Raw genomic sequence first — 288358 nt, forward strand, 5'->3', positions numbered from 1 at the left:
CCAGCATCTCCCCCTCTGCTACCCTGTTCTTTCCCAAGTGATTGCAGAGACCAACCTCCATACCATTTCAGAAAAAAGAAAGAGGTGAGGAAAAACAATCATTTCAATGTTAACAAAACCAGGTATCCATCCCTGGGAGGGATGAACCTCTTAAGTAGGAGTATGTTAACTGCCACTATTCTAAGAAGGAATCAAGCAGTAAATAACATGACAATATGGAGAGATGGCTCTTGGTGAGCCTGTAGGAGTGGCACACCAGTATTATCTTACATCAGAAGTGGGGAGTTGGAAACAATCACAGACTGCTAGATTTAGTCAAAAGGAATGTTCTTTTAGTTAGGATAAATCTCTTAGCCAGACCTCTCTAGTCTTAATAATTTTACCACCACAACCCTTTGAATCTCTGGTTGCAGCCTGGCCCCTGCCCTTGATGTGTTTCTCTCCATGTATATTTGCTGTTCTATCCTACTACATCCTCCCATTCTTAACAGCAGTGGAATTAATCTCACCTACAGTATGGCAGCTAATCTGAACTAGTCCTCCACCTCCACACTATAGTCACTGGGGAGAGAGGCAATCATTTATCTCATCCTGAACACTTTAACCAGGAACGATCATTCTTTGAGATGCCATGATGTCTACACTGGCTGTAGGGGGAGTTGATTTGACTAGCTCAGACCAGACGTTGTTTTTAAATACCTGAATTTAGGTTAGCTGAATTTAACTCAATCTTACAGCAATTGTCAAACTCCTTGGTGCTCTAGAGCATAATGGGTCCCAGTGCAACTTGGGCAGAGTGAGACATAAGAATAATAAGCAATATTCCAGCATCAAAGACATTAATGGCTGCAACTTAGTGAACTGCTAATTTCCTAGCGAAGCAATATAAATGCCATATATTGGGATGGGAATTTTGTCTAGACTGGGCTTTCCTTAGACTTGAGTAAAAGGCATAATGCTGACACGTTAGGAAGTGCATTTAATGCCTTGCATTGGGGTGCAGTATATCTCTTAATACACTCTAAACCAACTGAGTTAAATCTAGGCCTTACCTAACATGATCTGCCTGGCATTTTTGCAGAAGGTGCGTAGTTAAATACCTCTGTCTTTGAAATTAACTATAAACAACTCTTAGTTGAACGTGCTTTTGAAAACTCCATGTATAGGACTGTTTCGGAAAGTGGCCAAGAAGGCCAATGGCATCCTGGCCTGTATCAGAAATAGTGTGGCCAGCAGGACTAGGGAGGTCATCGTGCCCCTGTACTCAGCGCTGGTGAGGCCGCACCTCAAATACTGTGTTGAGTTTTGGGCCCCTCCCTACAAGAAGGACATTGAGGTGCTGGAGCGTGTCCAGAGAAGGGCAATGAAGCTGGTGAGGGGTCTGGAGCACAAGTCTGATGAGGAGCGGCTGAGGGAACGGGTTGTTCAGTCTGGAGAAGAGGAGGCTGAGGGGAGACCTCATCGCTCTCTACAACTACCTGAAAGGAGGTTGCAGAGAGGTGGGTTTTGGCCTCTTCTCCTAAGTGACTAGTGACAGGACAAGAGGAAATGGCCACAAGTTGCACCAGGGGAGGTTTAGACTGGATATTAGGAAAAATTTCTTTACTGAGAGAGTGGTGAGACACTGGAACAAGCTGCCCAGGGAAGTGGTGGAGTCACCATCCCTGGAGGTGTTCAAGGAACGTGTGGATGAGGCATTGAGGGACATGGTTTAGTGGGCATGGTGGTGTTAGTTGATGGTTGGACTTGATGATCTTACAGGTCTTTTCCAACCTTAATGGTTCTGTGATTCTGTGATTCTGTGAATGGTGTGAACTGTAGATTATGTCATAGACATTGTATCTTTTCATTATGATACAACAGTCTTCCAAACTTTCTTTCAGTTTAGGCATTTCTAAACAATATTTACTTACAAAGCAGAAGAGCTTCCACTTTTTTAAAGTGCTAACATTTAAGTATCCCTACATACTTTTTAAAAGGCATTCTTATTATCACCTCCAAATTTCTACCAGTTGGCAAAGTACCTCACTCATAATGTTTCACATCTAGTTTTGCATTCAGTATTGAAACTCATAGAGGAATTCTGAGTCCTACCTCCAGAAAAGTCAAATGATACAGAGACATTCTTCTTTGCATTTTGCATTTAGAATTTTTAGATTTTCTTTTTCCCCACACAATTTTTCTCTGCAACTGGAGATTCAACTCTTGTTTAAAATACAAAGCAACTTTCCCTCCTCCTAAAATAGTGCACTTCTCATGCAATTCCACTAAAACTCTAAGGATTATGGACTCTAAAATTCATCCTAATGCCTTGGGAGTTCATGACATTATGTACAGCACTTTCTTGCATTTTGTATCATACCCAGAATACTCTCTGGGTCATCCACACAAAAGCTGAGAATCAGCAGCACATCTATGCACAGCAGCTCTCTCCTAGACACATACTTCGCTTTCTTCAGATGCTTTCTCTCTGTTGGCTTCTTACCTATACACTTTGCAGGACCTGTGAGAAGCATTCTGGAGAGGAATGTTTACACACTTGAACACTGGAAAGCATGTGGGACTTGACTTAGAGATGTAATGAGAAAGTAAATCTTAGACTCAGCTTGGCACTTCCTCAGTAGATGAACTAATTTGGATGGAGTTGGCTGGGCAGTGTTTTCTCCCTTAGGATCCCTCAGAACATTATAAAGGTGGGTAACGAGCCTCATCCCCACTGAAGACCAGAGCATTCATATGCTCATAGCAACACATCTGGGAGCATCACTGTGAAAAAAGCTGTAAAAAACTGCATAGATTAGAAACAATTCCACATTTCCTCATCCAGCACAGGTCAGCACTAGGAAAATGCACCTTTGCTGCTGGTTGGATATTTAGAATTTGCTTTCACACATCATTATGAACCATGTTTCAAAGGAACATAAATTATATGGATTTATAACCCACATTTCCAAAACTTATTTTGGCATTCAGAACCTTCAGAAAGAGATTGTGTTTAAACAGAGAAAATGAGATTGAGAAGTATGTCCCTTGACATTGAAAATTTTACCTCCTCCTTATTAGCAAATGCAAATAACCTGAACCAGGCAGCCGTGTTTTAAGTGTAGAGTTTCAGAATTATTTTAACAAATCAGAAATGCCATAGAAACTTTTAAAATAAATATACATGTCCACACTTCTTTTCTCTTTTCCATATGATCTGTTCTCTCAAGCAATGACTCACTTTTAGAAAAACTCTCCTTGGCAGTTATTTATTCCAAACCATGTTCTTCCACAATAAGCTCAGAAACTCTGATATTGATTTAACAGTATGTTCCAGTCTCATTAGGGAAGGAAAAAATAATACCTTAGAGGTATACTGGTAATGAACAAATGCCAAAATGGATGAAACAGTATTCCTCCTCTCTGGGTATTAATCAGTTTTAGCATCTAATTACTGTTGTGTATAAAGCAGAAGTTATCCATTATATATACCTGCCTGTTTTATTGCTCTTATTTATCATTCCTGGGTGTATCTTACATATACATTACTGTTGTTTCCTGGATGGGAGACCAGTCTTACTCAGTGGGCAGTCTTTAAAATACTCTGTTTACAACTAAAACTCTTTTCTAATATATTGTTCTGATTTTGCTCTTCTTTATTTAAGTAAGTAGCAACATATATTTTTAGAAAACTATCAAAAAGACAACATCTCACAAAATCATGATTCCACTACATACTCTTCTCCCCTGGGGAAGAGGATGGAAGGACAAACATGACAGGGTGTTACTCTGTCATTTAATGTTCTGCTAAAAGGCAGTTTGTTAACATGATAGGTGTTGTACAAGAATCTACACAGAATAGATTAGCATGGCTTTACTTATTGCTTCAAGAGTAGTCATTAGAGAGTATTGCTAGGGAATAATTATCTAGAAAACAAGTAGCTCAATGTGAGACCTTCTGCTAATGGAAAGTTAATTTTGGGCCTACAAATTCACAGAAGCACAAAAAATGTATGTTAATGACAACCTGGCAACTATCTCTCTGCTCTTTAGAATTTATATATTTTATTACCATCTTTATGTAGGCATTCTGAAATATAGTTCAGGTGAAGATGGCACAGAGGTTTTGCATAATTGGGCTAGGAGCTCAAAGCTCAAAAGCTTTTTTAAATGACCGTCCTAATGGCATGAAGGAGTTGTGATTGGCAGTGCTGATATGATATGTAAAGGGTTCAAACATCAGAAGGAAGAGATTTCCAGAACTACACTAGCCCCTGTTCTTGACAGTCATCATGGCTACCGTATGAAACCTTTATTTATCCTGGAATATGCTTACCTATCCCTCTGCCACTTACTTTGATTCAATTTATTTTGGTCAATGCAAAACTCTGAAAAGCAGCACAGACGAAAAGATTTGAGACACAGCACTTGGGCTGGAAAGAGCTTAATTCAGTGGGATCAATCTCACTTATCCTGGCCATCTTAAAAAAACAGATGTCTAGTCTAAGTTTGCCATCTGTGGTCACTGAGAAAGTTAAGCAGACTCAGGGATTTAGGCAGCCTCATGCTGTGTCTAGAGCAGAGGGGACAAGTGTCTGAAGCACTTACCTGTCCCCCAGTCTTCAGAGGAAACTTGATTCTTGGAATGTTAAAGCTGAAGTGAGCCAGAGAGCTGAAGGCAGACGCGAGCTCTGCTGCAGCTGAGGCAGCCAGTGTGTCCCTTTTGACGCCCTTTCACTCCACTGCCTCCCTGCTAGCCATAAAGCAGGGAAGATATTTGTTTCTCTGAAATCCTGTGTCTTCTCTTTTCGTACAAAATAAAACATGTTCAGCCTCACTCTGCCTTTAGAAACTAAAACCCCAGGAGCAAACAGCCAGTTTAACATCTGCCTTCACCGATCCTTTTGTTAAGGCTGCCAGCAAAGTTGCCAGTTTGCATCACTTACTGTATTGGCCTCTCTAATGTGAACACCAGCCAACAGGGAAGCTGACTGAGATGTCTCATGCTGTTTTTCAGAGGCCATTTTGTTGCTATAGTGACACAGTGATACTAACCTGGACCACAGATAACTGGAGGTCAACCTTTCTAAGCCACAGGAACAAGTAAGCATCTGCAGAGGTGAACGATCTGTCGTCTGAATTGTTAGATTCCCCAGCTTCACTGTTTTGATTGCTTTCATGCATGATTAATAGCCAAGCCACAAAAGATCAATTGTGTATATGAGGTTAAAGAGTTTACAGATTTTTGTTGTAAGGCTGCTCATGCACTGCAAATGAATAACATCGTTAAGGAGTAACTCCTAGCTGCACGGATAAATTTAGTGCTTGGGGAAGTTAAAAACATGCCATGGACTGTTAATGTACTGACTTCACCCGAATCCACCAGTGACAACTTGCACTGCAGTCTTCTCCCTCTCTAAGGATGTGAGTGCCAGCTGTGTCACTGTAGCAGTTTTGTCTTTGCTGCAAAGAAGAGTAAGATCAGCCCTTTAATCCCAGTTATTCTTTAGATATAAGCAGACATGTCAACAACAGATGCTAATAAGAACAATAATGGGAATTACTCACTATCTACATCACATACAGGGTGCAAAAGGAAGGAAAGTGGACATCTTTTGAAGAGGAGAAGCCTGGCTGAGAGCAGGAAATAGCATGCAAGGTGATGGAGTTATGAACAGTAGCAGGAGCTGATCAACTCCTGCCTGTCGAGTCTCCTGCACACTCAGCATCTTCAATTCATCCACAGACTCCCCTGTCACTGACACCCTCAATCCCAGTAAAGTGCTATGAATAATGTATTACCTTAAAGGAAGGACACCAACTGTTTCTTAGTTTTACAAACTTTTTTATGGTTCTTGTTTTGTTGCTAATTTAAGCATGTTGCTATTTCCAATATTACACGTGTATAATTTTGCAAAAGATCACCAGAACCCAAAAATAAAGCCAGAAGCTCTGAGACTGCATTAGGATAGGGAATTAGCTCTCCTCAGTGAGCTCTGAGCACTCAGCAGAGGTGAGGTAGTGGCCTAAGACTGGAAGAGGAAAGCCCAGAAAAGGCCGTAAGTTCCAAGGTTTTAAAAGCTTTGGTTTTCTGTTTGCGGAGGCGTGTTTCCAGGCTCCAAAATGCCTTTTGAAACAGACTCAGATCTGAAACTGGATGTGGGAATGAGCAGTGAAGCCAAAACCACAACCGCAGTTAATGACTACTGGCTCTTTGGAATTAAAAAAGAAATATTCCGTGGGATCCTGCAAGAAAACCACACTTTGAGAGTCCTGGCTTAGCACCAATTCTCCCAGGAAGTGGCTTGTGTCTTTGAATGGCAGATATTACCAGAGTGATGTAGAACAAAATTTGTCACCACTCTGTCACCTCCATCACTATTTCCTTCTTACTCTGAGTTTCTGACCTCTATGCACTGCATCACAGAAGCGACTGTGTGATGGGGAGCTTCAAGCAGATGTAAAAATCTGACACAAGATCTGTAAAAAGTGCTCTGAGGGAATGACTGTTGCCTCTGTTCACTTAGGCCGCATGACTTTTGTACAAGAAGTTGGCCACTGGGTCTGCCTCTGTGGTCAGTCATGGTCTGATTTTTTGGGTTCTGAGCCTGGAGCAGAGGGAAGCTGTACAGAACAGATTTGCGGCAAAGAGACCAATGACCACAGCTAGGGTCCTCACACCATCCTTCCTTTGCCCTGTACAGGCAATATGCAGTAGAGCTTCTCCCTCTATCTTCAGAGAAGGTAGATTTGTTTCGTACAGAAACTCAAGACAGCAGATGTTGCTACTTGCAGCTATGTCAAGAAACACAGGTGTGTAAATTCTTAATCAGAGGAACAAAAGATCGTCTGTTTTATAGGAGGAAAATATTAAAAGAAAATTCCAACCATAGTATGTGATTTCAGCATTCATTTCAGCACTTCCAACCTCTCCACCTCATCATCCCAAGGTACAAAAACTTTGAAAACCTTTTTATTTATGAAGACAATGCCAGGCAAAAGAGAAAGTTTTCCCTGTCACTCAGAGGAAGTGTTGAAGAAATGTTGAGCCTGACTACCATCTAATTGACTTCACAGCATCACCCTTGATAATAAATTTAATTTCACTTCACAAAGGTGTCCAACAAAATAAACTTGCAACCTAATATTAAAGGCAGCAGATGCAACTACTAAGTTAAAGAGTGCTGAAAATTTGTTTTACACTTTTCTCACACTGAGATATTATTGACTTCCCTCATCATAACACAGAAACAAATTAACACAATAGTTAGCATCAGTACTAAAGTTCTGGACATGTTACCTTTACACAAGCTTATAAAAAGCAGAGACTGTATATTCTTATGCAGTAAATCTACTCTAATTTGGGGAGCTAGACGATTTATTTGCAAACACTGTCATTGTCTCCATGGTGATGCCGACACCAATTTCCAGTTTTTGCACTGATCTCTGCGATTATAAATTTCCTTATAGAATAAACAGTCACTTGAGAAGATGAGGATGGTGATAGATAATTTTTTAGATTGCTTCTCCAGTTTACTAGTAGAATTAGCATCCATCATTTCTCATGAAAATGTTTCCATAGATCTACCAAGATCAGCCACAGAATTAACCTAGACATTTCCTATTGGCAACTGTGAGAGACAGGTTATTGAGCTACAAGCTTTTGGCCTACGGGTGGTGAGAAAAGGGTTTGGCCAGAGAGATTGGTACTCTGGACATCAGCACCTACTGAACAATGAGGATGCGCCAGTGAAGTCAGAACGAAACCTCAAGATAGCTATTTGAAACATTTTCACTCTAGGGAACTAGGTAATGACATCAAAACCACAGCTTTATTAGCTAGGAAGTGGTGTTCCTCTTCCAATGGTGAAACATGAACTTTGCTCCATTTATGATTCTTGCATGTCTCACTGGTGTTCCCAGGAAAAAAAATGCATGCTACATCCTGTGTATGTGCAAACTAATGGCTATAGGCTAAAACATATCCTATGCAGAAAATTCACAGATCTGTAGTTTGGATGGAAATTCTGCAACCTCAAGCTCAAATAGTTTTTGTTAAGTCATTTTTCAGATAGGCAGTAGAGCTGCAGATGCTGTTTATCAAGGTAGATGAAAGATTAACTCCTCCAATCCCAAGGATGCTCTAAAAACCAATGGAAGAAATCTTTAACATCAGTGTTCCTCTATAAAGCGAGGGAATTTCCAATTAAGTTTCTGGACTGATTCCCTTGCATCTGCCCTGCATAATAAGTTCAAATGTTCTCTACATGCTGAAGACTGTATAGGTTTAAAATAGTCTTTTCTCATCCAGAAAGCCTTCATGCAAAGGAAGCCTGGAACATGTTCAGCACAGGCTAGCAGTGCCACGCTGACTTGTTCCCACTCTAACATGGGCTACTGGTCAAAGGGGAGAAATACAGCACTGTCATTCCCTCCACAGAAATATCTAACTGGATAATTTGGACATGTGGTGAAAGTTATTTACTTATTTTCAAAAGGTGCCTCAAGTTATGACTATTAAATCCATAAGTAAACTCTAATTTCTGGTCTGGATTATAGGAATGCAGAGCTTCTCACACCTCTTAGTGCTGTTGAGAGTCTTATCTTTGATTTCAGAGAGCTTTGATCAGGCCCATGTAAAGCTAAGCCACTTTGGAATCACTGCACAAGTGTTAACTAACAATCTGCAAGGACAGAACATCAGCCCACTTCAGTATGGCCCTAAAAGAAGTATATCTGCAGAGGAAAACTGACTGACATTACTTTTTAAAGGAAAACCTGAGAAATAAACAATGCCTGAAAATGTGCCTATTAGGGGACAGATCCACATCTTATTCCAATTGGATTCCCCGAAGACAATAAAGCTATATTAATTTTCAACAGCAAAGAATTGGCCTTTTCTTAAAAAAATTGACATGGACTCATCTAAATCTTGGACTGCCATTTGCATTAAACCTGGGAAAGTATTGCATTCCCCTTTTCAGTGTTTTTTTGGTCTACATTAGATAAAGAAGGGGACCTTTCAGCCAATCGAGCAATAGAGAAAATTTCCAGATGAGCATCATTAATAACAGATAGGATTTTCAATAACTGAACTTGAGTAGGAGCACAAGTCCTATTAAAAAAATGTGGAAAACCAGTATCCAGAGCGCTTCCAGTGTCTGCTGGAACTCCTCAAAATAAGTTTTCACAAGATCAAATTTTTTAAAAAAGTTCAGGACTTCTACCAAAAATCAGTTTGGCTGATAATTTAGTGGGAAACAAGCCCCACTGAAGAGAACTTTCCTGTTTGTCAACACATTGATCTCCTACATTTTGTTTGCATTGTCCTGGAAGGACTGGACATACAGCACTGTAGGACAAATACTGAACATTATTTTATATAAGCAAGACAATGCTCATATAAAGCTTTAGCATAAACATCAGGTAAAGAGATTTACCAAAGTGGTTTTTACTGTAAAATATCGATATTTTTGTTGCCAAAAAAGTCAAAAAATGACTTCTTCCCACTTGTATAACAATAAGGTTTGATAGGTAGAATGTATGAAATATACAGTAGCTATCTAAGCTTACAGTATGTGGAATGTAATTATCCAGAAAGTGAAATATGTATAAAAATAGGTAAAATTCCTACAATATTTGTATTGAATTATAATTCCTCCTGACAGGAAGGTTACAACAGGTCTACAGTATATGTATGAAATGTTTGTTCATAAAGTTAAAAAACATCATTACCTTACTGAAGAACAGATTAAATGTAGGAATGCATAACCAGAACTGACTCTCAATTCTGCTTAGCTGGTGCAAATCTACCGAGAACCATCATCCTTTCTGCACAAAACAAAACCAACCTCTAATTTGAGAGTTGGGGTTTTTCTTGTTTTGTTTGGTTTTGTTTGTCATTGAGGGGCCAGACTGAAGTTTATGAAAGAATTTCCTCTGGAAGTGGAAGTACGTTGTTTAATATTTTTTTTTCCCTATCTCCACTTTGTTTACTGACAGCAGTCACCCACCTTTTAAAATGATTATTGCCTGACATTACATGGAGCTTTTACTGCTTGTTCAGAACACGGCAGTGAAATAGAAAGAACCTCCAACTCCCCTGTCATGACCCAGTTCTGGGCTTGTGCTTTTTTGACGAGTCTTTGATCTGCAGCAGGCCTCATAGGCTAGTCTCCCGGAGGAACATAGTGCCAATGTTGTAAGAAACCTTTCTCACTCTGGCAGATGTGATGGAGGGTTTTGGTGGCTTCTGACCACTTCTGACCTCAAGGAAGTAACAGATCCCAGGAATTTCCTTTGGAAAGTTTTCTGGAAGCTCTTCACGGGAACGAGGGATAAAAATAAAATTTTCTTCCTTTTTCAAAAGCCTAGAAAAAAATCAAAACAGAGAAATATAAGAAACTCTAAAACATGGTCCAGAAAGATGTCTTTGGAAGAGATTTATCCTATGTGGTCCCAAATAAAAAATGAGTTAAAAGTATTATGCAACATCTAAAAAAATCCTAAGCCAGGATCCTTAGCTGATACATACGAACTTAACAGCATCAACTTCACGGAGCTTTGTTGATTGAGATCAGCTGAGGAGATGGCCCAAATAATCACATTCTCTGAAAATCAGTGTCAGCATTCAGCAAGTCATGTACCACAAAGGGAACCAAATTCATAATGATCATTATCCATTACGCACCATTTGGTTCACTTAAAACACTCCAGTCTGGCCAGTTGTGCAAAAATGACTATTTCAGAGTGACAACTACCACCAGATCTCCTGTGGGAAAGTAGGTATGAAGGTGGTAGTGCTTGGGAGTTCTCACAGGTAGAAGCAGGGTGGTCAGTTTGTGCCCTTCTCATACTCAGTAGGATTGTATTTCATAAATTAGGTTCAAATACAGCAAATCAAATCTGACATTATTCATCAAAAGTACCCATGAGTTTAATCTGGGCCACCTGGCTGGGGTCAAAAAGGGATACAAGTTCACGGAAGCCATGAAGCCATCATTCAGCCATGCCCACACAAGTGGTACAACATCACAGACCTGACTATACTGCCTTTTGCCATTTGTCATCTTCCTCCATAGTGGAGAAATCTCTGCCTGGCTACATCTGAAAGTTTAGGGCGTCTTTATCAAGTATCTTCCCTGAAACTAGTTGGACCTGTAAAACAAAAAAAATAACTACACATTTTCTTTCTGTTTCCAGCAAATTAAGTTAGGGGTACTCAGACCCTTGCAGTGTTGAAAAGAGCAGTTTTGAGGTAGTGGTAAATTCTGAGCACAGTTGGCTATACAAAAGCATCTTTTCCCCTCCCAAGATATTTATTCTTTCTCTCCATCAGTCTTATTTGAAGCTCAAAAACATCAGTGAGAAGAACCTATTGTAATAGGTTGTTTATTTAATGTCTCTAGAGCTGATTTCTGGGAAGTAAATGAATGAATGAATCCTGTTGCCTTGAGAATTTTCCAGGATTCTCAGCACATGTAATGGCACTTCCTTTACTGAATATTTTTCGTGGGTTTTGGCTGAGACAATCTGTGTGACCTCAATGAAATATAAAGGCATTTTCTTCCCAGCTTTTAAATAATCAGTTGGTTATAAATCCAACAATGTTTTTTGCCTTTGAACTTCCGTGGTGGTCTTTGTTTAGCATGCAGTTTGAATGTCATAATCTAGTTTCCAGATTGTCAATTTTATGATCAAAATACTGTAATCTTTTCTAAATCGCATGAGAGTTTGCAGAGGCCTCTACTGAGAAGTTTCTCTCTTTTCACCTCTGCAATGCTTGAAGTAAATATTTTGCGTTTTCAAACGACAGGCTTAATACACTGAAATAACCCTTTGCTGCTTCCCAAACTAGATTTCTGCAAGCAATAGTTGAACTCTTAGAACTTTCTGAACTAAATCTGTAAGTTTTCACTGCACTCATTCTTCCCCAAAATGGCTATTCACTAAGGAGCATCTGACCTTAATAAAAATCAATGGTTTCCTTCTCAGAGCCTAACATTATCTAATTGCAATGACAGTTATACAAGTCTGAAACTGTTAAAAAATATATATACTCTTTGATTCAGTTCAGGCTGCCACTGAGTTTAGTTGCTGTTTCACACTAGTTTCCTCATAGAACAAAAGTGCAAGATATTAATTAAAGGCCTTCTTTTCACCTCTTTTGTGAATTGTAACTTGGTTGCAATGAAATCCTCTGAGAGTATCAAAGGTGCCAGGAGTGATGGGTGACCAACCAATTAGTCCTTTGGAAATTCCTCCACCACTGTGGCTTGTGATAGACTCCACATCCCTATATTAGGTGCATTGTTTCAATCAGCCCCTCACCCTCAGAAATTGTCTAGCTGACCTTTATTGGGATAACATTTCAGCTCCCAAGACAGCATGGAAGGAAACAGTCTTTACCAAATGCCAGTGGAAGCTACTTATGATCATATTCTATCCCACTTACTTTAGTTTATACTTTAAAGAAAAAAAATTATTTACTGGCTCTTGTAATAATACTATTAGAAAGACTTTAATCAGGACAAAAATGGCATCTTGTTAGCATTCTCTTAAAGAACAGGTTCTTCAGATTCCTTAAATATATTGGTCCTGACACTTGGTTTCCCAGGCTGACAATGAGATCATGGTTCAGAAATTGCCTCTGATTTCTTATAGCTTTGTGTATATACTAAAGAAATAAGTTATCTGCTAATCCTCAGTGCTTATCAGTGAGGACATTTTTCTGCAGGAATCTTCCCTCCTATATTTAGGCCATTCATGATGTTAAAAAGAAAACACTTGCGGTTGATGGCCATGGCCCAGATCTACAGCCCTAAGTATTTTGTCTTCCTTTTCAGGGGTACAAAGAACCCCAAAAGATACTTCTGCCAAGCAGCAAGATGAATAGTGCAGATCCTAAGTGCGGGCAAGGCCAAGCCACACAATCAGTTTTCACATTTCCCCTCTGGCTCAGGGGAAAAGCCAGTGTAAAACTTGCTGCTCTGGAGGGTTTCCTGGGTGGTGGCACCCAGTTCTGGTTGTTTGTCTCACCTTGTGGACCATTCTCAGAACATTTTGTTGTGACCAAGTTCTGAAAGTTTGAGAGCACAATCTATCCTGAGAGCACAATTTATCCTTCATCTTCAGGAAATTATATGGCAGTTTAATCTCTACATAAAATGTCCCCAGATTGTCCCATAGTCATAGAGTTTAAGTTGAAGTTACCAGCCTCCGCAGTTCAAGAATATGCATATAAACAACTAGTCTGAAAATATTCCAAAGCATTTATCTCACCTGTATTTCCTGCATCATTTCTGTGTATTTCCCTTAACAGCACTATTGCAAGGGATATTTTATAGTAGGTTATTCACAGGCTCAAAATTCTGGGTTCCACTCAAGAGGATGGATATACAATTTACCATTCAGTGCTTAAACTGTGAGGGGCAGGCTACCTAAGCATTCCAATAAATTGCCTGGAACTAGGTCTGCCCTCAGCTTGTCTTCTTTGTTGATGTTTCAGGGGAGGAAGAATTTCTTAAACACTGATTTGTAGTTGATTAACTTTGACAGCTTCCCTTCCTATCCTGAGATCTTCCAGAACTGTTTAAATTTTTGTTGTAGCCCTTCCCTGGTGGAAATGCTGTTGCTTTTAGACAAAAAGAGATGGTATCTGATAATTATCCCATTTATTTTTTCATTTTCAGTTCCTTCATTTAAAAAAAAAAGAAAGGTTTCAGTATGGAAACAGAAAATGTGGTTATTTCCTAGTGGAAACAAGAAGCATTTCAAGGTCAGGAGGTCTGTGTGTGAATGAAAATTGGGATCACACTTAGTGGGAACCTTGAAGAAGCTTTTAAAAGCTGTAGCTCTTTTTTGCACAGATGAAATGATAGGGTAATTATATTTCAAACTGTTTTGGCAAGAAACAGTCACATCTTCATCAGTGAGTTCCTATATTCAGAAAATGAACTAACAAAGTTTTGTTACTACGGAATTATTTGTTGCAAGGCGCTCTATGCTGAGTACATGCTTTCCACAATGATCCTTACTCTCTCCATGCCCATTGGAAAGCTATTTCACCTCTTTATCTCTCCACCTCTGAGTTGTCAGACCTTTGTACTTATCACTGGATGCTGTGAAGATTAATTAATACTTGTACAAAAAAAGTATCTCTGCTTGCCCTCAGGCTCAGCAGGAAGGATAGTTGCAAATATTTTATGATTTATTTTTTTTGTGAAAAGTGGGCTAACCTGCTCCATTCCTTTCCAAACAAGACACAGTCATGAACTGAAGGATCTGTCCAAAGGGAGGAATAAGATGGTGAGAGGAGCAGCCATTTAGCAGCCTGGTGTAGCAACTCCTTTGGAAATACAAAAGTGCAACTCCTTGGGAAACAGAAAAGACAATCTTCCTTGAGAACTGTATTTCCACAGCTAAAGGAATAAATTATTACCACATGTGCTAACTCAACTCTAGCTGCTTTGAGAAACAGCAATGCTGAGGAAGCACTTGCCTAGCTTCAGCTTGCTGTAATACTTTGAGTTCCACCATGGGCTTCAGAGGACACATTGCCCGTACAGTGTCTGGAAACCTTTGAAATCTCCTGCCCACTGCTGTGACTAGTGCTTGCTGGACATGGACATGGCTAGTACAGGTTGCCACATCCCAGCAAACTTGGCAAATCTCAGCAAATGCCAGCAGGTTTGTTTGGCTGCAGGAGCCTGGCACACGGCATAGTTTGTAGTGGTCAGGGGCCTGTCTTTTCTCTTGCCCTTTACACCAGGCTTGTCTTAAAAGTCACCTTCAGACCACGCAGTCAGGCCAAATCCTTCCAGAGTCAACAGACAGTAAGGAGCAAGCAAGAGATCCCAGTGGTGATGCAGCCCGACCTCAGCCAGGCTCCTCCTCTTGCTTGCCAAGCTGGCCACTCACTGTCTCCTGACCACAGGAGGAGTTCAGGAGTATCAGCCTCCCCAGAACAAAGCACAGCATCTCCACCTGCCTGCACGCTTTGCTCCCCTCTGTCTTCCTCAGGCCCTCCACAAAATGTACAGTGGATATACTTTACATCACAGTTCCTGAGATAAGTGCCATAAATTGAGATGCATATATGTATATAAAATATGTATTATATAACAACCTTCAGACACATGTTCATATCTAATGAGATATGAAACTAATTACAGTATTTGCTGCTTCAATAAACTATGTAACAGGAATGTAATATTCAAGTAAGGTATTAACAACAATATTTATTCAGCTTCGGTTTTGCATACGTATACATTTTAACCTCTATGTAATGCATTTCCACATATCCTAAATAAAAGTCATTTTATGATAGGATTTGGCAATTTGCTGAATGAGAGTTAAAAAAAGCACCCACTGAGAACTGAACTTCACTGTAAACTTCCTCTAGGAAAATTGTTTTGTATAGACCAAAATTTGAACAATATTTCTAAAAGAAATGCAATGCACTACAATATATGAGAATATTCACTGCCTTTCTAAATACAGTAAGCACCAAGCAAAGCAAAGTGGCCAGGTCAAGTTTCCATAAATGTTACCTTTCACAGGGATAGCTATCAACAAAAGAAAAGGTTCATTCTTCCCTAACTCTTAAAGAACTGTAAAAACTGTAGTTAACCTTGTTCACATCCACCTATTAATTGGTACAGTTAGGAAAATTTAATTAAAGGTTATCAGAAGACTGTCTCCTAGACAGTCCTAGCTAGATTGCTAAGCCCTTCCTCTGTGGCAACAAGTGTTGGTCATTTTACCAGCTGGGTATCCGGTTTGATAACATATGCCAGCTCATTTGTTTCCATATGAATTCAGATGATAAATCATTATGGCACTCATTAGAAATATTGGTAGGTTGCTCATAAAATACGCTGTATAAAGATATGAATTTGCTATTATAATGCCAAAAATCAGTGCACTTGGTCCTAAATTTTAGTGGCTTTGAACTTCTCCCTCAGTTTCTGTACATGGTAGGAAGACCAGGAGACTGAAAAAAACCTGACTATGTCTGGATCTAATTAATTTCACATTGTACTTCATTATTTTTTAAACTATGGAAGTTTGTGTATTTGTGTTTTTCCTTCATACAGATCAATTGTAATAAGATTACGAAAGGACCATCCATGAATTTTTAATGCAATATATTGTATACCACATGCAGCTCAGCATGGTGAGTGTCTATCACTGACCTTTAATACTTTTATTTCTCACCTACCTAAGCAGAAGGAATACTGAGTCTCTGCTCTCTGTTTGCGAGGTTAGAAAACTAGGCTCAGTGAATAGGATTGTGCCAGCACTAGTAAAAGGCCCCGGGCTTTGCATTGATCTAACAGTGCTGGCCCAAGGACTTGTCTGGATTTGTCCAGGCGTGAGGTTTTTGTAGTTTTAGCAGTTGTCTAGCAGTCAGATGACTACTGCTTAAATATGTTTTAAGTTTAATTCAGCTGTGTGGAATTGTGGTGTAACATATACTGTTAACTGACAGTGATCTAACACGGAGTTATCCTGTGTAGAGTGAACTACCTGTGAACCTTGAATAAAAATGTAGTGCCATGAAGAACAAGCACGGACAGGCAGCAGAGGCCCAAGGATCGTAATCACAAATCACAGTGACTATAAGGGTGCAGCCTCGTGGACGCAGATGACACTGGGAACAGAAAAACAAGGATAAACCAGTGCATTTTGACTAGACTTCAATGCTTTAATTAGACTAACAATGATTTTTTGTGTCCATGTATAAGCTGTGTTCCCTTTCTGTCCGTAACTAAATTGCCTGTCCACCAATATGTCTCATGAAAGCATACATGGAAAATTCACCAATATAAAAAGAAATTTTTTTTAAAGGATGCTCAGAAATAGTATTTAAAATAATCTGAAAAGGCTCTTGGAGAGCAAATCCATTTGTTTGTCCATTTGAGGCAGAAAAATATAGATAGATATAGATATAGACATAGACATAGATATAGATATAAATATAGATATAGATATAGATACAGATATAGATATAGATATAGATATAGATATAACCTGTAGGAAAAATTACATATAAATAAATAAATAAATAAATAAGACTAGGGAAAATGTGACCCCCCTCTGGAAGGAAATGGGAGACCTGGTTACCTGGGATATGGAGAAGGCTGAGGTACTCAACAACTTTTTTGCCTCAGTCTTCACCGGCAAGTGCTCAAGCCACACTGCCCAAGTCGCAGAAGGCAAAGGCAGGGATTGGGAGAATGAAGAACCACCCACTGTAGGAGAAGATCAGGTTCGAGACCATCTAAGGAACCTGAAGGTGCACAAGTCCGTGGGACCTGATGAGATGCATCTGCAGGTCCTGAGGGAACTGGCAGATGAAGTTGCTAAGCCACTATGCATCATATTTGAGAAGTCGTGGCAGTCCAGTGAAGTTCCTGCTGACTGGAAAAGGGGAAACATAACCCCCATTTTTAAAAAGGGAGAAAAGACCCAGGGAACTACAGGCCAGTCAGTCTCACCTTTGTGCCTGGCAAGATCATGGAGCAGATCCTCCTGGAAACTATGCTAAGGCACATGGAAAACAAGGAGGTGATTGGTGACAGCCACCATGGCTTCACTAAGGGCAAATTGTGCCTGACAAATTTGGTGGCCTTCTACAATGGGGTTGCAGCATTGGTGGATATGGGAAATGTAACTGACATCATCTACCCGGACTTGTGCAAAACATTTGACACTGTCCCACACAACATCCTCATCTCTAAATTGGAGAGACATGGATTTGACAGGTAGACCACTCAGTGGATAAGGAATTGGCTGATGATTGCACTCAAAGAGTTGTGGTCAGCAGCTCAATGTCTAAGTGGTGACCAGTGACGAGCAGCGTTCCTCAGGGATCGGTATCGGGACCGGTGCTGTTTAACATCTTTGTCGCCAACATGGACAGTGGGACTGACTGCACCTTTGCAAGTTTGCCAACAACACTAAGCTGTGTGGTGCGGTCGACACGCTGGAGGGAAGAGATGCCATCCAGAGGCATCTTGACAGGCTCAAGAAGTGGGCCTCTGCAAATCTCATGAAGTTCAACAAGGCCAAGTGCAAGGTCCTGCACCTGGGTTGGGGCAATCGCAAGTACAAATACAGGCTGGGAGGAGAATGGATTGAGAACATGCCTGAGGAGAAGGACTTGGCGGTGTTGGTTGACGAGAAGCTCAACATAAGCTGGCAATGCGCGCTTGCAGCCCAGAAAGCCAACCATATCCTGGGCTGCATCAAAAGAAGTGTGACCAGCAGGTCGAGGGAGGTGATTCTACCCCTCTACTCCACTCTTATGAGACCCCACCCGGAGTACTGTGTCCAGCTCTGGGGCCCCCAACATAAGAAGGACATGGACCTGGTGGAGCAAGTCCAGAGGAGGGCCACAAAGGGCTGGAGCACCTCTCCTATGAAGACAGGCTGAGACAGTTGGGGTTGTTCAGCCTGGAGAAGAGAAGGTTCCGGGGACACCTTCTAGCAGCCTTCCAGTACCTGAAGGGGGCCTACAAGAAAGCTGGAGAGGGACTTTTTGCAAGGGCATGTAGTGCTAGGACATGGGGTAATGGTTTTAAGCTGAAAGAGAATAGATTTTTATTAGATATAAGGAAGAAATTCTTCACCATGAGGATGGTGAGGCACTGGAACAGGTTGCCCAGAGAAGTTGTGGATGCCCCAACCCTGGAAGTGTTTGAGGCCAGGTTGGATGGGGCTTTGAGCAACCTGGTCTAGTGGAAGGTGTTCCTGCCCATGGCAGGGGGATTGGAACTGAACTAGATGACCTTTAAGGTCCCTTCCAACCCAAACCATTCTATGATACAGATATAACCTGTAGGGATAAAAAATTGATGGAAAAAATATATAAGAAGTTTATAGAAATGCATAGTTTTAATTTAAAATCCCAATAGAGAGAGAGGTGTATACATCCTTCTTAGTTATCTAAAAGCAAAAGTTCTTCCATACAACACTCTGTGAGATAAATGTTAAAACCCTATTCAAATTCTGCAGGTTTTAATCAATTTTAAAGGTGATCTAGGCAAGTGAACCAGCAGTGACCTCATCCAGCTCAATAAGGAAGTACGCTTGGTTGCTCTCTCTCCTAAATCAGATAAGGATGCGGGATACAGGCTGTTCATCTTTGCCTAAGCTCAGGTCCCAGATCTATTGCCCTGCATGTGATAATGGAAAGTATCTGTACCCAACTCTTGATGCCAGAAACACCTTCTTCATAAAGTAAATACCTGCTGGAAAAGACCAGAGGTGGAAAGAAGAGGAAAAAGATAATTTCTTTTTAAATACAGTTATTTGACAAACAGCAACAATTATGTTTACCTGCTTTTCATAACTGCTTAGAGATCCCAAGGCATTACATTGTAATACTATTAGGAAACCAGGATGAATGTATGTATATTATATTTATCTGATAAACATCATTATTAAAGGCTGAAACAAAGAATTAAAAAATATTTAATCTCTCTTCTGTGCTGAAGAAGAGTTTCATAAATCACATTGTGCTTCCTTCCTGAATATGGAAAATAGGGTAATTTTATTCAATTCAGGATAAGGTAGATGAATTAAATAAACCTTGAGCTGGATTTTCCAGCTTACTAAAGGAACAGAGAATGTGTTATTCTTCTCCTATTCCTTCCCGGTTACATGTTTAAACATGGACCAGCCTGGGATTCTCTACTCCCTCTCCAGTTTCCACATTCCACTGGATGTTTTACCAGTGCTGTTCCAGTGCTTTCATTTTACAATGCTCAGTGATTCAAAGCAAATGAAATGAAGCTCTGTCATTCTTCAGTCAAAAGACCTGCTGAGTCAAGAGAACAAGATATTTTTAACAGAAGTGAGCTCTTATCCCCAACAGATTGAAAGGCCACCTTTGTAAAAGGGGCTGCTTCATACTGCAGAGCTCTGCCCAAGCAGGTGTAACTGGAGGAAAGCTGCCCCAGGTTCACTGCTGCTGCTAGGCAACACCACATCTTATAGTTGTAATTTTAGACTCTGATTCTTACATAGGCAGATTATGGGCTCGCAGGGAAGTGTCTGAAACCAATAATAGGCATTCTGAAGTGTGATTATAATTTGAATGCTGGTGATGCTTTCTAATGTATAATCTGTATTGTAAAATGAAAGCTGATAAGTATTAGACATGTTTCCAGTATCTGCATGCTTTGTAAGCACAAAACTTGTATCAGAATTTTCATCAGGGGGCATGGTAGACACAAACACATAATCATAAATGCCAGTAGTTTTAATTAATTGAAAATTTTGTTATTTTCATACTGACTGCAGAATTATCTACTTTGGAAAACATTGCTTCTTAGAGAATAAAAATATTAACTGAGTACACAGCAGCACAGAATGATCAAATAGGAGCATTTGATGGAATATAAGGTCAAAACTATGAAGACATTTCAGTTTGTGATGAATCACGAACTGATTTGTGATTTGTACACAGCAAATTATATACTGATGCAAATTGTATTTAAGAAAAGTTATATACAGATGCATCAGATCACTACTTGTTTATTTGGATAGTACCAGTACATTATGTTCAAACCTCCTAGATTACCTTCAGAAGCTCTGAATAATTCTGCCCTACAGAGTATTTTGTAACGGCAGTCTCTCCTGGCCACTGTGTCAACAGTGTCATTTGTTGACTTCTTCCCTGTCTGTTCTCATGCTTTCAACCATGCTAGAAGGTATGGTTTGAAATAGCCTTTCTAAATGGCCCCATGCACATTCATTTTATTTTCTCATATAATTTCTGAAGCATGTAAAATAAATTAGTTCCTAGCCTCTTCATCATTACTTACAGCCATTTATCTTCAATGATAACTGCCTCTCATTCAAACATACAGGGAGGTGATCATGCCTCTGTACTCAGCGCTGGTGAGGCCGCACCTCGAATACTGTGTTCAGTTTTGGGCCCCTCACTACAAGAAAGACATTGAGGTGCTGGAGCGTGTCCAGAGAAGGGCAACGAAGCTGGTGAGGGGTCTGGAACACAAGTCTTATGAGGAGCAGCTGAGGGAGCTGGGGTTGTTTAGTCTGGAGAAGAGGAGGCTGAGGGGAGACCTCATCACTCTCTGCAATTACCTGAAAGGAGGTTGCAGAGAGGTGGGTGTTGGTCTCTTCTCCCAAGTGACTAGTGACAGGACTAGAGGAAATGGCCTCAAGTTGCGCCAGGGGAGGTTCAGGCTAGATATTAGGAAAAAGTTCTTTACTGAGAGAGTAGTGAAACATTGGAATAGGCTGCCCAGGGAGGTGGTAGAGTCACCCTCCCTGGAGGTATTCAAGGAGCATGTGGATGTGGCATTGTGGGATGTAGCTTGATGGACATGGTGCTGTGTGGTGTTGGGTGGGTTGGTTTTTGGTGTGTTGTGCCTTGTTGTTGTTGTGTGGTGGTTGGCTTGCGTGTGTTTTTTGTTTTTTGTTTGGTTTTTTTTTTTTTCAGGTTGGACTTTATGATCTTACAGGTCTTTTCCAACCGTAGTGATTCTGTGATTCTGTGATTCTGTGATTCTGTGATTTTTCTTAAAATAATATGAAACCGTCTAGCTCCCAATTTCCGCTCTCAGGGACACAAACTTGAGCAACACCATAGCCCTGAGTGGAATCACACCCCTGAACCGCATTTGTGAAGCACTAAGATCTCTCTTCTGGACAAGTATGGACTGCACTTTCAGAATATCTTGAAGACCTTCTCAAGTTGGAGAACATCCCTTTATAAGAACTGTTCCTGTACAAGAAAAGTTCAGGTCCCTGTCACAGGGCCTCGGTCGCATTTTGCCAGAACCACTTACCTCCATTTGTGTAAAATTAACACCAAAGGCCCTGCTACTGTATAAGTTTTCAAAACTGGAACACAATTGGTGAACAATCTTGTGTTCACTTCTCAAACAATGTCTTAGAGGGTTTTTCCTATCCCACGGTGGAAGATCAGGAACCAAAGCCACTAGAACATTGTACCGGGAAGGTCCCAAAGACAATTGCTTTTCAAGTGACATCAAGTTCCAAACAGCAATTTCCTCTGTATTTACCAAATTTCTTTTTATTTAAATGAACAGATTTTCTATACCTGATAGTAGCTTGGGTCTGTGTCTCTCTTGCATGTTACCACACAACTGTATGAACCTGCTTCTGTGCACTTCATGATCAAAGCATATTCAGTTTTTCTGCCTCTTGTTCAGTTAGCTACATTTGCTCCATTCTGTAAATCTGATCTTGAGTGAATGGGTTCTGCAGATAAATGTAATTTTATTCACTAGTTTTAATTACTTTTAAACTTTAACTACTGACTCATTTATATCTTAGCATATCAAACACGTCAATTCTTGGATGAAGAAATTCCATTTAAAACTTTAATTTACATAGATAGATATAGGGAAAAATAAATATTCAGAGTCACAGTTCTGTATAAGAAAAAAAAAAGAAAGAAAAGCAGTATTGTTTGAGCAATTGCATACAGATTTACCACAGAGAAACAGTCCCAAAACCTGAGCAAAACCGTACTTCAGAAAATTACTTCAGATACAGAATGTCCGAAAAACAGTAAGATTGAGATTCCCTGCCAAAAAGTGAGTACACCAGTAGTAATCCAAGCAGCAGAAATTCTAGTAGTCAAGCTGTCAAATCTTAACAATAAAGAACACCTTTTTTATTTAGGAGTTGTTCCTCCTAACCTTAATCAACCCTTCTCTCTATTTGCGTTATTTCTTCAAAGACCTATGGATAACGCTTTTCCATTTTCAATCTTTTTTCTTACATTAAGAAAATGCCTCTATCAAGCGTCTCTTTACAGGGCTACATAAGAAATTTTGTCTTCAAGAAAGCATAAAAACTCTTTGAAAGCTTAGCCTTGCTGGCAAAACTAAAGACTTTCTTTTGAGCCAATGGGAATGTGCTTCTCTCCATGAACTGTGTCTAGTGGGTGGAACCCAAATCCTTAGCCTAAATCTGTAATAGTGTATAGAATTATGGTGCTATGGGAGACATCTCTCACTTCTTCTGTTACACATCATTTTAGGCAGGAATGCTTAGCCCTCCTGTTCTGCTTCCTGGCCTCCACTGCCTGACTTCTTTGGACATTCTGATGGCAAATGGAAGACTGACAGCCCCATGCAACACCTCTTTCCAGTTGTCCTGGTGCCCTGCCGACTTTCTGTTGAAGTTCATGTGTTGAGGACAGAGCATGTTACAAGATCAAACTCAAAACAAACTAAAATAAAAACAGTATAAAAAGCCTAAGAGGACTTACTGGTATGTGGTCGGACTGACATTGATGCGGCGTGGGTGGCTTCCTGACTCGAACTTGCTTGCAAGGGTGACATTGTTCCCAAAGAGACAATAACGTGGCATTCTTACACCAACAACGCCGGCCAGCACTGATCCTGAGTGAATGCCTATCCTCATCTGGAAAAATATGAGATCCATGTCAGCCTGTCTCTCTTGTGCTGCCCACGGTAATATCATTAGCACTTATTTACAAACCAGTCACAACAACCCTTTCAAAGAAATAAAAACCAAAGAAGAAATAATGAAGTGGAAGGAAACAGGCTCTCCCACTCCTCTAGCTTAAATCAGATGCAGTTAAAAAAAGAACAACAAAAACATGGTTATCTTTTTAATAAAACTATTTTCTTCTGTGTACATTTGCTGGAGACTACAGCAGTCAAAACAGGAATCACGGACAGAGTAGGATGGGATGGCCAAGAGTTACTGCAATATCAGCCATCTGATTACAGAAATAGATACATTACAGAGGGTTATCTTTGTCACTACTTCTAACAGAAGCTTTAAAGTAAGACTCAAATTTTCTCAAACAGGCAGAAAAAGTAGTAAACTGGAGTGAATGAATATGGTACTTTTATCTTCTTCTTTTTTTTTCTTCCAAAGTCCTCAATGTCTAAGGTCTTTCTCACTTTGTCATACTGAGAGATATTGCAACAGTGAAGATGCTGAAGATTAAGGCACCAATGATTTTAAAAACAATTGTATCCCCGCTCCCCAAATAAGGAGGAATAAATCCCCAGCAAATTAAAAAAACCCATGTGACTATTCCAGCAATCATCCTCTGTAACTGTCCAAGATGTGGTGATTACATTGATTTGTATCACTTAGAGTCACCATCCAAGTTTCTTTCAGAGTGAATAATCAAACAGAGAAGATTTATTCTGCATACATTTTAGCAACCAATTGTGTTTGCTGAGAAAATAATTTTTACAAATAGGAAAGTCTTTTTCTTGTTAACTTTATAACATTAAGTTATGGTTTAACCCCAGCCTGCAACTAAGCACCAGACAGCCGCTCAGTCACTCCCCCGCAGTGGGATGGGGGAGAGAAGGGTAAAAGTGAGAAAACTCATGGGTTGAGACAAAGACAGTTCAATAAGTAAAGCAAAGGCCATGCATGCAAGCAAAGCAAAACAAGGATTTCATTCACTACTCCCCATGGGCAGGCAGGTGTTCAGCCATCTCCAGGAAAGCAGGGCTCCATCACGTGTAACAGTTACTTGGGAAGACAAACGCTGTAACTCCAAATGTACCCCCTTCTTTTTTCTTTCCCCAGCCTTATATGCTGAGCATGATGTCATATGGAATATGCCTTTGGTCAGTTGGGGTCAGCTGTCCCAGCCGTGTCCCCTCCCAAACCCTTGTGCACCCCCAGCCCACTCGCTGGTGGGGTGGTGTGAGAAGCAGAAAAGGCCTTGACTCTGTGCAAGCCCTGCTCAGCAAAAACTAAAACATCCCTGTGTTATCAACACTGTTTCCAGCACAAATCCAACACACAGCCCCATACTAGCTACTGTGAAGAAAATTAACTCTGCCCCAGCCAAAACCAGCACACATTAAAAAGATTAAAGGAAGATATTTATTTCTTGTGAGGATACTCTTACTCATAGCAACTGGACTACTGCAAAATATGAGATAACGTGAAGAATATAAATAGCAGCTGCTAAAACTGAGGGTCTGATGGGGTCTGAATAAGTGACTAAACTAATACTATACTCCATATGGTCCTTTGACCTACTCAATTCAGTTATTGCACTGTGGTTTTGTCTGTCAATCTCTGTTTTTTTAATAACACAATACATATTTACTCAAATACGAATAAAAAATCATTGTTAGGATTTTTTTATGTTAAGACAAATGCCAGCACTTTATATAACCTTGGTGTCCATGAAGTTCTACAAACATGTGGGACCCCGCATTATTTCACTGACTGTAGTTCTTCCCATGTGTCCAAGACTTTTACCATGCAGCTAGGCATCCTTTTCATTTTGTTTCTGTCTTATATGTGACAGACAATGGGTATAGCATTATATCTGCTATACACTAAGCCCATGCGTAACGTAAGAACACGTCATTCTGCATTCAATGTGATAGTAGTAACAACGTTCCCACAGGCAACATAAAACCTTCAATCCTCACAATAATGCTGTTAATTACAGACTAGGATTTAAAAAAAATAATCTGTGAATAAATAGCACTTGAATTTAATTGAGCTTTCAAACCTTTAGTACAGTTTGGAAGGCAGCTAATAAAATCCTTCAAATACTCTATCCTATTGGGCTAGGATGCACCCACAGACTTGCTTTGGCTGTGAACATCTGTGCACACCCATCACACCTACATTATTTTGGGGCATGAAGATTGCCTGCTTTTGCCACAACATACATTTAAACTCCATTGTTCATTTCCAGTGAAAAAAGTGCTCCTGCACTCAAGGGAGCAAACAGCCCTTCTGCATATTAGTGAGGTCAGTACCTACCCTCAGCAAAAGATTACCAGCTGAAAGTCTTGTTCACACAACAGCAAGTATGCTGACAGCTTTCAATAAATAATAAGGAACTTACTACTTACAATGTCTTGTTTTTGTGAGATGGGAGAAGGATTCGTTATTTTGTACACAATTTTAAGAACAGAGCTAATGCTACCTATTTGTTCCACTACTACTCTGCACATTTGTTTAAGAATAATAAACCACTTGCTGTGACCTCTTCTAGGGTACATTCAATCACATGTAAAGACCAGATTGAAACTATAAGAAAAAGCACTAGCTTTGTTTTGCTGTTGGAAAGTGGAGATGAGAGTATACATTGGAGTGGAAGGAAAATCCAGTAGCAAAAAATGTACTAAGAAAATAAAATCTACTTTTGCAACATATGAAGTGAAAGCTAAAGTTGTTGTTGGTTGTTTTTATGCTTTCACTCTTGAAGTGCTTCCTTTTATGCGTCCACATAGTTTTTTATCATTCAGTGCTTCAGTGACAGAGGACTTCCAAAGGATTTGCAAATCCATCAGGATTTCCAAATTCTCAGTAGCAAAATATAGGCTGTCTTGAAGAACCCAAAACTCAATCACACAGTAAATGCTTTCAAGATCTTTCCTCATCATTGTCTTAAAAAGACACTGGGGAAATGGCCTTTGTGGTTATGACTTTTCTGCATGTGCCAAGGAAACCAGTTGCAGATGTTACACTGTCAGACGTTGAAAAAAAATACAAGCTGATATACAACCCTTAATATCAAATACTTCCCTTTGCAAGGTTAGGTGTATGAAGCTAAGGCCATGCTAACTTCCATGGAAAAACTGAGGCTGGGAGTAAAAATAAATGGATATTTAAAATTTCGTTCAGGAGGACATAGGTTAGATCTTCTGTGAACTGCTTGACTTTCAGAAGGAATAAGACAGAAGAAGAAAGGAAACGGCTTTTCTATTTAATATAGTGTGTATCTAAAGATATCTTAAAAACCCTTTTTGTGTTCTGTAGTATCCTCGATTCTTTTAAAAAACATGCTCCTATAATAAAAAAGGTAGACATTCTCACAAACACAGGTTAAACTACATAGAGCTACCAATGAGAGTGTTAAAAACTGAAGTTTTCATTGGGTGCAAGAAAGTTAATGTAGGTTTTCTCATTAAACCATACAGAAAAATGCCTGATACAACACAAAATAACACCAAGAATGGCTTGCAATAAGGCTCCACTTACGCTTCGTTATATGGTTCTTTACAAGAAAAAGCCTGCAACACTGATGCTAATGCCATGAAGTATTCCTTACTGTGATGCCTTGTATCAAGAATAACCATTATATTGGTCATATATTACCTTTTAGTGAAATATACTTTTCATAAAAATGTCTTTTCAAGATTTTATTTCATCTGCAGATAAGTTATTCTGGCTTTTTCCTCACTGAGTTGAAAAGTGTGTCAACAGTTTCTTTTTTTTGTAAAGGAAGAAAATGTGTGATCAAATTATTAGCAAGACACTTATTGGGGCATATCAAACTCTCACATTAACTTCGCAGCAAAAGAAAATCTGCCTAGAGAACTTGACTTAGAACAATAACAACAGTTATACATGTATAGTTATAGTTCCCAAGCTATATTGTACAGTGCTTTCCCAGAACAGTTACCGTTAAAGATTATTAATAACATATGAAATGCAAGTTAGGTGGCAACACTAGCATGCATTATTTGTCTGTCATATTTATCCATTTATGTCCTTTAAATATATGTGTAATACATATTATACATATATTAACTATCTTATACTGAAATTGAGCATTTTTAATACAATGCACGCTCTTCATCTGTGCTGACTGCTCCTTTATCTGTCCTTGGTTATCTGGCTAACAATAAAAGGGCAGTATGTAACTGAGACTGAAAGTTCAGAGGCATTATGCATACAAATGGAAAGACAGCTCTTTGGAAACGATCGCAAAGAGAAGACAGCCGTGAAAGAAAACCAACAGCAAATACCAGACCCCCATAGTTAAGGAACAGTGAAGAGATGGACAAAGGCAAAAGGCATTTCTAGAGCAGAGTACTGGAAGGCACAATGGGGAATGAAACATGAACAGGTGTGAAAAAGAGCAAGATTCCTATGAGAGGCCTTTTAGATAAAGAGGAACAACTTGAACGGGCTGCAATGGAAAGGTTTGGAGTGGAAAATGACAGGGAGAAGAAAGATTAATTAATTTGATCTTTGCAGCAGCTGTGGTAATAGTAAGGTGGAGAAAAGCTGATGTGAATGTCAGAGGTGTAAAAGAAAAGCAGCCTGCATTGATTGATAGAGGACAAGAGGAAAGACATAGCTATGTGGAAAGGAAAAGAAGCTTCCAAAAATGTTAAAGAAAATGTAGCAGTATTTGGATATTGCCTACAGGTTAAGGCACAGGGAGCAGAAAAGGCTAATACCTGAGTGACAGGAAGGATAGTGGTTTTGTATAATAGTGATAGATAAAGAAGGTTCATAAAGAAAGATGAGGAGCACAGGAGCTATGGTCATCGTCTGACAGGGAAACATGCCAGAAGTGGTTATCAACGAGAACTGATAGTCCAGACTGGACTGAGAGAGAAAAGTCAAGAACAAACAGGAACAGGGATGATCAACATAAAACTATTTTGTTTTCCTGAACTGAGCATTCTGTTAATGTGTTTTTCTGACGTATTGAATCTTAGAATAATTGTGTGTTACCCCTTTACACCTCCTCATTGCCAAAGCATGATTTTTCTTTTTTATAGGTAAAAGTGCTGGGGTTTGTTTTGTTTTGTTCTGTTTTGTTTTTACCTGCTGTGCAGTTTCCATCACTTCCAACAGCCCCAATGCCTTCTGAGGCACCATACTGAAAACTGTACTCTTCCATCAAAATAAAGCCTATTTCAAGTGAGATGAAAGTAAATGCAACATTGAAAACTCACAACCCATATACACTCACTTTATGGTGAAGAGGCATGAATATTTTATAAAGAGTAAAGGAATGCAGTGGCATGCCTGAAGTAAATTTCATCATTGCTAATTTATTCCTTAATAGCTTTTTCTGTTAATCAGTACGTTCACAATAAGCAAATCCAGTAATTTGCTTTATGTTCAAAGCTCTTGAGCTTTTTCTCTTTTGAAGCCCTGCTGAAAAATGCATTCCCCTTTCCCTCTCCTCATTTCCCCACATAATTTTCAAGGAAAAAACCTCTGACATTAAAATGCAAGTGGAAAGACGCCATTTTACAGCCTGAGAAGTAGTACTTGTCTCCTCAAGAACATTTTATAAAAGCTCCTCAAATCTAAGATCTTGACCAATATACATCTGCATGTCCATAACCAAGAGAACACATTAAAACCCATATTTCCCTTCAGTCAAAACTGAGACATTGCATTACAAGACTTAAAAATACTCCCTTTATTAATTAGACCACAAAACAATGGTTCAAACTGTAATGATCCCTGAAAGGAAGATGAACTGCTTTTTTAATTATTCTTCAATCTTCTTATGTACATGGTGCTGTGCAAAAGTATCTGCAATCTTGGTTAAGGGCTTACAAATCTATTTTAAAAAGCATAACCCATGCTTAATTCAGAAAAAGAGAAGAGACATCAGAGACATCTTTTCTGATAGGTGACAGCATGAAGAAATGCATAAGGACATGACAGTGAAGAATGATTTCTGAGTTTAAAAGAAAAGGCTCTTTGTGGACAGTATTGAAAGGCAGAATAGGAAAAAGAAGTGTCTGTGGGTATCTTTCTTTTTGTCTGCCAGTAAAGAGTAGCTGATGTTATAACATGAAAGCAGACTTTCCAATTCAAACCAAAGGTACATGTAACCTGTCTTCGGATAAGCACAGGGCAAAAATACATGCTCATTTCCAAAATTCTCTCTTCGCACCCAGTAATTTTTAGTTCAGGGATTTCCTGAGCCAAAAGAAATCCTTTTTGTAGAGGAAAGGTGATTTTTGCTTACAGCGCCTCCTCAAATATGAACTGCAATAATATTTCATGGCAGTGGTAGCTGTACACATTCTTCCCACCACATGCACAGAGAGAAGGACCTTAATAAACAGTTCTCACACTCTGAAAAACATACTCCCATGCTAGAAAGAGAAGTCTTAGATTGCCTTACAGGTTAACTGCATCCAGGAGGATTCAATATTCATTTTCACAGAACTGCCTGCCTTACACAGACCCGGAGCCGAAGAAGTGAGGGCAGGCTGGGAAGTAGGTGACACAGTTTGGAAAGCAACCATGGGCAGAAGTAATCCCCCCCTCAGCCAGGCTGGAGCATTTCAAGCCTTAATAATGTGACTGACTGGCAGCTGCTCAAGATTTTGTGCTAAGCTAGTAGCAGAGCTCAGGGCTGATACAAGGCAGTAGCTCTATGGAAATATTTCCATGCACATGGATGTCCCAAGCCAGCAAAGTATTTAAATACAATAGGAAGTGTTCTGCTGGATCAGGACTGTTGACATCAGTTTCAATAATATACGTGGATATCTGTACACTACCATTTCTCAGACAAATAAAGCACTCCTCACTTTCTGCCCTAACATACCGTGTGTTACTCTGTGTTTCCGTAATAACCTTCTCCCTTTTGTCCTTGTAGTCCCCTTCAGAAAAGAGAAAGTCACCTCTCGCAGAGCATCTTAGCTATTAGTCTGTGATGCACTGTCCGATCCTTTCAAAAAGAATGTGCCAAATTCTGTGAGACGTTATCTGCTATAATATTTTGTAGCAGCTTCTACAACAGTGCTATGCCTTACACAGGTACATTTATTTGTAAAATGTATTAACACAAAATAAACTCTACAGAGCTCAGAGCTCTAAAATCAGGGCCACACACTGGTGAGTCAATGTGCCTTTCTGCTCCTTCAAAGAACTGCAAGTTGACAGGACTGACAGCTATGCCCTGACATATGCTTTAGTGTGGGGGTTATCTGTATTCTTAGATAGATTTATAAATATCACAGTGTCTTTCTGGAAAGGGACATATGACAGTACAGCTCACCACAGAATTGTTGCCAAGGAACAGACCTGCTCAGAGGAAAATTTAGATCACTTTGAATTTCACAAGGTGTTCTATAGAACTAAATTACAGGCTATATTACCCCCATATTTGAACAACATTTGGAGAAATGAACATTTAGCTTTTGTCTAATGAGAATTTCCTAGATTTCTTACTTACACACTTAGAATTATTCAACCTATCTGAAGCAAAAGACACAGAAAATTATACAAGGACAATGAAAAATACAGTAATAAACTAACAAAGAATGAATTCCTTGGGATCAATAAATCCATTTTAAATAGTTATTGGGAAATGCAATCACGTGGTTTGTGTAAAACACATACAATTAAATTATAACCAATGTGATGCACATTACATAAGTACATCCCTTGACTATGGTCTTGGCATACAGTCATCTCTACTGAATGTGGAACAAGGTGCTATAAAGCATTTCTACATAAAGAAGCCCCAGACTCGAAGGATGAAATTCCTTTTCTCTTTCCCCTTAAGTTATTCCACTATGATCTAAGTTAGCACTGCTTTGAATAGTGGTTGGATTAGATGACCTCCAGAGGTTCCTTGAAACTTCCTTTGTTCCATGATTCTATATTTCACACATGATGAAAAATTATACCCCTATGTATCTTCATCAGCAGTATGAAGTGGAATTAGATGAAGTAAAAATCAAAACCAAAGACTCAGACTAGTTTGGGGGGCTCATTAGTTCTAGCACCAAAGGAAAGTTTATACTGGGGCAAGGTTTTTTGGGGCAAATTCTGTCCTGAGGCATCACGTGAATTCACTATGGCATTGCTCAGGATCTAGGTTAGAAAAGGATGTGGGTTATCTGTAAGAAAACGTCTGACCTGAAATGATTTACTGAGGAAGGGGGGTGTATAAATCATGTAAATGAGAACTTCCAGAGTTGCTGAACAGAAGAGTAAGTCCTATATCTTTCCCCTAAGATTCCAAAGAATAGACACTAATGTTAATGCACTTCTTCATGAGCTACTTCTCCCCCACCAATAAAATGTTGTACTTCATTGCTGATACAGCATTAAATCAAAAACATTTTTTAATTGTTTTCTTTGAATAGTAATTTCCACAGCAGGAATTTAATTACTATGTGAATCTGTGTGTTGAGCCACTTAAAAAAGAGCTAATCATTCAAGCAAGCCCACATAGCAGTGGAAGATTTTTCCCAGCCTCCTCCCCACTGACACCCAAAAAAGAAGAAAATTTCATCAGAAAATTCTGTTTGATCCTTAGTGTAGGAGGACATCTTTGTCTCACAGTGCCATCATATGATATATACTGAATGGATTGGGTGATATTTTAACAAGAATAAATGACACATGCTCAAAATATTTAAGGGAACAAAAAAACCTGTATGCTAAAAAAAAGTTGGGCATAAGGGTTTTAACCTTAAGAAACAGTCTTTGATACTTTTGCTAATTCAGTCATTTAAGGTAGATGTCACCTAATTTCAGCCACCTAGAAGTTTGGCAACTCATTTAAGTTCAATTTCTAGACTCCTTCTAAACTCACAGCTGCAGTTCTTCACATTCCAAAATTGGCACCTAGAAACAGCTGGATTAATCACTCCTGAAGGTGTCTAACTCTCTTGGTGGAACAGAGAGGGACATTACAGTTTAGCCTGAACACTTCATGCACAGACAGCTAAAGATAGGTGAGATGTATCCAACCCTCAAACTGGCAAAGCTGACACATTTTCATTGAGAAACAGGTGTTGATGGATAGGACCCTATCAGAAGATCATTCTATTTGTAGAACAGCAGAAATTTCTTCACATGTTTTAACATATTGGTCTTTGAATCTAGCCTGCAATCTTTGAAATTGTAAAATGAAATGACCTTTCAATGGAAAAGTCATGCTTCGTCTTTTGATCATAGTACGTGCTTTTATGCGTATATGAAATTCATGTTGATCTGCTTCCAGAAGAGCTTGGAACTAATCAAAAAGGATCTGCTGCATAACAGCTTTAAAATCTACAGAAATCATTGAGGTATAAGAATCTTATAGGTTTACTATGAGAAGCAACCTTACCTAGCCTACATGAAGTAATGATGTATCTGTATCACGATTCTTCCCAAAGGCTTCTACACTGTTAAAGAGACCTGAATTGTTGCCTATGTCATTTAAACCTTTACCACTGCAAGGTGTTTTAATACTTTTTGCACAAAGAGGAGATACATTTTAAGCATCTAGTTTCTACTGGATCCTCCAGCTTCTTGCAATGAGCACCAAGGCAAACATAATCAAGATAAAAAATTGATTAATCCCCTTCCTCCATATGGACACAGTAGACACAAAAAAATCAGTGGGCCAGGTTTTGCAAATATGCCTGTTCGTAAGTTGGAAAAAGTGGAGAGACTAGTTCCTTCAGCACCTCTCAATCTAGCAAACAATATATCCAATTAAATATAGGCAAATACTGGAAAGAAGTCAACATGTGCCCCTTTTTGAAACACAGTAAATCAGGGAATTACCACATGGAAAGATTAAAGGCTAAGAACATCCCAAGCTGTGCTTAAGGAATGCTTAATGTTGCAAGTTATAATAGCTAAAAAATAATTTGCTTCCTTGTGAAGAAACTTAGGGCACTGCCATTGTCATAGAGATTTGAATACTTAAATGTCCAACATGACCTCTCGTTCTCATGCTTAACTAAAGGATAAATTAGCTTGTAAAGTACAGAAAGTTTCCATATGACAGCTGGGGCGTACAGATACTTTATACCATATACGTTCCAATGTTAGTATTACACCATCCTTACACATCTCACTCATCTCTAAAACAATAATGATGCTGTGTTCCTTTGCTTGTTCATCAGTTTGTTTTTAAGAACTTCAATTTCTATAGACTTAACACAAGGCAACATAAGACCTAGACGACAACAATCATTTTTGTAGAATTTACCCTCCTCTTATGCCTGGAGCAAGTCTCCACAGCTGGCAGGTAATGATTAGCCTAACAGACAATGGCAATTGCATGCAAAGAGAAAAGAGGCTCTGTGATTGTATGGATCCAACAAACAAGAGTCTAAGACTTCACCTTGGCTATAATTGGGAAGGGGTTTATTAACACTCTTTATTGGCCTTTGTACTTCACCATCAGAGAGCTTCAGATTTGTGCAGGGAAAGTAAATTTCCTCCTTAGTGAAATCAAAACACAAATTCGCATGCAATGATTTTTTGAAGTCTTTCAGACAGGCAAATCCACTGAGTTGAGAAAAACTACTTCATACAACAAAGGGAATGAGCAGGAAGAGAAAGGGTGCTGTTTTGCACTGAACTGAGGATTTTAGCAAAGCATTCACAGACTCTCATGATTCATGTATAGCCAGCACTTCAGCAAGTCAATCAAACTTTCTCGACACCACAAAACAAGTATAATAAAAGCTAGTGGCAGAACTCAGAGAGTATTCTGTACAGCTCTGTTACCTTCACTGAACATCTAGGTTAAGAAAGAAATTTGTAAATAACATGGTTAATGAAATCAATGAAAAATCACTCTGTAACTCATGTAAAATGTAACATTTACTATTCCTAGATTTAAGCTGCAAATCTACAAGCAATGTCTGATGATTATTGCATGTCAGATGTGCCACGAATGGAAATGTGATACTATTTTACTGTTTGTTTCAACTGCTTCAGATAAAATTGTTAACTGCACTGCAATTTTAAGAAGAATATTTAGGATAAATTTGAATCTTCTAATGTTTTCATGACTAGAAAGATTTCAACCTTATTTTCAAAGCAATTAGCAAATGAAGACCTGATGATGTCAAGAATATGACAAAATTCAAATGGAGACAAATTGCTCTCAGATGAAGGTGAATCACTAATGGGAAGGAAAGACTTCAATGTTCAGTCTAAAGACTTTCCTTCACTTCATTCAGTGATCTCTCCCTCTGAGTCTCACACTCAGAGGGAGATGCACTGATAAAGAACAAAGCATGGGAATGCATATATCTGGTTTTAGCTTGTGCATTCTGTAAAAAATCTCAATCATAATACAGATATTATAATAATTCCTTTTATATATATTACGCATTTTGCAAATACAAAAATTCAAACATGTTAATATGCTTAGTCAAGGTGACCTCTGCCCATCTTCACAATCTTTATCAATTAATTTATTATTCTATAATCCACAAACATATACACACACAAATAAAAGCATATTTGTGCCTTTATTTGTGTGAGTGAGAAAGACCAAAAAAGAAAGACAAAGAGACTTCAAGCCTCAATTATTCTTGCATGTTCTTTTGAAAATCAATAGACAAATTAAATACTAATTTAGTTTTGGATGCAGCAGCAGATGATAGCATGGCATATCTATAACTTCATTGTTTGTCACTGCTGCCCAGCCAACCTTTAATGCCGCTAATTGGGTGGATTTGGCAGCTAAAGGACACAGATGCCTAGCCCTGGATTTTGCTTATCCAGCACTATCATTACTTGCTTCTTTCCTGCTGTTGCTTTTGTCTGATTGTGCTTTATTTGGAACTTTTCCAGTCAACTTCTTCACCCAAAGCCATCTCTCTTGGCTCAACCTTTGTTGCTGACAACTCCTTTACCTTTTAGTCCCATTCTTTACTCCTTTCCTCCCAAATGCATACAAGATTTGTTTTCATGGAAAGAGTCCCTTTATTCTCTGGTGGACTATATTTTTCATACCCTACATATATGTCATATACGTAACTGGTGTAATTGAAAAACAGGAGTAAAATATACAAGTTCTTCTCCCACAAAGAAAAAGAGCAACCAACTCAACAATCCTCCTCTCTTAAATTTCTAGCCGAAAATAAAACATATTTGTCTTTAAAAAAGAATTCAACCTTTATCAGATGATATATAATCAAGTCAATATGAAAAAAGCAGAAAGAAGCAGCAACCATTTGAATCACCTGAAATAAAGTGTTATCCCCACAGTAGGAAAAGACAGGGAAGAAGGATGAGTGAAAAGTGATCTTTACATTAATGGGTTTGTTAAAATGAAGACTAAAGTTACTGACATTAATACAGACTTTTTTGTAAAACAGTATTTATTTAGTAGGTAATCTGCGGAGAGCATGCAGCCAAGACAAGCAAACAAATTAGCTACCAACCTTTACTAATAAAATAATAGTTCTTTTAAAATCAGTGAACAATAGAAATGACACTGGAAAGCTAAATATAGCTATTATTATCTACAGGACAAAAAAAAAAGAAAAATATTCTTTATATTATTGCTTCAAAGTCTATCTTTTAGCCTTAATAAATTAAGGGAAAACAGTTGGAGAGAAAGAAATCATTAGACATTTCAGAGACACTGGCTGTGGTTTTGTGAAGATTAAATCATGTCAATTTAATCATTTTTATTTGTATTTAACTTGAGTTGAAATTAAGTGGATAAATGAAATAAAGTACATGAAATACGCCTGAACTTCATCTCATTTCTACTTGTGCCTAGTAAATAAAATTATGCTGAATTTTATTTACCGCATTTGTTAATGATCTGCAATAAACAACACACATTTGAAATTAACTGATCACACAAACTGAATGCACCTAGAAATATATTTTGAACTAAAAATACACAATTCAAGAGAGAAAATTGGAAAATTCTGCGTAAGGTCTCTTGAGTGAAGACCAAAATGAACTTGAGTTAACATGCAATCTGGTCACATAAAAAAAGTAATTTGGGGCTATGAACATCATATGACACTCTAAATAGTTACTTCCTACAGAATTCTAGTTCAACCACACCAGGAATATTAGGTTAAAACCTAGGTACTGTCAACAGGAGTGATTTCTGTTCAGATCCTTGAAAGGATTTAAGGGGGAAAACTATAAAACCCATAAATATTCACAGCTTGGCTAAGTATTACTTAATAGGGGAAACACGATAACCATCTACAAATATCTACAAGGTGCTAATGTCAAAGAGGGAGATATGGCAGATGGGGGCACAACTAGAAATAATAAAACGGAAATGAAGACATAGATGAATATCCAGCTTCCCAGGGCCTAAACAGACGATGTTAATGGCAACAACAGACTCCTGAGGCAAGTGTGCTAAGCTACATCATACAGGTCTTTTCTTTAAGGCACTAGGAAAACACTTGAAAATACATTGTAAGGATGTTGACAGGAAGATGGACAGGATGCTTTAATACATGTATACCTTTTTTAACTCTAACATCATACTGCATTTAAGGACAACTAATTAGAAAGCGGTGATACATTTGAGGGTTTCAAATGACTGCCAAAAAGTTTGTCTTCCTGTCATTCTTAATAGCAGATGGGGTAAGAGAAATATTTTTTTAAATCCCAAAACCACTTAAAGAAACAGAATTTTGAACTTCAGTTTTAAATTAACTGTAACTCAGTTCACATTCTCTTTAGAATTTCACTTAAACTTCGTCAAAAAACTTGGGCTGAACTAGGGTTTAGCATTTTGAAAAGACATCTAAAAGAACTTTGAGAATCTGCTTTATTTCCTTGAACAAACCTATGTAAAATGAAGTTAGTACTCTGCACCTAGTACACACAACACTCAAATGTAATTGAAAACAGTCACTGAGATACAGAGTTATGTCCAATATTGGAACATCTATTTCTATGGTAATAGCAGTTGTGAGAATAGGAAGAGGAACATTCCTCTTAAGGAAAAAAAATGTATCATTTTTAGCAGAGTCCAGGTTGGAAAATATTAATTAAGAAATAATAATTTAAGTATTTTGGAAAGCAGATGAGACCAGAAGCTTCAGCAGAACCAGGCCTCACAAGATTTGTACCTTCTCAGGTCCTCACTGGGCAAAAGGGGTGACTCCAGAGACACTGGGGAGCATCTGAGCTGGGTCTAGGAACCTGGGAGCACAGCAGGGAGACTTGAGGGCTAAAACTTCCTCATATGAACAGGGGATTTGTAGACTCCAGAACTGATAGGTGAACTGGGGTTGATCAAAGGGTGTGACTAGAAACCATGTGGTCTCCACTGGTCATCAAGCAAGCTGTCATTATAGTTCTTGAAACCTGCATGTCTGGAAAATATCTTTGGTGTCATGGAATCAAAAACCTGTTTTGGCAGAAAACTTCTGAACAGATCAGGGTATAAGATTAATCTAGTTACTAGAGATGAAAATGGAGAGTGCAGCAACTATGTTGAACCAATTTTACTTACAATATAAACTTGGATTTTTAACCCTTTTTTTAAATAATAACATGATGATCTATGTCTAACAACATACTTTGCAGTACTGAGTACACCATGCATAGCAAATCAGTGCAATCTTGACAGGGACAAAAAGTAATATGGTTTTTTTAGACAGTCATCCTTCAGGAATGTGACTGTCAGTTCTGTTAATACACTGCAATCATACATTGAACTAGTCATATTATTTTGGCATTGGTCTGTTCCTCATCAGAGATGATCACAGTTAAGCTTCATGTGGATAACTATCAAAATAAACCCTTTCACAGGAAATACTTCAGCAGTTGTACATTCAGCCTCCATGAGGATGAGAGAAAGGATCACCTCACTAAATGGCAGCAACCTCCAAAGTAAAATAAGGCTACATCACACAGTGGTTTTGGTTCAAAGAAACAGTGCAGTTTTGAAGGACATGCCCCAGTTGTCCCTACTTACTCTACGTTGCTCCACTTTATAAAGTGGTTTTGGTCTGTATGAATGAGACCCCTGTCAGAGGAAATTAAAGGAAGTGGCTGTGCTCAAGATGTACACCAAACTCAGGACAGACTCTTATGGGCATATCAGGGTCCAAATCAACATTTGGTCTTTTGGATCTCATACAGTGGAGGCATTCAGTCCAAGGAACAAAATCAGTCCAAGTGAAAACCTCAACATTGAGTATAGATGAAAGGGCCTCAGCACAAACTCCATAAATCCACCGATCCTCTCTTGTTGCACTGATCTACTTGATGAGCAGCCACACCTATTGGATCATCAGTGACAGGGGCAAGAGAGCAAAACTACCTAACGTTAGCCAGCCAAACCTGTGATTGTGCATTTAAAAATTTACTTTCTAAAATTCTAATCAGCAACTGACATTTTATAACAATAAATTCATTACTAAGTAAAAATGTTATGGCTGTATTAGAAATGTTCAGGACTGAAATGTAAAATGAAAACAAAGACGTCTTTAATTAGAGTGGTAAGGCCCACAGAATTAAGAGATTCACTTATATAAAAACGCTGTAGATGAACCTTGAATGAAATTAGTCAAAACACATTTAAGATTTCTCATTGCAAAACTGTTTAATCCCAGAAGCTTCCCACATTAAGGGTTTGGCTTCATACATTTCAAAGCTGTAGCACGTTAAATTCCAATTACTTCATAAAAGGTAGGCAGTGTGCATACAAAAGATACTCGTAAAAATTGACTGCATTATGGTGTGTCTAAAAGCTCATTATAAAGCAGCTACTACAGTGGACTCACCACAATTTTTCTTCATTTAGTCTTACTTAGAAATTGATCTTGGTTTGTAAGCAAATTCACAGAATCCTAATGCACTTCTAATAACCCCCATGGGAAAGATGAATAATGTTCAGATTACGTGTTCCACAGACACCATTCCCCATTGCAGAAATGTGGGAAGAGTAATGAAAACTCCTTTCCTCTTCTCTGAAGTCAATTAATTATTTTCTATAAAAATAAACAGGGGTTTTCTTCACATCAGCAACCATCCAAATTCATGTAGCTGAACTTAATATGCGAATTTGAGCAAAGGGAAGCAAATTTTCTCCTTTAAAATGTACATTTCATTAATGTCTGTCTAAATCATAGAACAGTGAAGCTCAAAAAGCATGAAGATTTAAAAACTTTGCCTATGTGTGAAAAACCTGTTAACAAGGAAGTACACTTTCATATTAATCATGAGGAAATGTTGCCAAGCAAACACAAGTTCTTTGCATCTCTAATTTTTGCCAAACCAAGAAAGGCTATTTTTCTATTTGAAATATCTTTAAAGCTATTATCTGCACAGTAAGTTTCAGTGGGGCATACAGATTCCAAGCTATGTTAAGATGAGCTTATGCAGATCTGACCCAATATAGCTATAGAAGCACGGCACTGCTATTGGGTCAGTCCAAGGGGCCATGAGGACTACTGTCCTGACTCAAACCATGGCACTTGTCAACACCTATGAAAAATTATCAGAACATGACAAGTGCAGAGTGACACCTTTCCAGCTTTCCTTGCTTCTAACCAGTTGTGCCTCTGGGTCTTCTGAGGTGAAAGATATATCACCTTCTGCTGAGCCCCATGTCCTGTGATGCCCTCACTAAATTGTTATGGCTGCTCAAACTAATTGGTGTAAACCTGGAACAGGTAACTCCAGTATCTGCCTCTCCCTTAACTGACAGCATGTTTCTGGTCTTCTTTCTTCGCCAGATTTTTCAAAGTTATGCAGTGGGTACGTTCCTCAAATGTTCATTGGACTGAAGAGAGGCTTTTGTCGTAACCCTCAGGCACTAATTAATGACAGCTTACTTGACTGCAGCTCCTTTTTCCTTGGTGTGCCATCCTGGCTGTAAGAACAAGATGATGATAAAACTGTCCTCTGACTTCAGCAGCAAGAGTCACTGCTCCCCTCTACATATCCTTGACTTTATTGAAGCAAACTAATTCATTAGAAAATTGGCATACAACAGATATTTTAAATATTTTTCATAGGAACGGAACCAGTTCTGCTTAGACTGGAGACATCTGGAAAACCTCCCCAAAAATTATTTCTGAAAGTCACAGTTCTGATAATGTGCCGTTTCTGTGGAGGTCACAAGTGGTACTTCTGACGACACCTCAGTACAGTCCAATAGAGTTTAAAACAGAAGGTACGTACCATCAGATCCCATGACTTGGCTGACTGCATTTCCACCCAGTCAGCCCTGTGGTGACACTGATAGCTGACATCATGCTGCAGCAGATCTGGATTACACACAGAACAGTGTTCAAACCTTTTTAATGAACTCTCACTGACTCTAAAGCTGCCTGAAAAAGTATTTGGAGAGCAGTATATAGGAAAGCAGAGGGCAACGCAAGCTGGTGAGTGGGCAGTGTGCTGTGAGATGGTTAGGATTCCTGGCTTTAAGGACAACAGCTATCGGGAATGGAAGAGGGGTCGTAGCAGTTCAGGGTGTGATACAAGATAAACCACAGGCCTCTTTCAGGGCATTCATGGTAAGGATGAGAATGCCTGTTTATCCTTATTAATCCGTGGGGATTTTAAATGCTGTAACTACCAAATCCTAAAGACTATAAACAATATGCTTGGGCATAATCACATGGAATAAATGAGAATCTTGCTTATAGATAATGACTTAAAAGTAAAATTCCAATACAAGACAAAACAAAGGAAAGGGAGAGGAGTGTGGAGAGGGGGGACCAGTGTAAGTTAAATTTTGATAGGCTAAGCCCATAGTGAGACATGCCAGCAACAGAAAAAGATGCGTATCTGGTTTTCATGCACTGCTAAAAATTCTAGATATGTCACAGCAAACGTGGGAAAACTATAATTCCTGTAACAGCATTGGGCTATAAAGGTATCATCTTCTGTTAGCCCAAAGTAATGAGAGAACACGAGTCACATTCTCATTTTGGAACCTTGTCCCACTAAACTGGCAATATGCTTGACCAACCTGATCTCCTTCTATGACAAGGTGACCGACTTAGTGGACAAGGGAAAGGCTGTGGATATAGTCTACCTAGACTTTAGTAAAGCCTTTGACACTGTTTCCCACAGCATGCTCATGGAGAAACTGGCTGCTCATGGCTTGGATGGGTGCACTCTTCGCTGGGTAAAAAACTGGCTGGATGGCCAGGCCCAAAGGGTTGTGGTGAATGGAGTGAAATCCAGTTGGCGGCCGGTCACAAGTGGTGTTCCCCCAGGGCTCAAGATTAGGGCTGGTATTGTTTAATATTTTTATCAATAATCTGGACGAGGGGATCGAGTGCGCCCTCGGTAAGTTTGCAGATGACACCAAGTTGGGCGGGAGTCTTGATCTGCTCAAGGGTGGGAAGGCTCTGCAGAGGGATCTGGACAGGCTGGATCGATGGGCCAAGGCCAATGGTATGAGGTTCAACAAGGCCAACTGCTGAGTCCTACACTTGGGTCACAACAACCCCAGGCAACGCTACAGGCTTGGGGACGAATGGCCGAAAAGCTCCCCCACAGAAAAGGACCTGGGAGTGCTGGTTGACAGCCGGCTGAATATGAAGCAGCAGTGTGCCCAGGTGGCCAAGAAGGCCAACGGCATCCTGGCCTGTATCGGAAACACTGTGGCCAGCAGGACTTGGGAAGTGATTTTACCTTTGTAATTGGCACTGGTGAGGCCGCACCTCAAATCCTGTGTTCAGTTTTGGGCCCCTCACTACGAGAAAGACATTGAGGTGCTGGAGCGTGTCCAGAGAAGGGTGACAAAGCTGGTGAAGCGTCTACAGCACAAGTCTTAAGAGGAGCAGCTGAGAGAACTTGGGTTGTTTAGCCTGGAGAAGAGGAGGCTGAGGGGAGACCTTATTGCTCTCTACAACTACCTGAAAGAGGGTTGTAAAGGGGTGGGTGCTGGTCTCTTCTCCCAAGTGACAAGTGATAGGACAAGAGGAAATGGCCTCAAGTTGTGCCAGGGGAGGTTTAGATTGGATATTAGGAAAAACATCTTCACCAAAAGGGTTATCGAGCATTGGAACAGGCTGCCCAGGGATGTGGTTGAGTCACCATCCCTGGAGGTATTTAAAAGTGTGGATGAGGTGCTTAGGGACATGGTTTAGTGGTGGACTTAGCAGGATTGGGTATACAGTTTGACTTGATGATCTTAAACATCTTTTCCAACCTAAACATTTCTATGATTGTATGTTTGCAAACAGAATGAATTAAAATGAATGCTTTCTTTATCTAGATGGCAAAATAAGCTATATTCATGTCTGCATAACCTCTGCATCCTGCTGAGAAAACTACAAATCCAGTTAAAGATTTGTTCTTTTCTGGTGTTCTTGGAAAGGAAGCAGCAGAAAAACTAGTATCACAGACCTCTCTCACAGAAATTTCCACAAATGTCAGTGCTTTCTATAGCCTGTAAACCTGCTGTTTATTTCATGGATTTGCTGTTCAGAGGTGTACAATCACCTCTGCCAAGTTTTACCTATTGGCTTTTTTCTCCTTTTCCTTTTTTGGGGAGGAGGAGGGAAGGATATAGAGGAGAATTTTTAGGAAGCTGTCAGGGTTCCATATCGCTTTCCTGTCTTTAGAAGACCAAACTGAAAGTAGTCATCTCTTGCAGTTCAGTCATAGCTCCAAACAGAGGCATTTATAAAGTAATTTTGGGGCATTCAGATGTCCACTAAACACAGCCAAGGTTCTAAAACATGCATTTATTTCTCACTTTCTACTTTCTTGAAAGAAACCTTTTGATTCTTCTTGCAAAACATTGTTTAGAGCTTAGATTTCATTTTAATATTAGTGTTATGGGGGCTGTGCAATGATGATGCTTGTTGTTAGGATTAGCAAGAAAAACAGTCAGTTTTTTATAAATTGCAGTTTTTAAACATCTTTTCTGTGAAACAAAACTGAGGTCCTTCAAAATATGAAATGAGAAAACCATGAGAAGCTCAAGAACAGCCATTATGCTATTTTGGGCTTAATAGTACTCACTCATCTGGAGTGTGGGACATTCACCTTTGCCTAATGTAAGGCATGGAGACTGAGCTTGTTTTTCTACAGTCCACTTAATCACTGGTTGCTCTTAATGCCTTTTTATCTTTCCAGAAGTGCCATCCTAAAACATAGAACTTTTTGTTCTATTAAATGATCATTAAAACTAATGCATTTCACAATAAGCCTTGGTTTAAAAGAATCTGTGTTTTCATATGCACAAAACATTTCATCAAAAACAAAGAAAAAAGAAATCTCAGGTGGCTCTACTTACAGAATTGTGAAAAACAGAAAAAGGATGTTATACCTGACTCACACTTCTAAATCAAGGTAAGCTGAGCCCTGTACTACCACTACCCAGGATGCCATGGTTAGCCTCACTGAAAACTAGATTGGGAACTCTGCACTGTCTGATAGTTTGCAGTTTTCAGAGTGTGGCTCTGTAAGTATGTATAGACATAACTGGAGAGACAGTTCTACTACAATAACCTTTCTCTGTTCTGCAAAAAATATGTTTGCAAAACAATCATTTTGATTCTGAATGGCTGTTCATTTCTTTCTAGTCATGAACAATCAGACCAAAAAACTTACTCACTGTGTTCACTGGGGAACAGATCTTTGCAAAATTAACCTCATCTCCTGTAAACAATAGTCTTCGTGTGTGAAAAAGAGTAGGCTTTATTATTTAGCTATTTGCCATTCATTCTCATATACTAGAAGTTTTTCCTCTGTGCAGGGAGCAAGAATGTCACATAATTTAGGTAACCAATACACACAATGCAACAAATGGCAAAAATCAAGGAAGAGCTCATGAAAAACAAAAAGGCTAAAAACTCTCTGGCAAATGCTCAGAAATAATGAAAGCTCTGAGAACAGAAGAAGGATGTTATAATCTCCTCAATATGTTTATAATTAGCAATTTCACAAGCTCCCTACGAGTCTGTTGGGGGAGGAAATGGCAGTGTATAAGCCACCATAAAATGTTGTAGGGTAACCAGACTGAAATAGATACCATGACCTCAGTCACAGCAGACAGAATGTTTGCACTCTCTTTTGTTGTTTTTGTTATCTGAGCTATCCTAGCTATTAAATGTGCCATTCCTTCAGAAAAAGAAGCTGACATTTAGCTGCAGAGGTCTGTGACTAGGAACAGGCAGTAAATTAGATAAGAATGTAAGAACAACTGCACTGTATCAGACCAAATGACTATCTAGTCCAGTACTGTGGCCATGAAAGCAACATAATGCTTGAAGACAGAACCCAGTATGCAAGGGATGGTACCCTGGAGACAAATGGGGTTAAATGAAGAACTCACTGAAGCCTATGAAAACTTCATTCTAATTATGGTAGAGAAAAGGTTTCAGACAGTGCCAAACAGAATGTAATCATGCTTTGTTCTCCCCGAAAGTTTAAGAAAAGGGAGACTGTAAATTTGAATATCAAATAGCTTCCTAAGAGATGTGAGGTTTTCCAGTAAACACATACAGAAATAAAAAACTTAAGTTTGAACCCCACATCATCTTATTTTAATTTTCTCCTGTTCTTATTCACAGATAGCCCAGTGAAATGGAGACTGATATTTTGGAGTTAGAAATAATGGAACTGTCTTCATCCCACTACAAAATTTTAGGGCTTAACAATATCTTGACCATATTAAAATTAGTACGTGTTGAAATTAAATTAATTAGTGTTTGAGAGTTTATATAGGAAAAGGGAAAGACTCAGTCATTAATCTGGGAGATACTTCGTGTTGTCTTGGTGTATATAAGCTAAGAATTTAAAGTGACATCCTTAGAAAATATCCATCAATGTATTTACAGAAATTTTATGGATTTCTTAGGCTTCCACAGACTTTAAAGTTGAAATTGTGATTATCACAAAAGCTAGGTTAAAAAATAACATCACTACCTAAACTTGCATTCTCTTGAACACTTATGTTACTGGTTCTTCTTTCAAAAAAGTAGCTCCACTAATGTATTTTGAACTTAACTTTTTTTATAATGATCTTTTAATCGTGAAATACCTGAACTATTGAAAAACAGCAAAACGTTCAGTGGTCATTCTTACACTTAGTCATAACAGTAGTCTGTAAAGCTACAAACCACTCATGTATGCAGATCAGTCACAAATGGGTTTGCTGAATCTGGCCTTTCACAAAAATATATGTGTGTATATACACACATACACATACACACACACACATATATGGAATATTTATATATGTTTAAGGAATTACTTCAGTTTGTTCTCATGATTCAGAGCTTTTGTTATTATTGCTTGAACCTAAATATAATTGTGTGTGGGACGTGAACTTGGCTATTAACTAATTTTGTAAGGAGAATAGCTATTAGTATTCATTTCAGTAAGTCCAGACAGATACAGTCTTCTAGAGAGTCAAAAATAGACTAATTCAGGGCTCATGAGCATCAGCTAAATGTATAGAAATTCAAAGGTATGCAGTAATTTGTTAGGTGCAAGTCCTTCACTTCGTAATTCAACACAACTAAGGTAGATCCATTTCTTACATAATACACATTCCTTATATGCATTAACAGTTGAAGAAACAGCTGCTACTTAAATACAATTTATTTTTTAAAACAGGTCTGCTATAAACAAAAGCTCTCTCAGATTGGATTAGACTTCAGAGCTCTCCATTCTTTAGAAAAATCATTCCATGAAAGTGAAATACATAAAAAGAGAAATCCAGAGAGCTGCTGAGCAATTACGGATCATGTTGATTTTAATGCCTCAGAGCTATTCCACATGCTTCTGGTTTTACAAGACAGTAAGTTGTACCACTTTGAGCAAATTCTTGAAAGCAGATAGACTTGTAATATAAAGAAGAATTATCTATAAACCCTGGACTATTTTTGATTAAATGAATAGGAGTTTTGGTCAAAATGACATCTGAATAATGAAGCTGTTTTCCAAGTTCAAGCAACCAGTGTGTTGTGAGATGATGACCTTTTCATAACATTGGAAACAAAGAGTAATAACCAGTTACTGAAGATGGCCTATGCAACCAGCTTTGTAAACTGGAAAGACAGAAAGACAGACACAAGACGCAAACAGAAATCACAAATAAATAAAAGATCAAACTCCTATAACCAGAGACCGTAAAGCCAACTTTTTGAATAGACTACCTACTTTGAAGTTTGGAGTGAGTAGTGATTTTAATTGTCCTACTTAAGATGCGCCACAGATGCCTGATTTTCAGACCACAAAGCTCAATTATTTTCTGACAATCAGGTCAACTTCAGATCATGGCATTTTTTTCAGAAAAACACAGAAACACTTATTGGAATAACAGTGAAATACTTGTGTCATTTCATATTATGTATTTGTCATTGTCACTGTCATAGATTAGTCAAAAATCAGAAAATACTTCCTGAAGGTAAGGTTTAGTAACATCTGCTTCTTTTAAGTAAATCGTGTTGATGGTCCCAACAGAAATAAGTCTAATTCTGCAAAGCATTATTTGTGGCTACAGAGTGATTCCTAAAGGACCACCCTGCAGAAATAACAGTAGTAAAGCAGTTACAACAGCAGTTAGTTCCTTTCCCAAAGAATTTTAGAACTGAATGGTAGTTAAAAATCTCCCTATTTTTAGGATTCTTTTTCTTCTGGTAAAGGTTTTTATTACTTCTTTTCATCCATTTCAAAATGTGTCATAAATGGACCTACTACAAAGTATGCTGTCACGGAAAGACAGACAGGTATTCTACAGAAAGATGACAGAAAAGATATATTTTTAAAAAGGCACATAGGGATTTAATTACTCACTTTCCATTAAAATTAATGTAAGAGGTGTCACTACTTCCACAGACAACTGAAAATTTACTCTTTTGTAAAAAACGTTATGTCTCCTAGAAGAACATCAAATTTTAACAATATAAATATATCATCACATTATGTGGAACAGAATAACCAAAGACTCCGTACAGGCTAGGATCTGTGTGGCTGGGGAGCAGCCTTGCTGGCTGGGGGTCCTGGTGGACAACAAGCTGCACAGGGTCAGCAGTTCGCTGCTGCAGCAACAAAGGCAAATCGGATCCTCGGCTGCATCTGCAGGGGCGTTACTAGCAGAGATAGAGACGTGATCTTCCCACTCTACTCAGCACTTGTCAAGCCACACCTGGAGCAGCGTGTCCAGTTCTGGCTCCCACAATTCAAGAAAGATGTGGACAAACGGGAGAGGGTTCAAAGGAAGGCTGCGAGGATGATCAAAGGAAGGGAGAACCTGCCCTGTGAGGAAAGGCTGAAGGAGTTACGTCTTCTCTCCCTGGAGAAGAGAAGGCTCGGGGAGATCTCATCACAGTATTCCAGTACTTAAAGGGCAGCTACAAAGAGGACAAAGGCTCTCTCTTCACAAGGAGCCACATCGAGATGACAAGGGGAAACAGGTACAATTTGCATTGGGAGAGGTTTCATCTTGTTGTAAGAAAGAAATTTTTTACAGTGAGAACAATCAATCACTGGAACAACCTCCCCAGGGATGTGGTGGAGCCCCCATTGCTGGAGGTTTTCAAGATGCGATTGGACAGGGCGCTAGATAATCTCATCTGGGCTTCCTTTCCCATGAAAGTTTGGAACAGATGATCTTTCGATGTCCCTTCCAACCTGGGCTGCTCTATGATTCTATGACTTTTAATAAGCTTAGTTTTAATCAGTTTCTGTCATTTTAGATTTTAAGGTAATGGTGAAGGCTTTAGCCAGGATTAGAATATTTAGCTAAATGTCAAGAGTTATCTTGCTCACTCTAGGAACACTATATCCCAGTAAGAAATTATCCAGGGCCTTGTGTTTCCTGGTGTGGAGATTTTGCAGGAAGGAAAAATGAGATCTCAGAAATCTCATCACTTCCCATCTTCCTCCTCAGGGCTGATTCGTTTTCCTGTAACAAAGGTTCAAACCCAAACAAAAATCAGATCTTCCTTCAGGATAATTATCACTTAGGCCCTTCCAGGTTCTGCCAGGTGGTTGAAATCCCAGTACATCCTCATCTACTTTTGTTTATACCACTTTCCTCTTTCTTTTTATTGACCTAATCAAATATGTCACACACTAGGAAGAAGCCAAAGAGCCCTTCAATTAACTGAACATCCTTAGATTATTTGTGCCTTGTTTTCCCTTTTTCTCCATTCAAAACTAATGTCTTTGCCTTTCCCCTCCTCTCTTTTTAAAATATTAAAGCAAAACCAAAACCAAAACCCAAATATGAAGTATGCCAAAATATGGAGATTGTTTTATCAAAAAAAAAAAAAAGTTCAGGTTATTCAACATGAAGTCTCTGAAGATGATTATTTCCATTGAATGACTTTTACCCTAGTTTAAGTTTAAGGAAGATATTTGAACAGAAGAGGCTGTCACAAGTTCCTCTGAAGTATTGACATTTTTTCCAAAATAATACTCTCTGTCTCATATGAAAGGAAGCTGAAATACCATTAAACATTTAGTTTATGGATTTATTTATGACAGGAAATACATTCTTCCTTAGGGAACTAAACTATTCTGAAACAGTTGAACAATGTTGCTGAACTTGTCATCTTCAAACAGAAGGCCAAGTATAATCCTCCAGCATCCACCCCCCCATCTGAACTGTTCACTCAAATATAGCAGAGTGTAATGACTCACTGTTTAGCACAGAATAAGGACAACAGTTATGTGATAGAGTTTTTTAACTGGTGCTTAAAACTGCAGACTTTGACTTTTCTTCTCAGAAGTGTGCGTGTTGGAGGGAACGGGGGAAGAAAAGTAGAGAATTGCCATTAACAAATACACTTTCTTCTTCTTAATCTTGCAAAGGAGATGCTGGCAGCTGCTTCTAAAAATGCCGTAACTGTGGATACCAGAGTATGGAGCCAGACCTGCATAAAGGTTAACACATCTACAGGATTACCCGGTGGCACTGATAAAGACACTGTTCTCCATGAGACAACCCACAGGCAGCTCTTCTGGGACTCTGTGCAAGGCTCTGCTTGCCTTCCAGGGTCAGAAAAGAAAAGGACTACTGAGGTGTTCTTCCCTGCAACATGGAAAAGCTTTGTGTCAGGGGGCTTTTTCCTGCAGTGAGCATAATCCTCCCAGTAAAATTATATTAAAGGGGCACGATAGATAACTAATAGGTTGTGGAGAGGAGAGCTATGCCCTTTAAATGTGTAAGAGAAGGTATGCAGTATAAAAAAGTGCATGCATCAGCTCCATTTTTTTGGTTTTTATTTCCAATGCACCTTATCCAAAACTATTCATGCAGTAGGAGACAAAGAAGAAGGGAGAAGGAGGAGATGGAAAGAGGCCCTTTCTTCAATCTTTTTCTCCAGCCTGCATGAGGGTGAAAGAAGAGGGAGCTATGCTAGCACAGTCACCTAGCACATAAATGCCAGGAGGATGTATTACTTCTGCATACTGGAGGGCTCCTGGAGGCATAATACCATTTCTTGCTTCTAGGGGAGGGTCGGATCAAAGGAGGAGGTAGATTTGCCCTATTCACTGCTAAAAACTGTAATTTATGGCACATTATTGCCTCAGATAGAGTAAAAAATTTGGGTTAGGGGACTTCACTGGTTGGACCCTTCGAAGAGAGGCAGAAAATGAAGGGACATCAGTGATGTCGTGGTGAATCTGAAACAAAAATATTGCCCAGTGTAGAAAAGACAATGTACATATTGAGACAACAATAATAAATAAATATGACTAGCACTGGCCAGAAGAGGCTTCCTTCATTTTAAAGCAGGCAGACCAAAAAGCAGGTGCAGACAGCTCGGTCACTGAAAGGAGAGGCAGATGATGTAGCAATACCTCACAGGGCAGCAGCTGCCTGACAGCATTTCAGCAGCTGGAAACACAGATGCTCAGGTAGCAACCACCTCTACATCTGCAAAGGACAAGGCGTTTTCCCCTCTACATCTGACTCAGAGGCCTCTGGGATCACCTGTGCCTACTAAATCAGTGAGGTGGCAATTCAAGCCTAGCAGCATTTTCTGTTAATGCTTATGTGGTTGGACTGCATAAAAGCCAATAAAGCACTATCTTTATGGAAAATCTGTGCCTGTTTCTCAGTGTATTACTGCTTATCTTCTGTGAGTCCTTGTAGGTTTGTGTATTATCTCATATCACGACTTTTATTTAGTTTCTGTGTAATGTTTTCCATCTCTTCTCTACCTCAGGAGATAAGAAAAACAGTCTTGTATTTGATAGTGGAAACCTGACTTCTAATTGTTGTATGACAGGAAGACACACTGAGGGAAGAAGAGAACAGATATTTAGGACGTGGGAGAAATAAAGGTTCCCAAGCCCAATTCTTTAAACATTCATGGATAATTTTAAATTATATGGGTTTTTGTCTTTTTTATATAAATATATAAGAACACTATACAATGGCAATTCTCACTTTCTAAGGATTTTTGTCCATTGTTCCCTTTGTAAAGATGTAACAATGCCGACCTCCTGAAATTCCTGTGTACACCACAGTGGGCTGTGTTGCTGCTGTTCTTGTTATTATTGGGGTTTTTTTGTCTGACTAAAGAGTCAATGATGATAATAACAATAGAAATTTTCAGCTTCAGCATGGAAATTCTCCACTGACTGGAACAGTCAAAACCAGAATGTGAAGTTTTAGCAGCTGCACGAAGTGTCCCAATCTAAGCCCAGGGGCAAAACAGTATCATAGGTTATCTTCCATCCTAGATAACCAAGAATGCAGGGTTTGGGGTTTTTTTCATAAAGGACAACTTCAACGCTTTACTCTGTTTAAAGTCTTTTTTTTCCCAGGTGATTGTCCTAGTAACTAATATATTTACTATTCTGGAGCAAGTTTTTCTCTGATCAGAAATTTACCAAAATCTGCTAAGTTTGCCTGATGAAAATGTGGCAAGAGATTTCTATGGAAGTTTTCGGTTTTGAACATTTGGTGTTCTCAGCCAAAAAGTGTTTTCCATGGAAAATTCCCAACCAGCTCTACTACTAGCCAGACATCTGGAGTATTACTTGGAGGCGTTTGTGTCTGGAACGACTGCTGAACCGTGAGAATCAGACCAGTGAGAGATGTCACACCATGACCTTAAACCTAACCCCACAATCCAGCTGCACATCCTGTGACCACAAATCCCATGTGGGAATTTAACTCTTGAAACCCTCACTGGTTTTCCCTGTGCATGTACTTATATCACCCGGTGAGGAAATGAAAGTATCTGCTCACTGTGAGGCACTAGGACAAAGTTACAAGCTAGGTGCAGCCATCATAGTAAGGTTTTGTCTGCCTTAGGGAACAGGACATATGACTGAATTAGAGACGCATTTCTATACTCAGCTAAATCTAAATACTGTGAGTCACAAAGAATTGTGAACATGTAGTAGTCACTGCGAACTAATAAAAAATGGAAAAGTCCACAAGGTGCCCTGGATACCTATCCTGGTTTCTACAAGTATGCTTTATCTTTGCCATGGGGACAAGTATAGACAGAAAGGTGCTTGCGCATCTTATTCACAGAACAATAACGTCAGAGAAAGCATGCCATGAGAGGAGAATGGCTAGGTTCAAAGACAAAACCTCTTCTCAGTGATCCTCACGTTATTAATCAGCTCTCTGCTCATCTTTCAGGCCTCTTCCTCCCAGCAGTCAGAAACAGAATATCTTCATAGTCTTCTAATTAATTAACTCAAGCTGGTCTTACACTGGGTTGCCAATCCTGATGTCATGCCTCTGTGCCCTGCGATTTCATGCACAACATGCTGACCCTGATCCTGTGCAGGATCAAGCTCTGGTAGCTTTGAAAGTCTACCTTTATCACCTACTGCAGACTCTACCTAAGTACCTGATAAAAACAAGAAATGCATGTCACTTGAAAGGATAACCAACTCTTTCGGAAACATCCTTCAGTAGAAAAAATATCAATCTAATTTTTGGACCGGCCTCTTCCACAAAGCTGCTGTTGTGCACCCATTAGTCATATTAAACCCCACTTACTCTTGTTATTGCAACACATATGCAGTAACACTGTCATACAGTGGGTGTACCATATAACTGGATATGACAAAGTCCCTTCAAAAGAAAAAAAGTTGCAAATAATGGGTGTGGTTTTGGTTTTTTAAAGCAACTGATAATTATTAAAATCAGGCAACAGGAAGCACTTGAGTGAAAATAACTGGAGGGCTGTGGAAAGTGAATTTTCCCTTAGGGTAGCCTAACAAAACCTGCAATTTCCCAGATGCCTGGGGACATGTGCTTCAATACAGATCAGCTCCTCTCATTTCGCATTTCCAAGGCACTGGGCCACACTGAGGTATGGCATCATGAAGTCTCCTCAAGTCCAGGGAACTGTCACCAGGGCTGACTTTGGCTCACCATCTCCCAAGCATGCTCTCAAGAAAAAGTACCAAGCTTCCCCCTGAGACATGCAGCTCTGAATGCTCCCCAAAGGAGTTGCGTCACCCTAATGTTGGTAAGTAAAAAAGTCTCTTAATGCAAGTGTTTCTTTTGTGGAACTGTTCCTTTTGAACACAAGGAAATTTCTAATTTGAAGTTATCCAGCCTGAAATAGGATATTATACACCTTCCAGAGTCTGACGTAGACATGAGGTACAAGGCGAAGTTGCTAGGAGACCACAGATGGAGCAAGGAGCATTGCAGTAACGCAGCAGCTTTTCACACAGGGCTGATGAGAACGCCTGCATCAGCAGTCAGCCTTTCACAATTTAAAACAAAGCAGACAACCTTTTACTGCTTACGTAAAGATGCACATTTGGTGAGGACCACCAAATTGTTATAAAACCAGCACTCCACAATCTAAATTAAAAGCAAGACAAGAAACACTGAAAAGGATTACAAGGATAACACTCGCTAAACTACTGTCCCTCATTGTATGTTTGGGAATGGCTGCTTCATTTAGAAACTAAAGAAAAGCATATATTCAAGCAAATGTTGGCACTTTCACTCTACTTGTGTTCTGGGCCCAAGTGCCATATTACCGTAATGCAAAGGGGAATACTTAATGAGCTGGCAGAAGATGCTATGCACACTAAAATTCATTGCCCGTTTCCATGTTATTTAGAAAAGTGTGTCACTCTCACTGTGGACATGAGCCACTACAATCCAGAAGAGCCCTTTTGTCTCTTCTGTACCCTTACTCATGAGGCAGAGTTCGTGCTTATTAAAATTTACCACTTGGCAAGCAGAGTTTAGACGTTTATCAAACTCAGGCTTTCATTGTTCCAGTCATCATGACCACAGGTATTTAAATAGAGAACACAAACCAAAACTAATGCAGCTGCATGGCTGTAAAGTCACACATCTTAGACACGCTACAGAAAGGGTTCTACTTGTAAAAAATTATTTGTCACCTACATTGTATATTTTGGAAGTTGAAGTACAGAAAGTCTGGATAACATCTAAAATTCAAATGGAAAGGCTGTGACTGAACAACGATTTGAACCTGTGTTTCAGTCCAGCTCCTTTCAGTGGGATCACCCATCCTTCTGAGAGCTCATTAGCCTGTTCACCCTTGAGGTAGGACTTATCTGACAAATATTTATTCAAATATTTAATTATAAAGTAGACACTGAAAGCATGTCAGATGAATACAGACTAAAATAGCTTTACTCTCTCCATTTAAAGAGGGAGTTACAGTAACAAGTTGAGATGTAGCTGTTCACACTGTCAGTGTTTGAAATTAGATGAGGTTAATCCCACCCTTCACATGAAATAGTCCCTCTGCCATGGTGTTCTTCTTTCTCTAACTGATAGATGAAGACAGGCTCTTGTGTTGATAGTGCTAATACCAGAATACACTGTTTGAGTGCAGCTTATAAATCAAATAATAAAATAGATTTGGCAACACACATCTGAAAGTTAGAAGCTACAAGTGCATCAAGCACTCTGTCTTGATAATAAAGAAACAACTGAGCTGAGGACAAGACTATGTGCCTTGCAACTACAAGGTCCAATTTACCCCACCTGAGAATAAATTAATCAAATTGAAGCCAGTATTAGCTAGAAATTTTCTGCGCTACTCTATTTAGATTATTTCATGAACTAGTCATTAGCAGGTGAGCAAAAAGAAAGGTGAGGGTATGTATTTGCTTCAGTTTGTGATTACAGTATTTACAGTGCTAATTGTCATGTTATTGTAACATAATCATTTGCAAGATACGTGACATTTTTCTGCTGTAGAGGAACATATTTTAAAACATGTTTTGAATTACTGTGGTAGGGCCCAATCTTTATGTTTTAGACAGGAACACCTGTACACAACAGATCTACATAATTGTAGTTAATGTCAGCAGCTTCATGTAAATCGTTTACTTTTCCGCTGTGTGTTCCTGGTTCTGTATCTCTTCATAACCGTACTAGGACCACCTTCATACACTATAAAAATAAGCAGATAATCTTAGAGAATAATCTCTTGGGAAATCTCATTAATCAAAACTAGGTATGTTCTACCAGAGTGGCCTTTTTAACAATAAACTGAAAAAGAAGCCTTTCTCTTTCTTTGGGATATACACTGCACATTAATTAATTAGGCAAGATTTGAAGCATGATAAAAAGTGATGCCACTGATAATATCCTATGGGTTTTAACACACCAAATGACATCTGCATTGCGACCTTTATCTCTAAAGGTCAATGCTCTGGAGAATTCTTCTTACAGCATTATCTCTAGCTATTAAAATCACTGTGCTTCCACTTTATCTAAAAAAAATGTAGTAAAAGATGAAACATATCCTAAATTCAAGTAACACTCTCTTAAATGTAGGAGGCAATTTTAAATCAATATTTTCAAATACAGTCATAGGGCACTACATATAATTAGTTGTACAGAACCTAAATCAAACAAGTGCTTCTGGACTAAAAAGTGTTTTGCTGAAAAGATATAAATGTATATCCAATTCCACATGCAGCATCTGAGCCAAAAGTCCTTCTTTTGTACTAAGGCCTTAGCTCATGCTAAAGTAATGGAATTTTGCCTCAAATAGAACTGAGTTTAAAAAAAAATCATACAGGGACCTGAAGCCTTCTCCATCACTTACAGGAGAACGATCAGCCCATTTTCTGTTACAAATATTTCTTTCAAAAAGAGCAGACTGTGTTACAACACTGATGATAGAATTTGTGGAGGCTGCTATAATATACCTCGCTCCCTCTTTCTGCAAAACATTTTTTCATTACCCTGCAAATCACAGGCTATTCACGTAGGTATAAGGAGTGCAGACTTGGGGCCTTCATTCTGCTTGTGCATTGCTTCTGCCGTTGGCTCTGCTGGAAGTGTCAAACTCCTGAGTACATGTCAGCTGCACACCACAGTGCTCTCATCAGCGTGGTATGAGCTCTGACTCAAGGGGTGGGAGCATCATCTGGATATAAACTAGACCTGCTTCATACACCTTGTCACCGTCCTGAGGTCCATCACTGTTTACTGGCCACATGAGCATTGCTCTCAGGGGCAGATTTTTCACAAAGTGTACATGACTGTACAAACAAGGTATTATTGTGATCCCTACAATGAATAGTTTCAAATGATAACTGTGTATCCAGATAACAAGCTTCATTTGATTGTCTGTTAATGCACTTTATAGGTGAAAATCTTATCATAAATTTCCACTTATGTGATACAGTACTTTTTCATTTATTCATTTACTTTTTCTTCCTAACGTCCTGAGTCTCTCTCTGAGAGTCTGAATGTCACTCAGTAAGATATCCACTGCTATCACAGTGATGAACATTTCAAGCACTACAAAAAGTAAATATTTGCATTCTGTCCTGAAATGACAACAAAATATATCTATCAAAGTAATTTAGAAAATAAATCTATTCCATCAACTATAATCATAAAGGCAGACATATCTAATTAAGTATTCATCAAATAAAAAGTGCTACATTTCATAATTGCAGTTAGGTTTCCCTAGAGCTTAAATCTCTGCAACCAGGGCAACCCAAACAGATTCATAATGACTCTGCCTGAAAAAATATCACCCCAGAAGTAATTAGTCTTTTAAATGCGCATCGCATCAGTCACACCCCACAAACCTGGGGAATAACTTCTGAACTCACTGTTTCCAGTGCTGACCTCAGAGAGCTTAAACAAGAGATATGCCTCTGGAAAAGAAATCCCCTGCAAATACCGAGGAGACTTTGGCATGTTTGCCTCTTACTAGGCACCATAATCAGAACAGAATAACTGTACTGTAATTGTTAGCCTCGTAACAGAAATGGAACTTCAAATAACTGTGCTGTTATGTATGACATAAAGTGGCTGAGAATAATTTCTTCCTATTTAATCAAGACTTATCAGCCAGTTTTTGGGGGGGGAGCAAATAGAACATTGTTGTTTACTCCTGAGATCAGAAGGTCCCTTGTTTTTAGGAATTATGTTTCGAAAAATTGTCTCAGGCTTAGTGAAGTAATTGTCTTACTTTTTCAAAATAGCTACTAGACTATACTGAAGAATAAAGTCAGAATTTAGTCACAGCAACTCATGAAAGCTGTCAAAGATATCAAAAGTAGGGCATGAGGTAAACTGCCCTCTGATTTCAAGTTCTTTTCAAATATCCAAATACTGATGTAGGTTTTTCAATACAAGAAAACAAAAGCTGCATTAGCATTCTATATTCAACACACTTGGCAAGGACTCAGGAAATGTGACTTGTGCCTGGTAACATGAATCAGAGATGAGAATTAAGGTCAAAATATAGTCAAAATACTGCCCTTGTTTTGCCATCCGTATCAACAGGACCAGCTCAAAGTAACCAGATTATAGTACAATTTAATTCACTGTTGAGTAGTCAGGCCACTTATAAATGTCTTATAGCCTACAGTGTGTAGTTAGTATCTAATGTTAATGAATATTTAAATATTTTAATGGCAAAGGTTGATTGTAAAATGTGTCATGCAGTAAGTCTCCTGTTAATGGTTCTGAGCTGAGTCCATAATAACTGTTAACATACCTAGGGGTTCCTTAAACTTCAGGTAGATTATAGAACCATAGAATCCTGAGTTGGAAGGAACCCAAGGATCATCAAGTCCAAGTCCTGACTCCACACAGGACAACCTAAAAGTTAAACCATATATCTAAGAGTGTTGTCCAAACACTTGAATACTGACAGGCTTGGGGCCATGACCACTTCCCTGGGGAGCTTGTTCTAGTGCTTGACCACTTTTTCCTAATATCCAATCTGAACTACCCCTTTAAGCAGCTTTAAGACGTTATTATGCACATGGAGCATTTGTTAACAGGAATCTGTGGCACGATGGGCACCTTCATGGTTTTCTAAGTGAAAAATTGACAGCTAACAAAAATAGGGATCACTCTAGCCAATTCCACATTGGCTGGAAGGTAAAGTCATGCCAACTCAATTTAGAAATAATGCATATGTTTTCAACTGTGACGATCATTGACATAACCACTAAGAAAAACTACGCATTCTTTGCCATTTGTAGGAGGATTCATCTGACAGAGAGTAGAAGCTTACAGTGTAGACAACTACATTTAGTCTAAGTCCATAGACTTCCCTTACAGACAGCTGAGAAAGTATACATTTTTAGGGCGTGATTCATCTCATCCTAGAGTAGACACTTAAACTAGGACAAATTAAAGTAGACTTCTTCAAAAGTCATTATTTCAATTGGTTTACAGGGTAGACATCTGTGTGAGAGGGATCCTAACCTTAATATATTTAAAATCAAATCAAGATGCCTCTATGAAAGAAGCTTTTTTAAACATTATTTACCAGGTTAGGTACAAAGGTAAAAACATTATTCTATGGCTTTTGTCACGCAGAAGGTGAGATTAGTTGATATCATCATCCCTCCTGCCCTGAAATCTGTTACACCTAAAACTGAAGAGAGGACAACTAACACCCACTGAGGAGCTTCGCAGTACCTCTACTTTCAGTTTAAGTACGATGAACTGACTTTTTTCTTCTGAATTCCAAAGGAGGTTTATTAGCACTTTTTGAAAGTTTGGTTATTCCTAGCATTTTATTCTATGCAGGCATTTTTCTCTGCATTGTCTTTATATTCTTTCTTTTATAGGTTTTCTTATGCAGCCACTGAAATAATGAGGAATTTTCTGAAAAAATAATTACAGTGGTAATTAAAACAGTCACAAACTGTGACTCGCAGAGTAAAACATACACCTTCAAAATTTCCCTACAATTGCAGCAATCACTCAAAAGAAAGTGAAAAGATGGAGAGGATCTGGAAGACAGCTCTCCCAGTATGTGACAGTGTAGCTAAAATGTATTTATCAGCTATAGGCATTGGAAAAATAGAGAAATCATCAAACAATCTAAAAAATCTATTTTAATAGGACTGAATTAGTACCTGTTTGAAACAGTCTCATATCAAAACTGAAAACACTATGCCTTTTAATGCTTATTCTGTGAATATATTCGATGAATGAAGCTTTAAAAAAATTTTGTTCAAGATCCATAGTCCAAGATATTTTTTCAGAAAGTTAGTCTTTTGAATATGTGGACTTTTTCAATAATCAAATAAATATTTTATTTTGACATTTAAAAAATTCAGCAGTGGCATAAATATCTAAAAAGAAAAATATTTCATCCAAAACTCAATATATTTTCATTTGAATATTGTGTTACCATATTTCATGGAATTTCTAGCTTTGTTGCCTTGCATTCACGTTCTCCTTTCTGGGCAGAACAATTCATTTGGATTAAATGTCTCTTGATTCACCACACACAAAGTGTTCAAGGAATATAGTTCAAGATATGACCTAACTAATAGATAGAAAAGAGTTTGAACTCAGAAGTATACAATTTTATTGCTCTAGAAGCATCACAGCAACATCCCTGAATACATTTTTAAAAATTTTACCTCCTTTCTGTCAAGTTTTAAACATTCAAAACAGGTCTTTCAATTTCTGGGGAAAAAAATAACAACAAGGAAGCATTTCGGATGCAACCCTCATTTTTTAACAGACATGAGGAATTGCAGTTTACAAAGTGCATTTCAACCATGATGTAAATCATCCCATGGGAAGTCTGTCCAGCCTTCTCATCCAGCTACATATGGCTTTTGTTATATGCTTTAGACAGTGTTGAATGTCAGTGTTCTACATAATCCCCCATTTTCTTTGAAAACAAAAGGTTTGTACTGTGGGAAGAACAATTTAACCAGAAACAGGAGTACACATAACGAAAACGCTGTGTAATCTGACCCTTGAAAAAGAAAAGCACACATATATCCCCATGGTTTTTCTTCCCTGCTGAACCTCCATCTTCTACCTAAACATTACCAATTCTAAATGCCAGCAGCTACAAGGTTGGTATAAGATCAAGAGAAGCAGAACAGCAGTGGAACTTTAAAATGGTAGAAAAGGACATGTGGTTTTCCATCTCCTGCTACCTCTTGTACCAATCTAGGAGAAGGAACTGGAATTGTGGGGAAAGGAAGCACATTAACTCTGAGAAAGAGCAGGCAGTCTACACAATCTTTTTTTATACAGGTCAACAACTATTTATAAAAGAGACATGCAACTCAGAGCTGCAGAACTGTCTGAGTCCCTCTACATTAGTGCTGAAGTTCAGATGAGGAGCCTACTTCTGAAGCGAATTTCCCAATTGCCTTCACATACTGTGCTTTGGCTTGTAGCATGGCACAGTCCTGGATCATGTAAACTGTCGTCTTCTCACACTAAACTGAACTGGAAGTAGGGCTCCAGGAGCACATCTAATGCCCTCCAGCCACAAATTGACTTCAATGCATATGACAAGGCAACAGCTAGTCTGTGTGGTCTATTGTGCTTAGTAAAGAAAGGCATAGCTTACATGATTTTTGATGGGCACTGGTGAAATATATGTCCATAAAAAAGACTGAGATATATTGATGCAATTTTAAACTCTCTTAGCAATAAACAGATTTCTACTGAGAGAACATGATGGAATTAATAAGGTCCACATACTACTGATTAGCTGAGAATAAAGAGCAAAACAATTACCTTAATAGGGCTCCCATCTGGAGTGAGAACTTCTTCTGAAAGCTCCATCATCTTCAGTGCCATCAGGGCAATGGCTTTAGCATGACTAAGACTTTTCTTATGGAGCCCTGCCGCAACGCAGTACGCATCACCTATTGTTTCCACCTGCAGCAATCAGACAAATCAAATGTTAAAGTATGATAATGAGAAGAGATCCTTACCATTAGCTATCTGCAAGCAAATAGCATTGCTTAAAAACATGTGAGCAAAACATCCATAAAATAAGCAATTAGACAACGGAGCATAATTACCTGAGTTTACAAACAGGTGCAGTGAAAACCTGAGATGTGACTGCATAGTGGTTTATCACCATTATAACCAAAGAAGATCATTACATCTAGAACAGTGTATGCCATCAGGTGAGATAAGACAACATTTTCCCATAGCAGTAATACAGAAAACTCTATTTTCCTAAATGAGGAATTGCTTACAGCTTTGTTTGACACTATCCTGCCTGAGTTTGCTGTTGGGTAAGAATAGTGCTACATGATAATAATTCATAAGTATTATTTGCTCTGCTAGAAAAGTATATCAGGAAGAGAATTAGAAAAAGCCAAACATCACCATAAAAACAGTGAAGAGTCTATAACTTCTCATAAGCAGGTAGCTCTTCCTGGTATAGGGATAATTTACAAATAAATGCTATTTCTACAGACTTTTGACTGCACCTGTCTCTATTATTTTCAAATAAGAATTGTTGCCTCTCTCTACTACGCAGACTGTGAATTCCCTACCTTCAGGCATCAAGTTCAGCAGACTGATCCCTCTGGTCTCTTCAAACAGGCCTTACCTCTCTCTTATCCTTGATTTTCTTTGAAAAAAGTTGTCCCTCAGTAGGAAGCAGGAGCAAAAGAAATTACAGAAGCCCTCTGGCTCTGGATAAAGTCAGCCTGAGAAACACTGAAGCCCTCAAGTTCTGCAGCTTTATTGACAGCATTGTGTTTTGCAGTCTGCTTGCCCACACATCTGCAACGTGCTCTGTATACAGTCTGTTAACACACACACAAGCAGACCTAGCCTTCAAGGATTAGTTTGGTTTTTGCTACATAACCAATCTGGCTTTCACCCAGGTGTAATCTTCACTGGGTAAAAAACTGGCTGGACGGCCGAGCCCAGAGAGTCGTGGTGAATGGAGTGAAATCCAGGTGGCGGCCGGTCACAAGCGGAGTCCCCCAGGGCTCAAGATTGGGGCTGGTCTTGTTTAATATATTTATCGATGATCTGGACGAGGGGATTGAGTGCACCCTCAGCAAGTTTGCAGATGACACCAAATTGGGAGGGAGTGTTGATCTGCTGGAGGGTAGGAAGGCTCTACAGAGGGATCTGGACAGGCTGGATCGATGGGCCCAGGCCAATTGTATGAGGTTCAACAAGGCCAAGTGTCAAGTCCTGCACTTGGGTCACAACAACCCCATGCAACGCTACAGGCTTGGGGAACAGTGGCTGGAAAGCTGCCCCACAGAAAAGGACCTGGGGGTGCTGGTTGACAGCCAGCTGAATATGAGCCAGCAGTGTGCCCAGGTGGCCAAGAAGGCCAACGGCATCCTGGCCTGTATCAGAAATAGTGTGGCCAGCAGGAGTAGGGAAGTCATTGTGCTCCTGTACTTGGCACTGGTGAGGCCGCTCCTCAAATACTGTGTTCAGTTTTGGGCCCGTCACTACGAGAAAGACATTATGGCTCTCTACAATTACCTGAAAGGGGGTTGCAGAGAGATGGGTGTTGGTCTCTTCTCCCAAGTGACTAGCGACAGGATAAGAGGAAATGGCCTCAAGTTTCACCAGAGGAGGTTTAGGCTGGATATTAGGAAAAATTTCTTTACTGAGAGAGTGGTGAAGCATTGGAAGAGGCTGCCCAGGGAGGTGGTGGAGTCACCATCCCTGGAGGTGTTCAAGGAACGTGTGGATGTGGCACTGCAGGACATGGTTTGATGGGCATGGTGGTGTTGGGTTGATGGTTGGACTTGATGATCTTACAGGTCTTTTCCAACCTTAGTGATTCTGTGATTCTGTGATTCTGTGAATGCCAGAAAAGGCATCAGCAAAGACTGGGGTGAGAAGAAAGCATGCACTGAGCAAGGAGTTATTCAGGGAATAAATACAATTGATTCTTCTCTCTGCAGGGATTCTACTAGTGTTAGTAGACCTGGAACTTCTCAGATTAATTTCAATTCCTGATAAATAGAATTGGAAATAGTTTCTCAAAAAGTAAGCATTACATGTAAACATACCCAGAGCATGAATCTAGAACAGCAGTATGAGCAAATACTTCCCACCATCATACTTACAGAAACTGCTACAAGCCTATTGCCAAGTTTGGCTCCTTAGCCTTTCCTGCTGATAGTGCAGGAGGATATATAGAGGAAGCTGAGGGTTTCTCATGAGCTGAGAGCTGAGACAGCTGTTAGAGCTCCCGCATCACTTTTGGAAGTTCCTAATAGTACTTGTATATAGAAAAAAACATGGAGGAGCAATCAATATTGCTGTCTGTCTGCCTGTTTTACCCAAGCCCTATCTCAGGATTTCTGTCCACAAGAAGCAGAGACTGACAACTCCTTGCAGTTTAGGAGGTTGTCTTTCCAAAGACAAATGGGTAGGCAAGTATATTGCAATGGCTGGTGAAAAATGTAGAAACTAGGGAAGAAAATACACGAGCATAGTGAGAAAAGTTATCAGAAGTTAAAAAGACACTCTGGATGGCTAAGAAATAGATGGTAAAAAATTCTCTAAATCTGAAGGAAGAATTAGCAGAAATCCAAATAACTGTATATTGTAATCCTTACAAATTGTGGATGAACATAACCAGTTTGAATAGAAATAAAGGGGTTAGTACAAAAAGAGATGAGTCTGTGATCTCAAATACAAAAATGAAATACAAATTCTGCTCTTTGTTGAATGATTTAATTTCGGAATGACTTTTCCACTAAAGTTAGTTGCATTACACCACTGTAAGCAACTACAGATCTGGGACCATATACTGTTCCTGCAATGTTCAGGCAAACCCACTTATTTTGTTAGCATCTTCCCCTTTGGAAAACTCCATAGCTGTGTAAACTAATTTAACAGCTAAATTGCACTCACTGAATGAGTAGCATCATCAGAATTGCATTGTACGTATCTGTGTACTACTAGAAAAAAGAGACTGAAGCTGCTTCATGTTAATCTTACTCTGAAAATAAAAATTATAATAATACCATTGTAGGATACTCTTTACAGTGCTTGTCCCTACTCTGTCAGTGCTTGTCTGACAGTAATACTGGAGAACCAGGGGAATTATTAGAACTGTTGAGGCGGACCTGGTAGTTGACGCTGGATGTGATGAGTACCGATAAGGTTGTCTAATAATTTACCATTCCGTGACCCTGTTTTCAGTCACTATTATGATTTTCCCCAACTAAGCATTTAAGCTGAAATTTCCATGCTGAGTATCTCCATCAAACTTTAACCTTGGTTCACCCCTCCTTCAAAATCAGATTTGACAAATTTTCCAATTATCTGTGGTTTCTTCCCTAACTCTTTTTTTTAAAAAGCTCCAGGAGTTCTTATAATTCAGGGTGTTCATGGCACTTTGATTTGGTCCTTTCATATGGAGATATAGAATCATAGAATGGTTTGGGTTGGAAGGGACCTTCAAAGATCATCTAGTCCAACACCCCTGTCATGGGCAGGGACATCTTTCACTAGATCAGGTTGCTCAAAGCCCCATCCAACCTGACCTTAAACACCTCCAGGGATGGGGCATCCACAATTTCTCTGGGCAACCTGTTCCAGTGTCTCATCACCTTCATTGTAAAAAATTTCTTCCTTATATCCAGTCTAAATCTATTCTCTTTCATTTTATAACCGTTGCCCCTTGTCCTGTAACTACAAGCCTTGGTAAAATGTCTCTCTCCATCTTTCTTCTAAGCCCCCTTTACATATTGAAAGGCCACAATAAGGTCTTCCTGGAGCCTTCTCTTCTCCAGACTTAACAGTCCCAACCGTCAGCCTTTCTTCACAGGAGAGGTGTTCCAGTCCTCTGATCAATTTTGTGGCCCTCCTCTGGACCTGCTCAAACAGGTCCATGTCTTTCTTGTACTGGGGACCCCAGAACTGGATGCACTGCTCCAGGTGGGGTCTCACAAGAGCAGAGTAGAGGGGCAGAATCACCTCCCTCACCCTGGTGGTCATGCTTCTTTTGATGCAGCCCAGGATATGATTGGCTTTCTGGGCTGCAAGTGAGCATTGTTGGCTCATGTCCGATGTTTCATCCACCAGTATCCCCAAGTCCTTCTCTGCAGGGCTGCTCTCAATCCCTTCATCCCTCAGCCTGTATTGATACTGGGGGTTGCCCTGACCCAGGTGCAGGACCTTGCACTTGGCCTTGTTGAACTTCCTGAGGTTGTATGATGATATTAAAATAGAAACTTCAATGAGACCGATATATCGCACTTCAGAATTTCAGGCTGGGCCTCCCAGTGAGTCAGACGCACATGGGGAAGAAGGGGATTTCTCTTGTCTCAGCTGAGGAGCAAGAATTGGACCAGAAAAACAAAGCACTTCTCATAGCTCACTCCAAACTATCTGCTGGGTAGATCCCAAAATCACTGTGCACACCAGAGAGCAACTTACTCCATAAATATTCAAGTAAATGTCAATAGGATTAAGAGAAAAGGAAGGTACTACTCAAGGTGGCTAAAAATAGCAGCACTCTGATCTGTTTGATGCTCAAGATGATGATATACAGTAATGAAACTTCAGAGGAAATCTCTACCATGTGATAAACTAACTTCTGAGTTTTTATCTTTGTAATGTGACTATTATAGTGCATTATTAGTAGTATATTTGATTTTTATATCCTTCCTAGATGCATATGCAGGAAAAGGTATTTTGCTGTGACTGTAAGACTGGAATACATTATCCTGCTTCTTTAAAAAAAAAAAATTCTGTTTTTAATATTTCAGCCATTTTTGCATATGATCAACAGTTTTAGCTTTATTAAGATTTAGTACATTTTTGTTCTAGTTAAATAATCATTTCTTACTGTGCTTAATATTTCTAGCCACTCACTGATAGCCTGAGCTACTCTTACTTATCTTTCATCCCTTTTCACTGATTACACCCACTGTGGCTAGCTTCACTGGAGCTTTCATTAATTGGGAATTAAAAGAGAAGGGAAGTTGAACGCAGATTTCAAAATTAGACCAATCTATAAAAAATGTAGGATATAATTTTTAGTCTTAATTAACAAACAAAGAAGCCAGGAATCATTGCAGCTACTTGCACTGCTATATGAAGGCTTTCTCTAAAGCCTTCTATAACTATGCGTCAAGTCATTGGAAATGTCCAGAAGATTTTCAGTCAGGCCCTCAAAAATCAAAGATTAAGATTCATAATTAATTGAAGTAGTTGTGTGTACTCTAAAATTCAGAAAAAGCTTCTTGGTAGATATCCTGAGACTGGTGAATATTGTAGAGACAATGCGTAAGACTTGCAGCAGGAAACAAACAAAAATATCTTCTACTTTTGGGAAGTTATTTTCTATGTACCCAGCTTCTGTTTGTCCTCAGTAGATACAGTATGTCCATTTTAGACACAAAGAGTACTTTTTATAGAAGTTGAGTTCTATAGTAATTGTCTTACAGTCACTTAATTTATACCGATTTTAGGTGGAATATGACTTGCAGATGAATCTGGTAGCCCAGCAGACAGAATATAATTTCTCCAATTCTAATGTGTCCAGAGAAAAGAGGTTAATAGACTGTCCCCGGGCAGCTCCAACAGGTCTCTTCTAACTACCAGTAGCAAAACCTTGTGTTACGTTATGTTACTTAACTGAGAAACTGGAAGTTGTAGCTGAATGATGCTCCCCAGGTATAAAGTCGGGGGTGTTGATTCAGTGACAATTTAAAAGGGAAAATGTAATGTATTGAAGTAACATCCCTGCTTCTGTACTTCTCCTCATGAATGCATGAATATGCACCAGTCATTACATATATGAACTTCCAGAAGTAATGAAGGAACTGAAGTGTCACACTTCATTTCACAGGGTTACACTCAAGGGGGGAAATATCATTTTGTAAGTGGAACCTGCAATGGCAAGTTTAAAGATTTTAATCTAAAAATATTCAGGAATCCCAACAGACTAAGGAATCTTACTAGCACCTTTTTCAAAGCACAGCTTGGAAATAAACATAAAAAATGTAATCGTGGGGGTCACTCTTGTGGCACTTCTAATCAGAAATTCTTACAGCAATCAGAAATATTAAATCCACTGAAAGAAGTAGCTGGAGGGAGGATTGGCTCTAGTTTTAGTCCTGTCTCTCTCAGCAGGTTTTCTGTAAAAGCCTAATAGATAATTTGTGTTATAACTGTTACAGTGGAGTACTCATTACTATTTTTTTCACGTAAGAGCCATGTATGCGGTTTGTTCTTTTTTTAATGGGTTACATTATATCAAGAAGACTTCTTTGCTTACGATTAAAACTAAATATGTACAAAAATGGGTCTGAAAATTCAAAAATTGCTGTCTTCTTTCAGGAAGAAAATCTACCCTTAACACCATGTCCCTTGTAGAACCTTCACCTTCCTCTGACAGTACTTGTGTACTATTGTTCCCATCTCCAAAATATTCACAGGGCTGCGTAGGTATTTATTATCTCACTCCTAAGGGTTATAATATTGAGTACACATTCACCCTACAATAATCTATGTCACTGTCTCTGTGGACTGTGCAACGCTGTTTTGCAACATAAATAAATAAATTGGAAATAAAAACTTGGATTGCCTTCACTACAGAGATAAACACAGTTAAAGTATTGTCTCTAACTCAAAGTGTCTCCCATAAACAAAAGCCCTTAATGCAGATTGCACTACTGATTTTAGTTTGAGTTGGCTGTCCTGCTGAGATAAAATTAACTGCTAATGGAGCCCATCTGAAGCCAAATCCATTCAAGGGACATTCATCCTTCAGCACCTTCCTTGTATATATATATATATACAGAAAGAACAGATTTTTTCTTTGTCTCGCAAGGCACTGGAAAAAAAATTACAGTGTAATTCAGGATGAAGAACTACAGGACATTCTTGGGTACCTTGATGTTATATACAGGTGATCAAGTGAATACAGGATTACTTTGGAAAGTAAATACATAAGTATTGCATAACCATCCTTTGCTCAAGGATGCTCTTCCTTGAGAAAAGAAAACCTTTCAGTGGTACATGTATAAGGAAAAATGCATTATGCTGTTCAAAGTTCATTTGTTTTTTTCTATTAACATATATAGATTATCTATATAACTGTATCACACATACAGACTTTAGATAGAGTAATTGAACATAGATATTCTTCAGCCTTTTCCATGTCTTGATTTCTTATCCTCCTTTTATAGAGCAACAGATATTTCTTCAAGTTCAGTTGAGTTTCCAAATGCATCAAATCCTGCTCGTGATCTTACATGTTTCTATTATTTTAATCACCAGAAATATTTATTTCTGCTTAAGTAAGTATGTGTTCATAATCATTGTAATTTTAAGTTGGCAGGAAAACCTGGAATATTAAACAGTTTCTCTACGCTCCACACCCTGTTTACAGCCACAGTATATAAAGTGTATATGCTATATTTAGCTGAAGAGAAGCTTATTACTGAACTGTTTCTTACCACATATGAGCAATCTGCCAATAGCCTGAAACTCTCCTACTGCTGGGAGATATTCTATAAAATTTCATTTTATAATATTGAAATAATAACAAACAGCAGTTGCAATGATATCAGTTTCCTATTGAAGAGCTTGAGAGTGAAAAAAATAGAAATAAGCAGCAGGGAAAGGGGTAATGGCTTAGCTAATCACAGTTTAATGCTCTTCGCCTTCCTCACTTAACTTTTCTCCCTGAGAAGACTAACTTTTCTGGTTTAAGCGTGGTTTTTTTCCCTGCACAGAAGAGTGTTATTCTCCATCTTAAAATACCTGCCTTTCCTTTCACCTGCTGCCTATGCATGTTCCCCCTCTCCTACCCAAATAGAGACACATTGTTCTAGGTTCATGCAATGTGTACTGATTAGTTAACACCTTTCGAAATACAATACGTAAAAAAGCTATCTAGAATTTTACTGAGTAAATATATCTGCCTTTTCTGACAAAACCTGTGCTTCTTTTCCTGGTAATAACATTATTTGCACTCTCATCAAGGCTGCAGTTGAAACCGAACTGGGGGGACCGGTCAATTTGCTCTAGGGCAGGGCTGCCATCCTAAGGGACATGGATTGGTGGGACAAATTGGCTGTCCGGAAACTCATGAAATTCAACAAGGACATGTGCAAAGTCCTGTCCTTGGGAATGAATTTCCCTGGAACTGATACAGCCTGGGACCAAATTCCTGAGGAGCAACTTTTTAGGAAAGACCCTGGGGTCCTGGTGGGCAGCAAGCGGCACATGGGCCAGCAGGGACTCCTGGGAGTACAGAAGGCCAATGATAGCCTGGGCTGTATGAATAGTGACTGGGGGAAGTGGTTATCACCCCCTACTCAGCACTCAGCACTAGACCACACCTAGATACTGCGTCCAGCTTTGGGCACCTCAGTACAAGACAGAGATTGATAAACTGGATCCAGCTCAGTGGGGGGCCACCAACATGGTGGGAGCTGGAGCTGGAGGGGAGAGGAGAGGAGAGGAGAGGAGAGGAGAGGAGAGGAGAGGAGAGGAGAGGAGAGGAGAGGAGAGGAGAGGAGAGGAGAGGAGAGGAGAGGAGAGGAGAGGAGAGGAGAGGAGAGGAGAGGAGAGGAGAGGAGAGGAGAGGAGAGGAGAGGAGAGGAGAGGAGAGGAGAGGAGAGGAGAGGAGAGAAACAAATTTTGAAAAAAAGCCCTTTTATCTGTATATTTTATTATACATAACTTTACTGCTCACTTGAGCCACAGAATTGTATTATTTGGAGCTGCAACACCACAGTTTCCCTGGTGATCGCCCAGCAGATTAGCATCTGCCAGAATATCAGTTTTTCTTTATCTTTCTCTAATGATCATCAGTAAAATTACCACCTCAGTTTCCTTGGTTGATGCAATGCTGTTAATATTTCTCTTCTTAGCTAAAAGTGAACAGAATCAGCACTAATGTCAAGGACCTTTGAACACTCCATTGCCTTTTACAGTCAATCCCACGTTACTGATTGTTTCAATGGGAGTGAGCAATACGTAGTTCTTTGGACAAAGATCATCATATCCATTTGCAAAAGCCATGGAAAGTCAAGCTTTGAAGTAATCAGTAAAGTATTCTAAGAGACCCTATTGAGAGATAGCACAATTCTCATGCTTGGTGGTGATGGGAGTTATTCCAATGCCAATACAACAAAAATCAATGAAATTAGGAAAGAAATAACTTGGGTTGATGCTGATTGTATGAGAAAAATTAAAATGCAGTGAAACTTCATTTTACTCAATCAAAATACACTCTATGCATTAAAAAACATAACATGGCATTAAACTATATAACATGATTAAATAACTGTAAAAATAAAGCACATGAAAAGTAGATGGCACAAGCAGGAAAGAAGCAATATTTCAAGCACATAGGCTGCAAGCTGATAAGGTATAGACTACATGGGTGAGATTCAGCTCCCCTAACCAGAGACATCTCTAATATAGTAATCTGAATATGGGTTATTAACTCTCAGTTCTCTTTATAATCAGTGGACTGAAATGGAACTCTAGCAGTCATCTGACCTGTGCTAAGCATCTCCTTCAGGAAAAGATGAATCTCACACTAAAACGATTCACACTCGCCCTATAAAATCATACTTTTCTCTGCTGACTGTGAGGATAGTCTAGATGACTAGTTCTATGTTATAAATAGTATAGTTTCACCTCTGTCTCAGAACTACAGAAGAGACAGAATTAATAAGACCATGTGAAGAGGCAGAAGGGCAAACTGAACATGGAAGGTCACAGAGGCAAGTGAATTTTATAAGTAGGACAGGGGAAGTTCTGGGAAATTAAACAGTCTTTCAGGAAAGCTGATCTCTAGACGGACAGATGAACCAGTGGAAAACCTTTCTACACTCCATATGTCAGTTTTCTTTCCACTGTTAAAGATTAATCCAGGCTCAGAACAGCATTTATTCGAGAGTATGAAGTTTAAGTGATTCTTATTATTACATTAACAACAAAATCAATGACTTCTAGCTTATTAATTTTGTTTTGAAGACCTGGAAATAGTTTCTTAAGGAGCAAAGTCAGGGTATATCCCTGGCTGTCTCTTAGAGTAAGTTCCATATGTACTCCTCAGCCTGGACTTACTGGAGCACATCTTAGCTTCCTGCACACCTAGGTTGCATTTCCATGGAAGCATATAAATATATAAGGAGGTGGTTTCTTAAGTCTCATCCCAGCATGATGCCAGGATTCAGGATGGGAATACACCTACACATGGGAAGTGTTCTCAGGTGCTGCAGTAAAGATCTATACCTTTCCAAAATTTTCATTATCCTGTTTATCCATATTTCATTCCATTTGCAACACTGAACTACATAGTATCTCAACACTATATATTTCTCTTATGAAAGCTGAAACATCCTCTCTCTAAAGTAATACAGCAAAATTCAGCCTTAAGATGAAATTCTTGCAAGTGTAACTCTGTAAGAAACCTTTGAAGTTATTAGTATCTCTCAATGGGCTTTTCTTTCATCTGTTTTCTGCCCTAATTTGTACAGCAGGAAAATTAGGAAAAAGCCATGTTATATGGCCAAGTTGTGCTTCAGACTTATCATTGGGCTTCATTATTCCTGTCCATGACTTCTAGTTCAGCAACAAACAGGATACCTTTTTAACTGGTATGGGAGATTCTCTTCATTCTAGTTTTATTTTACATCAGCAATCTCAGCACCCATCACAGGGAGCAATTTATTTGATATCCATATTCTACCTCAAGATGTCATTGACATCTCCCATATTTCCTTCTACCCAAGTACTTCTCCAAATATATCTCTGCAAGTCAGTAATAACCTTACAAAGTCAGTAATAACCTTACAACATTGTCATTCAGCATGGGACTCACACTACCCAGCATCAGTCACATCTATACTCTTTCTATAGTCACTGAAGAGAAAAATGAACTTCCGAGGGCATGATGTATTCCATCCTGAATTCTGGAAACCTCATTGTTTTACCCACTTACTACAGCAGGACCCAAATGTCTGTATCTTTGCTTAATTGCGTGCTTCCACGCCCAGACTGTCATTTAATATACAAGACCTCTCCCATGTTGTCATCAGCATGCTTTTTCTGAGAAATGGCTGAAAACCAGGTTTATGTGGGCCACTATGGACACATTCTGGAAGGCTTAGTTTGTGAAACTCTCAGAAGACTCTAGGTGAGCTGTTATATTCTCATGCACGACTCACCCCATGCCTTTGAAAGCGCACTACAGAGTGCATGTTCCTGCTCCCATAAAGTACCCCAAAACATGAAAAAAGATTGCATGAGTGCTAAGATACTGTCTGCCAGCAAAACAGCAAGTTCCTGTTTAGCTCAAAAAATCCTGTATCTTGGCATGCATATTTTGGGATGCAGGTCACGGACATTATTAATCACTAAGTAGGAGGGAGGGCAGACATGAAGAATTTTGGGCATCTTATGGTTGAAAGACTTGAACAAGTCACTTAATCAAAAAGGCAGAAGAGGACCTGGGGGTGCTGGTTGACAGCCGGCTGAATATGAGCCAGCAGTGTGCCCAGGTGGCCAAGAGGGCCAACGGCATCCTGGCCTGTATCAGAAACAGTGTGGCCAGCAGGAGCAGGGAAGTCATCGTGCCCCTGTACTCAGCACTATGAGGCTGCACCTCAAATCCTGTGTTCAGTTTTGGGCCCCTCACTACAAGAAGGACATTGAGGTGCTGGAGTGTGTCCAGAGAAGGGCAACAAAGCTGGTGAGGGGTCTGGAGCACAAGTCTTATGAGGAGCGGCTGAGGGAGCTGGGGTTGTTCAGTCTGGAGAAGAGGAGGCTGAGGGGAGACCTCATCGCTCTCTACAATTACCTGAAAGGAGGTTGTAGAGAGGTGGGTGTTGGTCTCTTCTCCCAAGTGACTAGTGACAGGATAAGAGGAAATGGCCTCAAGTTGTGCCAGAGGAGGTTTAGGCTGGATATTAGGAAAAATTTCTTTACTGAGAGAGTGGTGAAGCATTGGAAGAGGCTGCCCAGGGAAGTGGTGGAGTCACCATCCCTGGAGGTGTTCAAGGAATGTGTGGACGTGGCACTGCGGGACATGGTTTAGTGGGCATGGTGGTGTTGGGTTGATGGTTGGACTTGATGATCTTACAGGTCTTTTCCAACCTAAATGTTTCTGTGATTCAGTGATTCTGTGGTAAGGAAAGAAAGGTCAAAGAAATATGCTGGAGAGAAACTAGATAGGTTATTCCACTGAGAGGTGAAGTGTGTGTTCTCTTTCTCTGGAGGTGATGTAAGCGCAGTTCAGAACAGCTTCCACAGAGCACAGCCTAAGTATACTTGATCCTGAGGTAGCTTCTAGATCTACATTTCTGTCTACATAACAAAGAGTGAATACTGACCTTTTTCAAATTAATCAAAACCCGTTTGTTTTCTTGATGTTGTGCGATTACAAATTAAAGCCTAATTCTGTTTGCATTTTGAAGTATTCTATGTTTTTTCACTGCATAGATTTGGCAGAAAAGCTCTGAAACACCATTGAATTGTGCAACACTGTGAAGTTTAACAAAATCTGTCAGCTTAAAATACTTAGATCTGGGGTTTTTTGCTAGAAAATAATTCTACATGTTGGATAAAACACTATTTACAGATACCAAAAACCTCTGGGATACTATAAAAAAACCTCCTGGTTTTTTAAAGGTTTTAAAAGTTTTCAACATAGGATTTGAGAACTAGACTGTCTTCAAACGGACCCAAGAATCTCCTTCAGTTTCTACTTTAGTGTTTGGTTTTCTTAGCTTCTGTCTCTCAACTTTTCAAAATCAACTCCTAAACAGTGAAATCTTGTGCCTAAGTTTCAAGGTAACTCTGCAATGCTTTTATGACAGTGCATTATGATTTTGGAAATAGTTCATTGTATGGAAAACCCCTCCCATGTGAGCAGGAATGGATTCCAAGTGTCCACCTATGAAGTTCAGAAATCTGTTCATCTAGAAAAGATCATTTTTTAAAAGAAATGTCTCACTACAAATCCCAGCTCCTTTTCCAAGAGCCTAACTATGAAGCAATTGGTCTTACCAGGCCTGAGGGCATTTTATTTTTAGTAAGTTTAATGATGCTACATGCTGGCAAGTTCAGGAGCATTGTTCAGGAAGAGCTGTTTTCGAACTCTTTCTATAGCACCTACTTAGCAGTCTTAAGCACGAATCTTTCAGTATCCAATATACGGAGGAACTCTTTCATCTACACATTAATTCAGAGCGCTGATTTCTTTATGAAAGGAAAAGAGACAAATAATACTTGCTGTGTAGACTTCTTATCTAGTATTTTAAAAGGTTAAAATAGAGACATACTAGAAGACTTACAGTTCACATGACGTCAACATCAGGTTTGCACACAACAGTCATGAAATACAAAAGTCATAGTGCATAAATGATTTCTCTTTTCTGTAGGCAAGTATGAAATTGCAAAAATCGCACCAAATATGTTTGATGAATAGAAAATGTCCTGGCTGGCATTCTGCCTTATGTGAGGTAGTTGCAATGTCAAAATAAATAACTGTTTAACAAAATAAGCAAATATTAAAATAATCATGCATAATTTAAGACTGCCCATGTGACTGCCCTTCTCCAGATGTAAGAGTGGTCTTAATTTGCTATAGGTGTCCCTGGTATTAAAAGTACTACTGAACATCTTCCTTGAGGTTACGTAAGTGTTAATTTATCTGTCTTGAAATCCATACCTTAGTTAGTTTATCTTAACTTACCTAAGGATCCTCCATATCAATTTAAATCACTTAAGAAATTAAGGTACAGTTATGAATGCTATTTGCATGAATGAAAATGCTGCATCTTGGCATGCTCACGTGTATGAAGGGCCATCCATATGTTGTCACAGTTGTGCTATGTATCCTCTAGATCTGACACAATAGTGGACTGTTTAAATGGAAATAGTCTAGGCTGGTGGAAATGAAATCAATTTTCTCCATTCCCTCAGAGGGACTAAAATTGAGAAGGCGGAAAAACTTGACACAAGAAAACAAAGGATTTAAGTATTAATGGTGGGTTTTACAAAACATAGCATCAGGGAGACCTGTATGCTGCAACAGGGCGTGCTCTTAGCCATGGTTCCAGTCCAGCTGCTATGTCTGTGCTTACCCCTCAATTTGGCACAGGGAGCCCCAAAGGATGATGCCCTTCTGGGTCCTGTCCAAATAAAAAGTCAGGATATGGCTGCGGTTCACACACAAACTGAGGACTTGGGAAGCACTCTCAGGACCTGCAAGCTGGACATAGACTCTCATGCTCCCAAGTAGCTTGAGAGAAATAGAGCGGGACACTTATAAACAAGTATGCGCTTTTCAGATAAGAGAAAAGTGGAAGGAGAGAGACAAAAGAGAAAAAGAGAAGGAAATATATACAAGCATGGTATTCCTGAAGAAGAAATTATATAAAGAAGCACAAGTCCCAGACTCTTTAGAGGATTGTTGCGTGATGAATTGCCTAAAGCAGGGGAACATGCACAGATGTTTTAGTGCTTTGTGCAGGTCTGTATGTTTATAAAGTAAAGAATAATTCGTCTGGAGCCTGCATGTCTGCTTCATTTGCACATCTCCCTAAAGACAAAAAGAGTAAATCCTCCACAAGGCTGCAGAAAAATACATGCTTAAAGTAATGGGAAGTCTAAAAATGTCCTGGAGCTCTTGCGTGGTGATACACCAGATATGCAGGGAAAATCCAAGGAATCTTTTGTGGTTTTTTTTTAACTTAACCCAAGAATACTTCCATGTTCCCCAAAAAGATAGGTGCCCCAGCTTTGCCCTGACTTCATACACACCTGTGTGCCAGCAAGTAAGTCCACGCACAGCCAGAGAGTTCAAGAAGAAAGTCAGTGCTGTAGCCTGCTCAGAGCAAGAAAAGGAAGAAGCTTCAGGAGCCCTTTGTGGTGGGACCTGAACAGAAAAGCATGCTGAAGGGCAGCTCTACCAGGCTGAGTGGCACCCCAGAGACAGCTTGCTTCTGGGCAATGGAAGTTTTCTTCTGTTACCCATTATCTTCTATTTCAGATTCAAAACCCACTGACTTCAAACTAACAGGAAGAAGCAATACCTAGTACAGCAGTAATCCCCAAAATTGCACATATTCATCTTAAAAAATTTATATTACGGTATTTTATGCATACCATATTGCTCATGTAAGAGGATCAGTATTGTTTACTTATTTTGATTGCATTTCATACTAATCTTCATTTTGCAGATGCCTAAGCTGAAGCTGAAAGAATTTGAAACCTTCCCAAAACGGTCATGTAGTTGCACTGAACTTAAAAGTTTAAAACTGCAGAAGTGATGGAAAGAGGACAAAAATAGTGGCCATAGATTTTACATGAAAACTTGGAGACTATGGTTTTTAACTTATGAAACATGAAGCCTGGAAAGCCTCAGAACAGTCAGAAGCTCATGACTCCTGTCATTACAGTATTCTTTAGTCATTATAGCACTGATAGTAAGCTTAAGAACATATGAATATGTACAAACATTAGTTTTCAGGGAGGGATAGTCATGGCACTGAGAAAGTGCTTTTATTTTCTGCAACTTAAACTGCCAGTATAAAAATGGAAAGTAGTATTTTTAGAAAATGTGAGTTTAAAATTAGGTTCCTAAAAGCATTATATCACAACCTCAATATAAACAACATTTTTCAGAACTTGTGAGTCTCAGTCTCGAATGATTGCAGAGCAGTCCAGACCTCCCACCCATTTTTAGTCTCAAGTCTTTACAACGAGTGAAAATTAAGGCTGTAGCCAGAGTTAGGTGTATAAAATCAGAAAATGAAGATCAGATATAGTAACTACCATTCAGAAAAAATAAAATAATATCATTCATCGTAAAGTAAGTGAAATAATTTTGCCAGGAATAATAGCCGAAGAGAACCCCAAGGAAGCTGGTAAAGGACTTTGAGGCATGTGTGTAGCTCCACTCAGAGAGAGTGTCAGTTTAGCCAAATAATGACACCAAAGAGAAAGTAGAAATTCACATAACAAAGTTGTGAATTCTAACTATAAAATTAACCTGTGGAATTATATTGTCTTATTCAATAAATATTCAATAAACTTTCAATTAAAATCTTGACAACAAAGATGTATAGCAAAGAAATTTTGGCAGCTGACAATAGCTCATTGACGAAAACATTTAGGACTCTGCTCAGACATGGAAAGTGGGACTCAGCAATCATAGAAAGTGAAGTTTAGTGTTAGGGGAAAATATGCGAATGTCTTCAAGGACAAATGCTGCACTGTCCAGAGAAAGAACAAAGAAACTAAAACCTACAAGACCAGGCTTGGTTCTGCTCTATTTGGCTTGGCGTTACCCAGCTGGCATATATAGCCACCCAGCCAGTGGCCAAAAAACCAGCCACAATACATGCTGCCTTTACTCCATGCAGTAGTTAAAGGGCAAGGGAAGGAAAAGGGTTGTTTCAGAAAGGAAACTGAGGGGAAAAGAGCTGAGAAAGCAGGCCTACACGGGAAAAAGGATTCAACAAAAAAAAATACTTAAAATTACCCGATGTCAAAGACATATTACTTGGAGGGAGAAACAGAAGCTGCAGGGACGATTTCAGTCTGCAGGTTAAGTTTCAAATGCCAGCAGCCACGGCTGCAGCCTATCTAAATAGCTTATTTGATAAAGAGATGGTTTAGCTGGAGCATCGTTTCCCAGCACTTGGCTCATAAACAACAGGAACATACAGAGAAAACCAGGTCAAAAACAAAGACACAAACAGTCAGGCCAACCAGTATATATTTTACCCAAAGCAACTGCTTTCAGAATTTACTGAGATTTTCTCTCTCCCATTACTTCTGCTCCTGGAGTCCATGTTTCTACTTGGAAATTGCATGTGGACTTGCATGTCCACAGACACTAACTTACCAAGCATTTGCATCTTCATTGTTTTGATTTGCACTCCCTGCTCAACAGCATCTTTTTCTCCCATTCCTCAATTCCAAGCCAAATATAATTAGCTCAGACAGTCAGCAGCACCAGTTTCCAAATGCATTGCCAGGTTTCAGTTCTCTCACATCTTCTCCCTTCTGTGATTACCCCAAGAGTGTCCCTCTTGATCTTTTTATCAAGGCTATCTGCAAGCAGATTCTTTCTAAAGTTTCACTCTCTAAAACACAGATTCATCCAGATCGCTAAAACTGTCACCCAGGCTCGTATCACCATGCATCTCAATTACTGCTATGTTCTCCCTCAGCCTGGACAAATGTAATCTGTCATCTTTGGTATCCATTCAAAATGGTCCTGTGAAGTTCATTTTCTGAGCCCAGCATCTGCCTGCGTCATGCTTACCTATGCATCCATCCATTGGATATCTTTTCCCTGCCTCATCAGTTATAGCTACTTACTTTCATTTCCAAGAAATTTCAAAGTCTAATTCATCCCCCTTCAGCACTCTCCAAGCATTTCTTATTCTGTATCCAACAGCTCATTACGCTTGCCCTCTATGTCTGACTTGTTAAATGAAAGGATCTTTGTTCTTCTTTCTGTGCCACACTTCTCTGTAAACATCCCTGAATGAATAGTATGAGACAATTGAAAATACTACGTTCGTTGTCTGAGTCTGAGATTAGAAGCACTGAGGTTCTGAATTCAAAATGCTGTAACAGTAAAGCTGGGTAAATAATTTACAGCATGGAATTTATTTAATGAATCTTGCTTAATTTTATGTTTACAAAATGGTGAATTTGGTATTCAGAAGTACTCACCAAATAATCTTTGCAAATTATTCTTGCTATGTTGCTTGAAAACAAGCAAAATTGAAAATTGATCTGTTTTGATGTATATATAGGTCACATGATAAATTTCTGTAGCCTAGTTATAGGAGTATATCTTAAAGGCAGGCTGCGGGTACAAATACTGGTGATTACATATCTAAAATTCACTGCCTGACAATAGCTTCTAAAATTATAGCTGTTGTGGTGGTGATCATTCCTAGCAATAAACTTAGCTTCCCGAATATCATCTGAAACAAATGAAAAAGATATAAACACATGAGTTATTTTTATCCTAAAATGCAAATGCTTTTCCAAAAGAATTGTCATTTTATTTTAAGCCTGATTCTCTAAGGAAAAGAAAAAGGGTTCATTGCCTGACTGTTGTCTTTCTGTAATACTCAACCGAGTCATTTTCACCTAACCCCACAGTAACTTTTTTAGACTTCTGTTTAAAAAACAAATGAAAAAAAGATTTGGGGAGAGAAAAAAAGGTACATATAGTTCCAAAATAGCCACAGTGCAGACTGCCTTGCTCATGGATGGGCTGTGGAGGGAAGCAAGGGGTGTGTAGGGAGGCTCAGGGGACATGCGGGACTAGAGAAATGGAGGAAAACCCAGGATGAAAGGATCTGAGAAAGAACTGGTTTTATTAAGGCAGTAACAGTGGAGAAAGGGTGTTAAAGGTGTCCAACATCCTTCCATAGAAAAATAGGTTTTGTTTATTCCTCAGCTCATAGAATTACATGGGGGTCTTGACTTTTTGGAGCGTTTATTCCTTTTCTGAATGCATAAATCTTATCTTGCCTATCTCAGCAGCCGTCATCTTATTTCACTGGTCAGGACAGTATTTCCATGCAGTAACATCTTTCTATCTAAAGTGGCACAAAGCTAGGTGAAAGGCAGTAAGTTGTGGTCTAAATGATATAATATTCATGACCTATGTATAAATATTCCTTCTTGGTGTTCTCATAGGACTCAGCCAACCTTTCTTCCAAACATGTCATAGAGTTTTACATACTTTATTTCCTACTCCCATGCAACCATAGTTTTCAACAAAGAATATCCTGAATGCCTCAAAACAGCTAACCAAAGTTAATCACCTGGGAAAACACTAACTACACCCATGTACCAGATACAGCATGTGAAACAGGGTCACTAGATATCACTCTTGACTGCGGGTCAGAAGTTCCTCAAGTCCCATTCTCAGAGCTGGCTCAAGATCCAGTGCAGTAACATCAGATAAATACAAACCAAGATCAAACTTCCAAATTTTCTGACTATATCACCGTAACAATTTTCAAATGAGGGTTGGTACCTTCCATTGTAGTCCTCTCCCAACACGGCCCTTGGCTTCTGAGCATTTGTAATACAAACCCCTAGCCCAGGAGCACAAAACTTACTTACAGTGTGATCTTTTACTTTGGTATACTGTCCTACCAACTTACATCTGCACCATGTTCAGTTCTATCTGTGGTATGTATTGTAACTTTTCAGCCATAATTATTATTTAGGTGCGTAATTAATATTTTTGGATGCCTTTTTAAGTGTATTAGAGGCTAAAAATTAAAGCGACAGCACTCTTGTGAAGACCTTTTCTTTATAGTCCATCAACAAATACTATTTGAAACAGTTTGAAAACTGGTGATTTAGTTTGCAAGCCTCCGACAGAAAATGAAGTCAATATATAATCTTACAACTATGTGTTTTTTTCTTTGGTGCATTCAGTTATAAAAAGAAATTTGCTCTGCTTTTCCTATCAGAAAATTAAAGGTATTCCATATACATAACATATTCTCTGTAGATTTCACAAGATAATTACACAGATAATAACTGCATTTATTAAATTCTACCTCCCCTCTTTTTTTTCTCAAATACATACTGGACACCAAATCCACTGAAGAGAACTGAAGGTGACAAAGTCTGTACCAGGACCAACAGATGTGACATCTCCTTTTCTGCAGAGCAGCAAAGGAGCATGGCACCCCAGTGCTATGTCCCACTCATTCCATTTACTATGAATGGACATCTGCTGTCCTCTTCCTGTTTTTCAGGGGAAGTTTAAATCTCTTATAATACTTTTTTTAGTGAATGCTCTGCTCTTTATAGAAAATTTGAATTCTTTCAGTGGAAAGATAAGTGCCTAAACCCTAAACCATTCAAGTTTCAGCTGAAACAGAAGGTTTGAGTGCCTTGCAGAAGCTATAGCTTGGGCTAGGATCACCACTGTGCACTTCATCGCCCTTAGGACACTGTGGCTGATGTGTCACCTGAAGGAAACCAGGCTACAATACAGGAGGTGTACGTTCCTATAGGAAAATGGGAACATGAGGCTTATATTCCCATGGGAGAACCATGATGACAGCTTAGCATCACAGTATTGTTTTTCAGATTTCAGATTTATTTCAGATTTATTTCAGATTTATTTTTTTCGCATGAAACAAAAATATTGCCTTGCCATTTTTATTGGGAAGGTCTATAATTTAGAAAGAGGGCTACTGGGATTTTTTTCTATCTTAGTTTCAATTGAATTTTGCTAACTTAGGACTTCAGCTATTACCTTGTAGATGTCCAGGAATCCACACTGATGGTCAAACCGTGTGTAGAGTTCGTTCAGCATGCTGATGACCTGCATGGGCGTGCACTGAGCACAGATGGCAGTGAAGCCAACAATGTCCGAGAAGAGCATGGTGACATCATCAAACTTTCTGGCCTGAACCTGCTGTCCCTGCCACAGCTGCTGAGCTACTTCCTCGGGGAATATAGAAATAAGGAGATCTACTGTTTTCTTTTTTTCCTCTTCCAGGGCTTGGTGTGTGCATTCTAGTGTTGCCTTCAGTTTATCCATTCGTTTTTTTAAGCCATCCTGGGCCTTTGCTTGCTCCCCAACCAATATGACATCACGAGTAGCATCATGGATAGGTATGTCCGAAAGGTGGAGGCCTCGGCCCATCAGTTCATCCAGCTTGTCCACACAAGGGGAACCCAGAAACAAAATTGAATTTGATTCTGGCACATGAATCATTTGTCCCTTAATTTCCATCACCTGCAAAATAAAAACAGAGTTTAGAAAAAGAAAAATTAGCTGATAGATGTGGATCCCCATTCTACTTTCCCCATCTTTCCTCTTCAGTTAAAATGATAAACATAAATTGTAGTCTTCTATACAGAAGCCTCTTACACTCACTTATTCAAGTAATGAGACTCACATAGTCTGCTCACCAAGGTGACTCAGAAAATAGTCTATACTGATACAAAAGTATTCCGAAATCAGATGTTGGATTCTTATTTCAACCCAATTAAATAAGAAAGAAACCACAATAACACATATTTCTCAGAACGGTGTGTAAATAATGCTTCTAAATTTTGCTCCTGGAATGTACCTGGCCTTAAAAGCAAATTCCAGAGTAGCTCCTTCTCTGTTACTTAGTTATAAATTATAAAAAGCACAAAATTAAAGGGAAATGACAACTATCTGAAAGCAGGTTAGTGAAATGGTGAAGTAGCTTCTGTTCTTTTCCAGCAAAACAGCTACTAAGTCAAATGTGGCCATGTTATAGAGGAATCAAATAAGAACAGACGTGAGAAAGAATTCCATAAAATAATGAATGGCATGGAAAAAGTGTACCAGTGCTCCTATTTCCTATTTGCCTTCTCATACACGCAGCAGAGTTGAAGGCTGACATTCTGTTAGAGTCTGCAGATTTCTTGGTGATATAGATTCCTGCAATTTGTATTTGCAGAATAGAAGAAGGAACAGTAGGAAAGGACTAGCAGGTGGTTTGTCACATTGGTTTACAGATTTTGCATTTGCCTGTTAAACGGCTAGATGTTTTGAGTGCTGCCCAGTGGTTGATACCAGCGAGGCCCTGGCTTGTTACCTCTTGCTCCATGATGGCAGTCAAGCACAAAACTACCAGACTGAAATGGACATCGAAAACCAACTGTAATGATATATTTGACATTTGGGGCTACACACGTTCTGATTTTTATTAACTTACTCGGGTCACACAAAAGTAACTGTCAAATACCGCAAAGGGACATTTCTCACCTGAATATAGTATTTAAAAACCAAAAACAAACAAACAGAAAACTAAGATGAACATGTTTTGTTTAAGCAAAAGATAATTAAATCTGACAAACTGGATCTCTGTAAATACAGCCTGCCATAGCCGCTGCCATGAAAAACAATCATTGTTAATGCATTCATTCCAGGACTGCACGAAGACCAGGGCAATACTGTGCTAGGTGATCTAAAAATCACAGTCCTTACCCCAAGGTTCTCATAGTCAAAACAAGCACAAGACACAAACCTTGTGCATCTAAGCACAGTCTTAGGCACCATAATGCCTTAAATCTGTATTTTTCTATTCCACACAATCCACTGAAATAAAAAGGTTTCCTCCAGTCACCCCTTCTCTCATTGTATAGGCATTCCCTCACTCTCATATGATGCACTTTATCATTTAATTTTCCTTCCATCCATAAACCTTCCAAGCAAAATAGGAAAACCTCAATCAGAGAATCCAGAGGTGTCTGTAAAAATGATGTGATCTAAGTGTCCATAGGCCTGGAAGCTCCTGCTGAGCTGACAGCTACCCCTACACGGTACTTTCCATGTTTGGGGGAGATGTTGGGAAGCTCCTGTTTCTATTAGGGATTTCTTACATCAGATAATATGCTGTCATTGCAGATCCTACTGTCAATATGGGGACTGAGCCTATCCTGTCCCCATGCCCCTCTGCCTCCATACCCTACCCAGCTAGCAACCCAACAGATGTAACCTCTGATGTCAGCTTGGGAACTCAGCAAATGAAAGTAAATGAAAGTAATTAAAATTGTCAATTTTCTTAATTTATGTTCCTGCACACCTACTAATGTTTACATTTCTAAGCCTTGATTCCCCAGCTTTGTTATGGGACAGCTATCTCTGTGAGAAAGCTAGTCAGCTACCTAGATGGCAGATTTAATGCTCCAAGACTAATTGTTCTTTTTAATTTTTACAACATATGGCTCCCTGCTCAAAACATAAGGGAAATAGGTGCTTTCTTCACGCATGCAGCCTCACGCTTTCAAAGGGCACATATGAAATTGTTTTAACTCTGAAGTAGAAATTGCCAAATGTGGAATAAATGGTATGGCATTTCTAAATTCCCTTCTTATTTGGTTCCCCTTTGCAGAGAGTTTTTCTGTTTTCTGTTCCTAGAACTTCACTGGTGTGCAAAATAAATGTATCACATATTATCACTTCTCTCTTCCACCTCCAGGTGAAAATAGGGTGTCAGCTCAGGAGGCAAGAGTGTGACCACAAACCCTGGCTGAGCCTGCCTGGCCTGGGGGTGGGCTGCTTGTCAGCAAGGCAAGGCACCTGGCTTGGAGCCGTGTTTCTTCTGTTAACCTGCTGTGAGACTAGAAGAAAATTAACGCATCCCTCTGCGCTCCTGCTTTGCCTTTGTCAATTTGATGTGTTAAACTCTTTCATGGGATCTCTGTCCGTGTGAATATATTGTGCCAACCTTCCCCAGGTGGATTCTTCTCAGGAAACACTGATCGAGTGACTGACATACTAAACAGGCACTCTGGAGTCCTCTGCTCTGCTTCTGGGTAACCCCAGGCAAATTATCAACTCTGAGTGCTTACTTGGCCTTTCAGCACAGCAGGAACAATGACATTGACCACTCTATAACACACTTTGACACTCATGTGTGAGAAGCAATAGAAGACACAAACAATCCTGTAAAATGCGTAACTAATAATAACATGTTCTTCTGCCCAAGTGAGCTGAGCCCCTGCTTCAACAAGGTTCAGGGTTTCTAGAGCATTTTTAGAAACTTTTGCAAAGATATTCTCTACACAACTACTTAGTTTCCTAAAAGTGTCAGAGGTTCAGTGCTATTTCGGCTTTATTCTCTGAATATTACTATCATCTGCTCTGCTTAACAGGAATTGTTGATGTTTCCTATCACCCCTTTCATGTTACATTAGTGATTCTGATGTCCTACTCTCTCTTGATGACTGAGAGGTTTTTTTAGAAACTGGGCTGCTAGTCTCTTCAGGTCGCCAAATCAGGGAACTAGACAGCAGAAGCAAAGCTGCCCCAGCTTGTCTGGGGAGAAACACTCAGGTCATAAAGAGAAGAGCTAAGACTGCATCACTCATCTCCCTTTTTGCAAACCGCTTTGCTTTCCCAAGAAGTTTCTGAGATGATTCAGACTCTTTCTAGAGGACTTCAGTCTGGAACTGTGATGCAGCATAACCTCCATCTCTTTTCTTTGGACTCTCTTGCCTCTTAAGTCCTTCTCTGCTATCTTAAAGTATAACTGAAGGAATTGGCCATCAGATTTGCCTGAAGCTTGCCATAGCACGTCACACTTCTGGGCACCTCCCCAGAGCTGGACTGCTTTACACCTGGACCATAAGCCTACAGGCAACCAGGATTACATCATCTATTTTTCTTGTAAGCAGGGAAAGATTGAAACATTTCTGTCATCAGTTGTATTTCATTACTGCTACAATTCATTGCTTTCCTGTGTTTTTAATTATATTCTCACCGAATAAAATAATTCCACTGTTTTCAGAGGGCATTCTCCTGATCTACAGTGGTATATGAGAACATCTTTAAATGAGCCATATTTTATGGGATTGCATTGCTGTGAAATGATGGTGCAGCATAAGTAGCTCTAGGATGAAAAACAAAAAACCTACCCCTACATTTTACTTTGACTGCAAACACACTGCAAAGAAAGGGGAGCAAACAGAAGAGGCCCTGCTTCTCAGGAACTCTTTCAGCCTCTCTCCCCAAAGACCCACCAGGAAACACTGACAGACTCTAAAGCTGCTGTTTGAGAATGTGAGAGAGTCTCCTACTGTGCTGTAGACCAACAGCTACTTCATTAGGTACACAATATTCAATGCTCTGCATGCTCTGCATGCATGCCACCCTAGGATTAATCATGGATCAAAAGCTTATGAATCAAGTGCCAACTCCACTGCCTAGACTTTAAGGAAAAGCATGGGAAAAAGCCTCATTTGTTGCACTGATGGAAGACAATACTTCTCTGTACAAAGATGGGCATTTTGGAATAGTGACTGAGAGAAGGTGTACACACCTTCTGGAAAATATTAAGGGAAATATGAGATGGTATTTTTGAGAAAGAATTGGGGGGTTAAAAAATAATGTTCTTCATCATTAGGCCAGGCCATGTATTCTGCAGCCTCTGCAATCCACAAATTTTAATGGGGCTGCTGCTTTGACTTTGATCAGTACATAATCCCTCCTGAACTGTGATTATAGCCTTCTTTTGGGGGGTTTTTTATTGGGAGTAGCTTAGGAAACTCAAAGTGCTAGGCCACACTTTTGTAAACAGTTACACATGCATGCTTGACTTCATACAATGAACAAATTCAATGAGAATAAGCAAAGTTGCTTCTTTAACAGGCCCATAATTATTTAGAGGACTGGGAAGATTGGGGGAAAATCAGCTTATGACAAATCAACCTGAACACCATCATCACTTCAAGGCAAAAAGAAAATAACATAACCTCAGGAAAAAAAAAAGCATCACTGCACACTGAGGATGAGAGTATAGGGTGACTTTTAGAAAGGTGAGCCAGTTGCTAGCCTAAATTTTAACAGCTGGATTCACTTCTCTGAATGTCCTATAGGATACATGGCAGTGTCTCAGGGACATTTACAGCAAGATATTCCAAAGTATTTGAGCAGTTACAGGCTTAGGGGATTTTGTGAGCACTGGGCAAGGCAACAGAACACTTCTAGAAAGAAATGTAATGACTCTGCTTGCCATGTTTCCAGGTGACACATCTAGAAGAAGAGCTGCAAGTATGACGGATAACACTGGAATTAGAAAAAAATCTCTGAAATTGGAGAAATGGGCTAAAAACAATTCAAAACAAGGACAATGAATATGCTTAGGCAGAAATAATCAAATGCAAAAAATACAGGCAGGCTAACAGTTCCTAAGAAGATGGCCCAAGGTCTATAGAAGTGGAACAGATGAATGTAAGCCAACAAGTCATGCTGTCATTAAGAAAGAAAACACTATACAGGACTATGTAAACAAGAATATAGCTCGCAAAACACAGGAAGTAATCCTTCTGCTCTGACCACCAGTGTTCAGGCCCCAGATGAGCAAATCTGTTCCTGTTTACTGTAACAAAGAGGTGGATCAATTGGAGAGTCTGGTGAAGAGCAATGAATGTGATGAAAGGTCTAGAAAATGTGACCTACAAAACAATTTGAAAAAATTTGATGGTTTACCCCAAAGAAGAAAAATCTCAGTCTGGGGATATGAAACTCTTCAAACACACTAAGAGCCGATGCAAAGAGGTCAGACTGTTCTACAAATCCAGTGGCAAAAGCTTTGCAGAAAAGGACCTGGGGGTCCTGGTGGACACCAAGTTGAACATGAGCCAGCAATGGGCCCTTGCGTCAAAGGCTAACGGTACTCTGGGCTCCACTCGGAGGGGTGCTGCAGCAAGTCGAGGGAGGTGATCCTTCCCCTCTGCTCAGCACTGCTGAGACACACCTGGAGTGCTGTGTGCAGTGCTGGGCTCCTCAGTACAAGAGAGACATGGACATGCTGGAGAGTATCCAGCAAAGGGCCACACAGATGATTAAGGGACTGAGGCATCTCTCCTGTGAGGAAAGGCTGAGAGAGCTGGGACTGCTCAGCCTAGAGAAGGTTGACGGGGATCTTATCCATGTATATAAATACCTGAAGGGAGGGTGCGAAGATGACGGAGCCAGGGTCTTTTCAGTGGTGCCCAGAGACATGACCAGAGGCAATTGGCACAAACTGAAACACAGGAGGTTCCCTCTGAACATCAGGAAACTTTTTTTTTTACTGAGGGTGACTGAGCACTGGCACAGGTTCCCCAGGGATGTGGCGGAGTCTCCATCCCTGTAGATATTCAAAAGCCATCTGGACACCATCCTGGGCAACTGGCTCTAGGTGGCCCTGCTTGAGCAGAGAGTTAAACCAGATGACCTACAGAGGTCCATTCCAACCTTAACTTTCTGTGACTGTGAAATGAACAAGAAGTAAAAGGCTCAAACTGGAAAAAATGAGGTTCATGTGGGATAGTCTTCTATTCACAGGGACAGTGAGAATGGAAACATCAAGTGGCGAGGAGATGGATTCTCCATTACTGGAGATTTATGAGATCTGCCAAAGGTGATCAATCTTGTTGGGAAGCAGAGGGGTGAACCAGTGTTACCAGAGATCTAGGTGGAAACAAGAATGAGAGACGTAGGAGGCTATCATTTTGTCTTCAAACAAAAACTACACAACTTATTTCTGGGATCATTAATGTAGTGCAAGTGTAGATAGTGTGGAAATCTTTGCTTCACTCAGTTTACAACTAAACTAGTCACTCCTCTTTTTACAGGCAACAACAGAAACAGGTGCTTCTAGAATAAAATTAATGTGATCTACGTGAGACGTCTAAGTCAGGGTTGAATGAATCGTGTCCTGTGTTTAGAAATACCTACATTCTCTGTTGCAAAGGCAGCGCATGGCTTGGACATAGACGCCTACACTGGTCACATGAGTACCCCCTATGAGAGTAAACTTACTTCATGGCAGTAAAGATATTCCTGTGTATTCAAAGATGCTTCAAAGCCATTATATAAGTATATTGATGGAAGTACAAGTATAAGGCCTATATTGGTCTAACAGATTTCTGTTTTAAATGCTCCAAATCTCAAATCAATTAATTAAACAAAAACTTGATATGCTCGTAAAGTTAACTTTCCTCTGTGTTTGGCTGACCACCAACACAGGCAGAACACAACTCTGACCTTAAACAGAGAAAAAGGAACAGCCGCTACAACCCCTCCAATACTCCAGCTCTGCTTGTAGAGTGAGGTAAATAAGAGCCACAGCCAGCAGAACTAACTGTGGAGAAAGATTCATGCAAATAAGAAAAATTCATATTCAAATGAAGCCCTGATTCACTATCTTATCTGTAGACAAAAAAAAAAAAGCATGTAAATTCAATATAAAAATCATAACAAAACACCAGCTTCCATTACGCCTGTGTTTTACTGCAAAAGCTAAGAGAAATACATATCATCTCCACAGAAATGAAAAAATATTTTTTCAATCAATGCTTCATGCAATTGAATAAACTATTCAGCGTTTGCTTAGCACAACTCAGAGACGTGCTCGGGTTCTTGCGAAAGTGTAACTCTCAGCATTTGCTTACAAGTTTGGATTTCCAGCTCAATGCATTGTCAAAAGAACATTATTGCACACAGCAGCAAAGTGACTGTTACAAATTTCTGGCTATTTATAGCAATCCCTGGGGTGTTACATAATGTGCAACAGTCTCCAGACCAAAGTGAGCAAATTTAACATTTTCTGTATGTCGTAGATACCTTGCAAACATAGAATGGCAGCATGAATATTGCAGGGAACCCACCTTTAGGAAATCCCAAACTTTCGTGGGAATATATTCATGTTCTATAACGTAAAAGAGAGAGACTGATAATGAGAGAACCATTAAAATCCTTCAGTTGTAAACTTGGACCTCCAGAGCGACTTCCTGATATCAAAAGAATAAGAGTGTGGCAGATTAAAAGCAAACAAATTAGGGTTAGATAGGACCTTCTCCACATGAAGCATAGGTATGCATGGCAAATCAAAGCATGGAGCCATCTGTAAGTAAATGTGAAAGGGGAAGAGGTAAAGGAGATGGCTCTATCTTTTGCACATTAGTCTGTCAAGGCAAGTAGAGAAGCAAAGGAAACGATGGATTACACCTGAAAAGATCATGACAATTTACAATTTCTCCTTTCTTGCTTCAAGACACAGAAATTGCTTTGAAGATGGTACTCCAGACTGCTCCTTGGATAAGTCCAAGATAAATCTAGCCCCGAGGCATAAAAACCGTGGGAAAATTATTTCTTTGAAGGAACCCCTTTCTTCACAAAGTAGCAAAGAGCCATAACTCAACCCTATGTGTGCCCGAGTCAGTTCCCCTCATGGATGTTCCCAAGCAGAGGAGTGGGTGAACTCAACATGGCAGACGGGCAGAGCAGCCTGACAAGGTGCTGGTGCCAGGCTGCATGGCACAGAGGAACAAAAGCCAGTTGCTAAAACAAGAGGAAGAAACCAGTGATTCCAAGATCATTTCAAAATGCCTTTTAAAGTCAACACGATGAGATTAGATCAGACTTTTTTTCATTAATACCTTCATATACTTAAAAATGATCTGTCAGGGTCCTGAAGGCACCATTGGCCTGACTGCCCCTGCCCAGTCCCCCGAGGCTCCCCCCACCCTGCCCACGGCCCAGGAGCCCATGTCAGCCCCTGGGGCTGTCAGTCCCTGCCTCAGCCGTGCTGCAGCAGGACTGATCTCCAGCTCTCACAGCCCTGCCCTGCCCAGCCACAGGCCCCGCTGAGCCGGCCCCACTCTCGGGCCCAAGACCCAGCCCAGTCTTGGCCTGTCCTCATCCCCATCCCCATCCCCAGGGAGGTGCCAATGCCTGGTGCTGGAGCTGCCCACAGGCCGCCCCACTCCTGGCTCGGCCGGTTGGGACGGGCCCTGGCTGCCAGGCCCTGCCCGTCCACCCTGGGGACCCCCACGGCTCCCGGCACCCAGGGAGCCCTCGCCCCCGCTGTACTCTGACAGCATCCCGGAAAAGATTTTACCTAAACGCCTGTCAGAGTTCAAGGAGCATCTGGACAATGGTCTTAGTCATACAGTTTAGTTTTAAGTAGTCCTACGAGAAGCAGGGAGTTGGACTCAATGATCCTTTGGGTCCCTTTCAACCCGAGATGTTCTATGATTCTATTATTCTATGCTTTTCCTTTCACTGCAAAATCTATTTAATCCCTTAAGACTGCTTTTAGGTTGCACACACTTTGATTAGCATGGTAGATTTTTAGGTATCTATAATACATCTCTCCGCTGCTTCATTAAAAGCCAGGATACCCTATGCAGATACACAGCTATCCACCTTACGCCAACAACACTGTGTTACCAATTTCATCAGGGTTAAAAAAATCTGTTTGTATTGGTCAGGAGGGAGCAGTGAAAACAATTTTCAGGGAAATGCCCATTTGTTTAGCCTAAGATCTTTCTCTCCAATGCTCTGATTAGGTTGCTTCAATGGGATGGAGATGGCCTGGCTTCTTCATGGATGGTGGGGTTTAGAAACTCGGATTTCGGCTCTCAGACGAGTACGCAGCACCTGAATTTACACACTGTAGGAGCCCCATGCAACTTTTCCATGAGATTTATATTCTTGACATAAAGTTTAAAATGGACAGGAGGATTAACTGCTCTAAAAAGCTGCAGATTCTGGGAAGATTCCAGCTTATGGGATATTTCACCATTTTTTCATATAACTCTGAGCCAGCCAAGAGCATTTTTAAAAAACTCCTGAAAACCAGAAGCCCTGCTGCTTGACAGGAACTGTGAGAATGGTGATAGCAATAAGCATGCTCCAAACTGGAGGTCCCCAAGCCACACATTTGTATTAATTTTGCATTTCAAGAAAAGCAAAATGCATTTTTTGTACTTACAACCCTCTCCCCCCGTTTGATTACAACAAATCAATCCAAGTGTAAGGGAAACGTGTCATATTTAATATCAATCCAAGTGTAAGGGAAACGTGTCATATTTAATATTGTCTCTGTGTTTATGTAAGACAAATGGAAGAGAATTACACCACATTTCCAATGAATGTATGTTAAACACTACTTCTTATTTTAAGTCTTTCCTGGGAAAAATAAATGGATTATTTTGTTGCATTTTTCTTTCCATTTTAAAAAAGGGACAGAGAAGGACAAAACAAGAATGTAACATTTAGGAAAGTCATTAAAGCTCTGTGAAAAGTTGGTTCTTCAGTTCAAATGAATCTCCCTTAGCCTGATAAGGCAGTGAGGCAGAGGGTGACACAAATGCGCACTCAGTTTGCTAACTTCACACAGGTAAAAATTATGCTTGTTATAATTAAGTTACCTGAAATTGTTCTGCCAAATTAATAGGTATAGACCCTAATACAATATTCTTCATGTCTTCTTCTGCACCTGCTTATATTTTAAGAACATTCACATGCGTTATCTTTTATAATATCATTTATAATAGTTATTCTTTGACTTCTAAATGTTTCTTCTGTGCGTGACTCTTTTACAATGTACTTAGCAAAAGAAACTCTTGTAAGTCTTGCTGCAAAGTTATGAGCCTCATGTTTTGCTTTTGGTGGGGTGTGGGCAGAGGGAAAAAAGAATCTGTGAAAAAATGAAACTGTGGTTTCAGTTCTTGACTCCTGGAGAGTACATGATGAGCCCACAGCTCCTGCTCCCAAAGCAGATCCGAGGGTCTGCACCACAGCACGGCCCCCAGCTGGATGGGTGTCCCTGGGGGTAAGCTCAACACACATAATGGCAAGTCTCTGGCTCACCACCGGCTTTAATGGTGCCCAGGTTATTCCTTACCATGTTAGCCTCTACACAGACAGCTCTGAACATGCTGAATTACAAGCAGAAAATTCCAGTTCTGAATAGAAGATAACGTGCCATCATTAAGTATCTTTGTCTGCTCAACTGCATCTTTGAAACCTTGTCTCTCTTTTTCTTTTTTGGAAACTGTCTTACAAAACAGCGTAATGACCAGCACCCACAGCAAGGTAATGCTCAGCACATTCCAATAGAACCAATTTTACAAAAATTCAAAGCATCTGCAGGGAGATCTTTTTATGATATAAGTCTAACATAAATTAATAAAAATAATTTAAGATTGCCCTTAAGTTACATCATTTTGTTGTTCTAAAACAGCATGTAATTTTATTTTTACCTTTTGTTGACATCAAAAATCCAGCATCAAAGATCTTTCAATTTATTTTGAATTATTTAACAAAAAATTTTAAGAACAGTTGAGTTATGCAACAACAGTAGTAGCTGACTGAAAGACACCAGAGAATGGGCTCAATCCTTCCTATAGCTTAAAATTCATCCTGTTCCATACATCTACACCTTCCTTTGTTTTGGTGGTGAAGGTGCCATACAGCAGTGTGCAGTCATGCCAGGGGAAAAAACTAGCAGGGGCTGAAACTCCTCTGGAGACCCTACTCTGAACTGGGCCCTTTTTTGCTATATGTTGTGCAAACACACCAAATCGCATCTTTGCTTTTCTACTGAGCTTACACTGCAACATTCTTGACCTAACTCTCAGGATAATGTCAGAAGTAAGATCACCAAGACTACCTATCTGCTTAAAAATAAATGCATATATTCACATGATCAAAACTCTAATTATCTCATGACTGCAAAGACCTTTATGATTGACAAATATTATTTGTTAGTTTGTTAAAGACAGATATTTGTATTTATTTCTATCAAAGTCAACCAAGCAAGATTACAGAGGAATGTGCCAGTACTCTGAAGGCAGCGGAAAGGCTCCCATTTTCCACGGTATTGCTGCTTTTTGGATTAGCTCCTAGTGGGTGCACCGCAAGATTTGTGCAGGTGCACAAATCAGTCCTGCACCTAATCCTTCCACTAGCAGTATTCAGCTCCTAGCAAAAGCTTCTCGTTTGAACATGATCTGTCCCAGCTGCTTGAGATGACCTCCTAGCAGAAAGTACTCTTAGTCATGCTGTGATATTTCTTGCTAAATATTTTTCTTTCCCAGATGCAGGTTAGTTTGTTTCTTTGTGGAAATTGTTTTTATCAAAATGCAATGAAATAGTTAAATGAGACTATATGTTTATTCATGAGAACAGCAGGCAATGAGCAGCAAAACCAGCTTTCCCCTTTGATCTGTGCAGAACAGATATATATATATATAGCAATCATTAGGAGATGTGACATTTCATCACCAACCTAGGTATCTTAAAATTCCTGTGATTAAAAGATCTCTTAGCCCATGCACTAACTAGCTTGCAGACATTTTTCTCCTTTAGGACTTATATGCTCCAACTCTTTCCCTATTTCATCTTAAGTATATAGTCTACTCCAAATCCCTGCCAGCACCATACCAAGGAAACGGATTAGATGTGGAATCCTCTGTTGGTATTTTTACTTTGTTTTTCTCTTTATTACCCCATATATCAAGTACTTTTGCAGCTTTAATAAAAGACTCCATCGTTAGGATTTGATATTGAGATTAATCAATTCTGATCTCTTGGTCCAGTACAAATTTTCAGAACACCAGGAAAAGAAATTTCTTCTTTTCCCAGTCCAATAATTCTGAAGTTAGAGATAATTAGAGAACCATTCTACCTCTCACTGAAGTAATTGTAAATATATCCAGCTGGTTTTAGTGGGAACTGCACCAGGCCTTTAAAATTAAATTTTCTCTATTTTTCTTTAAAAGGTTGAATTTCTTTCAGTATGTTCAACACAATACATTAGAGCATTAGGAGACCATTCATCCGTAACTTTTTATCAGCTACCATATCTAACGTGTACCAGTAAAAGACAATCTTCTTGTGGAGTCTCTTACAGGCCATGTTAAAGATCTGAATTTGGAAAGAATGCATTGCCCTGGTTTAGTAGTCCCAGGTTAAAGGCGTCATTTTTAACAAATTCCACAATGCATTTACTTTACAACCCATCAAGAAATGAAAAGCAAACAAAAACATTAAAATGCCTTTAACTTAATTATAAATAGAACATACATAGAGTGTGAGAGGGAACAGCCAGATGTAGTGAATATGCACATTTCACATGCGTTAAAAAATCTGTTTAGCTTCCATTTTCGTCATTGCAATTAATTAATTTTTCCTTGAAATGATAACAAAGGAAATTAAAAGAATTATGTGGAAGGTGCTATTTTAAAACCAAAACATGGCCTTGATTATTCTAGGACAAATCGAAGAAAGCAGTTAAAGCAAGTTGCTTCTATGACCCAGGCTGACGACGAGAGAGAAATATGAAGTCCCCAAGGTCTTAGCTGCTCAGCACTGCTGCCTAGGGGCCACCAAAGCCTGGAGGGAGGTTGGTGGGATGGGGCAAGTGTGAGTGTGGATGCAAATGGGAGGCCCAGCTGTTACAGCAAAGAAGGACAAGGGAAGTGATCAGTCTAAAAATGTTGAGAACCGCTGTCTTAGGAAGCTTCCCACTCAGCTTGCAGATTTCTGTCCTCGGATACCTCAGGAGAAGTTTGCAAAACTGCTCAGTACTTGCTGTGGGTAGGCAGGTCACAAGCCAGCCCAGCCCCAGAAACGACGGGACTGCCCTAGCACAGTGCTCTGCATCAGCTGAAGTACCCTGCTGCGATGCAGAAAATATTTGCTCAGGCACAGCATGATGCTAACACAGCTACCTTGCTTTTGGATCAGGGCCAGCTTACCCATGACAGGCTGAGAGAGTGAGCAGAGCTAATGAAAAGCTGTCTGTACACACATGGCAGGACCAACTTCATCCAATTTATGCAAATACTGACCTGCAGCTAATTTGGAGCTGTGAATTCCCTAAAGGGCAGAGCGCTTGATGAGCTCCCCAACTTTGACTCCTATGATTCTTTGAGTAGTAAAGCCTTTAAGCCTAAAATCTTGATTGCAAAAGTCAGTTTTAAGAATAGGATCCAGATGCCTTTCAAAATTTCACCCTTTGTATATCTGTTCCCTTCAGAAGAGTCAGAACTTTCCTTCTCATTCATGACTGCTGAGTCCCCCACACTATTGATTAGGAAGTTTTTAAACAGTTCTGGGGTATTTTGCTGTAAATATACAAAAACAGAAAAACAAAAAAAGGAATATTGTAAGAAGATCCTTCTGAGTCTAAGTGCACAAAAAATCAGAAAGAAATTCTTCTAGGAGCTGAAGTGATCCTGCTACTGCTGAGAGCAGGGCAATGATTACATTACTGCTCCACATTCAGCAGCCTCATTACATATCACATCTCAACAAAGGAGATTAAACCCAACTAACAGTCCTCTGTGCTGTCTGATAGTAATATGCAGCTGTGTGCTATATTTGCAAAGGCAGTGGATAGTTACGTGGCATGGACTAGCCAGAAAGGGGCTTTGGCAAAAGTTTTCTGGATGTACCCAGGCTAGATGCAATGCTGGCGCTGCAAATGGAAGGGACTGACAAGCCCCCCGCTCGCCTCGTTGTCTGAAACCGGCACCACATCCAAGGCTGTTATTGTAGAAATACAGACCCCTAAAGCTGTCCTTAGCTGTAATCCAGCAGTGTGTGTTTTGCGGTGGCAAGCTTCCCTCAGGGGCTGTCCCCTCCTTTTCTCAGTCCCTGCTAGGGTAATTAGGAACCCTGCCTGACCCTTGGTCATAGGAGCAGGGGGGCTCCTCGATGCTCTTCCTCCAACAGCTCCTGCAAGAAAAAGGACCCTGCCTAGAATCCCTCATGAAAAAGACACCATGAGAAGAGCCTAAAAGAAAACAGACTCTCCTCATGGAAATTAGTTTACCTTTTTCTTTTTTACCTGCCAATCTGCAGCCTTCTGTGGTGATGATTCACCATAAGGCTAAGTTTTATTACGCATCTGTATATAACTTCCTCTGGCACATGTGTTTTCATTAGTTGCAGTGCATTTTCATTATTTATTTGGGTTTTGCATTACATGGCCTGTCATTGACTCATGTAAACTTACATGGCATAGACTTATTTCATTTATGTGCACAGACACACTCATAAATACCCATCTCCTTCAGCATAAGTCATGATCTACTTGGATTCAACAAGCAATAAGGCCAATGTTGGGCCTAGTAATACACAGTTTTGTCTTAAATTATTCTGCACCGATATGCTAAAGTGCTGTCGTACACTGTAATACATAGACTTTTCCTACACAATTACACTGGAAATCCCGTCCTCTGTTCTAGGCATTATCCATTTACATTTCATGTTACTTGAACAAACATAAAACCCAGAAATCTTTCCCTAGTTTTCAAATATAACTTGCAATATTTGGCTAGATGTGGTGTCCTCCAGAATGTTTCATTTTTGTTATTTTACCATTTTTCATAATTTCTTACTAAAGTATTGAGAGTATATAGAGCACTTTAAGGAGTATTAAATATTATTGCATTATCAAGGTGATGATTCTATGAAATAAAATTCTAACCCTCAAAATTACAGTGGTTGATGTGCTGGGAATACAGAATGTAGGACCTCAGCTTCTCATGTGTGACCATATGATGTATTCATAAAGTTCAAAATAAGTAAAATTAAGCCAATTCTCCCAAATAATCTATTCTTGCACAGTATTCCATCAGACGAATAATCACCCCAAAAAAAAGGGACAGCAAAATTTAGCAGTTCTTAATCACACTGCAACAGCCTTTTGATTTAAATCAATGGGATTATTCACAGATCAGTTGATTTCTTTAAAATGAGAAACTATTCTTGTGTTCACCGACATAATGAGACAAAATGAAGATGATTACCCAGCTTCAGGTAAGAGGAAATGGCACAGAAAAGCAGACGGATGACTGCCTGTTTCTGTGTTAAGACACAAATGCTCTCACAAGACAGTATGTTACCTTTTGTTTAAAGAAGTTTTCCAACTGCTTTAAAAATGCACAGCTCTCCAGGAGGGATGCTCCTGAGCTGTAGCAATGAAAAGGCCTAATCTGAAGTCATATGAAGTTAATGAGGAGGCTGTTTCTGACAGCAGCACGCTCTAGGGCAGAGGGTCACAAACGAGTGGAAAATCCCCCCTTTCTCAAATGATCAAAATACATTCATCTTCTATGGGAGGAAACAAAAGATTCTAGGTTATATATCTACCAACATATACTACAAGTATACGTTGTCTCAGTTTATTATAATAAACGGAAACAGTTTGGCATAAACAACTCTCTAATGACATTTGTGATTTGTCAGTCATAGCTAAACAGTATAACTAGCCATTTTCCCCAATTTCTTCCCACACACGTTTGTGAAAGGAAGTAACACCCTTTGCTCAACAGGCAAGAAAATAAGACATTGTTGATGTATTAGTGACTTGTGAAAAGACGGAGGAATTGAATCTCTTTCTCTCCTTTTGGTTGATGGCCCCTCAGTCAATCTAAAACACCTTTGTATTATTTCACACACAATAATCCAACTGAAATATGTTAAATGACCACATATTACCAAGGCACTTCAATTACATTTAAGTCACCAGAGTAAAAATCCTACCTAGTGAAATAAATGGCTAAACAGCCAACTTTACTGTGTAGAGAACTCCACTGTAGCTTCTTTTCTACGCTATGAAATTACACACTATTTCAACATTGACTACCACATATAAAATACAGTCTCTGCTTATTGCAAAGGTTCACAATATCTTAATGCTTGTATTTCACAAAAGCAGTTAACAATTGAAGTCAACAGAAAAATTAAATCAAAGCTTATTCTGTGAAAGCTTTCCAGAGATCAGCTTCCATATGCCCACAGCTGTCTTGCTCACTTCAGATCACCAGAAGCCTAAATTCTGCAGGGTCGGTCAAATCTCAGCGTTTCATGTGTGTAAATCACCTAAGTCAGGAGAATTGTCTTGGATTCACACAAGAAGAAATTACAACAGCATTGGTGTCTCACAGTGCCTAAACGTTTAACCTGTTATATCAGGACATTCTTGTTACACAAGTCAAAATTCCTGATTTTTTATTAAAATCAGATCACACAAGAAATGAAAAATTTTAGAGATGCAAGATTGTTCCAAATATTTTAGTTTGTAACAGAATAAATCTTCCAGAAATAACTTTTATGTTGAAGTTAATTAGTAAAACAACCTGCAAATTAATTCTTCTGGAGTGAGAACTGAAATTTGGCAACATATCTGAGAAATATATTTTAAACTTCACTTTTTTTCATATTTGGTGACAGCTTCATATTCAAAGCTGTTGTAGCCACACAGTTCCAACAATGCCGACTTTAACAAGCTCTTCAGTCGTCCTCAAATACAGTCCCCCCCTGAGATAAGACTGGTAGATGAATCCTTAATACTTAGAGAAAACAGTGACAGTAGCTGGTCAAAAATATCCTGGCAAAGTATCTTTTTGTGTCAGAAAAAGATGATTCAAGGAAAGCAAAATATTTCATGGGTATACATTAGGATACCAAAGGATAAAACAAAATATGTATCCACACAGACTCAAATTCAAAACTCTTCGATTCCATCATGAGTATAAATAAGGTGATAAAATATAAAATGAATGCCTTTATCTTTATTGAAACAAAGACTTTCAATCTAACTGAAAGATAAATACTATATTCTAAAAGTTATGTTTGTCTCAAAATTATGAAAAAACAAGTTATAGTTTTAATTTTTGATGAAAAAAGTTGTAAAATGTCAAAATTCTCTCAGGTTAAGGAAGTTGTCTGTATGGGGCACTATACCCTGAGCTGTAATTAACAGAAACAGTTTCCTCTTCAGCAGTTACAGTCAAAAAAAGGCCGTAAGGTTGTATTACTTGAAGGCATATCTCTTACTGCATACAGGCTAAGAAAATTGTATTTTCAGATGTATCAATACTATCAGATTGAATTTAGGTTCAGGTTGTAAATATTTTAATTAAATCTTGCTTTGTGATATTTGGGCCAGCAAGAACAGAAAATCTCTTTCCTGATGCAGCACAACAGACTTCTAAAAATTCATCTCGGAAGAATTCTGAGCATACCTTTCCGCTGGTTGTTTTTTATCGAACCTAACTGGCATAATGCTAACAGAAACGGTTTTGTTTGCTTTGGCTATATGATGCAACACCAAAGTCATTTCCCCCTCGTCTTCATTTTGACTGCTGTACACCTACACAGGTAGTATCAGACCATATTTTTCTTAGTTAGACCAGCAAATGTTACATGCCACGCTTTCTCATGCTGATGCTGCTGTGCTATTACTCTCATTAAACAGCCAATTCCAGGAACCGCCTGTCCTTGGCAAGCTGTATCAGCTTTACACACTTTCTGACAAGCCAGGCTGAATTCCTGACACAGAGGTAATGATTTTGCTATGCTTATTCATACATCCACCTTGGAATACAATGTATTCTTTTTAAAAAGAGGTTGATAATGTAGTTTTGCACCGGCACTGTGATAACGCTACAATTACAGTACTCAATTTGCTGTATGAGACTAATGTGGTTTTTTTCTGAGAGCTACCTTGAGGAAGTCTGAAAAGCTGCTGCTTGAGGTGAGGAGGAAGAGAGCAGGACTTCAAAAAGACCTAGCTAGAAAGCCAAATACCCCACTATGGGATGCTAATGACAAAGTCACACTGGGACCTCTGAGACAGTAAAAGCAGACCTTCTCTCCCAATTAAGCAGCTTTGCTGCGAGAGGTTCTTAGCTTTGCTTCAATGCAGCTAATTTTTGGTGTTCTGTAATCTGGTTCTGATTTAGCCACTAATTGTTTTCCCTTTCTTATAAAACCAGATGGAGAACTCTTCGATGGGATTACTGTTGTTAGTCTTTGTTCAACAGTGGGAGCTGAGTTTTTGCTCTGGGTCGTAGCATTAGGGGTTTCCTAATGCCTTCAGAGAAGCTAGTTTCATCTCTTTGGTTACTGAATTCTCCAAGTGATCTGAGGCCAATTTACAAATATCTTCTCTCTCATTATACTGGTAATCAACAACAATCTGCTGTCTGTATCATCTGGCAAAAACATCTTTAATCTGGAAAGGGAGCTTGCTTTTCTAACACTGTTCAGTCATCATACATGTCTCCAGCCTGCTTTGATTCTTTTTTCCTTCTTTCGTATCATTCACAGCAAATGGCAGCACTCAAACCTAATGAAATAAAACTAAGGGCTAAATAAGAGTAGTAATCCTAGTCTATTTACTGTAATCTTTTGACATTTGATTTAAACACCATTTTTTTTCTCTTCCTTTTTTTCTTCTTCTTACTAAACTCTAGCTTTCCTCTTAAACTTTGGCTAGTGATTTCAGGAAAACTCACGTTCTCATTTTCAGTAGTACAAATTTAAAATAATGCCCACCACAGTAATCCAACCAATTCCAGAAGTGCAGCAGTGTAGTAAAGCAGCACCCCATTTACAGCTGCTTCCACAAATTGACTCTGTTAACTGCCATCAAACTTGAAGTTTTTTCCTTTCTTCCTGCAAAAGCCAAAAGGAAGAGCTTTTTTTTGCCAAGTTTCAGTTTGATTTTCCTTAATCTTTCTTAAGTGCTCTGATAAATATACATGTATTTCAGAACTCTGACATTTTACAGGATTCTCCTACTTCTTTCTACTTCCAATCACAGAACATAGAAAGTCCTTTAATTTGATAGATCAGAAACTAAACCACACAATATCTCTTGCTTCTCTAGCCAGAGATTCTGTTTTCATTTACTCTAAAAAAAGTCTCATCTGCCTCCAAAAGAACACAGGCTTCTAAAAGAAAGGTGGACATGACTACTAGAATGCAAAAAAGTAAAATCTAAAGTGAGAAAATCACCAAAATTCTCAAAAGCAACTGCTTCTGGCCATCAAGATTGGAACTTTTTAGGAGAAATAAAATTTCATGGGGTGAAGATTAGGGCCTTTCAAATACTTCATGTTCAGCACCCACCATCACACCTGCTTATCTTGGTTCTCATACCCACTTTTTTTTAACCTCACAAAAAACAATAGAGACACAACATTACCCACAATGTTGTGTCCCATTAGTGGATTCAGGCTGCCTCAAAACTGTAATTTTTTTAATGGTGGATCAAATTGTGATGTAATGTTACATTACTACCGTAAACTATTCTGGATGTGTATTTCACATTTATATTCTGTGTAGAATCTTATTTCATTAGTGAAATGTTCATAATAAGGTATATGAAAAGAAAGACTAGACATGAAATTCCTTCCTCTTGGGGTGGAAAGACTGCCTTATTCATTTACAAAAAGAAGACAAAATTAATAAAATGGACTACTATTTAGAAAGAGTAAATATTTTTATGTGTTTTAAATTATATAATCTGTAATGTAATTTGAAGTCAGTAACATTTATTCATTTTCAGCAGGTATGAGTGTTTGTTTTACTCTCTTTTCCATGAAAGAAGAGCAGGTTCTACGAAGAGAAGAGAGTATATTTTCTTTAAAAGAAATAGGAGTAAAAAGGGATTAAATACAATAGAAGCTTCATCCTCATGTGGCTAGGAGTCCTTTCCTTTCAATCTTGGATGATTCAAGACTATATTTAATTTGTTTTCCTAGTCTTCCAGCATAATTCCTCCTTTTCTGGAACCTACGCAATATCAAATGTAAATAGATACACTACTAAAATGTAGTTTCTGACGCACATGTACAACCACATAACAAATCTAAACTTGGCTTGATCATCTTTCTTGCCATATCTTTGCGTATCTTTCTAAAGCAGCCTCAGCAATTACTGATATCATGTGGCACAATTACGGACTTTGAATCAAAACAAAAGGCAGCAGATTGCAATAATTTTAGATGGTAATGAATCTAACATTAGATTATCAGAACTCTAATGAGGAACAAGGTGGTTTGAAATGGCATGCTCAAATCAGTATTAAATTTTTTATTCCTTTGGTAAAGATGAATAATTTAAACTTCCTGAAAAGTGTTATAATCTCTAAAATGACAAGGTGTAGTGGCTCTTGCCTCACAAATAACACACCAGACAGGATGTACATGCTTAATTTTTGTTACATGAATTCTTGGAACACATGCACACAGGTGAAAAACCAACAGCTAAAATATATATATGTATAGAAATCTGCTAAAGTATAAAAGAGGAGCCAAGCACATAAATCAGTGCCAGCTTTAGCTATTTTGCATATCAGAACTTATCAGAAAAATATTATCTTTTTCCCTCTTTTATTTTTTGAATATATTCCTGATTTCTAAGCACAGTCTAAGCATGGTCCCTTCTTGTTTTGAAAACTACAGCAAAAATAAATATGTCAAGGGTCATATAAAATATCCACACCAAGTTCTTGGCTCTAAAATATAGTAACTCAGCCTGAGAGCTCCCACATTATTACAGCACCCACTCAAAACTGTTTTTCCACAAAGTTAAACAATATAAAGGCTTCTTCCAAGATTTTGTATTAAGACTCTCCCCTCTGTCTAGAAAAGACCATCTCCCTTCCTGTTTTCTTGTAACTATAGTAGAGAACATTTGTTATCCCAACTACAACTTTTTCAAGCTAAAATCCCACCCTCAATGCAAATATGAGCACGTGAATTTCGTCAGATTTTGCCTTTATTTGATCTGTTATCTTCATATTCATCACTTTCATTAACCGTGATTTGTCTAAGATTCAAATTATGTGTTTCTAGATCTTCTATCTATAGCACCTTGTGGGTGCTATAAATAATAAGCAGCAACTTGTGTGCTTCTTACTTTAGGATCCAACCCTTCAAACAGTTATGATTCTGTCAGCATTCACAACATCTAGGACAGTTAAGCAACAAAAAAATGAGCAATGGATAGCAATATACATCACTTTGTTGCTATTTTTAAATTTCAGGATGAAAGACAAAAGCCTAAGCCAAATAAAAACTTTTTTTCTGGGATACTGTACCTTTCATATCTATGAGAGACTATGATATATTCCATCTGTTTCCATATATAGACTGAAAAAGAAGTTAATACTGCAAAAGTCTTCTTGATAGAGCCAATTATATAGTACATTGCCTCACTAACAAGAAGCATGAATCCAACTGGGATAAATCCTTCTCTCATTTATACTGATCTCTACGAAATAAGCCCATTGAGTCAATGCAGCTACACAAGATTTACAGCACTGTGATTGAAAGCAGAATTCTTCGCTGTCTTGGATGAGTGAAAGAGGATTTGGCAGGAGAAAAGAAACAATCATGAAGCAAATTCCAATTCTCTTACTGAAGAAGTCTCTCTGACTTCAATGGAAATAGGATCAATCCAGCAATTCAAGCTCAATCAAACTGCTCTTTTTTTAATCTAGCAATTATTGTCACGTTGTCTGGAAAAAAACAGCTATTAAAAGATTATAAATGTTCAAAGGAAAATTATAAAGTATCATCTCTGCAGCCACAGAAAAGGAACTATTAATTTTCTTTAAACTAAGTCTCTTTAAAAAATGACTAATGAAAAAGAACTGCTAAAAGAACAAATACACTTCCCATCGGATGCTAACAGTGTCGATATTTTTCCTCTTGACTGAACTCTGAAGGTAAATTTGTACCTAGAAGACATAATAAAGCAAAAAAGAGAAATTATGCCATTACTGTTAGCCAACCATGTCCAATTTCACAGTAGTTTTCATCCAACAGCAAGTGTGTGCCCCTTAAATTAAAGAAATGAAGTTAATTTGGCACAGCCTTTAGCATGGCTTTTTCTCCTAGGACAATGCTGAAGCCATCTATTCCATCAGCCAAGAGGTTTAAAAATCCAGAGACTGTTGGATTTGTAGTTCAAATTGAATAGCCAAATTAGGGAGTTAAAATGCATGACAACATGGAGAACATCTTTTAGTAGCCTTCCATTTAGAGTACAAACTGCACGAAGGGCACTATATTAAAAAGTACATGCTGATTCTACTGTAACATCCCTTAGTTGTTCTGCTGCTACTGATTTACAGAACTGAACCAGGGAGTTGGTTTTCATCAGCATATGTTTTCCTTCCGTTCTACGAAGACCGTAGCTTTAGAAGTGATCTACACAAAATCATTAACTCTGTTATCTCGATTATTATTGCTGATTAGCCAGAGAGAACTAAGAGCCAGCTCCAAAGAAAGGATTTAGACACCTAAAAAAGGACTTCAGCAGCCTTTCGGCACAAGTCCTAAACTGCAACCCGAAAGGCCTCACATAGCGGTCAGGGGCACATAAGCTCCCTTAGCATCTCCCTGCTGGCCCTAAACACGCTGTAGGTGCCTGCGTACATGTCCCAGAGGTGCTCCAGCTGGGCCTATAGCAGCCTGCCTCCCACCTAGGATAAAACAGAAGGCAACAAAGCAGCATCCCTACAGACTCATAGGGAGCATGCTCTTCGATTACCCCCGCTGTCATGGACAGCATGGATTTCTTACTCACAGACACCCCTATTTAAAAAGGTAGCAGATGAGGTTGTTATGTAGAGTTTTACGTAGTAGTCTAGCTGTAAAGACACTTGCCAGAAGAATAGATGCGGGCCCTAGCTCTCATTGGCCCATAGGTATTAAATTCACATCTGTCTGTGGGAGAGGATTCAGATTTCGAGATCCTATTCAGGCTCCGGCTCTTCTCTTCTTTCCCCAATTTTTGCCTTCGGTTCCAGAAAGATGAGGCACTTCCAACGATGCTCTTGCACTCTGCATTTCCTATTGCTTCACAGCCTTGCAGTGAAGGGCGCGTTTTGGACTACTTTCTTGTCTCCTCTTCCCGAGAGCCCAGGCACCTCTCCCAGGTCTGTTCTCAGCCCCCTTTGAGAAGAGAGGGACGTATTACCCAGAAGTTAGGTGTTTTACTGCCTGTTTCTCGTTTCAGATCAGGCCTGGGTTTTTAGTCCTCTCCAGCAGCTCGGGGCTGGCAGACCCCACTTCCCTATCTCCCCGTGGGTGCAGCCAGCCCACTCCCGTGACGGACACTGCAGGGTGCGAGGGAACTCGCTCTGGGTGCCGGCTCCGCTCTCACGTGAGCTTACAGCTGAGGAAACACACCACGAGCATGGGACACACAACACAACAGGGGGAGATTTGGGTCACGACGTATTTTTGGCAAAGAAATGCTCTCTACGATCTCACTAATGAGCGCATTATCATGACCCTGGGTGTGAGGTAAATAAAATAAAATAAATAAATTATACCTCTTCCTAGCTGATAGGTCTGCTAATTCCTCATATGGATCAAGGATGACTCCTGAGCATGTCACTATTTTTACCATTTGAGTCCCACCTAATTTTAATATGACTTTCTCCAGAGCTAATCAGGACAACTCATCAAACTGGGCTGTTAAAAAGGAAAATTAAAATCCTTGGGTAACAGTGCTTTTATGGTACATTTAACAAATGTATTTCAGTTTCTCTCCTCTATAAGAAATCTGATATTCCCACAGATAACAGTAAGGATTCATTATGACCTCTGCTACTGCTATCAAGCCTAGATGGTTTTGTAATGGTATTATTGCAAAAATGTATTTTTCAAATGTCACCATTATTAGGATTTGCCGTGGAAGTGAAGCATGCTGCAAATAAGTGTCTCATTCTACTTGCTCTTTACAGAAAATGAAACATGCCAGGCTGACACTTTCCAAACATGCTGCGCTACTTGATTCTGTCATTAATAACAAAGATTGACTAGTGATTTGAGACTATCATTTGCTACTCATAACAAAAATTGTTTTATCTTTTCTGTAGAAAATAATTTAAACATGTTCTAATCTGTCCAGTTGATGAAAGAGTCAACACACCTCCTTTCTGTGCCAAATATATCTTTGGAGAGGAAATAATATTATCAGTGGTCAAATCCCTGAGTTTTGGTGCATTCATCCCTTTTCAGAGAACCGTTTAAGCATATGCCAAGCTTCATGAATGCACTTAAGTCTAACTGGTCTACTGATGGGTAGCAGTACTTGACCAAAATCAATACTAGACTGAGGAAAAGCCCACTGAAGCAAATTAATAGATATTCTACTCTTAGAAAATGCATTTTAAAGATCCAGCGTGTTAAAAAACTTTGCACAGCCTTCTTCTATCACTAATGTGTACCCAAAGAGCATCAAGGAAGTCTTCTATTTTCATGATGTTCATACTTGAATTTTAGATGATTACAAACATTGAAAAGCCATTACTCAGTATCTTGTTGGTTGAATTATGAAACAAATGTCATAGCATAGGAACAAATGTACTGTAATTTTAACAGAATATTAATGTTATTATGTTAAAAAATAGATTTATAATGGAATACATCCTTTTCTTAAAACACTAAACTGCTGCCAACCTGAAAAAAAAAGATGTAGATGAGACTCAGAAACTTGCACTAAAACTATGCTACTGTGAGGAAGTAAGACTTTGCAAACTTACAACTTAGTGAAGGGGAAACAAACTGAGGAAGAAGAGATTTCCTTTTTTTAAAAAAAACAGAACAGCTAATGGTCACCAAAAGAGGATGAAAAAGGGGTAAGTGAAACAGACACTTCAACAGTCATGAATATGACAAATCCCTGCTAACTACTCATTCAAATGCATGGTGAACCATCATCACCACGAAGTGTTATTTTATGTTACAGTAGTGTACCGTCTCATTATTTCACAGTGGAGCACCACTGTTTTTCAGCATTGCTAATTGAATGAATTTTGAGGTTACATACAAAAAAAGGATTTATACATGTAATAAGCATGGTGCCACAAAGCATAAATTGTAGGTATGAAATTCGATGGCTGACACATTGGCATTTATTAATGGCATGAGGTGCCCTGTGGTATCACTCTTGGCTTCCTACTGCTGCTCCAAAAGAGCACAGGTCTCCCTCACTTCCTGCCAGCCCTATGAGCGCTTCTCTTGTGCTTTAGGGCACCTCAGTCATACCAGATGACACAGGGTGGACAACTGATTCGAGCCCTGGGTGTCTGTTTTCCTCTATACTACCTGGCCTCAAGAAGGTAATTGAAAAGTCTTATGTTCAGCATGTAGCCAGACTGCTAGAACAGTCATATATCTGAGATTTAAGATTTCTCCTATTTACAGATAGGTGTAAGCAAGGTGTTTTCAGGATTCAGAACTAACTACTCACAGATTTTCTTTAAAGATCAGGGTTCATTTCAACTAACTTCCTGAACCTTTCACATTGACATTGGAGCCTGCACAGAAAAAGACGAAAGGTTCATACAGATCATAGCACAATAATTTAGAGCAAAATGATTGAATCATTTAATTGTTTAAGTAAAATAGTAGACTCAGATGAGCCATGTCTATTATAGTGTTTTCATTTGGATTGGGATCGCACTTCCAAAGTAAAGCCTGGCAGAGCAGCCTTAGAGAGCAGACTGCTCTCCAGGAGTTTCCCTGCTGAACTCCATCTTCCAAAGGGCAGCCAGCCCACAGGACCAGACTAGAGCTTGTCCACAGTAAAACCCACAGAAATACAAATAATGTAGGTGTTGAGTAGTCAACAGTTACTGTTTTGCCCCCCCAGGTCTGTTCCTAGTGCACCACAATGCTTGCTAGTGTACAGTCTCATGCTTGGGTCTGTTTCTAATTCAATGTTTATATAAAGTAAAATTCATAAATAATCTTGGGAGCTAATTTCATATATGCCAATCTGTCTGACATGCCCTTTTTGGCATCCAATTTAGGGCTCCTGAGTTATGCCAGCTTAAATTTATGCCAACCTGCTAGCATATGTACCTAAAGCTAAACTTGGAAACCAGCTATGAAATTGTCATGACCCCAATTCTTCCTTGCCTAGAAACTCCAGCAGTCATCTCAGTCAAATGCTAAATGAATGCAGCACACTCCTGACAGACTGAATGTCACTTTACCCAGGTTTGAATGGCCATGAGTGATCTGCAGCAGTGGATAATCAGACTCTGCATCATTCCTGTTTGTCAAATAATCACGTTGTCAGCTGCCGTTAGCAAGTGCTGCTTATCTATCACAGATATGTAACTGCTTCAGAAAACAATCCATTTCTGTGATCACAGATTTGTATTTGTAGACTGCAGGTAGGATTTTCAAAACCATCTGAATTGTTTAGGAGTACAAGTCCTATTAAATATCAGCTTTGTCTCTGTTCTTAACAGCTTCTGAAAATGCTGTTGCATTGCCATACAGTATGTAGGTCTTGGTCCTTACCTCAAGTATCAATTTGTCACACCATGTTCTATGGTTGCAAATAATAAAAGTGGTTGGTATTAGCTCCTCAAAGCCAGCTAGCTCTGCAATTTGTGAATTATAATGATCTCCATTATAAAACTGGTATTCAGTATTTAATATTTGAACCCTTTGGCAAGGCATTGAGTTGAGACATAGCACAGTATTTTTTCCAGATCACATACAGGTGTATTTTTAGTAATCATAATCTATGTAAGCTTTTAAAAAATTAGTTATAGAACAGAAGTTATAATTCATCATCAGTCTCGTATGCTTTTTTGCATGGTTATGAAGACTCAAACTTAAACCAAGACAGTCTAATTCTCACTGTGCATTTCACTATGGCAGACTGGATAAAAAATGCTCATGGCATTTTCTGTGCACTTTTCAGTCCCTTTCATTAGTTTGCTTCACAGGTCATTAAGGATCTGCCACTTGATTCTGCCCAGTTCTCTGCTGCTGGAGACAATCACATCATATAGTTCATTCTCCTAAACATATGAGCTGCCATTTTTGAAGCAGTTAGTTTTTTGAACACATGCTGCACATCAGCTCCACCTGCTGCAGCCCCACAGAAGACCCAGGTGAGCTCAGACATGATAATGGTTCTTGCCATCATCGTACCAACAGCCAGGTACGCCCACACCAGATGGTAGTCAACTTTCCAAATCACCCAGGTGAGTTTCTTCATCTTCTCACACTTCTATTTGTGGAAGGAGCAATGAATTCATACCACACCTGTATGTGGTGTAAAACATATAAAACTCTTCAACAAGGTGAGTAAGGATATATTCAGGGAGGTGAGATGATGTCTTTGTAGTAATTTTCTTCACACAAAGTGGGCTAAGAAGCTCTAATTAAAGAGGCACAATCTGAGAAAGATGTGTCAGAAGAGCTGGTACTGGAAAAAAATGGGTGATTAAATAGCCACAGCCAGCAGCCTGGGAAGGTCCTCAGTCAGGGGGTCTGTAAGCTCTTAAGATACCAACTTTCAGCTGAGTTCAAGAAGACATTGCATTATTTTTTTCCTTTTTTGTTAGCAGCTCAGTCAGATAAAAAGCTTCATGTTTGACCATATGAATTGTAGGTGAGCAGAACTTTTACTCAGTCTGAACCACAGAATCACAGAATCACAGAATCATTAAGGTTGGAAAAGACCTGTAAGATCAAGTCCAACCATCAACCCAACACTACCGTGCCCACTAAACCATGTCCCGAAGTGCCACATCTACACATTTTTTGAACACCTCCAGTGATGGTGACTCCACCACCTCCCTGGGCAGCCTGTTCCAACGTTTGACCAGTCTCTCAGTAAAGAAATTTTTCCTAATATCCAGTCTAAACTTCCCCTGGCGCAACTTGAGGCCATTTCCTCTTGTTCTATCACTAGTTACGTGGGAGAAGAGACCAACACCCACCTCACCACAAAACCAGTTCATTCATAATGGAAATAGAACTATTGCGCACCTTGAGAGGCATAACAGAAAGTAAATAGGACGACTTTTCCAAAGGAAAATGGAATCCTATTGAAAGGAACACTCAGCAAAAGGCAAGAGCATGTATAACATTTAGAAAGCCCTTGGCAAAGTTTTTCATAAGAAGATAACAAGGAAATATAACCGTTGGACAGGATAATGTTCTGTCAGTTCAGAAGTAGGGTAAGGGAAGGAATGGAGAAGAGAGAGTGATCAGTTTTTCAAAGGAGGGTTGTTAAGATGAGGATATTTAAAGGAATTGCATTTGGGTTTTCCTTAATGATCTAAAAAAACCCACCAAAAACCCACAGTGATATTGAGATGGCAAAACTTACAGTTAACAGCTATAAAGCAAGCAGCCAGAAAGACTGGAGGGGATCTGTAATATAGACATTAAAGGTATTGAGCCTGTAAGTTTAATGATCCTCTCTCACAATGAAGGAGGAAGGCAACATTCAATCCAAGAAGAAAAAGAATTAAAAGCAGGAGAGGGAATATTCTTTTTATTTAACACTGAAAAATAACCCTGTTCAACTACTGAAAAGACTCATCCAGGCAAAGGATTTGGTAAGAGTCAGAAAACATTTAGTCCTTTATATGGATAATGGAAACATCCAAAGTTAATCCATAAAAGATAGCTTTCACACCTCACACTAGATAGAAAGTCGGAAAAAAACTTCCTCACCAAATATGTTAGTGTGCATTCCATCTTTTAACTGCCTCCAGTTATGTTCTGCCAGTCACGGAGAGAGACAAGATCCTGGATTAAATCAGTCAGTCATATAGTACAGACAAATTATTCAGAAATACACCTCTTGCTGTTCTTCAGACGGTTATATTCCCATGAAAAAATGGGTAATGCAACGTGAAAATACAAATGCATAGTAATCTTTATGTTCCAATAACTCAGGCATCTTCAGGCATCTTCTCAGTCGTTAGAAGACAGATTTAAGGCAACTTTGGCATTACCGTCATTGGGAGGGGAGGAATCCCAGGAACCTCGGATTGGAAAGGACTGTCAAGAATCAAGACCTCACAACCACAGAGACCTGTGTGATGGCTGTGTAATTCAGAGACGCCCAAAGAACGTGCATCCCACGCCACACTAGGCACCCCATAACATCGTTAACATTAGACAACAGACTTACTGCCTCTGGCTCTTGGGTCTTTTTCCTAAAAACAACAATGCCACAGGAAGAGAGCAATAGGGATGGTGTCACCACCTTTGGCCTCAATTTTTTTGCCTTCTTTTCTCCTCAGTATCACCTTGTAAGCCATCTTTCCCATCCCAGACAGACATTTTAAGCTAAGGTCAGAAGCACTGATAAAGCACCACAGGCTCAGATAGGTATGGTGCTCACTGAGTATCTTCAGAGAACTAAGGCATTCCAGAGGATATACTACATACACATGCATATGCTGTTTTGCTGGTGTCTTATTTTTTTTTTAAGTGAGGAATTTTAAGTATGAATGTTCACAGGTAATTGAGCTATCAACACATAATTATCTGTGTCCCTACACCGTGGGGAAAGCGTTTTTCTCATAAACGTAACTTAAGCAGATGGCAAAGGCCATAATCTACTTTATTAATTACACCTGTAAAGAACTGTTCACTGTCATAAGCCAATACCACCTAAGCATTTCAGTTGCATTACCCTTCACATCCTGAGAAAGTTAAAAAACACTGTGACTAAAAGCTGTTCTGTCTGCATCATAAGCAATATTACAAGCCTCTTTTACTATTAAAGGTGACAAACATTTCCCATTAACAGATCTCATTTTCCATTGTTCATAACTTTGTCATATTTGAACCATTCAGGCTGAAATTTTCCATTTCCACAGTCTCCCTCAGGCTGTCATGGCATTAGAGAATTTGCACTGAAATGGTTTGGGGCCATTTTAAAAAAAAACACAAACAAAAACTCTCCATGGTTAAAGCAAATCAATCCTAATAAACTAAGAAATAACAACTCTTACATTGGTGATTTCTAGTACTTTTGTGCATAAGAGCAAAAATTTGAAATTTAGTATCTGTATCAGGCATGTGGTTATGCCATTCCGTCAACTCATCCAAATTAACAAATGCAGAGACCCTTTAAAAATGTGTTTATCAGACAGCTGGTACCAGATTTCAGCAGATACATGCCCTGTGTGTGCTACAGTCCAGGGATGAACAGACATTTTCCTGCAATTCCAGATCTGGCAACTGAGTGTGAGGAGATCGCTTACCTTGTACCATACCCTTCTGGACAAAAAAAAGAGGCAAAATGAAAACAGAATCTGTTTTATCAGTATACAGATAAGATAAAATCTACCTCTTCCCAAGGAGGTATTTTTAGGCATATTTCTAACTTTTAGGGAGCATAGTTATCTTGGATTTGCTTAACAGCAAGCTAGTGTTCTTACAATATACAAATATTATTTATATTTTGGTAGTCAACAATGCAAAGCTCTAGTTTTCAAATTTCTATCATATCACAGAAAAAAGCACTCCAGACCAGAGTCATTTATTGATAACCTTTACAGGCAAAAATATGCAAGACTTACTAGCAGTATAAAGTTAAAAATGAAGAACTGTTAAGAATATTACCGAAGATGCAGTAAGGACTATGTTACGTCCAAGCTTTTGACTCCAGTTTTCAAAGAAGTTGGCTTAATAGACCTTATTTACAGCAAAGATCCAGCTGAAAACACCAAATCAATTACAATCTTTGAGAATTTTGAGAACTCCCCTGTATTTTTGGAGAAGATTTTCCCTTTGTTACAGATGTACTAAATTCTCACTCCTGAACCACAGAAATAATAGAAAACATCAGCCTTACATTGATTGCAAAAGAGGCAATTATATAGTGAGATAGGAAGTCACCTTTTCCAACTGATCTATGAAAGCCACTAGCAGTTCAAAACTCCTGAAGTAGTATTCATGCAGAGCCTCTTCTTCCAACTAGACCACAATTTAATTGCTCATTTCTATAATGCACAATCTGCACATTACTTTTAAGATTCTTCTCCATATTTCATCTACTGTATTGAGTTTCAACAGACACACACACAAAAAAAATCTGAAAAAATTCCTCCCAGTTGCAAATTAAGGCAGAATTTTCACTGAAAAATTAACTGTGCTGCACTTAAACTATTACAAAGCAGGAGTCAGTAGGAATAATGATTCACATGGCAATGCTCTTAGCACCACAATACATCTTCAACAGAAATCATGTACGAAATAAGTAAATAAAGAAGACCTTGCCAGAATATTTTGCTTTGGAAAGAATGAATGAAAAGAAAATGGAAAGTCTCAAATTGGTATAAATACAGCAAAGATTAACTTTTCCATGTGAGAAATCAAAGTAGCCTGTAACGCTTCACAGGGCTATGGCACACTTGTATTTAACAATCTATAGGTAGACAAAACTGATACATTATTATCCTGCTGGAGGAATATTCATTCTCTCTCTTAAAATGCATATGAAGTCATAGAAATATTAGATTTGGCGGCAAGTCAGGTATAGGAATGGCTATAGTAAAAAATTACCATGAAGAAAGCAGCTGACACGCCATAACCTGCGCTACAGGACATGTTTTACCTTGCTATGATTCTACAGTATCACGCTCAGTAAAAGCTGTCCAAGCTACTTTACATTTCCCAAAGAGGAAGAGTATGCAGGTGAACTGTTAGGTTGACATAGTTCATGCCCTATAAATAATACTGGCTGCCTTATGGAAACATTTTCATGAAGCTGATTCATGACATCATGTAGCTGATCCTTGTACCTTTCTACTATGTTCTCTAAAGTAACATAAATATGTATGAGTGCAACACTCACAAACATGAAGTGATTTACTCAAATTGCAATAAAGCCTTGAAAGCACTTTAAAAGGCAAGAGCATGGCCATCTTCTAGAGGGTGCCCTTTGCATTAGAGGTGTCAGGCATTGGAGGCAGAGTGTAGTTATGAAAGCAAGTTCTACAGAGGTGAAGAAATATGAGCAGAGCAACAGAAACTGAACAAGAATTGAAAATTCATGCATACTGCTATTTAATTAAGACCCGCTATAAGTAAAAATGTACTGAAAATTCTCTATAAAACAAATGTATACCCAAAAAAAGTTGGTTTAGCCTTATTATAAAAGCAGCGTGGATGGGATGTCATGCTACCACCTTTTCTTCTGAAGGCAAAGATGACAGAGGGCAATCCAAGGCATGCAGAAAGATATTTAGCAGTGTCACCATAGGAACCATTTTGCAGAAATGTGTAGGAGCAAAAGAGCCTGAGTGATGGAAGCATTTAGTGAAAAAAAAAAAAAGAAAAAACAGTAACAGAAACCTGAAATGTAAAATCAGCTACAATGTACAATGACTGGAAGACAGCTGAATCTGTGTGGTGCTTGATACATGGGTAAATCAAGATTAGAATGAAAGCGTGGTTAAATTCAATGCAAAGACACTGCAGATGCAGAGTGAAATACGCAGTCATCACAGAAGGAAATTTTAAAGCAATCCAGAGGACCATACAATGAGAAAAAATACATATCTTCCACACATGGTGAAACCAACTGGCAGTGGAAGCAAGCTATGTTTCCTTGGAAACATCAAAACAAAAGTTATGTGACTTTCAGTCAGAAATATTTTCTGAGACAGCAGTAGGACCTGGATAAAAGGCTTGATATTAGTATCATGTATATTTTATGTAAACCAGAGTAATTGCTCTGAAATGAGCAGAGTCATTCTGGTATAAAGTCAATATAAAAACAAAAACTTGATCTTCAGATTGTAAATATGGAATTAGTTTTATTCACAAAGATTTATTTTCATTATTATTTGGTTTTGAAAATGGGTCTATTTTGATCCTTAAATTTTGTGGATAATTATATCACAAATCCAAACTGGAATTTTCAGCACATGTATACAGCAGGAGAAATCAATTCTTTTTGGTTCTGAGCTGCCCTGAAGCTCATAGACTTAAAACGTCAGAGCAAAATCTTTAAGCTAATTCCTATTAATAAAAATCTATGCATGGAATATGGCTTTTAAAGAACACAGCGGCAGCAGCCAAAGAAAAACATAATCAGTCACACACTTAAAGCAAAGCATCTAGAAAGGCAAACTCATGCAGTGAACCTCAGCTTCCGTATATGTCACCTCAAAGCTTTGTGCTTTCAACAGGCTTAATGGGTTGTGATATAAAACCAGTATAGGCTAAGCTATGATTAAACAGAAGAGGAGAAAAAATCCGACCGTTCCCATTGGTCTCGTATGTCATCTGAAATCTTTTACATTAATGAAATCTTCCTCTGCCTACAGCATGGCCATTCATATTTCATATCTCATAAGAGAGTTCCCTAACCATCAGGACCTGGATTACTGTGGCTTAGGAGTACCTTCAACACTTTCTGCACGGCAATAAATGCACACAAGCTAACAACAAATACATTTAAACAGGAAATTTGAGAATGTCTCCAGCCATCAGGGGAGTAAAGTATTGGGAAAATAGGAGAAATGGTGGCAAAATAAAATCTAAGTGATTTAAAATGGCACTTGATCATTTTATGAAAAAGTCATCTGCAATCACGGGAAATTGCACCCTTTAGGGTCCTAAAAGTATGCACTGGGATTATGATGAAAAACAGTCAACACAAAATGAAAAATTCACTTTAGCGAAGTCAGAATTACTGAAGAAACAGAAAGAATTGTTGCAGACGATGAAATGGAAAATGAAAATACCATTGGAGAGGGAGTAAATTACATATTGGTATAATAGGCAGACTACATAAAGGTACTAAAATAGATTAATATAGCCAAAAGGATGAAGCAATGAACTGAACATAGTGCTACAATCTTTTAGATATGTTACTTACTCACCTCATAGCTGTGAGCAACTAATTTACTCTTTCCAAATTACTTCTTTGTTAAGCACAAATGGGACTAATGCCTATTCTACTAGACAGAGCTGATCTGAAAAGTAACTAATGTCTCTAATGTGTCCCATCAGTCTCTAATTTGCTGCAGAAAAACTCTAAACCAAAAACTCCAGATTTGAAAAGGAAATATTACTAGTTCTGAGTTTTTAAAAAAGCTGGGTTTCCCCTTAAAAAGAGAAATACAGTGACATTACTAAAACATTAAATATGATTTGAATCATAAAGAGTTCCATGGAAAAAGTGTTGAGTGTTTTACCTCCTGGAAAGAAGAGAGGGAAAACACTTACTGCATCAACTGACATTAGTAAGAGCAAGGAAGTACCCTAAAGATGTGAAGGGATGAGCGGGGAAAATGAGACATTTTTTCAATGTTGCCAGGCTGTAGAGCTCCTGAGACGAGGGCATGAGGGAGTCATAAATACACTTCTGAAAACAGATTCAAATGCAGGTGCATGTGTGGTAAAATTAAATCAGAATGGGTGCCTTCAGCAGAGTGGCACCACTCTCATGGGCATCCTCAATGAGAGCCGCTTTGCCCAGCATGCCGGAATGCTGCTTCCTGACACCAGCAGTCAAGAAACAGCTTGTGTTGGTAGTATTTATAAATTTTGGTATGAGGATGGGAATTCTGAAAAACAAAGTCCGTGGATGATACCTTCCTTGATTCTGCTAGAGATGTGGTTTCATCCATCAAGTTTATTATTTTTAATGCTTTAGCGTGCCTAGGAAACTAATTAATTAGACTGGTACTTTGTTGTGCTATATAACAGAGAAGAAAGATGAACCTGCCTCAAACAATATAAAGTCCATATTAAGTTTCTTTTTTTCTCTGTCAAATATGAAGGTCAGACTTTTATGTTAAATTCCTTTTATTCCTTTGTACTCCATCTGAAATGGATCATGCTCCATGCAGTCATTAATTATCATTCACAAATATTCTTTATTTTATTAAAGCAATTCAATTTGAAGAAAGAATCAAAGGACAGACTTCAGTTCCAGCACTTCAGACTAACCCTGATAATGGCTATAAGCAGAATTTGGGTTTGTGCCTCTAAGACTCAACTTCACTGTGAGAACAATACAGACTTGCCTGAGGAGGAGCCAACAGGGGCTATCCCTCAGCAGGTCCCTTCCCATAAAGCCTGGAAGGAGCTGGAGTTAGCCCACACTCTTTGCATCCTCAGCTCAAACTGAAAGCTGAGCTACCTTTATCCATGAGCAAAAAGTTATTTCTGTTTCCTCACCTTCTTCATCCCCATCAAAAGATATGATACTGTAAGAAAACTGCAAGATCCAGACAAGCTAAGCATGGGTTAAGATAATAGTTTTATACTGCAGAAATGGTAAATCTAGCCTGGGGAAATCTAAACAGTGGATTACAGACTAAATTGTCAAAGGGGACAAAAAAAGATGCACTAATGTGTCTGCCATTCCACATATTCAGTGCCTCACCCTAGAGCAAGAACACAGCATAACACACTGCTATGCTGACCATGATTTCAGATGCCATTTCTGGTTTTAAAGGCTTGATCTTGCAGACAAACCTGCAAATGCAAAATAGAGAAATTGTTTCTGCTTTGGATTTCAAAAATGTTAGATACAATTTTATGATACCTTTTTATCTAGTTTTCTGTTGCCTTTTCTATTGACAGATTCAGTGCTAGAGAATGACTGACTCTGGACAGCCGCCACTGCTACACTTCAAAATGTATTCTGCCATTGCCATGTCTGTCTTTGACTGAAGCACTTCTTCATGTGTTACCACTTTACACTTGTGCTTCCTAGCTCTAGCATTGTCTTACTACAGGGTGGGGGAAAGTGTCTGATACTTATTTGTCATTAAGTCTTACAGATATTTTTTTTAAAATATAAATCTTACTGCATTTAATATGATAATATTTTCTAGGGCATTGTTACGGTTTTTTATTGGAAGGGCTTTCTGTTGTCCCACCGGATGGATTCAGTTCAAGGTCTTTGTTGACTGGATCTGAGAACAAACTATAAATGGTTTCGACTGTGAAAATGATATCAGGACTGCTGGCTTGGCCTTATGTCAACACATAGCATGGCTTATCATGTGATGTTGTATTTAGCCAACAATTTCATATCAAAACAAAGAAAACATTTTGTTCTTACTCGATATCTGAAACGGCCAAACACATAAACTTGCTCGAACTCCAGTAACATATTTATTACTATAGCTTATCTTCCCTGTGAAAGAGTCCATTAATAAACAACTAATACTTGGACAGTCACATCATAACTGAAAAACCACGTAAAATGTCAAATGTTATAACTTCACTCCAGTCATCAAGTTATATGAGAAAAACTTTGTCCTTTTAAAATTAGTTTTCTCTGTTTCTTTTTCCCTTCCTACTTACAGCATCAATTAATCTTTTACTTAAGGAGTCAGTGAAACTTCCAAGATACATAGCACAATGAGGCAGCTTGTGGCAGACCTGTAATATGGATGTAAGGAAGCGAAAAGAAAAACATTTCACATTCAAAAGCCTCAGCTTTCTAATTTGTGGTGCACTAGCAGGTGCCTGTAGCCATGCAGACTGAAGTATCACTGAGATCTCAGCAACTCATCACACCTTCTGCCTTACAGAACAGGGATCCCCCAGAGGAGCCCCGGGTGCTAAGCTTCACAAGCCAGCCCAAAGGGCTAGAGCTCTTCTCTCACCAGTCCCCGTTCAGAAGATGGCAGGACTGCCACTCATGTGGTATTAAAAGGATTCAGGACTTGCTTTTCATACAACCAACATTTGTTTGTATCTTGGTTTAGATGTGAAGATAGAGTCAGAATAGCTCCACTCTACTTAATCCTGTGCAGTGTCTAGTATATACAGCCTCTTACTGATTTACGCATAAGTCTATGAAGATTTTGAACACTCATTTTACAAGGAAATCAGCACTAAATGGAATATTTATGACTCAAGAGACGTGTATTTTCAAAAATAACAGAGAAAAAACATTTTAAATCTCTAATTAAAACTTTCTAGTAAAAGCATTAGGGAAATTTGCCAGCCAATTATAGCATTACAAACCAGTCTCCTTTGCCAGGTAAGGATGGAACTTCAAGTGCAATTCTACACTTCAGGGGTGCTTCCTCCAAGGCCTACTGTCCTGAACAAAAATCTAAATTACTGGGAGGTAATTTCTTCTTTCATCTAAAGAACACTTTTCATGCAGCATATCTCAAATTGCTTTCCATGTTCTAAATGCATAGGAAAGAAACAAGGTTTAATTTAGCAAGATGGATTCAGAGAAAGGAACTGTTTCATTTGACACTGACAGGTGAACACTTCAAAAGTAAAATTTTGCAAATGTCTAACAGGACACAGGTACACTACACACCCTTGCAATGTGAACTCCGAAAATCTATGTTTATTTTTCATTTATCAGTGCTTTTCCTAATACAGGCATATGTAAATAATTACATACATGGTCTCACTGTCCAGTGTGCAGTTTGTCCATGTATTATCAGAATATCTACAGAAGATGCACTGTGTTGTGATGTACACGTTAGGATTACCTATAGAGCATAGTATAAACAATTATTACAGATATTACGCTTTTCTAAATGTAAACATGGTGACATGCAATATTTTAGATCAATTAAGAGATCATTTCAAAATATTATAATATTAATATTATTAATAAATTTAAAAGTAAGAAAATTCTGAATTTCCAAATATCAGTGGTATCATCAAAATATGTACCAATGATTTCATTCAGGTATTCCTATTTACTTAGCAGAAATCTTTAAAGTAGAAAATCAAAACCCTTCCATGAGAAATAAGAAAGAAAATCAAGCAACCTGGTACCCTTGAAAGTAAGTACATTGGTGGATTATCAACAGCATTACATTGCATAAGTAAAAAGATATTTCTTCACCTCTTATTTTCAGACTCCTGTGCAAATCAGATAAAAAAGGCTACCACATAACTGTTCTTTCTCTCTTAAACAAAATGCAAGATAACAGAAAATCGGACTTTCTGAATTACAATTTGATTTTAGTTTTACAGTATGGTGCTTCTGGCATTCCAGCAATAGGCTACTTGAAAGAATACATTTTTGTCTGTTTTCACCTTAGCTAAAATCCTGCCTCTTTTATAGTAATTTGCACAAATCCTGTTGCATTTAGTGGAAACAGAACTTCTCTTCCAATGAACATCAGTGTTAAACATTTGTGCAAGTGCAGTGGCAAATACAAGATTCTGTCTGGCTATCTCAGCCTCTTGTTTGTCCCTGTAAGAACTCATCTGTTTCCTGTAGCTTTTTAGCTCTTCCCAAATCCCAATGTTTTACAAAAATGCGTCTGTAACAAACATTCACAGTAAATGGGTCCAGTAACTAGGGCACTCAGGTAAACTTTTCAGGATGTTTCTGATCCCAGTTTAACACAATCCTTCCCCTCCCACTCCTCCGGGAGAGGTTATTTTAAATCTAGATCATTTTCATGAACAAGAACAGAGAGTTATATTATTAGGTTTCTCTCACAGATCTGCAGTAGCAGATTGACAAATATCCTTTACTGCTACATTTCTTCAAAGGGAATAAACCTACAAATTAAACTCATTTCTCAGTCTTGCTTCTGCTAAAGGGAAGACAGATTTACTCAAGTCCTTTATAATCTGCTGTGGGGTATCAGTTCTTCTCAGCAGAATGCCTTATTTCTGTTCATTTTCTCTAACTCAAGGAGGAAAGCACCAGGCAGCCTTCAGGTAGATTACTACCTACAAATACAAATGCTTGAAAAATTACACAGGGAAAGATCTGTTAAGCTTAAACTCCCATGGCATTTTGTTATGATTCATACAGCACTTCTTTCAAAGAAGTAAGCCTCATGCTTTTTAATCTACACAGGGATCAGAAACGCTCTCTTTTTTTAATTCCAGAACACATTATCAAATACTGATCATCTGTACAATTTTCACTTCAGCAGACATATTTCACAAACACATGCAGATATCCTAAAAATGTTAATAACTCTTCAGCTTCTTAGAAAATGGAAATCTGTTTTTCCTTCGTGTGTAATCCTTCTGCTTCCCCAGTCATATGCGAAAACTCTGTTCCAACAGCAACCACTAACGCTTGCTGTATAATACACCGTAGAAAGCAATTAACAGAGGGAAGCATAAGGCCATCTCTAATCTGGCAGCTAGCTATTTCTGACATAAGTTTGAATATTGCATAGCCAGGAAAATTGTTACAATAGTCTACTTTCAGAAAAGGACCCTAGGTGGGAAAGTGCCCATGCATCTGCTTAAAGAAGCCTCCTGAGTATCCACTAGTGTGAAGACTATTCACAGGGGTAAAAATTTGCAGTGGTGTGTCCATTAATTTGGATCACTCACTGCCACAATTGTTTTCAAATACCAGGTCTAACACAGCTACAGGGTTAAGGCTTCTCAGCGGGTTCACCAGGCAAGGACCTGGAGACCCTGAAGAAGCACAGCTGTGCTTTGTTCAACGAGAAGCACCGTGCACAAGAAAGCCTTGCCTACAAAGAGAGGAGGAAGACTCCCCTCACTCCAAACTGCTCATGAAACACAGATAAGCTGAAGGCGGTTATAGATACAGTCATTAGAAGGTGGTCAAACAAAGAGAGAGGAACATGTCCCAGAATATTTTGTTCAAAAACATCCAGTAGTCATTAAGTGATATCAGAAAGGAAGTCTTTGCCTTGCAAAATTCTTGTGCTTATGGTCCTTGCATTTCTGCCACATCCTTGCTAAAGGCATTAAACTACAAGCCCAGAGGACTTACATCTTACAGGCCTCTTCAGTATAGAGGTAAGCACCAGGAGGGAGCAAGGTGGCTCAGGCATAAGTTTTGGGGGTTTCTCTCACAGACATAATCAGGTAGAAACTACTAGGAAAGTAAGGACAGTGGCATTCATTAAAACAAGATAAGAGAATAACAGAGCGTATGTCAGAAATTTAATCATAAATGGCTATGTTACATACAGGATTATAGCAAACTGAGCTTAAACTGCAAACTGAACATATATCTGTGCTCAACCATGATATATTAGGATGTTCTTGTATTTTTTCCTACATAGTACCTATCTGCTTAGAATCTGAGCAATCCAATGTAGAGACTGTGTCATCCTACATATCTACATACAGGCATGAACTACAGACCCTTTTGGGTAATGCTTAAGTATAAATAATAAAGGCAAATAGAAAAGATACATAGGACCTTAGCTGGAAGACTGTTTGGGCCTCTCCCACATAACATCATGTCTACTTGCATTCACATTAAAGATCTCACCTTCAGACCATAGTTTCAAACTGAAAAGCTTATCTTAGACCATGTTTCCAGCACACAGATTGTCAGAGACTAATGGATCAAATAAAATCCTGGAGAATGTCACAAATGATTTAATGGTGTTTCACTGCTGATTTACTTACAGAAAAGTAATCAGGTAATGGATCTAAAACAGTACACAAGCCCACAAACAAACAACATTTTATGCGCTTTTAAAACTTTTTTTGTTAGGAAGAAACATAATACTCTGATGGGAAAACAGTGCTACAGAACATAATACACATCTGTAACTCTGGATGAGAAACAGCACTGCATAGCTGCAGCACAGGTAGCAAGGTGGAATGGTCTGGGAAGAAAGGGATTAGAATATGGAATGCAGCAAGAACAGTCACCCCGTGTGGTAGCTAAAAGTGGTGTCTAAGAGAGGCAGTAACTCACTGTATCAGTTGTCCCCAGCAGGTACAGTGCCATGGGCACAGAGCAGTGTGCCTGCAGGGAGGCAGGCATATGGAAAAGGCATCCCTGCCTGCACAAGGGCAGGTTGCCTATTGCAAGGAGCACAGTTGCAGGAGCACACTGGGGGCTGCAGATCATGGTCTGCTGGGGCGACTATCTCCTGCTTCTGCAGGAACTCCTGCACTCTGAACTCTGTGAATAAAGTAAAAACGTCCAGGACTGTCCTCTGGCACGGTGACCAACAGGCAATGAATGGTGTGGGTCCACATGACTGACCTCCTTCACCCTCCCAAACAGAGTGGTCACATCCAAAGTCCCCCTGGGAAACTCTTGACCCTGGGCCAGGAAATGTTGGGGAAATTACTAACTGGTACGAGGAAAATTCATGCCAAGAAGCATCTCACCATTTAAGACTATAAACAATTGCTTCACAGAGCCTCCAAATGTTTCCTGGCAGTGCTCAGGTCACTAGTCCACACACAGTCAGTGATAATGTGGTGTGACCTCCACACTCCAGCTATGGACCTAAGAACGGGGTTGCAGTGGACCAGATGTGGAGAGCAGACAGCAAGTGAAGAGTCAGGGTCCTGGTTTAGAGAGGTGGTCATGCAGGAGAGGAGAGCATGACAATGTGTGAGAGAGAGGGCACAGCATCCCTTCAGGGGACAAGACCAACATGCTGTTTGCTTTGCATATAGTCAGCTCATTTACTGATTGACACAGTTCACTTGTAACTTTATTTAACAACATATATTTATTCTCCATCACAGCCCTTTCTTTTGAGAGAAAATAGTGTTAGGTGTTTACTAATACACAATACGACTGATTTGCCTCAGTGATGCTCAGCTGCAACAAGATTGGGACCGGCTGAATTGAATAAAAGCATTTCTATAACAATTTCAAAAAGCAACAGCACTGCTGCAAGACTTAGCCATGCAGCAGTGGTCCTCACTCAGCTGAGATACCAAAGAAGCCTGAGCTCTGAAATGGAGCTGTCAGCGGAGAAACCCAGCTCACCCAGCTCACCCATATCTACAACATCCCTGACCCAGCATAATCAGTCTGGAGGCAACAACACTTCTGTAAGGTCATTAGCTCTTAACCAGCCGCTCACGCTTTGGGGGAGTTTCGGATAATTTCCATGCCCCAGGGATCCTTGGGAGGTTGCTTTCCTGCTGATACCACCTAGGCTGTTGACCCACTGTCGGGGAAAGCTGCAGCACTGCTCGGTCAAACAGCCCCTGGCACCAGCATGGCTCAGGCATCATGTCACACTAGCAGCAGTGACTTGGCTCCTCATTCACAGCTGGCCAGATCGGACCAGTTTAGAGCTGGAGCTCATCCACATTTTCCAGCAAAATACCCCACAAGGTATTTCAGAGTTATCTGTGTGCCCACTGTGTTTCTGGCCAGTCCCACCAATGCAGAGTTCAATACACAGGAGCAACGGGCTAATGTGTCCTTCATAGTTTCACTCAGCAAGACTATTCCCATACAGACACCTTCTTTCAATACCAAGAGCTTTTGGTGATAGAGTATTTTGTAGAGGACATTTTTATCTGTGCCACAAAAAAATGAACAGATCAAACTTTCTGCAAGATATTGTCATTTCATCTCAGACACCTCACTCAGGTCTTGCTTCCCTTGGCAGATTGCAGGTTAATTCCCTGTGTATTACGATTTTGTAAAATGAGACCTGCATTAAGATAATAGTAACAATAATTCTAATATCTCTATTTTGATTAAAACATCTTAAGAAAAAATCTTGGATCTTTCTTGTTTCCTCAGTTAAGTAATTTCTTGATCAAATTCTCCTTGACTTCACACATAATTTACATTCTTACCCAATAGTTACTCAGACCAGCATCTGATGACTTCACTGTAAGATCTGCCAGAGAAAGGAGCCTAGGTTTGGCCTACAAATAGCCACTTACAGCTGAAAACAAATCCAGAAATAAACACTTGGGGAGGTGGTCAATCAGTTCTTCCACCTCATAATTTTGTAGAGCTGTACTTCAGCATAGGTAGAAAACAATGTGTTAGTCACTTCTTGTTATTAATTCATCAGTAATTTTGTGGACATTTCCCATAATGAATACTACAATATCTACTTGTACAGTGACTATAGAAACGAGTATTAAATTTTCAATCAAATTAACACATTCAAAAAGATAAAGCTTATACAATTTTTTAAGTCACAGTTTGTTGAATGGTAAATTATTTTTTTAGAGAAAAAGGATTTTTTTCTAAAAAAAAAAAGACAGTTATTTATGATTGCCTCTCTTTTAAACCAAAAAAATACAGCAATACAGTATTGACGAAGTTAACGCCTCCTATTTAGAAATAAAAGTCTAATTCCCTGAACGCGCCATATGGACAGCTTCTGTTATCAAAAGAGTTTCATGTTCAAGACATTTGTAGAGGCAGTCACCAAATTTATTTTCTGCATTTAATGACAAATTAGACTTTAATTTGCTCTCCTCACTCAAAATAAGTACCCTTCTCCCAAAGTAATCCTGGTGAAACTGGGCTGATGATAACTAATAAGAAAAATCAAGAAGTAACATCTTCTTTATCCTGAGCAAAGGTACCAGGTTTTGGTCCCACAGTATCAGGATGATATACTTAGTTTAGAATTGTAACTTGATTTATGTTATCAGTTAGGGGTCAGGAGATCCTGACCACATCTGCCAGCACTTCTCTTTGCTTTCATACTCTCAGGCATACCTCACTACACCAATACTCACAGAATGAATGTTTTTTTATTGTTACAGTTGTTTCACAGAATATTCTACTAAAAAAATTTGGAAATTCTGGACAGTGCAAGCAGTGGGCTGCTAGGATGGCCCTTCAAGTCCTGCTAGTCTGGTATGGTACCCCTGGTGTGTTCATCACATTCAGTGAGCCCATACATGATTATATGACACTATGGGAAAAAACAGAATCAGAGCAAGTCAGTCAGTTATTTTTAAATACTGTTTATGGATTTGTCAGTGTTATTCCCATGTCCCCAGAACTCTCTGTGGAGTTCCCCATCACCCAAAATGGCTCCAAAAGCCTTTCAGGACCCTCTGATGCTGCTGAACATAGCTAGGAAACCTCTCAGATGTTTCTGCATTTTTGGCTGACAGAAAATATTCTCAGCTATTTTATCCCCATATTCCCAGGAACAAATGCCAGAAACTGCATGTTCAAGACACAGAACAGAAGTTATCCAATAACTGAATTTGAAGCCTTCCTGAGCAAAGAGGAAATAGACTGAATCAGCAGTCCACTGAGATGAGTGAGAAAATTTGATGTCCTTTTAATGATATGTTCCATGCTTCTTTGACATGAAAATTAAACAACACTGCCTGTCGGCACAGCACTGACAACATTGCCGTAGTCAGTATTTTTATAGCATATTTTTCCTTTAAAATGAAAAACTAAATATAATTCAATGAAGCTGAAAAATCAAAGTGCTTTCAATATGAAGTATCTCCTTTAGTATTTGCCAAGCACTGCTATTTTTCCCCTTGGGTTTCAGTGGAGCTGAAATAAATATATCCTCTTCTGTTCTTTTCTTAGTAGCTCTCCTTTATTGGCATAACAGAACTCTGGGAATAGGGGATCTCTTCATTCCTTTTGTCTGACTTTTGCCAGGTGCGATGTCCATGGAGGCAGAAAGTACTTTCACAGGGGAGTCATCCAAAAGTCTGCACTGCAAAGAACTCTGAGCCACAGCAAACACAGTGGGGAATTATTCCCAGGCTCTGTTAATCCATTCAAACATTCCCTCTGCTGGATGTCTTTGAGGTAACAAAGCAGAAAGCACCGAGGGTTTTACAAAAAAATTGCAGCAATTCTTTTATATTTAAGTAAACCATTTAAAATATAATTAATTTAGAATTCACTGGGCATTCCCCATGAAAGTTTTACACTAATACAAGAATCAGTCTGTGCTCTATCATATAAGGTCAGTTTTAATATCATCCCTTTCTAAGTGAAGTCATGCAGATAAGGAGAAGCTACTTGACAACTGAAATCATCCAACACTCTTTATGGGGGGGAAGGATTAAAAGATTAATTCAAGCAACAAAGACCCTTGGCATCAGTGGAAGGAGGGGACATAACTGAGCCCCCTGATTCACACCTCATGCCTCTTCTGGGGCCCATGTCTCAGTGTCACTGATCTTCCCCTCTCAAACAGAACCAGAACAGCAGAATGTGCCAAGGTGTTGCAGACAAGCTTGCCCCCATCACACACAGAATGAAAAAGAAGTTAGTCTGCCCAGTTTTTTCTTTCTTCCTCAAGCCATTGAGCATGCCTTTGCTTTTGTTTTGTGACAGGTGTATTGGCCCTTCAACAGCCACGACTGAAGACCTCCGAAGTTATCCCAATTTGAATATCTTTGCCCATTAAAACACCTGCTTAAGAAATGGATTTATTAATAGGTTGCTTGCAAATTTGGCATTATTCTTCAAATTCTCCCGAACACAGCACAGGCCAAACATTTTTATGCTCTAAGCTTTTATTTTATGAAATTTCAGAAAGTGGTTATCTTTGTAACCTGTCAATGTAAGCCATGTTTTTTAAACACTTCAATAATATTATCTGTACTGTCTTAAGGAGGATCCCCTAGACCTATATTTTCATCACAAGAGACATTTTTAAAACTACCAGTTCAACATTTGAAGAAGGAAGTACTAGACTGAAGCACTCAGATGTGACATAATCAGACCCTACCAACTCTAGTCATGACAGCAATTCACCAAAGCACTGGAATATTCCTAGGAAAATGCTGACGGAAACACATAGCAATTAATAGCTAAAATCATTATTCATCCAGATCAAACTGTATTTTCATAAGAGACCCTTCTAGGCGCAATATCTTTGGACTTATAGGTAGGGCAAAAAGGATTCAGTCTCTAAATTTCCAAAGAAAAAGAAAGGTCATGCAAAAATGAAAATGAAATATGTATTCCTGATCGAGTTGCATAGACCCTGCTCTGCTAGTGGTCCCACAGTACAGTGAGAATCATTACAGAAAAAGCTGCTGTCCAGTATGAACAAGAAAATCAATTCCAGTTCTTAGAAAGAAATAAATAGAGTAACAAATATCATAAAATACATAAAACTCACAAGGCAGATAGAAACTGCATTGGTCAAAATGTTCAAAATAATATTTAAACGTGTCTTCACCTAGGACTGAATTTTAAAATGTATACCTCTTTCTGAGGTGTCAAAGTACCAAATGTTTTTATCTGTTTGCAATCTGCAAAGAGGAACAAGTTTATCTTGTTTTGAACAAATACAGGAGGAAAATTGTGTGTTAGGAATATCTTACATGCCTGTCCTGGGTCTGTGGAAAAAGAACATTTAATTCTCTCTTTTCAGATATTCATTCTAAGAAGTCCTCACTTATAAAAGCCAAAGGTTAGTGAAATGAACAAATAATATAAATATTATTTTACGGGTTAACTCATTTCACTTTCTTTAATCATAATGATACGAAGGGGATGTTACATACTTTTTAAAAGGAAATGCATCACAAACAGTTTTAGCTGGAGAGAATGTGAATATATACAGTTATAAAAGGCATAGTCAAAAAAAGGACAAACAAGACAAACTACAAAATTTGAGGAATCCTCAGGACAACACATTACAAAACTCTGGATTATTTTTTTCCCTATGATGGCTTAGCACAGGCAGAAGAACCGGGGCACATCCCTGTGTTCCCTCTAAGCAATACCTTTGTGGTTGATATAACTCCTACGGCTAACATGTTGATCATTGAGATAACTTCTGTTTTAGCACGTCCTAAAAACCCACACGTGATGAAGAAATATTCCCAGAGTAGCAAATCTACAGTTATCCAGCCACTGGCCTGCCTTTCATCATTGCAAAACATGTGCTAAAACGATAATTAGAACTGTTGGCATGAACCGCCTGCCTGGCAATAGGTGATCTCCTGTTGCTGAGACTGTCAATCACTGCCCTTGGAAGACTCCAGAGAAAAGAGCAGGGTAAATATCACACATCCTTGGCAAGACTAAAAGGCAGCAAAACATAACCTAGTCAAACTTATTCACATCACGCTATTTTCCACTCTGCATCTATTAATGTTGCCATTGTTGCTCAAAGGTAATAGAAAAACTGCACCTAAGTATTAGCAATCAGCACCTCGCTTTTGCAGGTCATTTTTGTACGTTTTGACTTCTGCAAATCACTATTATCTTACTCTTTCATACTACTGCTAATTATTCCTAGTAGGGCAACATGCAAAATAAGCTAGGTGTTACTGTATAGTAGTATTCCTTTTGGTTCAAGTCTTACGACCTCCAAAATGTACGATGTCTGATTAAGCTACATTTGCAGAATATGAAAGGGGTCAAAACCAGGTACAAATCACAGGCAAAGTAATTTTCTGTCAGTTGTCTGGGTCCATGACCCAGTGAAACATCAGCAAAGTTCCTATTTCATGGAGAGTTTCAGAACTTCAGAGCTTTGCCTCCATGGAAATAAAGCATGCAGAATCCAGGACAAGATGCATGCACAGTGAGCATGAGTAAATGAATGTATTTAGAGTCAATCCATGCTGTGAACTACAATATAAACTCAAAAGACTAGATATTCATGAGATAGGATTGGAGGACCCAAGCCAAGTAGTCGAAAACTGGTCTAAAACTACTTAAGCGACACTCAAAACCAAATAGGAAGGGAGTCCCATGGACCTAATTTGAGGTTTCAAGACAAAATTTAAGGTGGAGGGAAAAAGTGGAAACCTTCCTTTCCACTCTCTGGGCTCTCTGGCCATGCAGGGCCACTCTGCAAGTAACCTGGAGTAACTCAGGCTTGCTCTCAGGCAAGGAGCATGCTCTATGAGCAGGGTTAGCAGGAGGTTTTGGCATTCGCCAAGTAGAAGTGCCCTTACAACTGAAAGCAGCCAACAAAAGTAGTGCCAGGCCTTGCATTTGCTGCCCCTCAGAGCAGTAAGTTTAGTGTTTATGCTCAGACGGACACCGAGGTGTTCCCACAGCCTCTGACTTCCCACCCATGCACTTGTGGGAGTTCATGCACAAAACCCACTCAACCCACAGGGAGACACGGGGGCTTCTCCCCTTCTTCCTAAGGCGACTTCGGCCTCTGCAAAGAGACACAGAAAAGAAGCCTTAGCTTGACTACGTGCATTGCCCAGTTGCAAGTGCCAGGGCAGGAGGGAGGAAAGGTAAAGAGTGACTGAATGTTTCTACTTTGACTCAACCATCCCAAGGAAAATGGCTTTTTCTGACATCACATCTATTCAGATTAGAGGACTGTGATGCCATGAAAAGCACAGTCACTCAAGAACTCACATGAGCAAATGAGGAAAAGGATAGAAATGTAGTGTGAAAAACCAATACTTAATTTTAGTCACCAGAAGAGAGAGGTAGAAAAAAATGCATTCCTGAAAATCAAACTGAGTTGTGCCTGAGTATTCTCATCATGTAATGTAAAAATTAATGAAATGAGCTTTTTTGTTCTGGTTATGACATAATGTAATTTAGAAACCCATTCAAAAGCTTTCAATCAAATAGAGAAAGAGGGACATTTTCATGTACAAGCAGCTTCCTTATCATAAAGAATTATACAAATCATAAGAGGGGAGAGCTCACTGTGGAGCCAAATTATTCTAATAGCCACTTGACTCAAGAAAATAATTTCCAAACACCTTCTTTGGTTTTCAGCTAGTGGAAAAGAGAAGGGAGTATTTTATTTTTAGATTGTTACACTTCTTCAGTCCTATCACTGAAAACATTTTAAAAGTGACATCTCCATTGGCCTGTCTTAAAAAAGTATTAAAAATTCTGTGCCACTTTCACAGTGTTATTAAAGTTCTCTGATGCACAACCGCTAGTGAGATAAGAAAGTCATGTCATCTATTGTTTCTTATAACCCATCACAGTGTCTAGAAGCAGTCAAGCCAGCCAATCCAATTCATCTTGAAAATCATCAAAGTCCAAACACATTTTGACAAGCAAACGGGTGGGATATTAGCATTAGCAGAAACAGAAGACACAATTTGATTCTGAGAGCTCCAGGAGGCTGCAAAGCAAGGGGAGCTTAGTGTCAAAGGCTGACTGACTGTGAATAAATCAGCTCTGGGAAAATTTAGAATTTCCAGATCATAAGTGACAGATGTCCCCCATGCTAGAATGACTTTCAGGCCACTTCATTTGAATTTTATTAGGTGAGGAGGAAAAACACAGTTACAGAACAAAAGCAAAACACTTCAAGATTGTGTGTGGTGGGTTTTAAATTAGTCTGCCAGTGTCAGGACTGCTCGTTTCATTCAGTTGGTCCAGAATAAAAATAAGAAGTAGGAGATAAAGAATAGACTCTCAATATTAAAAAGGGGATAATGTACTTCCTGGATTTGAAAAAGCATTATTTTTATACAGTTTCCAATGGTCAACAAACACAATGGGAAAGTGCTCTGCTGAAGCAGTGGGTAAGCAGGCTTCCTCGCCAGCTACTCCACTCTGCACACAATGTCCCCACTGACCTGGCTGAAAGTGGCCTAAAGTGGCCACCAACTAGTGAGGTCTCATCTTCAGTTTCTAGTAAACAGTGGATCTTATGTCCACAGGATGCCACAGAAGTCAACAGAATGAACTTCCCCTGGTTCAAAAGGTGCTAGAGAAAATTATGGCAGAGTGGTCCTGCGGGGGCAATCGGGTGCCACTTTCTGGATGCCACTGCAAGAGGATGCACTTTCATCCTGGGAGAGCTAAAAGCTGGGAGGGTGTATTACAGAAAATAGCACTGCAGGCTTAAACTTTTTCTTATATATTTTTCATTAAGCATTGTCTGTTGGTCACTGTAAGAGTCAGCATGCTGGACTGGATGGACCTTTGATCTGATCATACATGGCAAATACACAGCTGAGTGACTGAAAGGAAATATTTGAGCTAGAGATGGCAGTTCCTCATACAATGGAAGAAGGACTAGATGAATAACTCCACAGTTAAACAAAACAATGGAAATTAACAGGGGAAATTTCCAACAACTTCCACTGAATCAGCCTACATTTTAAAATGAACAGTTGTTTATTACTCGGCATTTTTAAAACTCTAGCCATTTACTACATGCCTATCTACACACTTCAGAAACTAACTTTCTAGATACACTTTTTTAATCTGGGCTCCGAACTAGTTTATTTCTATTTATTTATGCATTTATCTAAATCAGTACACTGGGACAAATTCCTGCTGGTGCAGTCTAGCTCATCTACCACAAACCTCTGCTCCCCACTGACAACAGCTGAGGCGCTGGCTCAGACAGCCTGCACAATCAGAAGAGCTATAAAAAGCTGACACTACCATTTTGCTGGATGTTTTATCACTACAGAGTTGGCATTTCTTGAAAATCTGAATTGTGGGCAGTGTTTGGAACTTCTTGCAACATAAAATTTTCAGAGGATTCTTTTTGTCAAACCCAATGTTTCATATTTTTTAAATGTTGTTGTTTTATAATATAAATGTAAAACTTTTTCCTAATAAAAAGTATTTTAAATCTAAAACTATTGAACAAAACAATTTAACACAACAAAAGTAAATTTTGCCAAATTGCTGGGAAGCTGTTATTTTAATAAAATGTCATATTCAAAGAGAATACATCCCACCAGAAAAATTCTGGCTGCCTTCAGTAATGCAGTTTTAGGTGCCAGGTTTATTCTTAGACAGATTCTCTGAATTAAAGTGTTCGCAGGTCTAACAGTAAGTCAAAGTCCAGTGAGTATCCTTATAAAAACCGATTTCTTTCAAAGGTAGAAAAGGGCTGTTAGTCTGAGCAGGAAAGCAGTAGTACAAGGAAAATACAGCTGCACAGTATCTGGCAGGGAATAATATAATTCCTTTCACAGTTTTCTTTCAACTTTCTTGCCAACTGCATGCCAAGTCACAGTTTCAGAAAGGCACCCACAAACCGGTGCTGGCAGGGCTCGTCCTGTCCATATGTGCACCAAGAGGACTGGATCTGGATCAAGGCCCCGGCGATGGAGTGGGTTCCCGCGAGGGCAGCCCCATCTCCGCTGGATATGCCCAGCACTGGTGGCACAGGAGTGGCATGTGAGGAGCACGTTAGCCAGGAGAGGAAAATCAAAAGTCAGTCCTTGTCTTCCCAAACAGCCAATACGTGAAGCAGCTCCAGCTGCCTCACTACACTGTCAAGGAGGCAAGTATTTACATGATGTCACAGACGGCTTTGTTCATTAGTATGGTCGGAAAACGGCTGTACTCAGGAAGTACCTATCAGAAGCTTCCAGCCCTTGTGTAGTCAAGAAATGGTGGGAGGGCTGTCCACCTGCACTCATGCTACATGTGCACCCTACTGCTGCATTATCAGCTGCATTTTGTCTTGTTCTCCGCAAAAAAAAGACAAAGTGGAAAATTCCTATGATGCACTTTCAATGAAAATTTGAAATGTGGCCTTAGTGGCAACTAAAAGAAAGATTTGTGCAAGGTCTCACCATTAAGATGAGGGGGAAGTTACCAGGCTGCTTGAGAAAGGCAAAATCATTGAGGCAGCAGAATCAGGTAATATCCATTGGGGAACTCTGTGAAAACAAATAGGATCTACAAAGATACATGGTAAAAGATGATCTGCCTTAAAACCCATGGTGACTCACAGAGATGAGGAATTGACTTCTACTGGAAAAGTAAGAAAGTGGAAGTCCTGCAGAAGCTCAGATGGGAGACAGCAATGTTGATACCACACACGTCTAAGCAGTGCTCACAAGTAAAACATTGAAACAGTCCTCTCAACACACTCTCTGCACAGCTGAGGGAGTCAGTGAGAGACCTGGGTGCAAACACCCCATCTGTTTTGTGCAAACTCCTGGAGGTGCTGCCAGGGAGGGAGCAGTGGTGCTTCCCAGATGGTTGCTTGGCCAGAAGGACCCACCACTGAGGACTGTGGGGTCGCCCTGCGTGGCAGTGCACAACCATCAGCTCTCTCACATGCCAGCACCTTCATGGAAAGGAAACCTCAGTAGATGGGCTTGACAGGGGCTTCAGAACGCTCCAGCAGACAAGTTCAGACCCAGTCCTCTCGATTTAAATTGTATCTTATTCCATATGTGACTCCACTATCTTTCATTAAACTCTTGTGGTGTACAGTTGTATTAACCATGTGTGAAGCTATAAGCAACCAATCCCAAATGGTTAATTGCCACAATAAATGTATTTTTGATTGTTGCAATAAATAATTGCTCCCAGAGAGAAAAGTGTAGAATGAGTTTCCTTAGAGAGGTGAAACAGCAGTATTTGCTATCTTGTTATTTATGGATAATACCCAAAATTTGGAAAATCTGATTGCATGCAAGTGAAGTTCTCCAGTTAAACACAGAAAAAACCCTGAACAAAAATTAGTGTGAAATGTGAAAACCAACAGAATGTTTGTACAAGAAGTAGAGAAACAGGGCCCCAATACTCCCTTCAGCATCTGGGTAGTACCATACTATAAACAACAAACAATAACAAGAATTTAGCTGCATGGGAAAACTGGAAACTTCAGAGGCCAACCACCTTCAGCTTTTATACATCTGAAGAGCTGTATGCATACTAGGAAACTTGATCTAAAGACAGTCATAGTTGTTCGTATAGAAAATTTTGAATGTGCAGAATAATCCAGAAAAAACCCAAAGCATCACTGTGGATAACTTGATCACTGCAGAAAATAAAATGGAAGGACAGAAGGAGGGAGGGAAGAAAGGATGGAAGTAAACCACCACATCCTGCCTTATTCTGGATTAGATTTTACACTTTGGTTCTGATTCTCCACAGACTTGCAAGTATGTTCAGTTGCAAACTTATGACACAGTTTTTCTCCTAACTGCTAGCAGACAAAGGATTTCCTTTACTGCCATTTCCTTTTACCTGCTTCTCAAGAAAATCCAAATTGCTACTGTGGTGCTAGTGCTGACACTTGTTCAGTGTCTGACTCTACACATGACTTTAAGACAGAGAGGGTCACTCTCCCAAGTGGTACCTGGGCCCACCGCTGATTCGATTCATTACCCACCTGTAATGACACACATTACAAACCACAGCCATGACACAAAGATGCACTCAGAGCTGCACAGCTTGATGGTACAGGACAAGCTTTTGAAATCAGAGTTGCTTCTCAAAGTGGCTGCTAAAACCTGCCTCCAGCAAGCTCCACTCCCTGACACCTCTCCTATGAGCAAGCCACACGCGTATGAAACCTGCCCAGGTAAGAGAACGTTTTGTTTGTTTAATTTGTAATTAGATAGGAAAAAAAGTTTTAAAAGCCCCACCCCACCCTACCAAAACCTTCTTCCTCTTCAGAGTGATTTACAGCAGATTCATGAAGGCAGAAGATGGTCAAAGGGCTGTGACTCTGTCCAAGGGCAGGGGAAGGTGCCTGAGAGAGATGGGCAGGCTCTGAGAGAGGAAGGAGCATGGCACAAGCCTCTTTCAAAGGAGAAACTATTGTGCCAAAAAGGTAGCTCAGAGCCCACACCTCCAAACTTTTCACACAACATTTCCTTTTCATAATTAAAGGCCAGGGTGACTTTGAGGACAGATGCTGAAAAAAACCCTCCATTTTGGTTTTAAATAGGTTGAATTACATCAGTTCATACAAAATGAGAAGCACTAGTTTGCTTCTTTTGGGGGAACGTGTTGTTTCCCGGGGAAAATGCAGCAGAAACATGTTTACTGGTGTCAAACAGCAGAGCCAAAGAGGAGCCGGAAACATTGCTGCTCCTATGTATGTACAGCCAAAATAATGTGGCTATATTTTGAAAAGAACCCAGAACTCGATATGTAGCTACCACAGGGGTCTTTCTGAAACTCTGGCCCACTGTAAGTAACAAAACAGAGGTGGAGTTTCTCAAGCTATATCCAGACCACCTAACCTGTAAATATGGCACCTATAGGCAGTATCCAGTGTGACTGAGATTGACTGTTCTTGGGTGCTACCTCTTAAAAACCCTGAAAATCAATAATTCCTTCACTTAAGGCAGCAGTATTTCCGAGGCCCCCACACATAGGCTTTCAATGTAAGCATTAGGTATAAAAGTACTTCGGTGCATAAAGCTGGAACCTAACTTCACACCAGAAAACTTTCCCATAATTCAAGGATATTCAGTGACACAAACTCCATCCAATCTTTGGACAGGTCCACTCTAGAAGACATGTTCTCACCTAACTCACCCGGGATGCACTGAACTCAACATAGGGCTCACTAGTTAAGGTAGCTCTCTTCTAAAACACTGAGGGAAGAGGGAGTGTAGGAGGACAAGTGCCTATTTAAATGACTGGAAAGCATTAAAACTGGCATAAGTGATACTTGGTACCACTTACCGCTCTGGTTCCTTTGAGTGCAGGGTGAGAGATAAGAAGAAACACAGAGGAAAACAGCATTTCAGAATAGGGGAGTAGGATATAATAAAGTGGCAGTGTGAACCCTGCAGTGAGAGTCTTTCAGAAAACATACTGAAAGCTATTCCCTAGTAAATGGCTTAATAACTATTATTGTTATCATAATATAGCGGGAGTGAAATTAAGGATTAGATATGGGCATTTTGTAAAATTCCTCACCCTTTTGATTTAAACTGCACTATTCAAATCCACAGTACAGAATTTTCTGAATGGCATTGTCACCATTTGCTACATCATCACAGGCAAAGCTTATAAATATTGTAGGAAAATATTCACTTGGCTGGGGAATACCACTTAACCCCTCTTTGCAAGGCATAAGTGAGCTTTCCAGAGTACACAGGACTTGAGCTGCTTCTCTCTGAATAAATAATCCTCTCCCATCGCACACATATACACACATCCCCTTCCAAATTAATTTTCTTACCTTATCTTTATTTTCAGAGCCAGAATCCTCAAGTTTGGTCCGAATGACAAATGGAGTAGATAATCTCAGGAGAACTCGTTCAAATGTGGCACTGATTTTAGGAGAAACTATGTCGAAGCAGTCTTGGAATTTCAGAGTTTTATGAGTGTCACATCTGAGCTGCTTCCTAAGACCTTCTCCAAGCTGGAGAACCAGCATGTTTGGATCAAACATCAGGTGAAAGGGGAAAGCTCTGCAGAAGGTGCTGATGCTAATCCTCAGGTCTAAGGGGGACTGGGAAGTTCCCGGTGGAAGTGTTTTTGTGATATTTGCATTTTCATGTTCTTTGATAAGGAAAGTCAGACAGCTGCAGTTACCTGGGTTCGTCCCCTCTGAACACAACTTATCATTAGTGACCTGTTCTACCTCCACTTCCAAGTGGTAAATCTTCTTTGCTGCTGCCTTTATCATTCCCATCATTGCAAATCCCACAATCTGATGTGGGTGAAAGTAATGAAGCATGAGATTGCCTTCAGGGAGCTCTCTGCATAGGAAAGAAGGGGATTCCAGGGTGGCCTGTCTTCCAAATGAAGTTCTAATGTGTTCCAACAAAGCATCAAAGCCATTGAAGAAGTCTTGAAGGGTCCCACCTACAGCTCGAAGAACTCTTTCATTCTCATCAAAGCAGATATTGAAGAATTCCTCCCCAAACTTTTCTTGCATTTCCTCGAGCTTCAAACCTACAGGACAATGAGACAGTGATATCAACAACATATGGTATTGCTACTGCATTGCATTTTCCCTTTGTTCTCTATTTGCCCAGTATTTTTCCAAGTCAGTGAGAGTGGCTTTTTCACTGGATACCTACCCATGGGACTTCTGTTTTCTCTGGTGGTTGGGAATAACCCTAGAAGCCATTTTTGCCCGTCATTTTAAGTCCTCATGCTTTCAGCTCACCGTCCCAGCCAGCTACCTGTGGGGTTTACACTTGCCTGTCTCCTCTTCCCTGCTGGAAGCCAGAATATACTATAATTTCCCTGACTTTTGCATGTCACATGCAGTTTGCTGTGTGAATGCACCCAGCCACGGGTGCATCCCTTCCATTGTTGACCTAGCCTCAAACGAGGCTTCCGCTTTTATAGCCCCTCTGTTCGCTGCATCTGCAAGGGATCCAGCTCTTACCAGCTTGAAGAATAAGCTACTGGGACTCAACGTCAGACCTTTGGCTTTCAATAAGCAATGGAAAGCCCTGCAGCCAGATGACACTTTAGCAGCCGGGGGAGGGGAGCTGTGGGTTTGGGGATTTTTTCAGGCAAAATACTTTTCTCATTATAGCTATTGGCACTGCAAGAAGATACAAAGGAATAATTGCTTTGTTGCCTGCAAAGGAAAGCAAAGCCTTTCTACTTTAGGCTTCTACACTCACCCATCTTTAAAAAATACCCCTGCCTCTTAGAGCAATTGATGGGACAGGTCTGTGATATCTCACAATATCACTTCAAGTCTCCATCATAGAAATGCAAAATGTTTTGATTTACAGAGGTGATAAGGCTGGTGTTGCTGAAGGGATGAAAAAATATCAGTGATGGAAGTCCCTGGATACAAATGTGTATCAAATCCTACTCCACTTTGTTATTTACAATTTTAACGATAACCTAGAAAAAAATTTTTGAGATCATTATTAAACATTTTCCTCTATCTTATTTTAGGGAAGACATGCTCTGTTAAATCTCATCTGTATCTAATCCCTCTATCACATAGTAGAGTTACAAAATTTATCAGATATGTTTGTATTGTTCTAAGCTGTAATAGAAGAAAAAGAAGTATGAATCAGCTGTATGTGAATTACAAATATCCAGCAAGAGTTTTCAAATGAAATTAATATAGGAATTAACAAGATAGTTCCTCCAGTGTATTGAAATATATCAAATTTCAGTGTAACAGTCAAACACCTTGACATTTATCTTGAATTCTAACAGAAATGAAGGGCAGTTACTTATTTCCTAAGGGCACTACAGGCTCTTTATTTTAATATGTATTCAGCATGCTTTACAACATTGATAAGATCCCAGTGGATCACCAAACTTCTGTTTGTTTATATTGCTTTTAGGCTTTGAAATCTGGAAGAACAGTGATTAGTGACTTTCATGCCCAAGAGGTATAACAGGGGACAGAAGAAGTCATTCATCTGTTGTTGGCAGATAATAACCTTTGATCATCTCAAGACAGTGTTTGAACTGCCTATGCACACAGGCATGGTTATAACAATCAATGTTCACAAGGTATCTGAGCATTCCACAGGTTTGAAAACTACCTGCAACAATAGTTTTGTTTGGACCTTTGATATGATTAATAGCAGATTAAAATGCATAAAATTACATACATAAAGAGGACAACATGACAACATGACCAAGCATGTTTTATGAAAGAAGTAATAGTAATAATTTGGGAAAGTTCATTCAAATGCCATTACTCATAATCAAATTTGGTCACTAAACTAGGTTATTACAAAAATATTCCCAGGATCTTTTATGACCACAGATGGTCAGATCTGCGGCTAAGCCAAAAGAAAGTACCTCTGGTACACAATGCCCCCTAATATCCTGACTCAGAGGACAGTGTGCCAATTCCTGACTCATTACCGCTGCGTCTGCATAACATAATATTGCAGCATCGTCCATAAAAATACTCGCTATAACCCAAAAAGAATTAAATTCTAACCCATACCAATAAAATTGTCATAATTGGATATTAATAGCAAGGAGCTAAGAAATTATCATATTCATATGTATACAAAAACACATATGCATACTTTCAAATCTCATTGTTCTGTAGAGTGAACTGTGAATAGCTTTAGGAGTCTGTGTGTAAAAGCGAGCAGTCTAGCAGGGGCACCTAAGGCTGTAAGACTGCGGAGGCCCTGCAAGTATGGGAACAGGGCGGTATCAGAAACCCCTGGGCTATTCGCGCAAATGACCAAATACTCTTACAGAACTATGTAACATCCCACGAAGCAGCCCAAAACGATAGCATAGGTGGGCTGTCTTTAAAGTATAAAATTACAAGAGTCAGTTGCCCTGGCACCACTAACTGAAACTAGGATATGCAGAACTGATCACTCATGTACTTTACTACTACATATGTAAGCCTTGTCTCATTATCGTCAACGGGAGTTGTATCTTAGTATTTGGCCTAAGGTTTTGCTGATTGTCTTAGATTGGTCATCTGGTCCGCCCTGGAGGACTGGCTGTTCAATCTGGACACAACGTACTGACTCCAAGCAACATGAATTATACTATGAAATTCAGGTCAATGACCTGGCTCAAGGACGTGCCGCTACTTTTAAAAACATTTTAGCTTTGAATTGAGTTACACACAGTACCAGAAGAAAATTAGATTAGCTTAGAATAGAAAAATGGATATGCCCAAGCTCAACCAAACTGCTGGCCTGTCTTAGTCGGGAATTTTCTCTCTAATAATACACACGATGAGATACTGAGAAAATGAAACAAAGTCAACCTTCTAAAACAAACAAGTATAACGTACCTATCAGGGAAGTTTATTCCTAAGCCTCACCAATAAGAGGTCAATTTTTGCTTGAAGCATGATGGTTTTTCTTTAAATCAAAAATCTCAATTTAAATTCCTATTATACAAACACACACAAACTATTTTTTTCTGTATTCCTACAAAGCTCTTGGCTTCAGTGATGTACTTGTATGAAATTGTACAAAATAATTAACCTGTATTTTTACTGACTTATTCCTGCCTCTCCTATTGAAACAATTTATGAACAGAAGCACACATTTACATAACATTAACTGTCTATATATTTCATCATAACCGTTTCATTTACTACCATATAAATGATCCCAATCTTTTGAGTAACTTCTGTGGAGTTTCTCCCTACCCCTTTCTCTACACTTACTGGTTATGTTTAGCTTTCAAGAGACAATAGAAATTACCATCATCGTCACAAGGAGAGAAAATATCAGACTGCATCATATCACTATTCAGCTGCTCTGAGATCTTGTCTCAGCTATGACTGGTATCACATGCTATAGAAAAACTGTAAAATCTGATGGAAAATCATGAAAAAAATATGCTTTTGAGGAAGCTCCTCCCTAACTGCTACAGTAGGTGTTTGGCTTATTCCCAGAGATGGATGGAACTGCCAGATCAGGAGATAGTTTTATTACATATAGAAAAACCTGCTTGTTAAAAAAATTCCCAGAACTCATTGTCTCTGTAGTGCATACTTTACTACATTTGGAGACTGCCAGAGGCTAATTATTATCTTTAAAAATTACTTTTCCCATGCATTCAGTATTTCTTTTGGGTTTTCTTTTATTTTGAGAAAAGACAAATAAAATCATCGAAATAATCTTCTTGATAACCTTCACGTTATACATCTGCATAAACAGTCTAATCTTTTCAAACTCTTCTCACATTAAATTCTTTCTCTGCGTCTTCATTTTGTTTTCATTTTGATTTTGCAGTGGGATAATTCAAATTGAAGATGGAACTGAAAATGTGAGTCAACTTCCGTTCATCAAAATCGATGATTTGCTATTCCTTTCTGAAAAACTGGGATTTCCATTCTTTCTTTTTCACTATGGACCTCTAATCAAAGTTTTCATTCAGCTGCCCAGAAAAAAAAATAGTATTTGAGATCTGTATGTGTGCCCAGCACTTGCAAATGCAGAGGCCACTGCAGTCCCATAGCGTCTCATGCGTGACCCTGACAACCATAGACAGGGCTTTCTAATGGGCACTAGTTTGCAATCAGTAAGTAGGAAAAAGTCTTCCTTAGTTTTACCAAGACACTTCATTGAACAGTAGTGATACAAAAGAAACCAAAATTCATCCCAGCACTCTCTGTTGTTGCCCAAGTGAAGTCATTTGTTATTCTGAGTGTCTGCTGTTTACCAACCTTCTACTAATATACTGAATGAAATTCTAAAATTCATCAGTCTTAATTTACTTTACTTTTGGAAAGTGATCTACTGTGTTCCTACCACTTAATCCACTTCTTCAAGAGGACAAATCACATGTCTTAACTCTACTAAGTTGTTCTTCTTAGTAGTTTCTTTTTGTTTCTTTTTCTTATGATGCCATTTTTATTCTAGCCCATACTGGAGAGAAATTAAATATGCACATTGTAGAAGGAAATTGAGGCAGAGCAACCGTAGAATGAATATATTGCTCTGGGCCTCCAATACAAAGCACTATGGGGTCTATGACAAAAGTACTATATAAGGTTTATTATTATCCTTTGAAAAAGTGCCTCAAAGACATTTAGAGAAGAGATCCTATACTTGTGAGCCAGATCCAAAATTACCAAAGTCTTTAAGCATAGGCTCAAAGTACAAATTAAGTATTTCACTGAACTGGAGCAGAAATAGATGACTTCATCCTGTAATGACATGCTAGTAAAAGGTCCTTCTTCATTTTCTTTTCAGCAGTTCCTGTAAACTGCGAACCCACTACAACACGTCAAGGAACTAATACAGTATTTCTAAGTATTTTGTACATCACTAAGTGGAGAAATTAGATAGGAATCTGTTCCCATAAACAAAATCACAAATCATAGGCCCTTCAGAAACAAATAGAAGATGCATGATGTGATAAATCCATTAACTTGCAGAGCATGCAGAAGCAGTTACAAGCCATCCAGTTCTTCCTTAAAGTAAATCACGGAGACAATGGTTGCAGAGTGGCCAGCATCCGATTCCTTTGGCATAGAAAAACACCTTTTTTTCTGGGATACCCATTAAGAATCTGTAAATGTCAAATATTAAGGGGATAGGATAATTCAATGTGCAATTCCAGAACTCATACTGTGGACGGAAGCAGAATTTGACACCTTCAGTTATAGCAAATACCTCTTAAATGTTTTTTGGATTAGCAGATTTTTGGCGTGAATAAGATCTTTTCATTAAACAGTCTTTTGGACAGAAAGCCAGGTGGCAGTTCAGAATTCCAAAGCATAATTTAAGATGGTAAGGAAAGCAACATTTATTCTCCCAATAAAAAAGGTTTTAATGTGTACAGGCCAATGTTGAAGGTACATTAGATGAATCATTTGGCTTGTAAGTGAGCCTAGTACAGGATCTAATTACTGTATAAAGGACTTTGATCTTACTTCATTATGATAGTGAATTTATATCATCCTGGGAATCCAGATAGTATTTTTATATTACTATTTTAGTGGTTTTTATATAAATGCAATAGCATCATTTAATGCCTTTACATATGGTTTTGACACAACTGTAAAATTTGTACTACACTTCTCTTACAGTGCCATACAGGGCCTGCATATCTTTCAAGATTTCATAAAATAAAAATGAGAATTATTGTTAAAAATAATTCCTCACACTTGTTCACCTATAATAGTAGTTTTATCCAATTTTAATGAGGCGTTTTCTTTCCTTGTCGAAGTGAGGGTCTCCTCTGACAAATGGTGTTTAGAAACGTCATTGTAGTTACCGTCTCTTGGTAAGGACCTGATCACCTGTGCTCAGCATATGTGTAAAAGATTGTGCTCCAAACTACTGACACAGGAAGCTCAGCTGAGCTATTAAGAACAGGCAATGTTGTTTTTTTCCCACATATAGCGCTTTCAGTAGCAGCCAGTCCTGCAGGCAAAGCCAAACTGTCTGAAGCAAGACTATCATGATTTTGTGTCCCCCGTCACATCTTGGAAACCTCACTTCTTAGATTTGCACAGCATTTATTAAATGAAAACTGCTATCACTAGTTTGGCGATTCCTAAAAATAAGGCAGATCCAGTTTGTTTCATGCTAACTCTAGAGATCAAACAGCAATAAGAACAGAGTTTTTTAATTTGCTTTTGCATTAAAATAAGCATATATGTCTTTGAATTGACATAGGGAACAGAACTTCACTTCTTGGAAAGAATAAAATTGTAATGAAATCTAAAAACTTTTCCCATTAAATGCAAAATCATCTCTCATAATTCCTCATATATATAAAGGGCTCGATTCAGCTGACTAAATGCAGAAATCTAATGCTACTTGAGTCTTCATAAGGCATCCAAGACATCTACAAAAGAACTAACAGATAGTTACATCTGCCAGGATATGGGACTTAGGGGAGACCTACACATTTTTGAAGGTTTGACAGAGGCCACACAAGATAGCCCACAGCCCCTAAAATAATGGCAAACACCTACATTTAGTCAATGAATCATGTCCAGAATGTCTTCTACTTTATAAATAGCCTTCTACAAGATGTTATTGTACATCATAACTTCAAACTGCTTGCTATCTACTGGTAGTTCATCTGCTTTCTAACAATAAATAGCTCTGATTTGAGAAGAGTGGGATGTCCAAGGCCATTTGGTATAAACATTTGTCCTTTTCTAATTTAGATGTACTCATCTCAGTTTTGAAATCACATGAATTATGTGATTTTTGTTTAGATTATTTTTGTATTGCCAGTGCGTTGTAGCATCTGCTAAATAATAGAAGTCCTGTGTGTATAGCTTAGACCCCCCCAGGATAGAATTCCAAGTATTATTAAAATCCATTAGTATCGCCAGTCCTCTGGGCCATGTAACATTTCCTTTTACGCCATTTGTAAACCAACAACTTTAATTATAAATTAGGCTGTGTATCCTAAATTAGATGCATCCCAATGACTACCCGCAGTTCTTAGCTCACAGGAAGAGGAAAGTGATAGTAATTTATGTACTTCAAGTATATAAGCATTTACAGTTTTCAGATACCTGCCGAGTCAGTGTGCCAAACCCTTGTCCATCTTTTCCAATTACATCACCTGATCTAATCTCACTGTAGGCTAAGATCTGTCCTGGCATCTCCTTTTCAATATAATTCTGCCTCTTCAAATGTAGTATTTCTCAGCAGTGATATGCTATTATTATTAAATTAATGTTAACCAGAATGACCCCAAATTTATTCCTCCTTAACTGCAGAATATAGGTAAGAGCTGAGATTTTCTTAGTTTCATAAAGGAAACACAGATTTTCATGTTTGACAAATGTACAGAGAACAAATTACTTTTATAGACTTATGCCCTTTGCACTAAATGAAGGAACAGCCCTGCAAGATATATTTAGGCATAAAGTGATTTGCTCTATATAAAGCAGCCTACAGCACACATCTTCTTCGGTGGTGACAAGCAAACGTCACCCAGAGCAAGAGCTCTCTAAACCCCTGCACCAGCAACGGATTCCACCTCCTCCTCAGTGTCTTGGGGAGGCTGAATCCAGAAACATGATTTATCTCCCCGACGGGACAGGGCTCTGGGCTGGGATTCCACATAACTTATCACCGGGGGATTTGGGAATCCTCATCACTGTGCCATATCATCCTCCAAATGGAAGATGCCCCAAAAGATATTCACTCAGAAATGACAGAAGAGCAAAGTCCTCACACCACTCTCAGAAGCAAAATCAAGAGGACGAGCATTGTTATTAACCTGTGAGTTGGGAACGCCTAACAGGAAAAATTCTTGCAATACATTTAAGTCCACATGCAGAGCTGACTTAGCAGCCATTGACATATGCTGTGCTTTGTTTAAGGAAAATGAGGCAATTGTAGTAAGATTTTAGGAGCCAATTTTTTATAACAGATGAAGAAGAATTGTGTTGCATAAATTAATTTCTTGAATTAAAAAAAGGAAGAGAATGTTTTTCTCTATCCTAAGTAATGGAAAGGCAGATAGGTGCAATTATTTCTCCAGGCCTCCTTGTTGAAACAACTATCTGCTACATGTGCATTTGTAACCTCAGGCTGCATGCCCAAGGTGTTGCAGCTGGTTTTTATGCAGTGTATATAGCATGGTGCTGCAGTACATATAATTTAGATATTGTAGTCTAATACACAAATAGGCTTTCAAAGACAACATTTCTTCCATGTTGTTAAAGATTGGGTATGAACACCTGCTTCTGCTTTGCAAATTTTAGGCAACAGATTTTTTAATAGATATTTATGAATTTAGGTTACTTTTCATTAGTTTTACTATCAAAGTTATGACACATTACAGAACTCCTCAGCAAGCTGCAAAGAGGCTCCAAAGGAAATACTGGTGGCATTTAAAGGAAAACAAGTAACTCCCCTCATGAAACTCCCTTCCTTTTTTTGTGAAGGATTGAGATAAGAGTGAAGAACAGTTCACATCAACAAAGGTTACATTAATTTTGTGCAGTGTTTGAAAAGAGTGTTTGGAGGAGATGAGGTGAAGGTTGTCTCTAGTTTGTGCATTTGGGATGTGCAAAACACCATGTGATATCTCAGAAGTACACAGTGGGACTGAAAAATTAACACTGGGCATTTCTCTGTTGCTTCGTAAAGCTCAGCAGCACAGACCTGCTTGGAATATCTGAAAAACAGATAAGCAGGACAGGTCATGAGGGCTTTATGTCCCAAAATGTATTCCTTACAGTAGGAATTACAGCCTAACAATTAAAAAAAGTTTTCAACCTTATTTTCCTGTTGCCAACGTTTTAATTTGCAACTACATGGAAGTCTTCTGCTTTACTCTGACTAGCTGCAATAAGTCCAAATGCACAGTCTAATCTTACTTGAAATCAAATTATTGTAAATTACGGGGACAAAAGCAGTCCCAAACAAGATTTGGCTGTCATTGCTCAAAATGCTGAATGTACAAATGGTATGAAAATGTCTTTGCTTTGATGGTTAAAATCTGAGCAGCACTGACATATGGTTTAAAAGATTCAAAAAAAACCCCAACTGTTATCTCCATTATACAGATGGGAAATTGAGGCACAGAAAGGATAAAAATGTGCCCAAGGTCAAATAAGAAATCTCGTCAGATACAATCTTTCTCTCTAACATACCTCAGTATAAATTTATAGTCACCTAATAAAGAAATGTGGTAGTCATCCACATAATATGTTTCATCATAGGAATCTTTTTCGTATCATTATTTCTAAAATAAGTTCAAACTAACACCACCAGTCTTCTCTGAACACAGCTTAGCTAACCAGCTAAAAGCATTATGTGTGTCAACAGCATAAAACATACCACTGCTTATTCTTTGAAATACTTTATTTCAAAATAGGAACTTTATAAAAGCTCCCTTTAGAAGCTAGGATTTCTCTTCTCTTTTTCCCAGCTTCCAATATATTGTCACTTGTTTTTCCTTTGCATTATATGCTTATGAAGGATACTGTAAAAGTGTGCACATACCAATTAAAAGCGGAGTCCATCATAAAGCTGTCTGGACTATTTTGAAAAAGATACAAAGTTAAATTAAATATTCCAGCCACAGAAGCTGTCACCACAAAGGAAAGCTGTGCCATTGATCTGGTACCACACATGGTCTATAGCGTGTGAGCATGATGGACATGGTTCCCTTAATTACAGTGGATTAAAGCAGGAAGAGCTCTATTGATATCTAGACTTGTAGCAGGAGCTACTTTGTGAGGAGACGAGGAGAATCGGGTCCTTCCACTGCAGGAAGATGGTGTCACACTTTAGTGAAGACTTGACAGGTAGAAAATTTCAATATTCATACATGATAAATCATATGCATCAAGCTGAGCGTACAGCTTGCAGTCAGCACTTTGCTGTGAGCAGTGTAAGCACCAGGACCACCGTGCGAAGCATCTGCTCACAGTCTTCCAAGCTTACCAATGATCTCAGCATTTGCTGTCTTCTGATGAATAAGGAATGCCAAATGACTATTTTTAGAGGCAGAGGGTCAGGAGAGGTGAATCATGTTGGCATTATCTAAGGTAAGAGAGCAGGAGGTTGCTTCCAAGCATCTTTAAGAAAACACTTTCTTCCAGCCCTAGACAGCAAGTCCCTGTTACCATTCATATAAATAAAATGAGAGCCAGATTTGGTTCAACAGTTTCTCCAGCCTCCATCACAGTCAGATTCATTCTTGTCTCCTGCCTCAGCAACGCCAATTGCCTTAGGTACACATCCCAGTGGTTACGTCCTTCTTGCATAGAAGCAAATCTCACTAATCCTTATTCAACCAGAAAAATAACTGTGTATGTGAGAACTAATTACACAGCCTCCTTTAACTATTTACCTGTTGTGATAAGCACTACAATTAAAATGGAGAAGCTGGTTTTACTGCTCATTCTCTTATGTTCCTATCCCAGGAAAGGAGAAGGAAAGAAGTACTGCTTTTAAATTATCTTAGTGTTTTGCTCACATTGATTTTTTTTTTTTTTTGCTGTGAACTCAAATTCATTCTTTAAAAGGTGAGCTTTTCCCAGATAAGCATCTGCAAACTTATTTTCCACAAAGTCCATTTTAATCATTCCCCAAGACAGTAATGTCTAGACTTTACCCCTACACTGTGATCCCAACAGTCTGATGTGCCCCTGACACACATGCACTGTGAGGATACCACTGAAAAAACAGGCTGCACATGACTCAGCTGTGCTAAGGGACCAGGACCAACATACTGATTTAAAAGCACTCTGAAGATCAAAAAGGTATTCATAACTATTTCTTAGAACACATAATTTGTCTCATGGTGAAATAAGTACTGAATGTCTAATTTGTTTTTTTATAATGTTAATATGCACATGATAACATGAAAAGTCATTACTTTGGATGAGTTCTGCCTTATCACTTATAGCATTTGTTTCTGAGAGCTAGCATTCAATTATTTAAAACTGCAAACAAAAAAAAATATGGCAACTAATACCGGACATATTTACAATTTAATTTGTTCTACATTCTCTCCATGACCCAAATGTGCGAAGTGCCAAGTACTGTCTCTTCCCAGGAATTTCAGCAGCAGTTAAAGGCACTCAGAACCTCCCTGACAGCATCTAGCACCTTACAGAATAAAGCAGTTGACACCAAAAAAAAGCATTTTGATTGCCAGGGAAAGACAGTCATCTCTCAACTAGAACATGTTAGCTGTTTTACAGGGCATTCCCCTGAAATGGAAGGTAAATCTCACCTTTAATTATCATACAAGGTCAGATTTCAGTATTGTGTCTCCTGTTGGAGAAAGTCTCTCTAACTGCATAATCCCATAAAAATGTCACAGGTTTATACTGTATATTACCAGCTCAAAGGAAAATTACTCTGAACCAGAATGCCATCTTTTGTGCCCTCCACCCCAACTTCAGCAGCCTACTGAGATCTCCAATGGAAGAGCAAAGAGGGTTTCGACGTTACAAAAAGTACAGACCCAAGTGTTGTGAGTGCTATAGAAAAGTTCAGGGAAAAAAAGCTCAGTACTCAACTAGCAAAAATGTGATCATGGTGTCAACAGCTCCTTCTTGTTAGCTGGGCCAGAATCAGAGAGGCTTTCAAGCTGGGAGAGACCCCACGAGTTGCCTGGTCATTCAGGCCAGGTTGCTCATGGCTTTACCCAGTTGGGGTTAAAAATCTCCAAGTGCGGAGACTGCACACAGGTTGCCTCTCTGGGCTACCTGTGCCTCTGCCCGACTGTCCTCACAGGGAAAAATACCCAGTCTGTTTCAACTTATGCCTGCTATCTCTTGCCCTCCCACCCTGCACCACTGTAAAGAGCCCAGTTCCCTGTCCTTGAGGATGTCCCCATAGGCACTGGGAGCTGCTGTTAGGTCCTTTTGAAACCATCTCTGCTCCAGGCTGAATAAGCCCAACTCCCCCAGCCTCTCCTCACAGGGCAGGTGCTCCAGCCTTGCCATTTCAGTGGCCTCAACTGAACTCCCTCCGGTTTATCAACTTCTCTATGGTTTTGGGCTCCCAACATTGGATTCAGTAATCCAGATGTGGTTTAACAAGTACTGAGTAGATGGGGATAATAAGTCCCTTCGATCTGTATCTCTGCCCCTGTTAATACAGCCCAGGCTGCCTTTGCTGCCAGGACTCGCCGCTGGCTCTTGTCCCACTTGCTGGCCACCACGACCCCCAGACCTTTCCCACAGAGAAACGACTGTGACAGCTCTCCATTTGCAAACTCTGTGAAAGCAGAAGGTGGAAAATGACAGCATTTGTCCTAGCATTTGTTTCTGAGAGTTAGCATTCAATTATTTAAAAATGCAAATAAAAAAAAATATGGTAACTATTTGGACTCCAAGCCTTTGAGACTTCTCTAATCACTTACATCAACCTGGGTATTGCACAATACACCTCCACTGACTCCACTGAAAAATCAGTCTGGATTATCTAAAAGGCACAAAATATATATAGAAAAGGAGACAAATGTAATAACAGTGCACTGATACATAGCTGCCTACATCCTAAATTTCCTTTGTTGGAGCAAAAATTCCTTGGTTCGTTGTTGGCATTAAGATGGTCAGTAAACTTTCCTTCCAACTAAAGGAAACTAATTCCCTTGAAAAAATACATACCAAGAACATTAGCTGTACACTGGAGAATGCCTGAGACATCTTCAGTTTCTTCATTGCCAGAGCAGTCTGTATAGGAGCATCTGTTTGATATATTGTGAAAGTTCTTCTCCGCATCCCTGTAACTACAGTAAAAAAAGTAAAAAAGTTGTAGCATCTCCTTATACAGATGCAGGGTCGACAAATGTCTTTCAGAAGTGGTGGTAAAGGATGCCTTTAGCCTCCCTTGTCTCTTCCCTCTTTTCCCCTCCATCAGCCCCTTTCTGTTCGTGCATTATCACAACCAGATGATGCCACATTAGTAGCCTGGGTATCTCAAGTGTTATACTAGAATCTGGAATATTATCTGTAATAAAAATGAAGATATAAGAAAAAAATAGTACCGAAGGGATGAGGGAAGGGTATCAGACATATCTGTCTTATATGTTATTCCCACTGGGGTGTTGTCTATTACAAAGTTGTGCAGTAAACTTCAAGCAAGATATTTATGAGGCAATGGTAAGTATCTAATAAGAATAATACATCTTCCGCATCACATTACTAGCACTGCAAGTATAAAACCTAGCTTTCTCTGTGGATTATTTTCCAAAAAGATCTCAGCAGAAAGAAGGATGTGAAGCTGTAACTCACTATGATAATCAAGAATAAAGTTTGTGCTATAGCCTGTTAAAGAAAAATTAAAAAGAATCCCACCACTGATGAAAGACACAGAGCTATGCTCTGACCAGCAAGAAAGCAGCTACCATCTAAATTATTCTATTTGATTTAGCTTTGCTGGTTTTTTTTCCTTAATTCAACAGAAACAGAACAGAAGCTCAAACTATGTTTAAAAGCTTTATGCAGGTGATAATGACAACAGAAGGGGGAATACAAGCGAAGAAAATATTACAGCAGAGTGAGAATCACTTGGCAAAATATACTATTAATTTAGCTCAATGCACCGAGAAAAGCTTTTCTAATGAGTATTTTATTAACAGTTTTGTTATGCTTTCATACTTTGTTTATAGTTCATAAATCGTGAATAGCAGTTTGAAGGATTGGACTTCGTCTGGTTAATGCCTGCAAAATCTCAGCACCTATGGAAAAGAACTAGAAAGGGTTCAGAGCTGCCCATCAGGCTACCCCCCAAGAGGGAAACTGGTTCTCCACGTGGAGTACAGCATATTGGGAAGAGTGGGCTCATCTCAGAGAAGGAAAACCTGCTGGTAAGGGCTGCTGCTGCGCTCTGCAATGAGCTGCACGGTCTGTGCGGCTTTCCAGGTCTCCAGCGATGCCAGGCCATGTGCCTGGCAGGAGGCCACATCCTGACCCACGGTCCGAGCCCACCCAGAGCCCGACCCCACCACCATGCCAGAAGGCCAGGCCTCTTCAGTCAGCGTCACCAGCTCCCGGCAGGACACCACGGCCACTCCTCGCCTCTGATCTTGACCAGGAAGGGAGATTTAATGCACATTTATGTTGTATCGGGTGTCAGCACCAAGGAGGGGCTGCAGGGGCCTCTGTGAGGAGGTGATGGAGCTGCCCTGTGCTGAGCACAGCCGGCTCCGACAGCTCCACCGCAGGGGAAAGCTGAGCCCCTCAGCCAAGTGGGTGGCGCCTCTGGGAAAATGTATTTAAGAAAGGGCAAAACACCTCATGGTGGTGTGAGGGGTGAGGAAAAGAAGTGAGAGAAGCAGCCCTGTAGACACCAAGGTCAGTGAAGAAGAAGGAGGGGAGGAGGTGCTCAAGGCGCTGGAGCAGAGATTCCCCTGCAGCCCCTGAGGAAGACCATGGGGAAGCAGGTGGCCCATGGAGGACCACAGTGGAGCAGATATCCACACTGCAGCCTGTGGAGGACCCCATGCCAGAGCAGGGGGATGTGACCTGAAGGAAGCTGCAGCCTGTGGACAGCCCACAAAGAGCAGGGGAAAAGCGTGAGGAGGAAGGAGCAGCAAAGAGGAGCTGTTATGGACTGACCACAATCTCCACCCCCTGGGCCACTCAGGGCAGGAGTGGGCAGAGAAGTCGGGATTGTCTTTATCTTGGCCCGCAAGCTTTGTTCATCTTATTTTCCCCCCTGTCCTGTTGAGGAGGGGAAGTGAGAGAGCGGAGCGGCTGGGTGGGGGTCTGGCAGCTGGCCAAGGTCAACCCACCCCAGTGTGTACCAAAAGTATAGATCACGGGGCAGGACAAATATAGCACATCTGCTAGAGACAGATGCTACCTTAACAACCTCATACTCATGTTCAAAACACTGAGTCAGTATCTCGTAAGTCACAGGAATTACAGGTTTTCAGAGTGTCACGGCTTTAAACTTCATCCATTAAAAAAAAGCACATCTAAGCCACATGTGGCCATAAATAAAAAGCCGCATTGTAATTGCACACATGCTTTCCTCGAGACACTGTCTCATCCTCTGAAGTCTCCTAACGTACGGCTTCAAGCAATTTTTTCAGCGACTGAAAAAATTAGCAGCCAGAAGGCTTCTCCCCCTGCCTGCCCCGCAGTGGATGTCACAACCTCGTTGCCCTCAAGTGCCAGCCAGACTGCTAATATTGCAGGTATCACCCGCCAAGCTAGGGCTCCCTGTGAATTTTAACCAAACATTGAGAAATGGGCAAGGACAATTCCCTCCAGTGCACTGAGCTTTGTAACTATGTCATAAATTCTAAAAAGACCCTCAATGCCAATGCAGCTTGAAAAAAATTTCCCTTACACCTGTGTAATTAAATGTGGAGGACAGCATTCTTCGTTTGTCATATGGCACAGCCATTTAACGGCTATAGACATGCAGCCATTGTATTCTGACTCTGCTAGGAAAAGTAAGCTATCTGTGACTATAAAATACTTGCACAGGTAAGGAAAATACTTGTGCAGGTAACGAAAAGTTTGAAAGCCGATTATTTCAATCAATGGGAGAATGCCTTGGGTTTTCATGATGATAGTTGCTATTACTTTCTTTTTACTCCTCAGTCATCTATTAATTTTCTCAATGAACTCTTAGGAGGTGACTTTCAGCCCTGCTTCTTCAAAAACCTGCAAGTATGTAACAGTGCATGTATGTAACAAGCACTGATGCAGGATTTTGCGAGATTTGGACCCCAGGTCATAGCGTAAATAACTTTTCCAGCATTCTCAGCTGACTCTGTGAAAAGCAAATTGGAATAGATATTATACTTTTACGAAAAGATTCCTTACTCTCCTTATATAGGAAACATCAGTGTTAATGGAGCAGTCATGGTCTGATGAGATTGCATGCAAGCAGGACTGGACAGCAGTTGCAGTTTATCATTAACGTCCGTAGTATGTATAGGTACTCCAGAACATCTCTTAAGAATTTGTGAAAATAATTAAAAAGCTTGTCAAACAAGGCTGTGACTTGGGCAGCATAAAGAAAACATTACCATGCACCTTTCACTACCTCACATTAACACTTACCCAATAACTTGATGCTCAAAATACTGCAGTGTCCTTTGAAGAGTTTGCCGAATGGTCTGAGGCTATGGAAGAATAATAAAAAAATTCGTAAGATTAGGGAAGTACAGTACAGTTTAATTAACATTATCTTTTAGCACACTATTTTTCTCCAGTTTTACTCCTCCTCATCTTCTACCTGCTAGGTGCCCATCATAGCAATGGATAGGAAATATTATTCATGCCTTATATCTTACTTCACCATTTAAATAGGAAGGAATTTTACAACATGACATAATTAATACTGCTTACAAGACTAGTTCTGCATAACAAAGGAGCCACTTCACTACTAGCTCTCAGAAACTATCACCCACCAATCATCTCATTATTTAAAATAATTAATTTAAAATAGTTGCAAGAAAATGCTATTATTTTGTGATCAAAGTATCACCAGGAAAAGACATTGGGTTTTTACATTTTGTATGCTCCCTAAAGCATTTTGTACTAAAGAATATTATAAAGACAGAATGTATTTTGGCTTACTTTCCTGACAAGCTATGACTCTCCAGTCATCTTTTAAATTATCAGGAAACTCAAGTTCATGAAAAGAAAATCATTGCATGCTTCAAGCATTTCTATGCTATTTCATTTTAATAGGTGTTCACCAAACTACATATGGGCACGTATGTGTTTATTTGCATTATTGCTACTACTACCATGTTCACCAAAATATATATGTACATATATATGTTTATTTTCCTTTCTACTACTACTTCTGCTGCTGCTATTCCTATTATTTTGAATTAATTCATGAGAAAACTTCGGGTAAATAAAGCAAATGTGAAATCCATGTCATTCTCTTTGGAATTTTCCAAGTCATTCATGGCAAAACATCATTCTTCCAGAATGACTGGTTTGTACCAAATCCGAGGTTTTTCGCCTGTCTCTTTTGTCCTGGTGCCAGAGGTCAGACAAAGGTACCCAACTTGGATTTATAAGTCTTCCTTCTGTATCAGAGGCACACAGGGATACTTTGATCAGACTTTCAGCAGCAGACACTCAAATTTTAGATATGTTTGGTATTTCCCTGCCTTTTGGAAAAGAAATCTAATTGTTTTGGAAAGTAATAGTTGAAATGCCCCTTAATTAGAGGAATTTCATTCTAAAGCCGCCATCATCTTTGAAAGTCTCAGATTTTGCTTACCGCTGTACAGATTCAGCAGTTCAAGACCTGAATTTTCTTCTTACTATTGCCCATGAGTTTGCAGAAAGAGGTATCTGTTTTGATGATGGCAGGAATGAAAAAGCATATACCAGGCTGCACTAGGTTTGTGCCATTGTAAAAATTTCTTTTTTAATACCAAACTATAGGAACATGTCTACCCTTGTGTAGAAATGCATGCACTTAACAAAAATAAGCTCAAAATAGATGGAAACCTTGAAAGAGGGGGTTTTTTTCTTAATTCTGTTTCAGATAATTACTTCTCTTCTCTGTGAGAGCTAAGTTTCCTGTGCTAAAAGGCATTAAAAGTTACATGTTCTCTTGCAAAACACAATGGAAGCACCATATGAATGAAACCATCACATATCAGAAAACCATCCCCTTCTCAGTCGTACAGCAGGTGTTGAAGTCCTTAGGCCTGATGGGCTACAAATATACTTCGTGGCCCGTTCTTACAGAGATTCAGAAGCCTTCCTGTGCTCAGCAGGCAGAAAAATCCATTCTTCACATATAGACTCACAGAATCACAGAATCACTAAGGTTGGAAAAGACCTGTAAGATCATCAAGTCCAACCATAAAAAAAAAGTCTTTTCCCACTCCAGCAATGAGGCAAAGCAAAATGGCTTTAAGCAAAGAGGTCCAGACAGCTACCATCTCCATAGAGCATTTCCCTCAGCCCCACTCCCGACACACAGAACATCAGTGCTCCACCAGCAACTCCTCTGACATGAAATAGGGAATGGTAGAAATGTTTGACTGTTAAATCAAATCTCCCTTCTGGTTCTCCCAAAGTGCTTTTACAGCAAGCATATGGAAGGCAGCAATGCCTGGTACCACAGCAGAGAGGAAGGAAAATAGCTTTTTGTCTTCTCAGGAAGTTTTGCAGCTTATGACACCTCAGCAATCCTCCACGGACTGTCTTTGCCTTTCTCATGCCTGACACACAGATGTTGTACTCCTTACCCAGGGAAAAATCCATTTGAATACCACAAGATTTGACCATACAAGCAACCTCCAAGTCCTGAGCTTATTTCATCAATAGACCTCCCTTCTCCTGCAGTGCCAAATGAAAAAAAAATAGCCCACATACTGTTAACTCTCTCTTCTGAAAGACAAATCATCTGCCTAGCTGTTATCAGACAATTTTATACAATCCCATAAACTCATACCCCTTTTCATTGTCATCTCCTATCAAATCTTAGAAATTAAGCACAGGCAAAAAGTAGGATTTGCAATTAAAACACTGGTCAAAAACAGAGCTCTATGTAATGTGCTCATAGCCAGTATGAAAACTGACCTGAGAAGTCACAGTCTTTCTTCATTTCTGACAAGAATTATTACAGCACATCACTGTGCATGGTTAAAAAGCCACTGTGCTCACCTTGTCAGTTTGCTATATTTCATCACTGTTGCTGAGGATGTAATTCTGTAACTATGGCCATGACTAAACAAAACAAAGAGAAGAGATATGACACCTGCTTATAGCTACCTACAAGGGTAGTTTGGTGTACCACTTCTTCCACTGCTGACTAAGCATTGCCTGTGAGAGAGAGAATGGGCAGGAAAACATTTCCACCTCTTTTCTGCAAGACTGGATGGAGGCAAAAGAGCTACACCTTCTTCTAGTAGCCTCTCCAAGAAACACAGCTTCTGCCATTCGGGGAGGTAAAACATAGCCTGTAACAATGCACCTCCTCTACCGCAATGTATGTCTATGCCATATAAGTACCCAGTGGCGCTTATTTACTGAAGAGGTTTTAAAGCTTCATGACCACTTAAAATGGAAGTCTTAATACAAAGTGAAATAGTGACTATTACCTAAAATAGTAAATTTTAACAATTCTTTTTCATTATAATGATTTACTAATATTTGGTATGCATTACAAAAGGAATAGTCACGTAAGTTCAGGTTTCTAAGGGCAACTCAAATTAAGACATGCCAGTATTGCTATTGTTAACTGTAAATTAATCCAAGAATTATCATACCAGATCATATCCATCTGGAATGATGAAATATAAAGTAGAAGGGACCACTAAAGGTATTTAGACTGATCTCTTGCATGGCAGAGGCCACAGGACTTCCCTGAATTAATTCTGAATCCAGACATCAGGCCATGGCTAACCCTAATGTGTCAAAATAAATTGTAAAAAATCAGAACCACAGAATTGTGTTGTAATTTGAGATACAACTAGTTGTTCAGGTCTTTCTCCAGATGATTTTTGAGTGTCTCAAAGGATGGCAATCCCACAACCTCTCTGGGCAATGTGTGCCAGTGTTTGAACACCCTCATGACTTTTTTTTTTTTTTAATACTGATTTGAAACTTCCCATCTTCCAGCTTTCTTGCCTCTCATCCTTCTGCTATGCACACCTGTGAAGAGTCTGGCTCCATCTTCTCTACATACCCTGATCAGGTAGCTGTAGACTGCAACAAGATACCCCCAAAGCTGTCTCTTCTTAAAAGCTGAACAGATGCAGCTGCCCCAGACCCTTCTCAGACGTCACATGCTCCATCCTTTGACCATCCTGGTAGTCCTTTTCTGGCCCCAGTATCAATCCCTAAGGGATATGCAGAGGTAACTGGTTGCTAATTCAACTTTGTGACTCTGATGACCACCTTCTGAGCCCTAAGGTCCAGTCGATATTCCACCACCTCATCATCCACTTAAGCAGTCCATATCTCATCAATTTGGCACTAATGATGCTATGGGAGACCATGCCAAAGACCTTCCTAAGGTCAAGGCAGACAACATCCCTTCATCAACTGAGCAAGTCATCTCATTACAGAAGTCAATCAGGTTGGTCAGGTACAATTCATGCTCGGTAAAGGGCATAAAAGTGTGTAAAAGGTGTTAAAGGGAATAAAAGGGTAAAATTTAGCCTAGTTGTTCCCAATCACCATCTTGTTGTCCTTTTTTGTGCTAAGAAAAGGCTTCCAAAAGGATTTGCTCCATAACCTTCCCAAGGACTGAGGTCAGCCTGATTGGTCTATAGTTCCCTGGATCCTCCTTGGTCCTTCTTGATGCTGGGTGTGATGTTTGCCTTCTTCTAGTCATCAGGTACCTCCCCGGATTGCCATGACTGGGAGGCTTTCCTATCTCCACCCCTGCATGCTCTGGTAATGCCTCAATATCCCTCCAGGGCATCCTGTCCCTGCTTCCAACTTCTGTAGACATCTTTTTTTGCATTCAAGCTCTGTGCTCAGGTCCCTGTTCGTCCATACTCTCCTTCTTCTATGCTTGCCTGACTTTCTACACATCATAATGAACTGTTCTTGTGCTTTGAGGAAGGAGTCAAAGGGTCCACCAAGATAAACCAGCTTCTTGTGCCCCTTTACCCTACAGGCTAGCTGCCCATGGGATCCCACCAAGAAGATGTATGAAGAAGCCAAAATCTGCTCTCCTGAAGTGTAAGGCTGTAATTCCACTTACTTGTCTTTCCCACTTCTCTCAGTGTTTTCAACTCCAGCATCTCATAATCACTGTAGCCAGGGCTGCCCTCAACCTTTATACCTTCAACCAGTTCTTCCTTATTTGTGAGCAATAGTGCCAGCAGAGTATCCCCACTTGTCAGCTCATTGATTCCCTGCATTAAGAAATTGTCTTCAGCCCACTTCAGAAATCTCCTGCATTGTTTGTGCTCAGACCTATTGCCCTTCTAGTGGATTTTAGGTTGGCTGAAGTCCCCCATGAGTACCAGGGCCTTCCATTTTGAGGCTTCCTCCAGCTGTTTAAAGGCTTTCTCTGGTTTCACTTCTTGACCAGCCAGTGTGTAGCAGACGTACCATCACACCACCCCTGCTCATCTGTCCTCTGCTCCTGACCCCCATGCTCTGGGCCAGCTTGCTCTGTCCAAAGGGAACTGCCCACGCACTGCTGCCACTTCTTTGCACAGAGCACAGCTCCTGCTCCTCACCTTCCCAGCCCATCCTTCCTGAAGAGCTGTGTCCATCTCCTGCATTACAAGGATGTGTGCAATCCCACATGAGGTCCAAGCTCAGTGGCAGCATGCGGATGTCTAATGCCACCTGCTTGTTCCCCGTGCTGCTTGCATTTGGGCACAGGCACTTGAGATGGGCTCCTAGTCATGCTGCTTTCATGAGGTAAGCATAAGAGCCTCTACCATCTTATTGTTCCCCTGATACGCCTTCACTGCTCCCCCTTCTCTTCAGAGAATGAAAGCCCTTCCCCAACAAGCATAATTTAAAGCCCTCCTCACAAGGTTGTGAAACCTGTTAGCAAAGACACCTTCACCCCACTTTGTCAGATGAATCCCGTTCTTGCTCAGCAGTCCTTGCTCCTCAGAGAGTGCCCCATGCCCATGGAGACCAAAGCCTGGCCAGCAACACCAGCCACCAGCAACACAGCCAGGGACTGCCTTACTAGATGTGTCCAGTCCAACCAGAGCCTTTCACCCTCACCAGCAGGATCAAGGAGACACCAACTGGGCACCCACACCCTTTGCCCTTGCACTCAAAGCCATGTAGTCACTCCTGACATAGTCAAGGTCTCCCCTGGCTGTATCATTGGTGCCCACATGGATGAGCTGCAGGGGTCATAGTCCAAGAGACAGACAAGCTTTGGCAGCCTCTTTGCAACACTATGTCCGAGCTGTTGGCAAGCAGCGAACCTCCTGAGGCAGCAAGGTAGGCTGGCATATGAGTGCCTCTGTCTCCTCAGGAGAGTTTCTGACACCTACCACCCTCCTTTTCTTGAAGCCTTTAAGGGTTGAGGCTCAGCTGGCTCTGATGCTTCATCCCAGGGGAGGTCATCTCTCCCACCTCTTCCCAGGGCACTGTACCTGCTCCGTAACTGCTGAATCACAGGTGGAAAAGGGGCCTTAGTTATGTTGTCAGAAGTAACAAACCTCCAGCCTCCTCCATCTCTGGAGTTTGTACCCTTGACCCTCAAGGGTTATCTCTATTTTTCCCTCCTTCCTTGCAACATGGGGCTCAGGTTCTTGGCTCTGCAGGGCCTCTGGAAAGACCTGTCCACCCTCCTTAATGTGTACATCCTACAACTCTTCCACCTGGCAACTCAGCGCTGCAACCAGAGCCCACCGCCGTTGCACAGCAGCCGGCAGCAATCCTGAACATGGCACCCCTGCCACGACAGCTGCTGTGAATCCGCCAGCCACCGCTGTTTGCAGGAGGCACTCATAGAGAAATCTGCCCTTTGCGCTAGATCTCATCCTGCTCTCCAGTAGTGTGAAACTGGCTCAAGACCTGAAGCCAGAAAAGTAATAGCTCCTCAAAGATGCTTTTAAGATTACCTGGACAAAATCTTTATGAAGATACTTGTCTAAATGATCTTGAAATTTGTTAGGGTTTTTTTTAACTCAGACAACATCCTTTGAAAAAGAATTCCAGTTTAAACAGACGTTGCATAAAATTTTTTTTTGTCTTTTTTTAGTTTAATTTTCCCTTCTTTTAAATTCATTGCCTCCAGTTTTGGAGACAAAGGGGAGAGGACATCCACTTTAATTGCATGCCTTGTTACAAATGTCTTTCCTAAGGCAATCAAACATAAGCTTTCCAATCTCTTCTCAGGGGACAGAAACTTTAGCCTATTCTCTAGCCGTCTTCTGTTGCCTCTGAAATGTCTTTCATTTGATTGCAACACCTTCGGAAATAAATGGTAGGGCTCATCTGCCCAAATGTAGGCACTCAAAGTGATTCATTTCATCTTATGGTCGGCATCTAATACATGCCTGAGGACTCAGTCTTTAGAAATACCCATTTCCTTCTTTTGTCTAGAAAAGATGTTGAGTGATTGCTTTAGACTTAGACATCTTTTAAATGTTGGAGTAAGGACAGACAAACCCCACCCTGAGGTGACAGAACTGCACACAGTATCCCAGATGACTCAGTCTAAATTTACATCAATGCCTTTTCAAATCCTCCATCCCATTCCTTTTGCATCCTAAGATAACCAGATAGAATTAGAGAAGAAAGGGACTGTATGGAACAGGGAGGTCCAAGCCAAGAGGACAGGTACACAGACAGTTTCTTCTTAACCCAAACTAGGCTTCAAAGATTTTTCCTGGTAAAAGCCAAGTGGCTCCTAGCTGAGCCTCAGAAGTGCTTCAGCAGTCATGCTCTTAAAAACTTGAGTGCTTAAAATTTTAAACATGAAAGTTGAAGCGCTGAGGAGCATAATAGGCTCAGCTAGAAACCATTTTGCTTCTACCATAATTCCTTCAAGGAAGTCCATCGGGGTCAGGGGGGTCCTCCAGACTTGTGCCCCGAGGAGCTGCAAAGTCCTTCCTAGAGGAATCCACACTTCTGCATAAGGGAGAGGCAAGCTACCACAGACCCCAGCCACATCAGCATTTTGATGCTGGAAGTTTTACATGCTTCAAATTTGTAGTGTTCAGTCACTAACTCGGCAGATGTGTAAGACTTTAATTGCCGGCTTCACTGCTGGTGATAGTTCATTAATGAAAAACATTTCTTTTTTTGTATTTCAGAACCAATTTTAGTCAAGTCTTTGTGCACAGGTGATTACAGATCTCTAAGCACACATGGGTAGGTGTGCACCTGGCCCATCTGGAAGGAAATAAATGGCAAAATAGTAATTTTCACATCCAGTCTGGATTTTTTTAACATTGACCCCATGATCATGAAAGCAGTGGAAAACTGTTCTTTCCCTGTCCTTCTGGTCACCAAAATATTGATGTTAAAGAGGCCATGAACAAAGAATCAAGGCTCCAGCTGAAGACAAACATTTCTCAACATTCCCAAATGCCAGAAGTGGGGACATAAGCACTGAAATTGCTGTAACTAGGGAAAAACAGAACTGAAAAAGAAAAGGAAGGCTGCTTTGGCATCCTACAATTTTCTGATGATGCAGAAAGGAGGAAGGCTCCCTATCAGGTCCTGCACAGCCAGGATCCCTCCCTGTCCCCTTCTCAATAGCTGAAGAATAGAATGAAAGGGCACAGACAGAAATCAGAAATGGAGAAGCAGAGCCCCAACATAAGCAACCATTTGAAAATTTTAAAAAATTTCATCTTTGGGGGTTTAATAGTGCTTTTGGTAACATAATCAGGAAAAAAAATACATTTTACTCTCTAGCTTCTGAACCTGTAGGGTGCACTCTTTTTTTTCTCTGTAAGTGTACAAGCTAAAAGTGTATTTTTTCTTCATGAAAACCAGCTTCCTGATTCCAGAGGTTTGTGCTTTACAAAAAAGCACCAACCACTTGCAGACCTCCGTGACTAGCGCCAGATTTGGTATCAACAGGAGTAGATGCAGAATCCCCAAGAGGGGACTGTTTGGGATCCAGAGTGGAATGACTAACTGCTGGAGGCAAAATGAGCTACCCTACAACAGCCCACGATGATCCAGATGGGACCAGAGCTCAGTGCCGCCTGGGACCTAAACCTGAGACCATTCTGCTCCTCGGTTCATGCAAACTGGGGTACTCTTCACAGAGAAATGCCACATCAGAAAAAATGCCTTTATTTAATAAATAACATTGAGACTAAGAATTTTACCACATACTATTTCATGGAAATAACAATGCAAACACTGAAGAAATAAAACAGAGCTAAATAATAATAAGAAATTATAACTCCTGCATCCCCAGCTGCCTTTCAACTGGAAGAATCATGGACATTATGGATAGAAATTGCATATTAGATCATTTATTCTAACTCCTTGACAGTGAAGGATAAATATCTCAGGGTGCTACCCATTATAATACCAGCTGGGATCACTTTGTTCATCTTTGAATTTTAGCCATGTCTGGAATGGATAGAAGATCTGTTCTGTGCTGCAGAAAGAATGTATTCAGTAGGTGAGAATATAATAGATGATCTACCGCTAATGCTACCTGTTCATCTTTTAATGCAACTCACATCTACTACATAAAATCATCAGTGCTAGTCTAGCAGACAGATAGGAAATGAAAGGCTTTACATGTCAGTCCTTCTCAAGGAATTTCTTCTGCTGGGATAGAACAAACCCAATTTCTTCAGTATAGCTGGACCTAATTTCATATGCAGAGCTGCAAAGATGCTTATCCCTTTGAGACCTATAGACAAAGCACAGATTTTCTTGTCTTCATTTTGAAACTTAGTTTGAGAGTTACCAAACAGACACATCTAGAAAGAATTTGGATATGAGATGGAACAATTTCTTTTGCTCAAAGCATTTTATAACAGCCTTTAACATTAGCACAGGAGGTAGAAGGAAAGAGGGCTTTTCCCTGTGTTAACATTCTAAGTTTCACCAGGAGTACATTGGACCACTGTGAAGTGGTAACTGTCTCTGCTCAAGCAGCTGTAAATGAAGGACATTCACCCTCATTTTGATGTAGCCATGACTGCACACTGCTACTAAGGGGCACATATTGATGATCATAATGTTCCCTTCTGCTTTACAATGTCTTTCTCTATTATTCGCACCTGGGCACTTTGGCCAGAGGAGAGGCAGAGAAGTGCAAAACAACTGAGATCAATTTTGTGGGATTAACACTGGTGCTGCCGTGCACAGGTTTGTCATCCAGCGGTTGAGCTCTGCCTTGGGGCAGGCTTGATCTCCAGCGGGGATACGCTCTCTGCTTCCAGGCAGCAAAGACGCCTGCAACGTACAAATGTTTCCGAGACACGTTTTTTTCCAAACACTGTAGGGAAGTCACGATTTCAGCCTGGAACTACACAAACGTTAAGAAAGCAACTATTACTACGATCGGTCTAAGCACTAGATGTCAAATAGTCAAACTTACCCTAAATAAAATTTCGTCATGGTCAATACAATGCTGCAGGCCCTCGGGTGCAGCTAAACTGATATTTTTCGTATTTTATTTCCTGAGGCTGAAGTTCCCTTGCATGAGATGTTAAACTACCGAACAAGACAAACAAACAAAACCCACCGTGATGCTCATGTTAATAATGTTTTCTAGAATGTTCCTGTTTAAGACACCACAGCTCTGTTCCACACTACGAAATAGCAGATAGACTGGCTACAGACTGCTCATGGGCCCTTGTGTATAAATGGCTTTTCTCTCTGTTAAGTTGAAAGATATTAGGCAAAAGTCTGGTTTTATTATACTTTAAAAAAATTAATCCCATTTATGTGTTGGAATTAGAAATTAGGACTTTCTCATGGGATGTGCCTTTCTTCACCATTTTCATCCTTTTTTCCTTCACACCCTCATTCGTGAGGAGGATGTTACTCACATAAAGCTCATCCAGCCTGGGCTATTAAGTGAATAAGCTCATCACGCTGCTGATATGGTTATCACTTGACATTACCTTACTTCATTTAGAAAGATAGGCAGAAGTTATTCCTACAACAGCAGAGCTTAGATACACCTGATGGGTTAATGTGAGTCATAAGGACCTGAGAATACTTGTGAAAAAATTTTTCAAAATCTCATGTAAAAATCAATTTGTTAGCTCTCCTGCTAGTGGCAACAATTTGTTATTGCTGCTAAAAAGAGTAGTTACTCCTTGGGAGTAAGTGGTAGAGGTTTATGATGGAGCCAGGCTTGATTTGAACTGCTGTATTGCAACTTCTCCGCCAAAACCCCACCTCCGCTCACTGGAGGATTCATGTGCAATTAAGCAATTTGAAGTTACAGCGGTTCTGTGACATAAGTAATAGCCTACACACTAACCTAAACGACTGTCTTTAGGTTCACTTTTCTCCCACTGACAGGAAAAAAGCTGTATTCTAAAAGACAATTCTTAAATTCAAACTATTTGGCAGCAGCCAGTAGCAGCTCCCTAACTTAAATAGGAAAAAAATGTTCTTAATTTAACGTGTCTTCAACTGGGCCTTTAAAGAATAGCAGGAATAATTCTGAACGAACAGAGAAGTATACTAGAAGTGATTTTCACTTAATAATGTTTATAGTTCAAGAGATGCATTACATAGGCCATTCAGAACATGAACTCAAACAGAAATGTAAGTCAGTTTAATGCTGTGTCATGTTGTAATTCTTTTTCCAGAAAGATCAGTACAGCGCTTCGGGGTAGACAGTCCCCTCTGAATGCATGCCCCATCACTCTCAGCTCCTTTAGGGTAGTCCATGTCCCTTAAATTGGAGCATAGTATTTGACTTTTCAAATCAGTAACTTTTTTTTTTTTTCCTGATTTTGATTCTATTTTCAGCCTGGTATTGGATACAAGTCAAGACAGAACTGGAGCAAATGTGAAAATTGCTGCAAGGATCTGGAATTCAGTAAGATACTAAATGGCATTTCTAAAGAATAAAACTGTGTCCACTGGTGCCAGGATATCATTCCCACATAGCAGAGCTCTTAAAGGCAGAAAAATGTATGTTGATAATGAATAGCATATAGTATCATCATCTCTAGTTATAATTAATCTAAATTTATGTCATTGTGGGTGTAAAATTCATCCTTTACAAAGGAACAAAACAACAAAGCTGGAATCAAAAGGAAAATATATTGTTAAATTTGCTCGTGATGTACATACAATTATTGCAGCTGATTTCTTAAAAACAAGGTCATAGATCAATGTCCCTTCTAGGTTCCCAGCATTTTACTGTTTATCTCAAAAAACCTGAACCCAGCCCAGTGCGAAGGGCACCTATTAGTTTTGAGAGCAGCTGGATCTAGCTCCAAATTTCTCTGATAGAGTAGGTAACCAAAGATCCTCTGATGGTGGTTCAGATGAAGGAGGACAGAAGGGACACCTTTGCCCAGTCAGGAACATGATTTAGGGACTTGTTAGAGTCGATAGGAACTGCCTACACAATTACGGGCTCAGCTTTGTGGGAACATCACAGGGATGAAAGCTGTGAGAGGGCAGAGCCAGGCATGGGGCAATAAGCATGGAGCACCACTGGCCATGATCTCATGAGATACAGGTGTCACAAGAGCTGAGGGCGTGCAATGTCCAGGGTTTGTTGCACCGAGCAGCTAAGTTTGGTGCCACAAAACATCATCTTCACACTCAGGTGCTGAGCACAGCCCCGGCTGGGCACGGTTCTTCCCGACCCTTCGGTCTGTGGTGCTGGGCTGTGCCTGGCTGCTGGGAGAGCCTCAACCCTCCTGCTGTCAGTGCTCCTGCTTACTCAGCAACGTGGTACTTCGGGGGGCAACAGGGCAGCAACTCGAAGTGGTGTGTAGTATATGCACAGTTAGTTTTTTGAGCACAGCTGTGACAAAAAGCTGCCTCTCTTCTTACATCACCGCTGCTCTGCCTCCTTGGTGCACCCTGCTTCCCTGACCTTCCCCAGCACACCCTACTCAGGAATGCCAACAGTAGGGCACATACGGAGGTCTGCACATCTTCCTCATTGCCACATACTTTTCTCTAAAATATGTAGCTGTTTTGCTGGGAGGTGAGCCCTATCATCCTCCTATTTCTGGCTGTTAAAAAATAGAGGGTTTGGGGTAAGCAAGTTCCAGATGAAGTGTGTCCATCCTTCATCCATCCAGGCATGTCAGCAAACATTTAGGAACCCACAGGAACAGAAAATGACCCTGTGCTGATGGAGGAGCAGGCCCCTACACCCTCTACTACAACCATTGCAGGAAAATGTCTAAAAATGTATTGAAAAGTTGGAAAATCACGTGTGCTGGAAAGTGCTAGAAGCTGTTCTCCAGGAGCAAGCAGAATGGGTTGGATTAAACACTGCAACACAGGAAGGTTCACTTTCAAATTTTTTCCCACAGTTCCACAAAAAGTAATATTTATGCCAAGTCACACTCAGCTAAACTTCAGACCAAGGTTACAAGTGATACAAAATGCAATAACTTCTTTTCACTATATTTTAGGATAAAATATCTCAAATACTTCATTACTGCATTTTACTCTACAGAATCTCTTTCCATTGACAGTACAGTTGTACTAACTCATAAATACATTGCACAGGAGATACTAATATTTTCACACACATTTTTGTGCTACCACTCATAAGAACTACCCTGCTTGCACAGCCTTCTTGCTGCTCTGCCCCAGGGACAGAGCTCTTGCTCAGCTCCTTCGCCCCTTGCGTGCTCATTCATGCTCAGTTCGAGGCTCTCCACATCCCTGGCGCAGCTCTCAGTAGCCCCTGCTACCACCACATTGAAATAACATCGACCCAGAGATCCCTCTCCATGCCACAACAGTATTAAACACACACACACAGAATTTTTTCTCAGTGAAAACACACAAAAAAATTTTACTCAGTATTTCAATCCTAGCCATCGCTGAAGGAAAGCACAAAATTAAGGCGAAGTATAAACATCAGGAACTTGTAGCATCCTTCAACTTTCAAAGTGTTCGGTACTGGGATGGGGACAAATTGCTGCTGCATTCATGTGGGAAAGGAAAACATTAAGCCATTGCAGGCAATATTTATAGTAGATATATTCACATACACTTGCATGCACATAAATACATGTCTCTATGCTTAATTGAGACCCGTATCGATAGTATCATGGAATGAGGATACATCTACATCTATAGTAAAAGTATTAAAGTTTTTTGTTCAGAAAGAACATATGGCAATGCACCCTTCAGACTTGCATTTTAATTTTACAAATAATAGGAATGAGTCCCATTTGACACTGATTTTATAGGCAAAGTATTTCTTTTAATTCTAATTAAAGTGATTGCTGATTTATATTAGCAGATGTGTGAAAATAATCACATTCAAAGTGTTAGACATATGGTAACTTGACTTGTTGCAAGAAGGCATATATTCAGCATTACAGAGCAGAGTCTCAATAAGAAAAGAATGCACCAAAATAACAATGCACCTGAACAGTGATTTCTCGGAGTGATTGTGACAACATGACTTTTTAGACTTAAACACACTAATTTATGCCAAAATGTGTAAGATGGGAATGAAGCGCTAGTTACAATGTCAAGATAAAAAGGGAAATTTTAAGCAATATGTATCACATAGTGAATTTTTAAAAAAAAAACACAATAAGGTTGCTACAATTATCTCCCAAGGAAGCCATGGAAGCTGTTGTTTGGGTCATCAAAACCAGGTTGGATGAAATTTTTGCATTCTTAAATGAAATTTCTCTGAGAGAAGGAAGGAAAGAGGACTATAAGATCTATCAAAGTTTTCCTCATCTATTAATTCAAAGAATGTGCTTATTTTAAAAACAAATTCAACAATTCATCAAAGCTGTAAAACTGAAACTGTCTTTTATAGCAAGTCAATACAGGAGGTAACTGTCAAAGCTGGGAAAATGCAAATACTAAGGTTATCTAAAAATACTGCACTGAGCTACTTCAGAATACTTCAAATATTTTGGGTAACACATGCTCTAATTATACCATTGCATTATTATCAAATTAAATAGCTTCTTTTTTTTTTTTGTACTAAAACAAGAGAGGTCACCTGAGATATCATCTATTAATATCAGCATTACAAGACCAGATTCCCAGTGGAGAGGGAAAAAATCAATGGGAAAGAAAAGTCTTAACCGAAACTGGACGACTACTAGCTATGTAATGCACTGCTAACTTCTCCCATTAAACAGCTTGTCTACTCCTATCTAGCCAGTTCAAGAAACACCGAACAGAAAAGAGTATTAAAACCAAAGCAAACTGATAGGTGATGGTGATGAGACTCGGAAGTCATTTCCAAGCTGGATAACAATATGCAAAAAGATGATCCAACACCACAACAGCAAATATAGTTTGTCTTATAGATTAAGACTACTTGTTGCAATTAATGTTTTATACCTTAACATGTTAAAATATCCCAGAGACCAAAGAAGCACTCAGTTGCAGCTGAAACTTTATGAGGAAAATGTAGTGATAGTCACAGAGGTATTCATAGGAGCGTAGCACAATAGTAACAGGAAGGTTGGAGAAGAACCTTCTATTTTACGTAAATTTACCAGAACTCCTGAGCCATTGATTTCAGTCTTACAAAGTGATACCAGCGTACGTTACGGGTTCTACCCAAATTCACTCCTTATTTTAGCATACGCAATGCTTCTTTGATTCTCAACTACAGGTGTAGCTATCCAGATAATCCTAAGTCATGGATTTCAAAGTACACTTTAAAGAAACTGATCTTTCAGGAATGTCAGCGCATCTGGGAGGCACAGGGAAATCTGTTGCTGAAATATTTCTGAACACAAAGTCAAAACTTTTTTTTTACCCTGTTCAGTAAGGAAAAGCCCTACAAATGTACGAAGTTCACATCTCCTCTATGCTGAAGGAGACTGTGCATGCCATGCATCATACAGATGTAACTTTTTATAAAAAAATGTTGCTCGTGCCAGATAGTGATAAGCACTTTATGATTTTACCATGTTCTTTTAATTCAGAAAGGGACTCGGCGGAAATTACAAACCCAGCTAAACCGGCAGCTGCGCGAATTTGTGCCTCCCGACCCGATCGCCAGCACCGGGCTGCCGGGATCTTTATTCCCGCAGGTTTGCGGGGCTGGCAACCCGCAGCCGGGGCGGGCACGGCGGGGCAGGGGCCGCCCGGGAGGAGGTCGCGGGCACCGCCGCCTCCTTCCCGACACAGACCCGACCCCGCGGAGCAGCCGCCGGCAGCCGCGCGGGGTCTGCGCGGCGCGGGGGGGGGGGCGGGGCCGGGGCCGGGGCCGGGCGCGGCGCTCCGCGGGCGCGGGGCACTCACCGCGGGGGCCGTCAGGCGGCGGATGCTCTCGCCCAGCGAGTCCAGGTTGACCCGCCGGCGGCGCGGAGCGCGGCGCGCCCCGGCGCTGGCCGCGGCGGCAGCAGCGGCGGCGGCGGCGAAGGGGGTGTCGGCGGGGCCGGGGGGGCTGCGGCTGCCGTTCCAGCAGAGGCGGGACAGGGGACACTCGCCCTCCTCCTCGGGGCTGGTCTCCGGGCAGTCCGAGCCCAGCGAGCTGAAGGACTCCGAGGAGATCTTGCGCCGGGACATGGTGCCGCGGGGCGGCGGCGGCGGCGGCGGCTCGGCTCAGCGCGGGGCGGCGGGCAGCCGCGACGGGCAGCGCCGAGCCGCGCGGCCGCGGGGGCGGCCGCCTCGCATGGCCGCGGGTGCCCCTGGGCGGGAGGCGGCGGCGGAGGCGCCGCGCCGGGGCCGGCGCAGCCCGCGCCCCTCGGCGCCGCTGCCCGACTTCGCGTTTCGCCGCGCCTGGCCGGGGGAGCGCGGGTGCTGCGCGGCGCCGCGCCGGGAGGCTTTAAAGCGGCGGCGGCGGCAGCGGCTGCCCTCCTCCGCCTCGGCTGCCCGCCCTCGCTCTCCCCTCCCCCGCTGCTCCGCGGGAATCACGTGTTGTTTGGAGCCCTTTCCCCCTCCTCCTCCTCCCGCCTCCCCCCGCCCCGCTCGCCGCCTGTCGCGCTCAGCCCCGCACGCCGCGGCCCGCAGCCGCCGCCCGGCCCCGCTCCCCCGCGCCGGGGGGGTGCTGCCACCGCCCCGCGCGGCCGCCGGCGGCCGGCAGCAGCGGCGGGGCGGGCCGCCGGCCGGAGCCCGCGCGCAGCCCGCGCTCCCGCCGCTGCCGGCTGCTGGGAGGGCGGGCCGGGCGCTCCGCTCTCCTGCCTGCGCTCGGAGCCAGGCGGAGGGGGAGCGGGGAAACGGGCCGGTGTCCTCGCACGGCTCCGCGGGGCGCGGCGGTGCCCGCGCAGGGGCCGAGGGCGCTGCGGGGCCCTCCCGCTGCGGCCGCCCCGGCCCCGCGCCGCTGCCGCCGCCCGGCCCGCGGCGGTGCTGGACAGCTCCCTGCGGCTGGCGCCGGGGGAGGCTGCGGCCGCCGCCGCCAGAGCGGCGGGGGAAGCCGGCCCTCCTTCCCCTGCCAGTCGCTTACCGCCAGAGAACTTTTCGGAATGGCATTCGGGAAGCTGAAGCTTAGGACAGCAATCATGGTGAAAAGCTGGGGAGGCTAGGTGCTGCCGTCAGTCTGGGGAGGCAGAAGTTCTCATCTTCGTGGGAGCACTGCTCCCGCTAACACTGCAGGTCATGTCCAAAAAAGAAAAGACACTGAATTCATTCCCCTGTAGCAGCCCCGTGTTACAGCCCGGCAGAAGGAGAAAGGAGAGGGATGGAGGACAAGCGGAGGAGCTTGGATGCAGGATGACACCCTTGAAGACAATGCAAGGTGTCTCCTTCTCAACTTTCCCTACCCATGCAGTCAGTTTAAAGACACCTTGAAAGTTTCATGGCAATAGTGATAACCCCACGTAGTCCTTCTTGGCAGAAAGGAAATGTGATCTCAGCTGTAGTGGTTCATCCTACCCTCAAGGAAAACAGCTTGTCATTACTTTACCTTCATTCGAACAAAACTTACTTTAAAAGGCAATGATTTTTTTTTTTTGCTCTAGCTTTCCTCTGTATTATGACATACGTTTTACAACCTTATCCTGTTAAATGTCTGAGTGCAGCCTAAACAAGGACCCACTGGAGAGACTGGGAAGATTTCCGCAGGTATGAAGGAGCTTTTGAGCATGTCCCTTGGCAGCACAAACGGTGTGTCTGCTTTCAGAAGGGGCACAGGTCTGTGTGCATGCTGCTTTTAACTAGGACACGAGAGCCTTCACCAGGGCATTGTTTTCAGTGTCATCATCCCTGTTTCTCTCGGCTCACCCAGTTTCTTTTTCTTTTTCTCTTTTTTTTTTTTCCTCCTATAGAAATACGTATATGGAGTAAGAGAAGCAATGGATCTCCTTTTGTCATGCCATACCTTTTTAATTTCTGGGACTTGAAGACTGTGGCTTGAAAGGATGTATAATAAAGCCAGGGTGGTCCACACCACCTTCTGTTATCTTATTACATATTACATTTGGGATACAGAGACTTTCTTTTTGCAGTCTGGGTGATGCCCTTAGCAGCCCTAGGACAGAAATCAGACATGACTTCACCTGAAAGTTAATTCACACATGAACCTCCAGATCCGTTGTGCTCTTCTGTCTTTCCTCCTCTAGTGAATAACAATATTCATCAATATCTGAGTGCAGAGAGACGAGACAGTTACTCTGCCTTTTCCTTCTTCCCTCTAAAGAAATGCTCATTTTAACAGATTCTTCGAGACTGCTACACAAGCCCCTGCCTGCCCCCAGTCCAAGCTCCTGCCATTGAGGGGATTCAGGAATTAAGTGCCTGGAAGGTGTCTTTTGGTGCTAAATACTATCCATAGCACAGGGTACTCTGTATTAAGATGTTAATTTTCTTCACGTGCTTCAGTTTCCATTAAACTTATTTCCTTCTCGTAGACCATATTGTGCAGTCCTCAATGAAGCAAACTTCCACCGGTTTCCTGGCTGTGGGCATATTTGCATTTTGTTCAGCATTAAGGAAAAATGGGTTCAAGGTGACAAAACTGACACTTTTTAAGTCTTCAATTTCCTCTTTTTCTTAAAGTAGCACTTCCCGATGCAACTTGTCATTACGGTTTGGCAGCACTCTTCAGTTCCCTTTGCAGCATTAAAAATTACTTTTTTCATGCCCCTCGTGGCCATATTTCTTGTATACCAAATCAACTCTTCTCGAGAATGTAAAAGACACTTTCCTTCAGCATCTAGATAGTGAAGTTCACCACTCAGAGTAAAAAATGCAGTTAGGGCTTCAAGTCTTCTATTGCTTCAGCTGAAGCAGCACTTTGAGTAAACCCGGCCTCAGTGTCGCTGTTCACTGGCTATTCTGCTCTGCTACAACCTTTAAAACTTGTGGAAGCAAGCCTGATACCTGCCTGGTCCAGTTACAAAAATGTTGGTAATCTGCATACTGCAACTCTGTTTGGGATTCATTACATAAAATACATGGAATTGGATAGAGCCACCAGCTGGAAAAGTACCAATCACCATCACAAGATGTCTTGAGCTAAATAGAAATGGACAGCAGAAGATCCAAGATGATACAGGTTCTGGAGGTGAGTCTCGTGAGGCCAACAAGTCATTCAGTCCCTGGTTAATTATTCTCATTTTATTCCTCCTGGTCCAGATACAACCTTGGCCAATGCTAAATACCACAGAGGGTTGCTTCATCTGACAGTCAAATGCCTTTGACAGCACATAGACATAGGCAGAACACGTAAGAGAACAAATGTTCTTCTTTTATCCATGTCTCATCGGCCCAAATTTGCAGTTGGTACATTATTGGATAAATAGCAGAAGTGTCTGTAAAATATATAAGGTTCACCAAAATAGTGCCTATGTAACTCTTCTATCATACTACAACAGAGTGCAATTTATGTGTCCCACATGTATTGCAGGCAGTTCAGAGGAAAATATGAATATTTTTAATTCTTTTACAATCTCTAACGTATAATTGCTCTTCTAAGAAAATTATCTTGGAATGCACAAATGTTTGATAAATTTTTATCTGTTTTCAAAGTTTTGCCTTGGTTCTGGTCAGCAAAACTCACAATACTAAGTTCAGCCCTGACAGAAAATGCATGGTCTTTAATTTCCATTAATTGCAAAATGTTATTTTATTGTTTATTCATGATTTTTACCTATTTGTTATTAACTAAGCATTTCTCATCAGACGTTATACACTGGAGTTTTGATGTTATTATTTTTATTTACAAATGCTGTTTTTCTGCAGTTCACAGAGCCTTGGAAAATTAAAATGACAAAAACAACTTCATCATAATGCATTACATTTTCCTATCTGCATTTGTTGAGAAAATGTTACTCGCAGAGCTGCCAGAAGAAACTATTTCAATTAATCCCGCTTAGGGATTAGTCACATATATCACGTACATCACGTATGTATTTCATATCATGTCACCTATTACATTATATGGCTTTTTATAATGATCTTTTTATAGTACTGCTGAACCTATAAGTACTTAATTTTCCTTTAATAGAAAAGATTGTTGTGCTGGGATCAATGTCTCCCACAGAGAAAGTAAACATCTGTTTGCAAAGCATTTCTAAAGCAGCAGGAGACCATTATCCTGTGACAACATTCTATTACAATTACTTTATTGCAGTCAGGCAAAATGAGTGATGTGTAGCAAATGTATTCTTTTTTCACATTCTGCCAAACCTTCCTGTTCTTTATCCAATGACTTCCATCTGGAGTATTGCCTGGAAGGATGGCTGGGGCATTCTGCCATTTGTCATTAATGATCTGTTGAATTACGATTGGCTTAAAGAACAGATCAATTTTTTGTTTCAACTACTCAGAAATAAAGTTTATGTGCAAGATACAGCAGATTTGCATTGGCCAAAGTTGATGTTCTAGTAATCACGTTATGTTTGAGTCTATCATGTTGCACGGTGTGTTGCTGAAGGAGTAATGAATCTATTTTGCACTGCAAGATGAGATATTACATCATGAATGCAGCAGAGTCTGGGTCTTAATGCTTATAAAATGTCTTTAATCTGTGACCCTCAGCATACTTTTAAGAGTTTCGTTCTTGTGGATGAGAAAAGCAAAGCACCGGTGACTGATATCATGAGTCTCACACTACACAGCAGATCAATAGCAAAATCAGGAATTCCTTGTTGCCTAATCTAACTTCAAGACAACTTTATTCAGAATCAATTGACTTTAAAGATGAATGGCCAGCACCACATCCATTCGTAATTTCAGGGATTTCACTATACTGGCTTGCCAAAGAAGGATCAAAACAAGATATCAAGGCTGTGGAAGGAGATAAGTTACATTGACATCATCACTATTTCACAAAAAAAATGGTGGAGGAAGCTGCTGAGGGAGTAAAAAAAAAAAAAAAGAATGCCCAAATAGCAGTGTTTTGACTCAGATGATTAGGTCAAATTGAGAATGCAAATCTCAGGGAGAACTTCTGACAGCATACAGCTTCAATTAATTGTCTAGAAGGAACAAACAGCTGGCTAAACATTCAGACTTAAAAATTGATAAATTGTAAAAGAAAAAATACAGCACAGCACTCAAAACCTCTTATTTCCATTTGTCTTGCACAGAGAGCCAGGTTTACTGAATTCAACACCAGGTGAGGCAAATTGAACCTTTTCTTGATCAGCACTTCTGTATTTAACAGGTAACAGGGGCCCCATGAGTTCTGCCTCAGAGGTGCCTATAAACCCCATCCAAATTTATTTAAAACAAGAAGATGCTGAAGGGCATCCAGATGCCGGTGTAGAGCTACCTCACCCCAGCACTCTCTGCAGCTGGGTCAAGCCACTCCTTACAGAAGAACAGCTCTCTACAGAAGCCACTTGCTTTCACTCTTGCAACCATATTTATCCCAGATAGACTTCCCACTATAAGCAGTATTTGTAAGGATATCTATGTCATCAATCAGGCTAATCCAAAGAAAACATAATGGTAGCTACATATGAGATTAAAGCCAATTTGCTTTCAAGCGTCCTCTGTATCATAGTGGGAGTTCAAACAGACATTTTTCTAGACTTCTGGAGCAGCTCCCTGCATACACCACAAGAATCCAAGGCGGCAAGGACTTTAAGAGCTTCTTGTGTCCTAGGCAGAGACTGAATTAAACCAGGACCCCCACATTTTCTCAAATGGCTGCTAGGACTGTCTCATCTCCTGAGGGAAGGCAGAGCTGATGCCCATGAGGCAGGGTGCTCCTTCTGCCCCAGTGCTCTGGCTTGCTTGTAGGCATTCCCCTTGGTGGTCTCTCGCACGGCACATAACAGCTTCCAGGCAGCCCTGCGGTGCTCACTGGGCTGGGAATGGGCCAGGAAAGCACAGAGCAGCTCTGGAAGCAAAGGCAAGGAGTTAGGAGGTATGTCCTGGGAAAATCAAGATAGTCACGAAGTACTGACCAGGTTTTACCAGGCTTGAACCTGACCTGATGGAGGAGTAGTTTGCCAAGGCAAGCAGTGCTGCATAGCATCTGGGAGACAGACGGCCAGCCTGCAGCAGAGCTTGTTCGAGGAGGGTTTTCTTGACTAGCTCATCCAGGACCTGGCAGGGAGCGTCACAGCAGTTTCTACCGAAGGAGGCCAAGCCAGTGTATGTAGTACATAGTGTTGTACGGAATCTTCTTAGTGTCCTCTGAGCAAGCTGCTCCTTTCCACAAACATTACACTTTTATTACAGTTCATCTCTTCACAAATTAACACCTTCTACCAGATGTTTTTGAATTTAAAAATTCCAAAATGTAAATTGTTGTCATTAACATTCTCTCACCAACTGGCCTAAGATTAACTCACTCTGGCAACTTGTCAGATTAGATTACCTTTTTCTTTTTTACCATAATGACAGGAAATCACACAGTATTTTACCCAGACTTGTTTAAAAGTGAGACCTCATATCGTATAACGAGTGGGAACACTTTCTCTTGGAAGCTTCTTTGCATCCTATAATAGATGAACTGATTAACAAATTGTCTGCAATGACTTGCTCCCATGAAGACAAAAAGGAATAAAGAGGTTTTACTTACATATAGTTTCAGCTACAGGAGGGGGGGAGAGAGAGACTGTGCTCATACCTGCAGATGTAGATAATAAGAAACCATTAAGATAGTAACTAAGCAAATAAAAAATATCTACAATATCTACCTACAGGATATTATTCACTGAACACAGTCAGCCAAAGTGTTGTCCAAATGAAAGATCCTGTTGAGCTTCTAGATAAAATCTATTGTAATAAAATCTACTCTCTTTCACCCAGAGATGGCAAATGATCCTGTTGCAAAAGCAAGCAGGAAAACATAATGTAGATAGCTCCTTACAATGCTGGTACAACTGTCCTGGTCTCTTTCACTAGATGTATCTTCAAAGTGAACTTCAGTCTGTCTCTGCTTAGTAGTGCATAGCAGTTTTAAGTACTTAGTAGTGTTCAGGAACCTTTCCCGATGTTCAGCTATCTGGCTATTAGTTGTGGCTACTTGTGTAAAAAGAATCCTAATATTCTAGAGAAATTTTTACAAGAGTTGCAAAATATGGTGCCTTAAGCTTTAGCATCAGTTCAGAATCCACTTTTCTGTTCCTTCCATTCTTCTCTTGCATCTTCAGTCCTTGAAAACTTAATTGCTCTTTTCACCTCATTCTTCACTTTCACTTGGTTCCTTAGAACAAGGTTACAGGTAAATACCAAGGTAAATTATTTTCCTGCATTTAGTTCCTGTCACTTTGTTTTGGTGAAGGAATAAAACTTTCAAATATGAGCACTTGTGCTACTCAGAGCACTGTCTGTCTTGCTGATGTTACTTAGCATCAGGATAGCACAATTTCATATTCCAAGGTTTCTTGTGTTCTTTGCGAAAGAGATTATTGATACCCGGGGGAATATTTCTATGCAGAGAGTAGTATGAATACTAATGGGAAAGCTGTGCACTGAGAGTGTTTAAGTAAATATATTTTATAATGGAAACACAACCGGAAACAAATATATATATATATATATATATATATATGTAATTTCAGCTTCAGAATTTGAGTTGGACCCTCTCTAAAATGTTCTGTTGGGGAGGAGGGGAAGGAGGTAAACAAACAAAAGAAGGAAAATATAGGGAAAAAAGCCCAATCCATTTGTCTATGAAAAATTAATTGATTCTCAAGTCCTCTTTCATAACAACGTATTTTATGCAAAAATGTCTGATGAAGGTAGGTTAGGGTGAGGGAATCACACATCTGGGGGCAGGGGGTGTGTTGCAATGTGTTTACCATAACATCAATATTTCACTTTTGCAGCATGTTTCATTCCAAACTTCTCAAGGTGATTTTCAAGCAATTACAGAGTGGATATCTGTAATGTGAATAAGCTTGAACAAACCACCACAATTTCACGGTGGATTTAAAAGCACTGTGGGCCAAATCCAGTAGTTTTCATCCCTCCTGATACCTGTTGGGGTGCTCAGCACCTTGCAGGAAGTCCTCAGGCCTTCTCTGAATCAGGGTCTGGCTGAATCAGTCTCAAAATCTTTTACAAGAAAAAAAAATCCACAGGCAAGGTACATACTGCTATAACAGGAATTTAACTGCTTGTAGCAATGCAAAAATAAATTCTAGCTACCAAAAACATTTGCTGCTAAAGGAATAATGTTTTAAAACACTGGTCTCTTTAGATAAATAAAACAGATGTGCAAAGTATTTTTCCAGAAAAGTACCATTAAGAGCCTGCAACAATGGAATTGAGTCTTAAGAGAATGGTATTTAACATCTTGCAATTAAAGCCGATAGATAAACCAGATTTATGGAATATTTCTCTTAAAAAGACAAGGTAGATCTAAGCTCTCAGTGCAGTGGTACAGCCAAGTGCCTGGTTTGCAAAGAGAGTCAACACTGCAGTTCAGATTACTCACTAGTAAAGTTTTCTATAATACCAGTCTTTCACTTCATTCTTCAGTAATAAGATTCAGCTAAAGCTAAACCACAGAAGTTAAAAATACCTTCTGTTAAGCAATGACAATTTGATTCCAAAAAGGTGAAAGTGCTCATATAGTTGGTTTGAACTATTTTTAGTACTAATCTGTGCACAATACAAAGCTCCTGTAAAATATCATGCCCTGTTTTTACCATGAAGTGCAATGTATGCCTGCTGTATCATCTCAAATTGACCACACTGTTTTTTCTTCATGCACGTGGTTTGTCTTCAAATAGTGTCATATTTTCCATCCACTGACCATAGTTTAATGCTTTACATGCCTCAACATCAACAGGGTGTCAAAAATGTTAAAAAGCAATTTTTTTTGTTTTTGGATACAAATGCAATGGAATGCAAATACATTTCAGCAAAAAGAAGCAGGTTAACATTGAAAACATCCATACTATTTCAAATGCTGAACACTTCCCCAGATTTTGAGAAGCACTTTGAAGTCATTGCAGCTGAAAAGTCAGAAGAAGCTCATGGCATTGCAGTATTAACGTATGCAGTTCATCATATAGCAGAAATTAATTTCTACTTACCACAAAAGCATTAAAATGGCTTAATGCAGACAAGATTTGAAAATTAAAGAGAAAAATATTAAATTACACTAGGGCAAATTACAGGGGTATGAATAAGAAACACAGATCTTATTGCCAAATAAGTTCCTAAATAAGCAACTTTTTAAGGAAATCTGGAAAATAGGTAACAAAAGTACTATGCTCCTGTCTGGTGTATCTTCCTCCCTGTCCACTGCTGCCAGTAATGCTTAAATATTTAAAGTTTAAAAATTCTTTCTTTTCTTCTTCTTCTTTCCCATCCATTCCTGTCCTGTTCTGCTCCCCCCTATTTATAAAAAAAAGTCAACATATAGCTCATTAAATATTGAAAACAGTAACATTTCAATTCAAGCAGACTCATATAAGTGTATAGATATGGAAAACAGAAGCAAAAGCTCTTATTCTCCTATTAGTAAGGCAAGTGCACCTGTTATTATCAAGCAAAGCAATTTCATCATAATCTGAACACGTGAGACATCTGGGAAGAGAAGAATTTTCAGGGTAATAGGGTTCAAAATAGTGTGAAAAGTCTTGTGAGGGGTCTCTGCACTGAGCAAAGTTTCAGCTTTGGTAGAACAGATATATGGGTGTTAGAGACAGGCAGAGAGACAGATTTGATGTTACAAGGGGCTAATTAGAAATGGATAGGTAAAAGATTCCAATATACATATATGACTTATCAAAGCAGAAAGTTCTGCCAATTAAAACTTGGCAATCTCGGGTTAACTTCTCATGTCTTCTCTGGATTTTATTGGAAGATGACAGATTCTGATTTTACGTGAAACAAGAAGCCAATCCAAGGAAATCTCTACTTCCTGTAAACAACCCATCACCTTTCATGGGCCTGACCAGAAGCTGAGCAGCTGCTTATAATTCTACATTAAGAAATTTAACAGTATAAAACTTAACTTTGCTAGCAAATTCTGGGAAAGAACTGGGTCACAGTAAACTTCGGTCAACATTACAACTCTTACACTCTTCCGTAGTTTTCTTTGACTTAAAAAAGAAATTTGACTTAGAAAGGGCCACAGGATTTGTATTCATTTCTTCTTCTGAAATCTTTTGGGTTCTTTTCCTGTTGGTGAGAGCAATGTGCATAATGCATGCATAAGACTCCACATGGAAGTCAACACTAATAATAGAGTTTTATTATTCCGGAGAACTGGAATTTATGAGGTTTGAGTGCTTTTTTTCTAGGTAAAAAAATGAAGATGACTTACAGAAGGAAAATCAAGCTCTACTGGGAACAGTTGAACCATAGGCGTGAAAGCAACAGGATTTTAAAAGGTGAGGTGATAAACATCTTAATGCTATGGAGGTTTTGCATAATCTTTGTGGAAATGAGAAGAGCAACAAGCCACTATGCTTGCAAGAAAAAAGTCAGAGGCAGCAATATTTATCTTCAATCCTGAAGAAGTGAATAGAGTTGGTGTAGAGAGGAGATCTCACTCCCAAAATGTCAAGGAGCACCACTGCTCACCTCAGCATCACAGCTCAGGGCTAGGGATACAGTTTGGAGGCAGGTCTCAGTGGGAGAGGTAGGGCTGTTCCTGCTTTCATGGGGCCCCTGGGATGCAAGCACTCCCTTGCCTGCCCCAGCACCCAGCACCTTCCAGCCACCCAGCCAGCGCCCTTACACAGGTGCTGCAGCCTCTAGATGTCCTGCTGGATGGTTCACACTGCCAGGCTCGGTGCAGCAGAGAGAAAGAGGGGGTATCACTTCGGCTTTGGGGGAGGTAGGGAAAACATCAGGATTTTTGTCCGTCCCTGCTCAGCAGCTTTTCTGCACCTTTGTGGCTATCAGATGAATTTCACACCCTGTACATTGTATGCCCCTCCCAGGAGGGCTGCCCACCAGTGTGACACCCACAGCCTTCACGTCTGTATAGGATCCTATAGTGATAGCATTACTAATTTCAACAGAAAAGGAGGTCTCCTTTTCAGACTTCATCTTTCCTTCTGAGAAGAGAAAGAGATTGAAGGTTACATTAGTAAAATGGACCTGCACTGGCTGGGGGAGCCACAGCTGTGGCGCACCCTGGTTATCCTATGAAATGCATTCCCACTAAATCCTCTTCCCTCTGCTCTGTCCTCTGCCCTCTTTTATTTAGCACACAGACAAGAGTCCTCAGCAGGGAGGAAAAGGACAGCACGAGGCACGATGTGGCTGATGCCCATAGAGTTTAAAAACATGTCTCCTGTAAGCAGAGAACAGCTAAAATCTAGGTCCAGAGTCGACTCCCAGGGGTTTCAGCAAGGCCAGGATGTAACCTCATCAGGTAGATCAACACAGGGTAAATAAAGAAACATACCCAAACTACAGCAACTGTAAAAACACAAGAGTGAAATCTGATACTCTACAACTCAGAATATTGACATTGTCAAGCAAACACACCAAGCAGCTCTTCCCTGGAATACACTTGTCTGAATGCAGCACATTTAGTGTAATGTACAGGACTCATTCAGGTTCTGAACAGTTTAAGCTTTTATTTTACAATGCATATTTCCATTCCGCCTGGCTGTGAAGATAACCTTGAAACCTGACCAACACAGGAGGTCCGAGAGTTATGAACTCCCCCGCTTCCAATTACTCCTATTGGCATACTACCTTCAAAGTCTTAAAAATATTTCAAGGACTTGCATTAATTATTTTATTGAAAATAATTTCAGGAAATAAAATAAGAAAGGACTGGAAGTTGCTGCAGAGAAAAGGAAGAGACATAGAAAGACACAGAAGAGAAAAGAGAAACAGAAAATGAAGATAGGAAAGGCAGAGATGAAATGGGCAGAAACAGAGAAGTCCTTGGTGTCAACATATTGCCCCAAAACTACCCGTTACTATAATGTAAGGCTCTGAGCCAATAATAAGTAAAGATAAAATCTAAACATCCTCTGATTCATTTGGCCAAAAGCAAAAACCTACAATGTAGACATTCACCTTTCAGCTTGTACGTACACTACTCTTTACAGTCAATGCACAGAAACAGGCACTTCTGGGGGGTAGAGGGGGATCATTTCATCCTAAAATAGCTGGCTACAAATAGCCCAAGTGAATCACTTCTTGAAAATACCTACTTCTCTCCATCAACTCTGAAAGAAACCTAGGGTTACTTGTTTGATTGTAAATGCTTATACCATCGATAGCTGTAATTAGATGAGATGATCCTATCCCCAACCATTATGCAAAGACAAGATCTTTCTCTTCATCTTTATATGCATCCCTCACGAAGACAGTGGGAGTTCCTCTGTGGATTCTTATTGCAGCTCACAGACTGGATTTTGGTCCCCTCCACCAAATAGATTGTATTAAGTATGTTTATTAGGTAATACGAAGTTATATTTACTGCAGTCAGATACTAAATTAGAACCTGAAAAATTAGTATAATGTCTGAGAAGATGTTACAGATCAATACAAATATAACTACCCGAGCCTGCATAATTCACCTGTAATGAGTTTAATATAAGCACTACAAATACACAGAATTATTGTGGTCGATATTGAGAGCAGATAAGATTTGGAGCACAATGCTATTTAAAATCTCTATGTAAGTGAAAATAATGACACTTTGTAAGAATAACAAATATTGAAAAATATTTTGACCATTGGTAGATGTTGCATTTTAACAGCAACACTCAAATACAGAGGCTGATGAACAGTACGAAAGGGAAGGCTGCCGTGGTGCTCCCACATTTGGCTACAGTTTGTGCTTGCTGAAGTGTCAGGTCCTCAAACAGCAGCTGCCCCACTGTTTTCTAGTTCTAACAACTACTGGGGATAAAAAAGTTTTTTCCAAATATTACCACTTGGTAATGACAATACTGCAGATCATTTCAAGCAGATCAGTAACTGATCTGAGGCTGCTTTGTCATTAGATAATAAATGGTGGGAAACAGCATTTCTGGAGCAAAATATCACCATCACTGTTCAGCCTCACCAGCCAAAGGTCCATGCAACTTGTTTTGGAAAGGTTGGGTGCCACAGCCAGCTACTGGGAGGAGCTTTCCTGCTCCCTTCTGCTGATTACATGTGCTTTGAAAGGACACAGCACAAGTTCCTTCCTGTGGCAAGAAGGAGCTCTCGAGGAGTCTGAGACCTCCACATCGTTTTGCTGCTGCTGCTCCTTGCAGCTACCCAGGGCTAATCACAGGGAGTGTCCCTGGATAGTCACAGGGAGTGTCCCTGGATAGTCACAGGGAGCTGCGCTTGGCCAGACTCCCGCTGCAGTGCATTCAGTGGGGACACTGGGGACCGCCAGCTGAGGCTGGAAGAGCCCCCAGCCCTGTGACCTTCACCACAGCCTGGCAAAGCAGGTCATTCCTCGCTGTCCCATCCTCTTTCTCCCAGGCAGCTCCACAGAGCTCTCTGGCGTGGAGATGCTCTTTGCTAGGTTTTCCCCTAAGCTGAGAAAGAGCCATTTATTCTTTTATCCTAGTGATGCAGAGTATATCAGGTAATATCAGGTAAGCATACAAGCAAAGGACCAGCAGACAAAAAGGGGAAAAAGGGTGCTCCTTTCCCTTTCTTCAGCACAGGTAGGTGCCAGCAGCTGAGCTGAGGTGCTGTGTCAGGGAACAGTCCCTGGCTCACATTAACCTTCCTGCCAGGTATTTCCCCTCAAACAAAGGAGCCCTCACGGAGCTGCAAAAAAAGAAACAGCTAAAGACGCAAGTCTTGGTTCTGCAACAGCCAGTGGTGGAGGAAGGGAATATTTACAGAGAAGGGAAGGGAAGGGAGGGTTTGTGAGCAAGCCAACAAAATCTGACCATTGGAGTATTTGGCTGCATGACAAACTGTGTAAGATTAAATCAATGAAGATGGGTGGCAGGAGAAAAAGAGAGTAAGAATCCCTAGGAAATAGAAGTGCTATTCCTCAGGAGGAAAGAGGAGTCTTACTTTCTGAACCAGTGGCAGGGAAGAATCAGAAATAAAAACACAGCCACTGATTGACTGTAATGCTTTTATTTCCACAGATCTTCAAGGGAACTGGAAGGGGGAAATATATTTTCCTGGTTTTCTTCCTATAATTTTCTTTTAGGGTATCTATTGTTATTCCTGTCATTGTGCCAGCTAAGGTTCCCAACCAAGGCTTTATTGCCTTGGTACTTTATTGTACCATTGCACTTAGAATGACATAAGCACATGACACAAGCACATGACACAAAGTCTTTTCTGCTCTAAAGTCATTACATTTTAGGCCACCTCAGATACAAGCTTGATCAGAAATTTATCTAAAGCAAAGATTCCCATGGATCTGAATGGTCTTCTGGATCAGACTGCGTGTATATAAACTGGGGAAGACAAAGCAATGCCAGAGATAAACATGTTTGCAAAAGGAATTTCATCACAGGAGTGTTGTGAGCATCAAGGTTGAGCAATGGGGTGATTTTGTGATATAACTGAAGAGTCACAAAGAAGCAAGAGGCGAGGGGACAGGGAGGGAACCACGGGTTTTCTTTGCTCCTCCCACAATCCAGTACTAGGTTTAAAATCTGAGATTTTGCTGTGTGTATGAAAAAGGAATTAGAATAAATAAATATATTTTGCACCTCTGTATCATGTCTTTCCATTTAAGGTTCCAAGATCAATCTCAGAACTTCAGATAGAGCTGTAAGTATTGTAGGTTAATTAAAACCAAATCAACAAGCCTAAGCTTCAAAACTTATTAATATAACTAATAAATTATAATGACTATTGTCCAAAGGGACTACTGCCATGAGAAAGGTAGAAAGGTAGTCAGAGTTTGGTCATACTGTCATTCCAGCATCATAGGACACAGTGCAAGTACCTTCATGGTCAACCATGGCAAGTGGCACAATATCCATATTAACAGATCTGAAAGTATCTGCTACTTGATGGAAACCCCAGCTACAACTCAAACACGTGCTGGGGCTAGACCTGCTTCCATAGTTGTGTCAGAGCCACCACATGTTCCTGTCATTTTCCAGGGCTGGAGAGCTGCTGGAGTAAGACCCAGTGAGGGCACAGAAGGTCATGGTCATGCAGCCGTAATGGTGTAAGAACTTGACAACTGGTCCCTATGAGGGAAGTCACATCTTCAGTGTTGGGGCATAGCAAAAGGGATCTGTCTTTTGCACGATTCAGATGATGGCAGCCCATTGATTCCAACCCCTTGGGCATAGATATCTCACCTTTCCACAAGTGTCACCTGGGAGCAATCTCTCTGTAACAGTGGGCTTGCTTTTGTACAACAACGTGAAGAGCAAATCAAGCCCATTATATCTATGTTAGAAGGAAGTCAGTTTGACTTTTACACTGTAGGATTATGGTGTAAAAAAATAGTTTGTTTTGCCAAAGTTTGTAGGTGTTTTAAAGATGAAGGGTAATTTTTAACTTCATAAATTACTTCAACGAAGGCAGACATTTAATTTGTCCTAGTCAGCTGAGATTTCCTGGAGAAAACAGAAGGTATTGTCCACATGTGCCAAAAACCTGCTGGGTTTTCCCCCATGCCTCAGTTAGGCAGATAACACATGTGCTGGTCTCCAAGAAACGCTCATGTGTAAAATGGTACCTCCTTGGGCAAAGAAGTGCTCCGAAATGCAAGTGATGTCATGCTTGTGGATATTTGTGGCTGGCAGAGACCTGACAAACTGTAATCATAATGTCGATACCGTGTTGTCTGATGGCCGTTCTAGCTGGCAGTTTCACTCAGCAGTGAATCACACACCCCCATCTGGCACACCATAAATTGCCATCATCTGTTTGTCGCTGGGTAAGCGTCCCCTGCCTTTGCAACTGACAGAGCATGGAATACTGACAACGAGACAAACACCTAAAACGGATTGATCTGGCTTTTGCCTGCAGCACTTAAAAAAACAGCAGAGAGCTGTGAGCCCAGCGGTGGCACAATGAATCAGAGTGAAACTCCCTGCCACCGGGAAGAGATGCCATTTTTTCCCACTTTGCGTTTGGCCACTTTCTGCACAGCAGCTTTCACCTGTATCTGGTTTTTGTCATAGAATTATTAAAAAAAGAGCCAACCAGCCACCACCAGCAATCAGCAAACTATACTGGCAATGAGCTAAGAAGGGCAAATGCATTAATATTGAGGGAGACATCAATATTGAGGGAGACATCCTGCAGCTCACAACCACGCATTAGGCTGCTGCCACGCTTTTGAGAAAGGGTATGCCAAGTGAAAGCAGAGCTCTTCCCCGTGTGATACATACAGTTGAGTGTGAAAAGCCCCCAGGAACCCTTTAACGATTCACTGTCTTGCTCTAAACATTTAAAGTACCATTTGACAGAGTACAAGACCAAATCGGGGCAGGCGGTCACCGCCCCGCCGCAGGCTGGGTCAGCCCCGCCGGCCACCGCGCACAAGCTGCTCCTCATTACACTTGTTCCAGTTTCACTCTGTGCTAGCAGAATTCTTCTTCCCTGGACAAAAATCAATGAAATGTTCTCTCCAGCATGGTTTTCCCCTCCAGCTGTTCACTTTTCCCTCCTCTTGTGCAGTTCCTCTTCACAGCTGGATCCCCCCAGGCTCCTCTGTCCTCATTTTCTCTCCCACTCGCGCCTGCTCTCTCTTCCCACCTCAGACTCTTCTGCCTGCCCAGAATCCTGCTGTTGCTCCCCAACCCTCTGCTGTCACCCCAGGCTCTTCATTTCTGCCTGCCAGGGCAGAGAGGCTTGCAAGGGGGGAGGAAGGAGGGCTCTGCCTGCCAAGGGCTGCAGGGAGGCTGGAAAGCCCCCCTGCCACTGACAATCTAGGTGAAACAAAGCAATGCCGGTGCCCTTCTGCTGCTAATGGCTTTGGCAAAGATCCCTCCAGGAGACCTTCAGATGTAAAATGTGTTTTGTGAGTGTCAGCATGGCACCAGGCATCTGAGCCCCAGCATTCCCCTCTGGGTCTAATTTTTCTCTTGTGGAGCCCACAGCCATGGACTAGTCTCCAGAATGGCACTTTTCTCTGGCCTCTGAGAGTTTTAAGTGATCTGCCACACCTCGAATATTGTGTTCAGTTTTGGGCCCCTCACTACAAGAAGGACATTGGGGTGCTGGAGCGTGTCCAGAGAAGGGCGACGAAGCTGGTGAGGGGTCTGGAGCACAAGTCTTGTGAGGAGCGGCTGAGGGAACTTGGGTTGTTCAGTCTGGAGAAGAGGAGGCTGAGGGGAGACCTCATCGCTCTCTACAACTACCTGAAAGGGGGTTGCAGAGCGGTGGGTGTTGGTCTCTTCTCCCAAGTGACGAGTGACACGACAAGAGGAAATGGCCTCAAGTTGTGCCAGGGGAGGTTCAGGCTGGATATTAGGAAAAATTTCTTTACTGAGAGAGTGGTGAGACACTGGAACAGGCTGCCCAGGGAGGTAGTGGAGTCACCATCCCTGGAGGTGTTCAAGGAATGTGTGGACGAGGCATTGCGGGACATGGTTTAGTGGGCATGGTGGTGTTGGGTTGATGGTTGGACTTGATGTTCTTACAGGTCTTTTCCAACCTTAATGATTCTGTGATTCTGTGATTCTGCTGTGATCTGACTTCTGTGCTGACACATCAGCAAAACATGGATGACAACGGGAGCTCCTCTCCACTGCTCGTGGAGAAGCCTCAAATGGTGCCACAGGGCTGCGGCTGGCATGAGCTCTGGTGCCAGTGCGGAACTTGCTGTGAAGCTAATACACCCTGCAATAATATTTTATGAAGCAAGTCTTGGGGCAGGAGGTGCTTGCAGAGAGGAGCAAAGACAACATGGACCGTAGTGACAGTGTGACAGAAGGTGACCTGCCCGCACAGACAGGCAGGCACTGGCTGTTCAAGAGGATTCATGAAATCAGACTAGAAGACAGATCCTATGGATTTCAAAGTGGAGATATCTACCAACTGCTAGCCACACATGCCTGCAAAACGTCTTACACCCTGATTTGCTGTTTACTACTGCTGCAAAAACAGGAATGCTGTTTCCAAGCACATTACTTGGCCAAAGAGAATTTGTTCTGGGTTTCCCAAGACCAGAAAGCCCAACACCTCAAGTGTTCATGCCCTGAGCAGTGTTTGGAATAGACGGATGAGTGACCAGAGATTATATGAGGGCTGGTCTCTCCTTCCAAGTAAATCTTAATAGCAGGAAGGTAGCAGTCAGCAGCAAACACGTTTAGAACTATAAGCTGCCGAGACTTCTCACACCTTGGGATGTAGACCATGTTGCAGAAATCGTTCATCTGAGCACTAAGGAAAAAAAAAAGTCTTAAACTAGAATCTTCCCTCTGGAAACCTGTCTGAGAGCTTTGCTTGTTGCAGCAATAGCATTTTTATTACCCTGATTTTCAGGAAAGGTGTGGCATATGCTATTGCACTGTGTGCATGAGGGTGTGAACCTCCCTCGGTCTTCCCAGTGACCTCTGAACCATTGGCCAGTTTTAGACAAATAGAAAGTGGAATGGGCACAAAGATTTCATGAAAAAGGCAGTTTGCTAGAGGAGGGAGACTTTGCTGGTGCCCTGACCAAGACTATGGGAGCACTCGGGCTCATTCATTACTAGTTACCACAGATTTGTGAGAAGTCAACCTTCCTCTGTCGTCCTGCTCACACTATTACTCGTTTTAAATCTGTGGCTAACTGTAATACACAGTGTATGCCAAAACACTATCTGCTTGGATCACCCCACAAGGGTTTAGTCTACCTCCTGATCAAGTTGTACTGATATTTTTAATGCTATATCAGATCAGTAGGTTTAGATGATGTTCCTTATGGGCATAAATTTACTTCTGGTGCTTGTGTAAGGGCCAGGAGCTAGGGATACATGGAGACTTATAAGGGGCATGCATGAAGGCAGCAGGGTAGAGCAAACTTTGCACATTAAGCATGAGCTCATAGTCCATGGAGAAATGAGCAGTGTGCAGAAATATGGCTTTTGTGCTTGCTGGGGCTCCATAAAGCCCCTGGAGATCCTGTCCTGTCACAGGGCTTCACAGTCCCGAGGCTTCGCCTGCCCATGGTTGCACACATTTTGCAAGCAAGGAATGGTGAGCAATATCAGACTTTGCTCAGTCAGCCTCGTTCCCTCTTGTTTATTTCCTGCAACGAAGAGCCTCGCTGAAGAATCTCTCGGGATACATATTGCTCACAGTCGGTGGGTGGAGGGCTGTAAGTCAAGCCAACATCCTTACAGTACTACAGTATTGAATATCTATATCAGGCTTTGGTTTTGCAACCAATAATCCGCCTGCCTGCTCATGGCAGATGACTTCAGTGGAAGTCCTGCGAGCTGAAGGGTAAGTAGCCATGTATGACTTGAGTGAGATTCTTCTCAAGCTGACCTCTGTAGAATTGCTCACAGACACAAGGTGAAATTTGTGCTGCAGTAGCTACAATTAAGTAGTTGAAGGATTTGGGACTATGTGAAATCAGAACCTCATTCAATATTTTTACAACTCTTCACATTTTTACACACACACAGACATACATATGCAACCACTATCAACTTCAGAGGATTTAATAGTGGTTTTTTTGTCATGGGTATTGGCAAGATAATAACTATAATAATATAAAAATACCAATATAATTAGAGCACAAAAAGTACGGATCTCTGTAGGCTTTTTTTGTCAAACTTTCTTATAACCTTGCATGTTTTATTTGTGCTAAATGTGAACTTAATTAGTAATCAGAATTCTAGGTCTCTCTTTTCAATTCTAAATCTCCAGTACAAAATATTTTAATATCTTTCTTTTTCTTCTTTGCAGCATGCTAAATGAGGCATTGAAAATTCAACTTTATACTTGATAGATCTTTCTTAAAAATATTCTGAGAAGGCTATAATTATTTAAATTTTAGTTCATAAGTATTTAAACTACTCGGAAATAAAAGAACTCAAACCTAATTAATCATATTTTGACTAATAAAATACTGTAAAAGGTGATTTATGATGTCTGCATATAAATTAATTTACTGGTAATTTAGGGTAAGTGAATGGTTTGCTGTAAGGATGAAGTTTAAAGACAACAAGCAGCTGAGAAAAGGAAAAAGGTAACGCCTTGCAGTCACCAACAAGCCTTGCATTAGTCAGGTCTGCAACAAGGTGAGCTCAGCCCATGGGGGAGAGAGGGTCTGTCATTAAACCTGCAGATGATTCTTCATGCAAACACAGAAAAGGCACGACACCACAGTTAATAATAGTGCTAGTGCGCCTTGACCCAACATGAACGGCTACTCACAGGCTGGAAATCACAGTGAGCTCATGCCTACATTAGGGTAAAAACGTGTTCTCATATGTATAAATTTTTGCCCTACTCCTTTCTTAGTCATCCATGCTGGAATGAGATGACAGACCTCATGGCAGCTAAGCAACTCACTCAGGCTACTCATTTGTTCAGCAAGGAAGATTAGGACTCTTTTAACTGTCATTTTAAAAGCCTTACACTCTCATATCACAAAGCCACAGCTGGTTCAGGGACCTATGGCTGGAGACCCAGCACTGGGTACCAGCACCAAGAGCTGCTCCACCATATCTGGGGCAGAAAGGAGAGTAGGTAGACCCCATTGCTGAAGCAAGGTAAGAAACGCCTAACTCTAGCTAAGCACTGGAATATGCTGCCTAGGGACACTCCGGGATCTCCATCAGGGAAGATTTTTAAAGGTAGGTTGGAAGTCCACCAGCCAGGCAGGGTTTAGGCACAGCTAGGCATGCATTGGGGCAGGAGGCTGGAGCAGATGACCTCTTAGCTTTCCTTAGAGCAGTATTTTTTCTGACTGTGTCACAGTGCTACTGCCCAGGAAACACAAGAGGTGTTGCATCCCACTCGGAAATATCCCACACAAGTACCTACAGCTCTGCAGGCCCTCAAGGAAACATGAGCAGAAGAGCATCCTTGTGAAATAACAGTAAGGGCTGCTACTAAAAAGAGTTGCTTCTCTGCCTGTAGGAAATGATGACTTCTGCACAAAAAGGTCATTTTCAAAAAATGTCTTGGCTTGGTGCTCCAGGTGGCCAAAAATATCATAGGAGAACAGTTTGGGCATACTTCCTTCTCCTCATGAACTACCACTGCAAAATCTGGGTTCCTACCAATAATGTGGTCTGGATAGAGCATGTGATTGTACTCAGTGCAGCTCTACCTCAGTCTTCTCTGTGAAGGTTTGATCAAAGTTTGATGAATCAAGTCACACAAGAAAAATGTCATTTATGAATGTTTCCAATGGCTCCATTGTGGAAAATATCCTGAAAAATATCACCAGCTCAGGGATATATGCAGGTATAGTAAATACAGGTAGACAAGGAAGGTCACGAATCACAAGGAGCTTGGCTGTTCTTATGAGTGAGTGGGGACACTCTGTTGGTGCATGGGAGATGGAGTCCAGCCAGGGATTTAGGTGAGACTATAGGGGTGCCAGCCCTCCAAACTGCAAGTCATGGAGATAACTGTTGTAGGATACAGTGGTCATTTTTCTCAGATCTTTGCTTCCCTCCCTGCCCCATACTTCTTTCACATTTACTAAGAATTACCACAGTAACATCAGCCTCTATCACTGGGTTGCTCTGGTAACATCAGCCTTTATCACTGGGTTCCTCTTCTTTTTGGAGGGAGTTTAGTCCTCTGCTTAGGATTTGTATTGCCAATGGTCTCCCTAACAATTCATCCCTATTGTCCTCCAGCCAACCAGCTGGTCTCCTCCTGCCCTCCCCTGGAAAGCAGAGGTCGTTGCCACCCTCGTTCCCCAGGCACCATCTTCACACCAGCATCAACACTGCTCACTCCTAACCCACGTTGCACCCAGGCACAACGGCCACCAGGGAGTCCCCAAAGCAAATTCCCCTCTGTCAGAGCAGTGACCACCCCAGACATTTGTAGGAGAAACAATATGAAAGACTGAGCAGTCTGTCCAGGTGAAGTTTGTACTTTGGTGTTCTTGTCCTCATACGGTTAAACGCCTGAAAAAAAAAAATTATTGCCGCTGCTGCTGCTGACAAATGATTAATAGTCATTTCCCCAGTGCTCATCACCATGGTATTTTGAGAGAGAGATAATGAAAATTCTCCATTAGCTTAAGTGCTGGGGCTGCTCTTATGGGATCTGAAGAGCCATTGGTCAACCTGGTCCTAGCAAAGACAAGCTCTTTGTAAAAAAATTCGCAAAAGAAAACCTGAAGGCAAATAAGAAGAACCTGTTAAGCACTAATTGCAAATCGTGTCATTATTTTTAGGTCTAGTTTGGCATTCCCGATTATAATCTTCTAACATTATCTATAAGTTTGTGCAATTCTTTAACTTCAGAGGGAGGGGAGGGAAGGAGGAGGACTGTAAGTAGGTTACTTACCAAAATTGCAGTTTTGTGGTTTCATCAGCATGGAATTATATGCAAACTGGGGGTGGGGTGGAATTTTCTTCACATTTCCCTCCCCTCTGCATGCCCTCTTTTCCCCAAAAAAGAAGGAAAATATTTTGGAAATGTCAGTAATTTGGAAATGGCATTATTTAAATGAAACATTTCAGGTTTTCAGGAGTGTGTAAGTAACTGAGCACTAGTTGAGATTTAATACTTTTATTTTCAAAGAAGAAAAAAAGATCCCTTTTATAATCCCTTTACTTTCACAAACATCCTCACTTTTCAGGACCTTTGGAATCTGGAATTTATGCAGTTTGTGGGTAAATTGCACAAACACACCTTAGTACAAAAAAACGTAACTCACTACTCCTCTCTACGTTAATGATCTGACTATTTAACAACAAAGCCATCCTCACCTTCATGCTCCAAGGTTTTTGTCCAATTAAGTTGCGGTGCTGTCCTACAGAGAGGTACACATCTGAAGAGAACAATGGAAAGTAATTTTCACAACTGAGCTTATAGTCTGGTAGTTTGTGCAATCTCCTGAGAAGGGGAAAAGGCAGATTAGATCCCTCTAAGGGAGATCCCTTCTGCCTCCCCCACCATGAGCCAAATATCTATGCAGAAAGCAATTGCATAAGTAAAAGCCATTCCTTGATCCAGAAAGAAATACTGTCTGCTGCTAAATTTTATATAGGGTGTAATTCTGATGATGGTGATAGACATGATCTACCACAACATGGTCTGAAGTATCTTGATAAACTGAGCCCCTTAGGGAAATCGAACTAAGGATCTCCTGTACCACTTCTATGCCTGTACCATTGCTGTACCCACGTTCACACTTAAGTTCACCCAGGCACTTGGCTTGAGTCACTCTCCTCTGGCCCATGGCAGTTGGGTCTCTACCACTTTTTGACAGAAATGAAGCTGGCTTCCCCAGCTCTCCCAGGTACCTTTCCACCTCACTTTGACAAGCTGTTCCACTCTACTGGCTGTCCACAACCCAATACAGGCCATATCTCCCCCTCAGCACACTTTATATGACAGGCTGCATCTCAGCAAGAGCAACCAGATTTTCATTTCAGTATTGATACCAGCAGATGTTACCAGGTCTAGCAAATAGAGATAAACAGGAGAAAGGATCAGTGTTTTAAAGTTACTGAAATGAAAAGAAAGAAACTCCATGTGTTTGGAGTTCTTACAGAAGAAGTCAAGGGTGATCACACTAAAGACTGTCCTTGTAAAGTGGTCTGTTTCTACTTATTCACTGCATGCTCTCCCTATAATCAAATGAGATAAAGGCCTAAACATAGATGCCAATTACCATTTTAAATGTCCCAGGATAGCCAAGAGGCTGACACATGTGTTGTAGCACCTATGGGACACATGTCTTGCTGAACTGGCACCTGGAGGCCAGGAAGGTTTGCTTAGGGTATCTCCAATGGTGCTAGACATCTATTGCACTCAGTTACACTCAAAGTATATAAAATTGCTGTCCACTCTTCTCCCTTGACAGTAAAGGCAATCTATACCTCAGATCTAAATGTAGAATCCTGTCCTGTAGAAGTGAAGCTCTGATCAGATGAATTCCACCCAATATATGGCTGTCCAAGAAAAACATCACACTTAGATATCCCTCTGTCTACAATTGTTAGATTACATACTAAAGAAGCAGAGGAGAAGTTACAATCCAAAATCAAAACAGAGTAGTTCAGCAACTTCTCTCTGATCTATCCCATGTATTATCAGGATGAAAATACACTGCTTAAGTGTGTTTGTGTTTGTCTGCCTTTAGTGATGAGAACAAGATGACTGATAGTTTTCAAACATAGGAAGTATTTGGGTGATGTTTTCCACCGTATAATGTCACATTTTTAGCCAGGACAAAACTGAGTCCCTTCACGTACTTTGGAACAGCCTTTTAATATTGAAGTCTCTTTTAAACACTTTTTGCAGTTCTGTTAAGAAAGCTGGAATAAAAGAAAGGTGCCACTCTCCTTGGTGAAAGGTCAAACAGCATGTTTCCACGTTGAGTCAAAAGCAAATTCAACAGACCTTACTACCAGGCAGTCAGATTTTCTCCTTCAATAGAGATATAAATACATAGCAAGTATCTCATGGTAAGATAGTATCTCAGAAAGAGGTATGAAAGAAAAAGTGTAGGGGTAGAAGAAGGATCAGAAGGTACATTTAAACCTGGAATTGCTTCCGCTGACTGAGTGGCTGCTCATATTATGCAGGCTGACAAGCAACATTTCCGTTTTCCAGTATCTATATCCCATTTATCATCTTCACTCAGCACTCCACCGTAATGCTAAAGAGCATCAAAAAATAAGGGCAAACATGAGAAGAGATATACAACTTCACTCCATTTTATAGCAATAAAAGGGGATTTTTAATTCAGCCTTTACTTCTGTGTTTTGATTTTACACTTTGTCATATATTAAGCCAAGTAGTTCAACCCAAAGGAACTGATCTTGGCCTTTATTAATACAAAGGTCACACACAAAAGGTGCAAGAATTGATAACCCAGTAGAAAGGTAGCTTGTAGCTACCCACAGAGGGGGCGAGAAAGTTATCTCTCCCAGTTCTTTGCCCTTTGTTTCCTACTTCAGAAATTTTCAGCCCAGCTTGTACCAATACCTACTTCAGAAAGTGGGATGCTAATTAAGGGAGCTCTTCCTTCACTCTGCTACCTACCCAATACAACACGTGTTCCCAGTAATTTGAACATACCACCCATTACCAGCACAGCATGAGTCAAAGAATGTGATTTGTCTTTCCTTAGGGACGAGTAAGATTCCCCAAATTGAACAGAATGACAGTCAGACTGATAACATCTACTCTATTCTGCCTGTTTTCAATAATTTCCCACTCAAGTACTACTCTCTAAGGGGGAAGGAGTCATACACTGATTAATTTACCGCTAGAGCTTCCACAATCACATTAGGATGTTCTCCAACCCTAACATTTGGTGGAACAGGGATTCTCAAAGTCTTCTGTGCTATGACTCCACACGTGGTTGTTTTCAACTAATCCTCTTTAGAGGCAGTCAATTAGTTTTCCCAGGGCTCTGTAGATTCATAGGCTCTAGAAGATGGCAAATGTCCTTAGGGCAGACGGATGGGACTTCCTCAATACATGACGAGGACTAACTCCAGGATGCAGTGCGCAGTGTGGAAGTAAAGAGCAAATAAAGCTAAACCAGAGCTTACCCCTTTTCCAGTACCTGGCCTGGCCTGGAACAGGAAGCAATTTGTGTTGCTTTGCTGTACATCATTGTTATGTGCTTGTTGCTGTGCGATTATCTGTGTGTGAGTTTTCACTGAAAACAGAATCATTGTGAGAACATGCCCGAAACTGTAATCATTCTCTAACATGTATCAACCTATCTTTGGAAAAAGCCACATCTCTTTCCCGCTTGATACAATAATAACTGGTAATGTAAGGGATAAATGTGACTGTCCTGTTGGTGACAACAGCGAGTGTCTCAAACTCAGCTGATGGATCTTGATATTCCTAGCAGTGGCCTGCAGAGCCTTCAATTCTGCAAGCATAAATTAACAAAAGAGGAATCCAGAGACATGTCTGAAGTACGAACTTCCCATTACTGTCCAGTCTACTTCTCTTAATTTTTGTATATATATAATATATATATACACCTATATTAAGAAAAGTAAGCCATGCAGTGTGCCCAGGTGGCCAAGAAGGCCAACGGCATCCTGGCCTGTATCAGAAATGGTGTGGCCAGCAGGAGTAGGGAGGTGATCGTGCCCCTGTACTCGGTGCTGGTGAGGCCGCACCTCAAATCAGTTTTGGGCCCCTCACTACAAGAAGGACATTGAGGTGCTGGAGCGTGTCCAGAGAAGGGCAACGAAGCTGGTGAGGGGTCTGGAGCACAAGTCTTATGAGGAGCGGCTGAGGGAACTGGGGTTGTTCAGCCTGGAGAAGAGGAGGCTGAGGGGAGACCTTATCACTCTCTACAATTACCTGAAAGGAGGTTGCAGAGAGGTGGGTGTTGGTCTCTTCTCCCAAGTGACTAGTGACAGGACTAGAGGAAATGGCCTCAAGTTGCGCCAGGGGAGGTTCAGACTGGACATTAGGAAAAAGTTCTTTACTGAGAGAGTAGTGAAACATTGGAACAGGCTGCCCAGGGAGGTGGTAGAGTCACCCTCCCTGGAGGTATTCAAGGAGCGTGTGGATGTGGCATTGTGGGACGTGGCTTGATGGGCATGGTGCTGTGTGGTGTTGGTGGCTTGTTTTGGTGGTTTTTTGGTTGTTGTTGTTGTTGTTGTTGTTGTTGTTTTAATGGTTGGACTTGACGATCTTACAGGTCTTTTCCAACCTTAGTGATTCTGTGATTCTGTGATTCAGTTTTGGGCCCCTCACTACAAGAAGGACATTGAGGTGCTGGAGCGTGTCCAGAGAAGGGCAGCAGAGCTCATGAAAGGTCTTGGAGCACAGGCCTTATGAGGAGCAGTTGAGAGACCTGGGGTTGTTTAGCCTGGAGAAGAGGAGGTTCAGGGGAGACCTCATCGCTCTCTACAACTACCTGAAAGGAGGTTGCAGAGAGGTGGGTGCTGATCTCTTCTCCCAAGTGACAAGTGGTAGGACAAGAAGAAATGGCCGCAAGTTGCATCAGGGGAGGTTTAGATTGGATATTAGGAAAAACTTCTTCCCTGAAAGGGTTGTCAGACACTGGAACAGGCTGCCCAGGGAGGTGGTGGAGTCACCATCCCTGGAGGTTTTTAAAAGACGTGTGGATGAGGCGCTTGGGGACATGGTTTAGTGGTGGACTTAGCAGGGTTAGGTTTAGGGTTGGACTTGATGATCTAAAGGTCTTTTCCAACCTAAATGATTCTATGATTCTAGGCAAAGGATGTCTTCATACCAATATGTTGCTTGGATAGCTTTCGCCACTACAGTTTTCATTGTATGTGCCAACCCCAGTTCACGCTCATTCAAGGACTATTTGGTTCCTGAAGTTTTTGTCATGGGTATACTTTAGACTGTAGCTCTAGACTGTAACTCTCCAAGTGTACATATCATCTCTTTACACATACTTGTACAGCAACTGGTACAGATAGGATTCCATTCATAGAAGGTGCACTTTCATTTTTGAAAACAATGTAGTATATTTATCAAATTTATATTTTTAAAATAAAATATTTCCTTCAGCATGGAAAGTAAATTCCCTGGTTTTAGCCCTAATAAGTTACATATGTTTTCCTATGTCATTCAATGTCCACACATCACTCTTAAGGTTTATCTTTTTATTAATGTCCCAGATCTTTCTTCCTTCCACCTTCAATTTGTGTTCAATTTTATTCTGCTTTCCAGGGTAGGAATGTTCTCATCACAGCCTAGATTCAAGGAAGATGCTTAAAAATACCCAGGTGCATTGTGTTGTTTTTCTCTTGAAAATCTTTGTAAATTTAACACTTAAAGTTTGAGGCTTTTGTTTCACAATTTCTTGATAATGTTAAACGAACTAACAGGTCCTAAAAGAGAAAGGAAAGAGAGACAATCTACATGGTGTCTCCTTAATTCATCATCAAGTGGAAGTGTTGATTCTGTAGGTGGCACTATGAACCAATGCTTCCACGCAGCCTTTGAAGTTACAGTGCCGCACCAGAGACCGTCTTTCAGAGGAGGTGCATAGCTGAGGTCCTGACCACTTTGTGGTTATCAACAGTCTCAAAGCGCTTGCTGCAAGAAGGAAGTTGTTTATACAAGTGAGTTGCCCAAAGTGAATCAGCCAATATCCACTGGCAGACATCCAAGGGAAACCAAGCCTCTTGTTCATCTTTTATTGGGTGAACCATGATGTCTCACACATTTTTCCCAGAGTTGAATCTGACAAGAACAAGATGTAGTTTATATCCTTTTTACTCACTTTTTACATTGTGCAGATACTAACAAAGGAGGATTTACAAATATACTGATACAGAAATAAAATTAGCTGTTACAGAAAACAAGTTTCTTTTATCTGGCACCTTCGAGTCACAGTGGCTGCTCTTTGCTATATTTGGAGTAGAGACTTAGTTATACTCTATTCCCTTGGAGAAGATCAAGAAGTGAGATTTTGCAGAAAACAAGGTTTCTGACTTCTTTGAGAGTACTGCTTTTGGATTTTTTATGACAAGGAAAGATCTGTGGGGAATATCAAAGGTTACTGGGGCGTCTGTGTGAAATAGTTCTGGCAGTTGACTTGGGAAAAAAAGGCAAGAAAGTCTGTGTGGTATGAAAAAGCTAAGATTGCTGGGGAATGTCAACCATTCCTACACGGCTTACTTTTCCACGTGTTTTTCTAAATTATTTATTTACTTATTTATTTAGCAGCTTGCCTAAGGATGAGGTTGAAGCATGAGAGAATTATGCCTGTTTAGTAAAAGAAACTGGCATTTTGTCAGGATTTGGAAGCAAAGTCATACATCTATAACAAATTGATCTGGCATATACCAAACAAGCAGGTATTTCGTGACCAAGCTTGCCAGTGGGAAGGTGCAATAGTGTCATTTGGCCAGATCTTTCCTTTCACAGAGCGAATGTTGGCAGTCATGTGCAAATCAAGGATGTTAGAGCAGGTGGTCCTGTTACAGGTAAATGAAGAAAAACAAATGTTGTATCAAACCCAGCCTGAGCTGCTCTTGGCATGTGTTTACTAAAGGAGGAGTGAAGGCAGATTTAGGAAAAGTCAAAAACATATTCACGCTGATTTCACTGAAAACTGTCACAAAGATTGAAAACTGAAAACTGCTGTTGTTCCTCCTCAGAAAGACCAAGCTTTAAACAAATTGATACTTCAACCAGTCTCAAAGTACTGGGTCTTAATCAGCTGCTTAAAACACACTGTGCCTCTACACACTGTGCACTAAAGTCACCAAAACTAAAGAATTTTCTGAATTCTTGGCATTTTACAGCTGTAGTATTCTCAGGGGATGCCATGTGTTCTCCATGGGGTGCTTCACAGAGAGGCAAATCCCCAGAAGATGGTAGGAGAAGTGATTGCACCTGGCTAGGACCAGCAGAGAAGGGCCAGTGAACTCTGGAGACTGACCGTTTAAGAGGTGTTTCCTTAGGCAAAAAAGGCTATGGTTCAGGGTATAATTCCATGGGTGGGCTTGTCACTAACTATTCACTAACTAACTGATCGTTCTGGTAGGGAGCTGGTTGCTGGAGGCAAATTAAAGGTGTCCTCCACAAATGGTAACTTGTAGGGACTTCAAGTCATCAAGAAACTTGAGCAGGAGAGAAGAGCTGAGGGATCCACTTTTGCAGAAATGAGGCTGAGGGAACTGGGGTTGTTCAGTCTGGAGAAGAGGAGGAGGCTGAGGGGAGACCTCATCACTCTCTACAATTACCTGAAAGGGGGTTACAGAGATGTGGGTGTTGGTCTCTTCTCCCAAGTGACAAGTGACAGGACAAGAGTAGATGGCCTCAAGTTGTGCCAGGGGAGGTTTAGATTGGATATTAGGAAAAATTTCTTTACTGAGAGAGTGGTGAGACACTGGAACAGGCTGCCCAGGGAAGTGGTGGAGTCACCATCCCTGGAGGTGTTCAAGGAACGTGTGGACGAGGCATTGTGGGACATGGTTTAGTGGGCATGGTGGTGTTGGGTTGATGGTTGGACTTGATGTTCTTACAGGTCTTTTCCAACCTTAATGATTCTGTGTTTCTGTGATTCACTGTGGAAATAGCTAAGGAGGGAGATGTGCGGGAGACGTGTGTATCTTGAAGAAGAAGCCATGTGCAGAAGTGCACTGCATTCCCTGGAGGACTCACGAACAAGGAGGTAAATCAGGCATTGAATTCTGTACAGGTGTTTTATAGATGAGTCTCAATCCATACAACTTGGAGTTAAAAGCAGGGCTGGTTTTTTGAAAGATCTTACAAAGCCTGGGCATAGTTTGTTCTTACATGGCTGTCCCTGGAGACAGAATTGTAAATTCAGACTGGTCATGGTGAAATCTCTTGGAGAAAAATTTATTTAAACTTCTGGCAACCTGAAGAGACAGCTTCAGTACAGGTGGTCTGGGCCTGCTGGGCTGCAAACCCTCATCTGATGAGAAGGAGAGTCAAAAAGCCTATTCTGGGCAGAGAAGTCAAAAGAAGCAAATAAGCCACAGTCCACTCGAATGAGGAAAAACTAAAGAGAATATGGATCCTGTCTGCTGTGACCCAAATGCAGCAGCTGAGGAAGTTTTCCCCAGGCACAAATGATTTTAAAACACAAAAATCCCCAGCTGATTTTTCAACACCAATAAGTAAATATTCCTAATGAATCTGGCCCTTATCTCAGTTAGCTGTTTTGTAAAGCAATCTATATAATCCATCACTTTTGAGTCATTTTTAGCTAGCTGATCATCTGTGATGTGCGCCAATGGATTTTTGGACTGTGTGATTGACCGTGTAGGTCAGGTGATGCCATCCATGCTCTGCATGACACAATGGGAGGAGAATGGTGAATAGTGGCCAGTGGATACAAAAAGCAAATATTCTGGTTCAAGCATGGGTTTTCTTGTTTTCATGCAATGTACAAAGGATGTATGCAGATATGTTCTTTTAAAGTATGTTACAGCAATTTCTTATTCATATTTCATGGAAGGGTATAAAGACATAACAGCTGGGACATACATTTCTTAGACTGCAGAACAATAAAACCCCCCACAATTCTTGTTCTGTTCAATGCATATTTAAATGAAATAAAAATAGAAGAACTTCCACACTAGGTCAGATCAAAGGTCCATCTGGTCCCACTAACATGGCAGAAATAGCGATATGCATCCAGTGACCCTCATACTCTTCTGGCTTTCAGTAGGAGCAGGCTGAAGAATTTATCTTCTGGATGACAAGTGATAAACAGAAGTATTGTCTTTGGTGTTAGTGAGAATTTTTCACTAAATGCTTTAATTTTGGAGAAAGAAAAGTAATGCTGAAGGCAAATATTTCTTTGTTTGGAATTACTTGGACTTTCATTTAGTTCTGCCCCTGTGTGCACTTAGGAAATTATCAGGAGTGAAGAGCCAGACAGCCCATAAATGGTGAGATTGATAATCTAGAATTACAAGACATGCAAAATAAAACCTGGAACTTTCTGTTCTGTTTTTCTGTTAGAAGTGTTCTTATAAATTTTAGGTGTCAGTGACTGTTTTCTTGTCATGGGCCATATTCTACAGGTCATTAAATGTCCAGTTGTACTGTTCGGAAGATAAAGGAAATGCTCAAGAATATCTTTCTTTTTTTTTTTCGTCTGAAGAGGAGAATAATACAACTTTACAAGCAACACACTTCATTTAACTATGATGGAAATAATCTGAAAATTTTATTGTACAAAAACTTGCAGTGCCTGAAATAAAATAACTTCTTCGTTCACGCCAGTCAAATCCTTATAAGCGATCCCATTTACAACAGCTATCCCATTTACAACAGACACATATCCACCTAACACATTCACCTGGTTTTGATAACCAGCCCCAGTCTACATCACGGTTCTAGGGTACACATTACAGGCTGCTTCTAACTAATTAATTCAATACAGATTCCTTTTAGCTTGTCACTGGGAAGACCTTGACTGAGTCAGATATGTGAATAACGCTAGAAAATGCTTTTAAAAGAGAGACAGGGAGCCAGTGTTTCACACATTGATATTAACTGTCTAAGTTAAAAATTAATTCCCATAGAACTATAAGGGAAAGGAAATCAAACGTTGGCTGGCACTCAAAGGAAAGATATTCCTATTGAACCTCTCTTAATAGCTGGTCATTAGGAGAAAAAAATTGCATCCACAGCTGAAATCTGCTGCACTTATGTCCTATGATCTAGAAATTTGGTCTGCATTCTCTTTGTTTCATTTTTCCTAAAACACAGTCCAGCATCCTAAACTTCAGAGCTCTGTTGCATTATGCAATCAAATTATACAATTCCAGATTTTTTAAGCAAAAAGCACACAGAACAAGTGGATCAGCTGTCAGAGTTAGCTGTGACCTGCCTCAGCAGTTCTATCCAAACGTGAGACATGCCAGTGTGCACAATGGTTATTATACGTTAATGCATGAACACTTGAATTCTGCATTGGCCACTGTTTGTTCACTCATACGTCCTTCCATTTTCACCTCTGGAGCAGCTGCCTGTCTCTCAGATAAATAACTAACAAAAGATGAAAGAAGACATTTCAAAACCAAGCTAAAATAACTATGGGTCAAATTTTATTCCTTCCCAGCACTAAACTACCATTTTACTCCTCAGAGCTACACAGATGCACACAAGAGGAGAATTTAGTGTTGGGTTTGCAGTTATACTTACCATCAATTAAGGATTTATTATCACTAATAATTGTATTAAGTGAGAATACACTTATTATTTTGTGGCGATTTAAGTACCATTTAGTATTGTTAAGTACCATTTAGTATTGTTGCTGTAAAGTTCCCTATGTATGAAGTAAATGCTGTTTAATACACATAACCAGCACTCACCCCATCATACCTGCACATTTCATGTCCTTTAATACAACATTCCTTTGGGATGGGGAAACATTGCCAGATCTGTCTTACAGAAGGAAGCAGTGTTAAACTAGGAATTTCTATTCCAGCTGCATGAAAGGGCTTAAATAGCACCTCTGGCCACCTGGATCAGGGTTACAAACCTGGACTAGCCTCCTGAGACTCCTCTGCAGGGAATGAGGAGAGGAAAGCACCTAGAATAGGGGTTTAGATAGTCCATGTTTTCTTTACAAATGCTAAGGTCTGGTCTGAAACAGATTTAAGTCTGTTGTCTCTCTACCGGGGTACTTGAGGTACACCCTCCAACCTGGGACTTCTGGTCCCAGGTTGTCACCTTTCTGCATGTACATGACACTGCCTCACTCCTCATTTTTAAGCTGAAGGTGATAGAAAAGGCTGGTGGTCAGAGCAATCGCCCAGGGAGGGGAAGACTCAAATCTGAGTCCTCCTTGGGCTGGATGAGTTTGGACTGAAGCCCCTCTTGCCCAAGGGAGTACCCAAACCCCTGTGATGGCATCGGGGCTGCGAAACAATCACTTGTCACTCCTCTTGGTGATTCTGTCCTCCCAATTGCGAGACCAGATTTGAAGAATCAGAAAGCAAATGGACAATGGAGTCTTTGTAGCCCAGTAATAAGGGTAGATGACAGGAGAGAAACCTGGATTTTGAAGCCTTATTCTTGAGATATTCTTCTGGTTTTGCCTTAAACTATCAGCAAGTGAAATACAAAATTTAATGTTGGGAACAGTCAAGCATAGAGTTCTGTATCTAGGAGCAAGAGGTGCAGTCTTCACAGTTTCTGAAGCACAAGGGACGAGGGGTCAAAGTGGACAAGTGGGAGAGCAGCGGGGTCTCACTGGTGGTGGCAGCAGCAGCACAGGGATGCAGGCAGCAGTTGCAGCTCAGCTCACTCCTGTTTACAGAAATTGCTACTGGAATAATTTGCTCAACTGAAGGATCTGACAAAAAACCCAGAGATTTTTAGAACAGATTAATTAAAATTATTTGAGAGCTAGGGAAAATACCTCACAAGGCTTAAAGCACTCATTGTGGTTCCTGTATCAAAGAGGAGGCTGGAGGGTAGCCTGACTGCAGAGATGTTCAGTACCACATGCCTTCTTCGTCTTGCAGAGAAAAAGATTAGTTGCAGCAGCTAGAAGCTGAAGTCAGATGCATTTAAATTAGAAATAAGGCATACAATTATCGAAGATGATTAACCAACAGAACAAATGATCAAGGAAAATGGTATGTTCTCTCCCCCTTTGTGGTTTCACATGAAGACTGCATGAATTTTTGTAACGTTATTTGTGGAAAAATACAAGTCCTAGCATGATCAAACACAAACTGCTGGGTGCAGAGCGGGGTGATGGGTCCTGCGGTATGCAGAAGGTCAGACTGGGTGTCAGTAATACTTAATGAACAGCAGCTAATGCTAAATGTATATATTATTAAATGTATGTAAGGAGATAATCCCCAGTTGCTTCCTGTGTGAGCAAAGAGCACACAGCATTGTGCCCTGCTGTTGTAGTCAGGCTTTCACCATACGAAAACCAGGGCACAGTGGTGCCCACCCGTCCCTTCCCCGTACTGGGAGGTGGGGTGCAGTCCGAGCAGATGCCAACGTCCAGCAACCTGGAAGCTTAAACATAGCCGCTGAAACGACGAATGTCCATGAGACAGTGCATTTGCAGGAGGCCTAGCCCTGATTATTTTCATGTTTAAATATGCCTCTTTGAAAACAAGTGGAGGGGAAACCAAGCAGGTGTCTACGCAGGGAACGAGGGCTCCTGTGGAATATTAAGTTCTACATTTGCTTGTTCAGCTTTCATGTGGAAATGTCCTTTTTGTGGGGTGTGTTACAGCAAGTCAGTTGGGATACCTGTTGGCTAATAAGAGTAGATGGGCTGACGACATCACTCATGAGGAGAGGTGGTGCCCAAAAAAGATGACATGGCGTGGTGGCTGCAGTCCTCCCCTGCACCAGTCCTCTTTCTTGATAAAGGCTGTGGCGTCACAGACAAAATGATGCCCCTGGCTCTTGCAGCTGAGGAGGAGGAAGGGTTGTGCAGGCCCAAGGCTGTACCACAATGACTCTGGCTACACGCGCCACCTGCCCAGCAATCTGAAGGACACGGGGAATCCATACTTGCAGGCACCTATAGCACAGGATGCCACACAGTTAGACCCTAAAACAAGTGTTTCAAGATTTATTGCACATGTTCACAGTAACATCAAAACTGGTGAAAGAAAAAAGAAAAAAAAGGTAGAAAAGGAAGATCCCACATGGTTGTCTTCACAGCAAGAGCAGGACAAGGGACCCAGCTGAGGAGATGGTTAGTCATGGCTGCCATGTACAAAATGTACGTTTTCCTTTGGGTATACGTAACATTAGTTTTTGTCCCTGCGAACTAAAAGCTATCAGTACATGCAGCAGTTGTTAAAATATAATGCAAGTAATCCATATGGGATATGCTGGCTTCTACCAATGATGTCTGTTGCTTCTTAGTAAGTAGGAAGGAATAACTCATCATTATAATATTTACACCCCATTTTACAGTCTGTCTTAATGCTGGTTCCCAGAACCATAAAAAATCCTCAGGCTTTCAAGACAAAATTTCATATCATTGCTCTAATTTGACTTGTTGAGAAATACAATGATGTGTCAACACACTAACACAAATGTAATGCCTGCATCGCATACAAGATAGCTACTTAATGTCACTATCCACAGGGTTTTATACGTAGTTTGAAGAGATAACTTTGCATCCACGTTGGCAGCTGGTAGTTAGTTACGTACATGCTTAGTCTCAGGGGCACATTTTCATCCCACGCTGTACTAGATTAATGCAGGTAATACAGACAAGAGCATGATGGATATAATCTACAGCACACACAGTCAGCTTGCAAAGAAAGGAAGGTATTTTTTCTCATTGCTCAGGAAAGAAACTAATAGAGCCTGCTGATATTAGCTTCATCCTGTGCAGGCTGTGCTTTGCCAAGGGACTGTGCTGTGGTGGCTGCAGTGTCACCTCCTGACAGGAGCACACAGGGAGGATGGGGGTAGGTCACTAAGATTTGAAGTTCCTCTGTGCAACAGTAAATGAGAAAGGTTTAAGAAAAGGCTCCAGTAACAGCTACAGGATAGACTGCCCACTGTCTCGGTTAGGTCAGACTCGAGGCAATGACAGCCCTATGGAAATGTAAGCAGCTTCTCAGCAGGCAAAGAGAAATGGCAACCACTATCTCTAAATCTTTATAGATCCTGGAAGTGTCTGGTTATGGCATTCTCCAGAGTGGGGCATGCAAAGAGAGTTTTATATGTTTATAGTCATCTATTTATAGAGAAACCAAGTGACCCAATGTGTAAAAATGTCTCATGGGATCTGAAAGTACCAGCTTGAGCCTCCTCAGGGGAAGGAAAACCTCTAGTGAGGTCTTGTACAGTCTCACAGGTTTCTGTGCTCTAGAGTACATGTGTCTCACAACTAATGACATGGTCACTCACATCAGACCAGGACGTGCCAGTGACCTTACCCACTGCCTGTAAGCCCAGCTGTACCTGGCACAGACATCTTCCCACTGGAGCTGGGTGACTCAGAGAGGGATCTTTCACCCTTCTCGTTCCCAGTGGTACTGCAGCCCATGGGGGCTGACAGCCGACCAGCCCCCTGAAACAGGCTTTCTCCCAAAACATCACCAGCTGAGTCACATCTGTAATTCTGCTGTTTCTGGCACTTCTGACTTGCCCAGGTAATGACACAGTTGACCTGCAGGTTTAAGGATTTGGTCCCAACCAACACTTTCTATCTGATCTTCTGAGCGGAAGGTATTATTTGGAGGTAAATTAATCATGCTGCAGCGGGACAGAAAGGAGCTTTTCTCCAGCAGGCAAAGCCAGACCTGCTCACCACTTGTCAGCTCCCAGTTAGAGTTAGATAAAATCCCCTGGCTTCAGCATATGCTGAAAATATCAGTGGCTGATAGATTACAATTGTCAACAAATCTACAGTCTGGGTTTAGTGGTGGGTTTTTTTCTTTCTTTCAAGAGTTCAACCACTGACTATGCTGGAGCAATGAGAGTGACTGAGGCAAGTCCCTGCTCAGCAGCCTGTCCTGGTTTTGGTGGGATAGAGTTAATTTTCTTCCTAGCAGCTGGTATAGTACTGTGTTTTGGATTTAGGATGAGAATAATGTTGATAACACACTGACATTTTAGTTGTTGCTGAGCAGTGCTTGCACTAAGTCAAGGGCTTTTCAGCTTCTCACACTGCCCTGCCAGGTGCACAAGAAGCCGGGAGGGGACACAGCCGGGACAGCTGACCCAAACTGGCCAGAGGGATAGTCCATACCATATGATGTCATGCTGAACAAAAAACAGGGGGCAGGGCCACTGCTTGGGAACTGGCTGGGCATCGGTCAGCAGGTGGTGAGCAATTGCATTGTGCATCACTTGTTCTGTATATTCTTTTATCATTATTATTATTATTTTCTTTGTTTTCTGTCCTATTAAATTGTTTTTATCTCAACCCATGAGTTTTACCTTTTCTCTGATTCTCTCCCCCATCCCACTGCAGGGCTTAATTGCTGGCTGGGATTCAACCACGACACAGCCCTTGGGTTTTTAATCAGGAAAAGCAAAGCTCTTCTGGAATCATTTAATTTCCTTAAAACCTCTTTTGTCAATATTATTTTTCTGCATTTCTATCCCGTAACCAAATCAGTCACCTGCACTTGATGCCTACACTGTCCTTTGCTCAGGTCATGAGGCTGAAGACCTTTCCTGGGTTCCCCACACCGAAGTGAATACAAAAGCAAAATAGGCAATCTCTCTCCTGATCGCGCTTTGTGACACTTCTTGTTGACTTCCTTGACCCTCACACAAAGCAGACCAAACCCTTTACTCGCATAAGCTCATGTAAGTTTGACTACATTTGACACTGTTCTCCAATGCATGATCCATGGCTATGCAAATTTCCTACAATATGCAGTTGCCCTGCCTTGGAGGAACTGTTTCTATTGCTGTGGCTAGTTTTTTCCCAGTCTAATAGCTAACACTGCTTTTTGCCCCAGTGACAAACACCCTGTAAATAGGAAATAGAAGCATTTGCCCTCTTGAAATTGGAAAGAGAGGTCATATTAACTTGACACGGTCTAACTAACGACCTCAGAAAAGGCATTAGTTGGAAATTAGTTTCCATTTCTACTGATGTGGGTGAATTTCAAGGTGTGAAGCTCTTCACAGCAGCCTCCATACGGTCACCCATAGCTTGAGCCCTTTGAGTACTGATTCTTGGCCCTATAATATTTCTGTTCTGCACAACATTGTTATCCAGCAACCTTTCAATACAGTGGGTTTTTATTCTTACTTACAAATGCTGAATTTTCTAACAAGGTACAGAAACATTTAAATCAGAGGGATGAACTTTGTATAATTGCAAATGTCTCCCTTGCATGTTTTTTTGCTGTTTTTCAGATTTCTTCCTCCTCCTGGCTTTTCTTAAGACAAGTATTTCACATCTGGTCCTCAGCAAGTTTATGGGCTATGCTAGTACAGTAAGGAATATTTTTTCACCTTGAACTCTAGCAGGCAGGAAAGAAAATACTGCCAAGAGCTATGGACCCCCCAAGAAGGCTTAAGTACCATTGTGGGTAATTTTGCCTGGAGAAATTTATTGAGAAGCAAAGGCAATGCCTAAATATCATTTTATTTGTACGTTGCTCATTTGAATAACATCAGTGTAAACATCCCTTTTACATGAGCTTTTTTCTCCCTGCTGAGAGATTGATGGGGGGTCTGGGAGAGGCAGGAGGGAGCACTGTGTTGCGTTACACTGTGCGACATTCAGGCACACCAAGGGACCTTTCTTTCTCACCACGGTATGTAGCAAAAAATATCGCTATAATCATCATAGGGGAGTGAATAAGATAGAGCTGCCTTAGCCAGACCTTGAAAATCTGCATCCCCCACAATGGGCTAGTGGGAATCTCTCACCACAAACAGTTCAAATAGCACTTTCCAGCCCCGGTGCGAGTGTGCCATGCGGAGTCTTTTCCTCAAGAGACTGCTGGTGCTGAGCATACAGCAGGAGAGCGTTTTCTAGGCACAAAGCTGGGCTGCCACAGCATGCCTGATGTTTATGTCCACCAAAGGCTTTCCAGGCTGACATAAGAAACAAATGAATTTGGAATAGTTTCCTTCTCTCTCTGAACCCAGCATCTTCAGCTGTGCCCCTGAAGTTTCACACCCCCCCTTTTCCATTAAATCCCACAGCACACAGCATCTCTTTGTTCCTAGAAAGGTTGTTATCATGCAGGGGGCAAAACCCAACACAGCTGCACTCATTCTTCGCTGCTGTTAGCAGCAGCAATCATCTCCCACTGTTATCTTTTCAGTTTTTCCTTTCCCAGATGCAAAAGGAGCCCAATCCTGTAAGACAGCAAGAGTGTCCCTAGAGGGCTTGAGCCATCTAGAGCCAGCTCATCTAGAAAGATTTTTTTTATATTTCACTAAACAGAAAAAGCCACTTACTGTCATTTATCTGTGAAGATTCTCTCTGCTACTGGTGCAAATAACATGTTCAAACAAGGGCTTTCTCCCATATAGCCTGATTCTTATGATCTCACCTTGTAAAGAAATCATAATCCTTTGTTACAATGACTGGTCTGCTGCCCTGGTAGCTATAGCAATGTACATTTTACGCAATAGTAAGAAAAAGCAACCTTCAGTAAACCTCAGAAGAGCAAAAGGTGCCTACATTGTTCAAGGAGGAAAAGACATGGCACAGACTCCTGTTCAGAGCAGTCACTTTACTACAGCATTTGTTTGACTCCGGAAATTAAGGGCATGAACTGGACAAAGAGAGAGGGATTAGGAATTTGCCAAAGAAGATGCTTTTTGGAAAAGAGGCTGCTTTTGTGTTGTGTAAATCATCATTATCTCTCAGCGTAATAATTGTGAGATCAATAGTGCCATAGAAACCAGCAATGGCTGGTGTTCATGCTGCAGCCCATTAAATGCTCTTAAGGCATGTCCACAACAGTGCTTCAGTTCAGATCAAGAACGCACATTGCAGCCGCCCCTTTTCCTGCACTTTGGTTTACATCATGAAGTGGGTCTCAGTGGATGCGAACTGGATCCTTTCAAATAAAGGTTAGCTAAAGGATTCACTGGACTATGCGTGTCCTTCCCCACCATTCCCAGCACCAAAAGGACCAACACCGTCTTCTGAAAGCACCACCGGTGTCCTTAAATGTCCTTAGCCTGCCGAGGGGAGCAGGGAAATGGGACCACAATTGTATTTCTGCCCCACAGTTACTGGGATCAAAGGGCACTCCAGTAAGCACACGGTGGGGTGGGACTGTCCTTTGTCCTTGACATGGCCACAGATGGGAAAGGTCTCTAAAGCTACTACCCTGTCCAGCATATTATGTCTGTATCAGAAGGAGGCAAGTCACACTTTCTTTCTCTGTCCTTGGACTATAGGAGAAGCCTACGGACTGACTCACATATGGACATCTAAAACTAGGCCAGGTAATTTGTACCTTTTACGGCCAGACATGTGCAAAGACCAGAGGACAGCCTGACTTGCCTTAATAGTTAGCTGCAACTACAAACGAAACATGTTTCTCTGGCAAAGTGTGGAGGGTCTGATAGATGGGAACGACCATGGCTGCAGAGCCAATGCAGCTGAAGGTGCTCAGGGCCCCTGAAAACCTGGGCCTCCCCACATCGCAGGATGGGTAATGACTGTAATAACCTTAGTCCTGACTCAGGTGTTGTGTAGGAGGAAGTATGAGGTACCCTGACTGCAGGCCGACAGCAACTATGTGAGCAGGAGGTTTCTAGCAGGAACAGGCTTTAATGCGTTGCAGATAAGTTCTGTTGAGTGGAAGGGGCAGACTGATTCACAGCAGTGTTGGAGAGTGTGTATTTCATGATGAAGGTAAGTTAGCACTAAAGCCATTAGCTGGGCTCTGTCTGCCTCAAGTCATTAAATGAAATAGGCTTGATTTAACAAAAATAGCGTTGTAGTGCAGCAGAAACTCTGGGCTACTGGGCAGAATGGCAGTCTGTGTTAGGAATGTGACTGCCTTTCCAGCCTCTCAGTCAGTGCCTCCCGGGAACGCTCCCTTATTGTTCTGTGTTGGTTAGGATGACACGTTTAAATAGCAGAAAATGAAGTGGGTTCCCTTTAAAGAAAGCTGTGAGCATCTGCCACAAACCCTCCCAGCAATGCAGCACCACTCAGAAATGGCAAATTTACCCCCGGATGTACTGAGCAATCTTCTCCCCTTTCCAAATATTTTCCTTTCAGACGTGTCACTGCTGGTCTGGGCTCACCTGCCCCTCTGCAGATTGCACCCACATGGGTGTCTCAGGCTTCCCTCCCAACTGAAGGGCCATGCGGTGACTGAGGCTTGGGCAGCCGGAGGGGCCACCGCCAGCGAGGCTGCCTGCGTGGGGACAGGGCAGAGCATCTCTACTGCTGTGGAGACCCTTGACACAGTTGAGTGTATCAGTCATTTATTTTTCACCTAGTCCAACAGGCTATCACCTACTTCTCTCAAGGTCACTGATGTCCCACTCCACCTGATTCTTCTCATCAGAGGAGAGAGCTGAGGAATTCTGCTGTGATTAATAACTGTATCTATCCCCCAGGCTTATTTTTTTCCCTCCATTTTTAATTTTACGTTCTGCTTACCAGCTGCTCTTGTTCATTAAAAAAACAAACCCTCTCTAGTTCTCCTTAGCACCATATGTCTGCTGGTTATTTGAGAAATGAATGCAAAATATATTTAAAGGATTAGTCAAATCATGATAGGCGAAAAGACTGAAAGGCAGAAAGCTAGGGAAGTACACATTAGACTGTATTTTCTCATGCTCTCCACAGCTAAACCCAAAACAACATCCCGCCACAGCCCTCCCTCCCTGTTCCACTAGTGCCTCCACAGCTGCAATGAAATCACAGTGATGGCTCTGGCTCTCAAAAATTCCCCAGCAGAGATTTTTTTTTTCCTCACTCCTTCAGGGAAGTTACCACTGACCCGAAACCAGCTTTCAAATGTGAGCCAAGAACTAGTGCTAATTGGAGACAGTTGTTTCTAAAACACTTGCAAAGTTTCACAGAGCTGTTCTGAAGCATTCAGAAACCTGTGCAGCACAAAACACAGCTGGCTGCTGTTTTCTGCTTCCCTGCTTACAACCCTCAGCACGTGATGTTTGAAGCGCTTTTTTTCTGAAATCTCTCTATCGTTCCACGTCCAAACATATTTATTTAATTTAAACTGTGAACACAGATCATCATTTTTCTTTGGGACATAATAAGGCAAAAAGCCTAACCTATTTCTTTTCTCCACCTGTTCCAGTATTTATAAATTCAGCCCCCATCCTGACATCCTGATTGGTAGAGGAGAATATAAACAGCCCAGAATTTGGCTTGTCTTAACACCTCTGCACTTCTTCTGAGAGTGTGACATCTCGTCTGATGTGCATTACCTCCAGCAGCACATGATCCCTTGGCAAAATGAACGTGTCCAGATTTCTTAGCCAATCCGTTACCATCGGACTCAGAAGCAGCAGAGCTGCTGACTGACACTTTTACAGCACCAGCATGGAAATGCATTGTTTAATGCAGATCTGCAAATGGCTATGCTGACAGGAATGAAAAGCTACGTATTTATATCTAGATGGGTAGAGAAATTTTCATATTAAAATCTATATATTTCCTCTGGCAATTGAACTTGTAATAGGAACAGCATTGCTGATGATGGTCCTTTGTTTGTTTGTTTGTTTATTGTTTTTCCATAGGAAAAAAATAGCAAGTCATTAATAGTCTGAGAAGAGACTTCCTGCCCAGAGGATACAGGGAACAGGAGCAGCTCTAAGTGGATCTTCCACAGCAGAAAATCTTGTTTAGAATAATAACAAAAACTTGCAGTTTCTCCTGAGAGGCTGAACATATGCTGGAGGTGGGTTATTTTCATTTTCCCCTGAAGTACACCTGGAAAAAATTGAAGCACGTGAGTCACTAAAGATAACGCATGAAAATATTGAAAAGGCAGGAAAAAAATCCAATTCTTCTGATCATTCACTCAGCATGCTGCACAGAGGACTTCTTACAATCCATTACAGAAAATTTAAGTAGTAGATGGATTGCAATAGTTTAGGGGACTGAACAAAAACACTAAGGCAGAAATAGCTTGCGGTGGGTGCAGCATGATTAATAAGGTGTTCATGCTGGGCATGGGGGGAAATACATTATAATATTTGGATTTAATGGTTTATAGCATCAAATCTTACTAAGGTACACATAAAAAATATTTAATAGCTGGCTTGGTTGATGTGAGGAAAAGCTCCAAGTGCAATTTAATTGTATTCAAAATATTTCAGACCATGTAGTTAATTTCTTAGGTACATGTTTTTTTCTTTATTGTTGCTATTACTCTCAGCAAGATTTCTCTACCCCTGATCCAGCAGAGACCTCTGACTCTTGCAGCTGGCAATGGGTGCAGGAGCCATGCGGACGTACAGCTGTGACCAGGCTCCCCGGGTTTGCCTGGAGCAGGTCTGGGGGAGCAGCAGGCACCCCAGGGCTGTGCTACACCTCCAACCACCCGCCCCTGCTCCTGCCTCCCTCCTGGTCCTGGGTCTCCCTGTGCATCCTGGGGAGCCAAACTCACCTGAACATCGGGCTCACCAGTTTGAGCCCCAGCATCGCCCATGGCCCCAGCAGAGCCCTGTGGGCACTCTGGGCTAGCTGATATTTTCATCATGGGCAGCAAGGCCACGTATACTTTGCCTAACTACTCCTCTTGCTAAAAGGATTGCTGCTTACAGGAGGGAGGGCAACTCTATGTGGTGATGGTAGTTGTTTTTTTAAAAACAAACATATTTAGGGCTTGAGTTTTAGAGATTTTAATTTGATCTATTTGGAGGGAATTGATGAATAATTTGAAGAATATGTTGAATAAATACAGCATCAAAAACAGATGTGGTTGTTTTAGGGCTCTCACTTAGTACTGAGAGATCTGCCTGCCCTCTGTTACTCTCAAAAGTGCATCTGGTGGTTCCCCCATGGGCAAACTGTGATGCAAAAGAAAGTCTGAGTTTTCATTTTTTTGTTTCTCAAATCAGACTTTCAGGCCCCGATTCTCAAGGATATCTAAGAATGACTAACTCCCTTCTGGATCAGTGGGGACAGGGAGTCTTTGTTTTTGTATAGCCGAGGCTCAGCATTTTATGATCAGTCTAATTTCCTGAGCAGTTGTCAATTAAAGTGGCTTCTTGGCCTCCCTTCCCTTCCCTTCCCTTCCCTTCCCTTCCCTTCCCTTCCCTTCCCTTCCCTTCCCTTCCCTTCCCTTCCCTTCCCTTCCCTTCCCTTCCCTTCCCTTCCCTTCCCTTCCCTTCCCTTCCCTTCCCTTCCCTTCCCTTCCCTTCCCTCCCCTCCCCTCCCCTTCCCCTTCCCCTTCCCCTTCCCTTCCCAAAGTATTTCCCAAAATATATTTCTTCAGCATTTCCTAAAACACAAAGCTGTTGGAAAATACAAAGCTTTTGATGCAACCATTTCACTCTTCCAGGAGAATGAAACCTGCATCATGGTGCAATTCTAGACAGCCAAGTCTCAGAGGAATTTTTCCTTTGTACATCTTGAAAAAGGAAGGGTGCTTAGGATGAAATTAGCAATGAAAAGCACCAAGTGTACCAAAGCAGTAGAAATCTGATATCAGAACCATGATTAAATACCACTATTACCATGTCTCAACAGATTTACAGGAGTTTGTAAATTAAGCTGGTGTGGCTGTAATTACTGAGGAACTGTTCTGTCTTAAAATGTTCTTTCAGATTGACATGAACCTATTTGGAAATAATATGATTCAGCACCAAGCTATTGCATCTTCCAGGGGCTGCTGTGCTCAGAGGTGGTTTGGGGTCTTTTTTTAAAACCCACCCTCTTCTCAGGTGGCAAGGGCGAGGATTTAGCGTGGATTTCTGCTGTGGTTCTTACACAATTGCAAGCATCCAAGCAAGACTGCAAGATGCTGTTATGACTCCATTTGTAGGACACTGATGGAGAGAGGGCTTTAGCATGTGAAATCATTCATTCTCTGTGTAACTGATGAGCAGAGTGCCTCTTGGCATCCATACTAATAGACCAGTTCAGCATAACACTGGCGGTTTATTTTCTGAACTTGCAGCCTGGGTCACCCAAAATCCTTGGTTGATTTTCTTTAAAAAATAAGCAGAAAACTTAGCTTTTCTTCAGAGAATGTCAGACCATTTCAAAAAGGTTTGTTCATTATGGCCCTACGAATTTTGATATTTATTCGTTATACTTAAATTATTGCATGCATCTTGTCAGTGGGAAAACTGAGGCAAGCATCAAATGAATGTCTGAATGTATGGATTTGTGTCTTCACATAGTTAATTTAACTCCTTACCTGGATTTAGTATTGCAGAGGAACCACTGGTATAGAGCTGAAACTAGTTTATTCGACTAGGGTACAGGTTAATGCTGGGGTGAAGCTGAGAATGCAAATGTAAGGTCTCAAATGCCCAGAGCGTTCCAGTGTCCTTCCTGTAAATCCCTGCTGACCTCCCTCGCAAGGCACGGGCAAGGCAGTGCCCCTGCCATTGCCTGGCACAGAGCGCAGCACAGAGAGTCGCAGGGTTGGGGACAGCAGGCAGGGGTAGGGGAGGCACCACAAATGGGGTACGAATGTTTGTGGTATGCCAGCATCATCTGTATCAGCTACATGCTAAAAACATGTTGTGTTCATGTCCCAGAGAATAGCTGGTTTATATCTTAACCTGGAATATGGTATGGTGACCTTGATTTCAGCCTACCTCTGATTACGCTGCCCTATTTTCTGCATCTCCCACTCAAACCATTTCTTGATATGAGCAGGTATTTATTGGTTGAGTGTTCGTAAAAGACATACTCGGCGCATTATGGTTTTTTTTACTCGAAAATGCCAGCTCCGACAGCAAGTTGGAGAAAACTGGTCCAAGAAACTGGACCAGTCTGCCTATTGACACCTCAGTGGGACAGATTTAATTTAATAACTAGATTTTGCATTTCTGTAACTCCTGTTAGGAGTCCAGCTCAGTGCAGTGACAGGCAGTGTACCTAACCAGCCTTTTTGCATGTCCCTCTGCTTGATGCATGTGTCTAAATTGGGGAGTTTCAAAAAACAACCAATGACTGCTGCAAGATGAAATGAGTTCCTAATCCTTTTGCTCATTGATGCAGAGAGTTTAAGCCCCTTAGGGAACAGCGGGTTCCCTCACCTCACCACAGGTGTCACAGCTACTACACTATATTCTTGTGTTCCTCCTTGAGCCTAACAATCTGTGTTTGACCAGAGTCTTCCAGAGAAGTGTCCTCCTGTTGTAGGGGGTCCTCAGGAGGCAGAAAGCCTGCTCCTTCCCTGACCACCTGCTCTAATAGCTACTCATACAGAGTTAATATAGGCTTGGGGACGAGTGGCTGGAAAGCTGCCTGGCGGAAAAAGACCTGGGGGTGTTGATCTACAGCCAGCTGAATATGAGCCAGCAGTGTGCCCAGGTGGCCAAGAAGGCCAACACCATCCTGGCCTGTATCAGAAACAGTGTGGCCAGCAGGAGCGGGGAGGTGATCGTGCCCCTGTACTCGGCGCTGGTGAGGCCGCACCTCGAATCCTGTGTTCAGTTTTGGGCCCCTCCCTACAAGAAGGACATTGAGGTGCTGGAGCGTGTCCAGAGAAGGGCGACGAAGCTGGTGAGGGGTCTGGAGCACGAGTCTGATGAGGAGCGGCTGAGGGAACTGGGGTTGTTCAGTCTGGAGAAGAGGAGGCTGAGGGGAGACCTCATCGCTCTCTACAATTACCTGAAAGGGGGTTGCAGAGAGGTGGGTGTTGGTCTCTTCTCCCAAGTGACTAGTGACAGGACAAGAGGAAATGGCCTCAAGTTGTGCCAGGGGAGGTTTAGACTGGATATTAGGAAAAACTTCTTTACTGAGAGAGTGGTGAAACACTGGAACAGGCTGCCCAGGGAGGTGGTGGAGTCACCGTCACTGGAGGTGTTCAAGGAATGTGTAGACTTTGGGACATGGTTTAGAGGGCATGGTGGTGTTGGGTTGATGGTTGGTCTTGATGATCTTGCAGGTTCTTTTCCAACCTTAATGATTCTGTGATTCTGTGAATATTAGCACCTTATTTTTCTTTACTCAAAAGTTCCATCTTCAGCATCCAACCGCTGAATCTCATTATACCTCCCTCTGCCCTGAGCTTAACGAGCCATTTGCTAACTGATATTTTCTTCCTGTCAAGGTTTTTCAGGTCACAATCAAATGATGTTTCAGTTTTATTTCCGGCAGTCTGAACATACAGAAACCTTCAAAGCTCACACATTTCAGCATTTCCTCTAAATATTACATCCTTTTTTTGGGTCTTTTCTGTGTCTTCAGCAGCCTTTCTACATCCTTTGTAAAGCCCACATTAGGATGCAATGTGTCACTCCCCAAAAGCGCCTTCAGTGACTAAAAGGAAAGCAGAAGAGCCTGGCTCAGATGCATATGTCTGCTTCTAGTCACCACACTGAACCATTCCCAGGTCCTCAGTGTGGTGCCATGCTTACAGAGATAAAATCATCAGCCCAGTCTTACTTGTTACCCCTCTTTTGAGGCATGCAGAAAATGCATTTTTTCTCAAAGCGTCTCAGAAGGGGCTAACACTGGACCGCTGTGTCACCATAATCCTTTCTCAAGTGCCTGCTTTCTAAGCTGCAGTTCACCATCCTGTGGGTTTGGTGTGAAAACCTTGGCCCTGCTCAGCTGAGAAGTGCTCCAAAGTGCCACCATCTCCTTTCAACATTTCCTTTATGGACAACCCCAATGGCGATTAAATGCTGGTTGCCTGCAAATCCTCTCTGCTCCTGCAGCATCTCAGCAAAGGTTTCTTCTTGGTGGGACCTTGTGGGAAGAACCCCAGGCCATCCCACCTGCTTGACAGCATCTACCTGACATTGCCTTTCTGCACGTTCCAGCATCCAGGAGGTAGACAGGACCCCCCACACGGTGAATACCCACCAGGCCTTCCCAAGCCTGCTCCAAGCACCTGCTTGGAGCTACCTCAGCCATGTGGGCTGACCATGCTTTTGGCCTCGTGGCCAGCCTCAAAGGCTGGTCCTGCACTGGACGAGGGAAAATGTTTTTTCCTGGGCAGACCCAAATGCTCCAGATTGCTCTGAATGGCTGCCCAGCTTTTACCACTGTTGGTTGTTGCACCAGCATCATCTGCAACTTTTCGTATTATCTGTGGTTTTAGACCTGCTTTGAGAACACTGGCAAAAACATTGCAGCACGTTGGGTCAGTGCCGATCCCTGGAGCATCCCACCAGGCGCAGCCCACACCGTGAGCACTCCCCATTCCCCGCTGCCCCTCGCAGCCCGCCGGTGAGCTGGTACTTCGTCTAGTTAACACACACGCTCTTCATGAACACTGTTTAGCCTTCATGCTGCGGACAGAATACCACAGATCCCTGAAATACTTTATAGGAATTTGCTATATTTGTGCAGTTAACTTTTTTTAAGCTAAACTTTTAATTTCAAACAAGTTGAGCAAGTTTGCTTACTAAGACAAATTATACACTGAGTACACACGTAAGTACAGGCTATTACAATCCGTGGACAGGGTATTGGCTGGTAAAACACCTGTGACTAAGGAGCAGAGCTGTGAAACACAGGCAGAGTATCATAGAATATTTTGGTTGCTCCACATCTTCATCTCTGATACAGGAGCTATGTCTGGATGTCTGATCGATGGCAGGGTTTTTCCTGTTGCCCTCAGTGTACAGGGAGGTCTGAGTAGAGCAGATCGCACAAAAGGCAAAGAGCAAAGGCGAAGAGCAGCAGGTCTGCAGGTGGGTGACACTAACGGGGTGGGAGAGGAGCGTTCTCGCAGGCTTTTGGGGCAGGAGTGTGGTATAGCAGCCAGAGCTTGCTGGAGGAGCAAGAGAGGGGCACGGGCATGGTTGTACACTCAGTGGAGACTGACAGCAGATACCGAGTGTTAAGGCAGATCTCCCTTGCTAGCATTTTCAGCTGGAGTGGCCAGAAGGGAAGCTGGATCTTCATTTAAGGGAGAAAGGGCCGAGAAGTGCAGCACAGAGCAGAGCACTCTGTGTACAAATGAAAGGTAAGCAGTGGTGCATTTTGCAGAGCTGGGTGTAGAGCATAGCCTATAAAACCCTTGCTTAGTGCTTACCAGGCCCCATCATGTCCAAATCAGGCATTTCCATACAATTTGCATTTCTTCAACCTTTTTCCTCCAGTCATATCTTACAGGCTTATTTCACATCAGCATCCTTCTGCAAAGGAGCTCTGTATTGGTAGCCAGACAGTGATAGTGATCTGCAGCACGTCACTACCGATCAGAAGCAGCTGCTGAATTGGATTGATGGTTTCATCAGTTGATTCCCTGTTTGGTTTCATGTTTCACCCTAGGCACACAGCTCCATCTTGCCTATGTTCCTCTTTATTGAGTCTTCTTGTTGTGACTGTACCTTAGTAGCACTGGAGCTTCTTGGCCAGGTGGGCACCACACAACCCAAACTCCTGCATCACTCAGACACCATGTAAGGGCATGCAGATACACAAATAAAAATTAAAAGCTGTTGTTTGTTTTCACCTAATACAATAAACCCAAGTAAAATCCAAAAAGAAATAGGACCTAAAGGAGCATATTTCCTGAGAAGAGTTACTAGATCGTGCTAAGCCTGGCTTTTAGCCAGGACAGAATTTCCCAATCCTCTAAATATAGACCCGTGAAATGACCCTGCAGCTACCAGCGATATAAAGCATGTTTGTGGCCAATATTCAGGAGAAATTGTTGCAATACTTCCCTAGGTATTGTTTAACTGGTGAGCCTGGCAGGATCGCTGCTTGCAGGGGTTATGTGCCATGTAAATTGTTAGTGTCTGTCGCATGCTTCATGCTATCAGCTAAAACAAAGCAAACCATTTCAAGACAGCTCTGTTTGCACACTGTGTTTGTACACCCTCTTTCAGGATCCCCCAGCCCCAGCTGGAAACACAGTAGAGAGGAATCTCGCTCTGGGCTGGAAAGTTAGATACTTGCTGCCTATCTCCTGTCAATTTAAACAGCCAGCATTTACGCATTGACAAGGCAGCTCATAGGTCACAATTGTGCTCCAGTAGTCAGAGTCACTGCTGACAAATGAATCAGTGCGCAATGAGACAGCTGTTGGCATCGGGGATCCAATGCTCCTCTCTTCAAAATGCCAGTGCGTGGGGGTGGAGGCAACAACCTGGCAGAGTCAACACATCACAGAGGTGCTCCTGCAGGTAAGGCTGATTTTCAGGAAGTTTCTTCTCCTTCCCAGCAACACATTTGAATGACCTAGAATGGTTTACAGAGAATAACAGAAAAGGAGGAAATAGCCCAAACTGGGTAATTCTACATTTGCTTGCAGAAAAGGCAGACAGGCAGAGTGGAAGGAGAGGGCCATGGAGCTCAAAGGATCTTTATTTTTATCCCAGCTCTCCTGCTGATCTGTAATTCATGTTAGCCAAATCATTGTGATGTATTTTCGGTGTATCTGTTGACAATAAGTTCTTCAAGACAGGAACTACCTTTATCTTTACCAGGCAATGTGACATGGATCTTATTCACATTTCTGAACATTAGTAAGTAACAAGTAATACTACTTACCTACTTAGTCCAGTTAATGTGTTAAAGAGTTATTTTTTCAGAGCTGGCACTCTCATCGGCTCCAATGGTACCCAGCACTGAAAATCTTCATGTGAACATTTAAAAAAGAAGCTGATAACACTGCTGAATGTGTCTATTAAAATCATAAACACACAAAAATACAGGTAGGAGAAAACCTCATCATCTTTCTTAGAGACACGACACTAAACAAAAAAAATGGATGAAACTTGAAATACAATTAAAGCTTCCTATCCCACTGGAAAAAGCAAGTGAAAGAGCAGGAAGCATCTAGAAACTTCTGAAACCAGATCTTTTCTGTAGAAAAAAGTTGGGCATATACTACACAGCATGCAACTAGTCAGTACCACATTGCATTTTGAATTGCATTATTTGGTCTCCTAGGCAACTAATCTTGAATTCAGTTGGGATCCTTCCAGAGCAAAATCTATGAAGATTAACTTAGTCATCAAACCACCGCTGAGAGTCTACAAATAAAGGGAATATAATTCAGTTATTAAGGAATATAATATTATAATTCTTATTCTGAATGAGAAATAAACTATAGCTAATAATTACAAAGCTTCTGGATTACTTATAAGGTCAAAGGAGAAAATGTTTGGATGTCACTGCAACTGGTCTGCTTTAGCAAAAGTGAAGTAATGCTGCAGACTGCAACTGTGATATGTGTCACCCCCATCTCAGCAGTCATCATCTCATGAAAACACATCCCAATCATGCAACAGCTCAAGAACTTCACTATTTTAACCCCCATTATCCAACCCTGAATTCACACACAGATCCAAAGGAGTCTGTTTTCTGTGAATATCTATCCATCTTGGTGAGGCAGGAGGAAGGGATGGTCATGCATGCAGACTGTAGGTTGTTATCTGATCAATATAATATGTTTATGTGTCATACAGGACATTCTGATTCAGCAAAATCATAAATTTCTATTGAAGAGAGAAAGAGAGAGAAAATTTCTGTCATGGTTGTAAAGACATAACAAGTGTTACCTGACTCCCAGGTTGCCTATCAAAATCATCTAACAACTCTGAGGGGTATGACTGATCCATCTCACTTGTTTCACATTCATTACACTGAAGTATCGGTTTTAAAGGTCAGTCCTGAGAATTCAATGCCAGCAATTAAGTAGCTTAATGCCAGTCATGCTACTGGATGGGGAAGAAAGGGAGCAGGAGTGAAAAACAAAGGGAATCAGGTCTGGACAATAATACCAAGTTTTACCATTACAGCTGGGTTTTGGTGACCAGGTGATAGGCATTTTTGACTATCAGTGCCAAAAATCTGAAAACTGCCATCAACAAATTTAAGCCAATCAGCTCAGTGACACTAATGCTCTGCCAGGACAGACTCCCTTCCCTGTCCCCACCCCATACCTGCATGGATGCAGAAATTGCTCTCTGGCAAAAACAACCCTTAGGTGCTGTCTTCCAAGACTGTGATAGGCAGAAGCACTGCAAACTGTCACATGGGTGTCCCTGGAGCACCTGCACACTTTCTCCATTGCATTTCTCTTGGTGAAAGGTAGGCACCTGAATGCTACCAAGGACCTGAGTCAAAGTCATTAGCACTTGACCATGTAACAAGTCAAAGCAGAAACTGATGTACTCCAAGGTCCATGCTGATATGTTAGGTATTACATCACTTTGCAACCCATGGCAGCTTTCCAACATATTTCTTTACCTAAAATTCCCATTGTTGTCTTGGCAAAGGACAAAAAAGGTCTTTTTTTCCTTTATGTTCAACAGAGTCAAGAGTTAGGCTTTTTAAACACCGAGTCATTTATTGATTAATTGCAGAGGAAACACTGGAGAAAATACAGCCACAGAAATCTCCATAGCAAGGAGAAAGAAGTGTTTCCCATATCTAATACAGCTATCAACACTGCAATCACTCTCATTCTTGACATAATAAATATTAATGTATTACCTGTCCCAGTTGCCCTTGAAGGAATAACCATGGAAGGAAAATAGGCAAAAAGCAAGACACACCTTCAAGTATCTGGCCTGCAATATAAAATTCTCTTTGTATCAAAATAAAATGCAGTTGTAAAATAATCATTAAAATTGCCTCAGTCTCACTGACAGGATAAATAAGTGCACAAGGGTGAAATACTCATAGAAAAACATTGTCCCATAATGTGTGTGATGAGTCAACCTCCACTGCACAATGGCAGCTTCATATCTATTAAAGTCATGTTCAGAGTAGTTAATTTATGTGATTATTCAAAATGTCAATGGCAATTAGAAATCTTGACATTAGATCAGAATTTGACAAATATCTCACCCAGAGAAAGCAGTATTTTGGCATGGACACTGAGCTGGCACACATATATCAAAGCTACTGCTTTGTGCTAGAATTGGAGCAGCACTTGGAAGCTCCAAGGAAGCCGGAACAACACTGTGGGACAAATATCCACATAGGATTTCATTCTTCTCAGCTATCTGTAGGCACCTGAAAGCCAGGTAACTAGTCTGGGCTCCGTCTGTAGACACAGGAGACAGTGTCTAAAGTAGTGGGACTGAACCATCACATGGAGGCAACAGTGTCTCAGTGAAGGAGACAGAAACCTAGACACCTGGCTTTGACTGGACATCATTTGCAGTTGGACTAGATGATCGCTGTAGGTCCCTTCCAACAGGACTATTCTATCCTATCCTATCCTATCCTATCCTATCCTATCCTATCCTATCCTATCCTATTAACTTGCATGTGACTATGGTTAGGTGAAATGAATCCTGCAGCTCTCTAGCCAAGCTTGAGTCTGCTTTAGCCCAACTAACTGTTGACATGTCAAAATATTCCAGCAGTCAACATTCCTGCTTGGCATGGGCTGGAGAGCCAAGTGTCTCCCCAGCTTTGGAGGCGGGCAGAGGAGAAGCATGTCTGAGGTGGCGTGAGCTTCTGAAATGTTGTTTGTTGCTTCTGATGAGCTTACTGCTGCTGTGGCTTTGCTCCTAGTAGCAGGGGACTTACCTAATAAGAAGCTAACCCAGCTACATCTCCGTGAGCTGCAGGTATCTCAAAGGCACCATTATATACATTCCCACTGTGAGAAACCATCCTGATCTAAAATAGCCTAGAGTAAATACAGGAAAAACAAGGATAGGCAATGGGGAGAAGTGAGGTAATTTGTTTGATGGTATCCGGCAAATCAGTAGAAGAAATTATGGCATAAAAGCTGAATCCTCCTGCAGGCAAAACAGAAGTGAACAGACAATTATAGTTTAACCTCCCTGGTTACCCATGCTCTTCCCAAGGAGAGCCTGAGTTCTTTTCGCATAGTTATTTATAACATGCAGTCTGTATTATAACTGTCCTTTGAGGGACTAAGCTTCACAAGATGAATAAAGAACAGTAATACAATGATGTCATTTAATTGTAGCATATATTTCATAACAAAACATGACAAGTGTCCTGTTTCTATTAGCCCTGGAAGCTGCGTCCTTGATTCCAACACTGGCAGTGATGCTGCAGGAGCAGCAGCAAACTGGTAGTGATATGGAAAGCCAGGCTCTCTTCTGTACCTAGAGGGATGCACCAGCTTGGTGAAACTGTGCTGCCTGCAAGCATCCCCTCTGAATGCAGGTAAACGCAGGCCACAGCCAGGGACTCTGATAACTTTGTGAGATGTCTGACGAAAAGTATGTCTCAGAGAACATTTCCTGCAATTTCTGCTAGACAGCATTAAATAAGAAGACCCACTGTTATATGGGATAAATACTCAAATTAAACAAGAAACAGAGAGGTGAGCAAAAAGAAAGTGCTTCTCTAGCATCACTACAAGGACGTGCCATCTCCTGGGATGTAAGAGAAAGTAAAAAGCATCAAAAAACTCCATAAGCAGCAGTTCACAGAATCACACAGAATCACAGAATCATTAAGGTTGGAAAAGACCTGTAAGATCATCAAGTCCAACCATCAACCCAACACCACCATGCCCACTAAATCATGTCCCACAATGCCACCTCCACACGTTTCTTGAACACCTCCAGGGATGGTGACTCCACCACCTCCTTGGGCAGCCTGTTCCAGTGTTTCACCACTCTCTCAGTAAAGAAATTTTTCCTAATATCCAGTCTAAACCTCCCCTGGCACAACTTGAGGCCATTTCCTCTTGCCCTATCTCTAGTTACACGGGAGAAGAGACCAACAGCCACCTCTCTGCAGCCCCCTTTCAGGTAATTGTAAAGTAATTGTAAGTTAAATCCTTACTAAAGACCAGAGGCATGCAGACCAAGATGCAAATGCCACTGACGCTCTCCCAAGTTTTAGAGCTACCTCCTAGGAAGAAGCTATTAATTAGGGTAAGCTGCAAGTCGGGTCTCATCCTTCAGCTGATCCAAATGGCCAAAGCTGGATGACACTTCATCTCACCTGGAGGTGAGGCGATGCCACCAGCTCTCCCAAGTCATAGGACTGCAGGGACATTCAAGTTCTGGTGAGGAGTGCTGGTCAGGACTTTCAGATGTGAAAAGAGTGGAACAACAAGGGAAATTCTTGATCCACCTTAGAGAGAAAGATCATTGTCCCTACTACTGAGATCAAAACAGACCCCTCACTGCCTCCAGCACTTTCCAGCTTCCTTAAAACTCCTAGGCACTGGGGCACACGTAACATATCAAGTACTTCCAGAGCACTAAGGATGTATACTTTCCTTCTTTGTAGCAACAACAACCACAAAGGAGTCCAATCTTTGCTTATAGTAAAGGACAAAGGCCCCTAGAAGTCCAGCATCTTGGGAAAGAGATGTTCAGAGCTATGTACCAGCAGCCTAGATGACTATTTACCATGTTGTGGCTTAAAGTTAATACTGCTTTATGACCAACTTTTGATTTGGCACAGAGTGCCACTTTGCTGACTGCCTGTGAGCCAAGGGTCAGCTTTGGGTTAGAGCTTGGTTTGGGGATGCTTTAGAGCTTGGATATTTTCTCTGGACATCTATTAAGCAGACTCTTTGGGCTCTTTCTGTCAATCACCGTGAGGACACCAAGTGCTGTACCAAATTCAGCAGAGCATTGCTACAGCATTTTTCTCCTGTGGACCCTGAGAATCACCTCCAGGCAATCTACAAAAGAAGCACTGCTCAGTGTATTCCCAGTCCTTTTAAGCACTTGCAGAAAAGGAATCATTTACCCATCGCTGGAGTTTGAGATGTGCCATCCATGTGCTCATTCACCCTGTACCCTCTTTACTCTCTCCCTCAGAGCCCTGAGTCATCAAGATGATTGCTGTGTGCCAACACAGGCAACAGCCCAGCCGTTAGTCACGCCGTGGAGCATAAGGGCTGTAAGATACATGCGTACTCACCCAGGTACTGCAAAGGCAAAAAGTCTCCAAGCTTTCTGCATGCTATTGCATGTTTCAAGAAATAAGACTGAAGGAAAAAGGATTTTATGCATTTCAGTGTAAGTCTACCTACTATTCTTAGCCCCTTCACTTCCCAGTATAACTATAATAGGGAATTCAGCACAACTGACCCTGGCTGAGTCAGGCGAGAGGAGCTAACTGGGAACACAGCAGTTTGTACCACTGCTAGGAGGCGGCTCTGGGAAGAGTTGTACCTGCTTGTGCTGCCCTTGTAGCTTTGCACCCTGTGTATCCCAAAAAACTTGTGCACAAAGTTAACGTAGTCTTAGGTGAATAAATGGAAATAAATACCAGGATTTCTCCACCTCTCTTTGAGCTTTGGTCACCATCCCTGACATCCCACTATAAAGCCCTACTTACTAGGTTAGCAAGCCTCCTAGTACAGTTCTTGTCCCACTTTGTCAGATGGATCCTGTCTTTCCGTCTGCTATCCTCATTCCTCAAAGAAGGTTATCAGAGCTTCAGCCCTGTCTTGGATATTGGCTGCATAACCGAAACTTGACCCACAGGATGCAACCACTTTGACCTGAGCCTCTCCCATCCACCAACAGGACTGGGGAGAACCCCTCCTGGGCTCCCATGGCCTTGGCCCTTACCACCAAGGCCCTTTTGATATACTGAAGGTCTTCCCAGAAGAATCACTAGTGTCCACGTGGACGAGCAAGTAACAGGTAGCAGTTTGAGGGCTGGATAAGCCTTGTCAGTCTCTTTAGTACATTCCACATCACAGCCCTGGTCAAGCAGCAAACCCTCTGAGACATTTAGCCTGGCAGGCCAAGAGTGCCTCTGTCACCCACAGGAGGGATTCTCCCACCATTCCCACCCACAGCTTCCTGGCTCCAGAGTACGGATCAGTCTCAACCAGCCCAGACGCCTCTCCCAGCACAACCTTCTGGGCTCACCTGTTGAGGTCCTGCACCTCCCCAGGTGGTGAAGGAACCTTCCTCCTGTTGCAATAGCTTACAAGCATCCATTTGTCCCCATCCTCCACCTGCTCAGGGATTGCTCTTTGCCATCCCTCCTTCCATGCAAGATGGTGCTTGGGGTCTTGCCTCAAGGGAGTTTCCTGTTCATCCTACCTGATGCTGTGTAGTGGGCCCAGCTCCTCCCTCAGCAACTTCATCTGGTGGCACAGCAGCTTTGCTGGAGCATGACCCCAGCAGAGATGTGTAGAATGTCCCTGTGGAGATTCCTACCAGCTCCTAGGGGACCCTGGCCTTGCCAGAGCAAACCAGTACTGACTGCCAGCCTGCCTGGGACTTTCTAACATTAAGGTATCTTAAACTACAATTAAAATGGATTAATTGAAAAAACAAAGTTTAAGGAAGTAACTCTTATACTTGGAGGTAAGCATGGAGACACGAAAAAATAGCTCATCTCACATCTGCTTCTCCATCTGGTTTAGCTTCAAGACAGTGTCCGTGTCTCCTCTCAAGCCCAGCTGATGATTTCTGCAGCAGCTCAAAGCTGCAGCTCAGTCCTCCTGATAGGCTGGGTGTCAACCCCTGGATGAAGGAGGGCAGCTCTAACAAGGGCTGCCCACCACTCTCCTTCCCTCCCCGTGCCAGGAGCACGTAAGGGACAGTGCTTCTCCCTGCCCCTCTCCTCTGCCCCAAGGAAAGTGTGCAGGTCAGCCAGCGAAACAGGAAGGGATTTTCCCCTGTGGAAGCAGAGGGTCCCCAGAGCGGCTGCTGCTTCTCGGGTCTCCACCAGTCAGTCTGGCTTCAGCTCGGCTGAGAAGGCATTGAATTCACTCACAGGGATGTAATGAGATCTGACAACTGCACCGCGCTCCCACATGAAGCGGAGCTGTGTGCGTAGTCTGGGAGATTTGTGTCCAGCTCTGATACCCGCCTGGCTCCTCGCTGTGGACTAGACCATCTGTTTTGCAGCAGGGATGGCACACATAGTAAGCAGCCAGTGTCTGGAGGGCTGTGACCCAGCCACCAGTTCCCAACAACACCCATTGGTCATCCACAGCCAGCAGCCCCAAATCAGCTCCTCGGGAGATTTCTCTCTCTCTGACTGGAATATATCACCTAACACCAAGCTGGAAGAGCTGCATGTTCCCCTTTAAACAGAGGAAAAACAGGGTTAGGTTATTGCTAAATCTCAGATGCTGTTCCTGTAACAGGAGCAGAAGACAAGGACATTGCCACTCATGAGCACAGGGACTATAGATTACAGGTGTCCATATTCACTCAGGTATATTCCACCTGAAGGCACTGCAGTTCAGATATCTGTCATTCATAATAAATAATTTTAGCAAGCAAATTTAGCCCCATTCTAATAAAGCACCTGCTCAATGTTTAATTTTAAGTGTTGAAAGACATAGGACTATTCATGTACCTATGTTAAGCCTATGCTCAGTTTCTTAACTGAATTGCAGCAGCATTGTATATTTAAAACTTCAGAAAAAAAGGAACTTCATACAGTGCTATGAATGCTATATGATTCATAATAGTTTTGTCTGGATTTTGTAGAGTTTCATCTCACTCTGCTCACATTCCTGAACAGAGTAAAACAGCAGGCAGGGTTACATACAGATCTTTGATAAGCCATCCTCATCTCAACCTGGTCCCTAAATTTTCTAAGAACCGCTGGACTGGCTGCTTGAGAGGACCCTCTCCATCATTCCAGAAGGAAATGTTTATTTCCAGGCTCAACTTTTATGAGCCAGTCCATTCAGATTGGGAAAAAAATCTGAATTCACAGGATCATACTTCCAGCTCCTCTAGGTTGGTATTGATAGGTATTGGTTACTGATAGGTATCACAAAATTTTTGCATGCACTGAACTGAGATTAGTTTGTGTGCTTTAGAGTTGCTTAAAATATTGTTTAAAATATTGTAACTATTTTTAAAATTCAAAGTGAAAAGAAATCAAGTCCACATAGCTCTTATGGCTTTATATACAGAATAATAAAACTTACAGACACTGAAGGAGTTAAATTTATATTGGCAATAAAAGAAACAATAATAACAGACTGAATATACCTGTAAGGTAACAATATACACAGAAAACAATATACATAGTCTCAGAAGCAAAAGAGTTATTCAGAGCCTCACAACAAGAAGTAGTAGAAGAAAGATAAAGAAGGAAAAGTTGAGGTAAAATACGAGGGCTTTTTTCCGTAAGTACAAATAAGCAGAAGAGCAAACTTTTGCAGGAAAATAAGGCATTTTTAATGGAAGATAGAGTTCAGTCATTATGATAAAGCGTTATGGGCACTCTAAGATTTTCATGGCACTTGAAGTCCATTGTGAGACCTCACTATAAATAGACAAGTCATCCTTTCACTGAATGAGGACAGCAGGTTTTATTTAGGTAAGTACCACGCTCGCGCTCTGTTTCTCATTGCAGTCCAAAGCTCCCATTCCTTAAAGCTCCCAGATCCTCCTTCCCTGGCCCATCCAGCCATTAGTGGATTCCCTGATGCCCACCAGCCTCTGTGAAACAGCAGCTACCTCATGTGGCATTTATTGTACCTAATCCACAACTAATTGCACTTATTGTATCCAAAATACCAATATGGCAAATAATTAGTGTTCCCTAGGCACTGCTATTGGGAGATAGCAGTAATCACAGAATCACAGAGTCATTCAGGTTGGAAAAGACCTGTAAGATCATCCAGTCCAACCATCAACCCAACACCACCATGCCAATTAAACCATGTCCCACAATGCCTCTTCCACATGTTCCTTAAACACCTCCAGTGATGTTGACACCACCACTTCCCTGGGCAGCCTGTTCCAACGTTTGACCACTCTCTCAGTAAAGAAATTTTTCCTAATATCCAGTCTAAACCTCCCCTGGTGCAACTTGAGGCCATTTCCTCTTGTCCTGTCAATCGTCACTTCGGAGAAGAGACCAACACCACCTCTCTGCAACCCCCTTTCAAGTAATTGTAGAGAGCGATGAGGTCTCCCCTCAGCCTCCTCTTCTCCAGACTGAACAACCCCAGCTCCCTCAGCCGCTCCTCATAAGACTTGTGTTCCAGACCCCTCACCAGGTTCGTCGCCCTTCTCTGGACACGCTCCAGCACCTCAGTGTCCTTCTTGTAGTGAGGGGCCCAAAACTGAACACAGGATTCGAGGTGCGGCCTCACCAGCGCCGAGTACAGGGGCACGATCACCTCCCTGCTCCTGCTGGCCACACTGTTTCTGATACAGGCCAGGATGGTGTTGGCCTTCTTGGCCACCTGGGCACACTGCTGGCTCATATTCAGCCAGCTGTCAATCAACACCCCCAGGTCCTTTTCTGCGGGGGAGCTTTTCAGCCGCTCATCCCCTTCTTGCTACAGAGAACATCAAGCTCAACATTTCTTGACCTTATATATTTACAGACCACCTGTGAAAAATCTATTGGGTATGAACCCTGCATTTGAGGCCTTCTCGTGACAGATTAGTTACTGGATATGCAGGGACTCAATAAAAAACATACAGAAGTATGAGGAGAGTGGGAAGGATTCATGACAAATGGCTCAGGATCTCAAAGTTCGGTCAAACCGCCTTGCTAAATCAGCTTCAAAATACAGAAATTCTTGTTAATGCATCCAGCAACAGTAATGCAGCAAATCTTACCCTAAACATCAATTCAAATCTGTTTAGATGAGATCACTTGTGGTTTTGTGCTCCAATGGTGAGAAAAAAAGTTGTAAAATGTTTCCTGTTACCCATCCGGAATCAGTATTCTGCACACTGTATTAGCAATGCCAGGAAAAATGATATAGCAACTTTCTTTTACTTTGTAGTGGCATAAAGCAGGAAAAAGAAAAACTACCTGGGGAGGTAAAGAGGTGGGAAAGAGTTTATACAGGACCTCTCCCAATACCTTGGTAACACACAGGTTAAAAATGAGCTCGGGGAGTACAAAGATAATAAAGAACTTGAACAATTTTTGTTTTCTTTCTTTTGGCTATTCAGCTGGCGTGAAACCAGCACACCTCAACACTGAAAGAACAGAACATGCAGACCACAAACAGACCAAGAACTCTTCTATATTATCCAAGTCTATAACACTAAAAAGAAAAAAAAAAAGAAAAAAAAAGGTGGCTGGGAAAACTTACCCTAGGAGGAGCTAACAGTCTGGGCCCAGTGATCAAGCTTACTGACTGCCTCTCTTTTAGTTGAAACCATTAAAATGCCCACAAACTACTAAAGAATGAGTGCAGATCAGCCCCATCTCTGTTATAGAACAGTATCAAGAAATGTCTTCAGCTGTGACCTAAAAAAGCGAACAGGGTCCTAAACCACTAAGAGAAGTGGGGTGAAATTACACAAGAGGACACTGTAGCTTGACTGTCAGGGGAAATCTTTCTGCCTGGCAAATCCCTTTTACATGGTGGGAGGCCCAACAATTAAAGGGAGCATTTAAAACTCGACATGAAGAACACTAGAAAATGCACAACTGGAAACAATATACACCTGGGAAAGAGATCATCAGCATAATTATTGTTTCTGTTCTCATGGGTTTTGCACTCACCAACGTGCTTTGGGAAGACAAATGAGTAAGGTCTCTCCCACCTGTAACTTATGCAATTCTATAAGTTTTCATTAGAGGTTTATAAAACTGAACTTGCAGGGAAATGGGATTCCAGAAAATGTCTGAATGCTGCAAGGCAATTCTGCAATGTGGGATTTAAACTTGTTTTGCCCCACATGTGAAATGACTGGGTGACAACTGTGGCATTCTTTTTGTCAGCATAAAAAAGGATTTGACTATTCAACACATATTTTCGGGTCTGTGAAAGCCTTTGGGATTATGCTGGAGGAAAGATTTAGTTATGTTTCTATGGAAACCATAACACTTATATAAAAGCCTGTTTAACAAGCAAGAGTGTGACACTGTATCTCATTCAAGGTGAGCCACCTCTGAGATAACTCATTGATAATCTTCCAGCTGGGTTTTAAAGCCTGGGAGGACACCAGTGGATTTCTTACACCTCTAATAGGAGTGAGACTCAGCAGGTACTGCTGGATAACTACTTAGCACCACAGCATAGGTGTTTTAATCTCACAGGGAAAGCTGCAGTCATTTGGCTAAACATGAAAGAAAATTTTTCGTCAGGTAGATCATACAGTAATGATTTCCTAAGTTTATGTCTTTCTCACTTATCCCCTATTTTATACATGTGTAACTTCACTGACTTCATTGTGACCCAGAGGAGAAACACAGTTATGTTTTTTCATAAAACGCTGAAGTGTTCCCAGCTGTTTGTTTGCAAACACCTAGAAATAGAAGTGGTATTTTCTTCACTTAGTTACTACTTTTCCTGAGATGAAAGTCTCCTTTGAAATTAAGAAGAGCTTTGTCCCCTTGACACTGCTCTTCCCATTAAGCACACAGAAGTTGCTGTTGCAGTGAAGCACAAACACCATAGCTGGCAGGAGTCAGATTTTATTTTTGTCCTCGGAAAAGATGTTCAAATCAACTTTTAGAATATATTTCATGTTTTCCCACTGACAGCATTCCCAGCAATGTTGTGGACACTATAGCAATAAACTAGAAATAATAGAGCTGGTCTTATTTGATAATCACAATATTGACAAAAGCTGAGAAGGAAAGTTGCTTTCTAAATTACTTCTGGTTATCTCAACTTAAAAAGTTCACTGACATGAAAAAAATTGCTGGAGCAAGGATTGAAAGGCATTCTAGACACAACACCAGATTGGGGGATTAATTTTTTAATCTGCTCCTACTACTTGAAAAAGTGTAATGGGTTACAATATTTTTTGATAGCATGGAGAGACATTGTCCTTTAGGGTATGTGTGGCCCTTTCTGGATTTTTAACAAAGCCAGTCATGTACATTTTTGTCAATGCACTTCCAAGTCATTCACAAAACAGCTGCAGAATGCTCCCCCTGAGAAAGAGATCAGCAGAAACACAAAGGGGATATCTCAGGCCTGTTCAGGCCCTGATCCTGAAAAGACTCATGCAGTAACCTAACTTCTCATACTGTCGTGTTCCCTCTGGAAACGTTCTTTTCCACAGACTGAGTTAATAAGCTCATGCAAGCGTTCTTGCAGCACCTTCACTTTTCTCTGCTACACAGCTACTAAAGAGGCCATTGATGTCCATTGTGATGGTTTATGTTCATTAAGAAATGCACCGAACTACCACTACTCCATCGCTGCCGTTGAACTGGGTTTGAGTGATCAAAAAGAAATAGATGTTACTCTTTGCTGGAGAGTCCCAGTTGTTAGTGCAGCCAAATGTCATCCAACTAGCTAAACTGTGGCAAAAGCCATCAAACCTTAGCAAGCTATACAGAGTCAGTCTGTGTTGTAAGGTGCTATGAGGTGATTGAGGTCTACCAAGTTTTGCCCTGGTAGGATATGGAAAGCGCAGGAAATATGCACCAAACAAGAAAGTCTCTAAGAAAAGTTCCACATTATCTGCTCGAGAGAAATATGGTTTCTATACATCTGGTGTTGCCACCTGGCTGTTAATTGTGTTTCTGAACTGCCAGACAGCTCATTCATTCTCCCCAGCTTTCGCTAAGCCAGGGAGGTTCCTTCTATCCCCTCTTCCTGCCAGGGCAACAGTTTCTAACATCACTTGCTAGAGCCTGGACTGCCTTGGGTAGGCTCCATTTCTGCAGAGATGGAGACAAAGCAGGCGAGTACAAACCATGCAACTTCTCAGACAAAAAGTTAGGATTCGAGCACAATGCCACAGATATGCAGTCCTGTGGGACAAGGGTACACCCACAGGCTCAGTGTTGCAGGGGACGATGGAAGCCAGAATCCAATCCTTCATGAATCACCTCTCCAAAGCCCTGCTGTTTTTCCTTTTACAACCCATAGGTTAATATTCACTGCTGCTCACATTCTGTAGCAACATTTCCAAATAATTATACTCAGAAAATTCTAAAACAGATGTTTTCAGTTGTTTCCTCACTGGCAATCATGCTAGTTAATTAGGGTAGGCTGTAAGGGCTAGCAAAGGTAACTATGACAGATTGAGTGTGAGCTGCATGGTGCACATCTCCATCGCCTATAGCATTAACAATCATATGTAGCTAAAGCATCTTTAGATGTTTTCTCTGCATCTTACAAAAACTAATAAGCTTCAGAACACCTGTGATGGATGGAATATTTATTTTCCTCATGCAGCAGGAACAATGCAGCCATAAAAGCCAAGATTTCTAAGGTCAACTTTCTAGAAGCAGTCTCAAAGCTTGGTTCACTGGAGCACCACTAACAGCAGGTTTGTTCTGGATCTGATTCAGTCTTATTCAATAGAATTGGCCTTTAAAAATCACTTCTGGAAAGCTCCAGACCTGCTGCTTCTGCTGGCCTCCCTGGGAGCTGTGCCACATGTGCGTGGATGGGTGGAAAACTCCTCTTTGCCTTTCCCAAGCCTACTCATATGCCAGCCCCAGAATTGCCACATTATCAGTAGATGCAGGGATAATTCTTGCTTCGTCCTTGGTCTTGCCACTAGTCCCGTTATCAGCCCACAGGAACTGGCTGGCAGTTCTTTGGCAACATGTTCCTGACTCCTAGATGTGCCAGGGACATACAGTGACTTTTTGAAGTCATGCAGATGTAGTTACTCACAGTTTCCAGCTACACACAGTTTCAGCGACTTCAGTTCCAGCACACTTTGCTAATGCTTTTACACCTTTGTTTCAGTCGAAAGAGTTTGATTCCTCCACCCTGAGTGCATTAAATGTCTGAGACCTGCTCAGCTCGAGCTTCTAAACTGCAGTCCCGCCCCATCTTTTCTGTGTATGATCCATGTTTTGCAAGCAGACCATCGGAGGAGGCCCAGCTGGAAGTATTCCATCAGTATTCAGATGACAAAAACATCCCCATTTGATTTTGAAGCTGCTGATAAACACATGAGAAACTATGTGAAGAGGAGGCACTATTCTGTTTTCCAAATATTTCTTGGAACAGCTCTCGTTTGGAGTGTCTATTCACACACCAATATGAAGCTATGTTACACCTGGCACAACAGGGAAACATAAAAGGTCAGTTTTGCTGATGATGTGAATAATTCTTCCCCCAGTGCAACCTCAAATATTAACTGAATCATTCACTTGCAGAGAAGAAGAACATGTTCAAAGTCTTCCAGCTTGGCTTACCCTCTGGAGAAGAAATGTGAGATACGAAGTTCAAGGTTTTCAATTGCCTACATATACACATACATACACATAAGAAAATAGGCAGTGCTTCTTGAATAAATCACTCGAAAAGTAATTCCTTCTTTTGGGCACTTCAGCTCAGCGATAATGGCCATTCCAATAATTAGCTCTCTTAGAAACCAGCTCTACCCAGAGAACAGAGAAACTACCAGACCTCTTTCCCCACACATAATTGGCTGCACACACAACTTTAAGATTCATGCAGCATATCTTTCCAAGACGCACAACTTACAAGCTGAGAAAAAAAGCACTTGAAACGTCATGTTGTGCATTTTGCTGATGACACAGATCATACAATATTGTAATATAAAATACTTGACGATTTTTGCTTGTTGTACTTGCTCTGGTGGAAGGTGACCCGTAGTTGGCCACCTAAGACTTCTGTGAAGTGCATGGAGCCGCCTCTGCCTGAGCAAAAGGATTCCCCAGGCTTTGGAAGATGATGAGGCAATGTCACCAGGATTCCTGCTCATTTTCATTGAATGAAGCCTGTTTGGTTAGATCAGTGCAGCTATTTTTGGTTTTATGCCCTCAGATATCACTTCACTAATTATATTGGACGGTCAGTTTGCAAGTTAAAATGATCCCTATCTCATAAGAAAATGGAAGTCAAGCAATGGGATGGAAATTAAGACATGTCCATGTGTGGGGTTTGAAAACATAGGCATTTTGGAAGGTAAGTTTCTATGTGATTACTGTTAACCCTAGTTAACTGTGATAGCATCAGAATTTAGTTTTAATTTGGTTTCAGCTTGTTAGAAAAAGGTTGATACTTTAGGGGTTTCTTTTGCTACTAAGTACTAGAGCTGAGGAATTTGAATGTTTACAGAGAGCTGAATATATGACAAATAAGGATTTTTTGAGAAACTCTCAAATGGAGATGGAAGTTACAAAATGCTTCCTTAAAGCTGATAATCCCTTGTATTTCAAGTGCTGACTGGGCTGGTTTTGCAAAATTCAGCATTTCTTTAAAAAAACAATTGCCTACTTAAAATGTCTGCAGTCAAGAGGAAGAGAGAAAGCAGTTAAAGGAGCACTTAAAAACCACTCAGTTATAAAAAAACAGCTTAAAATGTTAAGAAATAAATCAGATCCTGAGATTAAATAAATCAGAGCTATGCAAATTTGCAGCAGAAGGTCTGGCTGGAAAGTTTCATATTAAATTTTTTTAAATAAAATAATTCAAATCCAGGAATCTTTCTAAGATTTCTTCTTGCACCACTGAGGATTTGCTAAGTGCTTGACTTGAAGTAACTTTGAATGATGTCGTTGGAGATGCATCAGTTTACCCCAGCTGAGCCTCAGGAAACAGAAGACGGGAAGCAATACCCTATACAGTACAAGCAGAGCCAAGAGAAATGTTTTATTCTCTACCTGGTTGCAGTAGATGCAATCAATCCTGAGTTCTGTATGGCTGGTTTCTCCACTCATCACCCACTACTTGGAAAATTCCTGTGTTGTCAAAAATGGGGACTGAGAGGCAAAACGGCACAAGCATCATGAGAAATTGCTGTGTGCTCCAAAGGCCAGCATTGGAGAACATTAGCAAACACCAAACATCCAATGATTGTTGTTGGCTTTGCCAGTAAAATTCTTACTCATCGCTTCCCTGACTCAGAAACTTTTTATTGCAGCAAGCATTAGATATTGAGCACTGCCACCAGAGACAGTACACAGAATTAGACAGACCAGTGATCTACTCAAAAGCAAACCCCTGATTTTTTTATCAAAGCCCTTTTAACCAGAATACATATCATGTTTATTTTGTTCTTTTGCCTGCTATATTTCATTTCTCTTAAAAGAAAATACAGTTATTATTCCAGTATTTTTTGAGGTAAGTGACAGGAAGAAAATTTCACATGGATGAAGAGCCAGAGTGGTGATGGCTGCTGTGTATGTGCTAAGCAGAGGATGTGAACTGGCAGAAGGATCCTCCATCCATCATCTCTGTGCTGTTCCACGTGGCTGTGGTCCTGAACACGACACCCCCACAGCCCAACCAGTCACCTAGAGAATGACAACATCATGCCCCTACCTTGTTTCAAGTACTCAAAGATGAATAATGTATTGCTTTGAGGGAATAGGAACAGCTACACTTTCTAAAAGGTGCTCAGAGAGGCAAAGAGTCTTCTCGAACTCCTGCCAGAGAGGCCCAGTGACTCAGGCATTAGGACATAATAAACTCCAGGCATGATTTTTCCCCAAATCAAGAGTACATTCTTTACATCTAGCACATCAGTACAAGGTAATAACTTCAAGATTATGCAGCAGATTGGAACATAAAAACTGGATGAATGACATAGAGTTTATTTTTAGTTCGGATTCTCCCCATTCTATTTAAAGTATGAAGCCCAGAGGCAACAAATGAAAAAACAAGTCCCATGAAAATAAGTTTTGCATTAATAGCTAGGTGAGCCAGTGGAGCACGCTACAAAGCAGCAACAAGGGAGATTTGGGGAGCTACAGCCCACGCAGACAGTACCATAGACACACTTAGATGAATGTTCAGTGTAAGCACACTTTCTAACCATGTTTCCTAAGGCAGGAGCTCAGGTATGAGCTAACAGATTGCTTGTAAAAAACATGTACAAGTCTTGAGGCAATTAAAGTTGGGAGTGGGCAATGATACCAAACCTTTGATGCTTCTCATGAGCCCACCCAAATTTCTGTTTCACCTGATTTAGCTCTCATTGATAATTTTCTCTTTGGTCAGAAACCTCAAGTAGACTCAAACTAACAACCATTCTTCCCTGTCTGTCATGTCAACAGGACAATTATTATTTCAAACAAGGGGAAAATGAGCAGAGCAAACCTGAAAGAAACTCACCAGCCAGAGAAAAAAAAGTTGAGAAAACTATTCTTCAGCTCTGAGCAATTGTCACAGATTGGGCATTTTCACAGTGATATACCAGCAGTTACATGATGTGATGATTCTTGCGAACATAATACACTTCGGTAACTGTGAGAAGATATGCTAACGTAGTGGTAGCTGTAAAAGACGTCATCACCTAAGGTATTGTCCGGTACAGCAAGATGCAAGCAGTCAAAATGTCACAGGCATGTCCCAGTATAAAGCTAGAGCCAAGCTTTACCAATGTTTCATTTGCTGTGGGATATGGGATGTGTAGGCAGTGATGAAGATGGAGCAAGTGCTCATTTACAGCAGAAGAACCTCACATTGTTGAGCGCTGTATCATCCTGAAGCCCCTGTGGGGGCTCTACCTTGGTCTGGAGACCGCATATGTTGCAGCTTTTGCTCCATGGGCCAAATCTACCCCACGATAGCCCATCACCTACTAGCACAGTTGCATCTGAGCATCTGAACCGGACGTTGTTGGCTGCTGTGTCATCACCTCCTCCTTGGGACTTCTCTGTTCTCAGTGAAAAGGAGATCAAGTAGCCTCCAGGGCAAACTTGGAAGCTGGTCCAGGTACCCCACCTGACAAAAAGCAGATGGAGGAATGTCTGAGCTCTGCAAACTGCTGGGAAGTGTGCCTTCTCCTCGTCACGCTGCCCTGAAGCTTAACACTTCCTTGCTCACAGCAGCGACCAACACAACATCCTGCTGCAGCCTGGGGCTGCTTACTTTCTCCTTTTTTTTCCTTCCCTTCCAAGGGTGTACTTTTCCCTTTATTGGTCTCTCATCAGAAAAACACCAAGAAGTCCAAGATTGGATAGCCATGGTTCTGGTGGAAACTCCAAGGACAGCCTGAGCACATGTTTTATGATGTATCCCTGACCTGCCTGACAAGTACACACCAGGCAGCGGGGACACCAGACACTGTGCGTTCCAGAGGTGCAGTGCTGTTCACTGCAGCAGGGCCAGGGCTTCACCCAAACAGTTTTGAAATGTATGGTTAAAAACTCCTTTTCTCACATTTGCCCCATGTGTTGCAGATTTCCAAAGAAGAACTCTATCCCTAGGGCTATACTTTGGATGTTCACAGTGCTCTGCAGAAATTTCAAGAGCAAACAGAAGGCCGTGATGGGAAGTAACCATGTTTAATTACCCTCAAAATGAATGAACAAAAACCCCAACCACTTGTTTTAATTTACTTTATACTACAGCACCATGCAGACAAAGCAAGTCAGAGAAGAGACCCCTGCAAATGGTGACACCTATGGATATTTTGTGAGCTGGTGCACAACAAACAGGGGAGAAACTGCTGTGTTACTTACTCCCCCACCAAGGACTGGATGACTGAGTCATCTTGACAATGCAGGCGTATGCCGTTCAGAGCTGTGTCATCGCCTCCAAACTGGGAAGGCTCCACCTGCAGTAGAAGTCACACATGGACAGAGGTAAAGGCAAGGGGGAGAAGACCCAGGAAAAGTCCTTTAAGTGCCAGTCATAAACAGTCCCAACTCTCTTCTGTAATGATAAAGAGAAAATGTCTTGGGAAGCACATGGGAAAAGCTGTCTGCACTGGGAAACTGCAATGTACCTACATAACCCTTGTAACATGTTCTTCTTTGTGTTTTCTAACTGTTTCTGACCCAACGTGTAAGGCAGAGACTCTGAGTCCCAGGAAAGACACCGGCGGAGGCTGCCTTTCTCCCTGACTCCAGCAGCAGATTTTGGCACTGATGTGGCTTCTCCCAGCAACATCAGCCACATGCAGACTGTGCATCTGCCAGCACACCTCTATGCAGATTGAGAGCAAAACAATTCTGGAAGTAGCTCTGGGTTTGCTGTATGTAATGGGAGACCTCTTGTCCTAAAAGAAAAAAAATATCATATTTTTCTTTACTGGTGTGACTACAGTCGCAACATTTTCTAGGCTAAATTTTCCAGAAGACTCATAGTTTTATGTACAGAGCACCATACTCAGGAAGAGGAAAAACTCTGCAGAAAGTCCTTAGACTCTGGGGAAGAGCCTCCTGCGAGGTGGAGAGCTGTAGACCAGGGCACAGGGACAGGAGATGGTGGGAAATAGGGAGAATTTTACCTTCAGCGCAAATCCGTTGGCGTAGCCATAGCGGCAAAATTGCCGACTCCCCCACTTGCCCCAGTGGCCTCCATTGGGCACCGTGAGAGCAGAGGTGTATTCACGTGCCTCTGTGCCTGGGTTGCAGAGGGAGAGGAGCAGGATGAGGGCAGCTGGCATGAGGAGCTTCACGTCTTGCACTCTGCATCTGCTGAAGGAGAGATGGTGTATGGACAGGGGAATTTATACCCTGCCAAGGCAGCTTGCCTTTCCCCATCAGTCCATTAACAAATACCTTAGGAACAATAGTTTCCACCCAGGCACTGACGCAGCACTTGCTGACCCACTCACAGTGCCGATGAAGAGTTCCCCTGGGAGTTTGACAGCCAACATGCAGCAGATGCTGTGGCTGCAGGTGTATCCACCATCACTGAAGGGCTATAGCAAGACCTATTTGTTCCTTGCTGTGCTCAGGGCAGAGGCTTAATATCGATTCCTGCTTCTGACTATGCAGATACTTGGCCATGGGGGTGTTTGCCTTTTGAGAGAAACTGTCATAACCATTTTAGTTATTCCTGGATATCTGACAAGACAGGTCAAACTACATGAAGAAATTCAAGGGGCCTGGTCTGGAATGAGGTATAAGTAAACTCAAGCCTTGTGTCTCCCGACACACTCCGTTGAATAGGATTCCTGGTAAGCTTGACATATGTGTAGGTTATTTATGGTTTCAATGTCTTGTTTTTTTCACTGTCATTTTTATCTCAGTAAAAAAAATTGTGCTCTGCTTTGTGACAAGCTCAACTGAAGTCAGATATGCCGGGATGCCCAGAGTGATTCTCAGGGATCACTGAGATAAATGCCATTGGGAGGGAAGGTGGCAGGCAGGTTTTCCAGAAAGATGATACTTAACTTGAGTGCACAGTCTCTGAGGATGCCACAATGCAGGAAGAGGTGAATTTGAAACCCTGGACTTGAGACTCTCTTAACATAAATAACCAATGCTCCCTAGGGCCCTTAGTCAGGTTTGCAGGGTCTGGCAGAAGCTGTTTCTCTGTTCAAGAGGCAACGAGGAGAACACATTTTAGGAAAGTATCTTGAGCCTCAGGATTTTATAGCAAGATGGGGTGCCAAACCTTGAACTATCAGAAGACAAAGATTTTCTCTCTTCTAGGTTTCTCCTCCAATCTCTGCTCTGCTCCCTCTGGTCCTGTCCCATTAAGAGGCAATGTTGCCTTTCCCACCCTTGGCTATGTACTCCCCTTCCGCTTGCCAGTGCTCTGTGCCGGTGGCAATATCTGCAAATGGAGATGATGGGAAGCTGGATGAGCCCTTTGTGGAAAGCACTAAAAGAGCACCATACAGGATGGAAGCACAGCCTGTTTTCTTTTTAAACCAGGACTTTCATCTTACTTCTCCAAGGGGGTGTCAAAGCCCAGAGGAAATGTGCTTTCCCCCACAAGGATCGTACAATCACAGCTGGCGAGCCAGGTGTGTTTGCTCAGGCAGGGTCACACAGTGGCAGCCAGGGACACCCAGACCTGCCCTTGGCTGCACACGAACAGAAAGGAGCAGAAGGAGTCAGAAAGAAATGGCTGGGACCTGGTGTTAACACCACAAAAGAAGGAGGAGGATCCCCACATTCATTTCTCCTTTGCTGGCCCGAAACCACCGCCCTTGGCTGCTTCACCTCTGGCAGCAGTGGTGCAGATCCACAGCCTGGCAGGACCCACGTCCCCTCAGATTCTGCTCCAATCAGGAGATTCGCATCTCTTCCCAACCCCAAAGGGAGGATCCCAGAGTATGGTGAGCCCACAGTGTGACAGGAGAGTGGGGTGAGGCAGGAGAGCGGTGAGGACACCTTGAGGGATTTGACCATGAGAAATGACTCCTACGCACACTTCAGAGACCCCTAAGAAAACTCAAGCCCAGGAGAAGCACTATCACTCTGGGGCTTGGGAATTATCATTTTCCCCATTCATAACCAAAGAAACTGCCTGGTAACCTGGAGTGCTAAATGTGAGATGCCTGGGGCTTGATTTCAGAGCACATGGCTTAGATAGCACTTAATATCATAGAATCATAGAATGGTTTGGGTTGGAAGGGACCTTAAAGATCATCTAGTTCCAACCCCCCACCATGGGGAGGGACACCTTCCACTGGACCAGGTTGCCCAAAGCCTGGTCCAACCTGGCCTTGAACACTTCCAGGGCTAGAAGTGTACAAAGTGTACAATATGTACAAAGCAGAGCTGCCATTGATTTTTGCTACCATGTAATGGTGCTGATTTTGTTTGGATGCCTCAAAAAGTTTTCTAAGATCAGCTTGCCTAAAATATCAAAATAAAAAACTCAACAATGGTGAGATGCAGACCTCTTACTGACACATGTGCCCTACTTTCTCGACCCCTCTCCTGTATTTTTATATCCTTGAAATAATGTCAGAATACAGTTTTAAAGAAAATTGGCAAACTGATGAATTTGATTAATAAAACATGACTACAGTAAAATGATGACGATACAGGGTATTTCATCATTTCGTTATTCATCCAGCTGAATACAATTATTTTTGCAAGCAGAGGAGCATAAAAATTATGCCACTACTTTTCAGCTTTTATAAATACTTCTAAAATTTTAAAATAAAGAGATGAATATAATATTAAGTAGTATGTTAATTTTATAAAATTATTATTTTGATGCTATTACATATTTAAAATCTACATGGAACATGGAAAATAAATTTATATCTATAACATATAAAAACATATACCATAGACAATTTGCTTTATTTTATGAAGTTATCGAAAAAATTATACATTAGCAGCTATTGAAAATTAATTCATTTCTGACTTTTACTCTTGAAAATACCACACACTTAGGAATACAAACTTTATTTGGCACTGTTGTGTGTTGTCTTTCTCATGTTATGTTTCTCATCTTCATGTATATCTTCTGCTGCCCAAAGGGCAATGATCATTTGAGAGGCCTCCCAGACTGCCCAGCCTCTTCCTACAGCTTTTTGAAAAGCACGGTAATAGACTGTAAAGTCATGCGAGACCACACCTCCTTCAATTTTCTCGCTCCTATTTCAGTCTCCAGTGGCTCTGCTCTCCATTCACAACCCACGTACCTCCTCCCTGCTCCTGATGGTCTGTCAGGAGCTCTGCAAGCCCGTGGAGATCCTGATGTATTTCAGCATGGTACTCTTTGTCTGTAATCTGAAGAAGGTCATGCACTAGGGTCATTTCTGGGTTTTAATTCTTTAAAATTGTAAGGATTGGGCATTTTTGAAACCTAATAATTAAAATTATTTCTGTGGCAGGCAGAGAAAATCAGTTCCTATCACCTCCTTTACTATGTGTTTTGTAGATTTCCCTGCAAAAGATTAAATACACTGATTTAGAAAAAGTTTGACGTTTCTTTTATCAACAAGACATTGAACTAGAAATGAGCATTGCATCGTAACTTTCATCTATTCATATTACACTCTGTCGTCTTGGACATCCTTGCTCCCTTCTTCTCAGGATCTAGCTCACACCAGAAGTTTCCAGGAGCAGGGAGGGGTCTAGGATGATGGCTTGCCAAGGGATAGAAACAAAGGACAAGCATTGTACACTGATGTCCATAACTCAGAAACACACTTGAATCAGCCGGTCAGATACAAGCAAGAACTTCTCCACTCCAGTCTGTGGATTTCAAAAAAGCTTTCCTCTAACATGAAAACTGCTTTGTGTGCTAAAAGGAGAGAATTTGCATCTTAGAGTGAGGTCCAGGGACTACATCCGTTCATAGATCATCCATTAAGCTGCCAGCAGGTCCTCTGGGCTGGGGATGTGAAAGCAACGTCTGGTGAATTAATTTTCTCTGCAAGTGAACAAAACCTGGAGGAAACAGGTGGATTGAAACCTGGCTGAATGTCTGGGCCCAGAGAGTGGTGATCAGTGGAATGAAGTCTGCTTGGAGGCCAGTAACTAGCAGTGTTGTCCGCAGGGGTCAATACTGGGTCCAGTCCCGTTTAAAATGTTCATTAATGATCTGGATGATAGGGCAGAGTATTCCCTCAGCAAGTTTTCCTGACAACACAAAACTGGGAGGAGTGGCTGAATGCCAGGGTGTCGTGCTACCACACAGCGGGACCTCAACAGGCCGGAGAAATGGGCTGACAGAAACCTCATGAAGTTCAACAAGGAGCAGTGCAAAGTCCTGCACCTGGGGAGGAACAACCCCAGGCACCAGTACATGCTGGGTGCCAGCCAGGTGGAAAGCAGCTTTGCAGGAAAGGACCTGGGGGTCCTGGTGGACAGCAGGTTGAACATAAACCAACAATCCTTGGTGGCAAAGAAGGCAAAGGGAATCCTGGGCTGCATCAGGCAAAGCATTGCCAGCAGGTCAAGGGAGGCAATCCTTCCCCTTTACTCAGCACTGGTGAGGCCACACCTGGAGTACTGTGTCCAGTTCTGGGCTCCTCAGTACAGAAGAGACATGGACATGCTGGAGAGAGTCCAATGAAGGGCCGCAAAGATGATTAAGAGACTGGAACATCTTTTCTATGAGGAAAGCCCAAGCGAGCTGGGACAGTTTAGCCTGGAGAAGAGAAGGCTCAGAGGGGATCTTATCAATGTCTATAAATATCTGAAGTGAGGGTGCAAAGAGGATGGAGCCAGGCACTTTTCAGTGGTGCCCAGGGACAGGACCAGAGGCAATGGGCACAAAGTGAAACACAGGAGGCTCTGTCTGAACATCAGGAAACACTTTTTTGCACTAGCACAGGTTGCCCAGAGATGTTGTGGAGCCTCCGTCCTTGGAGATATTCAAAAGCTATCTGGACACAGTCCTGAGCAACCAGCTCTAGGTGACCCTGCTTGAGCAGGAGGTTGGACCAGATGATCTCCAGAGGTCCCTTCAACCTCAACCATTCTCTGACTCTGTGATTCTGTGAACTGGAAGAGAGAAGTTGACAGGAACAGCAAGGCAGGATAAATGCCCATGAAGATAATCTCAGTGATGAGTTTTGAGTGAGCTGTAGGAAGGGTTGAAGGCAGCAAGTGCCCAGGAACTGAGTAGAGGAGTGGAGGTAGAGAGCATCCACCAAAGAAGAAGTCAATAAGTACAGAAGGACAGTTTTAGGCTGAATGACTGTGTTTCTTTGTGCTCCAGGCCATTTTATACTCCTCCCATTCTGTTACCAAGGTACTGGTTGCCACCCATCAGCTCTCAGTAGCTATGTCCCTCAGCAGCTCTGATGTCCAAACTGGTTATTACAATTAGTTATAAATCAGGTGTAAACCACACAGCCTGGCTCTGTCAAACCTCCCTCACCTGCAGCTTGGGTTGAAGATAAGACACTACACAGGTAACCGCATCCTGCAGAAGAACACACTATCTCATGGAAATAGTACATCAGCAAACCCAGAAATCACACTTATTGCCAAAGAAACATGAAAGGGCAATAAAGAAACTGTTCTATTCTATGAAAGTATGAATAAGCAAAGGGTTGTATTATTTAGAAACAAGAGGTGGGATTATGAATGAATGTAGACATCTACAGTGCAAATGCCTCCATCTGAAATAATTACCATGGGCTCCCTTTATAGCTGCTGAGAGAGACAATATGACGACAATAGAGAGAAACAGATACCTTCACATGAACCTCTCCCTAAAAATACCCATTCATCTCTGCTGACTACAGGGAGGCATGATGCCCATCTGGGCTAGTCTTATAACCTCAGTTTCTTTTTAGGCTTTAGTAAGCTAAAAACAGTAGTGCTGAATTAGAATTAGTTTTCAGCAATATGGGCAAATGTTTAAAAGAACATGAGTAATCAAATTATGTGCTGTCTAGTCCTCATTTTCTCATTTGCTAAATTGACTCAGATTAATAGAAAATAGAATAGCAGGAAGAATGCAAGTGAGAGACGTCAGAAGTGAGACAAAAGCCAGGATTTTCTAGATGTATGAGAAGAGAAAGAAGCTTTACAGAAAAGAACAGACTAAGTATAGCTATTTCTCAAATGTAGGAGGAGACAGTTTTGCATTAGTGATGGGATGTAAAGAAGACCTCCACTCCAAGTTGGTGCTCCTCTCGTTGTGAACTTGTTTTCAGGCAGTTTCTCACCTGCCCATGACCCCCAACTTTCATATAAAACTTTTCCTTGGAAACGTAGACAATTTAGTTATCTTATCTACTGGGCTGAGCATCCATTACTGTTTTTTAACACAGAATTTACTATTTTTATTGTTTCTCACATTTTTTATTTCTGTGTTATCAATAGAACTAACTTCCTTCATCTATGAATTATTTATGTCTTTTTTCTATAGCCTTATTCTTTATTTGCTCATTGTAATTTTTGTTTACAATGACTAATATTGTTTTAACACATTCTTGTGAAAGCCTAATTGCCCTGCAGTGGGAGCTCTCAATTTCTTTTGGTTCCTGATTCCTGTCTGGGAGCCAGCATGCCAAAACTGCTTATTTTTGCCAGAGAGTGCCACAGAACAATCCTCTCTATAAATGAATCCGAGATAGAGAACCTGAAGAAACATAACAAGACAGCTCGTCCATGCCTACAGCCATAAGGCAGGATCAGTCTACACCTAAGTGTTCCCGAAGGATGAAGGGTGTTTGCCCAACTTGTGCTTAAAAACTTTCAATGATAAACACACCATGGATCCCTTAAGCAAGACAGTCTAGTGCTCAGCTGTCCTTACTGTTGAACTGGATCTCCTAACATCTGCTGAAATGTAAGACTACTGGTTTTTCTTGTTCATAATAGTATAGTTTATTTGTTTCTTCCCTTCAAAACCATTTACACACATGAAGACTATTTTCACATCCCTCTTCAGTCTTGTCTTCCTACTAAATAATCTCGGTTCTTTCAGTCCTACTGCTTATATAATTTGCTAGATCTGGTGTTTGTGGGGTTGGTTTGGGGATATTTTTTTTCTCTCCTCTATCAGCAGATCTGCAGCTTCCATGAATTTCATCATCCAGAACTGTACCCAATGTCCCAGTTAAGACGAACCAAAATGCCAGGGAGAGGAGGGTTATTCAGCATGGATGGAAGGTTGCACTTTTGTTTAAGCATTCCAGTATGACTCCTGCAATTTTCACAACTGTATGACACCGTTGTCTCACGCTCAGTTTATGATCTGCTACACTCAGAACTGCTACAGAGGATCCCTGCCTTTTCCTTCATACTAAGTTAATTTCAGTATTACTTGCTGTCTATCATGCCCACACAAGAACAGAAAACACATAAAAGGTCCATTTGTCATTGAGATCTCTTTGTGATTTCCACCTGCATAGAATGGCCAGAAAGCAAATCAAATATCCTTAAGAAACCTGTTGAGCAGAAAGAAAGCAGAGACAATGGCCAGTAAAAAAAGAAATTGTTTTGCTCATGTGTCCTGGTTGTTTACACTCTGCACTGAGACATTCCCTTCTTTTCCTCAAGGCTGAGTTAGGGGCCAGGATCAGCAGGAAAGGAGGTTCATAAATAAGTACCAGAGAATAGTAGCTAAAAAAGTAGGAGTATCTGTTCAGGCAGGATTTGACAATGGCAGCCAGGGATGGAGAGAGGTGCTGTCTGGCTGCAGTCCAGATGTGCTGGAAGGAGGTAGAGGGAAGCTGCGAAGAGAACAGCTGGGACCTGCAGATAAAGCCAGAGTAGACAGACAACTCAGTCCATTTCCACCCAGGGTACAGGACACCATCGGGTGCCAATAGAAACCAAGGCATTGTCTCATTTGGCATTGACACTTGACTCTTTCTGAAGGGTTAATCCTGTATACGCTGTTTTCTAGACCTCTCATCATTTTTGCTGATCTCTTCTGGACTGTACCCAGCTGGTCACAACTGTTTTGAACAGCATTTCAACAGAGACATTGCCATTGCAGCATGATGCTTGAAAGGTGGAAGCTTTCTACCTACTCATTTAGTTAAAACGCCCGATTAGATAGCAAGGGCAGGACTGACACCTCTCTTCTTGTAGAACTGCTGCCTCACCAGTTGCTCTCTCTCAACTCTCTCAGAAGGCGGTCATTGTCAAGTCAGTGTAATACTTTGCACCTGTGCTTATTTTGAATTCTATCCCCATCCTCTAGTGTCTCCAGCATCTCCCAGGTTGATACCATCTGTAAATTTAATAAGCAACCTCTCTATTCTACCATGCAAGTCATTAATTAAAATATCGAGTAATTCCAGACCCAGAACAGTCTCCTGTGAACATGGCTCGATATATGTTTCTACAATTGGATCAGGCTTTTGACATTTTTCACCATTGATTCAAATTGCTAATTAAAAAAAAAAAAAGAGACAGACCCTCCTGTAGTGCAGATTTACTGACAGCCAGAGACCAAATGTCAATTTACACCCATTGCGAATCTATGACTGTATCTTCAACTAAAGATCACTTCACATATGAAAACTCTAGCAACTTATTCTGAAAAAGCATTGGGTGAAGTTCTCAGTGTTAGCCTTAACCACAGCCACAAGGCTGTTCAGTCCCCTGAAAATGAGTGTTCTGGCGTTTCTAATATGTCCAAAGTGATCCATCCCCCAACTCCGTGCCAGGGTCCTGCTCCTCTGGCTTTATATACTGTGTACACTCTAGTGCATACCTGGGCTTTCTTCTGCAGTAAACCGAGTGGTTCCCTTGGTGGGGACAGGCTGTCACCAGCTACAGCATATTCTGGATTGGGATGCAGATCGATCAGCACTACTGAGGCAAGCCAGGCCCCACCACTTGGCCGTGGAAAGCTGTCTGGTGCTAACAGCAATGCTAGCAAGGGTACTTCAGTCCCAGAGTGTCCCCTGCAGAAAGCTGGGACCTCACAACTGCTCTTGTCACTGACGTCACCTTCCCCAAGCTTCTACTGGTGGATCTTGACCACCCTCCCCAGTTCCTTTTCTCTCCCTTTAACTGCCCAGTGGAAAAAGGCAGCATGTGCTGTGGCTGGTTTTTGACCGTGCCCGCAGTGGCAGTGTGGCTATGCATGCTAGCTCGGTAATGCAAGCCAAAAAGAGCAGATTGAGGTCTACTCAGGGTTGGGGGAGGGAGGGAGGAAGGAGGAAAGGAAAGAAAGAAACTGTGCACAAAGCTCGGAAAAGAAAATTTAATATATGTAGATTATTTTGATAAATACCAGATCACTCAAAGTATACCTTTTTTTTAAAGAGGTCTTTATCAGCAGATCCTGAGCGCATGTGAAGGGGAGGAGGAGAAGAAAGGAGATGGCAAGTCCTTGACATCAAAATGTCTAAAAGTGTTTACTATATGTAAAGACCTTTTTCTTAGATCAAAATTTTATATCTCCTGAGGTGATTCAGGTGTTCGTTGAAAATACTTTAGCAACCACTCTGAGATGCATGCTCATAAACCTAGCAGCTTGCACCCTGACTTACACCCAGAGCCAGGCAATGCAATGGTCTCTACTATACTGCATGTTTTGACAAAGAGTTTTGAGACCATCACCCTAAGATGAAGGCTCATAGCAGAGAGACCATGTTCTTACAGGAAACCTACATGTGGAATTACAATCCCTTTCTACTCTGGAGCAGGGCAGAAATACTTGATGGTCGTTGGGAATTACCATGGGGAATTACCACGGGCCACTGCAGCCTGAACATTTGCACTGATGGGACAACTCAAGCAAAAGTCTTCTCTCTCCCAAAAGCTCTTCACAGGCAATCACGCTGATCCAGAGAATTTACTGTGAAACAGACACTGTTGTCTACAGCTAGCCATCCACCTCTGTAAATGCAAGGTATATTGATCCAGGAAAGCCTTTAAGCACAGCATTCATCTTCTGGACTTCATTTATATTCTTAAAGTTCAGCAAGTGCTAAAGGGCTTTGCTGTACTTAAGCTTGCAGCACCTTAAAAGCTCAGACCTTCAATTAGCAGTCTTCAAACCACAGTCCCAAAGCCCTCACCACCGGTCAGCGGACCGCTGACCTGGAAGGCAGCCCTGATCCTGACACTGCTTCAGTTCTCCTTTGTCACAGAATGGTGTGAACTGCAATGGTCTGGACCCAATGGCTTTGCTTGGGGATCTGGACTCACACTATGTGGGAGGCTCTGGACTAACCAGAAGATAAATCATGCATGATCAGCCACTTTGCTGGTGAGTTACTCTGGGGTCTCTGTCAGGAACAGATGACTATAGAGGAAATGCTGGTTAGGCACAGATTAACCCAAGATATCCTATACCTGGGTGTAGTTCAGAGTGAAAATATGAAGGCTATTCCTTTTGAATTATGAATAGGTATTTCTTCTGTGGTTTTGAACCTCCTATCTGCTTGGCTTCAACTCCTGCAAATGCATTTATCCAAACCTCCATCTGTTGCCTCACCTCTGTCATAAATGTCAAGAGCAAGAGTTGGTCACCACCTGCAAACAATGGTAGCTGTTCAGGGCATGATCTATTTATTATTTACACCCTGTTAAAACCCTGATCTGGAAAGGTCCACTTATTTGCTTTGGGGGTTTCCATAGTGTTCTTCATTGAGGTATCCAAGGGCTCCACAAACATTAGTTTCTCTTGTGAAATGAGGCAGTGACATTTCTCCATGTAATAGTCCAGGAACCAAGGTGCATAGACTAAAGACAAAAGAACCCATTCACTCTGAATGCTAGATTTCCTTGACTAGATTTCAGGGTTTTAGGTATTACCTAGGATATAATAAATTCAAAGCAGAGCTGCAACTGCTTGTAGAAAACCCGTTCTGCAGTTGAGACCCTAGAGTCTCAGTGTAAACAACTCAGAAAACAACCAATGATTAGGAAACCATCTGTGAATGGCTGAAGTGATCTACCTTGCACCACCAAGGGAGGCATGACAGAGGTGCCCTAGGCAACATTCACACTCAGCAGGGGCTCAGACTCCAGTCCCCAGGCCCTGTCTTGTTACCCAGTCATCCCAGACTGACCATATCCAGACCCTGGCTCCTTGCACGTGACCCTGGTGCCAAGATCCAGTCCCCCTTGCAACATTTTCTGCTTTGTTCCTTGCCCAAAGCCTTGGAAAGGAAGGGAAAAGAGGAGCAATTACCCCAGCATCATTAAATGTGTGGCACTAAATGGGGGCATATGTGCCACATTCCACTAGTTCCTGCTCTTGTGGGTGAGAGCTGCAAGGAGCAGGAAATTCCTGAGGAGGTAGAAAGAGTGGTGTAGAGACAAACAGAGGAGGTGGATGGAGCTCTGGCAGTCACAGGACCCTCTCCCACCTCCTTTCCCTGCCATGTGCATTCATGCAAGCCCACTGGGAGAAGACGATACTGTCTGGGACAGTGGGACCAAAGTGCTTGCGGGTAAGAGGAAGCTTCTCTTCCGATGGCTTGCTGTAGCTCCCACATCTCCTAATCTGGGGTGCTCACTTGCAGCCAACTGTTAGGAGGGGAGAAGAATTGCTGTGGAAGAGATGTTGGACGTGGAAGAATTCTGCATCCTAGAAAAGGCAATGGCTTTTCCTCACCCCAGCTCCTACCTCCAGTTTCAGATCATTTATGCCTTTTTTTTTACATTTCCCGTATCTGGTTTCTGGCCCCTCTTCGTTTGATTTGGGAACTTATGATGCTATGCTGTCTGTGTACAGCACAGGTAGTGCTTCAGGAAAAGGGGGGGCTATGTCTCTGCTTTCTGTCCAGCACCAGGTCAGGTGAAGGTGTGTATCAGGCCACAGCTGCTGTTGCAGCAATAATCCTTCTCTGCTCAGGGCTGATGTATACCCAGCAGAGATGGAATAACAAGTCCACTTAATGCAATTGCTGCCAAGGCTCATCTGCATAGGTGCAAAATGCATTTTTTGGTTACATTTAATGTCCACGCTAATTAGCGATGATAAAGAGTTGTGGGGAGGGAATGCATATGATGGATATTTTGTCAGACTTCTCATTGTTCCAACACTACATGTTGCTGAAATGTTGACTTTTTACAACAGTGCAAAACGATATCTTTTTCCCTAGCCTCCTTCTCAGAAATGCCTGAACCTGAAGTTTTACAGACAAGTACGCAGCACAAGAAGTTTCACCACGAGCCTTTAAGATGTGGCAAAGCTACAACCAACTGAAAATCTTTGGAAAGGAAGACTTGAGCAACCTAGTCGGGACAGCTGCTCTTCCTCCCCTCCACAGTTTCCTCTGAGTCCTCTACTGCTTCTGTAAGCCTCAGGTGATCTTTTGTTTTTTTATTTTTTTTAGCAGAAGCCACTTACCCACATCCCTATCCACTTTCAGTTGCACTGGACCAGTGCTGGCTTGTATCACTCTCCTCCTGGCTGAAGCCAATGGACACAAGCTTTCGAATCCCCTCTGCTCTGGAGTCACCGTAGAGCAGAGGTACATCCCACACTGATGGGAACTGCCAGTCTCTGATCAGACTTAAAATTTCTGTGTATGAATTAAAATCACCTGCCCCGAGAAGTTCTCACAGAGAGGCTAGGTGCATGTGAGTGACATCTCATCTTTATACATGCTTGTAAATTTATATGCATGTATTAAAAAAGGGTTAAATGCTGCAGCAAGCATACGTTTGTTTAGTCCCCACCAAAGCCTGCCACTCTAGCTGTCAGTGAAGCATTAACAGAGAACTGGTGATCTGAACAGGTCTTGCCCACAGCACGTCTCCTACAGCAGCCCTAAAGGAAGCCCACTTAACTCTTTCCATTCGCTGCCACACGCAGGTTTTCAGACAGCCCCAAAAGTTTCTTCTCATGAAAGACTCATCGTGACTGTGCCAGGCTCTGCTTATTTGTGTCACTGCTCTAACCTGAGCCTGCCTACATGCACTTGCCAGTCATGCTGCTCTTGGCATGTCTTTGAAACCTTGACACTGTTGTCTCCATTTCTTCCCCTAGTGTTTATCCCTCGTAACATACTCATGCTAGACATGGGGGAGACCCTCATGTTCAGCACAGGGACAAAGGGGCTACCAGGGAGAGTGCCTGGAGGTTGGTCTGTGGGTCCCTGCCACCACGCAGGAGCAGCCATGTATATGTATGGGGAATGGTCTCAGGAACAGGAGGGAGAGAGAAGAAAGCAGACACCTTGTTTTTTCTTTTTATGGCATCACGTCTGGGCTGTAGCCCTTTCTCAGTGACTTTCTTCACTCCTTTAGGTGTATGTGGGCTGCAGCCAAAGGGCAGGTCTGGGTGTCCCCAGCTGCCACTGTGTGACCCTGCCTGAGCAAACACACCTGGCCCTTCACCTACAGTCTTGGGTTCTTGCTTGGTTTCTTATTTCAGGGAAAAAAGGTGAGTAGCTTGGTGAAAAATCTCCCTTTCTCAGCTATTTGCTATGCTGTGGTACCTTCTTTTTTTGCACTCAGATAAAACTACCATGTAACAGGTCCTTTTGGAGTGGGTCTTTGTGTCCCAGTCTTGCCACATTTGGTCCCTTCAAAAAGCGTTTTCTTGCATCACTCTGCTGAGTCTGTCTTGTCCTCGGTATTAAATTAATTACATAAAAATACTAAATCAAATGAATAATTGGTTACTCATGCTGCACTAGTTCTTGAGTTTCCAATTTACCTCTTAGAGTGTCTAATTTTCTAACTAATTTTAAAAAGGAGCTAAACCCCTCAAGCAATGCACACTGTGGCATTGGTAGCATTGAAATTTGCAAATTCATGGCACAGACCTCCGTCATCTGAGTGGGGATCGCTACTGTAGGAGAAGTAAGTTGCCATTTTTAGTATGTATGTATGTATGTATGTTCTGTCTATCTCCCTCAAGTCCTAGCCTTATCATCCTTCCAGAAAACTTTCCCGAAAAACTTTTGCATTGAGTCAGGCATTGCAACCACAAATGGAAAATTTCAGCACAAATGGTTATAGACTGGAAAAGCTACAAGCAACTGAAATCAGTCTTAAAGAAGCAAACAGTAGGAAATCTCAACAGGCTAGCAAGCCTGTACACAGCAACAACACATATAACTCTTCCTAGAAGAAAATGTTAGCATCACGCTGGGTCCAAATATCTTGCAGTTCCTCTGAAAAATTGAAATTTATTTCAGGTGGAACCCCAGAAGAGAATTTTGTAAAAAAAAAAAGGCAATGCATTCAATGAGGCCTCTAACAGGCTTTAGTGTACACACAAACACATAGGCTGTGCATGCAACAAGGAGAGAAAACATGAGAAAATTAGGAAAGAGAAATACACTCTATAAATGAACACATAAAGCCCCTTACTCTTAATGCACCTTTGAGCAGCACCATTCTTCTGCCCAATGGCAGAGTTAGGGTGAGGTTAGGTTTAGGGTCAGGGTCCCAAGGTCCTCAGGGCTGGAAGTCCCTCAGCATCTTGCTTGGTGGAAGAGTTTAAAAGAGATAAAAAGCTATGGTCTAGATAACCAATGCCTGGAGAGGAGATGGAATAACTGTCCGAAAAGATCTGAACTTGTTAATAGTCGTGTCAGGTGAGCTGAGAAAATTTAGCCATTGCATGTCCTCTGCTGAAGCTAGGAGTTGTACTTCTCTGCTGGCAAAAGGTCGATACAATTTTAACAGGAAAAAACTGCTATCACAAAGACTGCTTATTTCCTCAAAGTGAGCAAAATGCAGCTATACACCACTTGCTGTGAAACTGTGCTTGCCTTGCTGGCAGGACCTGCCTGTGTGCACTGCTCTGGGGTTCGCAACCACAGAGGCATTCCTTGGCAGAAGGGTTTGTTCACCAAGTACTTAATTCTCCGTTCATTTGAGGTCAACCTGGCTTTCACCCCTCTCTTCAGAACTGCAGGAAGCCCACCCCCAGGGCTCTCCATGGGGCAGTGGGGTGAGCGGAGGAGGCTGCTAGTGGAAAACTCTGATATATGAACTGCCCACCCTGCCACAGCCTTGTCCCAGTGACAGTGAGGACGGGTCACTCAGGCCAATGTTATCACCAGACCAGAGCTCAAACCCAGATACTCACCACGTCCCTCACCCAGGGGCTTGGTGTCCTCTTCTCCTGCTGCTTCCAGCGAGCAGGTGCACAAAAACACATTTTTGTCCTCCCTGTCCCTAATGAAGAGGTTCTTGGGGCAACTGGGGGAATCCCCACTATCACTTTAGTGGATACATGATTGGATTTGCACTGAAGGTAAAAGTCTTCTCCATGCCCAGGAGTGTCTTATGCCAGCTACCCACATGTCATTAACTCCCTCCAAAAACCCTCCTTGATCCCAGAACGTGATTTTCCACACGTAACGCCAACTGTGTTGACAGCAGCAGTTCACAGTTTCCCAGGTTGCATGCCAAAAACTATCATCTCATATCTGGATTGCCCCCTGCATGTCCAGTTTTTCAGTAATTTTATGCAGCTGAAATAGGGATTTTCTCCATTTCTTGGAAATTTATGGACATTTCCCCAGAAAATCTTCCACAAAAATAGGGCAACCCTATCTATCCATGAAGGCATGAACCCTCTTAACTTCCCATACAAATGCCTAGCTGTTGGCCTCTCAAATGCTCTGTTCCCCTCATCTTTACCTACTCCTCAGAGTAGAATTGCATCTGGTCTTTGAAGTGCTTTGAACACTACAAATGGTATCTACACACTTCACTTGAGTAACCCTTACTTTGGGGAGTTTCCTCAGTGCTTTGATCCTTTTGTCCCTTCCTCACCCATGACCACGTATAGGAGGGCAAAGCCCCTGAGTTTGTTGAAATACAGGTCCAAACAACTTGGCCATAATAGATTCACCAGTGAGGCTGAGGTCTTCTTCATTTTAACCATATGCCTACACAAGATGCAATTATACAAGCCAAAAAAAAGAAGAGACAGTTTATTTTTCTCTCCAAACTGGGACAAGCCACAGTGGAAAAATATTCTATTAACAGCGTGTGTCTCTTCTATGGGCACATCTGCACAATTCTATCATGTAATTAGACCTTGGCTCCTGCCAGTGAGGGATCTATTAGCGAAAAGCTCCTCAGACAAAGGGAAGCCTTAGTGCATAAATTAATGCAAATCAAGCCTGGGCTCTCCCATCCCATGCTGCTTGGAGCTGTTATGATCTCTGTGTTGCTGCAAGAAATGAATGTACACTGGAGCCTGGGGACAACAAGCTGATGAGAGGGGAGAGAAGGGCAAGACAGCCCCCTCATTTTTTTCCAGACAAGGTCCAGGACCTCAGCTTTACAGCCTGGATGAAAAGAAAATATGTAGGAAACAGTCAGCTTTGTGGATCGGTATTGAAACCATGTGGTCTGTCAACTTCGGTTTTAATGGAATTTTTTAAGAGACTCATGTAAATCAAAAGATGCACAGAATTTTATTGAACCCCTGAATAAAACTGAGGTGATTTTTTTCTTGTCTTCCAGTCTTTTCTCCTGTCACTAGATCTTTGCTTCCTCCCAGGTGGAGTCTGCCAAAAGTAGAGGTGATGACACAGCTCTGAAGAACACCTGTCTTTACTGCACAGGTATCAAAGTCATTGAGTCATTGCTATGAGTTGCAATTTTTTTTATTCTCCTCTGCCATGCAGCAGCTCAAACACAGTCACAGGCACTTATACGTGAGTGGTGGCCCTTCTCTGTGAAGGCGGACAACCCTCGCCTCTTCAGGGGAGGAACGGAGGTTGAGTTCTACAGGGAAGCAGTGGGAAAAAGCAAAAGGAGAGTTTGCACCAACAAAGAAGCAGACTGGGTTACCAGGAGGACAAGGAAAGCACTTGGGGAGGGTGCTATAGGAGTGCAAGAGAGAGGCAAATAGGAAACACTACCTAGTGTAGTTCTGTGCCCCTGAGGTAAGTGAGGTTTGCAAGACAGTGCTGCCTCTCCTTTCTTGTTTTCACCTCCAGCCTGAGAGACTGCCCAAACCACCAGGATTTATCCACGGAGAGGTTATTGTCTCAACACGGCAGAACACAGCTGCCTATGCAGAGCTGTCAATGCGCCTGGCATTAGGCGGACCTCGGGGAAAATGATGGCTGAAGAGGCTCTGCAGAGTACCTCTCCCAGGAGGGGAGTAACGGCTGGCTGAGACCATCTCAGGACGGCCGTGGTGCAGGTCCCTGTGGGACGGCTGAGGAGGAAGGGATGGGGATGGGCAGGTGCAGGAGGAACATCTGAGCCTTCAAAGTCATCCAGAGTATACCCTGTGCAGGGTAGATGGAAACTACATGTTTCCTGGCATTCAGATAACCCAGAATTCAAGTGTCTGCTCCTGGAAATGCCTTCTTCAGATATGTGCAGAATAATAAAAATGGGAGAAGGGGGAAGGAAAGAAAGAAAGAAAGAAAGAAAGGACAAGCATGGCCACAGATAGACTTCAAATGCTGTGATGTTTGGTCTGATACATTAAAGTACTTGTCTTTGGAAATCTTCCCCGAGGTATTGGAGGCATCTTTCCTAGGCAGGTTGTGATAACAAACCTGGAGTTTAATAATCATCATCATCATCCTTAGTTTTTATCCCATTTCAAGAAATGAACAAGCATTGATAAAACAAATCAGAGCTGCCTCAAATCTCCCTAGCAGCATAGCAAAGTTCAACTCTGAGACCCCAAAGAGGACAACATAGTGTGTGCACATGTTTACTACAGAAAAAGAAGACCAGGAGAAAGAAACAGAGCGGGAAAGAGAAATGGATGAAGGTTTGTTATTCTTGCTGGTGCCAGGGCAGATGGACATTTGGAAGCATTGACTGGGGCCACACTTCTCTTCCCTGCAGTAATTGTCACTTCCCTACACTCTGCTGCTGGGGAAGAGGTGACAGGATGGGACAGGCAGCTGCTACCGGAGGAGATGGGAAACATGGAGGCAGAGATTGCAGAAAGACTTTCCCCCAGCAGTAGCGACCATCCAGACATCCCACTCTTTCCCCTGCAGCAACCACAGCACTCCCAGCCTGGCTTTCCAGGACCAGGCCGATGTGCTGGGGCCACAGCCGTTTTGCCCATTGTGGCTCTTGATAATGGCTTATTTTACTTTTGCCTGGCATGTCCTGCAACCAGCTCCTGTGCAGGTAGCTGTGGGCGGCCAACTATCCTATCATGTTTGGAGTAGTAGCAGACCCCTTGTTCTTCCCTACAAGGTCTGAAGAAGCTTTTTCCTGTTAGCTTTTTGGGTTTAGAGCAGCTTCACAGAATGTACAAGTAAGCCCTTGCAGTCAGTGGCAGCAGAAGGATTTTCCGGAGGCTCGTTATTACTTAGCACTTATCTCACACAGTCCTAACCAGACAATAACCCAGCTCTGCAGAGGAGCGCAGCGCTGATGAGTCAGCCAGCCGCTGCCCCACCGCCCGCTGCTGCTGATGCATTGGAGATTTGCTGCCCCTGCTCCCACATCAGGTTTTCACTGCTGCTGCACCATCAGGGACCCAGAGTGGGAAGGCTTTCCAGTCCCACAGCAGCATTGCACAAACGTGAACATTTTCCGGGCCGCACAAGCAGTCTGACAATGGCAGAGAAACTCAGTCCAAGTAAAGCACTATTTCTACTCTCTTTCCTTTCCTCTGTTTGACCCCAAACTGTCCTTTCACCTCCCATCCCTACCTTAGAAAATAGCTGATGCCAGTCTGGGAGAGCGTGCCCCAATCCCAACTCAGGCCAGACCTGTGCCAGAGCTCAGGCAGGCACACTTGGGCTCACCCAGTTCCACAAACAATGCTGTACCTAGAGGGAAGTGCCAAGTATCCCTAGAAAATGGGCCCTATGGTATTTCTTGCATGTCAGTGCTAAGCAGGATTTATTTCCTTGTCTGTTTTCTTCACTGCTGCTTGGGAGATATTTACCCTTTGCTAGGCTCACATTACGGGTCAGGAAAAGGACTCCCCAGGCAGCAGGAACTTGTTGTCCAACAGCTCTAGTCCAGCTTGTATTAATAAAGGTTCAAGATTATTTAGTACTTCCATTCTGCTGGCCAGTTGTAGAGGAGCTGGGAAATTCAGTACAGGCTTAAGATCACAGTAAGACATAATCCATGTAATAATATGTGATCTAATAAATATTTTAATATACTTAATCTAATAAATGCAGCACATGCTGTAATGTACATATGATGCTGGTTACTTACATTCTCCATCAACAGTTTGTGTAAACAGTTAGATCCCAGCTGACCAACTGCCTTTGCTCATATTCTCAGTTTTTTCCCAATTTTACCCTACAAATACAAAGAAAATATACACATTGTAGTGATGGTTTTGGCAGCAGGCTTCACCCATTTGCTGGTGTGAAGTTCCTGTAAATGACTGTCACTTGCCATTTCACACTCCCTTCTTTGCGGCACTGACAGAGGCTGTGCTGCCTGGGAGCACAGCAGTGCCAGGGCCAAGGCAAGCAGCCAGGCGAGGCCCCAGGCAAAGCTGTCCCCAACGAGCTTACAGACAAATATGACATGATCGTGCATGGCTGAGGGGAGAAGTGGCATCTCCCTCCCACCTCAGTCTGTTCACTCACACCTCCAGCAACTGACGCTTCAGCAAAGACCCTCTTGCTGCAGAGTCCCTGTGCTGAGCACTGACAGCAGATTGGGTCCATGAGCAGAGCTGGGTCCATGATCGCTGCACCACTCCCCACAAGGCTCTTCTCTTGTGCTGTTCCCATCAGGGTCCCCATCAGCCGCAGGTGCAGCTACGTGCCCAGTGAGTCTCCAGAGGAGAAAGCAGCTCCTGGGGGCTCTGCCCCTGCTCACCAGCTGAAGGTCAGGGTGGGGTCGTTGTTTTGAACCACTTGACTTGCACAAAGTATCATTTAATTAGAGGAATCGGGGCTGGAAGGATGTTCAGGAGGTCTTCTAGTGCATTCCTGCTCCAAAACAATCATTGCACGCTAATCACCCCTGATGCACATCTGCTCAAACTTTGCCAAAAATATTCCAGTGATGGAGATCTCACAACCTCCCTAGGCATAACTATTGTTATCAAGTGCACCCCAGCGTCCAATCTCAGCCAGCGGCAATGCTCATCCATTACTCTTTGTCTCAGCCAGACAGAGACCAGGTCATTCCCTTTCTCTTTGCAGCAGTATTTGGCACTATCACAGGCTCTTATCCCGCCCCCCTGCAGTGGCCATGAGCTGTTCCTAATGCAGGGTGCGGGGACTTGCCAATCCTCTCATTCCCTACAGACCCCAGGTGACAGCACTCCTACTGTAACATGTTTTCTCAGGCCCTGAAGCAATGCCTACCTCCCCAAAGTACTCTTTACGTCTAACCCTTGAACAGGGGTTCCCATACAGCCACCAGACACCCCCCCCACCCCCGCCATGCTGACTCTTCTCGCAGCCCACCTTGGTCCCTTACAGTTGCCGCTCAGCCTGGCTCTACACGGCACAGAGGCAGCCCAATGAGGAAGGAGACAGGAAAACCAGGGGTAGATTTTCTCCCCTGTGCTCCCTGCGTTGCCCCACCACCACCACCCTTCCCATACTCCCACAGCAGCAGAGCCCTAATTGAACAGCTCTTCCCATGACTCCCTTTCCCCGGTCCTCCCATTTCTCGATTATACAGTCCCAGCTCTGACGCTCATTCCTCACAGGTCATGTTTTCCAGACTGCTGACCACCACTTTTGTTGCTTTCTGTTGGACTCTGTCCAACTGGGCCACATCCTTCTGGAAGTTCAGTGTCCTCAGCTGAGCAGAGCATCCCTGCCGGGGGCTCACACATGTTGAGAAGAAAAATCACTCCATTTGTCTTGCAGGCTGTAATGTCGTTCATATATCTCAGCATGGAGACGGCATGACGCCGCTGACTCATGCTCTGCCTTTGATCCGTTATGACCCCCAGACCCTTCTCTGCAGAATGATGTTAATGCAGGCATTTTTCCTCATGCAGCTGCTTATTTCTGCATAAGGTGGGAGCTCGCACTTGTCCCTGCAGAACTGCATCCTATTTTTCTCAAACAGTTTCTCCAATTTGACAAGACCATTTATCAAGTTCAAGCTGTGTCCTCCAAAGTACTTGCAGTCTATTCCAGCGTGCTGTGGTCTGCAAAGTTAATAAGCTTATTATTTATTTTATAGGCAACCATTAACAATGACCTGGCCTGATATTTCCCTGCTACCGACTCTCTCTCCAGAAGCCACCTTGTTCATTCTTCATGAAGCTCTTCTGATTCATGATGAGAACAGAATACAAAGGGCCTGACGAGAAACAAGACAAAGCAAGAGATACGAGCAAACAAAGCTAAACTCAGGTTATTACCTGTTTCTCATCTGAGGACAAAAATAATAACACATAATGCATGTCATCTGCTTCATCTTAGAGGTCCTAGGCAGTAGCAAGTCAGAACTGCATGTCCTTATGTCATGGGCATGTCGCATAACCACCGAATCAAGATCACCTCCCATATGCCAGCATGTCCCACAGAGACAGGAGTTGAAAGATGGAAGAGGTCAGTGCACGCAGTGGATGGGGCACAGATTATCAGGGAGCCTGGGAGAGCCCACAAAAGGGGATCCTGCTGACCTTGGGGGACAATAGAAATACCCATCAGTCCTTCAAATGGGATTGTGAAAAGATAAAAGCTCTCTGGCTGCACCTTTGCTTGGCCAGCTGAGGACCTATTTTACACTCTAACATCCACGTTTCCCATCAATGAACTTCAAGGAGTTGCCCAGCTGTCCCAGCTCATTCTCAGCAAACATGGCCAGTTTTCCTATCTTGCTGTTGTACTGAGCAGTGACTCTCCTCACCCTGACAGCTGCTCTCAGAGTACACAGTAGCAGATACTGGCAGTGGTTATAAAGGTTGGATCACCTGGAGTATAAATTCCCCCGTTTCCGAAGCTGGGAGCTACCCAGCAACTGCTCTTTCAGTAGGCTCAAGATGAATGGTCGTCATGCAACCCCACTGCAGCTGCCCTCTCCCCGCCTGCTCTTTTCCTGCTGTGCTCAGCACAAAGGAGGTCAACAGCACAGCTCTGTCCCTGCTGTGCCCGTGGAGGCTCCTGGGGTAACGATGGGATTATGCATTTTTCCTCCTGTGGCTATACCACGGGATTTGTATTGACAGAAAAAACCTCTCCTTTTCCATGATCTCCCTTCTGCCTTTGTACTTTCAATATCCAGTCTTACAAGGAGAATCCCTTTGTGCTTGAGGTATTTTCATTGTTTTGTTTTTTCTTCCCCTGGATTTGCAATCAGCAAACAGGCCCTTGGTGTATATTAGCTTTGAGATTGGAGGGATGTTATTAAAGAAGAATTTATAAACTTTGCAGACACCACTTAGGCAGGTTTAACTCTTCAAATGTCCAAAGTTCCCAGACAACACAGAAAATATCAGAAGGAAGTGCAAAAGAAGAGCTCAAAAGGATAAATCTGTGTGGCTTAGGAAAGAGAAGGGATGAGATAGAGTCTGGAAATTGATGAAAGTAAAGAAGTGACTGGGTAAACTAGAAGGAAGAGCATAAATCAGGAAGGAAATGTGTTCAGAATTAACTCAGAGGACAAGTCTAGAGAAGAGTTTTGCCATCACACTTATGTCAGTAACACTGCGATATATCTAGTTTTATAGCAGTTCAGTCCCAGACAACATCTCTGCAGAAGCGGCTTTTTCACAGAACCTGAGCACCCTGCTCAAAGGAAAGCCAGCTTCAAAGAAAGATGAGGTTTCTCAGGGTCATATCCAGTCAGGTTTTGAAGTTTTCTTCCCAGGAAAAAGTTTTTTGTCAACTTTGTTTATTTTCACTCTTCAAAGTGAACAAGAGCTGGCAGCAATACATCATGCCAGGATAGCTATGGCTTTGCTTGGTATGAAATACCAGCAAAACTCTGCTAGTGGTGAAGTCCCCAGGGCTCACCGCCTGTGAGGAATTTCTTAGCAGATTTCATAGGCAAAGAGAAGCACTTAATTCTCAGTTAATTTCAGTTCAGTTTGGTGCTCTTCCCTCTCTTCAGATTTTCGGAAGATCTTCCCCACAAGCTCTCCGTGGCGGCTGTGGGGCAGCATCAGCCCCTCACTCCCCACCCCAGCAGCAGCCAGGATTTCTACTCATCGATCAGGTGGGAACAAGTTGGGCAACAGGCAGGCAAGTCCCTGGGAAAGGCTGCTGATCTGCCTTCCAGCTTCCTTGGGCAATAGCTGTAGTTTGTGTTATGATGTTCCTCAGCGGCATTTTATTTCTTAAAAAAATTCTAGGTAATCTAATAAAAAGTAGTAGAGACTGTTGTTGGCACAGGGCACGTTCACAGATGCAGGATGCCCGCCTCTCTCTGTTTGCCATCTCAGGGCTGAGGTGATGCTGCAGGTCTCTCTCACCAAGTCCTCAGGAGTGCTCAGAGTAGGTCCTGGCTCTCTTTTCCCCTTGCTCACAGACAAACCACGGACACAGATCCTGCAGGGGCTCCTTCTCCTTTCTTCCCACCAAAAGGCAGTCTGCAAAGGGAATCCCAGGCTGACTGACAGCAGGAGCGGTCTAAAGGTTATGGCGCTGGAAGTACAGGACCAGGGCACACAACTTACTAACAAGGACTTGAGAAAGGGTAAAAAGAAATAGGCATTGTTAAACTGTAAGGTAAGGGAGGCTGCAGGAAACAGTGAAAGCTAAAGTTGTGGCCAAATGGAGAAAAATAGAAGTAACATATCTGGTGGCAGATTGCATGTAAAAACACAGCAAACAAAAAGCACTTTGAGGAACAAATGGCAAAGGGAATTAACACTAATAATGTTTCTTCACATCAAAGATTCAGGAGCCTGTCAGAAAATCTGTGGGACCAGCTGACGGTATAAAAGAAGATCACAGCAGATATGGCCATTTTTAAATTATTTGTTTGCATCAGTGCTCATAATGGAAGAAACTTTGTGTTCAGATGGTTCCAACCACTCCTGGGTGTTAGGAAACTTAGGAAAGATTAGGTAGAAATTAAAATTACTTTAGAAGAGAGATGAAAAAAATTCACAGAGTGAATAGCAACGAATAATTAGAACTGATAACAAGTACTCAAGAGGTCTAAGATGTCTCTCAACTGGAAGAGCTGAGGTCATAGCAGTGATGGATAATATGTCATTTAAAATTACTGGAAGGCTAAACAGGAGCAAACATGAGGTCAATTTTAAAAAATTGTTCCAAGGGTGATGTGAGAAACTACAGACCTCTTATTCCAGCTTATATACTGCAGTGGGGTCTGCCAATGTGTACCAGATTTACATGGCAAGGTCTTAATAGTGGGGGGACTGCAGGGGTGGCTTCTGTCAGCAGACACCAGGAGCTGTCCCTGTGTCAGACAGAGCCAGTGCCAGCCAGCTCCAAGATGGACTCACCGCTGGCCAAATCTGAGCCCATCAATGATGCTGATGGCACCTCTGTGACAACATATTTAAGAAAGTGTAAAAATGCTGCACAGCAGTTGGGAGAGAGCAGTGAGACCCCAAGGTCAGTGAAGAAGGAGGGGGAGGAGGTGCTCCAGGCACCAGAGCAGAGATTCCCCTGTAGCCTGTGATGAAGACCATGGTGAGGCAGGCTGTGCCCCTGCAGCCCAGGGAGGTCCACGGTGGAGCAGATATCCACCTGCAGCCCGTGGAGGACCCCATGCAGGAGCAGGTGGATGTGCCCTGAAGGAAGCTGCAGCCTGTGGCAAGCCCATGCTGGAGCAGGCTCCTCACAGGAACTGCAGCTTGTGGAGAGGAGCTCACACTGGAGCAGATGGGATCAGGACCTATGATCCCATGGAGAACCCACGCTGGAGCAGTCTCTTCCTGAAGGACTGCACCCCATGGAAAGGATCCATGCTGGAACAGATTGTGAAGAACTGCAGTACGTGAGAAGGACCCACGTTGGAGTTCATGGAGGACTGTCTACTGTGGGTGGGACCCCACACTGGAGCAGAGGAAGAGCATGAGGAGGAAGGAGCGTCAGAGACAATGTGTTATGAACTGACTGCAATCCCCATTCCCCGTCCCCCTGTGCCACTCAGGCGGAGGAGATAAAGAGTCAGGAGAAGAGAAGGGTGGGTGGAAGGTGGTTTTAATTGTGTTCTTACTTCTTACTATCCTACTCTGTTATTAATTGGCAAGAAATTAAATTAAATTAAATGTCCTCATGTCAAATCTGTTTTGCCCCTGCCAGTAACTGGTGAATGATCTCCCTGTCCTTATCTTGGCCCATGAGCTTTTCATCTTGTTTTCTCCCCCTGTCTTGCTGAGGAGGGGAAGAGAGAGAGCGGCGGGGGGGGGGGGGGCACCTGGCAGCCAGCCAAGATTAATCCACTGCACAGTGTGATACACTTGCTATCTATTTCACATGCAACTTTTAATAATTATTGTAGCCACTGCCAACATTTCCCTGTTACAAATTCTCTCCAGAAATCTGTCCTCATGAAGACTCTCCATAGAAATTGGATTCAGCTGAGACAAAAAGATCCATGAGAAATTATGATCATGAAATATGAAAGACATAACCATAGAAAAGAAAATGTAGAGGGAAACATAAGGTAGACCCGAGTTTCTTGTTACCAGGCCTAAAAAAAACCCTGTGCACTTTCTGGGTTGGTAAGCAGAAGCAAGATGGGACACCCTATGGAGTCCTCAGTGGCACTGGACACCTACCCTTGGGCAGTTAATCAGCTGCATAAAGGCTCTTCAGTAGATTCAATTTCTAGACTTCACCGAGCATGTGCATCCCCATTGACTGCAGCAGCCGCTCAGACACAAAGGTCACAGGTGGACTTCTGTATACACAAAGAAATGGGGGTGTCATAACCTAGATGAACCTGAACCACAGCTCTGGTGGTCTCACCAGTCGGTAGAACAGAGCAAGAAGCAGCAGAAATAAGAAAGAAGGAAACTGTGAAGGGGAAAGATGTCTTTGCCTCTACCTTTACCTCAGAGAGCCAATTCTCAGTACTAGCTGCTCTGCACTAAGAGTGGTGAGAAGTCACGGACTCTGCCCCAGTCTAATGACTTTGTGTTATTAGGGATGTTTCTGAGAGAGGGAAACACCACTTTTCTCATGCAGGGAGCCACAGGAATCACACCTCACCACTGTTATGTTGTAGGCAGGTAGTGCTGTCCCTCAGCCAGCTGGCAATGTGCCTGTGTATCATCAGGTCTACGTGCACCAACAGAGTCAGTAGTGCCTGTACCCTAGCCCTCAAAGAACACCATTAGTAGCATAGAAAGTTTTGAGCCCCTGCATCTGTTTTTAAACTGACATGACAGTGACTGGAGTGCTACATGCTTCATAGGCTGACTGACCCCTTGGCAGCACCAAAGAATGCTTGAAACTGGGTCTTTTATCCAAAAACTGTCTTTAGTTTCCAGATGTTGGAACAATTTAGCTGGCTTTATCTCCAATGACATTACGAAGGCCATTGCAAGAATGTTTTCAGTCCACATACAACTTAAAGTAACTTTTTCTCACCGTCATGTAAGAAGGTTTATGTTGCTAGAGAAGAAGGCCAACTGAGAACACAGCTCCTGTGCCTGCCCTGGAGAGCCCCACCATCTTGTAAACGGGCAGTAAATAACAAAATAGATTCTGGCCCACAGAAAGTGGGATTCACCTAACCTACACTTAGGTATCTACAATGTAAATGTATGTATGTGCAATGTCAACAAGGCTACGGCAAGCACTTCACTCTTTTATCTTGATATTTTGGCTCTGTGAGTACCTTTGTGTTCAGTTGATTTCTGGTTGTTTTGAGCACCTGCACTGTTTTCAAAGATTTTGATTTCATTGTAACTCTTGGTTCTTTTTTATCATAGGGAGGAGGATTTCAGTTGTCCAAAAAATAAGAGATATTTCTTTTTGGTTTATATGTTTGCAAAAATACAGAACTGATCTTTGTTCTACACTGACCATCATGTCTTCACTTCTATTGCTGAATCTAATGCTATCCTGCCTTCCAATGGTTCGATTAAAAGAAAAAAAGATATGTCACATAACATAACCCTACAACTAGCTGCCAAAGCTAACCACCAAAGAAGTTTCCAGACTCACTGAGAAGTTCAAACTCACACTTTCCAATCTAACATCATGAAAAATCCACCCATCCTGGGCTTGCAAGCTGGTACTTTCTCTGCCTGACTGGAGGACTGCAGGTTAACAGAAGAGAAAAAGAAGCAGGGGGTGAAGAGAAAGACCGTCCCCAGATGAGAAAACGTTCATTAGCAGGGATGTTGGAGACATCACTGGGTACTCAGGGAAGTTCAGTGTATGAGCAGATTTATCCAAAAGTACTCATTGGCCCTGCACCCCAGCAGCTCAAATTCAACTGCTAATACCAATCCTAGCATTTTCATTCCAGCCCATGCCTTACTCCTAGAGCTGGGAAGGTTTCCTGTAGGAAAAAAAAAGAAATTAAAATAAAGTGTCTTTGACTCAAGAAGGAGGTTCATCGCTCTGGAAGGGTTAAAAATTAATGAGAGACAAGAGAGGGGAAAAATAAAGCTGAGATTAGTTCTTTGTTTGTTTTCTAGCTCTCCACTCTGAAGTTATAGAAACGCATACGGTGTCCGCTTTCTCCCACAGGCAGAGTTAATTACTCGTGTGAATTGTTTTCACTGCTTCCTGCTGGAATATCACAGAACCACTGACCCGGTGCCACTGCCTCTGGCCGCCTCGTCCCCAGGCAGCCAAAAGGGAGCAACAAAAAAATCAGCAAAAATGCTGAGCAGGGTCTTTTCCCAGCCAGGATCTCCCTTCTCCTACCTGCTGTGGCAGGTCCGTTGAGGCTGGAGGTCAGACTGATTGACAGAGAGGAAACAGCAAAAGTTGTGTGAAAGTGGAAGACAAAGAAAACAGACCCTCTCAATAAGAGGAACTCAAACACAGCAAGATTCAGTTCTGTGGATATGACTGCAAACTGTAAAACATCTCTGCCTTTTTGGCATCAGGCAGTTCAGGGCCTCCTCCCCCACCTAGCTCCTCTTCACTGCTTTGCCTTAAGATCCATTTTTGGTTCTAGGTGTCTCTGCCACTGCTCCACCCTAAAGCCATAACTTTCCACATGTATCCTGAAAGCCTCACCATGCAGCCAGCATGGTTAATGAAGATGGTTGATCATGTTGTTTATTCACAGCTCTTTACTGAGCATGGTAGCTGGCAATGGCCCATTGCTCTTGCTATGGTTGCTGCCACTCTTATGAGGAAATCCAGTTGACAACTCAAGCTTAGAAAGTCCTATCTCTCCAGGAGTGGCAAAGTATCCATCAGCTATCAACTCCGAGACCAGGACCCTGACCACACAGCCCTTCATCCCTGTTCACACAGAATCATTAAGGTTGGAAAAGTCCTTAATGATGTTGTTTTAATGTTGTCTTCTTTCTGCTGGGTTCCTGCTGCCTGTGAGATATAAAGACACAAAAAGACATCTTCGTCCTCATTGTCTCCTGTGGGGTGCCATAACTGAGGATCTTTACAATTTTACCCATCAGAGGATTTCTGCTGAAAGCAGCGCTTCCTCCTTCACCTGCACAAGGTGGCTATTATAAAACCGGTGTATTCCATTCTTCAGTAATCGAAGCCTGGAATTTACCATGTTTATAGTGTAGGATATACTACTAGTATAGACCTCACAGGACAACTCTGCCAGGTGGCATCATCACTGACTCTTCAATGAGACTGTGAGCAGTTTATCCTCCTACTCTGCAGCTACTCACAGGATACCCATGAATATGGCTATCTATCTGCAGAGGTAAGACACCTCTGGGTAGTCCCTCTGGAGGAACAAGGCATGCAACAGAAACTCACGTCTGAGAGAGGAACAGCAGCAGAACTAGAGGTCTGCTTCCCCTGGAAACTCTCACCCTCTCTGTATGCTGACGCCTCCTAAAGATACACCTGAGCAGCTGGAGCCGTGTCTGCACAAGGAGCATGGAGTCCGTGGGATGATGGGACTGCGTACAGTTTTGCTCCTGTTCTCCTGTCCCCAGTACAAGAAAGACATGAAAAAAACGGAGTGAGTTCAGCCAAAGGCTGCATGAGATGGTTGGCAGCTGGAGCACTTGCCCCGTGAGGAGGGTTTCCACCCTTTACATAGTCACCTACTTTAAATGCATGTTCCAGAGCAAAATGCAATGGCTTCCAGAGCAGGTACTTTTCTCAACCTCAGTGAGACAGTGAGGGGAGAAGGAAAGCAAGGGAGAGGAAGCAAGCGAGGACGTTCACAGGGCAAAGGACCCTGAGATGCCTCCACCTTCATTTTGCCCCAGCCCCTTCAGAGGTTTCTTCCCCTCCCAGTCCACCACTCCTCCTCCCACCTCGCTCTCTCCAACACACTCCTGACAGCATTGCCAGGACCCTCCTCAAATCACAGCACCCCCTCAGGGAGTGGTCCCAGCTCTGCCCGCTTCCCTCACACCCACAGGTTTTCACAGCCCTGCAAGCCGCCAGGCAAGCGTGCAATGGTGGCACCCCTTCCGCCTGCCAAGGGTGGCCCCACCACCGAGGGACGGGCCCTCAGGAGGAGCAGTACATAGCAACAACCAGCGGGGTTTGTTGACACTCTTCAAGGACTCCCACCCACTCTCCTGGCTCATAAATTCCCCTGTGCCATCACCTCCAGGCAGCGAGGCACCAAGGAGGTCCCCTGCCATGCAGCTGCTGATCCCCGCTGTCCTCTGCCTGCTGGGCTCCTGCTGCCTCCGGGGCACGGAGGCACGGGAATATGAGTCCATCCTTACAGTGCCCAACGGAGGCCCCTGGGGCTCCTGGGGGCACCAACACTTTTGCCCCAGTGGCTACGCTAAGGGATTTGAAGTGAAGGTAAGATTTCACTCCTTCTTTGGGGTGGGAAAAAACCCTGCTGTGAAATGATGTTATTTTGTTCTGGTCTTAGCAGGGCTGGCCACAACACTTTGTCCCATTGCAGCAGCTCGCATTGTATCTATCTGCATCGCTCATGCAGGCTTATCAGCAAGACATCTCTAGCATAAGACAGCTCTCCAGGCTCTCTGCCAGTGAGCGATTTCTTAGCAGAGGAGTCCATGGGGTAAGAAAAGACCTGGGGTTGGTACTGTTCCCAAGGGGCTGGGACAACTCCCACCTGCCAGCACTCCAGCTCTGGGTGTCACAGTACATGGCGAGACGGTGGGCATGATGCAGGACAGCAGCTACCAAGTGTTCCTGTGTCCAGAGCCTCTGCTCCGCATTTTGGAGAAAAAGCAGAAGTGGACAGCAGCGAAAAGGGTTCCCTGAGAAATGCCATGGAGCTGCCCAAAAGCCCTGCTCAGCAGCACTGCCTGTGTCTGGCTCTGTCCCCGGAGGCTCCTACCACCCCTCATCACAAGGGCTCACCTCATCTCTTCTTTTAAATGGGGGAGGGTGCTGACCTCTCCCATTTTCTTCCCCTCTTCTAAGGTGGAGCCCTACCAGGGATTTTGGCTGTTCGGTGACGACACGGCTCTGAATGGCATCCGCCTGCTCTGCACAGACGGCACAGTCATCGAGTCCTCTGTGGGGTGGTGAGTGGTCTTCCCTTTCTCGTCCTCCGTCAGGGCAGCAGCTTCTAGGGAGCATGTGGGAAAGACAGCACGATGGTTTCTCTACAGGCACCCACACCCCCTGTGAAGGTGGCTCCCCACCCTGTTTGAGGAGGTGGGTGAGGTCCCCCTGCCCACGGTGTGACGGTCTTAGGGTAGGGATCTGGTCCCAGGGAAGGGAACAGTACTTTGAAAGATGAAGGAAAGTTCAAAAAATGAAGATCTTAAACCTGTACTCTCTCCTTTTCCTCAAATGCTTACTTTGAATAGGGTATTGATATTAAGTAACAGTGACAACGCAAGCAGCTGAAATTCCCAAAGGGTCCTGCACAACAGGGCAGCCCGGGGTTGATGGTGGCCACGCATCTGGGGGGTGGGGGGCAGAGTGAAACACGTGCTTGTAGAAACCCACCACCCCTGTGTAGGTCGCCTGCCCCAGGACTACCAGCATCCCGGGTGAGTCGCGGTGTTTATTGCAGCACAGCAGAGGCTAAACGCATCTTGGCAAGTTCTTTTATTCTCTGGCAGGTGGGGAAACTGGACTGAGGCCCAGCTCTGCCCCAGCAACAAGCTGGTTTCCTTCTCGCTGCGTGTGGAAGAGAGGCGGCACCTGCGTGACGACACAGCGGCCAACAATGTGAGGTTCGCCTGTTCAGATGGGACAAAGCTGGAGGGCTGGGGACTTTCGGGGGGTCACTTCGGCCCATGGAGCCACAGCTGCACCTCCGGAGCCATCTGTGGGCTCCAGACAAAGGTGGAGGAACCCCAGGGAAAGGGGGATGACACAGCTCTCAACGACTTGAGAGTCTTCTGCTGTGAATGAGCCCGACCCCCCCACCCCATGCCAGCATCTACAAAGTGATCCACCATTAAACCTTGAATCTGTCCTCGCACAAGGAGCAGTGGGCATTTTTCTCTATCACATTTTGTAAAGAGTAGCCAGATCCTGTGGCTACAGCACCCGGGGGGCTTCCTCCTGCCCCCGTCCAGTAGATGTGAGGTTGCTGCAGCCCCTTGCTCCCAGGTCCAGCCTGCAGCGAGGCTGAGGACGGGTTCCTAGGAGGTGCACATGCACGTGCACACACATGCACGGCCAGCCACTAACGAACACAGAGAGCACTGCCTTTACACTGTGCCTACACCCGCATAGACTCACACACACAGAGCACTCACACACACGTGAACAGCACGGGCGGCAGATACTGTTCCTCTCTGTCTGAGCAGGATTAACGTCTGCTTGTGAAATATGTACTCACACATGGAAAATGGGTCTCTCCCATAGCTGGCATTAGCTACTCAGTCTGTCCCAGAGCTGGCCTCAGGCCCCGGTTTCCCCGGGTGCCGGCACCGGCACCCTCCAGCCGCTGAGGTTCGTGGTCCCGCTCCATTGCTCCATTCGCCGGCACTTGGCTCTCGTGCTGCTGCCCACTAGTCTGGCTTGAACATCGCTGGTGGTCTCTTATGCTGGTGGTCTCATATGCAGAGTATGCCCACACAGAAGGTGGATAGAAAGAGTGTAAGAATAATTATTAGCAGTAGTAAATAATTATTTACATCATTACATAAGAATATTTAGTAAAATTCAGGATAGGCTGTGAACATCAGGTGCAGGGCTCAGTCAGATGAGCATACTGACCAGGCAGCTGTTACCCAGGGCCAGCCCCTTTTATCCCCTTTTCCCTCACGTTGGTTCCCTCCACAGAACCACCTTTGATCCTTTCCCTAAATATCCCATAAGTCTTGCACATTCCCACAAGCCCCTTAAAACACCTCATAAGAAGTCATACGACATCCCCAAATGCTTTTCCCCTGCAACCCCCCATGAGTCCGACGCCCCTGGAGGTGCTCACCCCCACTAGTCTGCAGGGCCTTCTGGGGAGGGGGTGGCCCCACTGACTCCTCAGTGGGGTTCACCAGGGGTCTGGGGCTGATCACTCTCCTCCAACAATCACAGGGAGCAGGTCTGGGGCTCTGTTGGCACTGCTGAGGTTACTGCTTGCTCCACCTGCTATTGCCACTCTGATTCTCACTGGGTCTTTGTGTTCATTGTGGTTAGGCTTTATAACAAATTTATAACCTAACAAGTTCCTGGGAGTGAGCACAGAGGATCCCCACACCTGTAGGTAAGTCAGGACTGTAAGGGCTGGACAGTGAAGGAGGAGAAGAGGGATCATCTGCTGGGGCAGAAACCATGGTTTCAAAGGAGAGGAAGGGGAACTCTTCACCCTCTCTCCATTCTAATGCTTAGGATGTGGAGAGATGATTATCATACATTCATTCATCCATGAATAGGTTCAAATACACCATGCAGCTCCTGGCCCCAGTTTCCATGCCTCTCCTTCCAGCCTGCTCAGCACAGCATCTCAACATCTCCAGGTGCCTGGTGCAAATGAGGCACCTTCAGGATTTTTGTTTCCCAGACTGCAGTAATTCACATGCAGTGAAGTCAGAAATGTACCATCATATAAGTAGTTTTCCTGAACCCACCACGATCTCTTTCAGCATCAAGACGTCCTGCTCAGCTCTTCCCCGGTGTTCGTATTTTGTCCTGCTTTCTGGGGCTGTAGGCAATACCTCACACGTGAGGACTCTGACCACAATAACAAGTCTGGGACTGGGAGTAGCCACAAACCCACATCTCACAGGGTATTATGCAGGAACAAGTTCTTTGGAGAGCCATATGGTCCACATGTGCAGAGAAGACTTGGGGAGGAAAAGAACAGACAGCAAGGATGAGTGAATTGCAAAGATTTCAATGACAAACCCTTTCCTCAGTACCAAGAGTACAAAGAGGAGGCAGAAATCTGAGAAAGACATAGGAGGCAGGGAGAACATCCTTACCTCTGGGAAGTTCATGGCCATTTCCTACACTCACATATTTGAAATTTGCTCACTTTGGTATGCTCTCTGATAAGTATTTCTTGCTTAAGAAGATTGTGAATGGCCCTCAGCACCTGCGAGCCCATAGTTTCTGTGCACACACCAAATGTCTGAACACACAGACACAGCTAATTCAGTGTTACCTTTGTTTAATCCCTGCTGAGAGTCCAGATGTTCCAGTGGTTTCCAAAGCATTAACAGTGACATCATTTGCCCTTATGCATCCATATGGACTGCCTGCCACTTGGCATGCAGCCAGGAGAAGTATATTAGGTATATTTACCTAATACAGGTATATTTACAAGTTTATTTAACCCTTTCCACCCAGTCATTGAAAACAGTGTTTTGAAAGTCCAAGAGGTGGTATTTTTACTGCCCATTTGGTTGGTTACCAAATACTTATCTTATTCCATACCTATACCAGTAAGTCTCGCAGGTCTATCTATTATCTCAGGAAAGCACCAGATCTAAAATCAAAAGGGAACCACTGAGTACATGGGCTGGCAGCAAGGTTACATATCCTGATGAGTGGGTATCCAATTTTAAGAGCTAAAGCCAGTCTTGAGGTAGCTCAGTTTTCTATTATGGAAATCTCTGTTTACAGTTAGATGTAGTAGGAAAATTCATAACTCAGCTTTTCTCCTGGAAAAAAAGTTCCCCTAGGGCACTCTGAAATACACTGAGACAAAAAAGATGGGATTCTTGTCATGAATGTCTCAAGAGGTTTTTATATTACCTTTGTATTATTATATCACTTTCATATTACTCACTCAGTTAAGTGAGTTGCTGTACACAGCACTTTACATGGCATTAAACATAAAAGAGATGTTCTGTCTACACAGGCAGTTCCTGCAAAATAACTAGTCTTAGAAGTCATTTTGTGGTCTTCCAGCTCAGCTCTTAGCCCTCCCCGTTGTAACAAAAGCACTTGATTGGGCTGAATCCAAATGCAATGGCAGGTCCTCTTGAGTAATAAATATCCCAGTTTCTGGGCTGAGAAGATCTAACAGTGAAAAGCTGGAAGAGAAATCCATGTCCATTACTCCTTCAAATTAATTATTTGATTAAAGTCATATTTTGTACTGTGTATGTCACTACTCTGCAACAGGGAACGCCAGGGCTTGCTGCAGTCCACCACAAAGTGACAAGGCTCATGTCAAGTGCTCACTTTCTGTCTGTTTGCAGCAGCATGTGGACCCCCTCATCTAAGGAAAACCTGAGTAAAATACCAGGTGGAAACCCAAGGTTTTCAATAACGGTCCTTCTTCTTGTGCAGTTATTTACCTTGATGCACAGCAAGGGCTGGCTGAGATGTTTAATCTTACACCCCTCACTTCATGCCTATTTGGCCTTTAGGCACCTTTGATGTAAAGCAGCATCTACTCTTCCCCCATTTACTGGCCAGAGCACACACAGTGCTCAGAGTTTTATGTGAATACATTCACAGCAACACTTCCTCAAAATATGTAGGTTATGTGCAACAACCACCGTTAATGCAGTAATGTCAGGTATTCACATACATATGGGTTTGAGCATCTGGAGGATGGGGGCTGGGTCTAAAATATAACTCCTAGGGTTCACCTCTGTAAACAGTGTGTTGTAGCTCTGGAGGGATGGTGGCCTCGTTCTACCCAAGCAAGCAACCAGCTTTCCTCCTCAGAAAGTCCTAGTTACTTGCCCAATATGGACTGATTCTGTCAGAGAAGAGCCAATGGAGTTAAATTACACTAAAGAAGTGCAAAGCTAAAATCTTTGTTAAGGGAACAGGTAGTAAAGGCAATGCAATGTCATTTACACTCCAGCAAGCAAAGTACAAACCACAAATGTCTCTGCGCAGCTTAGACATGCACCCAACAGGAACGTTTCCTTGGGTGTACTGCCATGTTGTCCACAGACAGCTGTGAGCTAGCTCTGCCGCATTGAGCCTGCAGCCATAGCCATCACCTCCCAGCAGTGTTACCAGTCCAGCACCACGCTCATCACACCTATCCAGTACCCAGTCCAGAGCAGAGGCAGCACCATGTTCATATCGGTTCAGAGCAAGTCTGTAAAGATAGACCTACTTTTGCCTTCAGCCCTCTCTCGCCAGGGCTCAGGACTGCTTTCCCATTGCTCCCACGCTTCCTTCTATGCCAGATTTTTGTGCAGAACTTTCCACTCGATCCACTTTCTGTGCTAGACACAGGAGAATGCCTTCTTTCTCTCAAACCTCTCTCCTCGTTCACAAAATGCAGGGCCATGTGGAGAACAGGAGCATTGTTGTGACAGCTGATTAGAACAGTGTTCATGTTTTATTATTTACATCTCATAGCCCACATACTATCAGAGGAGCTCTGTCTGTCTCATTCTTGTGACAGACCTAACATATAAAAACCCCAGTAATGGACCAGGACCTCTGTGGCACTAGATACTGTGCAACCAAGGAGCAGAAGGATGGTCCACGCTCTAATCTTTGTTGCAATTTGAGCACACACATTTGCATGCATCCTCTTCATGTGCTAGTGAGGTGACAGTGCACTTCTGAGAAGTCACAGGCCTGTCCCCCAGCTGTCACAACACCTGGGACACCCTTCCTAGAGTGAGAGAATAAATATGAGTAATAAAATAGAGCAGGATGGAAAACGCCTTGGAAATTTTCCTAGTGTTTCTCCCAGGAGTGCTGAAGGAAGACACACAACTTTTTGATCTTCCCCATTTTCATTCCAAGGTTTGGTTCCCCCGTTTGGTTTGGTTCCCCCCATTAGCAGCCTGTGGACATCACTGACACGTGATACAAACAGTACGAGCCACTTTGCAGACTCTGAAATGAGTGGATTTAAATTTGCCTATAGATCATATAAGCTGAAATAATTAATACTAAAGCTGGAAAATAGCTGTCTTCAAAGTCCTGCAAAATGCTCATGTCGGATAGCATGGGCTCACCTCAAACAACCTACCTTCGTGACAGCAGTTAGCCTCAAATCTGCCCCGGAAAGTTTCTTGTTTCCTCCCCAAAAGCAGCAAGTGTTGGGTTCCAGTCTAAACTGAAAATAAACTGCACTGGGAGACATTGCAGCCTAGAAACTGTCTTATGCTTATCAGCATTCTCATCCTCTGAGCCCATCACATTCCCTTCAGAGAAAATATTATATCTCCAGCGCGGCAAAGTTAGAACTCGGCTCCACATTGAGCAGATGTCCCCGAAGTTCAGAGCTCTTCCAACTTATTGGAAGTACTTCAGCTTGTTTCCTCTGAGAACATCTTTAATGAAGTATTTATTTATATTTTCCTTGAAGTAGAAATACTGTATATGATGTTATCTGTTATTTTTTATTTTAGTAGGAGATTTGGTTTTGCTTCCACCAGTCTGTCTTTGACCTGTAATAAAATCCTTACTGAAGTAATGGCTAATTCTGAACAAGCAAGTAATTACTCCAGTAAATCCAAGGGAGGGTACAAACAGCTACATCCCTCTGACCTTTCCGTGCCTTTCTTCAGAAACGAACATGTACTTTGAGCAATAGAACAAGATTTCTTGTGTTGTGGTTCTGCAGGGTCATATCAGAGTGCTGCCTATATCCATGTAATTAGAAGGGAGGTTAATGAATTGCTAAAGCGTGTGTTTCCAGTGGATAAAGCAGAGAGAAAGCATATTTAGGGGGGCTGAACAGTTCATTAAGTGAGATTATAATAGACACTTTGCCCCTTGTCAAGTGTCATTTCAAGACAAATTGATGTAACTCCTTACCTCAGGAAAGTCCATTAGTTAAAAAAGTACTCTCTACTGATGCAAACCAGCATCATCCCTCATTTCTTTTGGCCTGAATATTTTCTCTTTTTTTCATTTCTATCCCTTAACCTTTCACGTCTTCCCTTTGATTTTCTACCAAAAACAGAGATCAGACTCAGCCACGACTTCAGAAAGTGTTTTCTAGGGCTCATTGCTGTGTTTGAGATTTCCTCGCCTTGCCCAGCTTCACCACCTGTTTGCAGGGACATTTCTGCGGAGCGCAGAAGCTGATTTAGGAATAATCAGTCTCTTGCATAGCTTTCAAATGCTGCTGTCCCTAGGAAAGAAGAGTGGAGGGACATCACAACATCCCTGCCAGTTTGCCAATACCTGGAGCAGGTTCCTTTGTACATCTATGAAGGAGCTGATCCCTTGCCAAGGTGGTGGCCTTGCTGAAGAGGAGGAAAGGACACATTTCTAGGGAGGCTACCTGCTCCCTGGCCTGCAGAGGGACCAGCTCCAGCACTGCTGCTCTTTACAGCCACCTGGAGCTTTCACAACCATTTCAGTAACACACTTTAACCAGAATATTTTAGCAAAGGTGGTTAGAGTTGTTCTGTCTAAGCTATGATGTCTATGCACCTGGTTTTGCGGGGGAAGGATGGCATTTCCTCATCCTGTTTCAGGGGATAAAGATATCTTTTGACAGCTTCCTAGTACCAAGCTGCAATGATGGTACTGTTGGGGGAGAGTCTTAATAGAAGGAAAAAAAATCACCTCTCATTTTTCTTCTCTCTGGCATGATTTTGAAGAATATTTTTAAAAAAAAAAAAAAAATTGATTGTATCAAGAAAGCAGCCAGCACCATTTGCTGTTTTTGCAGTGCTTCCAAGCCTCAAATTTGTGCAAGTAACATCTGGTTTTACAAGGACACCAAGGAAGTGCTACTATTTCAACATCTTGCTAAAATCTGTGTCTTGATTACAGTTGTAGTACATATTCCAAAGTCTCATTATGCAGCTGGTTTTTTTTTCCCAATTCATCACAAAGCTTGTCAAAAAACAGCTACTGTCTAAGCACCTGATTCCCCTTGTTCTCTAAATATTGCTTGTTTGCTCATACAGATTTGTCTAAATGCACCTTTATCATCTGTAATAAGGTAATAGGCCTAAAAATTACTTAGTGTCATCTTGCATATTCCACTTAGGTACAGAAGAGGTTTTAAACCTAAATTGATGCCTTTACTACACCTCTTTCTTTCTGCTCCTTGTAGCACTTCCAGATATCACCTCCCAATAACTGCGACAGAGAGAAAGAACATAAAACTGTTCTGACACCAGTGTTATTTTCTTGGGCTAAACAAATCCCCATAAAAAGTTCAGGTTCAGTATCTCTGCCTAATTTGTTACTTGTATTTGCTGTATTAAACAACCCATAGAAATTCCACATGATGCGGTCTGGTAGGAGCTGGTGTCCAGGCTGGAGCCCAGATAGTGAAGCAGCCCTGCTGGCATCATACGTTCATTAGTAGCTTGTGTGCTGAAGCTAAGTGAAAAAACCAATAAAATCATGGCCTGACAGGAAAGGAAAGCAGGAAAAATTACCAGTATCTGTATTGCTAATGCAACCCACCGCCCTGAGCAAGACAGGCAAGGCACCCTGTGCTGCTCTGGTGGGGCCAGCCAGAGTCCTCTCGCATCTGCCCAGTGCTGGCGTGCCTCTCCTGCGCTCTTCCTCCAGCACTTCTCTGCTCATATGCATACGAATATGATATCCTTGGAGACATTTCCCTTCCCTAATCTAGAGAAACCTCCTCGCAAACTCTGAGGTTCCTTATACCAATGCACTTATCATCTATCCCACCTTACACTGTACTGCCAGGCCATGACTTTGACTTACTTAAGTCAGTTTTTCATACATCATAAAAGATCCAGAATGCAGACTGATTTTGCTGTCTGATAATCACGGAACACCAAGTCAGCTTACTGAGCACATTTTTTTTACGAATAAACTCAGTTAAAAAAACACCTGTTTGCTATTCACTTGCCTCAAAACTACGCTAGTCCTGCTTAAACCTCTTAGGACCAGTCATAAAAAGCCTTTTTTGTAATGGGCATTAAGGACCATTAGTTCACTATTTTTATACCAGCAGAATGATGTTAAGAAGACACAAGCACCTGGAATTGCTCCAGGACATCAAGAACGATTCTGCAGTTGGGCAGGGTGGGTTTGGCCTGGTAACCACAAAACTAAGTTTTCCCTGACCTCTTTCACCTCCTTGTGCCTCTCTTTCTTTGGTTTGTAAGCTGTTTGGGCCAGGCACAATCTTGTTATGTGTATAGGTTGTCTAGTATAGGAGGTTACCTAGAGCCTCAAACTACATCGAACAGCTGTGGGGTTTCTGCTCTTGCCTCCTTCCTCAAGACTTCTCACGTGAACTCCAACAGCTCTAAGAAGAGATGTTATGTCTCAGGAGAGCTTACCTTTAACTAAGGCATATCCATCTTTTTAAACTCCTGGATAATTTTTCTAACCAACATCCTGAATGCTGAGTATTAGGTTGATGCAATTTTCAGTGAGTTAGTTGGAAATACGTCAAAAATACAAGTTTTATGAGCCAAAGACCACAAACTGGCCGCAGAGCAGCCTTTACGGAGTCATACACCTCCAGTATTATTTTTCATGCAAAGTGAGTAATATATTTTAAGTCAGCCACAACAGCTACAAGAACCTGAGTCATTCCTTTGCACAGGAGGAATGAATTACGTTAGGGATCAAAACGCACAGAGGCTTCTTAATGTAAAAATGTAATTGATAGATTAGCACAAGTCCTTGTTAGATGATGCTCTCCTAAACAGCACAGAAAAAGCAGATTGAGAGCTAATATTGCCTATGGACTTGGTGGGAAATCTTTATTGCTAGGCTGCAGCCTATGTGTCAGGCAACCCACACATCTTCGTCAAAAGTCTGGTAGAAAAGAGACATCTTCAGCTCCTTGGGTTGGAGGTACAGGAAGTCAGTTATTTCTTTCTTCAATCTTTACTTAAGTGGCTAAAGAAACTCCTCTTAGTACAGTTTCACAAAGAATAACTTCCAAATCAAGATTTAAAAAAGAAAATGAGATTTGATTTTCTTTTGGAAAATCACATTAAAGAAGCTAGAGCATATCCCGTGCCAGGGAGAGGCAGCCTTTGCTGTACCTAACCACACTGTTAAAATCACTAATCAGTGGAGAAAAAATATTTCAGAGACACTATGATCATTAGGTCCAGATTAATTAGGATAACACTTGAATCACTTGGTGGTGAGATGTGCCACCTTTGGAACTGAAATCATCAAAAGTGGGTGTTTGCAAGCTCAGCAACTATCCCAAACATATTTATTTCTGCTTGTATTAAGGCAACAAGTAGACTTAATGCAATCACCATTTTCTCTGCAAGGCCTAAAGCCACCTCAATTAGGCAGACTGATTCCCAGACCCAGAAGCATACCCTCAAGAGGAGAGAGGACTCTGCAGAAGAATATTTCACCCCCAAATTAGAAGAAATTACTCAGACCTGTTGAAGACTCTTTTGTCTCTCCTAATCTTCATACCGATCAGGGGTGAAACTAAGAGGGACAGCATTCACTCTGAGACTCCTCTCTCAATTACTCTTCCAACGTTTCCTTTTCCTTCTTATTTTCAGACATCATTTTTGTACTTTCTCTGAGCAGCCTCAGCAAGCTCACCCAACATATTTTTCAGGGCCACCAGAGCTGCTCCATTATTCCCTCTGATCAACTTTCCCAGCACTTCTAGAGCAGCTTCACCTTTTGTGCCATGCTTCTCCTTTGGGATTAGCATCTCCTCTGGGTGGCAGGACCTCCTATCACAGAAGCAATATCACCACTAAAACTATTAATCATGGCTCTGCCACAGGTAGGAGCACATTTTAGGCTGTAACTAGAGGCAGGCAAAAAAACAAGGTTATTTTATTAGCAAGTTTCAGCTAAAGGCTGGACATCACTCGACTGGATAATTACAATTGCTTCTGCTTCCAAATTACACAGAGTAAAAGAGCATTATTTTGAAGCTGTGTCCAGCAGCACTGCGGGAATACATACCTGGAAGTGGGCTTTTGCTTTATGTGGTTCTGGCTGTACCACAACGTACATCACCTAGTTCTGCCTTAAACCTTGGAGTTTTATTGCTTCTCCTGCTTGGCATGTACAGCAGTTTCCCCTGAATTTTTGACCCATTTTCTCCTCAGCTATGAGTCAGTATGTGCTGGACCTGTGGATGCTGGAGGTTTCCACCACTGGAAAGCCCAAGGTACTTCTTGCCCTCAGCCTAATCCCATGCTTGGGCCCAAACATGCCATGGAGCAGAGTCATTATGAAAGTGAAGCCAGCAAGATCTGCTGTCATAAAATTGAGACCCGGCATAGGAGCTTTGTAATTAAGGAATAAACAGAGGCAATGAGTCATTACATTCAGTGCTGTGGGAGTTTTAGGAAAGGATGTTTTCTGTAACTCATGGAAATAACACACGACCTTTGACAGGACTATTTTTTTTTCTTTTATTGTTAGCAGATGTCATGGCAGTCAAGGGAAGCAGAATACCATATGGCCACTGTTTTAAGAGGGTCATTTAATTAAGTCCATGCCTTTGATACCATATACTTAGAGCCTTCAGGAATACCGGTCAACTATAAAGTAGTCTTCATCTATCTCAGATGCTTGCAGATTCGGCCAGTAGTGAGGCTGAGAGTGTATCCCAGACACACACGCACACAGAGGACACCGACATAGGCTGCCACACAGACTGCCACAGCCAGCATGGCCTTTGCCAGCAACCCCACAAACACAACAGTGCTCACTCACAGGCACCGATTGCTCAGTCCCATCCCTCCTCTCCAGCCGGTCAGGATTGAATCTCGCTAGTGAGAAAACACATGCCTTCACTCTCCAGGTTCACAAGCACATCCACATTCACAGATCCCTCAGATGTCAGCACAGCCCCTGAGTCCACCTAATGTCCATGTCTGAAACTGGCCCCCCTTACCCCATATGCAGGTCTCTCCCTACGCACCGCTTGATGCTCACTAGAGAAACAGAAGCACACACACACACACACTCATCTTACAGGTACTCCACACCCACGGATCCCTCAAATATCAGCACAGGCTCTCAGCCCAGCTAACATCAATGCCCAGTTCCCAGGACCCTTACCCGACCACCAAATCAGACCTCAGGTCTTTCTGGAGGCAAATCTCCTCCTGCTCTCTGGCTAGTCCAGTTCAAAGTTCGCTGGCAAACATGCACGTATGTGCACAGAATTAAATTCACCAGGGAAACATGAACACACTCAGGTTTTTCCAGTTGTGGGCATTTAGGCATCTCATACACAAGCTGGTGTCTCCAGTTGCTGACAGCTAGACCCCCCTGGCCCTGGGACCCTCGGGCCCTGCGACCTGCAGCCAGCTGCTGGCACTTAGACCTCACAGCTCTCACACACAGCATAGTGAGATTACAAAGAAAGAATGGTTCAGGAAAGGATTTAATAAGAAGATAGGATAGGTGTGGTGATCAGGCACAGGGCTCAGACAAGCACACTGACCAGCAGTGGCTTACACCCAACCGGCCCTTTTTATCCCTCCTTCTCTCCATTTCTTCATGCTTGTTCGCCACCCATCCACCCCAATCCTTCCCTTTCCCCAATCTTGGCCTCTCCCCTACAATTCCAGTAATAATTTTTATGTAATCCCACAAACCCCTTCTGATATCCCGTAATAAGCTTTGCACAGGCCCACAAGCCCCCTCAACTATTCAACAACACCCACATTAATCATGTTTTCCCTCTTTATCAGTGACAAAGCTGAGGCTGATGTCTTCAAGGCTGTGCCTGAGTAGTTCCTTTACTGGCCCATTGATCAGCAACCAAAGAGTTTTGGTCTTCACTGTTGTCTCCATTACTAGCTTGCTGATAGTGATTGTGTGACCCTGTGTTTAATTTATCACCTTCCTTGTTTTGGGGGATTTGGGGTGTGGGGTTTTTTCCATACTGAAAAGTCCTTAACCAGATAACTTAATGAACCAGCTGCTCTTTTGTTCCACTTACCTCCATGTGCTGGAAGTACCTTTCCCTCATTGCTGACTGTAGACGAAGCCTGAAAAACTGTTTAACTTAGACAAGACAAAACAAGGCAGTTTGCTACAGCTCAAATAAGGCTAAAGGAATCTCATCTGCTAGGTATTAGTGCACCATTTGGGTTACAGGGTAGAGTTTCATATATCCATCACCTGGAGACACTAAAGAGTCTATAGCACATTTCACAAGAGCTTTAGTGTTAGCTTAAAGTTCTACCAGAATGCAAAGTCACCAAAGATAAAGAAATAAAAGATACCACACTACAGGATAACCTCTAGCCCATCTTCCTGCCAGGGCAGCGACCCAACATTTCCTGAAGAGCATATCCATTATTAACTCAGATTAGCCTTAATCTCATGGACAATTGCATTTAGCCTAATGAGCAGTCTTCACTGCTGATGCATAGCGCTGCCTTGGGTTCCAACAGCTGTCTCTGTCTTACCAGAGGAGGTACTGTAGTTCCCAAGCATAAAGCTTTTGGTTCCAGTAGTTGAAAGGTGTTATGTAAATAAATACCAATACTCCTCATGCTCAAATCTGAAAGAATTGAACACACACAACAATCATGCTAAATACAACAAGTTTCATTTCAATACAAAATGTTTCTATAAGTGCATTAGCAACAAAAGGAGGGCTAAGGAGAATCTTCATCCTTTACTGGATGTGGGGGGAAATATAGTGACAAAGGATGAAGAAAAGGCTGAGGTACTTAATGCCTTCCTTGCCTCAGTCTTTAATAGTACGACCAGTTGTTCTCTGCGTACCCAGCCCCTTGAGCTGGAAGATAGAGACGGGGAGAGAATGAAGCCCCCACAATCCAAGGGAAAATGGTTAGTGACCTGCTACACCACTTAGACATCCACAAGTCTATGAGACCAAATGGGATCCACCAAAGGGTGCTGAGGGAGCTGGCAGAAGTGCTCACCAAGCCACTTTCCATCATCTACCACAGTCCTGGCTAACCGGGGAGGTGCCAGTGGAGTGGAGGAGTGGAGTTAGCAAATATGACACCCATCTACAAGAAGGGCCGGAAGGAGGATCCGGGGAACTACAGGCCTGTCAGCATGACCTCGGTGCTGGGGAAGATTACGGAGCAGGTCATCTTGAGTGCCATCATGCGGCACGTACAGAACAACCAGGCGATCAGGCCCAGTCAGGATAGGTTTATGAAAGGCAGGTCCTGCTTGACTAACCTGATCTCCTTCTATGACCAGGTGACCTGCCGAGTGGATGAGGGAAAGGCTGTTGACGTTGTCTACCTGGACTTGAGTAAAGCCTTTGACACTGTTCCCCACAGCATTCTCCTGGAGAAACTGGCTGCTCACAGGTTGGACAGGTGCACTCTTCACTGGGTAAAAAACTGGCTGGATGGCCGGGCCCAAAGGGTTGTGGGGAATAGAGTGAAATCCAGTCGGCAGCCGGTCACAAGCGGAGTCCCCCAGGGCTCAGTACTGGGGCCGGTTTTGTTTAATATTTTTATCAATGATCTGGATGAGGGGATTGAGTGCTCCCTCAGCAACTTTGTAGATGACACCAAGTTGGGTGGGAGTGTTGATCTGCTCGAGGGTAGGAAGGTTCTGCAGAAGGATCTGGACAGGCTGGATCGATGGGCCCAGGCCAATTGTATGAGGTTCAACAAGGCCAAGTGCCGGGTCCCCCACTTGGGTCACAACAACCTCATGCAACGCTACAGCCTTGGGGACGAGTGGCTGCAAACCTGCCCCGCGGAAAAGGACCTGGGGGTGCTGTTTGACAGCCGGCTGAATATGAGCCAGCAGTGTGCCCAGGTGGCCAAGAAGGCCAACGGCATCCTGGCCTGTATCAGAAATAGTGTGGCCAGCAGGAGTAGGGAGGTGATCATGCCTCTGTACTCGGCTCTGGTGAGGCCGCACCTCAAATCCTGTGTTCAGTTTTGGGCCCCTCACTACAAGAAGGACATTGAGGTGCTGGAGCGTGTCCAGAGAAGGGCGACGAAGCTGGTGAGTGGTCTGGAGCACAAGTCTGATGAGAAGCGGCTGAGGGAACTGGGGTTGTTCAGTCTGGAGAAGAGGAGGCTGAGGGGAGACCTCATCGCTGTCTACAACTACCTGAAAGGAGGTTGTAGAGAGGTGGGTGCTGGTCTCTTCTCCCAAGTGACTAGTGATAGGACAAGAGGAAATGGCCACAAGTTGTGCCAGGGGAGGTTTAGATTGGATATTAGGAAAAACTTCTTCCCTGAAAGGGCTGTCAGGCATTGGAACAGGCTGCCCAGGGAGGTGGTTGAGTCACCATCCCTGGAGGTATTTAAAAGACATGTGGATGAGGCGCGTGGGGACATGGTTTAGTGGTGGACTTGGCAGGGTTAGGTTTAGGGTTGGACTTGATGATCTTAAAGGTGTTTTCCAACCTAAACGATTCTATGATTCTAAGTACCCATAATCACAGCTGTAGCATAACAGGAAAAGTTGTCTTTTTGTACCTTAGTTTCCCATCTGTAAATAATATACTAATAGTCCTTCCTTTCCCACAGATGATGAGGTATTTCAAATCTTTTGAACAACGGTTAAAAAGAAGGGAGACTTTTTAGCAAATGTAGGCAGTCATGAATCCACAACCAAACTCCTGGCCTCTACAGCTGTATGTTATTTTGTAAAAAACTTCTATTTCCTGCTGTATTTTTACCTAGTATTAAACTGCTGCAATTTGTATACTAAAAACACCTTCTGGAAGTGTTTATTCTTGTTTGGGTTCTTGCAGTGCATCCAGAAATATGAGCCACAAGGAACACTAGATCCTCCAAAGATACATATCCAACTGTCTGAAATAGTGGGTCCACTGTCAGCCAAAGAGACCAGAGCTCCATGACAGCAACTCTTCTTTTTGGCTGTGCTCAGCATGGGTACGGAGCCTGGAGCTACCCTGCACCTGGGATTCCTGCCAGTATCTGATGACCTGACCAAAAACATTGTGCTACCAACAATGGTGTGAAGCGAGAGGATTTCATCCATGCAGAGGCCTGTACCAGGGAAAGCAGCAAACGTCCACCTGAAGTTGTTAAATAAAATGGTTAGTAAAAGCAGGAATGAAAGACAGGAGGACTGAATCAGACAAAGAGGCTACTGATGTAACCTAGGGAATACGTAGCACCATTTTGGCAAGAAGCATGTGAGAACTGGAGCTCAGCAGAACTGACATGTTAAAATTTGGCTCAACGGGGGAGAAAAGAAAAAAAAAAGTAATAAAAAGGTATGCTGCTCTTCCCATGTTCTTTTCATTAAGGGCAGGGGGACAAGGACAAGAGGGGGATGGCTGCTTCTTTTTGTGAGTCAGCCCAGAAGATACATAGTTACACAGGGATCCTTGTAGAAGAGCAGAAAGGAATGATGTTTTTACCATCACCCTGCTGTCTTCAGAGACTCCGTGCAGCCGGCCATGTCTATGCTCCCAGCAGAGCACTCTTATTCCCGCCCCAGAAAGAAGAAATCCCTCTGAGCTGAGCCACCCACAGCACTGGTCCTGGGCACCCATCCTGTTTGCATTGCAGAGGGTACGCAGCACTCGGGTGACTCCTATCTCCTGGCCCTTCATCAGTCCTCTCTGCAGCACATGCAACATCGGACCTCACCATTCAGCTGTAATATACGGCTGCAACCTGAGTCATGCTCATGCTCTGTCCATTAAATTGGTGTCAGAGAGGACAGAGACATCCTGAGCTCTGACACAGCTAGATTCTCGGTAGTTTGGGTCCTCTGGCAATCCTGTGCCTAACGGTCACCTTGTGGGAGCAGGGCCAGGCCCCAGGGAAGGGACTCTGCTGCTGTGGGCTGGGGGGAGCAGGGGCAATGCTGTTCACGGATTCCTTCCTCCCATTGCAGGGACAAGCCAGGATTTGGCTCTTCCTATGGGCACACATGCTGTTCCCATGCAGAGGAGATTCGCTTTACCACAGGCTCCCTGTGGGGTTTCTGGTGGGGAGACAGGCACACTAAGAGATGTCTGTAGGTGGTTACACCTCTGCTGCAAGAAGACAGCACAGAGGCAGCCAATGTAACTCTGCTGGATCTTCATTATCCTATTGCAGGGAGATGTCCCAATGAAGTTGGGCCACAATTTAGCAATTTTCATAATTTTTGTCTAAAATTCACCACCATCTTGCACACACCCTTCTTCTTCCCTACCTTTTCACTTCTTTTTCCTTCCATCTGTCTTTCTCTTACGAAAGAGCACAAGCCATAGATATTTCCCCGAGCCTGTAAACAAAGAGCGGGTAAAAGTAATATCTAAAACAGTCCAATCTACACCCTTCATTCCTTTTTATCACATCTGGTATGTGACCCTTTTGGTTTTACGTGAAAGGCAGCAGAACTACACTCCAGTAGCCTCATCCCATCTTGAGCAAAATGGTCTTTTGATGTCCTTCGTCTTGTCTGGAGATTTGAACACAAATTCAAAATAATTTCCTTTCTGCCAAAATTATCTCCTTGCTGATCTTCACAGTTTCAGAGTTGTGCTAAGGCTTTGCAAATCACATATGCTAAACCTAACAACCATGTGACATTTAATAGCATCATAGGAATCATCTGGATCCCAGTGCTATATGAGACCAAAGAGATGCATCGAATAGTGGAACACACCAATACTTTCAGGGTTTCATTATCCTCATAAGTTGCTTATGGAAGTAGCACGCACAAGTCACAGAATCATTAAAATTCGACAGATAACATATCTATTGCTTTCTCTGTTGGCCATTCAAAGAAAAAAATAGACTTAAGAAATCCACGTTTTGTTGTTTGTTTGTTTTTTACCCATGTATAATACTCTTAGATGTTTACCTGCTTCCTTTCCAGTTCCAAGGTATGGGTTAGAAGAGTGTAGGTCCCTGGCTTCTCTTTAGCCTACTTTTTGAAAGATGTTTTTCTTCTGCAAGTCCTCTGGGACGCTGCCCAATGCCTTTGGCTTCTGAAATATAACCACTAGTTTATGTGAAAACTTACCCTCAATTTTTAGGGACTGAACTCAGTTAAGATCCTGTGCCTTCAGAAAAAGGAGCCCTCGGTTGACCCCACAGTACCCATCTTTCATTAGAACATTAAACTATATTAACAAGCATTAAACATTCAATGTGATAAATATTAAACTTTCCCATCTTTAATAAGACACAATTTGGCTAATATCTTAAGACAAGGAAATTCAATACTATTCTGATGGCTACTGCAAGACACACAGTAGAAAAGTTACATTCTATAGGATATAACCCCTATATAGGAGAAAAAAAAAAATCATGACAATAATTTTCTACATAGAAACACAGAATCACTAAGGTTGGAAAAGACCTGTAAGATCATCAAGTCCAACCATCAACCCAACCCCACCATGCCCTCTAAATCATGTCCCACAATGCCACGTCCACACGTGTTTTGAACACCTCCAATGATGGTGACTCCATCACCTCCCTGGGCAGCCTGTTCCAGTGCTTCACCACTCTCTCAGTAAAGAAATTTTTCCTAATATCCAGTCTAAACCTCCCCTGGCACAACTTGAGGCCATTTCCTCTTGTCCTATCACTAAATAGGAAAATACAGGCTACAATACAGCCTTCCTAGATTTGAGTTTCTACAATGCCGTCTCATGTCTACATGTGAGGCAGGTGTCTGAGCTCCCATTACAGCCCATGGAGAGCCAGTCAGGACACAGCTCGGAGTCCACAGGTTCATCCCCAAAACACCATCCACGCTCAGTGAGCTGAATCACTGTCGACTCCACTAACTGTATTGACTGTAACAGGAGTTTAGACACCTTCCCTGTACTAGTGTTAAATCACCCCCCTAAATTTAAGGTGAGATATATTCTACTCCTTGCATCTCACCATTGAGTAGTGAAAAGCTTACACTTTTTGCTACATTTCTTAGTGAAACTGCAGAATTCATTTCCAAGCAAATTCTAAGGTTATAGAAAAAACAAAGGCTGAGGGTTACTTGCCAGCAAGGGTAACACTGTCTCTGGTGGCTTCTCAGAGGAGGAGAGGTAAATTGTTCAATGTAAAAACTGAACTCAGGAGAGATATAAGGGGTCTTGGTTGAAATGCATCCACAATCCACAGTTGCATATCAGGTTCTCTTCCAGAGGATGCTGACGGACATTTGAAAGAAGTTTCTTTCCACATATGGACAGTACATGCACAAAGTTTCAAGCAGTTCTGTGATTTAGTTGGGAACAAACATAGACAACTGCTGAGGTATTCAGACCTTCACTACCTCTCATTGATGCCTGCCTTGGAAAGAATACATAAATTGTTTCAATACTGAAGCAATTTCTCCTCTCAGAGGACTTGCCCCAACAGAAGGAAGAAAGATGTTTGAAGATGCAGACACAGAACCGCAGCTCGTGTTTTTTTAATTCCCGAGGGCCATTTTTCTGTGATACTACAAAGCTTGTCAAAGGTGACAAGAAATTACTGTAGGACTCCTGTCTGCCTACGGTAGCTATTAAGCATACACAAATGGTCACAGATGAGATTTTTTTGTATTTTTTTTTCAGCAGTGGTAGAGCACTGTGGAAAGGAAGAGAAAAGTTTCATAAAAACGCTGAGATATTTGAATATATCCTTTTGGAAACACATGTGAGTTACTTGGTTATAGGGTGAGGGCACACAGATGACTT

The 288358-nt window shown here is 41.7% G+C and overlaps 3 protein-coding genes across 4 annotated transcripts; 1 reads left to right on the top strand and 2 right to left on the bottom strand.

Moving 5' to 3' along the window:
* Positions 1 to 8403: 8403 nt before the first annotated feature.
* On the bottom strand, positions 8404 to 168801 carry GUCY1A2 (guanylate cyclase 1 soluble subunit alpha 2). 2 transcript variants are annotated; one of them, XM_059824869.1, is made up of 11 exons: positions 168535 to 168801; positions 152758 to 152819; positions 149344 to 149465; positions 136045 to 136763; positions 80910 to 81395; positions 60410 to 60553; positions 47379 to 47403; positions 41480 to 41498; positions 37871 to 37886; positions 23261 to 23448; positions 8404 to 10352 (listed from the first exon to the last, which is right to left on the bottom strand). In XM_059824869.1, exons 1-11 carry the CDS (start codon positions 168799 to 168801, stop codon positions 10145 to 10147), a joined length of 2256 nt encoding a protein of 751 aa, XP_059680852.1. In that variant the 3' UTR covers positions 8404 to 10144. The 2 variants fall into 2 exon arrangements, with proteins under 2 accessions (XP_059680852.1, XP_059680858.1); XM_059824875.1 differs by lacking the exons at positions 37871 to 37886; positions 41480 to 41498; positions 47379 to 47403 and having other exon boundaries at positions 23261 to 23415.
* A 68083-nt stretch (positions 168802 to 236884) lies between these two features.
* Positions 236885 to 241903, bottom strand: LOC104259078 (vitelline membrane outer layer protein 1). The gene is made up of 5 exons (XM_009814377.2): positions 241789 to 241903; positions 240850 to 240871; positions 238681 to 238867; positions 237911 to 238005; positions 236885 to 237170 (listed from the first exon to the last, which is right to left on the bottom strand). The coding sequence occupies exons 1-5, from the start codon at positions 241901 to 241903 to the stop codon at positions 236885 to 236887; spliced, it is 705 nt and encodes a 234-aa protein (XP_009812679.2).
* Positions 241904 to 268113: 26210 nt separating this feature from the next.
* On the top strand, positions 268114 to 269823 carry LOC132318610 (vitelline membrane outer layer protein 1-like). The gene is made up of 3 exons (XM_059826486.1): positions 268114 to 268284; positions 268879 to 268982; positions 269529 to 269823. Exons 1-3 carry the CDS (start codon positions 268114 to 268116, stop codon positions 269821 to 269823), a joined length of 570 nt encoding a protein of 189 aa, XP_059682469.1.
* Positions 269824 to 288358: the final 18535 nt, after the last annotated feature.

The sequence above is a fragment of the Gavia stellata genome, chromosome 1 (assembly GCF_030936135.1).
Source record: "Gavia stellata isolate bGavSte3 chromosome 1, bGavSte3.hap2, whole genome shotgun sequence".
Classification (NCBI taxonomy): Eukaryota; Metazoa; Chordata; class Aves; order Gaviiformes; family Gaviidae; genus Gavia; species Gavia stellata.

What these genes read in the sequence shown, in the direction of transcription:
- LOC132318610 (XM_059826486.1), top strand. Translation starts at nt 268,114, where the DNA reads ATGCAGCTGCTGATCCCCGCTGTCCTCTGCCTGCTGGGCTCCTGCTGC. An exon ending in CTAAGGGATTTGAAGTGAAG is followed by an intron (nt 268,285 to 268,878) that starts GTAAGATTTCAC and finishes CCCTCTTCTAAG; the next exon opens with GTGGAGCCCTACCAGGGATT. An exon ending in ATCGAGTCCTCTGTGGGGTG is followed by an intron (nt 268,983 to 269,528) that starts GTGAGTGGTCTT and finishes ATTCTCTGGCAG; the next exon opens with GTGGGGAAACTGGACTGAGG.
- GUCY1A2 (XM_059824869.1), bottom strand. Translation starts at nt 168,801, where the DNA reads ATGTCCCGGCGCAAGATCTCCTCGGAGTCCTTCAGCTCGCTGGGCTCG. An exon ending in GCCGCCTGACGGCCCCCGCG is followed by an intron (nt 152,820 to 168,534) that starts GTGAGTGCCCCG and finishes ATTCTTCCATAG; the next exon opens with CCTCAGACCATTCGGCAAAC. An exon ending in CAGATGGGAGCCCTATTAAG is followed by an intron (nt 47,404 to 60,409) that starts GTAATTGTTTTG and finishes CACAGATCCTAG; the next exon opens with CCTGTACGGAGTCTTTGGTT.
- LOC104259078 (XM_009814377.2), bottom strand. Translation starts at nt 241,903, where the DNA reads ATGACCCTAGTGCATGACCTTCTTCAGATTACAGACAAAGAGTACCAT. An exon ending in CTGGAAGTGTTCAAGGCCAG is followed by an intron (nt 238,868 to 240,849) that starts GTTGGACCAGGC and finishes CTCCTTCAGCAG; the next exon opens with ATGCAGAGTGCAAGACGTGA. An exon ending in CCAACGGATTTGCGCTGAAG is followed by an intron (nt 238,006 to 238,680) that starts GTAAAATTCTCC and finishes CTTCTACTGCAG; the next exon opens with GTGGAGCCTTCCCAGTTTGG.